Here is a 253798-nt window from a genome sequence, read left to right as displayed (position 1 = left end):
TCACAGATGAACTATTGGACTCTTCCTGGGTCATTAAGCCCGTATAACCATGGCAACAGCAGCCCAGTGCCATAACTCACAGGCAAATTTCTGCTGCTCTTTAAAACACTCGCAACGGCAACGCCATTTGAGCCAGACGTCTTCCTTTGAATGGGGATTTGAATCAACAGCCCACTAGTCAAATGTCCAAATTTACATGATGTCACCTGGTTTGATGGACAGACACTTAGGTGAAACAGGAGCACATATGGAACGGTTTTCAATGTTTTCACATATTAATGGACTCCTGTATTTCAAATTATAACAAGCCTACCAGAAAAAAAGACCACGGCAGGAAGGACAAGAAGGACTACAAGTTATTTTTCAGAGTGTTTAAACCTCGAGAACAGATGGAAGAAAAGATGTTCTATATGCAAAAATATGAAACGGCTGGAAAAACAAACAAAATCCAGAGCATTTAGACAAAACGTTTCCTTTCACTTCACCCTGAGCAGCCTTCAAAACGATAATGAAACACCAAAGTGCACACTGGGAGTTGTAGTTCTCTTCTCTCTCTGCTTGAACAGCAATGTTTAAAAGGTTTTAAATCAAACACATATGGTAAAAAAAAAAGCACATGAGCCCTCTCACCTTGCAGGTCATCATGTCGCTGACCCTCTGCTGCATGGACTGGCCAGCTTTGGGTCTGACCAGGATGTAGAGGGCTTTGACTTCGGGACACGACCTCAGCAGCTTCTCCATCAGCACCTTCCCCATGAAGCCCGTGGCTCCCGTGATCAGAACGTTCTTTCCGGCATAGAACTCCGGTATGGACGCCATTTTGCTCCCCGATGTCCCGCTGCCGACGTCCGCTGGTCTGTTGTGAACGTCTGTCGTCTGCTCTCCGAACCCGTCCAGGTCCCGGTCCTCAGACAGATCCTGCACAGAGAGGAGGAGGAGGAGGAAGAGGAGAGTGTGAGCGTGAGCACGGTTCAGTCAGTGAGAACATGTTGGGTTTAAATAATGAGGCGGTGCAAGAAGAAGCCAAATGTTAAGACAGGTTTGTAGAAGATGAAGAGCAGAGTTTTGCCTGAATTAACAGAAGTTCATCTTTTCTATTTGATTTAATAAAAGTGTAAAAAGCTCATCTCAGTTCTGACCTTCAAACTGACAGAAGAAACTAGTATGCAAATGAGATAAATATTCATAAAGAGGGCAATGTTCAGGGTAGTTTGACATCAGCCTTTGTGTGTGTGTGTGTGTGTGTGTGTGTGTGTGTGTGTGTCATGTCATGTCATGTTTGACACAGGTTCACCCTCGCATGCTGAGATTAACATCGCTGCAGATCCAAATCAAAATTAGCTGGAAGCCACAACATTTACACAACAGTTTAAACCCACTCACACACACACACACCTGCTCACACACACACACACCTGCTCAAACACACACACACACCTGCTCACACACACACTGATTCACCTGAGATAACACGACCCCGGCTTGCTCTCTGTGTTGTTCTTCAGTTGGGTTTTTGACTAGTTTCTACAAGTCAACTTGCCCTCATTCTACGGCGGCCTAATTGGATCAATTGCAGCTCTAATGGCGCTGGAGTAATGGACTGTGTGCGACTCAATACAATGAATCATGGAGCTGCTGTTTGCTGTTTTAGCAGTGGCAGAGAGCCAGAGTCCTGCAGAGTCCTGATCGTGACAAAGACACCAGAAAGAGGCTGATGTGGGTCGTGATACTCAGCCCGATCAGATGCTGCTCATCTGTACGGTTAGTGCACGCTGCTCGGCCTGATGGGTCAGATTTCGGGGCATCTGACTTTTTCACTTATGTAGAATATATCACCGTAGAGAAACTGGCCGACCTGTGCAAAAGTTTTGCTCTAGGCTGGGGGAGGAGTCCATGGGTGGAGATATCAGGGGAGGGGAGGGTATTTTTTTTTTTTTTTACCAGAATCCCACTGTGACATCACAAGGAGAGCAAATTTGAAACAGAGCATTTTTCTCTGTGTTGTTGTAAGACTTATGCAGACCACAAACAAAGGATTATCTTTCATAATATGTCCCCTTTAAAGTCTTTATATGTGATGTTTCACACTTAAATATAATATAAATCAAGTATATCCTCTGAAAATAACTCTGTGAGTCATGACTGTCTACAATGGGTGTAACACCCGAGTCCCACTGTCTGTGATGCTTTCAGAGTCCTATCTTCAGTTTGTTTACATCGCCCGGACGGCCGGCTGACTCCTCCCCTCGCGTATAAAAGTTGTTTAATTGAGGGACTAGAGAAAAGAAGAATAACATACTGTACTCACTGCTTAACTGTGTTTCTAGATCACGCTCATTTCAGGTAAATTTACATGCAGTGTGAAGATACGAGCGTAATAAAGATCGCTAGCATTAGCATGCTAACACAACAATGCAGCGCGAGTTGTTTTGGTTTCATGCTGGTGCTCAAGGGCGACATCTGCTGGATCAAAAAAATCACATAAGTTAAGAAAGTGCTCCAAACAAAGGCAAACATTCCCGTCTTAAAAACAGTGACCCATCGCTTATAAAAAAACATTATATACGTGGGTCCACCTCGTCCACCCTTATACAACAAAAGGCTAAATTTTAACTTTTAATGCACACACACACACACACACACACACACACTGGTTTGTGGCTATAAAAACGCACACACACACACAGTGATATCTGCAGTTGTTTAGAAGCGGCACAGCTATCCTGTTATCTGTGTAACCACACATGAAAAGCAGATGATTGTGGTTTTTATTGCAGTTTTTAAGTAGCATTGGGCTAAACATTTACCCTCTTTGACTTTTGTTCTCTTTGGACAGTAAAGTGATACAGCCATCTGAGCCGTCCTGAGACTTCAGCTGTGTTTACAGTGCGTTTCTGACCAAAGCGTCCTGTTGGATGTGTGGGCTGAAAGTTCACACCCACGCTAAACGCCCAATGCTGCCAAAGTCGCTGTTCATTTGTGTGTAACCATGATAACGCTGTATCAGGCCTCTTATAGACTGGATCATGGGTTTTGCTTTTTCCCTTTCTCTCCCACCAATCACAGTAGCAGGAAGCAGCTATAACTCGTAAAAAAAAAAAAAAAGGGCTGACGGGATGACTACTTGTAAAATTCTGCACTTGGCTCCACTACCTGAACGTTTAGCCAAGTCAGAAGCCAGATCAGCACTTTTTCAGTGATTCAGTTGAAGCTGTGATTTGTACACAAGATTTTCTTTTTCCCTTCCCCTGCTGCTTCTTTCATCCTCTCTCCTGGGCTGCCTGCTTCCCACGTCTGCCCAAAGTCAGAAACCCAAAATCCTCCTGAGCCAAACGTGGCCCAGATAACAAAACAATCTTGTGTTTACTCGCTTTGCGCCGTCTGTGCATGCAATATTGAAGTACGCTCAGAAAAAAAAAAGTAGACGTGTGTTTTTCCTGCACAGTAGCCAAGCTGGAAGTCTGCAGAGTTTTATATCAACACCAACCGTGACAGATCCCGGCTTTTCTGCAACTATAGCTCAGACATAAGGTAATACACACACACACACACACACACACACACACACACACACACACACACACAGCAGAGTAAAAAGGTTGGTCAAGGTCTTCAGTTGAGGCCCCCCCCCCCGACATTCCTGCTTAGGGCTCCACACAGATTCCCCGTGGACATGAGGACAAGGGCAGAGGGGCTGAAAGTCACTACGGATTAGCGCCCGACAATGGAAATGTTCCTGCAGCTTGCAGAGTGTTGGAATGGACGCCACATCTCAGATGCATGACTCTCAAAACACACACGTCTACGTACACACACTCCCGCATTCTTCTAAAAGGTTAGACGGGCCCCGCCTCCTTCGTCTCTCCCCGCTCTCCCTGTCATTCAGCTGATGATGTCCAGTCTCCTCCTGCTGCTGCTGCAGGGAACACGAGCTGAACTGGGAACAAGTCCAGTACCTTTGTCTCTGAGCAGAGTCACCAGAGTGTTTACTGGGTTTAGATGGTCGTCTATAATAAGAATCAGGAAGTGATGGATGAAGTTTTCAGGTCTTTACATTTAGAAAAGTTTAAAATTCAACTATTTTGCATTTAAAAATCACTTAGCAGACGCTTTTATCCAAAGCGACTGTACATCAGAGAGTAAGAACAACACAAGCAAGGATCTAGAAAAAAGGGAACAATGTCAGTCAGAGCAAACGATCAGCTTTGAGTCTGATTGGACACACAGGTGCTGACAGGAAGTGACCAGAGGCAAAGCACAACATTGAGGGCAGTTCTTGAGAGCTCTAATCAGTATAGAAACCATCTTATAAGTCGTCGTTATCAAACAAAAACCATCGTCATTACCATCATCATCATCAATAATATGGAGACCATCATCATTAAGTTAGTAGGTATTCATGAAAGAGCTGGGTCTTTAGCTTTTTCTTAAAGGTGCAGAGGGACTCTGCAGATCGAATGGAGTTTGGAAGTTCATTCCACCACCGGGGGGCGACAGAGGAGAAGAGTCTAGTCAGCGTCTTAGGACCCTGTTGTGAAGGTTGGATCAGACGCTTTAATGCCTTCATTTGACAGGACAGAGGACAGAGCAGGAAACCTGAGAGATACGGGAACAACATACGGGAAAAAGGATCTGCAGGCCGGACCTGAACCCGGGCCAGCCGCCTGGAGAACAGCAGCCTCCGCACATGGGAGCGCGACCCAACCACTAGGCCATCGACACCCCTCTCAAAACCGTTTTTTTTAAGGTCCACATGAACAATGTTTTTTATTTAGTTTTCTAATAAGTGCTGCACTGCTACAAAACTGAGTTGACTGTTGATTTTCAGTTTTGAAAAGGATAACACTGTTATTCAGAAATATGCAGCGGTGCATGTATCTATTTATAGATCTGATGATCATCGTTGTGCTTTCCGTTTCTGATTTCCGCTATTCTTTAATGTTTTTAACTTTGTAAGCGTGTGCTGACTCAGCCCGGCTCCTCAAAGAAAAAAAAAAATCTATCTTAAAGGACTTTCAATGAGAAAAAAATGTGAACAAAATAAGTAATGGAAGCAGTGAGTTAGACCCTGAAGACTTCAGACATCAGGAAGAGCAAACAACATTCAGGGACACATCAGAGTCACAGTACAGGATCCTGACTCTGAAGTCTGCTGTCCTCATCAATCATACGAAGAGTGAAAAAAGACAAGCCAACGTATATGTCAGCATTAACCTTGACAACATCTTCTCTGAGTCTGTGTTAAGACTCAAGGGCGAGCTCCAAAACCTTAAGGGAGCTGCGTCTCAGGTTAGGATGCTATCTTGACTAAGTACCACACGGAGTGCAAAGTCACCGGGGGTCATTTCTAAAATAAAGTTTGAAGGTGCTCAGCTGTGGAGATTCACTGCTGCACTAATGCTGCTGCACTCTGTGTTGACTTTTCCCTCTCACTGGAGCTTTTTCTGTGTTTTTCCCTCAAAGCGTTTTCTCCCCAGGAGGTCCACGCGTTTTTTCTCGGAGGCGGGTTGTTTTAAGCTGCAGCTCTGCAGCACTCCTTCTGCTGCCTCCAGCTTTTTTCCCCTCACACACAAACCCTTCTATTAGTGGGTCAGCTGAGTGCTGCTGGAGACGTAGGCAAGAGCCGAGCGCTACAGCTGCACTGCTGGCTAAAAAAACCATTATACGCGGACAAAAGCCAGACAGAGGCAGGAGAGGGAGGGAGTGTGGGAAAAATAGAACAAGCTAAAATGCAGCCAATAATTAAGGGAGCATTAGTCAACTTGAATGTCAGTGCAAGGCAACACACACACACAAAAAAAGCCAGTCGCCTTTCACTCAATAACACAGTGCCAACGCTGTAAAATCCCTGGAAAGCTTAGTTTGCTACCACTGCAGGCGGTCGGGTTTTAACATCACGGTGCCAACATGGACAGCTCTGAAAAGACGAAGTCCGACTGGTAAAGTCAAACCAGGACACTCGAGGGTTTCAGGGGCCGAATAAGTCGGAGCTCACCCAGGAAAACACAAAAAGGGTCCATAGCATGTTGGCAGAGCAGCAGCTTATGTGTCACACAGGATGCGTTCAGGTGTAGTTCTGAGTTGTAGGTCTTTACAGTTTTAGCTTGTCGAAGCCGTATATACAATGAGCGTAGGTTTTAACCTTCAAACAGAAGACTCAGTGAAGTCTTATTCAGCAAAGTAGATGATGATATAACATCCACAACTCTTTGACAAACGACAGTCTTCTCTCAGTCTGATCTGTTGGAGACATTTCCTGCTTCTTGTCTCTGTATTAATCTCAAGTCAAGAGGAAATGAGCACATCTGGGTTCAGTTTGACCCAAAGGGAGGGAAAGAGGGTGGAGCAGTGACTTAATCATGAAATTAGATTATTGAGATGTACAAGCTTCTGGAAGAAAACAACAACTTTTGACTCCATTATAGTGAGCACAGAAAGAACAGAAAGGAACAAACGGGTCCTGCATGTGGACGATATGTGAGCGTTTGCTGAGCTGGATCCTGTTTGAGAGCAGTTTTTTTTTTTTATTTAATACACGACAGGATGAAAGCAGGAGAGCATGTAAAGCATGGGATCCAGACAGTGGAGACACGTTACACAGACGCTGTGCTAAATGTGAATGAGACTTCACTGCACTTAACCTGTGAACTCACAAACACATTTAATGAACGATGTGCGCCTTGACCCTTTACAATAAATCTTATTTACTCCCGGAGTGACTAAGCCTGTTCGCCGAACATGCTACAGCAACTGGAGCTTAAAACACATTTTAGATGAATTTCTCACACTTTTGCCAGGTTTTTTTTATTGTTGTTAAAAACATGTTTAAAAATGACAATATTCAAACTCTTTCATATCTCGAACTAAACTTTCAAAATAAAAAATTGGAGGATAATTGTTCAAGGAAAGGAGTTTGGCCGTGGATCAACAAAGCACTTCAAAATAAAAGGTTTAGTGAACGTCTAAGCTAAATCCTCTTGAGTAAACAGAAACCAGTTACGTGGCTTGAAAAAGCATTACATCTAATCCAGCGTCCTCGGTGTAACTGTCACCGCTCCGCTGTATGAGGATGTGACACTGCACCTTACAGAGACACATCTAATTACACATCACTTTTACAAAAGGTCGCTTGATCCAAGATTGAATAACGGCACAAAAAACCAGCAGGTCTTCTTTTCCACTTTTTTCCACTGAGGCAGATAAAGACTTATTTAATTATAATTAATTAGCTGTGGACTTAAAGGATTTAAGCAGTGGCTCTTTAATGTAATCTCCGTTTCTTAAAAACCACGAGCCAGTTTGGGATCTCCACACGGAGGTCATTGCTCACTATCAGATATCTGGCCACCGGAGACTCAGCGTGTGTGTGTGTGTGTGTGTGTGTGTTCACATGTGTATCATTACATTGTACGTTATGTCTGATGGTTGGAGCGAGAGATTCTGTAATTACAGCAGCCGCCTGTGAGTGACACAGTCTCTCAGTGTTGTGGTGTCAGCTTACGGCCTGGCTCAGACCCAGACTGGCATCGTCCTCCCCCAGGCGGCTGTGGCCCGGGCCAAGAGGTCGTGAACCCGCTCTGTGGACATCATGGTTAGAATCCCAGGCGCCGCTTTCGAGTAACGGAACAACACTGCTGACCTCGTAATGGGATCAAGAAGCAGTCTAGAAGTTTCTATGTGAGATTTCAACTGTGTCAAGTATTCAGCATTTAAATAACAGAGAAGCTCTCTCTCTCTTGTTGCAATTTGACGTATTATTGTTTCTTTAATCACTTAATGTCAAACTAATTGTGTTGCCTTGTGTATAAATTGTTAAATAAAGTTTAACTATGTTTCTGAATGGCTTCCAGAAGGCTCCAATTAAAGAAGGAAGGTGTGTGCAGTTAAATTTTACTGTCAGATGCAAATCATTTCAATCATCTTCCCCCCCCAGAAAGTTCTTACTAAATAAATAAAAAAGGCTTGGTTGTCTGTTAAACTACAAATATCATCCACTTAATCAAATGATAAAACTTCAGAGGTTAAATGATTCAAGCTCTGAAGATCCATAACTGAGACAATGACGATGAATTCCAGAAGCATCAAGGCATTAAAGGGGATGTTATCATGAAAACAGCAGTCAAACAATATGACATATTAACAACAAGTTAAATCAGAAGAAGTGGTAAGACAAAGACTATTTTTTATAGAAATGGGATGTTTTTGGATAAAAGGACTGAATGCAACAAGATCAGAAAGCCAACGAACAACAGAACAGTCTTCGTCTGCTTGATGTAAAAGAAGACCTTGCACAAGATTCTGTAGAAGCGATGCTTCACCAGAAGTCAACCTCCACCAACATCGCCTCGCCTGTTAGCGGTGGTGCAAAAAGAGATGATTCATGCTTCAAGCTCCTCGCATTCTTTGTGTGCGTCTCGCTACAGAGGAAGCCATTCAGCTTTTATTGTGAAAGGGTCAGTGTATGAGGCAGTGTTAGACCAGAGCGGCAACCTGCAGTGTCTAAATGTGAAACCAAGTGCAAAATCCCTGCAGTTCCTAGAGTGTCCACTTGAGGCTTGCTCCAATAGACACAACGTCTGATTAAGACCCATTTTAAAATGTTCAGTTTGACAGCAAAAATAAACGTTGTTACAGCCTGGTTCAAAAACTAATTTGTTTTATTGGTACACACTTTATGAGGGTGATATTAAAATGTACCTGTTTTGATTATATTAAGGCTAAAGGTTAGCTGTTTGCCAGGAGGTTTTCAGCCCACCTCAGCTCCACCTCTTTACCTGTTGATTTCCATTTTTCACCTGTGAGATATTTGTTTTTAACTTTAACTAACGGGGTAAACTATCCACCCAACCCTCTGGCTACAGAGGCCTAAAGTGCTGAGGCAGTTTGCAGCCCATATCACGGAAACAGAAAAAGACCGGGGGGGGGGGGGGGAGGCCACAGCTGCCTTGTCACTTATCCTGTCGACTCATTTTCCTAAATGTGGACCGTAGCCTGGCTCAGGATATCACTGAGGCTCAGCGGACACTTCCTCAAAGCAGCCTTCAATGCTCCATGTGACAAGTTGTCTCTGGGGCTGCCTGATAATTTATCCTGGATGAATTAACCATTGTACAATTAATTAAGTTCATTTTAAATAGGTTTTTTTTTTTCTACAATTGGCATCTGCCCATCTACCCCTATGAGAATATGAGCCGTGTAACCAAAATAGCTACCAGAGGTAAGAGCTGGATCTAATGCTGCGGTTTGAAAATAGGGCTGGGTATTGGCAGGGACCTCACGATATGATGTCACTAAACATGGGTCACTGTTTGGTACCATTACATCATAACGTGACTGTTTTGACTTTTTTTAGAATTTCTGTTGAACCGACAAGGATATTAGTCAGCTGGGAACTTCCTGACTAAAGATCTTTCCTTTGACATACTTTTTAATCAAGATTGTCTTTACAGTATCAGGATGCCTTTGTTACCAAAGCCACAGCCACTCGGCCAGCATGAAAAGGGTAACTGAGGACACTCTGCACTTAATCCCTGTGTTCTTCATGTTGTACAACCGGCTCACATGCACTGAAACCAATATCTGTGACCGGGTCATTTAATCAGGCATCCGCTTTAAAGATACATTACAGCAAAGACACAACACCAAGAGTAGTGAACGTACTCCATCGCTGGTTTATAATTCATGACAGGGCAGCTCTGGTGTCAATTAGTTTGAGTGTCTTATCCATCCAACCATCCATCCATCCATCCATCCATCAAACCATCCATACATACATCCATCCATACATCCATCCATCAAACCATCCATACATACATCCATCCATCCAACCATCCATCAAACCATCCATCCATCAAACCATCCATCCATCCATCCATCCATCCATCAAACCATCCATCCATCCATCCATCCATCAAACCATCCATACATACATCCATCCATCCATCCATCAAACCATCCATACATACATCCATCCATCCATCCATCAAACCATCCATACATACATCCATCCATCCATCCATCAAACCATCCATACATACATCCATCCATCAAACCATCCATACATACATCCATCCATCCATCCATCAAACCATCCATCCATCCATCCATCCATCAAACCATCCATACATACATCCATCCATCCATCAAACCATCCATACATACATCCATCCATCCATCCATCAAACCATCCATACATACATCCATCCATCCATCCATCAAACCATCCATACATACATCCATCCATCCATCCATCAAACCATCCATACATACATCCATCCATCCATCCATCAAACCATCCATCCATCCATCCATCCATCCATCAAACCATCCATCCATCAAACCATCCATCCATCCATCCATCCATCCATGAAACCATCCATCCATCAAACCATCCATCCATCCATCCATCCATCCATCAAACCATCCATCCATCAAACCATCCATCCATCCATCCATCCATCCATCCATCAAACCATCCATACATACATCCATCCATCCATCCATCCATCCAACCATCAAACCATCCATCAAACCATCCATACATACATCCATCAAACCATCCATACATACATCCATCCATCCATCCATACATACATCCATCCATCCATCAAACCATCCATCCATCAAACCATCCATCCATCCAACCATCCAACCATCCATCCATCAAACCATCCATCCATCAAACCATCAAACCATCCATCCATCAAACCATCCATCAAACCATCAAACCATCCATCCAACCATCCATCCAACCATCCATCCATCAAACCATCCATCCATCCATCCATCCAACCATCCATCCATCCATCAAACCATCCATCAAACCATCAAACCATCCAACCATCCATCCATCCAACCATACATCCATCCATCAAACCATACATACATCCATCCATCAAACCATCCATCCATCCATCAAACCATCCATCCATCCATCAAACCATACATCCATCATCCATCAAACCATACATCCATCATCCATCAAACCATACATCCATCCATCCATCCATTCATCAAACCATCCATCATCCATCAAACCATCCATCAAACCATCCATCATCCATCAAACCATACATCCATCCATCAAACCATCCATCCATCAGCCATCCATCCATCCATCCATCAAACCATCCATCCATCCATCCATCCATCAAACCATCCATCCATCATGCAGCTTTGCACCAAGAAGGAAAACACAATAATGATGTTTGCCACACAAAAGTTACAGAAATCGATTGTTTCAAATGCTACCAACACATTTTGTTAAATCGAGGCAGCCTGATCCATCACTGTACATCACATCATATTTATGTTAGTGGAAATATGACACAAGGAAGTACAGCCTCCCAAAACCGCAACCATTAAGAGAACACTAAAGTGCCCGGCCCAAATTCTGTCAGTGTAAGACAAATAAATGTGGGTCGGTAGGACGGGGCTGGTGCTGATGCAGGAGCGTGTATCTGTGTGTGTGTTTTGCGGTTCAGGGAAAAGAGGATGCAATCAGCTTTAGCTGTCTGCTGGGTACAAGGCTCGGCGGAGAGATTAAAAGAAAAGGATGCTCTCTTCCTGGGATTGGAGAGAGGACGAGGTCTCGGAGGGGCCACTTAGGGCCAAATGTTCCTGCACCAGTCGCTGATGTAAAGTAATCTTTTTAAAGGATCAACAAGGCGCCTCCTCAATAGTCGAGATGCTGTGAAGCTTCACTTCGAAAAATTACTTACAGACTTTGGAATTAGCACTAAAAAAGAGGGAGGATAGGAGTCTCATGAAAGTGGATAAAATTCATTTAAAATACAGCAACTTGGTATTTTTAAATCACTTAATGTCAAAGTTAGAATATTCTATTTACAATGACGTAAGACAGAACAAAGGTTTGTCAGTCTGGTTACACTCCAACAAGCTCAAATGAAATGTGATGGCTTTTATTAGCACAGTAACTACTCAGGGAGAATAAAAAAGACATACAATCAATACCAGCCTTTATTCAATACCCAACAAACAGGAATATTTACTGTCTTTGATCCACCCTCATTCTTTGCTTTGACAAACTGTCTCGTGGTTACCTTTAAGGCCTCCCTGCCTGGGAGTAGCCGTCTTGATCTCCTCTGAACAATACTGTGATGTATTGTGTTGCACGTGTGGAGGATGCAATCACAATGAGCTCCGGCTCTCTCGCTCCTGTTCGACTAATCAGCAGGAACGTGACAGGATATACACCGAGGGATATTTATGTTGAGAGGAATCTATGCGTTAGCTTGGCTGACGGCCATGCTGTCCATGGAGGAGGCTAGGCGTGCATCCAAAATGCTTTAGACACAATCAGAGAGGTTAAACCGGCGACCACAGACGTCCCTTATGGGGTCTAAAGCAAACATCCAGATGAGCCCTAGAGGCTTCTTCTTCTTTTCTCTTCTTCAACAGGTTAAAGTCCTGAGTTTATTGTGAAACATGCTGTACCAGTTTGACAGAAAAAAAGTCAACATCTAACCTCCAGACGCAACTAACAGGAAGAGTAGGCTCAAGCAGTCCCGTCAGTCAGTCAGTTGTACCCTACAGTGCTAAAGCAAACTGAAAAAATCTCCCTTCCACCAGCTCTAAATGAGAACTTAACTAAAACAATGTAGTAACTGAAGCCCATTTAATTAGCATAGATGGAATTCATTTTACTCATAGTCACAATAACAAATATAAAGGCCTGAAAATCTCACCAAAATCTTGGCCTTAGATCAAAACTACCTCTTTTAATCTTGACCTCTTCCTATGATCAAAGGTGAGGACCATCATTCCTTCAGTCCCACATTTCAAACAGCAGTTAGAAGAAGTGTAGTAAATAAATCACAGGTGAGCAGGCCGGCTAATAGCTCAGTTAGGAGGATAATGTCAATACACATTGACGCCTGATCAATGGCGAGTAAACAACGACATCAATTCTTCTAAAAGGCGCGATCCATTAGCAACGATTAGCTCCAGTGAGCGGACGTCAAAAAAGCTTCTGAGGAACATTTGAACCTCCTGATGGTTACAGTGAAGAGAAAGCGTCAAACAGCTCGGCCGATTTATGGACTCTGTTTCAATCCATCGACTTTATTAAAAAAAAAAGAAAAAAAAAGAGGAACTGTTTGATTTTTTTTTCACAACCCCCCTCCCCACACACACACACACACACACACACACACACACACACACACACACACACACACACACACACACACACACACACACACACACACACACACACACACACACACACACACACACACACACACACACACACCTCTGCAACATTGTGTAAGAAAACGCCTTGGAGTGTATAATTTACACCACTCCCATCTTTGTGCAAATACACTTTTTTTTTTTTCTTCCTCCAACTTGTTTCTTCTTCTTCTTCTTCTTCTCTTGTTGAAGTTTGATCAGCCCAGGACGACCTTACTGCTCACCCCTGGGTCGTCACTTACACAATAGGTGAATCGCGTCTCATATACAGTAAACCCCCTTGTGAATAAAGGTGTGTTAGGACCTGTGAGAACACAATCACAGCCCTTTAAACTACATCTGATACAGGCCCAGTTGCATAAATTTCTTGGATGGATCTCTGCACCACCTGCAGCGTCATGTTTCCAAAGAGGCAGCCACGCCCTCGCTGACAGATTACTGTAACTGAGAAAGGGATTATGCGAGAACTGCTGGCTTGTTGTACTGTGAAACATTCACTTACAATTGTGAGGAAATCCCTGTCTAGACTTAGGAACTGTAAAAGTAGATAAGTGAAGTTCTATAGACTAATTTAAGATAATATTTGCTGCTCTGGTCGAGTAGTTAGTTTTTACTTTGATGAGAGTCGTTGTCATCTATGATCTACACATGTTATATAAGACACAGAGTGCTCTTAGCTTCAGGAAGGCCGGCTCTATCCAGTGGACATAAAGCGCCTGCGAATCCTCGCCATTAGCCTCCACTGACGTGCTGTAAAAGGAGCGGCCATGTCCATGTGCATGTCAATGTCAAACAGCCCACCTGGATATCACCCCGCCTGGTTCTTAACAGTCAGGAGGCGCATAGAAGGCGCAGATAAAAAGGGCTAGAACAAGGTACAACATCGGACTTAAGGACCATACCAGAGGTTTAGTGACCCGTTAACCTAACATACAGTATAACTTTTATTATTTTATATTTGATACATTTGGTATACTCTTTCAGGAAGCCGTTCATATAGTGTTGAGCTGTTTCATTGGTTCAGAAAATCAATAAGCTCTCTGATAGGGCCGAGTATGCAGCAACAAGACTGGATCACCAACAACCACGACCAAGCTTAGAGTGCAACGTTTTGTTACTGTGTGACTTATTACAAATACCATGAGAGGTAGTGTTGTAGTCAAGACCACACTAACCCAGACCCGAGACGAGACCAAGACATTTAGGGATCTAGACCGTAAAATATCACTGAAAATCATCATCTTGTGTCGAGGAGGAGAGACAGCCTCTCACCAGCCTGAGACCAAGACGAGACCGATTCCAAAATGCTTTTCGATTCCATGACGAGACCTTCAAAAAGTGGTCTCGAGGACCGTCTGGAGACTCAGTACTACAACACTATGATGAGGAATTTCTTCATTCAGGTTCAGGGTGAAACAAAGCAGGATAAAAGTTGTCAGCTAAAGTTTGTAAAAAAGGAAAATGATTGGACTTTGGGATTCTATTCATTTAGAGTGAAAAGCAGCCGCCAAAGGAAACATAAAACAGACTTCACATCTGACAGAGGGTCTATAAACATGTAGAGTGAAGACCATTTCTGTCTGAAACAGCAAGAAAAAGGGAGAACCTCCTCGTCCTCGAGGTGATCTACAGCCCCCCCTCCCTCCCTCTCCCTCCCTCTCGTGGCCCTGGCCTCTTTCTCCCGCTCATTTATCCTCAACATCAGCAGCTAAGTGCTGATTCAAACCGGATCCTCCCAGGAGAGACAGCCGTGCACTGGTACAGGGACAGAGATACGACACAGCCCGGCCTGAAAGACAAATCATGCACTTTGTGTGTTCGACTTTTAGCTCGTTTACCTGCACAATGGAATAACTGATCATTTCATGAGTCTGTCCTGTCATCTTGAATTTCAAGGTTTTTGTTTTTTATTCAAAAGAGCAATTTATCTCAATGCCAACTGACACCTGATTGACAGAACCTGCAAGCCCAGCTACATGTAACGCTAAGTGGGTTGAACTACATTAGCCTAAAACAACGCATGTGCAGTGTGTGAGTAATGGAGCGTTGTGAAGTAATGACCTCCACAACGAGTACTTGTTCTGCAATGAGCAATGAACTTCCAAACTCCAGAGAGTCCCTCTGCACCTTTAAGAAAAAGCTAAAGACCCAGCTCTTTCATGAATACCTACTAACTTAATGATGATGGTCTCCATATTATTGATGATGATGATGGTAATGACGATGGTTTTTGTTTGATAACGACGACTTATAAGATGGTTTCTATACTGATTAGAGCTCTCAAGAACTGCCCTCAATGTTGTGCTTTGCCTCTGGTCACTTCCTGTCAGCACCTGTGTGTCCAATCAGACTCAAAGCTGATCGTTTGCTCTTACTGACATTGTTCCCTTTTTTCTAGATCCTTGCTTGTGTTGTTCTTACTCTCTGATGTACGTCGCTTTGGATAAAAGAGTCTACTAAGTGAATTGTAGAACAGGTGCAAAGCTAATGCTAACCCATGCTAACAAGCAAAAATGTGCACGCTTACTCACTTAAAGATGATAACATTAAACCTGCTTTACTTCATTTAACCTTCTACTGTACAGTGTTGCTACAGGTTAGTTAGCATTTCTAGCGTCTCAATTAAAGTTTTGGTCCCTTTAATGTCACAGACGCTTTCAGGCCGGTGATGTTTTTCGAGAACATGTTTACGTGAAATGTAAAGAATGTCCGACAAAGATTCACTCCTTCGATTGAGACAGTCGACCAGCTGCATTCCTCTTTTGATTGATGAACGTTCAATGTGAGGAATTCCCCTGAAGGAGGATTTATGTCCAACAGAAGGGGGTCTATTGGAGTTTTCATTGCAGTTAAACTCGTTTTGGAAATATAGACTAAAGGTGGCGGTGCTCGGTTTAGGTTTCTTCCCCTCCTCCACACGCTCACAATGACTGACAACCCCGCCAAAATAAAGGAGATTTACATCCTTGTAGAGGCTGTTTATCCTGACAAGGAAGCATGAAGCCCCCCCCCTGCCCCCCCCCCCCCCAACCAACCCGACCTCTCAGCCTCCTCAAACCGCCTCAAACTGTAGACAAGGAGGAAACGGCTCCCACGCTGCTCTCCCATCATGCCTCTGCACTCACTCACTCACTCACTCGCAGAAGAACAGTACACTAGAAAGGTTGATTTTTTAAGAGAGCAGAAACACACTCAGACGCTGCATTTAAAGATTTATGAAGACCTGCAACAGGAGACGGGAGAAGGAAGGCAGCAGATGTGTTAAGATGAGGTTGACAGAAAAAAACAAATGGAGAGCAGAGAAAGAGAGAGAGGATGAGGAGGGAGAAGGAAAGAAAGATCTTCTGACAGGTCATCGTGAACCTGGAAGACCAAAATATGGACTTTCTGAATCACCTCACCTGGATTTTTTAAAAATAAAATCCAACAATCTGGACTTTGAACTCATCAAAAGAGACTTTTTAAAAGTAAAAACAACAAAACGTGAAATTCCAAAAGCCGCACAAACGGCCACGTAGAGGGTTAAACACTTCCCTGCGTCAATCATGCAGTTATAAATATAGAAACAAGCACACGCACACACATTCAGGACCAATGCGTGCACACACACCTAACGGCAATCTGAGAACTAAATATAGGTCATCTCGTGACGATAATTAGAGCTCCATGCATGATCCCCATTTAGAAATCAGCTCAAGACACTCCGCTCACTCGGGCCGCTCACGGCTCAGATAGCGCCGAGCTAAATTTGTGATCGCACATCACAACACCTCTTGAAGGGGAATCTGCTCCCTGTTTGCACCATATGATGCACCGGTGGGTTATTATCTTTTTTTTTTAAAAAGAGGAGAGATGCTGTGTTTGAATAATGTGTGAACATGCCACATAGCAGGGGTGTGATGCAACAGTTTGGCATCCTTACAAATAACCCAATTAGAGCGATAATACGTAGTAGTGTGAGGGGCCCCGTGTACAGAGGCCTAAAAGTCCTCCAAGAGGGCGGCCCGGGTTCGGGTCCGGCCTGTGGCTCCTTTCCCACTCTCTCTCTCTCTCTCTCCCTGGTTTCTGACTCTTATCCACTGTCCTCTCTCTAAAATAAAAGGGAAGAAACGTTTTAAGAAAGGAACGTAAAATAGGAAACTAAAAAGGAAGAAGACGGAAGTATTAGGTGGTTACACCCTTATCTGTAAATAAAGAAAGTGTGAAAGACGCTTGGCAACAACAGTCCATCAGCTATGATCACTATTCATGTGGAATGGGTGGAGCAGCTGGTTGGAGACGCAGGTGACCACAAAGCAGGCACGGTGAGTCGTGTGTGATGTAAGCCACTTAATGGGAGGAGTTCCCTTTCTCTTCTGTTTTTGAATGATAAACAAGAAATATTCCAAGCAATCGGCGTCATAAATCACATGCTCCTCATTTCATTTCTGGGCCCTGTTAGGAAATGTTCATGACGATTAGTCTGTCGTCTAGTCCCCTGAACAGGATCCAAGTGAAGTGAAGGATCAGGAGAGGCTTTCCTGTGCTCTCAGTCAGACCTCTGAGAAAGACCTCATCAGGGAGGAGGTGATTCAAACTGTTCGCCTCCACATGGCAAACCACAAGCACGCGCGCGCACACACACACACACACACACACACACACACACACACACACACACACACACACACACACACACACACGTGAAACGAGATCTGTTGAGGCTTTCCGTTTTACACTTTTGGCTCCTTTGTTTGAGGATTAAATGTAATTCAGAACTCTAATGACCAAAAAACAATGTCATAACAGGAACGTTTTAAAAATCTGTGCCCAACACTGTAGGCTACATTTGATCGTCAAGACAGAAACTTTGTTCAAGAGGAACTTCTGGTAAAAGTTTTCAAAGTAAATGTTAAAAAAAAAAAAATTGAAAGAACGTGAAAAGAAAGTTTCATCTCTAAGATAACACCAGTGATCATTTGATGTATGTTGCTCAAAATGATAATTATTTTATCAGATAGTCACTGGTTAACGAAACATAAGAAGATATCAAAAAAATGTCAATCTTAATTTCATCTGTACATGGGTGACCAAGAAATATTCCTAAAACTTAAAGGTAGTTAAACTACTGTAGGCTGCACGTTATTCAAAACAACACAAGACCAGCAATGTTTTGTACTTTTGCTTGTTTAAAATGCATGGATGTAAATTCGATCAAGTTGCCGGTCAGCTTTATAAATTAGACCTACTGCGATTATTAACTCTTCAGTTCAGATTTAACCACGTGGTTATGTACACGTAAAAGGAAAAAAAAAAACAGCCTTGTTGTGAAAATATAGACAATTCTTTAAAGTAACAGAAAGTATTTAGCCTCAACTTTTAACATCCATGGTGTGAAGCAACTTGTAAGCCACATGCAAATAAAATTCAACCATTGCTTTAAAAGTGGTGGTAGATTAATTCAGTTGGAGGGGACAATAAGGTCCCAGGACTAATTTAAAAGGTCTGCTTTCCCATTTCATAAAATGTTCTAAAACACTAACAGCAGTTTTCTATAAAATTCAAAGACTATAACCTACAACTCAAAGTTAAAGCCCACATTAAAATGCAATGGCTTCATAAAATACATGATTATACAGCGTTAGAAAACTATACAGATGTTTTGCAACTGGCATGTGTTTAAAAAACTTCCGGCATTATATTTTATTATTATTTCCCCTCGCTTTTCTTGTGAAAGTCACGGTTGCCACTTCCGGTTTCCTACTATCTAACAGCTGTTAACTTGCTCCACGCTGACTGCTGCGGCTCGAGCGGTCCTGCTGCCCCGCCGCCCTGCTGTCAGAGTCGGCTTCTGCCTACATACCAACACCCCCCCCCCCCCTCCCTCTCCCCTCCCCGGTTAAACGGGGGACCCACGAACTATTTGAAAGCCTTCACACTGAGAATTTTACCAAGTGGGTTATCTCGGAGGAGGCGTGTGGATGCTGCTCACTCCGTCGCCTCCACCGACCACACAGCCGACAAAACCGGTGAAAGATGCTCCGGCAGCGGCGTGCCAACACACACCCCTGTTTCTCAAATCCCATTATTGAAATAAGAGATGAAGGAAACCCCTGCTGTTTCAAAGTAACAGTGTAATAAGAGAATCCTCCTACCGTGGACATGGGTTGGTGGTGCGGGCGGGCGGCTCCTTCCTCTTGCGGGTATCAAAGAGGCTGTGTGCGGCTCAGCAGCTGCGGACTCTCTGCCTCCTCCCACCGGCCGCCCCTGGGCTCTCTGGCTGCTCGGATACTTCCACCGTCTGAAAAAAAAAAAAAGCCCCGCCGACTGCCTGTCAGTCTGAAGACTACTGCAGCTAGACAGACTGCCAAACAAATGCGAGATCCTGAGTGGTCAGGGCGCGTCACTCCGCCCGTGGGTCCTCCCCTAGTCCCGCCGGTACGCGCCGTTCTGCCGTATGCGGACGGAGCGTCACGCCAAATCTCTTTCAAAAATTCGGGAAGTTTTTGATGGTCGTTGAACGCGTTAATCAGGAATTTTTCTATGACTTATTATTATTATTATTATTTATGATTTATTATTATTTATTATAATTTCAGCTTGTTAACACCTCAACTCTCTAAATGCTAAAGTTTAAAGCTTTATCATTCAAAGGCTTGATGAATATTGATAAAATATATTTATATATATATTTTTTTTTTTTTTCTGTTACATAACACTTGACTTTTATTCTAAAGTTTAACTTGCACTGAAGGAAACGATGGCAGCCTGTAATTTAAGAGTCTCTTAATTATTCTATACCATACTTGACTTATCCCGTATTATTAAATGATTCATTGAATCTACTTTTTCATGACCTATTGTTCATTGTGCTGCTAAAGCATCGTGTTTGTTATATTGACACCCACGTAAAAAAAACAGGGCATGACACTTGTTGGCTGAAAACGCTGAAGCTTAATTAAAATGATGGAGCACCACCGGGCACCAAACAGCACTTGTAACATCCTCTTAAAACTGCAGTTGGTGCGTGTCATAATTTGGATTCTTGCAGCCTTTTCTTTCTCTGACTCACAGTCTATCAAAGTGTCTCCCTGTTCTCCTTTTTTTTGCAAAAATATAATCATCAAATTGCATCTTTATGCAGCTCCAAAAGCGCTTGAAACAAGACGACACAACATGTTTAGATGTCAGTGAGCATCCGAGTGCAAAAAAAAGGAGATGAGGAGTTAACTGCAGCTGTTTTTCCTCACAATTTTAACGCACTGCAACCAAAAACACTATTTCAGAATGCTTAAGAGAAATCTACAAACTTGGCTTTGAAATAAAAACTTGTATGTTGCTGAAAAAGGAAATCCTGTTTTTGTTTAAAATAACAAAAAAAAGCACAAAAACAGGACATCCCTTTGCTTCTTCTCAGGTTATACTTGTTGTGTAACATTATTTGTTGCACCTTAAATATTTGTTTACCTCAGGGGCATCCCTCCGCATTCTAGGTTGAAATTATTTGCTGACATGAAGAGATGTTTCACCTGGAGAGCCGCTGAATGCATTTCTTAAATAAAGCTGCTAGTGCTGTAAATGTGATTCAAGATTACTGAGCATGAAGCTGGGCACGCTCAGGCCTCTCTTTGCCAATGAGTTGATTACTTGTCCTGCAACATTGGACACGCTGTTCAAGACGAGTTTTGTGTCTTCTTGACAGATGAAGTCATTGTCCTCTGTTATCTCTGCACTTGCAGTACGTTCAGCATCGATGAAAAACTATGAAGAAAAGTCAGCGAGGGACAACACGAGAGATGTCGGCGGAGGAGGTAAAGCCATCCATCACACACTGCTGTGAAGATCTGAGTCATGCACACTGTCAATGACATTATTGAGTTTTGGAGACACATTAGGGCTGTGCATTACTGTCCACTCATAAAACTTTGTTCAGCATGACTTTACCCCACAAATTGAGCCCAGAAATGTAGAGAATATTACTCCTCATTCCCCCTGTTCTCATAATGCTGCACTCTAATGTCCTTGATGTTTCTTCAGAGAACGCAGAACAGCCTGTTGAGGCCTAAATTAAGCCCGCCTTTGTCCCTGGGGAGACTTCAGCACAGCTCTGGACTGATTCGCCCCTGTGGAGAAAACAGGCAGCAGGCAGCCCGGACCAGCGCCGCCTCTGCAGGAGAGCTGGTCGACCTGCTCCTGCAGCGCTCGCTCCACCTCTCATCCTGTGTTTCTTCTGTTGCCTCTTTCCCGTCTCTTCGATGCACAGAGCCCTGTTTACATGCTGCATACATGGACATGAGGCAATGACCCACTTACAACTAATAAATCAAGTTAAACGCTGCAGTTAAATTAAATCAAACTGGACTTCAGCTATTTTTTATGTGAGGTTCAATATAATGTGGAATATGTAAAATCTAGGAAGCAATCACCTATAGGGCTTTTTCCACAGCTACTTATGAGCAGATATTTAACCAGTCATAACTGAATTTAAATGGGTTAAAATATGTGACGTAATTTTATAACATATATAATCACAAAATCCCTTCAATTTTCAGTAAAAGGAAAAAATGTCTGACTAATAACTTTATGTAAGTCCAACAATTATGAAACCAAGTTTCTTCATAATGTACACCTGGTCTGCACTGACCTCTAGTGGACACATGGAGGGTGTGCACAGAAGGCATAAATAAATACTTCCTAACCTGCATGAAATTTAAACAAAACTCTGAGTGTTTTTGTCCTGAGCATTAAATTAATGTCCTCTTTGGCAGATACAGACTTTATTGTTTTACTTCTTTTTGCAGTCTAATCTAAATATATTCTGTATTTCCTTCTGTTACCAGACGCCCCCATGTGGCCAAACAATGACACTACAACTGTAGTGCAAGTGTAGTGCAAGAAATTAGAAAGAAGTGAATGGACCAAGAGTTTTTGAAGTTTGAAACACAAGATTTAAAAGTCAGGCATCACAAAGATATTGAGTGGCATCAGTCTTCTCATGTAACTCTCAGCAATTAGGCCAAATGTCTCTTTTCATTTATTGTCAAACGGTTTCTAAATGTATAAGATTTGCACGCCATTAGATGTGTCACAGTCTTTTATAAATATATTGATAAATCCTTAAAATGTCAAATTTCCAAATAAACCAGTACATTATTTCAGCTGCTTATAAACGCTGAAGATTAAAATGTAACCCATGAACATCTTCTGAACCGTACCCGTTAATGACAACAGACGCCAGTAATAAATCACACAGCAGCATGTCCTGAATAAATCTGTCATGTTTTCATCTTTTATTTTTGACAGCGTTTTCAGAATATCATACAGGTAAACAAGATTTCTGCAAAAGTTAATATATCCATAGTGTTGCATTTCATAAAAATAGTTGCTCCACTTAGAGTCTTTGTGACCATGAATAGTACACTGAGTCATATTTATAGAGATATTTGTTCAGGGTCTACACACTGCTAGGACATACACAGTGATACTGAGCCGTTTGGGTTCGAGTTTATGGTGCCGCACACACACACACACACACACACACACACACACACACACACACACACACACACACACACACACACACACACACACACACACACACACACACACACACACACAGGCACACACACACACACACACACACACAGGCACACACACGCACACACACAATGGACAATATAAAATAAGAACCTTTAGATGTGTTTTTTTTCTTCTTTTTTTTTTGCTTTCTGTAGAAAAGTACTTACAGTTTTGGCTCGATGGAGACAGCTCAGATGTGGCAAGCAGTGATTTGTGCAAAGGCTGAGCAAAAAATATGCACCTTTTTTTTTTCTGATCCAAATGTAAAGTTACTAAATAAAGATGAACATGAACGATGCAGTATGAAGGCAGCATTTGCTACCTCTGGTCAGAGAAATCTAAAATCCATGTTTTGGGGCTTTATTTTGCTTTGTTGTTCTCGGGGCTGAGCTGTCTTTTTCTCTGACATAATAATTTATATTCCACATGAAATTTGAGTTTTTTTTAGTTACCTTGAGTCTGGCACCCATTATTTCAAAGTCTAGGGGGGGGGGGGGTAAAAAGTGTATGATGAAACAAATGAAAATGTAAGGGGAGCTTTGGCATGGAGATGAGCGTGTTATTATCACACAGTGTCGACAGAATCACCTCCAACAAATCAAATCAGCAGCTGGAAGTGGCTGTGGCAGGTGCAGCCTCTCCTCCGCCCGCGTGTAGAAAATACGTCTCCATTTTCAAATCCTTCATTTAATCACTCAGTCAGGCTGCAGATTGTTAGAGGAGCAAAATGACAAGTGAGATTCACTTCATTCAACGAGTCAACAGCTGATCGCAACAGGAGGAAATCACTAGTGTCAGACCTCTTTATGAAATCAGTAACAGAAAGTACCGTGACCCAAACTGAACCTCTCGTACAAATAAAGACGCTTCTGTTAATAGACTTATTTTCATACGTAAGCTTGTGAAATAAATTATATATTTCACCTTTTTTCTCACTGGTATATGAAAAAATACAGTTTATCCTTTATATGTGTAAAGTGAAAGTTGTATAGCAGCCTGTTTCAAACCCTCTTCTAGTGTTCTGGACCTCTCTGTCAGTCTAAGGCACTCTGCCCCTCGTGCGAGCTCCTCCGCTGGACGCCACTGTCGCCGACCTCTTCGTCCGGTGAGCACAGAAATGAGAAAAAACTGTTTGACATGACATCCCCCGGCAAAACTCGGGGAGGATTCTAGCACAAATAGACCGTTCAGTCGAGACCCCGTGATGCAGTCACGGGGGGGGGGGGGGAGAAGTTGAAGTTGTATTGGTGAAAGTTCTGGTCCATGTCGTTCCTCTCAGCACGGATTAGAATATTGATCGTCTCTACTAAGGTTGAGTTCACTTTAAAGATGATCTTATTTACAAAATGATCCCACATATTCATATTCATTATAATATATCTATGTCTATAATCATCTGATGGATTATTTCAAGACAGATTCAGGCCCGCACAGTCTTAAGGCAAAGTTCTGTTGATGAGTAGATTTCATCTCCGATTTCACGCTTTCTTCCATTCGATCTCGTCAAAAAACAAAAAAACAAAAAAACAAAACAGGCAAATCATCCTTTAAACATTCCGCTTCATAGAACAGACTCCACCGTGAAGATATATTTGTAGAAAAAAAAAATCAGACAGTTGCATCCTGTCACTTGTTCATATTTGCATGTTTGCCACCCAGTTCTGCTTTGGGAGGACTCCAAAATAGTCTTCAAAGTTTTTGAACCCCCGAATGATTTTCCCCTCACGCTATACACACACACACACACACACACACACACACACACACACGCTACACACACGCTACACACACACACACACACACACACACACACACACACACACACTACTTGATCTTCCATATATTTTTTTAAAAAGAAGGTGGATGATTCATTTCCAGTTCTTAAGGTGGTGGGTGTAGAATCTCTCTGGTAATAATTTAGAGTACAGTTTCATAAATAAAACTCTAAAAACACGTGGTCCAGATCACCCTGCCTCCCCCTTGGTTTTGACTGTTTGGTGTTTTTGGAGAATGGGGGTCAAAATGGGGTCAAAAAGTGGTCAATGTAGGCTTAAAGGAGCACAGAAAGTTGGAGGGTGGTCTCACTTGTTTTCCTGCTGGAGCCGCGGTGTTATCTGCTCAGCGTGGACGTCCCCGTGCGCAGTGTGCTCGGCAGCTTGTCCGACCCGGGGATCTTCCAAGGCCCGGGAGAGACCGTGGCCTTCCTCCCAGCTACGTTGCCCCCGCTGCTGGTGCTCTTGTTGGGTCGGCTCTCTCCGAGGCTCCTGTCCGACTCCAAGTCCTCCCTCCCGTTACCGTTAGTGTGCGGGAGCTTTTGGACGCTGGGAGAGTGAGCGGATTCTTTGTCATCGCGAGGATTCCTCTCCTTGGACCTCCCTCTGGTGCTCCTGGAAGGTTTGGGCTCCCCGCTCTCAGCTCTGTCTTTGCCCCCTTCCCCCTCTGGAGCAGGCTGCACCCGTTGCCCCTTGTGGGTGGACCTGCCACCCTCTTTCTTGGCTCTGCCGCCGATCGGATCTGGACCCGGGAGCTCGGCCTTCTGGGGGCTCTTGGGACGCTCCTTCCTGCTGTCTCCCGCCGCCAGGTCTCGAGGGACTTCCAGAGGTTGGTCGGGGGCCTGGGCCAGATGAGATGAAGGCGATGGCATGGAAAGGCTGTCGATGGGAGGGGCTACTTCCGACAGGCTTGGGGAGGCTGAAGGGCGAGCATCCCATGGGGCGGCATTATCTGGAACGCACACGCACACAGTCAATAATCAAAGCCACATTTACACCTCCTGCTTAAGAAGCTTGCACGCATGCCACAGCACAACCAAACACAGCGTCAAGACAAAAAGAATCAACACGGCATCACTCCGTTTCTACGAGCTGAAGGCATCAGAGTAAATGTAAGAGCTGCATTACAACCTACTTCCCGACATGTCACAGGGCAACTCCACTTTCTGAAAACATCAATCTGCCTCCCATAGCTCTCTTTAAAGCTTCGGCCAATCTAAAACCTTTGGCGGAAAATCGAAAACAGGTTTAATGAAATGGATGATGTGCCCAATACGGTGGTGCTTTAGCGAGAATGAAAACCTCAAGGGCCGAGCGCTTCATCTCTCTCTCTCTCTCTCTCTCTCTCTTTCTCTTAAGCCTAAAGAAGTCTTGTATCTTGTGTAGCAGCTGCAGTGAATCTACAGCGAGCTCCTCCACGACGCTGCACTCTCACGGACTGTTAGCTTTACGTTTCTGCACCGATGACCGTCGCTCCCTCGGCCATCAGTCACTCTCAGCGGGGGCCGGGCAGGGGGGCAGATGCTAGGCCATAGCTACACCGGCGCCACGAGGCCCAATTACAAGCACACTGTCATGCGGAGTTGTGAGTGTGCAGGATCCAGCGCGTCCACTATGATGAAGAAGTGACGTTCAGTTTGTGTGAAGTGGACTGAAAGCTGTGATTATCACGTGCTGCTGTTAGATCTGATGATGTGGTCGGCTTACAATTCTGCCGAGTCACCCTTAGACAAACTATGGTATGTGTACATTTGTTCTTTTTCAGGGAACCATAAAATAATTAGCCTGGTATTTCACTCTCTTAATTTTGGTGGCTTTGGGGCAGCACAAAAAAAAAAACTAATTTCCCCAAAAATGATTGGGACGTTGAGTAAAATGTTGATAAAAAAAACTGTCGATTTGCAAAACATTGAAGATCTGTTTGCTTGAAAATAGCACAAAGACAACAAGTCTTGCAAGGTAACGAGGTCATTTGTCAAGATTTTGAGAAAAAGGCTGGATGTAAGGACGCACGTCTGCCTGGTGCACAACCCAAAATGACATCACATTTACTCCTGATGTTTTCAGCCCTCTTTTAGTCCATTGAGGTTAATCACCAGAAATTCGCTAAATGTTGTTCCTTCTTTCCTTTTTCATCTTTAAAGCTCACTTTACACAATCCATCCTGCACGAAACAGGGGACACACAAGGTGAGGGGATAGCTGGTGAACAGCTGGAGTGAAATAAAACTGATTTATGCATGTCTGCTTAGGGCTCTGCTACTGTCTCTTGCAAGCCTATGCAACTTCATGTCATAATGATAAGCATTGTAAACAGAGCACAGCTTCACTTAAACAGTGCTCTTTTAATTGATAGGTGTCAATGATGTCACTCAATAAGACTTTGGTAAATATGAAACCTGAAGAATGCAGATGTAGCACTTCATAAAGATCCAAAAACACACAGACAGGCACACAATAATAATCATGCACATGCCCATGACCACATCTTATCCCACAACGTTACCCGGCTTACATTCCTCATTTACAATTAATTTTGTATCAAGCTGTTCCTTAAAAGCACATCATCTAAAAAAAAATAAAAGAACGTGCTCCTATTGAACATTAGTATGCTAATGTTTGAAACAGCCACATTAATCAGCAAAGATGATTTGCATAACCTTCCAGTATGCAAATAAAGCGCCTGTAAACCACGAGTGATGAAATGCTGAATGGAGCCCACACAGGAGGAGAACATGTGGGCTCGAGGAGCTGCCTCTACTTTTAGCCGACGCGGGGAGAGAACACAAAAGATCTGTGGTGATGGAGGACTGCATCTCCTGGCTGACCACAGTTCCACTCCCTGTGTGCAGATTTACTCCTCAAGGCAAGAATTACAAAAGCTTTGACACAGAGAGAGTCATTCTCAGGCTGCAAAGGGGGTTGACACGAGAAAACTACAGAACCCTCTTTTTCCTGTTTCTGTGTTAAAGAGCTGGAGGGGGAGCATGAAGGCCAGATTCTAAAATATGTGTATTACTGAAGGCTTCAGTGCCACATGAGTCCCCAAAAACACACTTTTTTCCTCACAGAAGGACGCGGAAAAGTGAGCGTCATAAAGGTAGCATAAACAACGGGAGTCAGTGACGCATTGGACTTTTATTACCCGCGGTGTCAAAAGAATAAATGTCCCCTTCTGGACTCAATTTGAGCGCTGCTGTGACCTCATTGGTTAAAAAATCGGCAGAAATATTTCAAGTTGACTTCCTCTTGCTGACTAAGGGGCCTCACCAAGCAGAAACCTCAGAGGCTGAGTAGAAAAAAGCCAACATAGAAGTGCAAAAAACTGCAGTTCCTGGAGTGGCCACTTGAGGCTGGCTCCAATGGTGAGTCAGTCTCCATTTGGCCTCATGTTAAAAGTCCAACTTTCAAGCAAAGGAACTGAACATTTGAATTCTACAGCCCAGTTTTTTCATGTCATGAGAACTGGCTTTTTAAATGATATCAAAGGCTTTATATGCGATTTTTTTGATCCAGCAGATGTCGCCCTTGAGCACCAGCATGAAACCAAAACAACTCGCGCTGCATTGTTGTGTTAGCATGCTAATGCTAGCGATCTTTATTATGCTCGTATCTTCACACTGCATGTAAATTTACCTGAAATGAGCGTGATCTAGAAACACAGTTAAGCAGTGAGTACAGTATGTTATTCTTCTTTTCTCTAGTCCCTCAATTAAACAACTTTTATACACGAGGGGAGGAGTCAGCCGGCCGTCCGGGCGATGTAAACAAAGTGAAGATAGGACTCTGAAAACTCTGAAAACATCACAGACAGTGGGACTCGGGTGTTACACCCATTGTAGACAGTCATGACTCACAGAGTTATTTTCAGAGGATATACTTGATTTATATTATATTTAAGTGTGAAAAATCACATATAAAGTCTTTAAGGCCAAAACGTATGCATGATTAGGGGCTTTGTCAATTATAGTGACAAGTACTTTTAATGTCTACGGTGAACACTGAATTTTCATATTTTCAGGCCCTGTCGGTCGGTTTCAAACAGTTTTAAAGTTGCTAGAATTCTGTGACTTGTAGTTTTTAAGCGATAGTTTGTTGCTTATTCCATGAACTAAAAAGTAAGATATAAGCATGCATCAAAAACAAGTGGTTATATCAAAACAACACACAAAAAAACCACAGCACAAAAAGCCAGGGTTAGGTGAAGAGAAAAAAAACATTCGTATGGTCACAAACCGTGTCTTTAGAGTGGCCCGTTAGGAAGAAATAGGGGGAGCCATGCTTGTCACTTTTCATGCACATGGAGAGACTGGAAGATACCATTCCTATAGAAGGGGAAGTAACAACCTAGACCAATCAATTAGTGATAGGTCACTGAAATGGACAGAAGATAAACTAGTGTTAGTCAAGACAGAAGAAAGAATCATTAGTTTTTTCTTTTTTAACAACAGAGTGAAATATAGAATACCACGAGTACAGAGTATAAAAAGGCAGAAGATTGAACATGAATATAGATGAAGAGAATAATGTTAACAAGAGTTGAAGTGATATTAAGACAGCGAAGGAACAAAAAAAAAGAGTCTAAAAGTTAAAAGAGAGTTAAAGAATGATCCTGAAGGCAAAGAAAAGTTCATGTGGATTAAAAGTTTGGATCCCTACCGTACTCTGGGACCTGCCCCGTCCCCCTCTTTAGCAGAAGACGAACCCGCCTGCCTCCAGACTTGATCAGCTCGATGGCCCTGGCGTGGGTCATGTCTCGGGTGGTTTCTCCATTGATCTCAATGATTTGGTCCCCAACCTTGGGAGTCAGGAAGTACAGAGGAAGAAAATAAGTTGTAAACAACTTTTAGAGGACGAATGCATTCATGTTTTCCAAGCAGAGTGGGCCGTTCTTAGATCTAAAAAAAACAAAACAAAGATGCACTTTACTCAAAGTTTGTACTTTGAACCACATACTTGGTTCTACTTTTGTCCTTGGACAGTTTCTCTCGGCTCCTCGGTACCAAAGCAAAGTGAATCTAATGCTACATAGTGCAATAATACAAACACTCATCCAACATCTTTCCACTGTTACGAGAAGGCTGTTCACCGTTTCAGAAAGATAACACTCTTAAAAATACCTGGAGCTGATGAATAATAGTGTTCATGTTCAAGAATGTGTTTACAGACTCGTCCTCAGAAGTGGCACCTGGTGTTTGAGTGTAAAAAGTTATCAGAGGTTCATTCTTATTAACGGATACAGTTTATCAACGAACACCTAATAATGACTTTAAAGCTGCAGAGGTTTTCTTACAAATCACTTGTTCACTAAAGAAAGCGATTTCTTTAAAGCTCCTGTAAGGAACCTTTGGTTTGTGTTGATTTTGGCGCCCTCCTGTGGACAAAACAGTCATTCTTATCTCTTATCTACTGTTTTGCAAGTCATCGAGAGGCATCAATATTAATCTAAGTGTGATTCATAACCAGATAAACACTCTTCACATTCCCTTTATGCTGTAAATTGGATGTTCATTTTAGATTTTCATTTAGAAATCAGGATGAACAGATGAGTATCGATTCATATTTTTTTTTTTAGATCTTTCAAAATTGATTGTTGAAACAATGTCAAGTCTTAAAGGAAGAAAGTTTTCTTTCCACTTTAGAAAGCTTGGTAACTTCAGTGAACAACACAGTGTGACTTTGTAGCAGCGGAGCACAGCGAGCTCCGGATCACGACTGAAGCTGCGTTTATAGATTACAGAGAAGCCTTAACTCTCTTTGACACGTTCCTGTGGAGCGAGTTACATTCATCGCATGCCCTGCACCACTTCATACCACAGCACATAATGAAGATGAATTGATTCTATGCACTTAACATTTTTTTGTTGTGCATGTGCGACATTTTAGCATCCTAAGACGTGAACTGTCGAAATGATTGACAGAAAAACCGAACAGTAAATAAATGAGGTGCCATATTGTTACATAAACCCTCCGGTGAAGTTCACAAGAGGTGGAAATAAGATGAGCGAATTAATGAAGCTGTTTGCATACTGAAGATTGAGTCAATTATGATGTGGCAGGTTTGCAAATGAGTAGAATACAATATGATAGAGAATATTAACAAGCTTCTTTTATTATGGAGCACACAAAAGTGATTCATAACGGTCAATATGGACAGATGATTCTTACTCTATAATTCATCGGCTCTCCCAGGACCTTGTGTTAATAAGCATTACCATTGAACTGGTGTCACTTCTTATTAATTCAGATCTAATTTGGACATGTGGTTCGGATGGAATTAAAGTGGACCCTTACTCGTATGAGGACACTCTGATGAATACCAATAATCTGCCTGTTTTAAAATGACCATTACTGCAGCAGCAGCTCAGCTAACAGCTAACTCAAATATTAGCCGGTCTATCTCTCCGTGATATACACGAGGACGAGTCAAACGTCAGTCCTCCCTCCTTCAACACTCTCACTCTTTTGGCTCTTCAAGACGCGGCTCCGAGGTTGACTAATGGGGAGGATTCATGGGGAACGGGACAAAACATGCCGGCCCAATTACGCTAACAAATGGAAAAGTCCTCGGGTAATGGCCGGGGTAATTTGAAAGTCAGGAGCGGACTCGAGTCGCAGAGAAGGGGGGAGTCATTAGGTGTCATTACAGTGGTCTGGTGAGAGGTGGAAGGCAAGGCGGTCGGCTCATTAATCCTCACCTCAGAACGGCGGAGGAGGGCAATCTCCATTTTCATCTTTAATAAAGAGGGAGTCGGAGTTGAATGGACAGCAGGTGAGCGCTGAGAACAGGGAGCGTACGGAGTTGAAAAGGAGTTGCACCGACGTCTACGCACCAATCAGTCTTTTCAGGAAGGTTTAACGCTTAGAGAGGTGATTAAATGAGCTGAATTATATCTGTAATAACCAATCACTTTATGCAATTATCTTAACAGCTTCTGCACTGCCCCATAAACCTTAAAAAGATCCGGATTGGTTTAGGGTCAAAATAGATGTGAGTGTTGACGACGAGTGACTCGGCTGAAACTTCACATAGACTACGGGGAGTCAAACTGCATGACAGCGTTTGGTTTTCTTCACCTTATAAACGTGTCAAAGCAGCGCCAAAACCCAAAGTGACAGGCTTGTCAGAAGCTTTTAAAGCTGGATCTCACATTAACTTTAGTGTAATGCAGATTGATTCCTCTCTGCATGCGGCGGTATGGATTGAGGATCGTTGGAAGAGGGATCAAAGTGTTCCCTGCGCATTGTTCTCAGAAATCTATTCCACAGCACAGTGTGGAGCTGATTTCAGGATCCTTCCAGCTGTGTTACTGTCCGACCGTTCATCTATAACTAATCAGACTCAGTGGGGGACGTTAAGTACATTTACTCCAAAACGACTTTGAGATACTCGTATGTTATGTTTAACTAACTTGACAGCTTTAGTTTAAGTCTTAAATGAAAACATAGCATGACCTGATAAATATAAATCTGCCTTGAGGGAAAAAAATCTCTGGCTGTTCAGTTAAAAATAAATTAGCCTACAAGACACGCTCCTCATATCTGCTGGAGGCTTCCTGCTAGAGGCTACATTAGCTGCTTTTAGCATAACTAGAAACTGATTTATTAATCCTTATCAGGGTGGATGGTCCAATAAGAGAATCAATACTAATTTTTACCCCAATCAAATCATATAAATCTCCAGTTATGTTCCCCCTAAAATGTTTTCTCAGAGAGGTGGGGGTTGTATTTTCAGCAGCAGCTCCTGGTTTGGCATAGATGCACTAAAGAAATGCTATATGAATACAGATAAAGGTGTGTCTCTTTAATCCTCTCAGCTTTGAAGTGACTTTACATTGCTTTTGCTGCTTTGACTATCAAAGTGATACAAATCGATGAAGCAGAGCAGGACTAACTGAAAAAGAGGCGAGAAAAATCTGTCTGCTTCTTCAGCACCACGGACAGCTCCATGGATTTATCACTGCACAGCACAGATAGACTACTGATGGATTCAAAGTCATGGTCTGTAGACTCTAACCTGCAGAAACCTAAGTCAGATAAACGCCACAATTAACCATGGAGTGCCACAAGGTTCAGTGCTTGGACCGATTATCTTCACACATTATTGATAAATGTTGCTTAGTGCTCATGATGGATTAACGTTGGGCATTTGTAGATTATACAGCAATGAGTAAGGTCTTTTACCTGCTTTTTGTAAAGTGTCTTGAGATAACGTTTGTTATGAATTGGCGCTATACAAATAAAGATTGATTGATTGATAAAGGATCAATGAGTCAGGCAAGATTGGTTCAAGGGGATCCCAACAAGACTGATCCTAACATACCAGAATCTCTGACTGAGTAATGAAGGTGCCTCACTTTGGTCCTTCTGCGTCGAGTTTCACACTTGTTTGTGAAGACACAATATTCTGTGAGTGTCATGATAAATATCTGAAGTGTGAGTTTTAAATAATGTTTGAGGCAGAATAAAGAAAATAGTCCGGTATTCGCCAAAAACAAAGAATAGGGGAAGGTTTCATGAAAAATGAACACAACTTTATGTAGCACAAATTTGCACTTTTTTTTGCAGCTACAGTACAACAGTACACCTTGTCACTATGTTCAAAGAGCAGGGTTGATTATAAGTAACCTTCAACTTCTGAATACTTCTTCCACCACCAAAATCAGATTTTACAGCAATTTGACTTTAAGTGGAGCTCAAGCGAGCCGCCTGCTGTCGAAGCCCACTGGACTCCATCGACTACCCCAATGAGGAGGAATAGTAATACGGCCCCCGGGGGCATTTTGCACAAATTATCTTTGACAGGTTCATTACAGATAAGGAATGTAGAGCAGACTGAGGCCATCAGCTGCAGACGTAAAGATCGGAGAACGTGAAAGAAAGAGAGAAAAAAAGCTGGAGAGAGATGTGTTTGCTACAAGATTAATTTTGTACTGAAGCACAAAAAAGGAAGTTGTTTTACGGCTATATGAATCTGCTTTCTCAGTGAGAGTAATACATTAGCAATCATAGGTAGAGGGAGCCGTTGGCGTTGCTATGCAAACATTAACTGCGACTAAAGTTGGCCCACTTAAATGTTTTATCTGTCTTAATCTTTCTGAATATTATCTCTTTTTATTATCTCTTATTAAATGTCGAGGACAGATGAGTTCTCAGAACTTGGGAGGGGACAGATTTCTCCAAGTTTTTTTTTGACAGATAATTTCTCTGAAAAGTTGCTGTTGCAGCTGTGATAACATCGGACAATTACAGTGAGTGTCTACCATGTAATCCAGAGAGATAGAAAGCAGCTTAACCTTTAAGAGGTGAGAGTGGCTTTCTTAAAGGAAATGGCATCATCAAACTAACCCTCATCCTGCCGTTGCGGATGGCCGGTCCGTCCTCGGCCAGTCGAAGGACAAACAGGTCCATCTTGTACTCCCGCCCACCGCGGATGCTGAAACCGAAGCCTTTCACGCTTTTCTCCAGCTCCACGGTGAAGAAGTCAAAGTCCTGTGCAAGCTGAGAAAAGCAGAAAATACTCAAAAATACTTAAGTGGGACAAAGTGCAGATAATGTAAATGAAACAACATGGATCATAAAGACTCTTTAACACTCAGCATTCCTGAAGTGAACCATGGATGATGTGATCCTTCTCTCTGGGTTCGTCACTAAGAGCCACAACTTTCACATTAAACGTTGATTCTTAATGAAAAGTACCCTGGTTATCACAGCTTATCTCCTTCCTCTGAAATATCCAGACTGGTGTCGGCCTCAAAGCCTCCAGATAAGAGAGTGTGAGGGATTAAAAAACTGTTTTCTGCTGCGTGAGACATCCTTACTTGAACTGGTGGCATCCTGTAATCTGGGATGGTGAACTGCCTGGCGTCGGGCGCTAGCTGCCTGTAGTCGAGCAGCGGGGGGTGTCTGTAGTCCAGCGTGGGGGGCTGCCTGTAGTCCGCCACGGGAGGGTGCCTGTAATCCACGGGCGGCTGCCTGTAGTCTGTGAACGGCGGCTGTCTGATATCCGGTTTTACATCTTGCCTCGCTTTGACCTCGGACCTGTAACTAACAGACCAATCAGGATGAAGGAAGAACTTCCAAAATGATATTTAATCTCCACAATCTCATGGCGGTCATTTTCCTCCAAGTGATGCCTCAAGGATTGGAAGCTAAGGTTGTTAGCTCCTAGCTAAGATGACTTTAACAATACATCACCAAGGAAGTGAATTCTAAACTAACATTTATTTAGCTAGGAATTTGAGATTTCCTATTTCATTGTGTAACAATATTTAACAGTAAAGCTAGCTCTCAAATCCTTTATAACGCTAATATAGCATTATAAGTGGCTGAATGCTAATGTTAGCGGTTTTCTTACTGAGGCTAATGTTGAATCAAATATGTTTCGGTCTATGTTAACCTGAAAAAGTAGCTACGTTCCTCCCTATTTTCACTGTTGATTGACTTTTCATTTGCTCATCAATCAAGATAATAATGTTGATAAGAACATTGTTGGAAACTTTTGAACTAGTTGGGCTTCCTCCCCTAAGTGTGATGTCAGAGGAAAATGGACTCCATGAAATATTGGCTCTGCCCGTCATGATTACCTCCGAACATGCTGCACTTCATGTGTTGTGTTTCGGTGCACTTAGTGTGCTGTATAAAAGAATGCTTTCTGACAATCTGCTGGGTCACCCGGTGCCAACGGGGACCGTCTGTTTTGGTTTGCAGTGACAGCCATTAAACAAGACTTTAGTGAAGAAATCACACATCGCATGAAATGTTTATAACACAAAAACAAGTTCCCTCAGCGGCTGGGGACGCTGAGTACAAAGAGATTTGGATGCTGTGTAAAGCACAAGCAGAGACATTGTAGATTTTATTTGGACCCCCGAAGTTCTTGCTAAAATATTCAAGAGATCTCTCTATAAAGAAGCAATTTAAGTCAATAATTTAGCAGTCCATAAGAGTTAAGTGATGTTATACAACAAACTGCGGAGAGAAAGAGAGCATGGGAGAGGAATGAAGAGAAAGAGACGCGATAAAGATATTTAAAAAAGACAATGATAGTGAGACAAAGCAAGGAAAAGGAGGAGGAAACAGCAAAAAAAAAAAGATGGAAAAGTCAATCATACCTGCATATTTGGAGGATGAGTGTTTTACCCCAGAGACAGATAGAGGGCTACTCTATAAAAACGCTTCACTGCGTCAAAAAAAGCAGCTACAGATTTGACAGCATGAGCACAAAACAGCTTCCATCATAACTGTTTACATGCAGCTTTAAAAAGAAGCTGACGTGCTTTGTCACCTGAGGTCCTCATAATCGGCGTCTTACCTGCTCTCGTGGGGGTAGGTCTGCGGAGGCGGGGCAGGCAGCTGGGTCCCGGGGCTCTGGTGCGGGACAGGGTTCGGCTGGTTAACGGGAGGGTTTGGATCCGTCACCGCGGCGTTGGGCTGAGCGGCGGCGTTGCTCGGCTGGTTCTTGGGGCTGTGCTGCTGGGCGAGGGGGCTCTGCTTCTCCGAGCTGTGGGCTGAGGGGGGGTTGCTGATTTCTGGGATTCAAAGAGAATCACAACATGCACTTTGAAGCTTTACTCAGCCAAGAAGAAATCCCTTTTTAGGGCTCAGAGCGGCATTAACACTGCAGATTCAAAGGGGTTTCTTAGGCGCAGCTGCAACTTGTAAACACAACACTGAAGAACTATGACCTTATAAAGTTGATACAGCGAATTAAATATTTACACATCCAGCAGACATGAAGCAACATTTGCATTCGGCTCTATTTTTGGGTGTCTACAAACTCCTGAGGGAACTATCTGGCTCTTTAGCTGCTAAATGTTTGACTGTGTTTACCGACGAGTTGCAGCATGTTGTGTCGAGTGGGTACGGAGTTTTGTCTCCTGCTGGGGCGGAACATTTCACAATAAGAGCGTGAGGATTAAAGACAAAATAGTGACGCTGTGGGAGAAAGAATAAAATTAAACCTCATTTACAGCTTTTAAAAACTAAGAGGAGCCGAAAGAGTCAGGCTCATCGCTATGAGGGGATCCACTCCTTATTCAGTAGGAATATATTGATGCGATGCATTGGGGAAATTTGTCTTGTACTCCAATGCTGCACACATTTAGCTGCCTCCACAGTAGAATAATAAAAAAAAAAAAAACAATGGAAACAAACAGTGATCATGATAACCCATATGGCCTGTTATCCCCATCAGCTGTCAATCATTACTTTACTTTTTATACAATCTTTGCATTGAACTTGATTGACTTTAAATGATTGCAGATTGAACCACTGGCCTGCACAATGCTAAAAAAAAAAGGAGACAAACTGGAGCTGTACCGTTCTACTCAGAGTCCAAAACTTAAGAGGAGACCTTTACTTTAGCCTAACATGGTGATAAAGGGTGATACATGCAAAAGCATTCAACAGAAAAAAGGTGTCAAGAAGTGGGGGACACAAGCAGCCATTCAAACCAATTTAATCAAAAGAATATGGTGTTCTTTTTCCCCATCTTTTAAAGTGAAAAGAAATTCATCATCAGTTTTAGTATTCTAGTAAGTGTTGCTGGCTTTGGCAAGATTAAAATCCTTTTCATCAAAACTGACATCGCTTTGACTGCAGCATAAAAGAAACACTGAAAAGCATGCACATTTTTTTTTTTTAGTGCTGAAATCTTTGTGCACACTGTTTCATAGTCACCAGAATGAGAGACAGCAGCTCTGCTCAAGCTTTTGCATGCAAACGTGATTTGGAGATTCAGTGAAAAGAATGTGCGGAGCAAAGGAATACATCTCATGAATAAGAAGAGCAACAGTTAATGAAATAAAAAAAGAAAAATAATCAGATCTGTCACACACTCACTGTCATGAATCATGGTCTTCACACAGTGTTTTTCCTATCGTGTACGTGTTCTCTCACCTTCCTGCGGGATGATCCTCAGGGTGACGCTGAGGCCCGCGTCTTTGATCAGCTTAACGATGTCGGCGTGCGGCATGTTGACGATGCTCTGGCTGTTCACCGCCAGGATCCTGTCCCCCACCTTCAGCTTCCCGCAGCGGTCGGCCGGGCTGCCCTCAATGATGCGGCCGATTTTATGGGGCACGTCTGTTGGGGAGGAAATCAAAACGCAACACGGTGCAGGTGAAATAAAAGAAGACGTGCCCGGGAGCAGATTCAGTGGATTATTCCTATCCTGTTTCTTACTGACTGACTGAAAAATGTCTCTCTCTCATTTTGCTATTCACCCCAGGCTTACGTAAGGCATCCAAGTTTTTTTTTTCCATGTGTGTGGGCGATGCACTGATGCTCATGTTGGCATAGCAAATATGTGTGTGAGTGACGTGCTGTGGGAGGAGATGTGTAACTGAAGAGATGGAATGAGAGGTGCTTCACTTATTATTGAGCCATGACCTCCACATACTCTTTAAGTGCGGCTCATATCTTGACATTACATCGAGTTTGCCTTGTAGTTTCTTTTACGTGATAAAGAGCAGCAGCACTTGTCATAAGGAGCCGAGCGCGGCTGGTGATGAATAAGCATCTACTTGACTCCGCGGCACTAACACAATCAGTGGACTCACTGTTGGTGGCCGCGGCCTCGGGACGATTGAGCGAGCTGATGATGACGAAGCCGAAGCCTTCGCTCTCCTTGCGGTTGATGACGACGTCGCTGGGTTGTGTGTTGGGGGTGGACGTCCTGTCCGATGTGGCGTTGGGCGCCTGGGCGGTGACGGTGCTGTTGCCGTACGTGAAGTCACTGCGGGGGGAGCTGTGCTGCGTGGAGACGGAGCCGGAGCTGCGGCCGTTCTCCGGACAGGACTCACCTGTAGGGGGAGGTAGAGAGCTTAGTGACAAATACACTACAAACAATGGTTAAAGGCTTTATATGTGATTCATAGAAATCAAGTATATCCTCTGAAAATAACTCAGTCATGTTTTCAGAGTTTTCAGAGTCCTATCTTCACTTTGTTTACATCGCCCGGACGGCCGGCTGACTCCTCCCCTCGTGTATAAAAGTTGTTTAATTGAGGGACTAGAGAAAAGAAGAATAACATACTGTACTCACTGCTTAACTGTGTTTCTAGATCACGCTCATTTCAGGTAAATTTACATGCAGTGTGAAGATACAAGCATAATAAAGATCGCTGGCATTAGCATGCTAACACAACAATGCACCGCGAGTTGTTTTGGTTTCATGCTGGTGCTCAAGGGCGACATCTGCTGGATCAAAAAAATTGCATATAAAGCCTTTAAAAGACGTTTTTGGAGTACATTTTCATTCAACTTATCCTTTGTTTTTAGGATACATATTGTTAAATGCTCAATATATCCATCACCTCACAATCGTACTTTAGTACTTTTCTTAAGTAAATGTATGTGACAAATGGGAGGATCTCAATGGTGCACACACAAGCACATCAAATTCACCCAGTGAACTCCTAAATCTTCCTCTTTCCTTAAAAAAAAAAACATATCTTTATAGATGAAGGCACAATCCCTGTCCTATTGTTCCATCTACACAAGCTCAACAATGTTGTGCAAAGTGACTCTGGAGGAATCTTAAGGATACATTTGCAAAGAAAAAAAAAACCCAATTAATTCAACAATCAGTTTCAATTATTTCTCCTCCTAAGATTGCACGAGCTGGAGCTGAATTTGATGTGAAGCGAACTCGAGACAGCAACACAAAACAGAGACGCGAAAACAACTGTCACACAATGTGCTCGAACGCATCATTAAGATGCAGCAGCGTGTCAATCCAGACAGTGACAGCAGCTTCTCTATTTTTTATGAGTGTATGCGTTGTGTCGTAGTAGCGAGCGATCAAACCCTGGGTTGTTGTTTTGTGTAGGAGGTTTAAACTGTAGGTTTAGCGTTCTGTTGGGAAGTTACAGCGACATGTGTATCTGCAAAAAACGTGCATACTGTATGAACATGTAGTATTTCCTTACAGCTGCAAGTGCAGAGAAACATATTTCTTGAGAAGAAGATATAGTCAAAGAAAGTGAATGCATTGTGTGAAATGTGGGGTTTTGGTTGCAGGCATGAGTACAGTACGATCTCAAAGTCTGACACCTTGCAAAGTGCCAGTGGGAGTCAGACAATTAGGATGGAAGTGAGGGCCGCAGAGGAGGCCAGGCATGAGTCACACTGTGGCCTTTGGTGTGAAGGAATTGACAGAGAGGGCGTCATGGAGTGGGTAGAAGTGGCTTGGTGAAAAAGAGTATGTGTATGTGTGTCTAAGAAGGCTGTGATAATGAGAACACGGGAGGACGAAGTTGAAATCGAGGCAGTGGCACCGCAGTCGACAGGAAACAGGTGAGTAAAGCTGCAAAGGGCCCGAGAGGAAGAGCGGGAGTGAGCGGATGTTTTATAAGGAGAGGCTTCAGCACAATCACTCAGAGAAGATTAGGGCTTCAATTTTCTAACTGATTAAACGCAGTTTTCTGAATCATTAAAGTGTAAGAATGGTAGTATGTGAAGAAAAGAAGAGAGGCGGGAAGGAGACTGGAGGGAAAAAGAAAGAAGGAATTCAATGAAATAGAGGACAAAGATGTGAGTAGTGAGCCTGTGAAATCTTTATAAACTGTTATCCTAACGCTGCTCCGTGCAGGATTAAACACGTCCTGGTTAATTCCAGCAAATGGACTTTTTTTTTTTGAGGTGAGCGAGCGGACAATTTATCCAATTATAACTTCCTTAAAGGAAACAATTTATGATCTCCTCTGTATGTTACTCTAATTAGTTTCTACCTAATACGCAGAATTAAAAAAACATCAATACAGATTTTTAAAAAGTATTAAACAATTTACTTGAAAGCTTTTCAATGGACGACACCATGCATCTGTTGGGGACTATTTTCAGCTGTGGAGTGATACATAATGATACATACGTGCTTTAATGACGTATTATTACACTATAAGATAGAAAAAAAGAATGACAATAATTGGCCACAACACAAACATATTTTTCAGTCTGTAGGGACTGTAGGGTTGGGAACTGGAGGGTCACCTGTTCAAGTCCCGGGGCACCCACTACACTATCGGCGTCCTGTAAACATCTTTTTTTTTTAAAGAATATACACGTCATTGTAGGAGAATGTAAAAAAAAAAGAAAAAAAAGAAGTGCCACCAGCTTCCCTCACCTGCTGCCTGCATCCTCCTCCTGATGACCAGGTTGACCTGTCCGTTTCTTGCCGCTCCGTGCATCAGGTCGATAACGTATCTGTGAGGTTTCCCCACCACCGGGATCCCGTCCACAAACAGCAGCTCGTCACCGGGTCGCAAACGTCCATCCAGGTCTGCCGGACTCTTCTCGATGATCGCACCAATCAGGATCTGTTATTTGAATGTAAACAGTTACAAACAGGAAGTGGCGGTTTTAAAAGAAAGAGCTTGTGTTACATGCAGTGTGTGTTAAAGTGGTAGTGTAGTTTAATATTATGATTGTTTTTTTTTGAACAGACAGGGAAAGACACCAAAAGCAGCCAGAGCCAGCACTCTCTCAGGTCAGGGGGGGTTAGGTGTACACAATGTGTGTGTAGTGGGTTAGAGAGGAGAAGATGACAGGGTTCCACGCCCATCGCCATACGAGCCTTCTCACGCGTCTCCGGACTCACAGGCTGCCCGGCCTCGTCCCCGCCCAGCACCCGGAAACCAAAACCAGACTTCTGTCTGCGCAGGTTCACCTCGATGTCCTGGTACTCTGCCCCTGAACCTGAATGGACAAAAATCACAAAAAAAAAGGTTTGAATAAAGTTTCCACGTTAGGAAGAGTTTGCACCTTTCCTCACAGACGTGGATTTTACCTGAGGAGTCGACAGGAAATACAGTCCTTGGTTGGCCTGGTTCTGGAAAAAAATAAAGATACAGAAAGCAACCATAAAGACAACGACAAATACACAGAGGCACACATCGATAGACAAACACTTTCTCCCATAAAGACCAGAGCAAGGCAGAAAGGCGCTGCCTCAGCATTAATGCCACCACAGAATTTCAGCATCATCCATAAAAGTCAGGAAGTGCTTACAGCGTGTAATACACCCATCTCTTATTTACTGTGTGAGCTTGTGTGAGCGCTGATCTGCAATCAGGGGGCTTCACACAACGCCGTGATCTGCAAAAGTGGTGGAATGAACTCAAGCGCAGACAAGTGGCTGCGAATGAAAAATTGATTCCAATTGTAACGGTTTTAATCACACTGAGCGCTCTGCCGGGGCCCAGCGGGGGATGATGGGAAAAAAAAAAAAAAAAAAAAAAACACGTCTGCAGACAAAAGGAGTGATGCAGCTGTAACCATAAGGACCCCATGCGACGCTGCTGACAGAGATGGAGCTGGATTTAAAGATGAAGACAGGAGAGAAACCAAGTATCTTAAACAAAATGACATCATCTCTGCTTCTGCTGAAATGAAATATCACAGAGAGGTTATCTTCACAAATCATCACACCTCAAAGTTAATTTAAAATCTGTGGATCATATTTTTCTCAGCACTTTTTTTTTTAGAGAATGTTGACACTGACCTGGTCTTAAAAAATTAAAAATAATAAAGTTAAGACTTTCTAAGGATCCGTGGGAACTCTGAATATAAAGAAACATTTTTTGACAGACCTTTGTGAAACGATAGTGTTTTCCTTCCCGGCTCCATTAAGCAGGGTTGATGTTTTATTATCAGACTTGACTTGACAAAGCGCTCTCATTTGTCTCTCTCTGCATCATGGAGAAACGTTTAAACAGTTTCAATCACAGACATCTCTCCTCATCGTTCCTCTGTTAGAGTATCTAGCCGTGCAGATACTATGCAGAAATGTCTTTACCTTGAAAACCTGTCTCTGAAAAATCTCTCTTTTCTGAGTTAGTGTACCCTGTTTCCTCAGTTGAAGGACTTCCAGTGAAATAAAACCCCAACTTATCCTTATGTTCCAAAACACGTATTATCTTTAATGTAGCTTGGTTGACCTGACTCTTTAACTGTACCTGCTTACATAAACGCTGACTTGAATCCATGACTCACAGAAAATTCAACTGAACTAACATAAGTGGCTCACAGCGCTCCACCAGGAGGGCAATGGCCTTCTTCACCCGACCCGATGAGATGGGAAATGGAGCATTTCTAAAATCTGTCCGAGCCTATTCCCTGCCGAGTCTCCCCCTGACTTTTACTGAAGGAATGACATCAGAGCGTGTTACACTGATCAGTGTATCTGCTGCTGAATGAATGAAGGAGAGAGAGAGAGACAAAGAGGTTTGATGAGAAGCCTCTCTGACAGCCACGTCCTCCTGAATAACAGGTGCCTTACAGATGAGTGAACACCAGCGTTGTGTGTATAAACTTTTACTATTTCAAGCCGTGAGCAGCACAAGGAGATTAAAAGTTACCTCCTAGAGAGTCCCACTCTTTCTCACACACCAGACACACAAAAACAACAAGATTACACTCCTACGTTTATGATATTCCTGGATGTTATCCACTCTCGAGTTGTATGAGTGAAGCTCCACACTCGACACACTGTGACTACACTGTACACACACAGCAGCAAGGTTGTCTACATTTTCCATACTTCGATACTTTCCAAAATCATGTTTTAACGATGGATGGTGTAGAAGCTTTTGAAAAATCTTCAGATCTTCAGTCATATTTTTTTTAAATTCATGAATTTAAGAATGAAATCCAAGAAGCTTAAATAAAAGATGTGAAGTAAGACCTACATTTTTTATTTTCTCCTCACACACACCACCTCTGTATTTCTTATATTTTCCAAACAGCCCTTCACACACACACACACACACACACACATCCATAAAAAAAAAATCAATCAAACTCGTTTCTACTACTAAGCTTCCCGCAAGGCATTCCAGTTATGATGCATCCTGATGATATCATAACAAGACAAAATGACTTTTTTTCCCACATTTTTACAAGCAAGGTGATGGTAAAATTACTGCCACTAGAGTATTACGCTCCAGGAAGAAGAAAAAAAACAGCTGCAGTGTGTTTATTTATCTCAGTTTATGATGTGGGATGTGTAAAGATCACCCCAGTCAGTAAAACAACCGAGCTGTCGGCAGGTGCTTTGCTTGTGTTTTTTTTTTTTTTGCCTTGTGTGGGCATTTAATGAGCGGGGATCAAATGAGGTAATATCAGGGTTTGATGATGTGTTTGAGCGTGGAAAACCCGGCAACACATCTTTTTTTTTTGTTGCATGGATTGAAAGAGGTCAGCTCATTTTGAAGAGGTTGTTCAGGTAGTCAGCAGAAGTAAACGAGAAGAATCTGTGAGTGAATGTGAGAGATCATTTCCCTCGAGGGGGTCTATCGCTCAGCTCGGGGTACTTACGCCTACTCTCATAGACAGTCCTGGACTTCTCATAAAGATCATAAGGGTCTGGTTTAGCCAGGGCCAAGGCCTCGGAGGCTGAGTCTGGGACCGAGGCCCTGTGGAGATGGTGTGTTGGGAAGGGGGCGTTGTGGGGGATAACGGGGGCTGACAGGCTGGTCTGAGCGGGGCTGCTCTGGCCCTGCTGGCACTCCCACTGATCCAGAACCTGTGAAGCACATCGGCATGAGCGGTCAACATTTCACGTCCACCTTTCCCTTCTCATGACACTTGATTTAAGCTCACTAAGGATAAAAAGTGACACTGAAAACTGAAGCAGTTGTCTTTCACGAAGTCTGATCGTTCGCTAACCCCCCGCCATGCTAACAGTCGCCACTCCTGTCAAGTTTTTCATTCTCGTACTTACAACCCATGACTCAAAATCAATTTTTAATCAGCAGGTCTTCAACAGAAATCAGAGATAGACAAACAAAGCGTATTTGTTTGTATTTTAGGGTAGAAATTACAAACGTTTTGAAGGTAGCTTCTTTTTCAATGCTACAGTAAACTTCAGTTAGCTAGCTGGTTGAAACGTCTAGATGATTTATTTAGTGTCTCAATTTGTTTGAAGTCTGGAGACAAAAAAATGTCACCATCGTTACCAGATGACATAAATTATGGTACAGTGTTGCTCTGTTGTTACAGGAAACGTTAGCTAGCCAGCGCTAATATAACGGTAAGCTACATTATACTCTCTAGAAATGTAATTAAGGAGTTTCTCCAGTTAATAACTCGGAAAGGAACAAAGGGTGTTATGGTATGAGTACTCTTTTTAAATAGTAGCATTTATAAAAAAAATGTAAGTAAAAGATTTAAGCAAACAAATGTTATTGCTAACTAGTGCTAGTTTGGCTAACTAGCTTTACATTAGCAGGGGAGAAAACAGAGGAAAGGCATAACAATACTTGACACTGTGATATTCTCAACAGAAATATTTGATACCAAACCAATAACCTTACAGTGTATTTTAATATTTTAGTACCATAATGCCTTAAGGGTATTACTGCGGGAACTAGCCACTGATGTGTAGCCTACATTTTTATGCTAATCGCTAATATGCTAATTACTTCTGTGCCTTTTCAGTTTTTCAACAATCTCATCACTCTAGTGCACTTGTTATTTCTTTTGGAGGAGGTTTTCAGCATGTGGTGAAATCAAAAGCTTGACAGGTTTTATTAACTATGATTAACTAAATAAATATTGCAATATTTGTAGGAGGGGTGTAGCTAACGATCAGTTCAAGAAAGACAAACGGGGAAGGCGGATAGTTAGTGGGGTTAGTAGTTGAAACAATAAAAAGCAATTTCAGCCTCTATTTGCCACTCAGACCGCAGGGTGTATGAAGGATGTGTGAAGAGGAAACATAAAGGAATATGATAAACAGAAACATATGGTCATATTTAAGAGCGGGTTAAGTTTAGTGACACTTCAGTTTGGTGCTTTATTTTGTTTTTAGTTAAATGTTAATTTCCAAACTGTACAAGTGGTAAGTCCTCTGTCTATTGTTACTGATTTTCATAAGATTCATCCAGAAACCCATTTGGAAAGCTCTGCCGGATGTTTGTGGTGACACTGGCAGTTTTGACAACACCAGTCAGTCTGAGTGTCAGCCTTGATGTGTCAGATAAACCACGGCCGCTTGAATCACTGCGCGACACTGAGATAGATAGCCAAGATGACGCGTCGACATGTCAGAAAGTGTGAGCGACGGATCATGAGGGGAATGACAGGCTTTCTTTTTTTTTTGTTGAAAGTGAGATGGCGAGACTCGCTGCATATGGCGCGCTTTAATATTGAGAATTACAGGGCAGCCGGTTCAAGATGCACCGAGAATAAATATCAGCTTCACAGAGGCTGCGGGGCCGGAATCAAAAGTGTTCCTGCTCTTTGTGGATTCTTCGTGTCTGCTATTGATGTGAGGCACGTCTGCACACGGAGGCCGGCTGCTGAGACTGGGGGCCGAGATTAGACTGCTGCATCCTGATCTCTCTTTCTCTCTCTCTGTCTCTGTCTCGTCCTCTCTTTGTCTGCTGGGGAAAGTACACCGAGGCTGTAATCTACCTGGTCAGATGAATAGGGGACACTGCAGGCAGGGCGCCTTTTCTTGACAGCTTTATTGAGCACTCGCATCTTGACTTGCTCAAAAAAAATTAAGTCGCTGTTACCTGCAGTTTTGGGCCCAATTTGACAGACGAGTCTCGATACTTTTGCAAATTAAGCTCGGCTTCGGCTTGACAATTAGGCAATTCCCCTTTCTTTCCTTATAAGTCAAATTCCTCCATATTTAATTTTCACGAGCTTCACAAGTCTCCCCATAACAAATAAAACAAAATGAAACGGAGGCAGAACTCTTTGCTGGAGCAGAGCAGCGCAGAAAATGAACACTGGGGGGTAAAGAGAGAGAGAGAGAGAGAGAGAGAGAGTCAGAGGCTCCGCATGCCGTCTGCCACTTTGTGATGTTCAGAGATTTTTTCCCCCCTCCGAGCTCAGAATGACAATTACTCTGCGCATGATGGAGGCGATTGATTAGATCGAGAGGCAGCTTAAGCGATGAACACTGATGGGGACGAGTGTCTTAAAAAGGGGGGGAGGGAGGCGTCCTCCTGACGTTTGAGTGGAGACAACACAGGCGGAGGTCAGCGACCGGTCAGAGAGCAGCATTCAGAGGACGTCCAGGCATGAAATGGATTACACACATACTCGCTCAAAGAGAAACAAAGAGACGCGTGACAAATACACAAAAAGACTGAGTGGATATGATCTAAGAGGATATATCCGGATGAGTTTTTTGTGGCCGCGGGGGATAACAGATGATATTATAGTAGAATAATCGTTGTGGAAGAGGAAGCAGTGGCAGAGGGTTGTTTTAATGTGGTAAAAGAAAATAGAGATAAATGAGCAGGGTGATGATAGAGGGCAGCGTGGAAGTGCAACAAAACTTTACACATTATCTAGGAAAACATGTTGTAAAAATGAAGATAAAGGGAGGCCTGAAAATGGATCTTAGCCATGCCAAAGCACTTAGAGGAGAGACTCAGAACCTTAAAGCTGGAGCATAATTAGGAATGCCCTGAGTATGTTTAACCCTGATGGCACTGAGTCAGGCTTTGAATTAGCTCTGACTTGCAGGATCAAGAGTCTGGTGATGTTACGAGCAAGCCACTTGACCTTTTTTGTCATCTTGTGACAATAAAGACGGGCCGAATATCAAGGCGGTGTAAAAGCCACGGACAGATCGTGAATTATCAGCAGAGTTAGTACGACGAGGGGAATTAAAACGTTATTTCTAGTACAGAAAAAAACACAAGATTAGAGGCATTGTGATTAGCAGACAGAGTATGCACACTGCAGCCAGTCTACTCTATAGTCATGGTTTAATAGCAGAAATGGGGACAGTCCCATTTCGGAGGCTGGGTTTCATTTTACCTGCTTAGGGGTCTTCCAGGGTGAATAGTGACCTGCAAATGTTGAGAGAACAAAAAAAATCCTTTAGAGTGAATAAGATGGTAGAAACAAATGATGAGGTGTGAGGTTTCATTTAAGCTGCGACGAGCCTATTTCAGAGGATTTTAGGAGGATAATAAAAACTGAAGAAATGAAAAAACAAACAAACAATAGAACTACAGATAAGTAAAATGAAAATAAGCACGATACATGAAAACGGTGTTTGTGAACGACAGGGCGGACAAAGAAAAGTACAATCGACTCAAACAGGATAAAGACACAAAGCTGAAGATGGAGAATAAATATCCACGAGGAACCCGCTCACTGTGAAGGCGGGACAATAAAAGAGTAGTAATGAAAAAGACGCAGCAAAGATGCAGTTCAGTATGAGATATGTTAAAGAACTTAAGGACTTGGGAAAACATGATAAGCCATCAACAGTTTGGAGAAATGATACAAACTTGTTATTATAACGGCGCCAACAGAATCAGCTTTTCCAAAAAGGACGAGGATTTTTTGATAATTATTTTATGTACTTTTGGAGGTTTTTTAGGTGAGATCTGAACTTTCTACAATGACAAATATGGTCTCTAATAGTTTATAGCACAAAAATTTATCTCCAGGAAAGAAAACAACAATGATCGTCAATTAAAAACATCACATTTTAAAAGAAGACGCCACCAAATTGAACCTTGCACTCCTATAAAGTGCAGGATTAAAAATGGGCGGCTATGAAAGTGGGATTAAATAAAAGCGATGCAGCAAAACTTGTAACTAAATTACCCACAATGCTTCACAGCCACCAAAAACTCTAACAGAGGTCTGGGTGTGTAATGCTAGTAGCCGCTAATGTAGCCTCAAGTCTCTCGTCTCAAGCAGAGACAACTCCCATGATTCTCCGCTAGCCTCGTCGTCATCCTTTGTTATTTTAACAATGATTGAGAGCCCCCTGGTGGTGGAATCTACGTATTGTATCTTTAAAGCTTAAAATGCCTTGGACTGTGAATCATTGATTATATGATGAATTAATAAAATATCTTCTTTGAAAGAGATAGGCAGTTTTCAAAACCGCAGACTACACTAGTAGTGCGTACTGATTTGGCCAAAATGCAATATGCAGTATGCGAACAACTGCGAGATCCGCAGTATGCCAAAAATACCAGGATGTCATACTGATTCGGGAAAAATGTACAGTATGCATCGGACCAGTCTACCTCGTGTACTGTTTCCCACAATGCAAAGTTCCAGGTCAGAGATCAAAATGCCGGAGCGCAGCTGTTTGAACTCATCGGTGGCGGTGACCGAATATCTTGCCACATTATGGGCATGAACAAATATGACATGTTCATATATTTATAAGTCTCACCACCTCAGATTTTCCTGCTTTTTTAGACTGTACAGTGCATGTGCCACAGCTGGACAAGCAGCTGCAATTACAGGGTCCTTGGCTTGCTCTATTACTACACATTATTCACAGCTGAGTAAAAGTTAAACCTGAATGTCTGAAAAGTATACTACAACTTTAATAGAATGCCGATCATATTTCAACCCAGGGCATTGTGTATAAATGACAGAAGATATGAGGGATTGTAGACTTCAATTATGTTAATTGCCTCCAGATGGGCTGTTGTTTACTTCCGCATTCCTGGACCGGAAACCAGTTTAACCGTGCCAAGCATACTGCAAAATAACCGACGACTGGCAGTCATACTACATACTATTGTTGAACTCAGTATGCAGTATGCATCATATACTATGTATGTAGTACGCGGTTTCGAAAACAGCCATAGTGTCTGTTTTTAGTGTCCTTGTTGAGACCCCACCTCTCCCATGAGAAACTTTAAACCTCCCATCCATCTTCAGCCCAGATTTAATCAAACATCAGCTCCCATAAGCTTAGGCTTTTATGGTCTCTCTATTGCCAAAAGGGGGCTTTATTTGGATCTACGATCGATCTGTTTTGGGCCACAGCTGTGACAGAGAAAAGACAAAGGGATTTGAGAATGAAACGACTCACTTAAGTGGCTTCGGAAAGACTGTACCTCACAATAAAGTGTTTTCAAGTTTGTAATGAAGTGCAGATAAGGAAAAGGGCATATGTTTGCTTTTGACTTTACCATTCATCTTACTTTGACCTTTAGAAAGCTGAGCCGCTCATTTCTGCTGCTTTTGAAGAAAAACAATGAGATGAATGTAGAACAGAAGCAGCTGACATCAGTTTGTGCAAAAACAAACAGAGTAATGAAGCACATGTTCAGTCCTGTTTCCACAGTGAGATTCACAGGGAAATATGAGACATGTATATACTCAAATGCTCTCCTCTCTGCCTTTGAAATGCTGCCACATTCTCCCTTCTGAACGGCTATAAATGTATGCAAATGCAGGGATCGAGTTATGGGTTGACTAATCGAATTATGCACCAGCCTTCCCAGTCTTGGCCTGGCCAGACTCCAATCCAACTGCAAAAAAAACCCAACACATTTATCTCACTGAGCCCACAATGGAACGGTGACAATGTGGAAATTAACAAAGCAACACAAACAAGGGCTGAAAGTTTTTTTTTTTTTTTCCGTCAGACTGTCAGCTTCTCTCAGCCAAAGAAAGTAAATATAGAAACAAACACTCACTTTAGAAGAACTCATGGAAACGCCAAATATATTTTGAATATGATTGCAGTTAAGAACAGACAGGATTTCTGCTTCTTTATCTAAACCTAGATGTAAGTCACAAAGCAGTCGTCAGAGTTGTGACAGAACCTGAGCTGAGCGGGACGGACAGAAGCGAGGGGCACTACCAGGCATCGGTGACCGAGGTGATCCTCGGGGTGCCGTCACTGCTAACTCAGGCGCAGCAGACATTTAGTCGGATGTGGGTGTCAGAGTTCCCCATGGCTAAAAGTTGAGAAGGAGGTGAGAGACAACGAGAGAGAGGGAGAGAGAGTTGTGAGAACCAGGGAGTGAAAGGAGCTGTCCGAGGTGCTGAAAGCCCTCTGAGTGAATCCAAGTTGTCAGCTGGGATTCAGAAAAGTACAGGAACTCGCTGGTGTCAAATTTAAGCTAACTGGTGTCCTGTTCTTCTGTAAGTGGCATCCTTTAGTCATGCATCAAAGAATCTCAACTGTACTGCCCTTGTGGGAAGATAGAGAGCCAGGACAGTACAAACTAAAATCAAAAATAAAGCAGAACAAAAAACACATTACAATAGTCTACTAAAAGGTAATTATTGCTCATGTAAGCACTGCATATCCTCCTTGAGTCCTTATTGGTACATATTACTCACACAAAAAAAGTCTCCTTTGTAGAACTGTATCAAACACACATTCAGCTACATCATGAACCCCACATTACCTGAAGAAATGACCCTGACTAGCATGACAGCACCTAGTATGAACAAATGAAAATAATTGAATGTTTTGAGGATCTTATTGAGTTCATTTATTAGGAATAAGGTGATGTCTAAATTAACTTAAAAGGCAGATAAAACAGCGGTAATAAAGGAAGGTAATCTCACTTTTTCATGTTCTAAATTGAGAATGTAAAATGGTCCCTGAATCCATAGATTGTGTATCAATGCAGACCTGTTTCACCTCATCCTCATTAGGCACTGCTTCAGGTACTCATGAGTAAAAAGTGTCTGGTTTTTAAGTCCTGTCCCCAAAACTTCCAATTAAAGACATCTGAACTGGGAATTGTTTCCATACAGCTTTTCCTGAGTCAGAGTTCCTGTGGCAACAAATGGAGCCGGTTTGATCCGACTCTTTCATCTTGTACCGAAAAGTTACAAAACTCAGATTTTCAAGTTTGATTATCGCCTCAAATCATGAATTAACCACCTCAATGGGATTGTCCTGAACAAAAAAATAGGACGACACTGATTTACTAATTTAACAGAAAAGCGATTCAATTAAAAAACACTCTGCGTGGGTGACACGTTAAACAAAGCGCACACACACACACACACTCACACACACGGCTACATTTGTTCCCCCATTCAAAAACACAGATCTCTTTAATTTCACAATGAGAGGCTAATGCTAGCCCTTCAATTATTCAAATGAGACGGTGATGACTCTAGAATGAATAACAGCGTGCTGAATCTTTCAGCTCTTCATGAATATCTTTATCTCATGAGGGAGGCTGGCAGCTTCACACAACACACACAGCAGAAAACGGATTCTGTTCACTCCTTTTCAATCAGCCGCTTCATATTCTTTCAGTCCGGCTGCATAATGCTAAAGTCACGATTGAAAAAGGTATGCAGTTGAATATGCAGAATATCAAGCTCAATACAATGAAAGATTACTGACCATGCTCCGGCTATCACTGGGAAACAAATCTCAAAACATTACAACTCAAATATGAGTGTACGATACGATTAATGTGTGTTTCAGTTAGCGTAAAGGGTGTGTGGCTCCGATTCTGTGGTTCCAAATGACGTCACCAGTCCAATATGGTGGGTCGTGGGGTATTTTGGCTTCAAAATACCCCGTGGAGGCAGAGACATGCTGTCCATATTAACAGTCAGTGGTTCCAACTTCAAAAAAGTGAGAACTTGCTGCCTATCGTTTCTTTAAATTTTAACAAAACACAAGAAGCTTTTTGGTTTTTCGACCAGTTGGTTTGACAAAAGAAAATACCAATATTCTAAAACGTCATTTTATACTTTTTAGATATGTCAAAGTCTATTTATTTTGATAATAATCCACAGATGAATCGTTAATGAAAATGAGTTGCATTCCTGGAGCCTTTTGCCTCCGTTATCTAAATTGGCTGTGTTTAACCCTTTCTATCCCTGCTGTAATCTAATCCCAAATAATCCTGCCGTCCTGCACAAAGAAGCTTGGCTCTCTTCCCAGGAACGACCGGACGGGGATATTGATCCCTGGCGGGTTTGGAGCTGGTGGGGACAGAGCTGTAAGTGTGAACACGGCCGACAGTCTGCGATCTACTGGCAGAGAGCCGAACTCATCACTCCCCGGCTCTCTCTCTCTCTCGTCCTCCCTTTTTCTTCCTCTCTTTTGTTTCCAACTAGTCTATCTCACACACACACACACAAGCAATGAATCACTGTCTAGTTACACACTGATTCCCCGGGAGGCTCGAGGAGGCTCACTGAATCAAACCCTCCTTCTTTCTGTTTCGTTTCTCTACCTACCTTCTCTTGGTTCTTAAAACGGCCTCTGGTCATCAGTGTGCACACGACCAATCCAAGGTGAAAGGTCCGCACAGACAGCTGATTCATAATGCGCAAATTACCTAAAACAGTACTAAAAAATTGAGTTTACATAAGTGTGTGTGTGTGTGTGGAGAGGGGCTTATTTGCAGAAGACAGCTTTGGGATGTTTACGAGTAAGACCATGGAAGTGTGTGCCTGCCTGGCTGTCGTGTAGGTGTGCGCACAACCTGTGTGAATCAAACCATACGGTGCAGAGTTTGCACGAGTGTGTGGGCAAGGTGGCAATGCGGCAAGATAGAAGAAGCTAAATGGCCGAGCGAGAGTACATGTGAACGAGCTCTGCAGCTAATTACAGCCCTGGGTCTCTGCTGGTGTTGCAGCGAGGACACAGACGCCTGCTAATGGTCGAGATAGCCGCTAATGAGGCTGTCTGCCATGCACACAGACACACACACATGCACACATACATATGCTGCCACTGACACACACAAAGACACAATAATTACTGGTGATGAGAGACATTTGCCCATTTGTTAGGCAAAAATGGCTTGGAAGTCAATCTTAAATTTAAGGGATGGATAAATATCCTAAGTGTGTTTGAGTGTGGGCTCTTGAAGCTGATGGCGCTTCATTTGCTGGATGGTTTGCTCGTCATAAATGGCTCACTGTTCAGATAGTGAATCGGTGGTCTGCTCACTTCAATGTCTTGCTTTGATGACAAGATCTTTGGGGGCCAAGGCACATCCAACAGGGGACGTAAAAAGACAAAAATAAACCTGTGATTTCTTACCTGTCTTACAAAGCTTATAACATCAAGTCTAAAAGAGGTTGACAACTCTTGATTCAAAAGAAAAGTTCCTTCCAACCACAGCTTATCCATCAGCTATTATCAAAGGTCTGATACGCTACTTCATGATTATTTCTCACTACCGACAAGAAATCAAATGAACGCAAAGCAACGCTGAAGCATCAGATGAAGCAAACTTTATTATCATAGAGCTGAAACACCAAACTTACCAATCCATTAACTGACTGAGTTGTACAAAAAGTTTAGGTTTTCCTTTCCTGTCCTGTTGACACTCTATTTTTATTTAACACCCTGCAGTTTACTCCTGTCACATGATTCATATCACTTCTGAATTACTGAACTTTTCCATCTTTTTTCTTGGTCTTTCTGTATGTGGGTGTGACAGAGAGAGAGAGAGAGATAGAAATACTTGTAATTATTGATGAAGCCCATCTGTGCGCCTTCCAGTTATTTGTGATCTCTGATGTTGGAGATTAGTGTGTCATCAGCGTAGAGACAGAGCCATAAATAGCTAGAACTTTGTTGGTGAACTGTGGAAGTTCAGACTTTTGTGTGTGTTCTCTCACTGAGACCAGATACAGAGAGGTGCTAGCTCTGTCAAAAAGTTCATTCATGCAGAAATGTGCACACTGGCATACTTTTAATCTTCGTCAGCTCCCGGTGCTTGTTAAATCCTCTGCTTCAGACTGTGTTTTCATTGAAAGTGATGAGCTGTGTGCTCCCCCCCTGAACTGGCAAATATTCGGAGTGTGTGCCAGAGACGGAAGCGTGACAGTTGTTCGGTGTTTGATATCAGTTGGTTGCCTCTATCACTCTGCTGAACTGGCTGGTGCCACAAGCCCTTAACAAGAGAAACAGCCAGTTCAATTAGATTGTGTGGCCAGTGTCCAGTGGTCCAAGGCAGCGGGGCAAATCGTGTTGTTAAGTGGTGGAACATCATTTCAGCAGCATGGTGACAGTTTTATCACGTTGGGTAATAGCTCGGCTAAACGCTTGGAGCTGGTTTCTCTCAGGAAGTTGGGTGGGGAAGAGAGAAGCGGCTCGATCTAAAATCTCACAGCCGACGCTTGGAGTCTCAAGTATGAAGGGAGTTGGAAATTGTTTGGAGAAACAGAAATGTTCACAACAACCAAAGTCCCACATTCTGAACGGGCACTGTACTAGTTTAGCTAATTTTAAGAAAATCCACCAAAACAATTGCTGACAATGTAACTGCGCTATATTTAGGCATTTCCTGTCGACAAGCCACTTTGAATTAGCACGACCACATACCTCTTCCTCTTCCTCGACCTCTGACCCCGCAACTCTTGCAGTTTGTCTACATCTCTACATCATCATTAAAGATTTCAAAGAGATTTTATTTTGCCCTTTTTCTCCAAAGAGAGTCTGAAGTCATGTATCTTAATTAGCAAAAAGTATGATTGTGTATTTCCTGTTGTTTCCTCAATGAATGAACCCAACTCTACACATACGTTTTCAATACGCCGTCATGAAACCTTAAGCTCACACTGGGACGCACAGGCTATTATTTTCCCTCCCCACCTCTAGCACCCACAGCTTGTCATGTCAACGGAAAGCAGCTCTAACAGATGTGACACGGCGCCCCGGTGTATTGTTGTGAAGCGTAGCCGAGCCATATCCAATTTTGGAATAATCAGATGAAAAATGTAATGAAAATGAAGCTGTCATTTTCTCCGCAGGCTAACAGGTTGCTGTTTTAATGGGAGCGCTCAATTCGACCTTCGCAAGTGAAGAAAACAGGCAGATGGTTGGAGGGCCCCACCATTAGCTTAGCATGCTGATGGGGAACATTACTTGTGGTTTTGTGTTTGTGCATTGACAGACCGGAGGTTCTTGAGACCGTGGTACACATTTTGACCTCTCCCATGTGTTTTGGGTTTGCTGCTGATATTTTAAAGGTAGACGTTTTAAAAGATTAAGCGTCCTCTTTTTGGAGGTGATTGGAAAAGTTACTAATTTCAACTAGAATCTGATGCTGTACACTGTCCTGTTAGTTGGCATTTGAGACATGGGCAGCGTAATAAAGAAAGAAATGGCTGTAAATCTATTCAGAGGATGCTGCTGACCTTTGTTGGGAAGTCTCAGTGGTGTCTGGGGCAGCAGGCATTGGCATTATGATTTGTAAGTGACATTACACAACACAAAGAGGCAAAACACAGAACTACAAATTGGTCCCACACAAAAGCAAACGTATCATTGGTTCCCAATTGCAGCTGGCTTGGCTGGGAACTAAGAGTGAGTGCTAAAGTTCATGTGTCATCATTAACAGGATGCCAGGATAAATCAAGGACGGCCGAAAACTCAAAGATAGGGGAATTGTTAACAACATTTAGCAACAAGGTTTCACAGACAGATCCTATCTGTGGGGTTGATGAAGAGCCCCCATTGCTGTTCTAGATTTAATTAAAATCCAACGTTTTAATCTACAACATCGAAGCTTTGGCTGATTCATTGCTAGCATATGCTGCACTACGTCTTCCACCATTAAATAAGAAGAAGCCGGTCACAGCACCATCACACAAAACGGCTGTCATTCGAGCCACGGACTTCTATAAAGAAGACAGGACAGGCAATCTTTCTCAGTTCTTTTGAATTTCAATTTCGAGTAGGATTTCTGAACTTTTTAGCCTTTTTCACGAGCCAACACAGACATTTCCACATACTCAAACACACTCTCAGAGCAGAAAAGTTACCTGTTGTTCCGAAAATCACAACCCCTGTGCGTGACTCACGACCGAGTGCAGTGCATAATTATGATTGTCAGAGGGCCACACATTCAGAAAAACACAGGGTAGAGAGCACTTTAGAGCCATTTGCAGTCTACCAGTGTTTTTTTCTTTGTCGAAAAAAAGCTCTGCTACTTCTGACATGCTTTGATTTTGGGGGCTTTTAGTCCTACCTGGAAAAAAAGGGGGAATGTAAAATTTGCCAAACATATGAAACTGACTTGACAAAAACAAAAAAAAATCAAAAGTGAAAACATCACTGCAAAGAGCATTCACTTCAATCAGAGAGTAGTGTTGACCAGTAGGAGGCATGGCTCAGTGAGCAGAGTAGAGAGAGATGTACTTAGCTAAAGAGAAGAAAAAGCTCCTTTTTTCTGCCTGAGCAAAGGAAAGGGTTTCTAGGCAAGGCACCTGAAAGTAGCCATGAATCAGACAGCTTTTGTTGAGAAACCACAGGACTGCACTATAGGTTTCTGCAGCCTTTAGAACGCACCACAGATACCAGCACATACCGTACATACCAGCTAAAACAGGGGAAAGATGTGACAAAGCCTGTAGAGATGTTCCATAACCACTTTTTCCCTTTGTCATAGCTTTAGATTAGGTTGCCTGAATATGGGAATCGGTTGACGCCGCGTAACTATCCTGTTAGAAAACCCCAGGAACAACAAACGTTATAGGAATGCTAAACCGAACACAAGCAGACAACTTCAAACAAGCTGAACTTATGCTGGCAGCAGCTCAGCTTGCAGTCTTTTACACCTGCTGTGTTGACCAAAGCATTAGCAAACACAGTTTTAAAGGCTTAATATGCAAACTCTCCCTGGGGTTTGTTGTTCTCAGCCCTGTGTTCACACTGACAGGACAGCGCTTCTTGCTGTAAAGTGTACTGTTTTGAAGCAGAAAAGTTGAAATGATTTCCATCGAAACAAGTGGCTTATAAATCATGGTATTAGATCAGTGGATTGGAATATTTGCTGATACCTGATCCAGCATTAACCGCAGTATCAAAGCATCTGCACATCTCAAATAGATGTTTAGGGAAGCCGATGCAAGACTAGTGACAATCATACAAAAGCACACGTGTTGAGCCAACAATCTTTCAAACCGACTCCAACTTCAGCCATCGCTCTTGCTCACCTGTTCCACCTCTCTGGATCACAAGGCAGGTCTCGGCTCCCACCGCACACTCCTTAAGAAGCTCCACCACCTGTGTGTGAGTGAATCCCTGCACCAGTTGCTTGTTTATCTCCACAATCAGGTCGCCCTCGCACAGACCAGGGCAACCCTGAGGCTCCAGCACCTGTTTGACCCGCTGGCCCGTAGAACTGTCCGCGATGGTGAATCCAAAACCATCCACTCCCTTCACCATGGTCAGGGTAAGTAGTTCCCCTTGGGTCGCCCCCGACGATGCCATGGAGACGCTGTCGGGAGGCGTGGTCCCGGTGGTGGGAGGAAGCGAGCCGTCCAAGTGGGTGTCACCGGGATGAGGGGTGAGCAGCTGCTGCTGGGCGTTGACCTGTTCCTGGCTGGGGTCGCTGACGTAGCGCGCTGTGCGGGATAAATAGTCCAGGTAGTTGTCGTAGCCAGTCCTGCCGTTCACCATGATGGGCCGCTGCTCCATGATGCCCAGCGGGGAGATGATGGTGGTGGTGGTGTTGTTGTTGGCGTTTCCAGCTTCCTCCGGGTCGTAGGGCAACGGGTAGCCGCGGCACAAGACGAGGGTCACGCTCTGACCAATTGGAACGGACTGGAACAGTTTGACCACGTCGGCGTGGGTGGTGCCCAGGACACACACGTCATTGATGTAGACGATGACATCACCTGCAGGTAGGAGTAAAGACAGACAGAATGGTCACGTGTAAAGGCAGGAACTCTGGAGTGCAATCATTTTTTAAACAGAGAATCAACAGACCAAAAAAAAGCAGGAAAGAGGGAAGGATTCTGCCCATTACTACCATTATGATAAAGATAATAACCACCGTGTTACCAAAATGCCACCACACAGGAACGCTAATGATTTCCAATTATTGTTTATTTCATAAAGCTGACATTTAACACACCACTTCCCATCGTCATGAGTTAATAAGACCTTCTCCACAGAAAACTATCGGGGCATGTTTTAATTGTTGCTCGCAAATTGCAGACACATTTTGGTTCTCCTACAGGGCTCCTTTACTCTTGGGCACGGGTCTTGTTTATTCCGATTATAAAATGTGTCTAAATTAACAGGAAAGGAAATTGTATTGCGTCTCTAATTACAGCTTTGATGTTTCAATTGGTTGCCCAATAAGAGAGGAAAAAAAAAAGGCTGAACAGTGAAGGCAGTGTGTTGGCTGCAGAGATAACAGAAAGAAAATTGGAAGAATGACACTGGAGGACAGAGGTGGAGGGCATCATGGGTAATGGAGACAGCTGTGATAATGTACAGAACATGAGAGCTCTTCTTGAAGACATGCAAACAGATTAATGGTTGTTTCCCATATTTAAAAGCACACAGGGTTCAGACTGAGATCAGCTGCTGTAGTAGATATTATTTTATCTAAGAAGTAATTGCACGAGTACACATTTACTTTTCTTATGCGAGCAGAAAGAGAAACCCTGAATGAGAGTGTAAATGTGTGGACTCTGCAGCTGTGCTTGTACCAAATCAGCTGTACAGCACCATAAACCATTCCTAAGGATAAATATTAAAAGAGATAAGTCCCTTATCTGCCTTTCTAGTGTTAAATAGCGCTGATGACAAGTGGCTGAAATGTTGGCCATTTATGGGCCCTAGTGTTTTATTTCGCTTGCTGTGATATACTACATGCACTGTAGATAAAAAAAAGCTGACAATTAAATGCTCCCACACAGCCAGGCTTATCTTTGTCTCGACTGCATTACTAAATATAGTGTTTGTGCTCTACTCAGCAGGCACCAAAACCCTGGGCGAGTGGAAACACAAGGCACGATCCATCCGAAAGTCTGACAAACAACATTACCTGAGTTGATAATGAAAACAATTATCTTTTGTAATTGCAGGCATTGTTGTTGTGCTGGCTTGAGAGAGAGAGAGAGTGTGTTTGGCAGAGGGAGATCGTGAAAGACAAAGATCCTTAATCATTAAAAAGCAAAGCGCGTGCTTCACTGATCTGCCCTCACCTTGCTAACCAGCGGCTCCATCCTGTCCAATTCTCCCACAAAACGTGAGCAGGAAACTATAATGGCACTAATGACCAAGTCAATGACACGTTTTCTAAAACAACATGGCATTGATTTCCTGATTTGATTATTGAAGTAGAGCCGAGCTGCTGCCTCCTCTGGGCAACAAAAGCCGGCGTTTAACGGGAGTGAAGATATCACTGAAATGTTGTCTCATCGTGTCTGAGGAATTCTTTCCAGGTTCTTTTTAAAGCAGGTGTTTGAGAGCCAGCTCACACCTTGAGGCAGCGTGACGTGAGGGACTTTTTAATTAATCTGGGTAAACTCTGACGACGTTTGCCTCGAGGGGGCCGGTGTCAGAATCAATAGTTTAGCACACTGGCAGAAAATAAATGAAGGTGTTGGTGACCTCGCCCTGGCCCTCGACGTGTCCGCAGAACACATACTTTATGACCAAGGAGGAGCTTCAACTTCATGTCAAAACAATGATGTCACCTATAGCCACTCACTTTTCCGTGCACGCTCGTATGAGAAGAGGGAGCGGACAAATACTTAGACAAACCTTATCATCTTAGAGAAAGTTTTCTCAACCTTTTGGCTCGTGGGTCTTTAGAAATATCCAGAGTCCACTCATGATTCACATCAAAGGTAACACTTTCCTGTGAACTGTGCTCGCCTTCAAGGATTTATTTAACGGCTCATGTTTTTTTTAAATTGGTAACTTTACAGGACTGAAATGTTAAAACCATCCAGCATTTCAAAGGAAAAAAAAGCAAAAGCAGAACTCTTGTTTAGCTGAAATTAAAATGCAGCTGTTAGCTGTTTTAATGTCTAAAATCACACCTTACTCACTATATTGTCTTAACTATGAGTGAGCGTTAATAATAATAATAATAATAATAATTTATCCTTTATTAATCCCACGAGGGGAAATTCAGTTTTACACTCTGTTTAATGAACATGCTACACAAACACAGGCTGAAATACACACACACATGCACAAACAGGATCCTATGGACGTGCATTAATGGAGGGGTCTCAGAGTGAGGGGGGCTGCCCACAGCGAGCGCTCCAGAGCAGTTTTTTGGGGTTCGGTGCCTTGCTCAAGGGCACCTCAGCGGTGCCCAGGAGGTGGACTGGCACCTCTAAGGCTACCAGACCAATTTCCGGACTTCCGTGCCGGGACTTGAATCGGCGACCCTCCGATTCCCAACCCAAGTCTCTACAGACTGAGCTACTGCCGCCCCAAAGCTACTGCCCACTGTATAGTTATCATGCCATATATAGTGCACTCATTGTATCACACAGAAACATGCTGAGTTTTTAAAGAGTCATTTTTCAAGTCCTTGAGTACCACATATCAGATCCTAGTGGCGTCGTACTATTAACTCTCTAACTCAAAAAACAGCTCCCACACCAAGGAGGAAAAAACAGATTTTCTGTAATTGGGGTTAAAATGACCCTTCAAAAACACACAGAGGCAGGAACTTAAGGTTGCATTTAGTGCGGTGAAATGGACAACAAAATATACAAAAAATACGCTCATGGCCACTAAATAGCCCTCTCTATTCACTATTACGTCTCCTGTAGGTCCATTGTATATTCTAAATCACACTGACCTTAACGGTAAGCACCGCACTCCCTGAGACCAAGGCCCACGCTGCTGCCGCTTCATCTTTCTTTGTCCCCTCCCTGCATATGCTTCATGACATATTCATCCACTAGCTAATGATTGTGTTCAAGACTCTGTCGACACAACACAAGGTCTCTGCGGCCCTGCTGAGACGAGGCCTTGGTAACAGAGCGCTTTATAGTCTCAGCAGGGAGCGGAGACTGCAGCCTTTTGTGTGTGAGAATGTGTTCATGAGTTTGTCTCAGGCTGAAAAAGGGCTACCTTATCATTCAAAATGCATCAGGGTCACGTCAGACAGGCAGGGGTTATTAAGATAATGATGAGAATGTCTAAAAACTTTACAAACAACACTAAAAAAAACACCTTGAATGATAAGGAGTGTATGATGTAAGGGACTGTCTGCTACAGAAATCATGGCTCAGCAGGCCTGTCAGGCTTTGGATATTTTTTGACATGCTTTAGCAGCAGGCATGAGGCTGTATAGTGTGATGTCGTGGTTTAGATAAAGATGTGTTACTTAAGCCTTTCCCAAAGCAGAAAAACATTACAAAAAGTAACAAGTGAGTTTTTCTACTATTATGTAAGATGATATTGTTAGCATGCCTGGCTAACTAGCTTGATATTTCCACACAGAAAAGAAATATTAACTGAGTCATGAAGCTAACATTAGCTTAACTAGCTAGCTGGAACTGACAAAACCTGCTATCATTAGCCTTTCGACTTAGCTGCTTGATATGTTGGTGGTTATAAATGAAAGCCTACTTCGTTTTTCTACATCCGTCTGAAAAAATAACTCTTTTTGATATCGACTCATGACGACTTTTAAATATTAAAATCATATCAAGCTAACACCTTTAAATGACTTTTACTAGCATCATAAAGCTAAGCTAAACTTTAAAGGCACTTAAATATAATATAAATCAAGTATATCCTCTGAAAATAACTCTGTGAGTCATGACTGTCTACAATGGGTGTAACACCCGAGTCCCACTGTCTGTGATGTTTTCAGAGTTTTCAGAGTCCTATCTTCAGTTTGTTTACATCGCCCGGACGGCCGGCTGACTCCTCCCCTCACGTATAAAAGTTGTTTAATTGAGGGAATAGAGAAAAGAAGAATAACATACTGTACTCACTGCTTAACTGTGTTTCTAGATCACGCTCATTTCAGGTAAATTTACATGCAGTGTGAAGATACGAGCATGATAAAGATCGCTAGCATTAGCATGCTAACACAACAATGCAGCGCCAGTTGTTTTGGTTTCATGCTGGTGCTCAAGGGCGACATCTGCTGGATCAAAAAATCGCATATAAAGCCTTTAAGGAATCCACAAATAATATTACGTTTCGGGATAATATCAACTGTGTGGTTTTTGTGCAGTGTTACTGTATTTAATGCTAAATGAACTATGACAATGTGTGAGTAAAAATGTTAATGTCTATCAGATGAGAATATAAAGCACACTTATAGATGCAGCTCAGTGTAAATAGCCTTGTTGCTGAATGAGTGTTGAAGCAGCGAGACTCTCCAGTTTGTAACATACTGTTTAAACAAACCCACTTAATTTCAAATTAAATTTTGCCTCTGGCATCAAATCTAAGCCTCTCTACTTCAAGATAATTCTTGTTTTCATATCTTTGTTTTTCACAAAAATCACAGAATATCAGAGCTGCTAAAACCCACATTTGAAAAAGAAAAACTGTCCGGCCTGATCAAAACAGCATCAGCAATCAAATTTACAAAAAAAATCTTTGGAATAAGTGCTAGGACATGTTTCCCTGGTTGTTTAGTCAAGTGGAGGAGACAGCCAGGAAGGGTCACGAGGAGAGAACGGCACAAATTATCTATCTGGAATTGGGAATTTCACACCTCCGCAGGCCTGGATTTCATCTGTGAGCTACTGTGATCGAGCTCGCTCTGCTACTGCAGAAGTAGGACACAAAGTCTGGCAGGCGAGTTGGAGTGGGGGGGGGGGGGGGGTGAGATAGAGATGGAGACAAGCTCAAGGGGGGAGTGGGAGCGAGGAGAAAAAAGAGAGATAGAAACGGGATAGGAGAGATGTGAGAGGGATTTGTCAGTTATTTCTGGGGGAAGAATACATGAAAGATGGAGGGGAATACTAAGAGAATGGGAGAGGAGGGGGATGAGACACCCAAAAGGTTTTATATGCTGTATTGTCAGGACAAGCTTTATTAGTCATCAAGAGATCTATTTTAGACTGCTGCACCAAAACATTTAAGAAAAACTCAACACTACTATACGACTGAATGTTCTGAGATAAGTCTCTTAACAAAGCTGCAATGTAATAGAACGATTGAAAAGTGTTTTGTAGAAGAACACTCACTTTTCTTCAGAGCAAATCCGCCTGACTAGCTTACTTTATGTATGATAAATGACCACTATAAGCTCCACATTCGCTCCAACATATACAGATAGAAGCATCATTGCATGCTGAGACCATCCAGCTCTATTCCCTTGACCTTTAATACAGCTGGCCTGTCCCAGTGTGTGTAGAGTGTGTGTGTGTGTGTGTGTATCTGTGTGCATGTGAGCTGCAGTTCCACCCCCATGTGGCCACAGACAGGAGTTATGGGGCTCATAAAGTCTCCTTTATGATAAATGGAAGGAACAAATCCCTGCAGTTTGTGCACACACATATACACTCATATGAAGCTGCACAGGGCTAGTTTAGGAAGTTGCACCTGCACACACAATGTATGCATATGCCAAATGTGCATTTCTTTTTGAGCATGCACATGTAGCTGTTGGATGCTACAAGGATGCTACACACATGAACTTGGGAAATCTATGCTGCTATGAATTTGACTCTGCATGAACGGCACTGCGGTAAAAAAGTTGAAAATTGGAAAATGTGGACCTTGGAAATTAGCGCTTAACCCCATTTGTTTGAGTGTGTGGTTAAACATGGACTAGAAGAAATGTTTTTTATGTCATTTTGAGTGATTTATTCATCATCTGTACTTAAAAAAAAAAGTTTTTGTTTTGCTTTTTTAAGTAACCCTAAGATGAAATGTGTGATCCCGTACAAATGCATTCAAGCCACTCTTCTTTTTAAAAAAAAAAAAGCAATTAAAGTTTCTTTGTGCGCCTTTTTAGTTTTCATCAATTGAGCTACAAGTGAAGGTTTTTCATTGCCTCTGTGTTTCCTCTCGTGGCTCTGTGTTACTTTCATGCTGCTAGGTGCTGAAAGAAACTTTCTGGATAAATAAAAGTAGATAAATGTTTTTTTTTGGTTTGTTTGTGAGTCTGTGAATTTAAGTCGCAGGTTGCGTTTTTTTAGCCATGCCCGAGGCTTACCTGTGGCCATCTTCCCGTCAGCTGCAGCGGGCCCATCGGGGATAACGCTCTTGACCTGGAGGAACTCGTCGGGCTCGTCGCCTCCGATAATGGTGAAGCCAAACCCCATGTTGCTCTTTTGGAGTGATGTGGACAGGAAACTGCCTTTAAGCTGTGTGGGGTCCCGAGTGAACAGCGGCTTCTCTATAAAAGGAGATGAAACAACTCAAATGAAGCAAAAATCAAAGCTTATACTGTACAGGCTTTCAGCAAACATTTTAAAGGATCTTGAAGCTGGTGCAGGGGGTGATGCTCGCAGGGTGGGGTCATGGGTAAAGCTTATCCAGGAAAAGAAGTGTGTAGCCACAGGAACACTGGCAGGGTTTGATGTTAATTCGGTCAGAGGTGTGTTTGTGGTGCTCATAGATGCAGGTGTTCAATGGTATAGCTCTCGTGCAAGGTAAAACTCCAACATCCCTCCTGCTACACTTATATCCGCATCTCTCCTCCCATGCTGGGATCTGGTGGGCAGAACGGGTGCAGAGAGCACCGGTTGTGCAGGTCTTCAGTTCCATCCCAAGCAGATGACATGCTGTCAATCAAGGGAAAAGTCTCAAGAGACGATGTTCAGCAGGGTTAGGGAAGAACGGGGGAGATATCTGGAAGAGGGAATGCTGGGAGATGTCTGCAGGAGGGAGAGCTGCAGGAAGGGGGGGGGGGCTCCTTGCGCAGGGAATGAGAGGAATCGAAGCCAACAAGCTTAGTCACACTTTACAAAGTCTCCAATCTTTCCACCTAGCCGGGGAGATGAGACGTGGCTGGCGTGCTAGTTTACATTCATTGTTTGCCGTCGCTGGTCCAGACACACAGTTGGTGATTACACTCTCTGCCTGCTTATGCCAGCCAATAAGACATGTCATGGTACACGCTCGTCACATAAATCCCTCGGCTGCCTCGAGGGAGAAGCTTGCTTTGCGAGCTCGCATGCTTACAGTAAGTCAAATGAGCGCGGGGCAGCCATGAGAGCGGCAGTCGGCCTCCTTTGCGTCTCTCTTGGCCTACTTACTGACAAAGTGCCACAGGGAGACGGGGCTACAGACAGGCTGCTCTAGTACCACAGCGCAGGCGGAGGTGTGAAGGGGTTGCTGCTGCTGGTTGTGGTGGTGTTGGTGTTGGTGTTGGTGGGGGCACATGTTCATCCGCCGAGTCAGAACGCGCCGCAGCGGGGAGACGTTGGCGGAGCAGGATGTAGCGCAAGAGGCCGCCCGGCGACCCTGAGTGGGCGAGCGGGAGAGGTCGCCGAGGCTGTGGCAGCGCTCGGGCACCGGGCCCACCTGAACCAGGGGGGAACGGAGGGGCCGAGGGAGGGTGGAACAGGGCCTGGCATCCTCCACTGAAATCCATCAAAAGTTTGGACGGAGAGAAGGAGAAGAAGGAGGTAGAAGGGAGGAGAAGGAGGAGAGAGAGAGAGTCTCACTGGAGTGTACACAGAGTGTAACCACGGAGACAGGCTCCCAGCTCGTGGACTACTACGTTACTATGGCAACAAACCTCCACTTCACCAGTCCAGACAGTTTTTTTTTTTGTTTTTTTTCGAGTAGAGCATCCTACTGCTGCTGGAGAGGTGGCACTGGAATCAGGCAGCAACAAACCAGTCATTAAACAAAACAGTGAATCACATTTAAACCCACATCTTCACTATTTATACAACCGACACGTGTTTCTATCAGACTCTCTGCGACGCTGCTGCTCCTCCTGCTGTTTGACTGACGCTTTTATTTAGTAAACAGACAAACAGTAACATACACTTGCAATAGTCATTTTCAACAAGAAAAAATGCATCATCATGCCCCGCTGCAACCCCTCTATGCATGTTCCCATAGCAACCCAAGCAACATGTGAGCATGAATTCTCTTCTTAAGTAGGGAGAGTGAAGTTTTTCTTCACTATCTTCATCTACGAGTGTTTTTATGAAATCTTTGTGTGTAAAGACGATCAAAACCGTGTTCGAGCTCGCTACATGATGCTGCATGGGACTGTTTAAACATGGACGTACTCTCAGTGACGTCACCCATTGGATTCTGAAGCAGACTTGTGAAGCCTTTTGCCGGTCGCCGTATTGGAAATGCTGTCTCAAACAAACTTTTGGTCAACTCGGTAACAGGCAAAGAGGTGGAGCCTCCTGACTAACAGACACAACGCGCCAACCAGTCAGTCAGATCAGCCACGCCCCCTAATTATTAATCTCATATCCTTCATTAAATCAAAAACAGATGACTCATTCAAAAACATAAAAAATAAACTGTACAGCGTGCCGATACAGACATGAGTCTTTGCACCTAAACATGTTTATTCTGCTGTCATGATGGACATTTTTATTTGGGTGTTAACGGGACTTCCAGGTCTTTTTTTTTAAAGCCAGCCCCAAGTGGACACTTTGAGGAACTGCAGTTTTTTGGGCATCCACATTGGCTCCATTTTTCAACACAATTTTTTGGTTCATCGTTTATGATTTTATTGTTGTTATTATTGTTATGGTAATACTTTTTGAAACACATTGTGACCTCACTCTGTGACATGTGCTATACCAAATAAACTTTACTTATTTCCTACTAAGAATATGTCTTACTTTCTTTAAAAAAACTGCAAGAAATGTCGACATTTGAAGCTTATAAAAGACTTTCAAGAAAAAAAACTGAATAGCTTAAAAACACTAAATACATTTTTTTGACTGGTTTTCACTGTAATGACTTCATCTCTAAGGACATAAAGACAGATACTGAACATAACGATGCACTCTTGTTGTTATAATAAAAGAGTAGGCTTAGTCCAGATGTTAGCGTGTTAGGTGTTCTTACCTCTGTAGATGGTGGGAAGGGGCAGTGAGGACAGACCCTGGTTTTGCATCTGCTGCTGCTGCTGGAGTCTCCTTTTAGCCTCGAGGACGGGGTTCTCAAACTGGGTCCTTCTGTTTATATGACTGTTATAATAATAATGAAGAAAAGAAAAAACACACACACACACACAGGGAAAATTTCAGATTTCACTCTCCCCTGCTGCACTTAACTCAGCCACCCTCTCAGCAAAGATCAGATCTAAAAAAAAAAAAAAAAAATTCTGGCACTACAGCAGCTATTGCTGTGATGATTAATTAAACGCTCGGTCCCCCAGATTACGTAACAGAGCCGCAGAATCGCTTTGCTCTGTAAAAAAAAGAAAAAAGAAAAAGAACAAACGCCTGATTCTGGGCTTTTCTAACAGCATTCAGCTCTTCTTCTTCTTCTTCTTCTTCTGCTGAGCTGAATTGTGTGAATCAGTGACGGGGAGGGAACCTACGAATGAAACACTGATTTGCCTTTAAAGTCCCACGTCGCTCTTAATTTAGTTTGCAAGTGGGGGAGATCGTCATTGGCTACAAATGCTGTAATTTTCCAGAGTGAAATAATTAGTCGTCATTAGATACTTCCCTCACTCTTTAAGGCTGCATTGTGCTCTCACATAAACACACCCCCCCACCACCCCCCCCACCCGCTCTCCTTATCTTTTAATGAGCACCCAAGTATCACTGGTGCTAATTACAAAACAGCTTAACTTTATTTTACCACAGTTACATAATTTCAAGGTCTGGAAGCTTCTTTCTTTTGGGTGTAAAAGACGACAAAGCGAGACAATAACGCGTCTCGAGAGGGGAGTGCAGCCCATTAGCAGTCAAGTGTCATTTTAGAGGTTTTTCTTAAGCAAAGTCAAGCCGAATCACTCCCCGCTGTCCGTCTAAAAATAGATCCCACGCTGTCCCTACGTCCTGAGGCGCAGTGGGAAGGGACACGCAGTTCAATAGAGGGGACGGTGGAGTGCAGGAGCTGTGGGTACGGAAGGTAAAGAGACACAGATCTCTGCTCGTGAGCCAATCTACAGATGTGGATGCAGCGGGAGGGTTCCAGCAAAGAAACATAGGGACAAACAACAAACAAATAAACGTCTCCCCTCCCTGCAAACAAACACACACACAGACAAAAGGAGCCGCCGCGCACCTGGCTGCAGCACCAGATAAATACGATAAACAACACAGCAGCGCTGAGTATCAAAAGCAAGCAATTACATATTAAAGATGCGCTCTGACTTACTCGACATAGTAGCTGCCGTAAATGGGGTCATCGATTTTCTCCCAGCCATAAGGAAGCTCTGCAAAAAAATAAAAAATAAAAGAATAAAAGACTTGCAGCAAATTATAGATCTGGCATGGTAGAATAACGGCACAGCATCATTTTTACTGTAGGTAAGGATTTTAGTTTCTCAGGTATAATAAAGTACAGCTTTTGTTGCATGAAGCAGCACTAAAAGAAAACTCATTATTTGGTGTTATTTATTGGTTACAATGCCCCATTTAGCTGCAGAGTCAGAGAGGTGAGTGACTCCATTAAAAGCTGATTAAAAGTTGTTTTCATTTGAAATGCTTTGCACTTTTTTTTTTACCTTACCTACAGACATATAGACCGTATATTATAGGGCTTTCACACTTGCAGAAAACTCATGAAAACTCCTGATATTTGCATTCCCAGGAGACTCCAGGTTGCTGTCCACATTGTATTTGTGCACAAATAAAAACAAAGTGAATACTGTGTGAATTTTGCCACTTGAATCAACCAGCTTTTACTTTGGAAAAAAAAGGAAACAGGTTGCAACTGATCTACAACAAACAACACACCTGATGGCATTTATTTACATCAGGTATTTACATATCTTAACCACATCTCATTATAAAAAAAATGCATCCTCCTGTTGTAGAGTTGTAGTTTTGCAAGCTGGCAGTTTGATGCGGACGCAGTTGTGGGGTTACTTTATTGTTGGCCCACAAATTAACAGAGTTAACACGCTGCCACCTGTAGTGTAGTTATCACCTGTCGGCTCTAAGTAAAGAAGCGTTTAAAACAGCTCTCTCGTCTGTTTGATGAAGTCCTTTGTGTGTGTGTGTTTGTGTGTGTGTGTGTCTGTGTGGCATTAAAACTCATGTTTCATGTTTGTAAATCTGCAACCGGCACAGACTCAGAAATACTCGAGAGCCCCCGGCTGAGCAGCGATCACAGCTGAACAGACGTTCTGGTCAGCAGCTGGTCAATCAGTGCACGTCTAATTTTAGACCCACAGATACCGTCGGTTGCACCACAGATCTCTCTGATATCACTGAATCGTTAATTACTTTTCTGAGACAAGTTTTCCAATTCGACAGATTTGTGTATTCAAACCAAGTCTCAATTCTTTATTATTTATACACCCACTAAGATCATGTACTGCAACTTCTTACACATGAAACACAAATGAGGGGCCTATTTCTTTTTCACTGAACATGCATTTGAAACATCTTTGTGACAGGATTCTTGTACAGCATCGCTTCTGTTGGTAATTAGTAGGAAGTCGTTGGTGCAATAAAATGTGACGCAGAGGGACAGCTGATCTTTCTGTGCAGGCTCGGGAATGTTCAGAAATTGTTTTCTTCATTAAAGTTGGATGGGGACAAGGCACGAGATGAAAACACGACTGTGTGTTTTTCGCAGCAGCTTGTCACAGTGACTGATTTAAAAGGGGCTACTTACTCTTTAAAGCTGCACATCAAATACAGCTCTCTTCTAAAAAAGAAGAAAAAAGTTGCACCCAAATATTGATAGATCTCGGCGTCTGAATTTGAAGGAGTGAAATATTTATGCTCGGCATCTTCTGCATGCTGTAAATGTTTGGATGGAGGAACTTTGCATAGATTTAACAGCTCCAAACCCCCCCCGAGGGTGTTGGACCGTCCCGTCATCAGCTGGTTCATGTTTCTGCTGGTGTTTAACAGTTTGGCTGCAAATGTTACAACACTGAATGCATTTACAGACAAACAGAACCAAAACAGTCAATTACTGAATGGCGTGGGAAGCGTCTGACTGACACACGGAAGGACTGAATGTCAAAGCTCAGATTGAAGATTTAGTGTTTACACTGAAAAAAAAATGAAAAAAAATCAGCAAATGTGTTCAATGATACCAAACAAGGATTCCACTCGATTTGTTTTTCATCATGTCTTGAGGTAACACAGTTGAATATAATGAATCATGACTTTAAACCACTTCATCGGCAGGATAATAAGGAAAAGGCTTTCAGTGAATTACTCGTCTCTCGTCTGCTTACTTTACTTTTGACCTTTCAAATTACCACAAAGGAAAGAGAGGAGTTTTTTAAATTCTACAAAATGTTAACAAGCACCTGGTAAAAGTATTAGAAACAAAACAGAGACAAAAAGACTAACAGCCTATAAAGCGCTTATTAAGCCCTTTTATGGTCATGCACTCCTGATAGTGGGCGGGGCCATCTCTCTTCCCACATTGGCCCTCGTTGATAGGGTTTTCACACTAGCAGAAATCTCCTGAAAAACTTCCCGGAGGAGCTGTATATGTGAACGCAAACAGCCCAGTTTGTTCTTTCGGACTTCACCCGGAGTTTCTCCTGCCAGACCGCTTAATATTTTTTCCGCAGCAAGTCGGAGTGGGCTGATGTGAGAACGCCGCAGGATATTCTCCGGAGAATTCACCTCGAGCCAATAGGAGGGGGGAGTGACGTTTATATCCTGTGACCGCTGCACAGTGCATAGAGTGTCTGCACGCGACCACTACGATCTCTGTGCACGTTATGTCTAGATATGGATATATAGAGTGACACTTAAATAAGCTGAACGCAGCTTATAGAAGTCTAACCCTAACCTTAACCCGTGTGATCATAGAGCTGAGAACAACAAACCCAGAGGGGGTTTGACTTTATTCTCTTCTACAAAAGGTTATTAATATCGGCTATGTTGACGTTTTTAAATGATGCATATTATACCTAGACAGAAAAACCAACATGGAGACTTTGAAAAACTTTGACATGGCATTTCCAAAGTGTCCTCTAACTTTTTCAAAAACACAGTTTGAAAGCAGAGTCAGAGGTTTTTTTTTTTTGTCTGCCCCCCCTCCGCCTCTTCCTGCATGTGGACTGTACTGCTGCCTTTGTTCCACTGATCAAAGCTGATCTTCAAACCCCTGACACTCATCAGTCATGCCGGACGGCCCTTTCAAAGTTGCCCTCTCCTCTCTTTCTTCGGCAACATCTCTCACAGAACATCTTTTCTTCATTTCTAGAAGGTGTTGCTTAGTTTGTTTTCCAGGATATGGGCAACCAGTAAAGCAAATGACCAAATGAAGAGTAGTGCTTTAGCGTTACAGCGTGATCAGTATTGGTACACAGTGTGAGAGGCTCCTGCTGAAGCTGAATGCAGCACAGAGCTCGGGGACAGCGTGTTCAGCCGGCTTTGATTAGCGACAGTGTGAAGTCAATCTGGATGAGAGCGGAGATAACAGAAGAGAAAATGCTTCCTTATCAGAGAGAGGGAAGCGACCCGAGGGAGCGCTAAAGAAACCTCCGGATCCCGAGGACACGGCGGCTGCAAGCTTGTGAGAAACACACACAGACAGTTTCAGACCGTGACCGGGCTTTATTACACGGCTGTGCTGAGTGCTCAGCTCTGATTGGTCAATTAAAGCATTCTAATGATTGCTATTTCTTTATAATGAGATCGCTGCTAAAAAAGAAGAAGAAAAAAAAAAGGGTTCCTCACGGGGCAGTTCTGATCAAAGACAACAAAATGAAAGAAGGCACAAGAAGTTAACTCCAAGCAGAACACAATAAGGGAATCAACTAGTGTTGAAGTCAAGACCACCCTAACTGAGACCAAGACCCCCAAGACCAGAGTGCACTGAGACCAAGACATTTAGGAATCGAGACCGAGTCAAGACCAAGACAAGACCAAGACATTTAGGAATCGAGACTGAGTCAAGACCAAGACATTTAGGAATCGAGACCGAGTCAAGACCAAGACATTTAGGGATCGAGACCAAGTCAAGACCAAGACATTTAGGGATCGAGACCGAGTCAAGGCCAAGACATTTAGGAATCGAGACCGAGTCAAGACCAAGACAAGACCAAGACATTTAGGGATCGAGACCAAGTCAAGACCAAGACATTTAGGGATCGAGACCGAGTCAAGACCAAGACATTTAGGAATCGAGACCGAGTCAAGACCAAGACATTTAGGGATCGAGACCGAGTCAACACCAAGACATTTAGGGATCGAGACCGAGTCAAGACCAAGACATTTAGGGATCGAGACCGAGTCAAGACCAAGACATTTAGGAATCAAGACCAAGACAAGCCCAAGACATTTAGGAATCGAGACCGAGTCAAGACCAAGACATTTAGGGATCGAGACCGAGTCAACACCAAGACATTTAGGGATCGATACCGAGTCAAGACCAAGACATTTAGGAATCGAGACCGAGTCAAGACCAAGACAAGACCAAGACATTTAGGAATCGAGACCGAGTCAAGACCAAGACAAGACCAAGACATTTAGGGATTGAGACAGAGTCAAGACCAAGACATTTAGGAATCAAGACCGAGTCAAGACCAAGACATTTAGGAATCGAGACCGAGTCAAGACCAAGACATTTAGGGATCAAGACCGAGTCAAGACCAAGACATTTAGGAATCAAGACCGAGTCAAGACCAAGACAAGACCAAGACATTTAGGGATCAAGACCGAGTCAAGACCAAGACATTTAGGAATCAAGATCGAGTCAAGACCAAGACATTTAGGGATCGAGACCGAGTCAAGACCAAGACATTTAGGAATCAAGACCAAGACAAGACCAAGACATTTAGGGATCGAGACCGAGTCAAGACCAAGACATTTAGGGATCGAGACCGAGTCAAGACCAAGACATTTAGAGATCGAGACCGAGTCAAGACCAAGACATTTAGGAATCAAGACCAAGACCATAAATATCACTGAAAAACCATCATGTAGCGTGCAGGGGGCGTGTCACTAGAGTATTGGAACCACATCAAATTCAGTTTTTTTTTCATTTCTGCTTTCTGGAATGATCAGAATGAGTCCTTCAGAGTCTCTGATAAGAGCTGTGTTACAAACTACGGTCTGTAACAGAAACATATTTGACCCTCAGAATTCTTTAATTGATGAGAATGAGAACCGAGTATTCAACACAACCGTGATAACAAACTATTCATCGTACATTCCTTGAGCTCCAATCCTTTTTTCGTCTCCCCGCTCACACCAAAACAACGCTCGTGCATGTTCCATATGCTCCTCTGAACCCTGCCCCCCCCTACCCTCCAAACAAATGATTAAACTTTCAGTAAGATACACACACACACACACACATACACACACGGTTTTGAGTGATCTACTCGAGTGCATCCTGCAGGTTGACAGCCCATGGGAATCCCTCTTGCGAACACTGCAACATTCCTTCGCCCCATCTCCACTCATTAAATATGAAAGAGAGTGTTCCCTGTTCTCACCTTTACTGGGTGCCACACACATACACCCACATTATGTTACTTACTTCACACACACACACACACATATACACACACACACACACACACACTAACTCTCTTGGTGATTTTGCACAGTGGCACACACATAATAGAGAAGATCAAAGGGCTGTCGTGTAGCTCAGGAGCTTTCCAATAAAAAGCTTTTCTATTACAATGTCCACGAGAGGAGCTGAAGGAAGCCGGGAAATGTGTCTGCTTTAAAGAGAGAAGGGAAGGAGGGAAGATGGACTCCACAAAACGAAGCGGAAAACAACATGAAAAGATGATCCTGGAAGGTTAAGATAACATTGTATGAATTACATTAAAACGGTTAAATCTGGATACAAGCAATCAGATAATCAGATGGGTCGAAAAACAAGAATACAAGATATCTAAATCACATGTCTGGGAGTCAAAACAAAAGTGTGCTTCTGTTTCTTAAAACGGGCATTTAAAGGGGAAGTGCAGCACTTTTTACTTTCAGAGTTACACTAAAGACCGACTCTCTGTCTGTGTGCTCAGGTCTCGAGCTCATGCCAGGAGGTGACTAGCCTAGCTTAGCATAAAAGTCACCTTCTACGACAGCTACGCCGAGCTCTATTCGAAGTTAGAAAACGCGCCTTCTCGTGTGTTGATCACACAAAATACAGGCGGGGAAAGTGTTCAACCTGGACTCTACACAGCAAGGATGGCAAGAGCACGGTGGGTCAGGCTGACAGCGGGGGCAGAGGGACGCTCATTAGCCCCACAGCCGACGCTAGCTCCAGCTCATCCAAGGTGTCAAAATCCAGGATGGACTTGTTTTAAGCCTCCTTGTTGATGCATTATTGACGTTATCCCCTGTCCTCCAACTTTGCCATGTAAACAAAACTTTCAGTGCCTGAACTCCCTCACTCTCTCCGCTCACTGATAAGCTGCGTCCCAAAGAGCGCCCCTACAGGCCTGGAGCACTTCAGTTAAAAAGGGTAGGTTTGCAGCGTTTGTCTATTTGCAGCTGTTTTCTGAATATGTGTGTCTTTGACTTTCATCGACGCATCTGCAGTCGCCTCTCTGACTCTTCTCTACAGCCAAAGTCTCTAAGTGGTTCACATTTGATCACAGTTCTCTGATGGTTACTCCTACAGCTTCATGGGCCACGCTACAGCGGGAGCTGCAGTCTCACTTTAAGGTGATCTAACACTCACAATGAAACACTCTTTCTTTCACCGAGCACTGTGCTGATAAATGCTGAACTTAGGTGGACTGTCTCCTCGCTCTGCTCTTTTGTTTAGCCCCACTGAGAGCCGTCTATAACCTCTCCGTCAGCAGCCTGCAGTGGAGCGCTTACTCCCCGGGACAAGGATACAGAGAGTCAGAAAGTGTGTGTGTGTGTGTGTGTGTGTGTGTGTGTGTGTGTGTGTGAGTGTGTGTGCCGCATAAAGCCACACTGCTTATCAATACCATGCTGCATTCATCCAGGAAGGAAATGTCAAGCTGGTGTGAAATTTCCAGGTATAGTAGCTCTTCTGAAGGAGCCCTGAAGCGAGGGGGGAAAGTGTTTGCGACCTCTCGTCATGCTACACGCCGCGTCCTGCAGTCACAGGTGGAGGGCCGCTTACTGCCAGCAGGAGGCATCCTGACTTCTTTGCCACATTTTCTCTCCTCCTGTACAACTCAACCTTATCCATCTCTCTCTCTTTTCCTTCACCTTATTTCCCCTTCTTCTTCTTCTTCTTCTTCTAGGTTCCATCTCGACTCGTGCTATTTTTCAGACTTCTGTTTCAAATGTCCTCCCTTTTTTCTCTCCTTCATACTTTCTTTTATTCCAACCTTTGAGAAAGAAACCGTCTGAATCAAATACTTTTCAGCACCTCCAGCCCTTTTGTAGCCACCAAAAAAATGTAATATCTTCCCTGTTGGATACTGCACTTTTTCATTATCAATTTACCTTTGAATGCAGCACACATTCAAGAACTACCTCTGCTTAGAAAAACTCCCCCTGATTCATTATTCTAAATGTCTACCGGTCTATACAGGCATGAAATCCACTCTCCAAGGTGTGCGGTCCAAAAATACAAAATTGGCTGCAGGCTCGGATGAAATAAACAATATGAAGATTTCCAAACAAATAAAAAGGAGTTCAGAATTGTTGTCCCGTGGTTGTGGGAAGTGGATCAGACTCCTACAGAGCCTACTGTTTGTGAGCTCAGTCCAACCTTATTATCCAAACCTTAAACTGAAAGCTGAGCCAACAATAACAACAAACACAAGCAGGGAATGTGAAAAAGTTATAAAAAAACTGGCCTCAAACATTGGAACTTTCTTCATGAAATGTCTCTGAACGATCACATATATAATACTGAGTGCATAAAAACTCTTATTTTGAAAGTCTGTAATGTAATAATACTTTAAAAAGATGTACATTCTTTGCTGACATCAGCGGCAAACTTTTTAAATTTCAACACTTTGGAGGAAACGCAGATTTATTATTTCCTTTCTGATGAAGTCTCAGTAGACTATACCCCACATAAACTCAAACTTTCCAGACTTTATTACTTAATAGCGTCAACCACAGTTTATTATTGCAGTCCTATATTAGAGTCCGACTCATAATGGAGAGCTTAATAAGCTGCTGAGTTCGACAAAATCCAAACAAATAAATAGAAATATCACATCAGCATTGTTTAATATCTCCGGCTTGGTTCCGTTTGATCGTGTTTGTATGGAGCTGTTTGTGAACATAAAGCCTCACTACATGAGATTAAAGTATTAGATATACAGATGTGTGTTTGTGTAGCAGGGACACAGAAACCTTCTGCCCGCCTGCTCACCTGAACATTAACACAGCCGGACCACCTGTGAATTCCATTTCCAACATGTTCAAGGTGATAAATAGCGGTGTTTGCAGAAAAATGGAGCCATTTGTTTTAAGATGGTCCAGGGCTGCAGGTCCGCTGGGGTGATCTGCAGAGATTATTAAAGGTGGAAACCTAAGCTAACCTTCTGATCCATCAAATGGTATCGTGTAAGCTGTTTATTCTAAATGCTATTTTAGTCTTACTTTGAAAATACTCATTAGATTTAGTCAGTTTTTGACCCTTTATAGTTTTAAGTGGCGACAACTTAAAGCTTTTTAAGTTTAATTGATAAGTTTGAAGTCTAATCAAGATCCCTTGTTGACCATCATTTCCTGTCACATGTTTGTAAAGGAAATGAACACAGTGTGCGGGAAAAAAACCATCTTAGATCCTCCATCTTTTGATCCTTATTACAATCATTACTATCAGGAGCCACGACTAACCCATCAAATGACTGATTGCGACTTAGCGTCATCTTTTCTGGAGACCCAAAAGTGCCAAAAAAAAAAAAAAAAACCAGGCCTCATTTCTCCCGATGATTCATAAACTTGACTCCCTCTCCCGTCAACAGGAGGAAACATTCCCCCCACTTTGTGTAATGATTATCACAAACCTGTCTGTCACAATCAAAAAGCGCAATCAACAAAGTCGTAAAAAAAAAGAAAAACAATGCTGTTTGCTCCGTGGGACGCTAACGGGTCTGTCAGATGTTTAAAAAAAAAAAAAAAAATGTCAAAGCCGTGCTGAGCTTGTTGATGGATAAATATTGTGTAGCAGAAGAAAAAAGGGAGAATTGGCGTCTCGTTTTTTTTTTATCAGGGACAGAGGCTGGACAGGATGAACCTGTGTGTGGAGGAATGTGTGGTTCATGTTGTGTTCTAAAAAGAAGAGGTGCTGCTTGTTAACAGGCACCTGCTTGGGGCCCCAGACCAACAGGCAGCCCGGAGCAGAAGCCCCTGGCATGACAGAAATGAGACCCTCACCCTACTGGACTGTACTGACTGGATTTTTTTGTCAGAGGCCTCAAGACAGCTTGCACAGATAGCATTGACTGAGCCCTGGGAAGACCGCATTTTGGAGGCTTATGAAAGGAAGCTGGCAAAGTACCGGGGACTGCTGGAGGATTGACGGACACAGGGGTGGAAAGCGCACCGCCATCCGCTGGAAGGAGGCTGCAGAGGCTTTGCAGGCCGCCCTCTCCGCAGAGTCTACGTACACACCCTTCTGAGCATGAGAGGGCGGCTGAGGAGAACAGCCATCAGGCCTGCAGGGAAAGCTTACAGGTGGCTGTGGATGAAAAGGAGTGATCTGAGGCCTCATCTGGGAACAATCTTAACACCGCATGCCACAGGAAAGTTTGGCAAAATAATCTGCAGAGCCATCAAAAAATCTGGACTTTTTAAACTTGTATTTAAAGGGGAAATCTAGCCAAATGTCTTCTTTCAAAAGTGCAATCAACACCTGAGGAGAACAAGCTCAGCGATAATAATCTTTTTAGAGTGTCATTAAACTGCACATGCTTGGACAGCCTTTAAGATACACTGATGCACTTAGATTTACTGTCTGATTGTCACCTCACACACCAGCTGACAACAACCTCCAGTGCATTTTTTTTCCATTAGGGAAAAAGACTCTTGATTCCGAGTCTTTAGGAAGATAATTTAAACGGCAATACATCTTTTTCGGTGACAGGAAAAGTCAATGCTCCGACAACAAATCAGTTAATTGCGTCACTCTCTGGCAATAGGCAGCCTCCTCTGGTGTATCATGCTCCATTTCAATGAGCTCCTGTTTATTCCACCACTTTTTTTTTTTCTCTCTCTCTCTCTCTCTCCTGTTAAATGCACCTGCGCAGGTCTGAGAAATGCATGTCCTCACATTCCCTCTCCTGCAAAGTCCCCAAAGGCCCCGTCTCACTGCGAGCAGACAATAGCTAAGCTGCGGAGAAAAAAAAAAAAAAAGTCGAACTCAGAAGCTCGTAGCTTATCAGGACGTTCCAGGGACAGAACGAGACGTATTGAACTGTGACCTGGCACTTATTCTCTCCTCTTTCTCCTCCCAAGGTCGGCGTTATTTGGCACGCTCTATGTGGAAAATACGAAACAGCTTCACATGCGCAACACACACACACACACACACTTTTTCCTCTTCTTCTTTCCTCCTGCAGTGTTGCTACAGTCACACTTCAGCTCTTCCCCCCACAGTGTCACGACTGGAGCAGAGAAAAGAATGACTTCATCAGAGCCTTTTGTTTACATGTTAAAAAGGATATTTATGCAGAGTGGCTTCTTTTATAATAGCCTCCTGTTGATGAGATAAAATCATGTATTAAGGTTAATTACATTCTTCTAATTCTAACTCGATTAGAGTCACACAGGAGGAGCTATTTGGGCCGACATGCAAATCAAATAGTGGGCCTGTTTCTGCTTCATATCAAACAGTTTGGGAAAGTGGGGGGCGTACTCGTCCATCTTGTGATGAATACTGTTGTTGTTTGAGAGTTGAATCAAAGTATGGATCAGTAAATTAAATTAACTTTTTTTTAATAATTATTAATTTTGTTTTGCTGAAAATCAAATTGAAAAAAAAAAAAAAAGGTTTCAGCCTCTCTGACCTGTATTGTTGCAGAGGTTTGGACTGTTGGTCAGACATGTTTAATTCTCTTCAAACTCTTATTGTTTTTTTTGATAAAAATGTAATCTTCACCGGGCAGAAATTGTAAAAAACCAAAAAAAAAAAAAAAAAAAGGGATGTTGTTGCGGCGTCAAGTTAGTCACTTAGTCTAACACCTACCCTACACTAGTAGCTTCAGAAAGTTAGAATAAGTAGATGGAGGTCGTCTATCTTTATGGTGATGCACTTGTTTGCTTCAAAAACGCCTCACTGTACCTTTAAGTCAGTTTATCAGACACACACACACTTTGAGATTTGATACAACACACACACACACTTTGAGATTTGATACAACACACACACACACTCTGAGATTTGATACAACACACACACACACTTTGAGATTTGATACAACACACACACACACACACACACTGGCAGCTAATCCAGCATGCACACGTCACACACCTGCCGCACCGTCTTTTGAATGTGCAGGCCTCAGGCATGCTCTGCTGGGGATGTTTCTCAAAATACACCCATCACTCAAACCGCAGACAGCTTCTCCTGCCCCTGCCCCCCCCCCCCCCCCCCCCCCCCCCCCTCCACTTTGTCGCTGTACTGCAGCAGGAGTCTCAAGGTGAAGGAGGGCGCTGCGCCTCTCCCTCTATAATAACTCACCTGTAGGACTGCCCACACACCAAGGAGAGAGAGAGGAGGGAAACTTCCTGCATCCAGCGAAAAAATAAAAAAATCACTAAATCTATCTCTAAGGCCCCGGCTAAAAGGACAACGGAGGGAACAGGAGAGGTGACATTTACAAAGCAGGAGGAGCTTTGCTTTCCGATGTGAATGATGAAGTAACAGGAGAAGACAAATCTCACACACGGGGCGAGGCTTTTTTTAAAACGAGGGATGTAAGGGAAGGGATGAAAAATGAGTAGAAGAAGAAGAAGCCCTGCTATTTCCCTCAAGAGAGAGGACGCAGTGTGACCTCGATGCCGGCCGGGGAGAGACGATAATAACTTTGTGTCTCTCTGCCCGTGAAGTTCCTCACACGAGCAGAATGTAATTACACGTCGAGGTTTTGAGCTCTCTGTTTTCACATGAGTGCGGCCTGCTGGGACGCACAGAGGCGGGCACACAAAGAAGCCACTCTAAGGCGATTAAAAAAACCTACAAAAACCTGAGCAACATCAAAGTCTTAATCCTCCTCGGCTTCATATGTTCTACGTCAGGTGTTGTCTGATGAAAGAAGCTGAAAGACTGACTGAGAATGATTACAGTTCTGTCTTTTTTTTTTTTTTTTTAAATCACTTATCATCATCATGAGGAGTCTCGTCACCTACTTTTTCAGAGTTTAAAAAACAAACAGAAAACAGGCCGCACAAGTAAAGACGTAAACGAGACCACGGCAGGCCTGCTTGGTTGTTCTCTTTCTTTTCTCACAGCCAACAAATACTTGGCAGCAAAAAGGGGAAAGAAACAACAAAACAATCAACTTTAAACAGAGTAAGGGGGAAATAAAAAGCACACAAAGAGTTTCTATAAAAAGGCTTGTCCTACTTCTTTTCATCTAACCAAACTAAAAAGAGGAAAACGGGAAGGACAGGAGGGAGCAGACAAGGGGACAAAGATGGATACAGAGGCGGAGAGAGGAGGTGAGAAAAGATGGAGGCAGGAGGAGGAGGGGGGGGGGGGGGGGGGAGATGCAGAGTGAGTTATGTAACGACAGAGACGTCTGTGATGTCAGCCGCTCTCCCCGTCTTCACCGGAGACGCCGCTTCCCTTTGAAGAGGCAGGATCGAGCGCGCTAAACCGTACACACATTGCGCCGCATATTTTGACAGAATCTGGTTGTTTGTGTTGCAGCCGACTTTAAAGTTGAGAGGGAACAAGTTGTGTTTACCGCCAGTGAAACATTGACTCAAGTTATGCACTGAGATACAACTTTTCCATTTTTTTTTCTTTTGCGACTTTATACCTCAATTTGAGTTTAAGTCAGGAGGAAATGTTACAGTTTGTTTTTATTCCAGTACATTTGCTCTATTTATGCAGGAGGAAAACAATTCAACAATCTTAGCTCGATCCAAAGGCAACTGGACTTGGTTGAAGATCTTGAAGACGTTTCTCTCCTCCGAAAGGCTTCTTCAGTTCTCAACTATCTTGATTGGACGGAGCTAGAAACGTAAGCCCCCGGATCATCAGCATGTTAATTAGCATGCTAATGATCAAGGGACGACTCACATCAGAGTCGTTAACCTAGTTTTCGCCGTCGTCACCACCCCAGCTCCGTCCAACCAGATAGTTCAGGAACTGAAGACGCCTTTCGGAAGGAGAGGCGACACGTCTTCAAGATCTTCAACCTGTCCAGACGTCTCAGTCTGGATGACTTAGAACCTACACAGACGTTTTATGAAACAGTAATCTGGATTCATTAAACCTGGTGTACGGAACAGGTCAGATAAGATCCTCGACCCTCGAAAGCAGAAAACACATCTAACAAGTTCAATACTAGTAATGAACTCCAATGACATTCGCTTACACACAGAGAATTCTGCATAATGAATACTGTTAAGGGATGATTAGACTTAATTACAACCAAGGCCTTTATTTAATTGCCATCTCTAGCTGTAATAATAACCTCACACTCAGGTCAGTTGCGAAGAACTGCAAACACAGAGGACTTTAAAGACATCCAACAAGGAAAATAAATACATGAAGTGGGACTATTTTACTACATTTTACAAGTCCAGAGATTTGACAAACTTATTTGAATTTAGACAGAAAAAATGATGACTCAGTCTGGCGGTTTTTGAACATCCACTACAGTTTACAGCTCAGCTTCCTGTTTGTATTTTTGACTCATCCAACGTGCAGCAGACGTGTGAAAATGTTAAGAAAGCAACATAGGACAGGTAAAATGCATTACTGTTCATGTAGCTGCTAATATTCCAGATGTAACTTTTTTGTCGCTATTGCAGGACTAGATTTTTTTTGGGATGTATTTAGTGGTTTAAGTTGAGGCTCTTCCCCACATCTTGCTTTCAGTGTGCATCTGTGTTTCCGCCGATACTCCAAAGTCCCACTTAATACTCCTGCTCTCCTCCTCTCAGCCTGTTGTCCCGTCACAGCTCACAGACTCCACCCTGCAATCCTGTTAGCGCTTATCAGAGCATGGCTCGGGTCCAAAACACGAACACACACACGTCTACCTTTCCCACCGATCAATACCGAATTTACAGAGGCAGCTTTTCCCTCCCTAACTGAGCTCAGCTCTCAGGGGGGGCTGCTACCGACAGCCTGGGGACGTTTGGAGTGAACAGCACACACCTCTCACACGGCTGCTTACACACTTCAAACGGGACAGTCAAAACGAGGCACACTCTAAACAGGAGAGTAAATATAGACAACAAAAAAAACACACTGAGAGTCAAGCAGACGAAGATCATTCATGTAGCTAACACAACACTATGACATCAGAGCTTTCAAATACGAGTCAACATTCAAGCTAGCAGCTCTCCAGAGTTGTGCTTTGACTACAACAATGCTAATATCAACATGCTATGTTGCTGAAAAAACTTTGCAAACATGCTTATTTGGCAAATGCAATGTTCACCGGCCTTGTTTGACCATGTTAGCATGCTTACATTAGCTTATTAGCATTTCACATAAAGTACAAAAGACATTTTTATGATAAAAAATGACAGCCATGCTAGCAGCTCAACATGCTAATACCTATGCTGCTTTTGGCATGTGCATTCTTCATCATGTCATTTATCTTAGCTTAGCATAATGTTTGCTAATTAGCATTTACCGCAAACTACAACGGAGGCTAGTTGGAATCTCATTGCAGTTATTTCTGTGCTCGTCAAACTTATACAATTGTGACCTATTGTTGTTGTTGTTGTTGGAGAGGACCAATCAGTCATGAAGCCCTGATTAAAACTGTTTAATCTGTTTAGCGCAACAATCGTTAGTTGGTTTCAGACCAGCAGCCGCCGTTAAGCTTTACTTTCCTTTCTAAAAAAGGGACTAACTGGATTAGTCCCCCGACCAGATCAATAACAATCCTCACAAATATCAGCACATCTCCTCTTGTGGGGCGTCCTCGGCGGATAAATAGGATTGGAAGTGCCGGAGATAAAAGTGGAATCACATTCTGACTAATTCCTCACAGGCGTCTTTGTCTTTGTTTCGGTGTCATTTCATCATCTCGGAGATCTGTCTCCCTTTAAAGTCCAAAGACCGAGGGGGGGGGGGGGGGGGGGGGGGGGGGAAGCGGGTGATTCAGTGACTCCACACGAGGTCTTTTGAATAAAATGCATGATCAAGAAAAGTCATTCTTGTGGAGGGATTAAAAACAGGCGACGTGTCAACAGGAAGCAGTCCCTTTTTGTTTAATGCCACCACACACAGTGCAAATGTTTTCACACCAGGCGCCGATGTTCTCGCTCTATCTCGTCGCAGTCGAACACGATCTGCAAATACTTCTTGACATTTGTCTTATCCTTGCTCGAGGTTGCAAACGTATGCAGGAATACTGCTAATCCACGTTCCATCGAGGGAGCTGATTGCAAAAGAGTTTGGCATTCTTACACCTTTCACTATTGAAATTTAATTTACTCTCCCAATAGCTGATCTGTGTAAAAAAATAAAAAAATAAACCTTCAACCATAACGAGACTTAGAATATCAAGGCTGCTTATCTCAGCATGCCACTATGACCTTCATGTAAATGTTACCACGACACTGTTAAGCAGGTTTCATATTCAACGATATAAAACAGTTGGTTCTGAACGTAATGTGGTTGGACAAAAGGTTTTCCAGCAGTGCTGATATCAACGACAACAGCAGAGACACTTTGGACTTTCTGGAGGGAATGCTGGAGTACTCAGTGATCCAGCAGTGCTAATATCAACTACAACAGCACTTTCTCCTTGTTTATTGGCGCTAAATACAAAGTGCAGACGAGGCTAAAAGAACGTCTTTTAACCTGAAGATGCTGCCGGATTAGAAGTCAGAGAGTAACCAACATTTTCCACAGGGCACCTTGAATGTCTGTACCAAATCTCAAGTCCCCCCTTTTTGGCCTGCTCCTGCAATTATTGACGATTATCGCAGAGGGCCCAACTTCACCAACTCCCAAGGTGCATGAAGAGTGAAAGGCTTAGAGGAGGTCAAAAAGCTCCAGCAACACTTGTGGCACGAAGATCAACTTTATTAACAAATGAGACCGGCGCGTTTCGGCTCGTGGCGTTCATCAGGGTCAGATTATTGACGATCCAGCCGATCACTGTTGAGGAACATGCGTCCGGACTAAAGACTTGGTGATGTTGTCCAATATGTAAGAGCAAAAAGCAGTTCCATTGAGCGCTACTGGATCTGAGAAGCACTTCCACTTCATATAACTGAAGAATAAATCCAAAAGTGGCCGACAGATCGACTGATTATAAGAACAACAGTTTGCGGCAGGCCTACTCACCGCTGTGTCCTAATGCAGGTTTAGCAAAAAGTCAATGAAAGCACAATGTGACCCAGGAGTCGACTTGTTTGTCTGAACGTCTGCCTGCGTGTGTGTGCGTCTGAGTGTATTTTTAGAGAAACTCTATCCTCGTGGTTACGTGTTTACCAGGAACATTCACACACACACACACACACACACAAGCATCCCCGCCCCTCCCCGCCGTCAACACACACCAAACAAACTCACACAGTCACACATTCGAACAACCATTTCTCATTCGTTGTCTCCGTCCATCGCCCCAATCCGGTCCTCCTACTCGGCTCTCCTCTGCCCATTACTCGGGCGATAAATCTCACACATAAAGAAAAGACGAATGGGGATGAGGGCAGGGAAGGTGACGGCGAGAGAGATAGATGACACACTCGAAAAATAAATGTACGCTCGTCCATAAACGCACGCCGCATTGACATTCATCCCTTCTCCTTTCTTCTTTCGGTGTGTTTTTTCGCAGTGTGTGTGTGTGTGGGCGGGTGAAGGACACACCACGTCTCTCTCTCTCTCAGCTGAGAATAAAGAAGTCTTTGTAACCTCCAAGTCTCTCTGGACCTGGGCTTTAAACACATGTATCAAGAGGCTTCCTATCCACAGAAAGATACACACACACACACACACACACACACACACACACACACACACACACACACACCATAAAACTCCCAAAAAATAAGCTCTTAAATCAGAAATTGTTCCTTCAATGGACTGAAACTCAATTAGATCATCTTTAGATCTGCAGGCAATGTTTGAATCTTGGAAATTAAAGCTGCAGGGAAGTTGTGTTGTTAAAATGTGAGAAGGCGAACGGAGAACAAAATAATCAGAAATAAGAGAAACACAGAAGATAAAGACTCAGCACTCACCATCCTCTTTGCATTCCTCGGGCGGCTTTGCCTTCTTGGCGAGCCTCGGGTCCAGCCACGATGTCGTCTTGGTGTTGTGGCTGTAAAGAGACGAAAGGGAAAAGAGAGAGAGAGAGAGAGAGAGAGAGCGAGTGAGAGGGAGTGTGATAGATGGCGAGAGAGAGGAGACTTGGCAGAAAGCGAGAAGGAGGTTGGTGGATTCTTAATTCAGCCGGAGAATCATTTTCAGAGAGGAAAGATGAGACTCCCTCGTGTGCCAACCCTTCTGAAAAGGTGACGAGAAAGAAAAGAGGGGGGGGGGCTGGAAAAAGCTTTGGGTTAACAAAATGGCAATCAATACTTTTAATTGGCTTACTAAGCAGGCAGAGGGGGAGGAGGAGGAGGAGGAGGAGGAAGAAGGGGGTGAGCGAGGGGAACAGCTGTGGGTTTGGCAGATTCATCCACAGCCCCCGGGGCACAGAGCTGGATCCAGATCAGATATGATGGCGTGTCCGGGAAAACTCCGAGCGCCTCCTCAACTCGTCTGAAGCTCAGGAGCCACAATGGCCTCTCTTTCATGATGACAGTAAGGAGAGGGGGGAGGGGGGGGAGGATTGTATGCAAAGTGCCTACAGTAGAAAAGCGAGAAGATGAAGGAGGAAGAAGCAGGCTTCCTTGTGTCTTTTTCTTTCTTTTCAGTACTTTTAACTTGGGCTTATGTCCCAAAGGGAAATTTGATTTTTGCACTTGAGACTTAAAAAAACAGTACACCAATAATAAGATGAACGAAAACATAGAAAACATGAATCTGAACACACCAAGTGAGCACGTTTTGGTTAACTGTTTAAAAAGACGTCTACGGCCACTGGTTGGTGACGGTGACCAGGCTCGCTTGTCTTAGCATGGCTCCGTTAGCTGTCTGATAGTGAAGACGATGAATAATTAAAGCTTATGAGAATGTCTTAAATGTCGAAGGTATTCTGTCAACAAAGATTCCAAACTCCAGTGTGAGACATTCATGATTAAAGGAGACATTTTAGAAAAAAAACAACAACTTTGTTTTAGCACCGAGTACAAATATGTTCAGTAAATGTTGATATGGATTCTGTGGTGTTAACAGATCCTGCAGAAATATGTTGAATCTGGAGGCCAAGACAGGATTTTGGTAGCAGAAGTGTTTCTGGTGGTCAGAGTGGTTTTGCCCACTTGCGTTTTATCAGGCATTGCTTGTAAGCAGGAAAAACAGTCCGTGTGGAGAGTGATAAGAGCACGGTTGTATAATCCAGGATCCCCTCTGTGGTCTTCTCACAACCGTTCAGCTTTAATGGAGGCCTTTAAAGACATCTGCGTGCAAGTGCGGCTAACAATGCACTCTTAGACCTGTCTTCAACACCGACTCACCAATTCCATCCTCCAGTCGGACCAATGGCAACGCAGAGGCACAGGAAGTTCTAGCATTAAGTCCTTTATCACAACTGGCTACACCAGGAGCCCTGAAAAGTTCTCCATCGCTCCCAGAGGAATGCATATTGATCGCTAGATGATAGCTAATGAGTTCTGAGGATTTGTGGATATGCTCCTTACAGTAGATCAAGATATTTGAGTCCGGATCGAAACGGTAAATTCAGAGCCTAATGAAGTGTCTGCACATTTTTAAAGACAGAACTTGAGATTTTTGAAACATCTTTTTAAGACCCAAACAAATAAAAACTAATGCAATTTTTGTACAGCATAGCTTTGGGGCATTTGGGGAAGAATCAGCATTGCATCCGTGGTTTGGGTATGCTTAAATCACAGGGAAATCCATAAAAAACGATTGATGCTAACTAGGATTCAAACATGTCTCGTTTAAAGTGCTGTCTCAAATACAAACATCAAACTGAAGGCTTTTTCAAGACATTTTAAGGATCCACATGAATCATGATTTAAAGGTTAGTTAGTCAGTTTTGTTCTTTCCACCAACTCATCCTCCCTCTCTTTCTTCTTCCCCACCTTTGGACCTTTTTTTTTTTTTTACCTTCCAACACACTGTCCTCCTCTTTTACGCTCCTCCTTCCCATCTTCTACTGCCATCTATTACTATTTATAGCCGACACATCTTCTACTATCTCCTCTTTTATGTCCTCCCCTCCTGTTTTCTCAATCCAAGCTATTTTTAATCACTATCACTTTCTTTCCCTTTCCTCCTCCATCTCTTTGCTTCTCGTCCTCCCCTCAGCTGGTTCACTTCAAGGGCTGCAGGTAAACGGATTGATCTCACATGGAGGCCAATCAAAGGCAAGCGCTCTCTTGGCAGCGATCGCTTTGGCACGGCATCACATACACCGGACGATTTAAAAAAAAAAAAAAATTTGAAGCTGCATATCATATCAGCAGGCTAACTGCATTAGTTGTTTAATGTGCATGGTGGATGTGGGAGCGTGAGGTTTCTATGTTTAGTGGGAGGAGACAGACGCTGTGGAGGGAATTTAAACGTCTGCTTCTTCGGTCGAACAGACATGAAGAAGCAACATGTGCCTGGCTTGATGACAACCGCATCCCCGCCTACTTCTTTCATAGTCTGGTGCTGCTGCTGCTGCTGCTGCTGCAGAGCACCTAGAGGTTTATGACGCGTTCAGGCGCGCTGGGATTCAATCAATACTGTGGAGAAATTGAGCCTAATGACTGAAATGATATATTGGTGCAATAAAAACCTTTCGGTAATAGCAGAATAATTTCCTCTTATGGCTACATTGGTTGATGCTATACAAGAACTACAAGCATGCAAATACAATTCCCATACCCCCACTAAGAAAACACACAAGAAGTCCATTATTTCTGGTGTAAGAAAGACTCACCTCCACTGTTTTACTGCTGCTGTAAAACGCTAACAACTCCAGTGAATTAAACTTTAGAGCTTGTAAAACAGACTTCTGGGTAAGGAGGTACTTCTGGGGACCTCTGAAACCCATTAAATCACCAAGCATCAATTACGATCCCTGTGTGTGTGTATTTCTTTTTTTGGGGTGGGGGGGCTCTATTTACAGATTCTACACAATAATGCAGAATATGTACCTGGGGGTCTGGATTATCAGCATTGAAGTGTTCTTGTTTCCGTTTGTAGAATCTTGCAGTCTGAGCCGTGTTGACCAATAAGATATCAGCTGGCTTTTGTGTGTACTATTCTTACAATGATTCATTCATCGCTATTAAAGGTGACGTATTCTCTTCCTTTTCAACTAGTTTAAATAAGTCTCAGAGCTCTCAAGAACATGTCTGTGAACTTTCTGGGTTAAAAATCCTCTCTGATCCTGTATTTGATCATGTCTATAAACCCCTCTATTTCAGCCCTGCTCAGAACAGGCTGTTTCTGTGTCTGTAGCTTTAAATATGTAAATGAGCTGTGTCTGACCACGCCCCCTTTCTGGAAGGGCTTGGGTGGCTCGGGCTTTCTCGCTCTCTGCCCTATTGTTTACAGTGAGAAGGTAGACTCAGAGGTTCAGAACAAACACCTAGCTGTGGGAGTGTCACCCACCTGGGGGAGGGGCTACTGCCCTTTGTGATGTCATGAAGGGAAAATCTACCAAACGGCCTGTTTGCATAACATGTGACTGCAAGTAAGTACACATATGAAAGCAATGCTTCTTCCGAGCCCTCCGAGTGAATATTTTGGCTGTGCGTTTAGGTGGGCAAGAATAAATGTAAACAGTAAATAATTTCAGTTTCAAGAAGCCCAACCATCTGAATCTAAATTGCCAACCATCTGTTGAATTTGTTTCCCATCCAGGATTTATCAGCAGCACATAAAGTCTTTCATCATGCTCAGATGTAACCATGACACTTACTCTATGAAGTACACCTCTCCTTTCTCGGTGTACGCCATCTCCCAGTTGTCCGGCAGCGGCCCGAGCTCGTCGTTCTCGTCGGGTTTGGGTGCCGTGAATTTCGGGGACAGTCCGTCCTCTTTGAGCGCCTCTGTCGGGGCCTCCGCGGGGTGGCTCGGGGGGCCGATGTCTCCCGAAGCGTCTGTGCTCTTGTCCTCATGCTCACTCGACTCTGAGGTGACGACAGGGCAGGATGAGTCAGACATGACATTATCGCCAGAGGGAGGAGGGGAGAGATTGAAAGACAAGAGAAGGTGAAGCGAGGGAAAAGGGAGACGTAGGAGGCAGGGCGAGGAGATTGATTTAGAGTCAGGGTTAGGGTGGAGGCTGGGGAAAAAAAAAAAAGGAAAGAATGATTAGAAAGAGGTGAGGAGAGGCGATGACTCAGGGGGAAAGACAGGAGCGAGGTGATGGAAAGAGAGGGAATGATCGAGGTTAACAAGATAGAAAGACGAAGAAAGCGGAGGAGACAATAGAGATTGAGGGAGAAGCTGGCTGTGATGCCCTAGTTTGAGTTGTGGCAGCATCAGGAGGTGTCTGAGGGAGAGGAATGGTGTGTGTGGAGGAAAAAGAAAGAGTTGGCAAGTGTGTGTGCGTGCGCCTCCCAGAAGGAGGGCTGGTGGAGGGGGACAAATGAGTGCGGGGGATTCAGAGATAATCTACAGAAGGGAAAGAGCGAGGTGGCTATCTGCTTAGATCACAGAGCCTGCTGTGCTCCATCGATTCCCCCTTCAGCCCTCCTGGTCAGCCCACACTCTGTCCCTCTCCACAGAAAAGAAAAACTCCTCCTGAGTGCAGAAGCCCACTTTTTTTTTTTTTTTTTTAAACATCCAACAGAGTCTGAAGTTATCGAGAGACGCAGCACCAGCGATAGGAATCAGTTAGAAATGTCTTCAGTCGCTTCATTTTCTCTCCGCTCACAGCGTCATGTTCAGAGGTGTCTGCATCATTTCATGCAAATGAGGAAGAACAAGTGGAGACTGGGGTGTTTCAGAAAAGAAATAGAGTGGCCTGCTGCACCCGCTCCGAATAAATTTGGCAAGTTCACACTAAGCCCGATGTGTCGACTCGTTAGTTTGTAACTCAAGTTGTGTCATTGTTTGGATGCACTGCGGAGATGGCAAGGTTCATCTTAAATAACTAGTTAAGCTTATTACGTCCATACTAACCAAAATATCATCACAGAGATTACATTTTAACTTCCTGTGACCAATCAGAGAAAAAGCAGTGTTTGTTACAGTGGAGTCATGTTCAACCAGCGGCTATGAATACGTCTGAATCCATGGAGTCAGTCATTGTCTTCTTTTTAATCATCTCTGGACATCGACGAAAAAAGAAATCTATACAAAATCTGGCATGTCGGGGCGCTGGTGGCGCAGTGGTTAGTGCGCGCGCCCCATGTATGGAGGCTGTCGTCTCGAGCGGGCGGCCCGGGTTCGCTTCCCACCTGTGGCTTCTTTCCCGCATGTCATTCCCCTCTCTCTCTCTCTCTCCCTGATTTCCGACTCTATCCTCTGTCCTGTCTATCCATTAAAGGCACAAAAAGCCCAAAAATAAATCTTAAAAAAAATTTAAATAATAATTTGGCATGTCATCAGCTATGTTGAATACAACTTTAAATCATATTCCATCCCATGTTCTGACTTTTTAACTTTAAATATTTATTTATTTGAACACATTTTCATATTTAAACTTCTCTGTGATTGTTAATCGTTGTTCCAGTGATTTTGATATGTTAAATTTGAATGTCTCTTTTCCTCTTTGTCGTGATGCTTTTGATGTCTGATGGGCAAACCAAACTACACATGAATTGAAGTTAAGTGTTGTTTTAGAAAGCGGCATTTTCCTTCTAATCACAGTAATGACTTGAGAAATAAGCCAGTGGAAATAATCAGTGGTGGTCTTGATTTAAAATCTGGAATCCGCCTAGTCTGAGACCGAGACAAGGCTGAGTAAAAATGCTTGTGAATCCGAGACGAGGCGAGTCCTTTAAAAAGCCCTGAGACCGATCTTAAGACCAAGACCACTCTGGAGTACTACAACACTACTGTAAAGCTCTTTTCAGTACAATCTATAAAGACCTTTGTTACCCTGTACAGTATGTTAAATGAACTACATTTCAATAAACATATTAAATCTTTTAAATTCAAATTAAAGTCAAATGTTGTGATTTAATTTAGCATGAGGAATAACGGAGAATTCTTGATTTAATCCTGTAAAGCACTTTAAAAAGGAACTTTGTTACTGTTAAAACTGTATTACTGTCCTCAGAATAAATTACATATTAAATGTATACTCACATCATGTTTGTTGTTTTTAACTTCATGGATTCAAACTGTTCGGTTTGGTCCTTTCTTGGTTTCTTTTCCTCATCACGGTTAGAATAATGTGAATATGTAAAAAATGCCGCATTCATAACGTCTTTACTGTCACGATCAAAGCTCTCGACAGTTTAAACTAGCAGGATGTCAGAGAAATGTCTCGATCTAATCTTTAAAAAAAAAGACCTACCTTGTATGAGATCCTTCCGGTTAGTAAACCAAAATTTCATCTTTAGACCAAACGTCCTTCTGCTTTAAAAACCACCTGGGACACCTTTTATCTGACGAGGGGGGAAAAAAAGCGATAAGACTAACACTTTGTCTTGTCGCGCTTGCCTCTGACTGAAGCGAGAGACTTGGCTGTCCTCGGGCCATAAAAGCAGCTTAGAAAGTCACAGGACCAGAGCATGGTTCTGGATTTGGAATCACAAAAATCAAACTCATAATAGCCTCTTTTATGATGGTCGTATCATGTGACGCATTCAAAGGCTTTTTGTTTGTGTAAACCCCATGTGTTGGGCCGTGTGTGCCTATTTAGACGTCTGTACAACGCACACAATAAAAGGTGCATTCAGAGGCGTCTTATCTCCGTCAGAGTTCTGAATGTTTGGTTTTGCAGGTAAACATTTGTATAAAGAAGTATCTGTTTTTTCCATCTGTGTGAATAAGAAGGGCCTTGAGAGCTTTAGCCTTGTTTTGTGATGTGTTTACTGTCCCTTTCTCCCTTTTTTTCAGACTTCACAGAGATGATAACAATGGTCTGGACAGGTCGGATTCACCAGAGAGCGGAGACGCGTCTTGATAAAAAGTCCTTGTAGGTCTATAAAGAGCTGCAGGCTGCGGTTAAATTGAGAGGAATGATGGGGGTAAAGTATAAGTGAATGCCTACAGGCTATCAGGGCTGGAACAGTGTTCGATAATAATACCTAATGAATGATACAATCATCGAAAAAAAAAGCTACGGCACTAATGTTTTAATCAGAAAGCGTTTGGACTGCGGAGGTAATCACTGAATGTGAGAGTGAATAATAATTCACAGTTTACATTCCAGTTCATTAAACAGCACATAAAGATATTTGTGTAACCAATTAAACGTGATAATCTGCCATAAAATCATTTTCCTGGAAATCCTCATTAAAGCAATCTGTTTCTCTGTTGCTAGGCTACCACTCTAAAAGAGTCTGTTGCTCTGACTTCAATGACACTCTAACAGATCAGCCTGACACAAAACCTAGCTGTCATGATGAGGCTTCTGGCCCCGAGCGAGCGAGCGACCCCCCCCGACTCTGCATCTGTGTAGCCGCTGACCTGGGGTGACGGCGACGCCGTTTCCATTGACGATGGGTCTCTCCTCCTCCTCCTCCTCGGGGGGCTCGATGCTGGCCTTCTCCATGTTGCTGACTGACTTGTTACGCTTCCTCTTGCCCTCGGAGCTGGGTCTGGCGCCCGGCAGCAGCTGATCCGTTACATTTAGCAGCAGAGCGCTGGGCTCGGCCGGAGGCTTCGGGGTACCGTAGAAGTTTTCTGGAACAAAGGGGAGGAAGACATGTAAGACCTTTGGAACAAAGTTCATTTATAAAGTCAAATGCTGAAATGCAAAAGTGAAGTTAGTGTGGAGAGAAGCTGTTGTTTTCCTGTTTTCTGCTCTCACACGCAAATGACCTTAGAGGTTAATAATATGCCAATAATTGTGTGATGATTGCCTACTTTTTGCCTCTCCACACAGACGTGTTTCCCAGCAGACAACCGAAGCCCAAACGAAATGAGAGCACACAATGCTACAAACGGAAACCAGAACAGAAATATCTTGTTCCTCTCCAACAGTTTCTGCATTCATATCCAGATATCTTTTCAAAGACACTGCCTTTTTCTGTAAAATTCAACAACCCAATACTTTAGCTTATGACAATCCCCAAAGGGAACAAGTGCATTTCTGAATATCTGCATTGACATTCCATTTTAATAAAGGGGAACATAGCGATGAAGAAAAAAATCCATGCACTGAATGTAAAACCTGAATGTAAAAGACCCTAAAAGGGTAAAGACAAGAAGAGCAAAGTGACTAAAGAGTGAAGAACGTAAGGACAAGAGATGTGGGAATTTATAAAGTCGCAGGAAGCACGCGACGCCGCTGCAGCAGCTTTAGGGAGGATGAGGTGTTCAGAGACGCTGACATGCTGTTCCCTGTCAAAGCCAGCTGATCCATGAACACACAAGCTGTGGGCTCGAGATCACATCGTGTCTGACAACATCACAACAGGAGGCAGCAAAGCAACACATAGCTGACAACAAGGCCTCTTTGGCATGCATGCACAATGTCATGAGCTAATATCACCCATTGTCAGGAGCTGCATCTTCTCTGCACATCATCGGACCATGTAGGGATCTCTCTGGTATCAGACTGTGAGTTTTCTGCATGGCTTCAGACTGAACGATCTCTGTATCTTTAAGTTTTGGTCTCTGGTTAGGACCAACTATCTGTCTCGGGGAAATGCACTTTTCCAATTGGTCCTAAGTCAACACAGCCCCATTCCACCATGCAAATCATCTGACATCATATTATTTTTGGTTATGTCTGCTGACAGCAGCCCAATCCCTCCGACAGTCTTCTCCAGTCATTGTTAGACCTCATGACTTCAGTTTTCTTTTTCTTTTCTTAACTCTAAGAGTCACAGTGATTTTCTTTTCAGCAACCACTTTCTTTTAAAAGTAGAAAAGGTAAGAGAGGAATTGAGCTGTGTTGAGCTTTTTAAAATGTACTTTTTCATTGCTTTTAGAAGAAAAAACATTTCCGTTCACGTCTTTTGGATTGTGGTTGAAGCAGAATTACACTGACTTTACCTGCAAGGGCAGAAATGGGAATTTCTTGGGTTTTTTTTTTTGGGGGGGGGGGGGGGTTTACTGGTGAGCCAGTCTTGATATTTCAGTGTCTATGGTTACTTTGAATCAAATATAGCGCTTCACCTAAACTATTAAAGAATACCAATAAAATGACATTTTGGCATTTATAAGTCATATACTTGTATTTGGAAGCAAGACATTCATGATTTCTTGGTTACTTTATCTTCTGACAATTTGACATTCTGGAGGTTTTCCCACATCTACAGCAAAGTTTTTCTTCTCTAGATAATGAATGGAGATAATCTGAATTGAGCTGGCGTCTCATGTTGGTCCAAAGTCCGAGAGATGTTCTTTTCTTCTCCAAGATCAGACACGGCGTTCCTCCGAGGCTACATTTCAAATCCAAAGGCATGGATGAAAGTTGGAGAGATTGTCTTTACAGAATCAGTTCAGAGGACTTCAGCCACAGTTTAGGTCTGCAGTCGAGTTTGGTGTAAGATTAGCACACAGTAGCTATCTCTTCTGCTGCACCCAAGTCTCCCTGGCAGAAATAACAGACAGAAGATGACGATGTGTTTGGAAATCCAAGGAGATTATTCTAAAGCACTGGGGCTAGAGAATCAGAGACAAACTCCAACACGACTTCAGACAGTTCCGGGGAAAAAAAACAGGAAGAACAGCAAATGAGGTTTAAAAAAATATATCAGTCGGTGTCTCCCTTTGCAGGGGAAAAGACCTATTGAAACATTATGTTCTGAGAAAACATGAAGGCTGAAATGAAAAATGAAAGAGAGTAGCTGTAAAAAAGATTACTGGGACTGTCTGGATTAGAACCCCAAACTGGCGACATAAATCCCGGAGCCTTAACGAGCTGTAGAAATAAAAAGAAAGTGCTCTGAATGCTCAACGCGTGTGAACTTAAACAACCTGCAGCATCACACAAACTTGGACTTTGAAGTCTGAGTAAGAGGTGGAACTAGTGTCACATCTGACAGCCGCGCTGATCTCACCTACACACTGATGAAGCTGAGAAAAAGACATGAAAGTCTTTATTAGCACATTCCCCCAAACTAATGCTTGGAAAGATGAAACATTGGAAAAGGTAATGGGAGGTGGGTTTTGGAGCTTCAAGGGTTCCAGACAAAAGTTAGTTTTTTATTTCCCTGCCATAAAAATGACAAAATTAAGACGTATGCCAAGGGGTCGCCAACATTTAGGACAAATTCTGGTATAACTGGCTGTATTTTCTCCACCAATGGCGTCATTGTGAGCTAATGTGACATGCTAAAAATGTACCTGCCCATCCATCCATCAATCCATCCATCCATCCAGACCCATCCATCCATCCAGACCCATCCATCCATCCAGACCCATCCATCCACCCATCCATCCATCCATCCACCCATCCATCCATCCAGACCCATCCATCCATCCATCCATCCATCCATCCAGACCCATCCATCCATCCATCCATCAATCCATCCAGACCCATCCATCCACCCATCAATCCATCCATTCATCCAGACCCATCCATCCATCCATCAATCCATCCATCCAGACCCATCCAGACCCATCCATCCATCCACCCATCCATCCAGACCCATCCATCCATCCACCCATCCATCTATCCATCCACCCATCCATCCACCCATCAATCCATCCATCCACCCATCCATCTATCCATCCATCCACCCATCCATCCACCCATCCATCTATCCATCCATCCACCCATCCACCCATCCATCCATCCATCAATCCATCCATCCACCCATCCATCTATCCATCCATCCATCCACCCATCCACCCATCCATCCACCCACCCATCCATCCACCCATCCATCCATCAATCCATCCATCCATCCATCCATCCACCCATCAATCCATCCATCCACCCATCAATCCATCCAGACCCATCCATCCATCCATCCATCCAGACCCATCCATCCATCCATCCATCCATCCACCAATCTATCCATCCATCCATCCATATTAAATTGGAATACAGCAGGTCAAAATGTAGACGTTTTTTCAACTGGGACATTCCTACCTCCAACTCTGAATGGAGTGCAGTATTAGAGAAAAAATAATTACCACTACTGACACAAATATCTAACCAGATTTGGTATTTAGCTGCCAATCAAAGAGCTTGAAATTCTGCCGCATGTATTACTCACAAAGAGCTAAAGCTGCCTTCAGGATTTGAGCAGTGGAGGGAGTGAATGACACATGTGAAAGTCACAAGCCAGTCTCAAGTTACTGTGGCGAGAACAGGTCCTGTGGAGGTCAGCTGTGTCTTCAGTCTAAGTTCAGTCTCAAGTCAGGTGTTATCATTGTTAATCTCCACTCATTCAATTCTCAACCTCAGTCATGCAAAGTCCCCCAACTTTGGATTTTGGGTCAATATCAAAAGTATTCTGTGACTATGACTGACTACAATGGACTACATTTATTCCTAACTGATGAAATGATGATGCTTACTATAACAGCAGCAGAGGCTCTTGGGTAGTGTAGCTTTGCTGGCCCCCGAGCCGAATCAGGTCCATCAAAGATTTTGTAAAGCCTCACACATGCTAAGACTTTATTGTTGATTCGAAAGCCAGAAAATTATAATTTCTTTCCACAATTGTTAATTCCCCTCAGCCTTTTAAGCTCATCCACTTAATTTGGTAGCTGGGATATCAAATGTTTGAAAAAAGAAACCTTTAACAAGCATCCGACAGCACTCAAAGATTAGATGGATGTCGTCTTAGTGGTGTCCCCATTGGTTACTGAAGTGGAGTTTTGAATATTGGAAATTTCCATATTGGAAATGCAGTCTCAAACTAACTTTTTGATAAACAGGAAAAATGTGGAGTTGAGGTGGGTCTTTAGCCTCTTGGCAAACCGCCACAATGCGCCCACTTGCAGTGACATCAGTCACACCATCAATCATGAATAACTGTTATCCTTCATACAATCAAAACTAAAGAGTTCTAAAATTAAAAAAAGACCAGCTGTGAAGTGTGTGCCAATAGGACATGAACTATTCAGACTAAAACTGTTTTTTTGAACCAAGCTGTAAACATTTTATTTCTGACCGACTCGATGGACAATCGATGAACAGCAGGTTTTTTTTTTTACTTCTGCATTGGCTTCATTTTTCAAACCCTGATGTTTTAACTATGATTCAAGAGAGGAGAATTGTAATCTTTTTTTATTTAGCGGAGGTTTATAAGTCCAATACATCCAGTAGCTGCAGGCTGAAAATACAAACTGAAGTGAAAGTGCTATAGTGCAAAGAGAAGAGAAGAGAGAATCACAAGTTTTCTTTGCTTTGGAGTCGGAAGAGTTGAGAGTTATTGTTAAAGACTGGGCCAAAGTTTGAAAGAAAACCTCCCCAGTATACCCTCCAGGCAGTCTAAATTAAGAAACAACAGCAAAGTGAAGAAAACAACGTGATTTCTAAGACATAGAGCGGAAAAAAAAGTACACTTCTGTTGCCATAGTACAAACCTACAGTATAGTGCTGCTACATTTCCCCCCAGGCTCTTGTGTTTCTAAGAGAGATATTATTGAAAGACACTTTTTACATTTATAGTAAGAAAAGACTTTGTCAACTGTTTCTTTCTCCATCTTAGTGAATCAGTTTGTGTTTCACAACTATTTCACTATCAAAGACTAACAGCTAACAGTTTGTTTTTGTGTCCTTTTCAAGGACTCTTGCAGCTTCCTTTTTTGGTTACAACAACTTAAAAAGCTTCTTTCTGCTCAAATGGAAAGCTTTCCTTTTCAAATTTCACCCCCTCTGCCTTTCTTCCACATCTAATTGGCCATTAAATTATTAAACTATATAAAACGCTGAATGATGGGCGAGTGACCGCGCCGAAGACTCTCCCCGTGGAATGCAGCTCCCATCCCTTTAAGGATCTAACATTGCTTCTGGCAACCGACCGTTAAATTGGCCGTCTGCTTATTTTCCCTCTTCTGTGCAGCGGTGGCAGGTGAACAGAGACTGGAGTTAAGGTGAAAGAGAACAATCCGTGTGTTATCTTTATGAAGGCAGCAGGGGTTCTCCTGAGAGATGGAAGACGAGTGTTTTTTTTCAGAGCGGTTAAAAAAAAAGAAATCGGAAGCCTTGGGAAAGTCTGACCACAGAAGAGAGAGAGGATGGGAAGTGTCTGTTTGTTTTGATTAGGAAGCTGAAGAGCCCGGAGAGAGGACCCTGGAAGGGACCGCTCTCATGTGAGTGTGTGTGTGTTTGCGTGTGTGTGCGATTTGCTTCTCCTTGTCCAGAATTGTACAAAGTATCCCTTCCTGTGTCATTCTTGACTGATGACACTCTCTTCTCCACAAAAGCCAAAAGATGGATGGATTGAAGTGAGTTTGTGGGTGTTTGTGAAGTGAGTGGACGTGGAGTGATGAGCCCGTCTCAGCATTTATTCAAACCGCTGTCACTTGCACGGAGAAAAATGCCTTTGGTGCCACGTCGCTGCATAAATTCATGACATTTTTTTTTTTTTTTGGGAGGGGGAAGGCAATATCACAAAGGAGAGCAGCTGCAATCATAAGCGTGACTCGGCTAAATCCTTACCTTCATATGTTCCGCTCTCTAGCAGGGCTCCGCTTTTCTCCAATTCCATAAACCGGTCAACGGTCACGAAATTATAATCCACCCCCGGGACTTCTCCCTCCTTGGGCTGCCTGGTTGTGCCTGCGGGAGATAAGGGAGAAGAGTTTTAGAGCTTTTGAACGCCTCATCACCGCTGAATGCGAGTAAGTAAGACTCAGTCTTTGTCTGTGGTTTTTGAGAAAAGATCAGAACATACCAACGCTGAAACACGCTGACCCTGACCCGACGCGATTCAATAAGTGCCCTTCTTATTCCCTTTTTTTTGTCCCCCCTTTTTTTTTTTGCTTTGTGCACAGCTGAGGCTGTACATTTGAGCTTTCACGGACGAGGGAGGGGCAAGGTGCAATTTCAGGAGCTATAAGTGATGCAATTTGGACACCAGGAGGAGAAATTCTGTCGATTTGCATGTAGCCGACTGCCTGTCAAAGACACCCTGACAGGAGCAACGCAGCAGTGAGGGAAATATTTGACCTTAAAAGCAGCATTTTCCGTCAACAACGCGAGTCGGAGTATTTACAATGTTAAACTGAGCTACAAACTAAGTGCTTCCTCATCACCGTGTGCTAATTACTCCTGTTAAAGCTGATCCCGGCTGTGATAACAGGCGCAGGCACTCTCCCCCCGAGGTGCTGAATGTTTTTTTTTTTTTTTTTACATCTGAGCAAGGGTTGTTCACACTAAAAGAGGAGCCTGTAAAAAGCACACTTGTTAGCCCCTCACTGCCGCATATAAAAGTATCCATCTGTGGGTTTTTTTTTTTTTTTTTAAAGTTAGCAGGGGAGCCACTATGCTACTGATCAGCCCTGGTGGGTGGTGCAGGCTGATTTGACTTTAAAAAGCCTGACTGACACGGCTCCTGGCTTGAGTTATGAGCTGTGAGAGGTGCTGAGCTGTGCTGTGCAGTCATGGCAGAGGAATCAACATCTTTGTTTCTTTCCAGACACCGATCATAAAAATTGTAATAACTCAAAAAAAGAACTAGGACTGTCACGATAATGGAATTGTAATGAATACCTGTTTCGATACCATGGCAACTAAAATAGAAGTCCTAGGCACCCAGTATTGGGTTATTTCATACCAAACATAATGCTGCAAACTGTCTTGACATTACTACCGCTTTCAAAGTTCATTCATAACATTTTGTTTGTACAATGTCTTAAGAAAGCTGAATCATTTGTGTTGGCCTTGAATTGTGATTGAATACTCTGGATTTTCTAATAACTTCCGTCAAGAGACAAGGTTTCAACTTCCTTCAACGACGTAATGAAGAATTCAAATAAGGCCATTAAGCCGGTTCGCCAAGCCTTTCCTAAGTTGTCTTTTTTAATGTGCTGATTAATTGCTCCTCAAATTGGGAAAAAATAAAGGCACAGGAGGCTTTGCAATCAGCTCGACGGATGGAGTCTGAGCAAGTTGGAGTTCGATCTCTGTTCACAGAGGAGTTCGAGTCTGAGGAGTCTTTTTGTTCTGCTGTCAAACACGACTATGATGTGGAAGAAAGAGGCATCAGTACGCACTTCTTCAGACCTCCAAATTGAGTTTTTGTTGACGACCTCTAAAGCAAAAAAACAACAAACTGCAACCTGCTGACTGAGTCATTTGTAAGAGCTTTTAATACGAGCAAACGAGCAGCAGGGACCACTGTTGTTTGCTGAATATGTGTGTGTGTGTTTGTACTGCACCTCCAGTAGGAGAGTTTTATGATTGTTTGTCTGCCTTCATGGGGGCTTGTGTACCCGTCAGATTAGCTTTCCTTACAGGCAGAGCGACAGACTGAGCAGCACACACACACACACACACACACACACACACACACACACATTTCAAAGAGGACCTTTGATGTTGCAAATCTATATTTAGCAGCATCTTCTGGAGGGGACTTCTCTCGGGTGACAATTTCTAAATGGAGGCAACCACAATGCAGCTCGATTTCCACTCCTTTGTATGTGGGTCAGGGTCCTGCGGTGCAAATCAGCGGCTCTAAAAATACAGCAACCTCCGCGAAGTGCTCGTGGATAATTTTAAGAAAAGAATGTAATCATTGTTTACAATGGCTTGATTAAAGAAAATTGGGAAACTCATTTCGGTTAAATGATGCGTTCATCATTCTGTCCGCCTGCAGGAGCGCAGAACCCCTTCAGGTGTGTTTCTGCATTTAGGTCTTTTCAGGAGTGTGGGAAGCTAACTTTAAACAAGTACCGTTTGTTTCTGTTTTTGCAGAGACATCCGTCCCATCTGTCCCTGTTTGATTTGGGGACAGAGTGAGACATACATGTAGAAGAAGAGACTGATAAACTGGTGCAAATGTTGTGCAAAGAAGTTAAAGGCTTTATATGCTAGGTTTATTTTAAATAAGGACATCCTTTCTTTAAGACAATCATTTAACCATCAAACAATAATCCCAAATTACAACCTCATTAGAAAGCCATTAGCCTCATCAGCACAGAGTATTCATTATATTAAAGTCTTTATATGTGATTTTTCACACTTAAATATAATATAAATCAAGTATATCTGAAAATAACTCTGTGAGTCATGACTGTCTACAATGGGTGTAACACCCGAGTCCCACTGTCTGTGATGTTTTCAGAGTTTTCAGAGTCCTATCTTCACTTTGTTTACATCTACCTAAAAATTGTCTCCAAAGCCAACAAAAAGTTTAAGAAACAAAGTCAAAAGAAGATTTTTTTTGCCACTTCCTGCAACTGCACAGAAAATATCCTTGGCAGCTGTTGCTCCTCTCGTGATAGAAGTCAACGAACAAGACAGAAAAAGGGTATAAAAAAAAACCAGGAAATCATAATCGAGATGGGGATATCAGTAAAAATGGACGCTAACGGATTACTAAACGCTGGAACATCATCCCTCTTACGTAGTCAGCACAAGATTTACTAGTCCACTAAACTAGTTTTTTTGTTTCTTTTATCAACGTAGGTCCACATTAGATGTTGTGTCTAAGCTGTTACGCATCTTCTAGCCACTAGAGGGGGCTGTAAGCTCTGGTTATTGGGCCTGTTAACCCGTCTCTATTGCACAAACATAAAATGGCACTTTGTAAGAGTAAGGGGAGGTAAACTGGAATACAACCGCCCAACTGGAGCAATTAATGACCACATTTATCACAGGAACGTGGTTGTTATCCTGCAAGGTGGACCGAAGTCTGGTGGTGCTAGCACTGCTAACGCTAGCCACAATTAGCAATCCCTTTTGACACAAGTCATTTAAAATAGCTGTCAGTTTCCTTGTGATGAACTGTAGTAATATGGTTTAAGCAATAAATGTGTGTCTTCTTACAAATAGATTTAACAACTAGTCTGAATTTGAGTTTAATCGACAGGGAAATGATTCACCATGCAGGAACATCCCCAGACTTTGGTTGTAGCAGTAAGATGTTATCATAGTAACAGGTGTGTATTTTAAAGACAGCTAATAGCTAAGAGAGGGGCTTAAGTTGTAACGTGGCCTGATGCTCAAGTGCCCTACAGCCACCCCGCTGTTCTCCAGTACACCCTTGAGCCAGATTCAACTCCACAACCACAGGTCACCAGTCACATTCTCACTAGTGCAGCTGAGCACCATTACCTGCTGCCCTGGTCACAGCTCACACCTGGAGTGGTTTCATTCTGGGACTAGTGCTCCTACAGAATACATTAACACCCCTACGTTAATAAAAACACTGTAATAAATGTTTGGCTTCTATTTTCGGGGTTCACATTTGAGCATTAAATAGTAAAAACACTAACCTGAGCTTAAATTGAACCTGAGATAACTGGAGGTAAAATAAAAAAATAAAAAAAAGGCTCAGTGGGGACCCAGACAATCTGTGGAAAAGCGGAAAGATTGGCCTCTATTTGAAACAAAGGATTTAGATCCAGAGAATAACCTGAGGCGTCACAGAGAGATTGTAATGTGTATTCATGACAGGAAGTTAAAGCGTGTGTAAAGACCCCAAGGAAATGATTATACCATGGCCATTCATTAATCATTTGCATAGAACTAATTAGCAATACAATTGAAACACAAGAAAAAAAAACATCTGAATTTACACAAAGTTTAGTGCAGAATGTTTTTTTTTTTTGGGTTCAGAATGAGAGCAGTGATGCCCGGTTACGAAATGAAGGCAGAGAGGCAGAAAATAAAGAACATAATGGCTTTCTAATTATGACAGTTATGATGTTGGTGCACTCTCCCAGGCTGAACAGTGAGAGTGTCTGAGGGACAAATGGAACAGAATGTCAGGTTGTTTTGTTCTGAGGTTGGGTTAAAACACGGCGCCACTTTTCTTTTCTCAGAAATGAAAAGTAATCTTCTATTTCAGGGGGCTGCATCCTTCGGCGGGCGCGTTTGGAGACGGATTACGTCACAGCGGAGGGTCAAAGGGCAGGCTGGCACAATTTTCAAAGGTTTCTTTAAATTCGGCTGGCAAATATTTACAATGACTGATATGTTTTAATTTTAAAAGAAAGCCAGATAATATTATGTGACAGAGAACATATCTTACACTTATGCAGGACAAGATGAGCAAAGAGATGAGACGCACCTCTTTGTCCACAGGGGGCGCCAAAATCAACACAAACTGACAGCTCCTCATGGAAGCTTTAAAGCATACAGCCTTAGAGAGCATGAATGTAGAAATGTATTTATTTATTTATTTATCATAATTAACTCCACCTCCAGTATGTAGACATTTTAGCCAGAAGTCTTAATGTTTTCATTTTTTAAGCATTAAGTGTAGTAGTGCAGTGCCAGATGATCGTTTCCTTTTAATGTACAGTCAACTTGTGGCAGTAAAGGAATACTTAATTTCATTAAACAAGTACAGCAGCCCACATATTTTACTGTTATTGCTGTAGCTTTAGGTGTACATTAATGTTAAGTAGCTTGTTGGCATCGCTGAATAAACTCTCTCCTTGTAGTTTAAATCCACACATAAAGACAGCTTAATGCACGCCCATATGAGCCACTTATTAAATGTTTTTCTTTATTCAATTTAGTGTATTCATTGGATTTTATGCTGGTTTCTTTGAAGAAGATAACAGCCACATTGATCTGCTGAGTCATCATCGCTGAGGCTCTCCTTGTCCTTGTTTTCAGTTCCATCCGTCCTGTTTTCTGGTGTCTTTCATCTTCTCTAACCCAATTTGAAGCACACAAAGTAATAGCAATTTCATCCAGCCATGCAGTAACAGTCCCCTTCTGCACAATTTCAGTTGTGTCAAAGCTTTAGATTTCTTTCCGAGACCAAAATGGATGGATTCATGTTTTCCCCGTCAGGAAGAATTGTGTTTCAGCAGCTATCAATCCGTCCTTCTTATGGTGTGCCTAGATCCAAGGGGAAGTGAACTGTCGCTGTCATGCGAGTTTGACTGCGAGACTTTAGAGTAGACGAAGTTAAACAGGATCTGTGAATATTCTCCTGAACCAGATACGCAGGTAAACCAGAGGTAAGGCTTTTGGTTTATTACTTCACCCTGAGGCTGCCATGTCTCTTCTAATTTCTCACTTTCTCCAGAGTCTGTGTGTGGACGACATTTTCTACAATCGTCCAATCTAAAGTTCACCGGTGCCCAAATTGGATGACCTGATAGCCGGGTCAGGCTTTGCTCAGATAGACTCGGTGGCAGGATTTCTCAGATGGCAACCATCGACAGGTGTTTGTTTGAGCTCTGCGGTATCTCTACATCTATCTCTTGGAGAGCAGAAGACAAGCAAGTCACACATCTACTGCAATCTGGCCACGCACAACAGAATGCAGGCTAAATGAATGGCTGGTTTTGCTTCGATTTTAATGCAATAAACGAGTTGAAAAGCAAATATCTTTTGAAATTCTTCGTCTTATTTTTTGAAAAAGCGTCAATAACATTTCCTTCCTTTCAACTTGCAAGTACACACAAATAACGCACATTTGCTTATCCATATGATTCACATGTCCCTGCATATATCTGCTTCTTTGCATATCTTTGATTATTTTTGGGTTAGAATTATTAATGCCTTTGCTTTTGGTCTAAAAACATGTGCTGCCGATAAAGGAGCAAAGCTATTAAGTTCAAAAACATGACACCTGCTGGTGTTGTGTGTCATGCAGAGGTTATGGACTGTATCAGTGAGCTTTGAGCCTCCAGCAAATGTCAAAGTCTCTTTTTTCTACTGTCACAACACTCCAGCGTTGTGGACGTTCGCCTCAGGCCGGACATCGAAGACACGTCGTGCCCTTTAACACCCTAAACCCTCTGTTATGACTGGCCAACACAGTGTCAGCACGGCCCATTGTTACCCCCCTAATCTAGCCATTAGCCAATTAGGAAGTGACGGGCAGCTGTAATGCCCCTGCATTAGAGGGATGGATTAGTTTTCCATTCAGCGCCTGGCTGCAGCCTGCGGGCAGAATGGTCTGACGGAGGACAGTGTACTCCTGAAAAAGCTGCTTTCACTGCACTTTGCCTTTCGTTCAATGGCAAATGTGAAGATGTGCTTATTCACTGTTTCCACCGACGATGATGACACTTAACATGGCTTTGCTGTCTAATCATATCCACAGGAATGTTTTCCTTCTTCAGCGAATATCCCTCATTTTTTCACTTCTTCCTCACTTAAAGAGATTTCAGGTTCATTCTGGTTTAGTGAGAGTGACTCCGTGTTGCTCCCCCTGCTTATTGACAGCCAGTAATGTGGGATAGATTAGAGAAAGTCAGGCAGTGAACCGCGCTACCCCCCCCCCCCCCCCCCCGCCTGATGGCCCTCTGCCGCCCTCCCCTGAATTCCATTAATAGCTCTGCCCTCCAGGAGGTGCTGGGTGCACTGCCTGTAACACAGCCAGGGATATTGATGACTGCATCCTCCCAACCAAGGAGAGACGAGAGGAGGGAAGGATGGGTGGAGAGGGCTGATAAAGAAATATAGAGGTGGTCTTATAGGAACGAATACGAGGGAATTATCATGAAGGCATGTACACCTTTAAAGCTCGACAGTAGAAATAATCTCAAAGTGCTTACATTGGTATTTTGGCTAATTGTGATGTCATTTCTTGAAGTAGGAAGGGATATCTTTTCACTCAGAAGTTATTTGATGCTGAATTTTTATGAGCAGAGTCCAAAGTCAAGGAAAGAAAGGAAATTCCTACTTTTGAACTGAAACAATCATAAGCTCGTTATCGCTCATTATAGAGTGAGATCGTGCTCTTTCTGTCTCTCTACTTCACATACACACTCACACACACACACACACACACACACACCTGCTCCTCCTCCTGAATTGATAAAAAAATTGACAAATCAGACACACAAAGGGAGAAGTTATTTCTCGTCTTTTTTATGCCTTTGTTTTAGAGATATGACGGTGGATGGAGTCGGAAATCGGGGAGAGAGAGAGAGAGAGTGGGGAATGACATGCGGGAAAGGAACCACAGGTCAGATTCAAACCCGGGCCGCCCGCTTGGAGGACTACAGCCTTGGCACATGGGATGAGCGCACTAACTACTACGCTACCAACCCGCCACAGTCGGGGAAATTATCATCTATTTTGAATCCCAATTTTGAAACACTAACATTTTAGTCATCCATTTGTCATCATATTTTCTGATTAACGTAAAAACAGTGTTTAGACGCCCCCTCTCTGAGTATCTTCAAATGTTTCCTCGCCTTAAAATCTCCACAACTCCATGGTATTGTAAGGCTGTAGCTTTTACTGTTTGAATCAAAATCCAGTTATAAAATCAGGGATCAAATCAATTTCTCAAAGCTGGGAAGCCTTTGTCTCCTGCTCAAAAAGAATGATGGCTTAGGCTATTATAGTTTTTCTTTTAGACGGATTAAAAGATAATTTAGTAAACAATGGTCACCTGCAGCTCAAGGTCAGCGTTCATTGGTTTAAAGGTATTAATCTCCTGGCGCTGGTTATATCCGAGTCAACTGTACTACAATCATTTTTGAAGGAGGATTATCCTCATTTTCAATCTGCACTTCTCCGACCTTATCGTTCAAAGTAATATAAAAAACAAGAGACATTAAATGACTACGCTGCTTCTATGTATGCAACATGACTTGAAACATTTCACAAGTCACCTTCACCCACAGATAGTTGTATAAAAATGTGCTGAGTCATCGATCACGGCAAGTTTTCACCACAAATTGAGCGAGTGACTTAAGGTTAAAGCCATTAGAAGATAATAGGAGTTTAATTATTTTGTTTTCTCAGTGAGGGTTACAGGGAGAAGCAAATATGATTACTCAGAAGACAGAGAGTTAATCAGGTGTGAGCTGTTTTGATAAATGATTACTCCAGGAAATGTATTTTGAAGCAAACTTGAACATTCATCCTGACTGGAGCTTGTACGTCTTGAGAAGAATATAACATGAATCAAGCACCAGAGGAGGTTTGTGACCCTGTATAAACCAGCTCTCTCAGAACGCTCCGTTTTGGTGTGTGTGTCTCTTTAAATGCAATGACCCCCCCCCCCCCCCCCCCTGAGTTTTCCCGGTAGACATCACTCCTTCGCTTTTGAGAATAAAAATGGCGGACCTGCTCAAGAGTTTTGCTCTAGTCTGGGGGTGGAGTCCATGGGTGGAGATACCAGGGGAGGGGAGGGGATTCTTTTTCTACCAGAATCCCACTGTGACATCACAAGGAGAGCACATTTGAAACGGAGCATTTTTCTCTGTGTTGTAAGACTTATGCAGACCACAAACAGAAGGACTGGAGGGGTCTATTTCACATTTTGTGGGTCTGTAGACACTCAGGTTACCCAAATAAATGTTCAAAAACACTGTCAAAGTGGATTTTTCAAAATATGTCCCCTTTAAATGAGAAACTACAAAAGAATATCTAAAAATGGGAACATGAGCCAAATGAGAAAAATCGATACATTTGGCTTTACTCCATGGGCAACAAATGCAGATAATAAGACAGGAGCATGAAAAACTGCCATAAACTACACTCTCATTTTGTACTGTTGATGCAGTTTGAATACAAAGTCCCCACCTCAGTGCGGCTCTTCCTGACAGTGACGGATCAGCTTGTCACTGCAGACTGCTCTCTGTATTGATTAAGTGCTGTATCATGCACATTTGGGAACATCTTGCAGTGAATCCCAAAAAATGTTGGCAGCAACAAGTCAGCCTGACATTCAGCGTTGCAACTCCGACAATGTGTAGGCCAATCCCACACATATGCTACAGCGTGCAGCCGGGGATAAATATACAGAGTTTAAAAACAACCTACCCCTACACAGGGATGTCATCATGATCTCTGTTATCATCGAGAAATGAAACCTCTATCCTCGCTCCTTTCTTTCTCGTGGGAAGATGTGTGAATGGCTCCTTTCATTACATTTCAACCACCCCTACTTCTTCTCGCCGGTAAAAAGAGATCGCCTTTGGTCCTGCTCTGCATCACCGCATCCGTGGGCATCAAAGAACGCCACGTTGAAAATAAAATAAAATAAGCAAGGACAAGAAGAAAAATAATTCAGAAAAAAAGTGGAGAAGAGTCTTGACAGGCAGCGGGTTAAAAACTTCAATCACAGAAAAAAAAAAAAAAAAGATCAGAGAAAAACACATGCAGGCATTTTCCCGAGCAGCTACTCCAATTTTTCACTGAATCCAAAGAGGACGGGATGAATCGTCGCACATGTTCACATGCACACCCGCAGAGCTGACAATGGGATGAAGGAGAGTGAAGAGAAAGTGAGGGCAGAGATATAGAGAGCTTAAAGGGAAAGCTGATGTCATCTGTTTGAATATGTGGCCCTGGGGTGGCTGTTTTTCTAAGGTGTGTGTGTGTGTGTGTGTGTGTGTGTGTGTGTGTGTGGAGTGAACAGGGATATGACCGTGCTGCTTTGTCAGCCTAATCCCCCCCCCCCCCCCACACACACACACACACACACACACACTCACCCAGCCAGGGCCACGCTGGCTCCAGCACATTATCGCCCAATGACACAATCTGTTTGTCGGCCCGTATCGCTTTTATATGTTAATATCGCACCGTCATGATCACTGAGCTTGAAGGCAGCGCGGGGGGGGGGGAAACACACAAACCCAACATGTTTCCGTGTCAACAGCTGCCACGTCACGAGAGCAAATTGAAGCGTTTTCCCCGGCGACCTCCACGGATCAAGCGGGGGGGGATTTGAACCGGCAGCCTTCGCGGGGTCAGAGAGGCTGGAATAATCATCACACTCGGGCGTGGCGGTAATCATCTCATACCGCGACCTCTTGGCCCTTTAATACCACGGGCTAAGCTATCTCATGCTGCAGTCACCTCTGGCCCGCTCGCGCTATTGGACCGTTGGCGGCTCGGTGGGGGAGAAATGTGTTTAAAGGCGCTCTGAAGGACTCCAATGTTAAAAAAAAAAAAAAAAAGAGAAACAGCAGAAATACTCCATTAACTCCTGTGTTGTTTAACGGGCCTCAGTTCTTTCTCCTGTTTTTTTTTTGTTTTTTTTTTAATCCTTTGAACTCCTTCCTGCTTGAGCTCAGTGTTCACACGCCTTTGTTAGCAAAGCTTATTGTCTTGTTACCTTTTTTTTTTATATTGTTTCATCTCTGTCGGCCTTTTCTTGTTGGAAGTGAGGACGCCCATTTGAACTAAAATCACACGTTGGGTTTTTTTCATCTGTGACCACACAAGAAAGTGATATCGCAGGTCTTAGAGTAGACATGTAAGCAGCCGAAGAGAAGATTTAGAAGGGGCTCAGGAAAATACGATTTTCAGCATTTTTTCAGCATTTGGGCATGCACCAAATTTCATTACTAGCCGTCTGATCCCACCTTTGTTTTGCTTGATTAAGAGGGTGTAAGGTGTGTAGTAAAGCCTTGGATCTACTGTTTTCGACTCCTTTTTCCACCATATGCAGGCCAACATCAAATTCAGCGACATTTTCATGCAGATTGATAAAATGACAGTTAGTCCTCCAGAGTCTGCGATCAAATCTGAGTCCCTATCAGACTGCTGAATCCTGTTGTTGCCCAATCAGAATCAAGTACTCGGAAAGTGTCCTGGCACCTCTCCAGCTACCAGGCCAACTTCCATATTTTGGTCCGTACCAGGACTTGAACCGGTTCCCAACTTAAGTCTCAAGGGACTGAGCTACTGCCCCCCTCCCCTTCCCTAAATGGCATGTGACTAGCAAACCGCTTGTGGAATAATTCTGGAGGATGGAAAATATTAGGACTGCTCATTCTTGTTAAATGTCTCCTGTGATCAGAACAAAACAATGTTGTTGTTGATTAGTTGATGGAGGTCAAAGGTCCTTGCAGAAAAAGAAGATCACCTTCTTGTGCAGATTTTAAGAGTACTTTTAAAACAATGCATGCTTTCAGTGAGACTGAACAACGTCTTCAAGAAAGAGAGGTCGCAGTTTTGATGAAAATTGCATCAATTTCACTGTAAGAGAAGTAAACGGTTTTTCCAATCAAGGTCACATAAATCACATCCGCATAGACGTGAGCGAAAAGTCAAAAAGCCCCGTATTCCCCTCCTTTAAAGCCCCCGCTCTGTTTACAAGAAGCCGCTCCTGCATGACAATCAAAGAGACAGTGAGGAGAACGACCTCAGCCGGCTTTTCTTTCCTTACGAGAAGCTCTGTTTGACGCACTGCGACTTCAAGAAACGCTCTAATGATGGCACTTGTGATTAATTAATGAATAAAAACTTGTGTGGCTTTACAGGGGGAAAAAAAAAAGAGTTCCAAACTTGAGAGAAGAAGCGCTGATTTTGATGTCAGTGTTGCATTCAAGGAGGCAGGGTTTTTTTTCCACCTCCAAAGTTGTCCCGAGGATTTATAAAGAAGCTCATATACAGCTGAGAGAAACTGACTTCACGGACTCTATCTTCATCCCTGTTTCTTTCTCGAGGCAAAGCCATGAAAAAATAAAAAGGGTTCCTGGAAGGTTCGAGAGTAACATGGTATGTTCAGGGTGTGTGTCCAAATGTTTCCATAATTAATAACGCAGGCTGTGAGGGCCATGTAGAGGCTGCAGGTGGTTTTAAGTTCAACGAGTGCCGAGATGGTTTGTGAGGAGTGAACTCAGGGTTATCATCTTTCTTTCTTTACACTTTATGTTATTAAGAATCAGGACAGTCTGTTTTTCTTTGGAGGGAGAAAAAGTCCTCAGCCATCGATTCCCTCGTGATGAAGGACTGAAATTAAAACACAAAAGACTTGATACAACTAATCACACTGCCACATGAAATGTTAGAAAACTCATTATCAGTGATGGATTTCAATGACTCCGTTATTTAAGCGTGGCCTGACACCAAGGCTAAACAATTATCTAAGTCGATAAAACTCTCAGCTGCTGCCGTCCCCGAGGATCATTTTTTTTAAAACTGGATTGCTTTTTTTGTCTTTTGGACCTAAAGGGACATTCCTAAAAAAAAAAAAAATGATGATTCTTATGTTTGTAGTTTTTTTTTTTGCCAACGTCCAAATGGATATTAGTAAAATGGATCACAACATAATCTGGCCATCATCGTTACAAGATGTGATGGGCCCCAAGACACAGGCGGATGTGAAAGGATTGGACATGTGTGTGTGCAACTTATCAACTAAGTGTTCCTAGTCCTTTAAAGTAATCATTAATATTTTTATCAGTTCAGGTCCCAGACGCCTGTCAAATGCTCGGTCTAAACTGTTACAGATCCATCCACCACTAGCCCTGGCCATACTGTTATCCTCATTGCGTTCTGAGTTCAACTTCAAGGCGAGATATTTCCGCCTCTGTAGCGTCCTGCCTTCAATGCAAATGTCACAGAGACGTAATGTTTGGAACAGGCCGTCCAACCGCTGTGTCGTCATCGGAGGTATCAGTGGGAATGGCAAAGACGGGCAGGGGAGAACAGCCATGTTTGAGTGTGTAATTGAGTGTGTATGTAACGCTCCTGCTCTGTGTTTACACGCCGTGCCTCTCTTGTTTCTGCAACTCAATGTAAATCCAAACAATAGGAAGCCATGTTACGCAGCGTAGGCCCAAAACTGTCCTTAATACGTTCAGAAATACTGTCAGACACAAGAAACACATCAAAGTCCAAACACAAATGAAATGAAACAGCTGTAAGGTTTCCTCTCATTCACACCCCCTGCATGGCTCTCTTTCCTCACCATCTTCACTCCCCTCTCGTACACTCGTCACTCCCTTCCATGCCCTCTTTGATACAAGCCTCCATTAATTCAGGATCCAATTACTGGGATCGCTCCGAGGCCCCTCCCACACGCCATCCATCTCCCACCGCTCGGCCAATGGACGACCCTCTCGGCGCGACAGATCAAATTCCAACTCCACAAATAATCCCTCGCCAGAACGCTGCTGCCAAAGCCGCGCAAACTTTAATTGGATCCTTTTAATAGTGTTCACTATGGCCACTTTCAGGCATGTAATTAGGTTTCCCTTCCTATAGAGTTTAATGGTTTGGGGGGTGGGTGAGCAAGACGAGAGAGAAATGGGAGAGAGAGAGGGAGAGGGTAAAAAAAAAAAAAAAAGGCCAGACTTTGAGTTTTACAGTAGGCTTAATCCAATTTCACCCAGAGAGAAATCATCTCATGCCGTATATACTTCTTCAATGGACTTTTTATGGGCCACCATAAAAACCATAGACTAGAGTTGAATATCCAGCCTCATTGATTTTTTTTTGGGGGCTCTGAACGAAGTGGCTCTTCTTTTGCTCTCAAGTTTCTCTCGTTTTAACTCTCACCTTTTTCTAACTGACGCCCCACGGCTAACGCCACGCTCCACACGAGAGTGAAAAAAAACCCCCACCGACCCCCGAAACAGAATGCAAACGACGGGATTTCTGCAATGATTAATTTTCACCACTTGCGAGGCGATTAGGGAGAGTCAATCAAATGAATAATAAATGTAACAGCGCTCTATCAAAAAGGCGGTGGCACGGTCACAGGGGTGGTTGGATGAATGGATGAGAGAAAGGAGAGAGAAGTGACGACACAATCGGAAAACAGCAGATGGATGGGGTCACTCACCTGTCCAGGTGGGTGATGGTATTCGAGCATCGACTTTCTTGACAGTTCATACCTCAGCAGCCAAAAAACAAAGGGATTTGTTTACACCTGAAAGTCGATGTGTCCGCCATGAAGACTGATTATCTTGCCCTTAAAGATGGCCGGCGGCAAAAACAAACAAACAAACAAACGAGACTGTCCATCAACACCCACACGGCCAAATGTTTGGATATCACATTTTCCTTTGGATTTCTGATGTAACCTTTAGCTCATTCAAAGACGTTTCTAAATATTATATAAGGCTCAATAAAAAATATGCAGTTGTCAGAACAAAAAGGCGCCTTTGTTCATGATATTTTGCTTATGGAACACGCATTTTAGAGTTATCAACTTAATAAACAAACAACAAAAAACCCCAAACTATTTGTTGCAGCAGTCAGTTAAACATTAAGCCTTGCCAATGAAAGGCGTCTGATCCAACCTTCACAACAGGGTCCTAAGACGCTGACTAGACTCTTCTCCTCTGTCGCCCCCCGGTGGTGGAACGAGCAGAGTCCCTCTGTACCTTTAAGAAAAAGCTAAAGACCCAGCTCTTTCATGAATACCTACTAACTTAATGATGATGGTCTCCATATTATTGATGATGATGATGGTAATGACGATGGTTTTTGTTTGATAACGACGACTTATAAGATGGTTTCTATACTGATTAGAGCTCTCAAGAACTGCCCTCAATGTTGTGCTTTGCCTCTGGTCACTTCCTGTCAGCACCTGTGTGTCCAATCAGACTCAAAGCTGATCGTTTGCTCTTACTGACATTGTTCCCTTTTTTTTCTAGATCCTTGCTTGTGTTGTTCTTACTCTCTGATGTACGTCACTTTGGATAAAAGCGTCTGCTAAGTGAATTGTCGATTGTAAACAACATACTCTTTTTCAGAAGTGGACCCAAAGGGTAAATGCCTTGAAACTGCATTCTTACTAATGGCCAAACAGAGTACTCTTTAGGAAAAGGGATGGGCAACGTTGGTCACAGCAAGGGCCACATTTATTTCATTCTCACTGCCAGGGGCCCAAATTGTAGTATACAAAAACAATTCAAATCAATAATGTCTCAAATTTATCTCAACATATGCCAGTTATCTAATATTATTATGGACATATTTCTGGTTTTCATGAATTCATGGCAGATTTTCTCATGTTTTCTTCATGTTTCCAATTAATTGATAAGTAAAAATCGACCTGAGGGCCACATTAAGGGTTGATGGGGGCCGCCAGTCCCTGCTTATGGGCGTGGCTACCTGTGATTGACAAGTCACAGAAACCTGCCAACCAGGAAAGATCCGATACGATACACATTTATTGTCCCCTTGGGGAAATCTGTCTTGGACTCACAGTGCTGCCAAACATTCAACTGCTTCCAGGAGTATTATATATCCACTCGACTCTGATGCTCAAATGGTAATACGGCGGCTGCAAAACATTCCAAATATGAGGTTTCGAAATGGCGGTCCAAAAACAAACGGTTGATGTCACGTTGACTACGCCCGTTTCGATGCTCAGAGAACTAACTTTCAGAAACACTTCAAAGCAGCAGTGAGGAAAAAGGGAGTCCCATCAGGATCTGCTCTGAGTCTCTCTGGGAGTTCTGATCACCTGCGCATCGCCGCTACCTCAGGGATACCAAATGGCACCGATTACAAGAGAGGAAGAAAGAGGATGAGAGAGAATGGCCACGGGAAATAGGACTTTCTTTGTACATGAGACTTTTTCCTCTGATATAAAGCTTCTCATTCAGTCGTTCACCACAACATTGTGAGGTTGTAATGTATACTATAAAGCATCCGGCAGCATTAAATCAGCACCAGGACCATCTGGCTGCAGCTTAATTAAATACACTTAATCACATTCAAACATATGCAACACATTGATACGCCGCCGCACTGGTGCAGGGCGGGCTAGACGGAAACCAAAAGTCTATTTTGATTAAGGCTAAAGGACAAATTTCTGAGTGGCACAAAACATCATCACAGACACAATGGCGAAAAGCATTACGAATCGACGGCGCTCAAAGTGATTCATTCATCACCCGTGTTATGTTAACCTTTCTCCCGTTCCCACCTGCCCGGAAAGCTCGCACATTAATCTGCCTCCTTATGTTAGAGCTAATGACGGCTGAATGAAGAGCATGAGCTGCACACGTGTCGAGGTGGTGAATCACACACACTCGCGGATGGCAGGCGAGTGAAATGAACGTGTACGTGCAGCACAGAGAGGTTAAGCATATGATTGTGTGTTTAGAATAAGAGATTTAAAAGAGTAGAAATACAAATACAAATGACTTATCTGCAGCAACAGGCTACCGGCTGAAAAACAATGAGCGCTGCATTCTGGATGAATTCAAGTTGTTTCCTTTGAAGGGAAAGTAAATCTATGAGCAGCGTTTGGATACAGTTTAAACTTGGCACATTTACACCACTGACCAGTTGCACAATGTCTGAATATTTCTGACCTTTGAGGGAACGAAGGGATGGAAAGACCAAAGTGGAGAAAGCAAGCAACATGATATCAGCTGTTTCCTATCAGCCTGGTATTTTAAACCCTTCTCCGTTGGTGAATAAAACTGTTCCTTCAGAGATTTTAGTGACTTAGGGTCAGCTCCTTGTTCTCAGTCTTTGACACTTTCTGTAGATTTGATTTGAATATTAATACTTTGATGTAACTAGGGTAGTCACAATACCAGAATCTTAAACTCAAACATGATATTAGTAAAAAATTGAACAATATTGATAACTGTCTGGCAACAAAAATAGAAGCCCTTGGCCTCTTATATTTGGTAGTGTCCAGTGGATATTCTAGAGTCTGTTGGGGCCCTATAGGCAAAAATCAATTGGGGGGCCCTCCAACCAATGTCAGCAGGGCAAAGAGAGTGAGTTCTGTCCCCTAATGGTCTGGGGCCCCAAGCTGTTGCCTGCCTTGCCTGTTGACAAGCAGCGCCTCTGTTAGTTTCATGTTGTAAATGACCCAAAATTGCAGGAAAACTCCTGCAGAAAATCCTATTGTTGATACTTTCGACCAGTGGCTCGGAGCCCCCCTCTACTTGTATCTAAGAAAACTTGAGCCCCAAGGACCCATAAGAATGAAAGTTATACATCACTGACCAAAAATAAACATTCATTTTCATTATTTGTATCCACAAAAGCCCAACAGAAGAGGCCTACACACACTTGGATTACCAGAAGACGTCGGTATAAAATGTCCAGTAAGAGGGTTATCATAGTTTTAGTTCATATTAGCAAATCTAATTTTGACAACCTCAGAGTTGACAAAGCCTGAGATCTTTGATGCTCTAGACCCCAGGCTGGGAGCCAATGGTTTTTTAGACCGAATCAAACATCTAGATTCTCATGATTAGAGTCAAGATGTGTCCCTAATAGGGCTTTAAAGACAATTATTAAGGGTACTGCATGGTGGGGAAGAAATAGTTTGCAGAGTTATTTTCAGTAGAAGAAGTTATGATTAGGAACTTTTGGGGTGGGGAAAAAAAAACCATTGGAAATCATTACTCTCATCAGAGGAAAGAGAAAATCAAATCAGTGTGAAATTAATCACTGCAACCCTTACAGTACTTAGAGCGCATTTAACTTTGAAGGAGGTAAAAGAAATAGATGAGGATGGACTCGGAGAGGCTGCTGCGTGGTTACAGAAAATGTTCCATAGCTCAACTGTTATTTGAGTTATTTTAGGTTTATTTTAAATAAGGACATCCTTTCTTTAAGACAATCATTTAACCATTAAACAATAATCCCAAATTACAACCTCATTAGAAAGCCATTAGCCTCATCAGCACAGAGTATTCATTATATTAATGGTGGTGAAAAACATGAAGCTTTAGGACGGTTACCTTTTATGCAGCTCGCAAACTAACAAATATCTTGTTTAAAAGTAAAAATAAAACCAACCCTTATTGTATATTCATGAGAGTGAATGTCTCCGAGCTCATATGTGTGTATGTATGGATATTTATGTATGTATGTAGGTCCGTGTGTGTGTGTGTGTGTGTCTGCAGGCAGATAACCCCGCAGCATGCAGCTTAGTGTTCACCTCTATCTATTCAGCCCCTGCGTGGAGCCGATGGAAGCCCCTTATCACCGAACCCTCAGTGCCCCGCATCCTTTTACTCAAACTGTGTGCTGAAGAGGGAAGCAGAAAGGAAGAAAATATGCAGGAAAGGAAGAAAAAAAAAAGCCCCCTGAGAGAAACTGATATTTTATCACAGGAGACGTGGCTTCCATTCTTCAGCGTTATCTGCCCCGACCTTAATGTCCTCATTGGGTTAAAAAATGAAAGACTATTACAGAGGAACTTTAAAAAAATAAAATAAAACGAAGGGAGGGGAGAAAAAAGATTCATCTTGTTTTTATGATACAGACTGAGGTTATTACTACTTGGAAGCCGAGCAGGAAAACAAACTTGAAAGAGTTGCTAAATAAGAAAAAGTTCGAGGAGAGGAAATCAATTGCTGCCTTGAAAAATATGATTTGATTTTTTTTTGGTTTTTTTTATGCAAGAGTGGGGTGTGAATACAATCAGTGCACAGGGTCATTCTTCATAACCTCTTCATCCTTCGAATCAGTATGGAGCTAAGCATCATGGGATATGCTCTTCCCAATCCCCAAGAGAACAACCGGCTCATTTCAACCTCAGAGCTGATAGGACTGCAAGAAAGCGGAGGGAGAATAAATGAAGCAACTGATCAATGAATTGGAACAAAGCAGTTATTAGACCAGATGGTTCCTCTTCAGCAGGTTAACTACCGCTAGCTTTCTTTATATTGAGCACTAAATTAGGAGAGTGGTACCAGTATTCTTATCTGATTTTTGGGGATAAATTGGAACATTTAGGGTAAAAACATTTGCTCAAAAGTCAGATCAGGCTGCTGTGAACTTCTACAGGTTTCAGATTATTTTCTTACAGGCTTTTTTTTTGTCTACCTCACAGTCAGTTTAAAACATATAACATCTCCTTGTGAGGACCTTTCATCCCTTCCGGAGATTCCTGATCGCTCTCCCTCGCTGACAAATGTCTAACGATGGATGGAGGGAGGTGATGGAGAGGTGGGGGCAGGGCATGACTATAAAAACATCCTGCACACCTGGACGGATTATTCCAGAAAAGATTAAACCAGATTGGAAGAATTTGACGGCACATTGTGATGGGTGGTTGTCTGTTTTGAGTGACAGATGGGAACGTCCCTAAAATACCTGCAGTGAAGGTGGAAATAAAGCTCAAAAAGTCCTCCCCTGACACCAAGCCGGCTGAGAGGCACAGAGAAACTAGTTTAAACTTCAGCTTGGAGGTAAAGCTGAAATATAAGATATGGTTTAAGACAAGCAAATCAAAATGTATGCATTAGTATTCCTCTGAGATTTGGGTCATTAGGAAGTTTACTTTTAGAAATATTCACTTACGAGTGCATCGTCTCTGAAGTCTCCACGCTAATGAGTGTTGGAACTCCATATCTCCTCATAAAAAGATTCTTAAAATCCGATTGGTGTTTGAAACTAATGCTCTTTATTGAGGTAAATAACCAAAATCAAACATGTTCTTTACAACCTGAACACAAACGTCACTCAAAGGCACAAGCCACGATTCAAGTGTGGACAAGAAAGAAAAAAACACAAACATAGGGAAAAGGATTCCAACACATTACATCTACCTGGAAGATAATAAACAACTAAATCTCCCCTTTTAAAATGCATCCAAATAGACTGCGCTTTAAACACCCACACGATACCAGTAACAATCAAACGATATCGACACCTATACCAAGACAGCAAAATATAAAGTTTCTGTGACTTTTTGTTGTTATAAATTACCAAAAAAAGCAGACAAACTCCTAAAAAAAAAACACGTTTTTGTCTCCCTTTGTGTCTCTGTCTGTAACTTTGTGTTTTTGCTGCTGCCTGTCTTGCCCAGGTCTCCCTTGGAAAATAATCTCAATGGGACCTACCTGGTCAAATAAAGGTTATACTTCCTCTTTGACTCGCGGCAGCTTTTAAAAACATGACTTAAGATTCATACATTGCATAATGAGGTGGTGTGATGGACGTGACGGTGCGCCAGGAGGTTAAATACCCTTGTTAGCTCCGCTTTGCCCGTTTCTATGGTGACCAAAAGTTAGGTGGAGACAACGCCATCGTCTGGCTACAAAAGCCCTCTTCAGAAACCAACGGGTGATGTGATGCCACTGAAAATACAACCACGTTTTAACCAGTGTTGCCAGGTCCGCTTGTTATAAGCGACTTTGGGCTTGATTTTCTGGAAAGCCGCTTGCAAATATCGTCAGTCGCGGGTTGCAGGTTTTTGGACTTGTTTTCTAAAGTGCAGTTGCTTGTTTGGACTTGCTTTGCTCCCTGTATGAACCCTTACTGATTCACTCCCAACTCTCCACAATGAAGCCAAACACGATCGCGATAGTTTGTCCTTTTCCAGGATCCGTCCGCACACATAAGAATAAGAAGAATAAGGGGATGAAATATGGAAAAAAATATAATAAAGAGTGGGAGAAAGAGAGAAAGAGACTGGATCCGACCTTAATATAGCATGCTGATGATGCTGGCACCCAAAAGCACAAAAAAAACTTCACAAGATCCATGAGGCTTACGGACTCACACGATTTCACTGTTTCAAATCAAAATGAGACAAGACAAACACACACACACATATATATATATATATATGTATATATATATGGCTATCAAGTGGCCCCTCTTTTACACTATTTGTTAAGTTAGGCAACCTGTTGGGCTTCATTGTATTTATTTGAGGAGCCAGGTCGCTTGTTTTGGGCTTCTTTCCATAGAGCTGGTTGCTTGTTTCTCTCGCGAGATCTGGCAACACCGGTTTTAACCAGTCTAAGGTTAAACACGATTTTTAATGAGGATATAATAATGAAATTTCACAAATTAGAGTCGGAGGTTTGACTGAAGCATGCTTCAAAATGTATAGCATTTAAATGTTATTAAACAGAGTGCACATTCATTTGTTTATATAAATTATGAAAATAGGACAGAACAAAGAAAATAAGGGAATTAATAATCTAAAAAGGGGGGGAAACAATATGCATGATGAGCACTCAAATTAATGAAAACAAGCACAGGAGGTCTATTTGCTGCTCTCGCTGTTAGCATCTCACGCCCTTGATGTTCTAAATCTTGGCCTTGATGTTTTATTATTTTCCTTTTTCGTCCCCGTGGCGACTACTAGTCTCTGTGCTGCACCGAGCTCATTCCGACACACAAAAGAAAGAAAGTCAGACAAAAGGCCAGAAGAAGAGAGGAGACTAATTAGGGCAAATTGTGGGATCTACATGGGGAGATGAAAGAGAGCAGGAAACAAGCCGCGGAGAGGCTGGACTGGAGCTTTTAATTTAATCGGATTCAATACAAATAAATTGCTGCTGTACCTTACACAAGTTACACACAAGATAAAGTTATGTAACCGTGCCCTTTGGTTTCTGCACAGATTCACAGTTTAACAGGAAAGAAGAAATGTGCATCAACAGCAGGACCAGTAAAGATAACTGAAATAAATCATATATTCAGCATTTGGGAAATGTATAGTATGAACTATAAGGTGATAGCTTAACTGCTAGTATTTACACTAAGACACACACACACACACACACACACAGGTTTACAACCAATGAATGAATTAGTTTATGTAACTACAACAACCACCAAGGTGACATTTTCAAATATCTTCTTTAAACAGACCCTGTTCTCAGAGTGGAAGTAGGTACAGGCAGTGGAGAAGAACTTCATGGTCAACTTGTTGGGAGAGATTCACTAACTCAGCCAAGAAGAGAGACAAACAACCTTGGAGAGAGAAAAAAAAGGAGCGACACAAAGAGAAGGAGGAGAACTGGTTTTCATTCCTCATAGAGAAGAATGTGAGAGCAGGGGAGGCAAGTGAACGAGACGTGTAGCGACAGAAAGAGAGAGAGAGGGCGAGACGTATGTGTCCCTAACCTATCTCACAAAATTTCATTACAGTCTAATCCGTCCTGCAACCATGATGAAGCGCTTTTCTGCGGCGCACGCAGCATCCCCCAAAAAGACAGAAGCATTGGCGTGCTGTTACACTACACTGCTCTTCATTTGCACTGTACCACACTGTCTGCTCCTGGGAGAGCATCTGTCACCACTATTTTAACATGCTGTGTCAGTGTGGGCCTGCTCGTGTCATGATCATTTAAAGAGCGTGTGTGTTCGCGCGTGTGTGTGTGTGTGTGTGTGTGTGTGTGTGTGTGAGAGAGCATATGTTGAAAATGTGTGTGCATTTCTATGTGAGCATGATACAAGTAGTGCTTCTGACATGCTGCGAGGCTTTATGAGTCCGGCTGCTGCTGCTAAAGACTCTGCCAGTGTGGATTTGTGAGGCTCCCGCTTTGGAAAAAACATGCTTAAATTTGTCAGTGTGTGACTTTTGCAAGTTCTTTTATGTAACCGTTAAAGAAACAGCGGCAAAGAAACAACAGAATGCGATTTGGACGTCTGTGTAACAGTTGATACACGGTACAACATACACTCTACACGTTTGAGCTAATTTGCTTTAAATATAACAAATAGCTGTGAATGGATTATAAGAAAGAAGTGACAACACTACATGAACCAAGAGCCAATAAGTTAGTCTTTGAAATCGGTTTGTCCAAGCTAAAAATATAACGACAACAACATTTTATCTTATCTTAGACAAAGAAAAGTAGAAATATTCATGATTCAGAAGATGCCCAGCTATCTGTTTTTGTAATTTTCCTCAAAATGTGACTCTATTGGTTGATTAGTTACTCAAAACTGTTGCAGTGTTTACACTGTTGTGTTAATTCCCAAGATAGCATCCTCTCAGCATCCTTCATCCAGCACATATTGGACATTAAGACGTTTGGATACACAGTGTCCTCCAAAGGACTCAATGAATCCTATACAGATTGAACAGTATGAAAGGTAGAGGAGAAGAGGATTGAATCTTTGTTCTGTCCTTCCAACAGCATCACCCTGCTGCGCTGTGTTAAATAAGAAATGAGAATCAAAGACAAGTGTGGGCATGGTTGACAAGGACATTGTTCATTATCTGTTTCTCTTTGATGATGGCTTTCAAAGAACAGACCAGAAGAAGAATATCATGGCAAGGCACTCTGGGAGCCATTTTTGGAGTTCTTAGAAGCCTTCCCCCTTTCCCATTTATTCTGAGAGCAGAGATCCAGTCAGTATGGAGTGCAGGTAAAGAGTTGTGGTGATGAGAGAGAAGCGACTGTGGACTGGGGGACCTCAGGGCAGAGTACCCAGACCACTAATGTACTGTCAAGTAGAGGGGTAATCTCTATTCGTTCTACACAAAAATATTGAATCTGCACTCAGGGTAATTTAATTATGGGAAGTTTTCTGGTTTCTGTTTGTGGTATGTTGGGAATCTGAGCAGTATTGGGCAAATCACATACCGGCAGGATTCAGTGTATTCATTCAGAAAAAAAAAAGTCTGCATGGGGGGAAATCCACTGTAATGACCTTGCAGATACCATCCACGGTAATCTCACAACAATGTTTTTCTCCCTTCCAACAGATATTCACATGCAATACGATAACTGCATGCAATAGGACAGGTGCATGCGCAGGTTTCTTTTTCAGGTTAGCTAGCGGTTTAGCCATGAATGACATCCAGCCGAGACTTCCAAACTGCTAAAAGATCACCATGACTCTCAGAGACTGTAACGTAATCTGATGAGAGCGGATTGGTTCTGCGATTGGAAGAGAGGTGAAGCGATTTGTCTATTTGCGATGTGTCACAAACAACTCCACACTCTAGATGTCTTGAGTCATCTTTAAAGCAATTATGTGGGCCCCATCTCCGTTCAGTCCACATGGATCAAACTGCCCTGACAGGGAGATCCGCGACATTAGACGCTAAAAGAGATTAATCGGCCCATGAGGTGAATGGACCCGCATTAGCCAATTAGCCTTCTTTGCTTGACTACAGGGGACGACAGCATCTGTGTTTTCTTTTTTCGAAGGCGAGGTGTTTAACCTTATCACAGCCCTCTAGGTCGCATTACAGGTCGGTCATTATCTCAGTGGGGATAAAGGCTGAGGTCTGACAGATGGGTCGCCATTATGTGAGTGAAAGGAGTTCTCACACAGTTACAGGTGTATTGTTAACTCCAACCTGCCACTGCTCTGAATACAATTATCTAAGGCCAAGGATGGTCAAGCAGGATGTGGAGTAAAATGTATTCAGACTGGGGATATACCAGCTCATGGTTAGAACCCTGAACTGGCGACTCCTCAGTTTGACTCAACACTACAACCTGTGAGGAGGACAAACTGATTTTTTAAATTATGAGACGAAAAATAGGTCCAATTTTCTTTTGTATTGTAAACAAAACCCTGATAGTTTCCTGAGAACTAATGAATAAAATATCAAGGCAGTAGGTGTTGGACTTCCTTTTTTTTTTTTTTTTTTTACCCAGTCCTCATCTTCTCAGCAAGTCCCATTCTTCACGTCATTGCTTCTAAAAAGTCTAATCACCAAGGCAAATTATTATGTAAAGTATGTCACACTGAATAAAGAGAAGAGCGTCGACTGGCTTCTTTTACTGTGGAAATCCAAAAAGGGGTAAGGTGTAGGTGTGCACACACACACAAAAAAAAAAAGCTACGACAATGTGGTGTCTCAAGCTGATTTGAATATATTGAAAATGCAGTCATCATACTGTCTGTGTGTAATTCATTCTGCCTCCCCTGCTGGAGTTGTCTGAATTAATTTGACTGTCAGAGTTTCAAGGTCAGGAAATGATCAGCTTGTTGTCGAGCTGCATGCAAAGCCCTAAAAAAAGAAAAAGAAGAGATTACTACGTGCAGGTTCATTTTTTGATCATAAACTGGAGTGATCTAATTTATTCCACCGTGCTCCAATAGGGAGGGATGAGACGCACGTTCTTTGTAGTTTGTAGAATGTCATATCGAGGTTAGTTTAGACAGAGAAGACAGAAAAAAACACTTTGAAGATTTATTTCTGGCGTGAAAAAGTGCTGAGACCAGACTACAGAGGTGATATTCTCCTAAGTTGGACGGCTTCAGAGACGCAGCACGTTATTGTAATTCCTGCTTAGTAACGCTGTAATCACACCGCTATCTGGACTGCTGAGGCTTAGAAGGAGCGGAAGATTATGTCCTAGATTTCACAAAGCATGAATTATGCTGCGAGGACGACATCAACAAAAGCACAAACGCTGCTCAGCCTCGATTATTTATTTTTTTTACCCAGGCTGCCGCTTCCTCTCCTTCTTAACCAAACGCTTTTTTCTTCTTTCCCTTTCATTTTTTCGTTTTTTGGCGTGAATGAGCTCAGGGAAAAAACCTCAAAGCACAAACGTTTTCGCCTCCTCCCGACTCTCAACCAAATGAGTAACTTGAGTCGGTTAAAGCGGCGTCAACATTGAAAAGCAATGTTGACTGATTGCCATTTCGCCCTGCACACCCAAAAGACGAGTCCACTGTCAGCTAAAAGGGAGGGGAAACGTCGCAGGAGTCGGGGGACGATTCCTTCAGGGGGGATGCAAATGAAGACAGAAAAGTCCCCTTTAACTATGCATGCATGCACACACACACACACACACACACACACACACACACACACATTAAACAGCATCTCTCTGTCAACAAGAGAGGGTAGAGTAATAGACCATATAGAAGAGAGAGCGCTGGAGAACAAGCGAGGCTTTGATGTGGAGTGACGGGACGGAGCAAAAGAAAGACTGCACTTAAATAAGACGGGAAAAGAAGAGGAAGCAGGAGATGAAGAAATAAATATCGGAGCGAGGGAACGAGGGAAAAGAGAAAAAGACTTGGAGATGAGAAACAACAGAGATCAGGGCATGATCAGGGGAAACATTTCACACCATGACTAAAAGCTTTCAGCCTTTTTCACATTAGAAAAGCGAGTAAGCAGACGCGTGTTGGAAGATTTCTGATTCCAGAGAATAAGAAAGAAAACCAGGTTGGATTTGTAAACATATAAAAAAAAAATATATGAATCAAAGATAGGGCTGTGTCTGAAAAGGCAGCGATTTGCATCACAAGTTGAGAAGACCCCGCGTTGACTCGTTTGTTTGTATTTTAATCTTGGCACTTTTTTTCTTCTTCGTCTGGCTGCGTTGTTGTAGACACGGCAACACGGCGGGCTGATTACTTTCCTGACTGAGTTTAAAAATACACCTTTAGTGTTCATGGTATACACAGTAATTACTGGGAGATGAATCATCAGAGGTCTCCTACTCTTCAAGGATTCCGCCAACGTTAGCTCAGCCATCCTGAATAATCCAAAAAAAACGATAAACACATTTTTTTTATGGGAAAGCCTAATCTGATTTAAAAATGAATAAGTTCTGAGTTGCTGAAGCCCGAGTTCACGATGGAGGAGAGGGAGGAAGAGACGGACAATGTCAACAAGAGTCTTTAGAGAAAAAAAAAAAATGTTTGTGAACGCCTGCTGAGAAAGTATTAGCTTTGCAGTTAAATCATTCATAGCAGCAGTAGCAAACACAGCACTGACTCATACATAAGCCATGTCTTAAATACCCTCATATACATATTTCATGGCTTACATCCATGCTTAAATCTTGATCTCAATCATTCTCCCACTTGCAGCTCATGAGTCACCCGCAGGAAAAAACTACACAGTCACGTTGAATTAATGAGAGGACCCGGTGGAAGCGACAGAGCGGCAGGGGTTAAAAGGGGGGAGGCTTAGGGTTTCCTGCTGGGGCTTGTCGACACAGTGTTCAAACTGGCCGCCGAGAGCGCCAGATCCTCATCTGCTTTGACAGCGCTCGTAAAGAAGCCATTACACAAACATTTCCTTTGGGGCTGACCACACAGCGAGAGCCGGGGATCAATCTGAGCTTTCCCGCAATCCCTGCAGGAGATATGTCTGCGAGAAGACAGGAGGAGAAGAAGGAGCGGATAATAGAGGACAAATATCAGGGGGAAGAAACTTGTTAAATTGAGACTCAAGTGAAGAGCGATTTATTTCCCTTTGACATTCAGAAAGCCAAGTCACTGTATAAGAAGAGTTTCTTCAGGACTTCTAGTAATAACAGTGAGTCATGCGTATTGAACATTTCTTTGGAAACAGCTTCCAGAAGAGAAGGACAAGGTTTCTGAAGACATTAGAAAGATAGTAAAGCATCTTTTTAAAGATAGAAACAGGTTTATCATGTAACTGTTGAAGGTAAGATCTGTAGTATTTCACTTGATTACACACAATCATAATCATTTAATGCATTTTCTTTTTGTCTTATTCCTCCATGTGACGCTGTGAGTCCTCAATAACAACCAACAAGCCAAAGTACTCTGATGGCTAAAATTAAATACAAAAAGTTACAAGTAGTGCTTTTTGTCTCTCTTATTTTTTTGCTCGTTTTCTTTCAAAATAAGAGATGATCATATTACAGTTTTCAAACTACAATCCCCATCATGCTCTGGGGTTTATGAACACCATAGGTAAGTAAAATTAGCTTTAAGCAAGTCTTGTTTCCAGGGTACCTAAACATGCAAAGACATCTATGACAACTTTCAAATGCTGCCATTCTCAGGCAGCTTCTGCAGGTATGAGAGCATCTGTCTCTTTAATTTCTTAAGAGGATTAATGGATATTCATGACGGACATGAGATGTAATATTATCCTCATGAAGCGAGTTAGACTGGATCTAAAAATACACTCAGACACTCAGGGTTTAAAGTGCCATTCAGAGCTGTGTGTCAAAGCCTCTGCAGATGGCACAGCAGCGTGCACCTCTACCTTTCATTTCACTCTACATGTAAACCTGCTACCTGTAGGCATTCATTTGAAAACATTTAGAGCATGACATGTAAGGAAGTAGAGATAAATACCAAAGACAAGTGATGTCTTTAGGTTTGCATGTTTTGTCCAATCAGCAGTGAAAAACCAAAGAGGTTGGTTTACACCAAAGTATCAACTCTACAAATTCTGGAACAAGCTTGATAATTATTTTAATCAGAATCGAAAGTGAATTCTTTGTTGATTTGAGGTCTATATGCTTGTTTGACTGTATGCTGTCCTCTAACACTAATACCACACAAACAGAGTGAAATATTCTCATTAATGGGTTAAAACAGACCAAGGCTTAGTTAAATGTCCTTCACCTCCTTGTTTGAAAATCCATCAGGTGGTGTAGTGAATCATGAAACCTTGTGGTGAATGTGATGTTACAGAATGCGTCATTGGTAAGATTTCTATATTTTAAGGCCGACTTGAAAAAAATATGTTTGACGTCTTTCAGGCTTCCAGAAATAAATCCAGTTCAGGTTTTTTATAAAGGTTTGGCACTACTCAATACATGCTAAACACAATAAGTTAAATGTTAAGTTCCTGTTGGAGACAAAAAAAAAGGTCAGACAATAGTTTACTGCTGACTCATGTTGTTCCAATCTTCTGCAGTATGACGGGATCCTGACGGATGGTGCGTTTTTCTAAATGCCAGTACATCTTGTAATTATTTTCTCTGATGCTTTGACAAACTCAATCCTGAAACTTCATGCCATTAAACCTTGAAGTTTCATTCTACTTAGTCTCCTTTTTCCTTTTCAAAGACATCCTACACTATGTCCAATAACCAAAGGAAAGTGTTTCGCACTGTACAGTTTATGGAGTGTGAAACACTGTTAAAATTTAACACTCTTTTTATGGTTTCCTGCAGTTGAATTAATGTGCTTTTTAACTTTTGACCAAGTTTGCATCCACATACAGCTCTACTGAGAACTTGCCGCCAATTTAAAACAACAGTTCCAAGGCTGTGATTCAATATGCAATAATCTTTTAAAGCAGACATTATTTGTCCTGCCAAGAAATTCCCACTACGTCCATGTAAGAAGCTGTGCAGCTGTGGGTTTAAGAGCTTGGGAAACACATTTCACATTCAATCATACACTCAGCTTACTGTGAGGTATACACTGAATCAATTCTGTTTAATGTCAATGAAACATTAGTCAGAGCTATACGTTTCTATTTCTTTCACAAACGGGCTTTAAAATGGAAAAGTAGATGACTGAAATGGGTTCTGTAAAGTTGTGATTGCCTGCTGCAGCGAACAAGATGGTTTGAAAATATCAAGCTGAACAGATTCGTACCTGCTCACGTCTCCCTCGCTACCAAAGAGAAGTAGGAAGACACTTGAAGCTTTCTTCCTTTCAGTGTATATTCTGTAGCTAGAAAGAGAACACAAATTGATGTATCACAAAAGCTTATTCCAATTTCCTGCTGTGCTTTCACTTTATAGTTACAATGAGAGAAGAATTCAAATACTTGCAGCAAAAATTCAAGGCCTCAGTGAATGGGTACCCGGAGAAAAATGGCCGAATCACCTTTTCATTTATAGTTTCATAACATTAAATAAACCACCATCGTCACCACTAAGAAGTAACATTCAGAGGAACGGAATTCTTCAACTTCTGTATTCTGTACTTTTTGTTTTGTCAGCCAAAAAAAAACCCCTGACCAGTGCAAAACGTTGTGAACATAAACACAGATAACATGGGGTACAATACAGCGCTGCCTCATCATTGTGTAATCTACAAAAAGACGACAATATTGGATTTTAAAAAAACATCACGAGGTGCGCTGGCTTCGTCCAAAATAAGCACAAAGCCTGGGAAAAGTTTTTTAAAAAGCATCAAAACACACTCTTCAATAGATTATGGTATTTTTTTGAGGCTTGCCTTGCTTATATTTCACTTTCACTGCTGCAAAATTGAAAAGTTTGCGATCAGGTTGCAAGACATTTCTTCCCACATCAGCTCTAAATGAACATTTGTTCTTAATGAAACTTACACAGGTAAGATGTCTAAATAGTATGCATCCTTTGAACCATATTTAATTTGTCTAGGTTGTAGAATTTATAATCTTAACACAACTCTCTTCAACAGAAAGATGATGTATCTGACTGACAACCACCATCTAGTACAGCAGCTCTATCAGGGTGATCGTCGATGGGTAATTCCCCAATGCATGATGATCATCCATCAACTTTTAGTCCAAGTGCAAATTCACAGTGAAAAGCACAGGAGAGAGACTGGCAGTTCCTACAGTCCTGATCCTAAGGGGAGTGCAGGAAGTAAATTGGAGGATCACAGGGCTAGAAAGCGAAAAATAACAATTTAATAAGCTCATACTGAAGGAACAAAAAAAAGAGGCAGGGAGCAGCTTGTGAGAGGGCTGCACAGTTGAATGGAGCCTGACAGGTCTAAATGAATGTTAGCCTTGGCCAGGTCTCAGAGCTGAAGGTCTACATCTCATCACCTGAATAATTCACCTGCTAGGCGTCTCATTCACCACCACCCCCCCCCCCCCCGGCCTCAGCGTGATACAGCCTGACTCCGTTGCTGCCACCAACACGAGAGAGACAAAAGAGACTGACCAAACAAGAAGGACATCCAGCGTTTGAATCCACCAATCCTGAAACATGAGATCCTTACTAACACTATTCATCAAGGCTCACTAATCGAGCTCTTTTCTGTCTTGGTGTTGATGCCATTAATAAATATTACTACATGAATTATACAAGTACCAAAATGGCTAATGAGCCTGGAGATCAGTGATACATTGCTCAAAGGGTTCAGGTCAATACTGAGCTGTTATTACAAATCCAATATCAGCCTGTGACTGGCCGCCATCCTCAGTATGATGATGCAGTAAGTAATCCCAATGGATCTGATCAATAAGTGGATTTAAGATGTAGTGGATTCAATGGGAAATCGTCAATGATTGATGAATTTGAACTACTGGAACTGTGATTCAAATGTAGAAATGGTTGTTAGAAATCGATGGTTGTTCTAAAGTTCAGCCACTGTCAACACCATGCTTGAAATGTCAAAAATAACGTGTCAATGACATATCATCCTGCAACCAACACTATTATTTAATCTATCATTTAGTGCCTAAAATGTAAAGAAAACTGTTATAAATGCCAATCCACAACCGAGGATTAGGTCTTCAGTTTGCTAATTTGTCTGACCAAGAGTCAGGGGGTGGGCACATTGCCAGGAGGCCTAAAGCCTGCCTCAACTCTCAACCCGTTACCAGATTGACCAAAGTTAGATATGGTCAGCTCTTCAAATATGGCAACCGCCACTGTTGGGTTTTTAAAAGCGCCTCTTCAAAAACCTATGTGTGACGACACTGAGATGAAAGCTGTGTCTCAATTTAGGGGTAGCCACCTTTAAAGGACCCAGCCTTTGCATTGCTATTGTCCATGTTATGTACAGTCAATGGCACATTCCCAATCTTGGTTTTGTTAATTAGTGTTTTGATTGGCCTAACCTGAATGAGGACAGCAAGAAATCTGTCTGAATGTTGAGAGCATATAAACATGAGCCCAATAATTTGTTTAGTTGAAAGAGTAAATTAAGGTACCAACATATTAAAAATAGTTATTTTATCTCGATGGATCGATTGGATCATTGTTTAAGTGTGATTCGTTAAGGTGACCAGTACTACAACTTCTGCTATAAAGCAGAGCACCCACAGAGAGTTCTCAAGAAGTGTGTGTCCAAACACATGGTTTGATAATCAGCTTCATATAGACTGAATTCAAGATCTTTATGTATTTGATGGTAGCAGCCAGCCAAACAAACAAATCGGTCACATTAAGATTCAAACCTGTATTTCTGCTGTAAGCAAACACCTGCAGAGAAAAGAAGAACATTGTTGTTTAAAATACTCAGTGGATGAAGATGTTGCTCTCTATTTAGAGTCATCAGTTTATCCTGAAAAACAAAAAAAAGTGTTCCTTTTGATGAAGTCTCCAAAGACTGTTTTCCTCTCCATTAGCGCCTCACTTTTTCTTTTCCTTCAGATAGCGAGGTTAAAGTGGATGAAAGCCAAGAGTGCTTGTTAGACTAATATCACAATTACTCTTCTGTACACATTTCCTCTCCACGCGAGCAGACGTTAAAAAAAAAAAAGAAAGAAGAAGAAGCCGAACGAGCAGAAGCGGTTAGCTCGTGTGTCGCTTCACTCGTCGCCCACAGCGTTGATCAAACGAGCTGTGTTTTCATATCTGCTGCGCGGCGGTCTGATGAACATGGCTGCCGTGTTCGTCATCGAGCCTTCAGATAAAACGGGCCTCAGAAATCTCTTCATGACAGACAAAGGCCAAAACACTTCTGATTAAAGGACAAGGAAAAAAATTAATCTCCACAAGCCCTCATTTATCTTAAGTGTGTTCAAACACATCAAAAGAGGGATTTAAGGTCATGTTTTCACATTTATTCCTGTCAAAAAGCTCTAAATATAATTATAAGTGGAGCCTTCTACATCATAGATTTTTAGCATTTTTTGATCCTGGCTAATATCATATGACTCAAAGAGGAATTCAGAGGGACAAACACGACGTCAAAAATCTAAGATAAAAAAAAAAAAAAAGGATTTCTTGAAGGCAGAGGTGGAGATGAAAACCACTCTCGCCACACTGACATGTTATTTAGCCTCCAAAGAACTCCTCTTTCCGCTCTGCTCAAGGATAAAAATCTGGCAACAAATTACAGTGTACGACAAGTGCAAGAAAAATGGTTTGACATTAGGCTTTGAAAGGAGCGTAATGGAGTGCAGGCAAAACAATACACAACGAGAGGAGGCTACAGAAAACCAAAGAAGAAGAAGAAGAAGAAGAAGAAGAAGTCATACCGGGATGACTGCACTGTTGGCAAAGGTGTTAGAATAAGAATCTTGAATCTGCTGATCAGACATTTTAATCAATCATCCTTTTACTTTAATATAGAAGGGAGCCAAATGACATTAAGATATTGTAATTTTGCTGCTTTATCAACTTGATCAATTCTGCGACATGATTGGCCTTCCTTCAAGTGCACGGCTGCACTTTTACATTTGGCGTTTATTCAAATAGAGATGACCTCAAAAGTCTCCTCGTGGATTAAAACGATGAAAAACGCAGGAAGTGACTCCGATTGCACACAAACTGAGTAATCACACACCGAGTCAAATATTCTGAGTGCGAGTTAAAGTCGCGTTCGAATGCCTTCTATACGAGTCAATACATCATCAGGAAGAACATGGTGGGAAATTATGCAGAAAGAACCATTTTCTACAGCGCAAACATGAATTATGCAAATTGTTATATTAATTAAGAGGACACAAAATCATCAAATCCTCACAGTTAAGACCCAAACAGAGGATTTTGCTCTTTTTTTTTTTGTTGTTGCCTGAAATGCATTATGTTCAACACTCAACGAGACAATTAATTGACTCCACATGGACGAGTTTCGACAGACGGACAGAGAGCAAACACAAAAAGAGAGCCTGATTCACTAACAATGGAGTTTGGCTGCTAATAGCTCCAAAATTGGACGTCCATATTCATATTCAGATATGCCGTATATCCACTTAATTTCCAGCAGTAGGAGAAGAGAATGATAGGAAATATCAACCATGTCCTCACCTCTGACTTTGGTCAGCCTGTCACTGCCACAATGTAGGACAAGGGAGATATTATATTTAATGCTATGCTCTGTTCTTCATCGCTCTTCTTGCCGTCGCCATTTTTGTTTCCTGTAAAGCTGTGACTATTCCCAAAGCCTGGGTGACCTTTTTAAAACCATTAACCATTGCTCTTCCTGTCAGTGTAGTAAAAAAAATGTGATTTTAAGTTTCGAACTCCTTCTCAAAAAAAGTGTAATTATCTGTGCAGAGGCTGACATATTTGGTGCAACCTAGTCCCACTTCTTCACTTCTATCCTCGTCCAGCAAACCTCTCTATCTCTACAAGTACCTCTCATTGTCACTTTTTTTTTAATCTCTCTTCATGATGTGACTACCTCCACATGATCCACTCTCACAGAAACTTTCCCGGGCCTCTGCTGTCACGGGCAAAAGCGGAGAAAAAAAAAAAAAGTGTGAGTCAGAGAGCGTTAGGGAGAAGCCGATTCAGTTGTCAAGAGACATAACCGAGACCAATGGCGAGGCTGCGTTCGGCTGAGACGAGGCACTGCACGCATTTTTCACAGAAGCACAAACTACTTGACATTTGGATGGACCTTTCCTCCTCTCTGCTTCCCCCCCCCCCCACCCCCCACCCTTCATGTGGGCAGAAAAGGAAAAGAGCAGAGGAGCATGTCAGTTTTTGCAGAGTCAGAGCAGAATGGTGAAAGTTTTCTCCGTTTATCTCCACCAATCACGGAAAGATCTCGCAAACATGTTTTTTTCATCTTTTGCCGCAAGAGCTCAATCTCCTGTCACTCCCTCCTCTCATATCAGCTATCAGGCATCTGACTGACTATCTCTAAATGGAGTGAGATAGGGCAAGCAGCCAGGCATAAGAACCTTCTTCTCTATTCTTTGGGATATGTCACATTTTAACTCCCTTTCTAGTTCAACCCCAAAGTGCAAAAAGCACCCAAATAAATTTACCTTAAGTGACTGGTGTGCTCCGGTACTTTCTTTGGATTCTGCCTGAGAGTGTCCATTGAATTCTCTGAACATCTAAGGTCCTTCTATGTGAGTACATCCATTTGTAACAGAGTCTTGAATGTCTTGGAACAGAGACATTCCATGTTTTTTGGAAAATGATATGCCCTATTTTGGATTTGATGCTGATATTTGATGCTGATATTTGATGCTGACATGTTTCCAAAAAGTTGGGACAGTGGCAACAGAAGACTGGAATTACTGTGAAATGCTTGAAAAACAAACTAATGGAACACAGTTAATAAAGATGTTAGCAGAGTCCCTCTGCACCTTTAAGAAAAAGCTAAAGACCCAGCTCTTTCATGAATACCTACTAACTTAATGATGATGGTCTCCATATTATTGATGATGATGATGGTAATGACGATGGTTTTTGTTTGATAACGACGACTTATAAGATGGTTTCTATACTGATTAGAGCTCTCAAGAACTGCCCTCAATGTTGTGCTTTGCCTCTGGTCACTTCCTGTCAGCACCTGTGTGTCCAATCAGACTCAAAGCTGATCGTTTGCTCTTACTGACATTGTTCCCTTTTTTCTAGATCCTTGCTTGTGTTGTACTTACTCTCTGATGTACGTCGCTTTGGATAAAAGCGTCTGCTAAGTGAATTGTAGAATTGTAGAATTAAAAGATAACTGGTAGGGATGCATTGAACAGACATCGCCCCGTCGGCAAATAACATGGCACGAGCCAATGTAGCTGATATTTATCTGATGAGTCATTTCAATTTGATGCCGGCCTCTAGTGCAGAAACTACTGAACAACTGCTGATTCAGAGAAAAGGTTTTGTATTAGGCCGAAGATGTTAGAGAAAACTCTCATCTGTTTTTGTGGTCAAACACGAGACGTATCTGCAGTTGGATAAATTATCGGTACCGGGGCCCCAGTAGAGTAGTAGTTAGTGCACCCCATGCACATGAGGTTAAGAGGAGGCGCTGAACCTCTTTCACTCCAAAGATCTCCAAAGTCTGTTGGAGTAAGTCCAATTAAAAGTTAACTAAAAACCGAGATACGAGTCTTTGACCTTCTAAGATGACATTATGATGATGTTTTTTTTTTCCAGCTCATCTGAACTAAGATACTTTATTCTTTAATGGCCTGAATATTTCCAACAACTATTTTTTGAAAAAATATGTCTTTTAGGTATTAAACAATTTGTGACGTTCTTCGAGTCCTTCAGCGACTCAAAAAGAAATTTCTGGTTCCCAAAAACGAATAATGACCTCATACTGAGCGCCTTTGACATTAAATATTTACTTCTGTGGTATCGAAACCGGTATTGATATCTTTGGAATTTTACTGGTATCATATTGAAGTTTCTAAATTCTGGTATTGTGACAACCCTAAGCCCTGTTTCCCTTCTGTAGCTCAGACCTCATTGTGAATTCATACTGCTCGATGAGGTAGGATTTATAAAGATAAGAAGATAAACTTTATTGATCCCCCATGGGGAAAATGTTTTTGTCACAACAGCTCAAGAAACAGGAATATAATTATCAAACATGTGTACATCAGTTAAATAAAGGGAGAAAAAATACAATAATAGAATAATACTAGGTATGTACACTTCCACTTGTGGAAAGAGTTATTATAATTAAAAATGGAGATGCTGTTAGAGAGTCTGATTAAACGGTCTGTTATGTCATGTATGGAAGTTTTATTCTATACTGCAGCTTGGTTTGTCTGACTGCTGGCTGATTTTGCTTCTTCTGATTGGTGAATCTGTCATTTTAGTCAGTGTGCTTTGTGGCCAAGCTTTTAATCATGTGTGCAAAAAACAGATTTCACTTTAAAAATCAACCATTTGCTGCCAAAAAAAAAAAAGGCTCTGATGAGAGAGATCCTGGTTGTTGTTGTTGTTGTTGTTGTTGGAAACTCTCTCGCTGATGGGACGGCTGCAAAGAGTGTGTGAATTTGTGTGTGTCGAGTTTCCAGATCCATATGTGTGAGTGGGATTAAAAAAAAAAAAACAGAGGTATGCAAGAAAGTTGAATGAAGCTGGAGGAGCAACAAGGGAGCACCTGGATGGCAAACGAAGAGTGAGCGAGGAAGGCCGGTTCGTTGGCTGCACGGGGGGAGAGTAAAAAGGCGGATGTCCATTGAAGAGGTGGATGAAGGAAACGGAAGGAGCTTTTAGGAGCTAAAGGAAGAGGAAGAGTGCCAGAGAAATATAAAGTACACAACAGTCTAAGTGCTGGTTTCAGGGGAGGCGCAGTTAGAGGATCATCCTTTAAGGTTTGTGTTCTTAAGGCTTCTTTCATTGCTGCCCAAAGGGGACCAACACTTGAACTTAGCATCAAATACAGTTTCAAGCTAACAACTCTAAAAATAGAAGGTGGAGGCAACCCTAAAATAAGCACAGTCGCTTTGTCACATGCATCATGAAAATACAGCGGGAGTTCATATGCTTTTTTTTTTTTTGGAGTAAAACAACACAACAGTCCTGAAACAGAATAGGACAGAAGATGTTCCATTATTTATCGAGGCAGCCAGTGGGAATGAGGAACCGGCGCGCGAAACGATTCTTCTAACGTCTAGACTGTTTCATACTATATACGGCTCGGGCTCAGTGATCGGCAACAGATAAAGGGGGGAGATTAACTCTTGCAGACAGCTCAGATCAACGGAAGACAAATCTAGGTGAAGATCTTCTCTAGAGGATGCAAAATCAAGGCTCATTCGATTGGAGTCTACGGAGCTGATGGTCTTTGGATGTGGAGTTTTGAAACTCATTTTCAGCAAGCAAAGGAATAATTACTGTACATGAGGGATGAAAAGATCTGTAAGGGTTTTTTACAACATCTAACACCAAGATGTAAACCAGAGAACTTTCTTACATAACATGTACTTTAAAGAAAGGCCTTGGTTTGTCCATAAAGAAGATATTTAGCCTTAAAATAAGTCTATTAGTGTCGACATTTGAAAAGTCTTTCAGCCAATTGCAGCCATCTGTTTTTGAATGCAGCTTTCTAACCCAAATCTTATCCGCTCGTTGACTCCATCCTGTTTTCCGAAAATTAGACTATTAGATGAAGACTTTAAAGGAGGAGTTCATACTTGGAGCTGAAAATAAACTCTAAAGAATTGACCCTCTGAAAAGTTGACTTCAAGTTTCTACATCTAACATGTTTCAAACATCCAAGTAAACCATCAACAGTTACATGAAGGCAGTCCTCACATACATCGGTGGTACATTCCCCAACAAGTCAAAAACCCTCTCGTTTGTTTTTTGACTGGACTACTCAAAGAAAGCAGGATGATATTGTAAAAAAAAAACTAACTACACATGTACAGGACTAAATAGGAAGAACGATAAACTCAACACAAACCAAAACGTTCCTCACAGGAGCTTTAAAAAGTTCTAATGGCAAAAAGGTTTCAGAGGCTGAAAGTCACTGAGAGACATTTGATTTTTTAGAGTTGTGTGTCTGACCACCTGATGAAGTAAAGCCTAAAAACACACTCTACGTTAAGCTCTGATTCTCGTCGGCAGCTCCTGAGGGAAGTATGTAGCTCTTTAGTAGCTAAACGCTTCATTATGTTCAACAGCTTGTCTCTTATTTTGTCTGTCTGCTGTTCGGTGCTGGTTAGGTATAGAGCAAAGTGAGATAATCAGCGATTTCTCACAGACAACAGCTGCCTGGCCTTAAGGTAAGCTTAAACCGGAACATTCAAGTTGAAAAGTTCAAGCTGATGAGCTGAAAGATGCTAAAATCATCAACGATTTCCGTGCCAAGATTTCCAGCAAGATGTTGGGACAGTGGGAACCGAAAAACTGAAAAGGTTGTGAAATGCTTAAAAGTGTTGCTGGCATCAAATTCTAGATTTGAGATTTACTTGTAATTTAGTGCAGAGGTCATATTCTTCCTCAGCTTTTCAAGCGCTTCAACAAGTGTGTCAGTCGTCAATGGCGATGCCGGTTCGTCGTCCACCATGGCAGCAACTTTAGCACCCTGTTTTTACGCTTTATCAACCGCTTTTCCGTCTAAAGACCCAGCTCTTTCATGAATACCTACTAACTTAATGATGATGGTCTCCATATTATTGATGATGATGATGATGGTTGTGACGATGGTTTTTGTTTGATAACGACGACTTATAAGATGGTTTCTATACTGATTAGAGCTCTCAAGAACTGCCCTCAATGTTGTGCTTTGCCTCTGGTCACTTCCTGTCAGCACCTGTGTGTCCAATCAGACTCAAAGCTGATCGTTTGCTCTTACTGACATTGTTCCTTTTTTTCTAGATCCTCTCTTGTGTTGTTCTTACTCTCTGATGTACAGTCACTTTGGATAAAAGCGTCTGCTGAGTGAATTGTAGAATTTTCCGGCTTTACCTCTCAAAATTTGTATTAAGGCAAAGTAACTGTTTCAGGTGAAACACTATCATAATAAATGACAAGTCAGCAAGTCATGGAAACTGATTGGCTTACCTATGAAGCAGATTTGTCGCTCAAGTTGAAATGTTTGATTATTATATATCGGTTGCTGCACATTTTCTTGCAGATTTCCATTTATAGAGATCAATAAATCGTCGTTAGAATAGGTATGGGTACGGGCTGGTATGTCATTAGCAGATAACTTTCCACCTGTTTTTTACCGTCCACATGTTGACTGCTGATACGTGATTGGTCAACAGAGCTCAGACTACAAATTTACTACAAACGGAAACCAGAACACTTCACATGCTGAAAATCAAAACGCCTATAGATTGTTATGCATCAGCAGGACAAAGATCAAAATGTGACTTCAAACTAATGAAAAATCAAAACAACTATAATGAGCGACATTAAACTATCAAATTAAATGTGATGAATGAATCTACCCATACCGCAGCAGAGTAGCCTAAAATGAATAAATAATGCCATGTTTGGGGTAAAAATGTCATCTTCTCTTCTCTATTCCTTCAGATTATTATGACTGTGTGATTTTTCCTTCGCTGGTTTTGCCATTTCTTTCTTCCCCTCTCTGACAGCTACTTTGCATTATGTAGCATTATCTCTTTCTCATGAATACACAAGTCATTTTCCGTTGGGGAATTTTCTCGCCAAAATAAAAGGATTTGTCAGGGAATCTAATTCACAGAAAAAAAAAAAAAAAAAAAGAGCAGACACATGAACGTGCATAAATAAATATGAAAATATACTGATACACACTCGTTGGAGCAAACAAGCTGCACAACTTTGCTTCGTCTGATTGTAAACAGAAATGCTTCCGTACATCTCGAGCAACAGCTTATTGGCTCGGAGCCTCTGCAGGGGATCGAGACGCGTTCAGGTGGTTTTGGTTTACGCACGACTGCTGACCTTGAAGGAACTGACCTGAGCCTCAGACAAATGAGTCACTGCACTGAGTTTCTACTGGGAGCTGCTATTAAATAGATCTGTTTACCAGGTGCATTTTTTTTGGGGGGGGGGAGGGGAGGGGAGGGGGGGGCGGTAGTCTGTGCAGGATAGGAACACATGTTCTTGTTGCACTTTACTCAAAACGTCCCTGCAGGCTGAGAGGCTGCGTTCATTTGAATCTGACAGTGAAAGATGAGGAGGTGGAAGAAGGGAGGAAGTAAACGAGGAGGATAAGAAAAGACGGATTTCAAAGAACTCCGACATCAGTAATCAGGGAGGAGGTATTTATAGCCGTCGCGGTGGTGTCCCCTTTACGTAGCCGCTCCAACCTTGAGAGTCATTGAGCAAAGTCTGCTCGCCTCTTTGCAGAATATCTAATGATTAGAGGAAGAAAAAAAAACAACGGTGACGCTCGATCTGCCTCTGCTGTCATTACCTGCTCCAGGAGCCTTCTGCCGCTGCTTTACCCCTCTCCTCGAGTGGCTCTTTAACCACTCGAGGAGAGACATGTGCAGCAGGAAGTCAACCCTCACTGCCCTGTTAGCGCACGCAGCCCCATAAGCCAGGGTGGGGGCGCTGTTAGCTTAGCGGTACAGCGGCTGTAGTCCTCCAAGTGGGCGGCCCCGGGTTCAAATCCGACCTTTGGCTCCTTTCCGGCATGTCATTCCCTCTTCCCTATTTCCAACTCTATCCACCTTCCTATCTCTAAATAAAGGCACACATTTAAAAAAAAAACAACAACAGGGTGACAACGTTTAATCATGAAGTCGACTCGTTGCACACACCCCTACTCAATTCACATCAAAACAGCTCCAATGAGAATGTAATAATTGTGTTGGAGGACATTTAGTTAAACTACAACAGGGCTACTGAAAGTGGGAAATTGACAGAACACCAAAACAGTCCTCCTGATGTGACCTCCTGATTAATTACGAACCATCCAGACCGCTCAGGTCGTCTGGTCTGCTCTCTGTCCCCAGAGTCAGAACCGAACATGAAGAAGCAGCGTTCAGTTTCTATGCTCCTTATATCTGGAACAAACTCCCAGAAAACTGCAGGTCAGCTGAAACTCTCAGCTCTTTTAAATGGAGGTTGAAGACTCACCTGTTTACAGCTGCTGTTCATTAAACAGCTTTAATAAGATTTTAAATTTTAACTCTGCACTGGAACTTTTAACTCTTTTTATATTTTTACTAATTTTTATTTGAACATATGTTCAGTTTGAATAATTCCAATGATTTTTTTTGATTTTTTCAAATGTTCTATTTTAATGTTTCTTTTCTTTCCTCTGTCGTGATGCTTTCGATGTCTTGTGTGAAGCACTTTGAATTGCCTTGTTGTTGAAATGTGCTATAGAAATAAACTTGCCTTGCCTTGCTACACAACTTTGGAGCTCCATTATTATCATTGATTATTGATGAAATAAAATTGTCTTGTGATTGACCTAACCAGTGGTTTGCCTGTCTCCAGTTCTTAATTACACCTTAAACATTGCACTTGGCGTTGTTTCAACAATTTTCATCATGTAGGTCGGACAAAAATGATGGATTCTTTTCATTATTGTCTGACATTTCAGAGGCTCAACGGCTTATTGGTTAAGGAAACAGTCATTAGTTTCAGCCTGACTTGTCTTGTGACCTCGATATATAACAGGACATCCTTTAGGCTCCTCTAAAGTCAACTAATGAACACTCTGAGTTATATTTCTGAAAAAGATATTAAACCCAATAACTGACAGGATAGACTGAATTTGTATTCATGCTGTGCCACAGTATTGATCTTTTTTTTTTTAAGACAGGGTGTTACATTACATCCAGTGGTGGAAGTTCAGTGGTGGATACATTTGCAATTTCATTTTCCAGATGAAAGCTGCAGGAGTGTGTTTTCTGTCAGGTCATGATGAACATTTCTTTTCTTCAGTTTTTGCCATTTTACACTCTACACTGAACAGAATAATGGGGAGTATATTACTGCACAGGGGTACAACAAGCTAACAATAACAGAACTCTAAAAGCAGTGGCAAGGAAACTGACATTAGCAGTAAGCTAAAGGTAGCAGCTAACTGCTAAATAAAGCTAACAGCAAAAGCAAACTAATGTTAGTTTAGCCCGTTTGCTGGTTTAGCTACACATCACCCACACTTGGCAGTTACTTTGCTTTGTACTTCTGCTATTTTAACATATTGCCTGCGAAGTTTACAAAGAGTACACAAAGAGCTGAAGGAATTGGCTCCAGGAGAACTAACAACAATCAATATATCAGCCTGCGGTTGCAGAGAGGGCAGGCTACAGAAAGAACTTCTGACTTCCTATTTTTGCTCTCCCGTGTTTAAAATTTCCAATATACTGTATTACCATGGTTGTTTGTTGCTCACATACATGCGGTGTACACACGGTTTCATTTACTTATAAATATTGGAGTAGGAAGTGTAAGCAGACGAGATCTGGATGCTGGTTGACAGACCGTTGGCAAAGCTTCTGCGGTTTGGCAGGAGAAGAGGCTACATATCTCTGGGTATGATGCTCTCACTGGCACAAACACACGAGAGAAAAAACGAGGCACAGACTTGACCAACATGTCTGCACCGGCCACAGAGACTGACGCAGACAGGTAGGACGGCGCGAGAGGTCTCTCTGTGTGAAGGAGGCGACGCACTGTGGCGAGCTCATTTCTCTCAAGCAGACCCCGGGGGAGAGGGGGAGTGGATGGAGAGGAGATTTGAGGACAGGGCCCGCTCTCTCCAAAGTGGAGTTCTCCGACAGAGAAACGAGGACAGCAAACGTGAGCTGGGCATCTAATGTCGGCCAAAGCAAGAAGTTCCTTTAAGGTTTTTGAACCCGAAATGCTGCAAGGGGCAACAAAGTCAAACGCTTGTTTGAAGAGCAGCTGGAGGGGGTTTATGGATTATTTCAGCGAGGTAACCTGGTCATAAGTGGAAACTTCCACGCCTGGAAAAAGGTTGGGTCAATTTTTTAAAAAAGTGTTTCAAACTCTGAGTATCCAGTGAAGGCAAACATTGAAATATTAGGAGTGAAGGTTGAAATATTGATGCCATATTGACTTTGCTTCAAATATATTCAACAAATGTGATTCAGATGAACAGAAGAACAAAAAATAAAACGTTAAGGTTTCAGCATTTCTGACCTATTGATGGTACGAAGGAGTCCGAACCTTCTCAGAGTAGGTGTTACAAATAGACGAGCTATAGATAGGCTACAAAATAAACGCGTTAAAATAACCTGAGGCTCTGTAGTACAAAGGGATCACACACATGAAAAGACACTGGCTCAGTCTTGGATTCTTCAGCAGACATGATACAAGCAGACATCTGTGCCAGCAATCATGTCAAATAGCGTAGCTCTCCGTTTCATCTGCATTGTATTACATAATGACTGGTTACGTAATCTCTGCTTCTGTGGGGCTAGCCTGGTTTTTTATTTTTTTTATTTTATTTTTTAATTGGAGCCTGAATTAAGAGCCGTTACGAGGATAAGCAGGCTCGACTCTGCAAAGGAAAGCAGCGATTGTTAATCGAATAAGAAGGGGATTTATTGCACGGATTAAGGTGATACGGGAAAAAAAAGGAACCCCTGTTGTTGGCTGAGTCTCCGTCCAAATGCACGCTGCAATAAAGTGATCAGGTTGACCCTTCAATCCCAGAATTTAATATACATCCATCCAAAACATCTCCTAGCCCTGTCGGTACTGTTTCTAAGCCTCGTCGTCTGTGTCCAGATGAGCTGCTTTTGACAAGACATGGTAGAAAAGCTTCTCTGAGTAACACTATTTTGATGTTATTAATGAATCCGTTTCACTTGCTTTTTTCTACAAATTGCAAAAGCTAGAACACCTCCAAAAATTGAATGGTTTTCCATGTGGTGGTCAAAGAAAATAGCTCTCTCCTTATACTTCCCGACCCTTGCTTCTCTAGTTTTGTGTTCTGCGAGTGGCCCTTTTCATGGACAGGTAGCATGAGGTGGTGCGGGGAGCCAAATCAGGTCACACAGGTAGTCCAGCTCCTCCGGGATTGGCCCTGCTGTGTGTCCCGGCACAGTCTCAAGAGCTTGGAGGAGCTACCGTGAGACCGGCTGTTATACAAGGAGAAGCTGGATGGGGCCGTAGAAGGGCAACAACCCAGCAGTATCACTTATCACGGCCGATACAGCCGGGGCAGCAGCTGGCCCCCCCCCCAACAGACATTGGTTCATTACAATCAACGAAGCGGTCAATCTATTCTTTTCTATTTCTAAAGAGCTTCTTCATTTGCTTATTCCAGCTATCTGCATTCACCTTTAGTGTGTGTTTCAATATATGCAGTGCCCGAGTGTACTACAAACCTTCATGTATCTGAAATGTGTGTGTGTGTGTGTGTGTGTGTGTGTGTGTGTGTGGGAGAGAGAAACACACTGAGAGAGACAAACAAAAGTGTGTGTGTGTCGGTGGTGGGGGGGCTAATCAAAGAACAGCAGTGAAGTTGAATCAAATCACAGGAGTTGTGAAGAGCAGCATATATATTCATCATTAGCTTCTAAACACACATATACACACACTCTCAGCGTGATGCATGCACACACACACACACACACACACACACACGCCCGCCCGCGCTCTGTCATCGGTGAAAGAACCTCTGAGGAATAATCCTCACGGACCCTCGTCTTCAGTCAGTCAGCAGTCTGCATCACTATGGCAATGGCCTCAATTCCAGTGTGTGTGTGTATGCATGTGTAATGTGTGTCATATAGTCTTGTCTGTGTGGAGGCTAACAGTGTCTACAGTGTCAGAAAGCATGTTTGTGGATAGTTTCAAATTGTCTTTAAGTCGTTAACAACAATATACTTGATCAGTTTTTGTGCTGTAGTTTAAAGGTCTCACGTTCTTGGTGACATGAGTCTTGGTTGGTGTCAAAGATGCAACAAATTGGGGCGCCGGTGGCCCGGTGGATGGTGTGCGCTAGCCCGATGGGTGGAGGATTTGATCCTCCAGGCGGGTGACCTTGGTTTGAATCCAACATGTGGCTACTTTCCCGGGCGTCACTTCCCACTCTCTCTCTCTCTCTCTCTCCCCGATTTCTTGCTCTGTCCACTGTCCTCGCTAAAAAGGCAAAAACAGCCCAAAAACAACATCACCTAACACCACCCCCCTCTGTTCTTCAACAAATGCACTGGTCTGTGATGGGCAGCCATGACAGCGCCGGGTTTTTTAACGACAGTGCAGTTGACCTCAGAGACCTTCAGTGGGCGCCAAAGCGATCTAAACCAAATTACAAAATAATGTTGCCAAGCCATCAATTCTGTTCCTGCAGTTGGCAAATTCTATTGTTTGTGTGCAGCAGTTAAGTGCACACTCCCTGCTGTACTGTATGTATAAAATGCGACTGCTGCTTTGAGCCTACAAATCCAACACAAATACCAAACAGCATAACTATAACACTTTACCGCTTAGTTATGCGTTCATGTTAACAGCATTAATATAGATTTTTTTGAACCGTAATGCAATCTAAAATTATGCACATTTTCAGCGTGTCTTGGAGAGATATTTACAATTCCAATGTGTTTTCCTCAGCAGTGAAAATGCCACTCGCTGTCAAATTAATTTAGCTGGGAAATGTTTACTAAGTGCTCTGAAAGGTTGCGTGGAGCTTGATCTAAAAGCTGTGTGACACAGAGCAGACTGGGGACGGTTTCACACTGCACTCAGCTTTTATCAAGCTGAACACAGATGGGACATGTGCTGGGTAAAACAAAGTCTATGTGTGTGTACATATATATAACTAACTACAGGTTTTTGCACTCTGCATTGGCTTCATTTTTCAAAACCACTTGCCGCTTGGTTAAGATATGACGTCAGCCCCATGTCACCGTAAGAGGAAAAGAGTCTTCCCAAGAAAAACATGACGGTCTTTGGTTTACCCATCCAACCAAAAACTTCCACCAATGGGGGCGTTTGGTGAAATGGTTTATTGTGATGTATTTTCTCTACAGTTTCAAAAAGTCCATTTGGCTACCACCACTCTTGCAATTGGGATGATTCCAACAAAACAAGAGAAGGATTAAAAAAATGCTGGGCTGCTTGTCGCCAGGTTGGTCTTTTTCCAAGGATATTTAAAAGTGATTTTAAACACGCCTATTGGATATAAGCTTGACCACCATAAAATGGACGTTCCACACACTTATTCTCTATTAAACTTAAAGCCAATACACCGGGGGAGTACCAAAGAAAAACACTTTTTGAATCAGATGCAGATACCTGGGCTTTGGATATTGACCAATACTAAATATCTGGCCCAATATTTTCCCCTTTGTCTTCAAACCTAATCCACATACATGCATCAGTATTGGAGACCTAACATCCAAGACCATTTAGGTTAAGACAAGTGCAGTAATTGATTTTTAATGGTTGCTATACAACAACATTATCTTTGTTGTCAGTTTGAATCAATCTATCGGAAGACGAGGATTCCTTGGGTTTTCATTACAGAAGAAATCATGTGTTCTTACAATGTGCTGGGTACACGACATGTGGAACAAGTTTCGACTGTGTTGATATAGGTGCGCATGCGCCGAAGGAAACTAAATAATAAGTGTGTTATCTCCAAATCCAACTCATTTTCAAGTGTGCCAAACTTTGCAACAAGAAGAATGAAAATGAATGAGAGAATAAAAGGACCCTCGTCAGCCGTCTCGTCTACAGGATCGAACATGATAGTGCTTTTTCCCCCCAATGCGCTCGTTGCAAATCATCCTTTTCGCTGATGTCTCTGAACAACAAGTGGCTCCCGACGCTGCTAAAAGGTAGCCAAATAAGATGTCCTGTTCCATCTGGGAGCTTATCGATTGATGCTTCTTGGGAAAACATTTAGGTTTTTGCAGCAGGTGGTCCAGAGGGCTAATGGTGCACTTTAATAAGCTTTAGGGTGATTCTGATTGCGGAAAAAGAAATGAGTTTATCCCTCCGCAGACCACTGCTGACATCACGTCTGTCTCCATGGCGATGTGGAAGAAAACGAGGCTGCTGGTGTCTGGAAGCAGGCTAGAGAGAGACGGTGATGGAGAGAGGCAGACAGAGAAAGAGAGTGTCGGAAATCCTCTCGGAGAGGCGTGAAGGAACATAGTGTCAGGAAGCTACCGCCTCTGAATACTAATATTAAGAGGCTCTAGATGGACAAACACACACAGGCGCACATCAGCGGCGTGCTCGCTGCCACTGGTGTCTCTCTCACTTTTGTCAACAGTCAAGTGAAAAAAAAAAACAAAAAAAAAAAACAGCCTTTGAGCACAAATGTCACAGGAGCAGGCGGTGACATTAACGCTGATTGGGCTAAAGCATCGGACTGCTCCAGCCGCGGAGGGGCCAGCGAGGCACCAGAGGAGAGAGAAGGATGGAGGGGGATACAGATGAGTGTGATAACCTCTGCTCGGCTCTGACACTCATCGCTGGAAAATAAAGAAAGAGATATGGAGACAAAAGATATACTTGGTCTTTTTGTTACATTTTGTTTAAACCTTACTGATGATCATGTTTTGATCGCCCTCAGCTATTTGTGTGGATCTTGGCGCCTCCTGTGTACAGGGGCTGGTCCAGACTTTTTAGACTAAGGTGGCCCACCTGGGGAACTGGCTTATGTTGGGGTGGCCTGAAGTTGGTGGGCACAAACAAAACACACCCTTTCTGTCAGCACTAATGATTTGTACTTACAAGTAACACACTTCACACGTAAAGAAAACTACCAGCAGCTTGTTGAAAACAGACAGAGCCGTTGTTTACTTAAGTCCCAGCTCTGATTAGGCAAATAGCCAATCACAGATTTGGGTTTTTTCAGTTTTGAAAAGGGGTCCCGTGCCCGGCCTGTGGAAAAAGCAGCCGTCTCATCTCTCTGCTGATTTTCTCCACATGTGTGGGTTATGATGTTTACCAGCAGAAAAACTCATGCTGATTTCTTTTCACAGTCAAATGTATCAGTCACAGTGTGAAGTGTAGGATAAAAACGTCTGTTTCTCCAGCGTGCTGTTTATCGCCTCATCTGTCACCTTCCCCCCCAGGCAGCATGCTTTATGCCGATAGTCTTGTTAACTTTTAAAAGAAACATAAGTATAAATCTCAGTCTGCTTCATAACCAGCGTTAAAGATAAATGCTTCTTATTTTTTCAGATTTAAAGGAATCATTTTTAAAGTGGGCACAGAATTGAAGCAGCTTTTGAGAGGTTGTTCTTTCTTTAAAACCAGCGGATTCATCCTTCCAGAAAAGTTCAAGCTCTTCTCAAGGGCCTTTCTTTGAAGACCAGTTCAATAATTCAGGTGAAGCAGAGACCCTGTCCTCGCTAACGTGCCCACGTAATGGTGATGTTGTTTTTTTTTTGTATGTGGGTAAGAGTTCAGAGGAAGTCCGTCTCTTCTTTTTTCGGCGTACAACAGGTTTCAGGTGTACAACATAACTGACTTAGCGTAACCTCTGCATATGCTACAGAGTAAAGAATAGACAGCCTTTTGAATTAAATTAGAATAAATCTTCCAATTACACTAAGATACAAAAGATGTGGAGTCACTCCAACAGGTAGGTGGAAGTCAAGTAATACAAAATGTACAGCCGAAGCCAAATAACATTTTTAATACGGCTCAAAACATAAAAACAACGGCTGTAGTCGAAAAATCAATTTTGGCTAGTTTCTATCTGAGAGAAAGGGTTAGGGTTAGTCATAGATCAGGACTGTGACCACTGGTGGTGTCCAATCAGATTTCTAGGCCCTGACCACCACCACCTGGCTCCGCCCCTTCAGTCATCGTTTTCTAAAAAAAAAATCTCCATTTGATCTTTCTGTGACTTCATCAAAGATTTGGAAAAAGTATTGGACTTTGAAAATTTGACAGCAGCTCCAGACGAAACAACAATCTTTGCAGATGCTTTGTGTACGACGGTTTTAGGCAATGACAACACTGAAGAATAATCTCTACAGACGGGTTCAACCTAGATTAGTTCACCTGTCAGATCTACACACAACAATCAGGCATACATGCAGAAAGCAATCCAAGTTGACGAAGCCCGTAGCCATAGAACGAAAAAACACAACGGGCCACATGTCTAGATTAATACAGCACAATGAAACAGATAAGGTCAACAAACTGGATAATTAAGACTTTTAAAAACTGCAATGAAGGGGGGCGCTGGTAGCCTAGCGGTTAGTGCGCGCACCACATGTACGGTGGGCGTCAAGGGTTCAAAATCTGGCCTGTGGGTCCCCTTATTTCATGTCAGTACCCACTCTCTCCAAGTGAATTCCAAATCTATCCACTGTCCATATCTGAGACATGACCGCTGCTCAGATTGTGTCACAGGTTTAAGGTCTGGGCTCATACTGATCTTCTGGCTGGATTTGGCCGTGCATCCTGGCAGCTGTTAGCGGACCGGCTTTGACGCAGTGAGATCCAAAGAGAGAATCCCGTACGGTCCGATTTGTTCAGTGAAGTCAGCCGTCTCAACGAAGGCGTTGGCGGGAAAAGCAGAAGACGGGAAGAGACATGCAGAAAAGGTTGTCGGACTCGGAGTGAATTAGATCAACAAGGAGGTGAAGAAGGAAGGAGACGAGGAAAGAGGGCAGGACTTAGGAGTAAAGGAAGGATCATAATTAGCTCGGAGACAGATCAGGCTGAGAGGAAACACCGGCCTGCTCGGTGGTGTCATGTATCATTTGGCTGCAGCATACTTCCTCCCGCTCCTCGCGCTCCTGCTTATGTTCGCTCCAAATATCAGCAGGCCGCTAACCGCCTCTGAAGTACAGGAGCAATGGGTTTCCATTTCTGGGAGGGACCGTTGAATTGGGCGGGTGGAGGGCTGTATTGAACCGGTTCACCGCAGCGCGCCCTTTGGTTGCTCCATCAAAGAGTCCTCCGCAGGCTGCTGCGTCTCAAAACATCCAGGTATTGATTCTTTCACTTTGTTGGCCTTTCTTCTTTTAAAAAAAAAAAAAAAACAGCCCCTCCTTCTCGGCATAGTTGTTTCTCTTTGGGCGGATTTGATTTCTATGTATGCATTTTTACGTGTGGGTGCATACAACTTGCTAAATAGTTAAGCCTGTGCATGCAGTTTTCTATCAGTTTTTTTGTTTCTTCACAGGCACAATGCTAGTCCACCTAATCCAGTCCCAGTGCTCTAATTGGCTAACTGCAGCCATTTTCTCTGCTCCGGGGAGCGTGGAGATTAGAGGGAGTGTGTGCCCGCCGCCTAAATGAGTCACGCTGTGGTTACAATGTCTCTCGGGGGGGAAGAGATTGCACACGCCCACACACACAAAATCAGACCAGAGGAGTTTCTGTTTCCAGTCTGCTGCGCCAGAATCGACATAAAAACCAAAACATGTACAGGTGCAGATCCTGAGGTTTCTGATGTCACACTCGGAAAAAGCTCCAATCATCCTTTGCACATGTGTATGTGTGTGAGAGAGAGGCCAGAGTTACACACACACACACACACACTCACCTGAGATTACCTGACTCCTGCGGCGAGGCGCCCTGCCCTCGTGTAAGCATCAATAATGAATGTAGCCTGCAGCTAAACACCTTGTTAGGCTGTTCACAATCCTCACGGTTCAGACGCGTTCTGCACTCACTACTGCTGTGTTGTTCTGCTGTGGGCAAATAATGCACTATTAAAGATGTGGATTCAGCCGTGCACTCCTGATGCAGCTTCAACTAGAGAATAAAAAAAACGGATATTTTTAGCTTCAATTTGATCTATTACTGCTGAGACAACACGACTGAGGAGGAGGAGCCGGAAAATTAAAATCTTTGATTTGAGGAATCAACATATTTTCTGAAGAAATGTGCAATAGATGTGCATTTCTTTCAACCCAGTTTCCATTAATAACTATGAGTGAGACATGAGACATTTTCGGCTAGCCTCAGATAACTATCTTTACTGAGTATAAAAGTCAGAGTTCAAAAGTGTATCTGGGAAGGATATGTTTAATAAAAACATATCCAATCATCTGTCAACTTTGTGAAATTTACAGATTGCTAAATTTGAGAGAAACAGCAGCATTGTTATTGGATCATCCGCTCCCAGAATCAGCGCGGGGGAATTCAGGTAGCTGCAGGCTTCTTGCAAGTTGGGAGACTTTTATCAATAATACTGTGTGTGTGTGTGTGTGTGTGTGTGTGTGTGTGTGTGTGTGTGTGTGTGTGTGTGTGTGTGTGTGTGTAGCTAACAACATACACTATACAATAGAAGCTTTGACACATAAAAAAAAAGCTCAGACGGTTATATAAAGTTGACGTCCCCATTCCTTTTTTGTTTCGTTTCATGTCTCATAAATATTAAAGAAGGCAGTGTAAGCAGAGGGGCTTCTGGATGCTGGTTGACAGACAAATGACTCCTGGCTGAGCTTCTGTGGTCTGGCAGGAGAAGAGGCTTCACATCTCTGGGTATGATGCTCTCACCGGCACAAACACACAACAATGTTCGAGGCGCACACTTGACCCCCTTCATGTCAGCGAAGGCCGCAGAAACCGACGCAGACGGGTAGGACTCTTCGCGTGGAGGACGGATCAACACTGTGGAGAGCTCATTTCTCTCAAGCAGGCCCCCGGAGAGAGGGAGTGGATAGAGGAGAGAAAAACATGAGGACGGGGCAACTCTCCCTGCTGCCCCTTGTTTCTCTGTCAGAGAGCTTTGAATGGGAACGTGACCTGAACCTCGAATGCACACCAGACAATTCTGCTTTTGAGGTTTTTGAGACGTCTGAGGAGAAGCAAAGTCAAACAGCTTCCTTTGTCAACAGCCAGAAGGTGTTTACTGCTGATTTAGGCTTTTATTTGGAAAGAAAACAAGCGCCCGACTGATTGATCGGCCAGCTGATAATATCGGCCGATATCAGCATATCCAGTAACTATCGGCATCGGCTAATTTTCATCACAGATATGCGCCGATATTACCAGATTTATTCACCAGTCAAATAGCATTTTTATTTGCGCATCATATTACATGAGCAGTTCTCTTTCTGGCGTACACTAGCGGAGTGTGCTATATGAATTATAACACGCATCATCCCCCACCTGAGGGTCAAGCAGTGATGTACGTTTCATGCGCAGTTACTTTCCAGTTGAGTGACCGTCTTGTCTACGTTATGCTGTACATCTTTTCCACAGGTGTTGGATAACTGCATTTGAGGGATCGACACAAAAAATGTGTAAATCTAAATCTAGATCAAAGAAAGTAATCGGCTGATCGGTCTCAGATTTTTTCTCTCCCCAGTATCAGCATTGGCCCCGAAAATTGAGCCCTTTTGTACCGCTCTTTTAACCGCTATTTCTCATCATAGACTCTATTGTCAATGAAGAAAAGAGAATGAGTAAGATGGAATTTTTTTGCAGCAGTTTAAGCAGCAAAAGATCCATTTTCACGTGTGGGAATCTACCAGGAGAGGTGCTAACCATAATCCCATTAATCAGCATAATTGGCCCATAATTGGCTCTCATCAAGTCCCCACAGATGCCATCACTCAAACCTCAACATTATTACCAGGCATCTCAAACACCGGCTCCCCGTCTCTCCACAGGCTGCTGTCAGAGAGAAGACATGGCCGGTCTGTCTGTCTGTTTGTTTGTCAGGGGAGGGTTGTGAATGTGCCGCAAACGCCAACCTGCAAATGCAACAGATTGCAGACTGAAGTAAGGCTTTCATCCAGAAAACAGGCCAGGAGTAAACACACACACACACACACAAAAAAAACATTGAGACACAAACATCTGCCCACAGATCCCAAAAATAAGACTGCGACTGACAGAATTCGGCAACTTTCTTAGGACATGAGTGAGTTTTAAAGTTCACCCGTGCATCTAGATTTGTGTGGGTAGGTGGGCTTGTTTGTCAAAAAGAGCGTAATGAGAGCAGACATGTTCAACCAAACTCTGGTGACAGGTGTGTGTGTTGCCTCAGGGAATTGGCCTTTTTGTTTCTGAGCGCAAACAAGGACGATACAGCAAGCATGTGGGCCACTTAAAACACAGCGGGGGCTTCTATCCGAGTCCAATCATCATTTTGATTTCATGATTAGAAATGACTCATGAGTGAGTTTAACTGTTTTTTTTAAGGTCGCTATGGCTTTAAAAAGTTACACATCTTGTCTGAGAGAGCAGGAAAAACTAGAACTACTGCATAGTTTTTAACTATCACTGTTGTAACACACATCTCTGGTATTAAATTAGAGGTGCAGCTCATCTCTTGGCATACTTTATTCTTCATAAGCATCCACTGGAGGACCTGATCACTACAATTAAGGTGGAAGATGTAGAGCCTGTTTCTCCTAAAAGCATTTTACAGAACAGCCCACGACCCATTTGAACAACCCAACCCGGCTGGTGACTCGAGTCTTTTCAATCAAACCAAGAAGGTTTATATACTCCACAGTACACCACCATTTTCTTTAAATGCATGATTATAACTATTAGTGGGGAATCTGTTAAAAAAGTGGTTAAAAAGGTTACATGCTGCTATGTCTCCCAGCACATTTTGGTGGCTGTCTTGCCATTCGATACAGGTGTATTGGCTGCATTGGTGTGTAGGACGAGGCATCGTCTTCTCTCTCTGCTACATGTCATATAACCTGCAGGTCGTGATGTTGTCTTCCATTATCAATGGACGTTTAGAAGCAGCTAAAAATAACCAGCCTCAGTGCTTGAATGTTTCCACACTTCTGTTTGTGAATAAAGGAGTGAAAAGGTTTGATGGGATTTTGTTTTTTTCTCTCGCCTGAAATCAAATCCAAACAGATCCTGTTGTAACCCAACACTTTCTAATTCATTCCTTTCTGGTTCTAGATATCCATTCACTCTCCAGCACTACGAAAAAAATAAAAACTGTGAATGTCCGTCTATGATGCCTTTCTATTTGTATATCTGTGTTGAGTGCACCACATGTTTGTCTGGGGAGGTGTGCTGCTCATGTCAAACAAACGAAAAACATGCGCTTGCTCTTTGTCCATCAGTATAACAATCTAACCTCGAGCGAGCGAAGCGTCTTCCGGTGCACTGGAGCGAATTGCAAAACAAAGCAAACACAATCGAGGAGAGGAGATAGTAAGGGAGGGAGGTAAGAGAGAGCTGAAGCAAATAAACTGAATTGTGTTTTTATTTTTCTCTGGTAAACTGATAGGTAGGAGGTGGGAAGAGCCTGGAGTTTTTCTGTGCATTCTATCAAAAACAAGCAGAGGGGGAAATCATGACTTTGCAGAATCCCTCTCGCTGGCATGCATTTTTGTGGAAAACAGTGATAACATGAAAATTCAACAACTGCCTGTTGTCCCTTTTTAATGTGGTACAGTGGAGAGCTTCTGGGGCATGGCGGGATTACAGAAAAAGACAGCGAAGCTTGGGGGGAAAAAAAACAAGATAAACACAAAACACCATGAGGAGATAATGTGCCAAACACGGTGAGAAAAGCTGATCTGGTCTTGCTGTTCATTTGGTATCAGTGTTGAATTCTCCTCTGGCATGACGTGTTGTAAACCGCGGAATAAATGTGAGGTGTTTCAGGTCCTTAACATGATGTTAGAGTGGATGTTAGCACCGTGGCAACAAGCATCTGGATTTCTCATAGCTACTGCTAGTACGCCTGGGAAGGCAGGGTTGCCAGGTTGTAATAAAAGTACCAGAAAAAAATGATCAGAGTGTTTTATCTACCTTCTTATCTTGTGAAAGTATTTTACTGGCGATGAAAAAGACTGAAATTAATGTTGATGCCTCTTTATGACTGACAAAAGCAAACCACTCCATTAGTATAAAGGCTGAACATTTCTTCATCCTTCATTCTAACGCTGAAACGACTGTCTCAGGGTAGGTGTCAGACAGAGTCATTAACAGCACTCGGCCGTTTTTTAAACGCGTTTCGCTGCAAAGATTCAGAGCGATGAAAACATTTGACTGTTAGAGGACGGCAGGAAAACATTTTTGACATGAATCAGTGAATGTGAAAAAATAAGACGTACCGCTTAGTCCACTTAACCAACACCAACTAAAAGTTTCAAACAGGAGCTTTAATTAGTTATTAAGAAACAAACAGCACGTCCATCTCTACAGGAGATACTACCGGCCCCGGTAAATGTTCAGCTGTATTTTTTCTTCTTATATTGCACCTTAAAATAGTAATGAAGCAGATCCTTCAAATCCTACACTTCTGATAAAGCAACTCAATAAGATCAGAGGTTACTCAAGTGAGTGTCACTTTAGACAGACTTGTCAAAACTTTGGAAATCATCTCCACAGGGGGCGTTTCCCGCCTAAACTCCCACCAGATCACAGTCCAAACTGTGTGTTTCTATTCTCAACTCTGCCTTAAAAACAGCTTAACATTCAAGCTTCAGTGCATATTTATTGTTAACAATGGACTTCTGAAATTGCTTCAAGGTTGGTCAACTTTCTGTGCTCAAAATATGACTAATACCTTTGGGAAAACAAGTGTCGTTTAATCTTGTTCTAAGATAAAACTGAATCCCCGAGAGGTTGTCGCATGACCAAGACATTTGCTGCATTGCACCATAAGATTCAGAATAAAAAAACATCTGCATTATATTAGATCTGTTACAATCATAAATGTGCACCCATGGGAACTGTGAACCATCTTTAAAATATGTATCTGTATCAGTCAAGAGCTGAGCCTAAACATCAAATGGGTTCAAGCAGGTTTTACTCGATCCAATTCAAAGCATAGCATTGCCATTTTAGATAAGTGCATACATACCCTTTCTGTTGTAAACTCATTATCTTTCAAATTGAATACTTGTAGTGTGTGGAGGTTATTTATGCTCCCTGCAAATCATCCTGTCTGTAATGATAATGACATTCAGAAAGCTTTGCCTCGTTCAGCAGGTCACAGTTTGAGATAGCACAGCAACCTCTGCACATTCAATTCCCCATCGCACTGATGTGGCAAAGATGGAATATTTCATTAGAGGCTTGGATACACAGAATCAGAGCTCTGATGCGTCTGTGTGAGCACGCAGCCCGAGCAGACTAAGCAGTTGTCCTGCTATTACCTAAAGCCTCGGAGAGTAGGAGCTACACACATTGGATACTTAATACGGGGACCTCCTAGACTAAATCGTTGCTTTAATATTACAAGGACAATGATGGTCAAAGTCAGCCCTAGCTGCAAGACGTATTTTACACGTCTGTAGCCAAATTCTCAAGACAACCCTAAAGGCATCGTTTGTGGTCAGCCCAGGTGAACGCACACCTTTCTGTTGTCTGCCGTTTCCAGTTTTGTTTGACTGAAGATAATGGAAAAACCCGAGGGAGGAAGAAAAGAACAAATATTGTCTTTAAAAATAAAGGAAATCAAGACTTAATAAGGAATGATTCTTAATCTTGGCTTCAAAAAATGATGTGTGAACACAAAAAGGAGCGCTCCATTTGCTTTAGAGAAACCTGTCCTCTTTTTTTCTCTGGATTTTGCTTTTCCCTGTTTTTTGCCCCCCTCAGTCTCTTCCGGTTTTTTTCTTGGCTTTAGCATCCAAGAGGAGCCAATTACTCATCCAGCCCCAGTAATTAGCATGAGGGATGGTGAAGCTTAATGCTGCTAAGACAAGAGAATTGTCACAGTGAAACTGTCTCTAATGAGACGGACCCTGGGGATTTGCTTCTCCCGTCTCTGGCCGCGCTGACTGCTCCAGTCTCTGCCATGAATGGCGCTAATCGCTACAACTGAAACTGTGTCAGTTTCAAGGCCGTTGGACGACAGATGGTTAGAAAGTAAGGGAAGGGAATTTTCCATTGGAAAGAGCGGCTAGCAAATACGACTAAAATATTTAAAATACTCGCTGGCCGTTTAAGTTTTTTTGCCACTTCTGGGCAGAAATACAAGCTGCAAATGAACATCGTCATGTTATCGACCTGTGAAGCTAACACCAAACAATGTAATAAGCTGTTTCTTCAAATGTGTTCCAATTTTACACATGAAGCATCATGGAGCACCATCTTCATACATTTAGAGCTATTAGAAAACTAAGGCCAATTTTCACATTTTTAAAACTTTGTTTTGGTCTCCACCATCTCCTGAGGCAACTACTTTTGGTAATGTTGCTTACTTTTTATGTCTGCCCCTTTACTCTTGGGAGGGTACCATACAGGTACCAATGCTTTTTCAAGCATTTTCTCTTTAAAGAGCCCATATTCTGCCCTTTTTGGGGTTCGTATATTTAATCTATGTTCCTACTTTTGTACGTTCACAATAGATAAAGTCTGAAAAAAGTGTCTGTTTTCATGTACTGCTCCTCCTTGCTCCCTCTCCGCTCTGAGTCCGTCAGCTGCACTCTGTTGAGCCCACACTGTTAGACCCCACGCGGGCCAAGTCTGCTCTGATTGGTCTGTCGATCCGCCCTGTCGTTATTGGTCAGTCGCTCAGCACGCATCTCAGAAATTTCAACATGAGCTGCAGGGCTTGCCACAACGAGCCAACGGACTTAGATCAGTGATCTCACACTGACAATGACGCCGCACTGACAAATTTTTATCGAGGGGGGCTAGAACTGAGCGTTACATGCAGCTAATGCTACAGCTAACAGGAGGAGGTAGGAGAAGCCGTGTTTACACAGACTTTGAATTTTTGCACATAGATGTGCCTAAACATGCACAGGACACTTGGAAAACACACTAAAGAGCATATAAAACCAGAAAAAGAAGAATATGGGACCTTTAAAGCAACACAGAACCCAAAATTCAAATTTCAAGGTTGGTATTTAAAAAAAGTTCAATTTAATAAGCAAAAATACTCAACAGCAGAGATAGGAAAATGCACCGTAACTTGTTACTTATACTTGAGAAGAATGATGAAAAAGATTGATTTCTCCAGATGTAAAACATTGACATTTCATGATTTACAGAGATGACATGAATTCTTGGTCAAAAAATTACAAGAAAACCAAATTACGTCCAGTGGAGCTGTTGCTGATGTTAGCATTTATGATTGTTTTGCTACGACTAAATGCTAATCTTTTGTAATAACACTGTTTGAAACTCTTACTCTGACAAACCTTTGTGGTTAAGGAGCTAAATAATGGAAGACAACAGACTGAGCTGTTTACCTTGCAGATTTAATTCTATAGATTTATGATGTGTTAGTCGAGTTTTCCCTCCCTGTTCTGACCTTGACAGAAGAAAGAAAATAAGATTAAGATGTAAAATAAGATGATTAAGATGCTAGTTATAATCAGAGTAATGTCTTCCTCTGGTCATAATTTATTATATTACAACTGAATACAGAATAACAGATTTCCTGGCTGAGTGTTTGTGTGCGGGCAGCAGCACTAAGGAGGGATGTATTGGGTTCGGGGTTGGCCAAAGAAAACGCCCTTTAAGCCACAAAGGCTCTGGCCATGAATATTAAGGCCGGAGGTCTGCGGGTCCCCAAGCTGCTCTGTGGACCAAATCAAACACACCTCCCTGTCCTCGGTCTGAAACAGCCTGAGCCACCAGTCAGGCAGGGATGGAAGGAGGCTGACAGGATACTTAAAATGTCACACGGTTACTTCAATTTGTATGATATGAGCTTTTAAACCAAGAGGACTTAACATTTGTCATCTTACTCAGAACCAAGAAAAGCAAAACATTAAGTGTGTCTGCCTCAGCACTCGGGGTTTAATTGACTGTAGGACATGTAAGCAATTGGCCAATTCAAGCATATACTGCTATACTTAGCATAGTATAGCAACCCATGCACCCATGCTTGACCATGCAGCTTTAGCTTCAGTATTTGAGCACAGAATCAGAACATAGGACGGCTTATCTTATGCGGCTAACGTAAACCAACTATGCTACTTAAGTTTCAGCCTCTTAAATATGCCAATGACAGGAATTTATTCTCTCTTGGCCGCTTTCATTTTTGGCTGTTACCCGATCACTGCGATAAGGCATATATTGCACTCCCACTTAAAGCAGCATAAGAAAGACCTATATGCCTCACTGCACATCTGTTTTTCTTGAATCATCGATCTTAATGTATCAGGCCTTTCAAGTTGCTTCTGATAACCACACTAAATTATGTGGGGACAAAAAAAATGGGAGGATAAAAGTCTTTGGTGAAGGACGGGCTGAGTTTGAAATGATGGCCCAACGTTTTCTGTTCAATTTACTTTTCTGGAGATAAGGGCAGCACATCCTCGGCTGGCTGCTGAACTATGGTTTTGGGTAGTGCTGCTCTCTGCGCCGTACAACAAAAAATGGATACCGAGCGTTTAGAGGGGAGATAAGGCGAGAGAGTACAGTTTGGGAAAACACCGGGGACTTTTTGGCCGAGGAGGCGGGTTAAAAACACAACACTGTGAGGGCGTTTAATGAAAGGGATTTCTCAACTATAGCTGGTTCCATGATTTTTTTTTTTTCTTTCTGCTTTTTGGTGGAAAGGATGGCGGCAATAACTGCAGTCGACCCGCAGGAGAGAAGGGCGGTTCAAGTGTCCACTGATTATCTTTCGATATAACTTTTAGTGTGAGTTTAGGTTGGACTTTTACAGTAAAAAAAAAAAAAAGCTGTGCTCAACGCTTACAGACTATTTTCCACCTCTGATTGACCGAGCTGATTTTTTTTTTTTGCCTCTCTGCTGCTCTGAGCTCAGTGGAGACAGCACTGTGTGAATAAGACACACTCAGACTTCTCTTTGTGGACACAATTAGGTGAGTCAAAGTCCATTTTCTCGCTCGCTTACCCACCAGTTTTGATTTCAAACTTAAAGGAGCTGTCATTTTCTATCACCGCCGCCCTGTAGATTTATTCCTGGAAGAGTCGACAGGCTGTCACATGTCATGGAAGCAAGGACGTGCAGTGGAGGTCCATTAAGACACCGCTGCTGAGCTGTCAGTGCTTTTAGATCTTATTTAAAACAAAGACGGGTTACTCAGTCCGTCGCTTGGTATCCTGAAAGTGAGGAAAGAGCCTCCAGATTGGTCCAAGCGTCCCAATGTTTTATCCATATATATGTATGTATATATTTGTCGTTTAAAATATTGGGATACTTGAATTTTCATTTTAACACCAGAGACAGTACTGTTTTCTGTAATGACCCACCCAACCAATGAGCAAGCAGTTTGCAACAGTTGCAGAAACTTCAGCAGAATCAGATTCATTGATGGACAGACATGTTTCACACCTGGAGGAAGGTTTTTTTCTTGTTGAATCACAACAATAAGGAAAACGATTTTGAGTTTCCAAACAGATTCTTCACAAGTCACCATCTGCCTCAACCGGAGGAAGGTTCTTTTCTTTTAGCGTCATATCAAAGGCGATGCAGGTAGTTCTCGTGCCAACTTCATCAAGGGGACCACAGGAGCCCCGACTGATGACTTTGTCCGTCTCACAACATTACAGGGAAAGACAGGGGTGGATGGCAGGTGGAATTTGGAGTGGTGTCTGTGTGTGATAAAAGCCAATTAGGGAGCAAATTTCACAGGCAGTACATCTTTAGGCTGCATGTGCCGACGAGCAGTGAGAATTGTGTCATGCTCGCCAACCTGCACATCCACATCTGTGTCCCACCTTGTCAGTCAATCCCTGACACATCCCGTCACCTTAACCCCCCCCCCCCCCTCCCTCCCAGACCACACACACATACACACTGAAACATCCACAAACAAGCTGTGTTGCAGGCGTCCTCCTTTTGATTCTAGACTTCTCTAATCCTGCCGTCTCCATTTGCAGAAAGTGGGAAGACGACGACGGGGGGGGGGGGGGGGGGGGGGGGGGGGATGGAAAAAAGAAAACGGGATGAGAGTTTAAGTCGCCGAGCCCTTTGACGCAGATGGGGGGAGTGGAAACTGTTGCCATGGAAACCCCACCCTGCCTCCAATGAGTCAATGAGGGGAGAAAATAAAGAGAACAGAGAGTAAATGGAGAGATGAGAGGAGGTGAGCTCTGGAGTAACTGTATCTGGATGATTTGCTCCACCCTTTTTTGTTTTATCAGAAGGAGAAATATGAAGAGACAAATTATTAGAAGAGAAACACAAGCAGCATGTGATCATCAAAAACAACATACAACTATCAACTTTACTTAATCACCTCAAAGCACCTCAATCTAAGAAGCCTCAACCTGCTCTTAATTTATCACTACGCTGAGGCCTCATGTCAGAGCTCCACAGAGACCCCCCACCCCCCACCCCCCCACCCCCCCCACCCCCTGCTTCTTTGAAGCTCACACTTGTACTATTTATTGGGTTTTTTAACAGGGATGCTAAATAATGAATGAAGGGGCACCGGGGAGCTGTTAGTCTTTTTTATTGCCTTGATTATTACTGTCATCCATCAGACTTAAGGCGATTCAACAGAAACACAGACATGTGGCAAACTAAGGGAAGAAAGAAGGGACAGTTCAAGGTATATCATGCAGGATTCAAGATTACATTCGCTCTTGGAAATTAAATTTGAGACTTTTTGGGCGAACATCACATCGTGCAGAATAGAAAAGAATGCACTCAGTCAGATATTTAGTTTCTAACATACAAATAAAAAAAAGGAGAGTTTGCAGTGAAAGCTGGAGAAAAGATAAGGACGGTGCAGCGGAGCAGAACGATAGGAAGCGCGAGAAAGACTGAGATTCGTATTTCCTGCTTTGCCGCAAGACTCCAACATGATCAAACCAACAACTGTGCGCAGACAGATGGACGTGCAGCCTCGCTCTCATTAGTAAACACCATCAGTATTGTGCACACTTGCCCCGGCCATTAACGCAAACTCAACGCCCCCCCGCGGGCATCAAACTACCCATTAACTCCCATACTCAGCCACCACTTCCTGCTATTAAAGCATATGTTGTTTGTGCATGCGTGTCAAGGCTAAAGCACACAAATACACACATGCATGGATGTAGATGAGTTACAGTCACGCAGAGCAACAAAGCAGGAAAACAGACACGCACCCCCACACTTTAAAGACAGATGTGGGAACATCCAATGACACCGCTCATAAACTTTAAGGCTCCATTAGCTGATGTTCACTGGGAGCTTCTGTTTAAGGCTCTCTTTTCTGTTATCAAAACCACTTTGCTGCTTTTAACATGGCAGCCAAGCTGTTTACACGCGGAGCCAAAAGCATCATGGTGTGGGGTGAATGTGTTGCTATAATGCTTGGGCAATACACTGATACACCATACAGGAAAATGTATTTTGGCAACCCTTAAAGATATTGCCGTATGGTTCATGTTCAGAGCTGCATTCGACCATTTAGGGCAATGATGCACAGAGTTTGTCTGTTTACATTTCATTGCCATCGATGTGGTTGAATTAACTTTCAGCTTTTCATTCACGTCCTGATTGAAAACTTCACTGCACGATTCAATTCATACCACTTATATCAAGTAGCCCCAATCATTTCTTTTAGGTCATTTTTCATACCCTATTAGTCATAGTCAAGCTTTGTCTGAAATGACTTTCATCGACTCATTCATCTTCAGTTCATAAAAAAAAAAAAAAATCTCAATAGTTTAGTACATGCATTCTCAACCAGGGACTCAGTATTTCAAATGTAGAAATAAATACAATAAAAGCTTCAAGACAAATGTCATTGTACACTGACTTGGGAGAATAATGTGACTTGGGTTGAGCATTTGTGTAGGGTCCCTAAGGGGATGTCTGACACTGCTTTTTGGCAGAAATCAATAAAGACCCTGTTAGGTAGGGGTTGTTTCTGTAGTGAATGTTCAATGATGACGTCGTGAAACAGACTGTGGATCATCTTAGGATTTATTCAGTCAATGGTTGTGTGCATTCCACTGACGGCTGAGGCTGCCTATACATGCTGCTAGGCTGTAAAGTGACCATCAGAAGTAACTTTGCAACAGATGAAGCAGCAGGAGCAACTTGGGGTTAAGTGTCTTGCCCAAGGACAGATCAGAGATGTAGCTGTAGAAGCAGGGGATTGAACCCCCGACCTTCCAGTTAGGAGACAACCGACTCTACCTACCGAGCCACAGCCGCCCCGTGTCTTTGAACTGCTGGAAGAAAACCTTCACCGGCCAAGGACAGCTTGAAATCTTAACTCAGAAAAAGGCAGCAGCCAAATGGCAGTATGAACTCGGAACCTTTTTGTTTTGTTGGACCACCTTGATATAAACACATACATTTCACATCTACAATAAAAGCAAACGCTGAGCACTAAGCAGCAAAAAGGGGATCTGTTTCTGACAGGCGTCTGACTACAGCTGTGTGCATTGTCGCGTCGCTTTGAGAGGGTTCAGAGAAAACGTAAGCGAGACACTCATTTCACCTTTTTACCTGCGGTTCACCCCTTAATCATGAGCTCCGTCATTCACACACTGAGACAGACACAGCACACCACTCTTGGCTAAGTGCTTTACTGTGTCGAGGGAGAACTCAGAACAATGTGAAGACGCGTGTGTGTGAAGGAAGAACAGCCAATATGAAAGACAAAGAGGAGGGCAACCAAGTGCAACCAAGAAAAATACCACCAAAAAAAAAGTAAATTACAAGGAATACAAGAAATATTCAAACTTGACGACCTTAAGGTTTTATAACATGGGAACACCTTTGATGTGCTGGTTTATATCTATTATATAACTTGCTGAAAAGTGAAGTTAATTTACTCTAAAAATTGTCACAAAATGAATGCATGCTAAACCCTCAGATATTAGATCATTAAAATATTTGTCTTAAGGCTATGAAGGCTCCAAATGAAAGCACACACAAGTCTGCTTTAAACTGTGTGAAAGTCAAATTATAAAAATCGATATACCTAATTGCCGTCATTTTCCATTTCAATTTTACCTAAATAATTCAACCGTGCTCAATCTGTATAGACCACTTAGGCACAAAGGCTCGCCTACACCCCTCATTCCTCTCCGCTCTCTATCTCCCCCATCAAATCTGTGTGGATTACCAGACGATAGGCCTGATTTCACATGGGCTCAGGCTATTAACGCTCTGACCTTGGATTTCAACCAGGCAATTTGTCTAAGAGCTGGCACGGCCTTAGCTGCCCCGTCCGAGATCCAAGATCCTCGATTGGTATGTGTGGCAGTGAGTCTGCTACTGTCTGCCAGTCAGCCTCCATCCCTCCACTGAAATATGTCTCTCCTCTACCACTCAGAGGTTGTGTTTAAATTGCTGTGATGAACCATTCCAGATCTATAACTTATAATTCTACTGGCTGTATCGACCCTGAAGGCTCACGTTTTTGATTCATCACTTATTGAAGACTTCTTCAGACATCCGTTTATGAGTGTTTTTCTTCTTTTGCGCCCAGATTTGTCCATATGTGGCTCTTTTAACACCCGGTATTAACATATGATCTTTATCTGAATACACCACATGGATAATGACATCTGATTTTTTTTTAGTGAGATAACCTTTGAAGAGGTTGGGTCTGCAATCACACCTGGATGAGATCAAGTCTTAATCAAAGTTCAGAGCTCAGAGTCTGGTAATCTCCACATGTGGTCGCTCTCTTATCAAAGACGAGGGCTTACCCCTCCCTCCACTGAGCCTCTTCCACCTCCACGCACCAAACCTTTAACGAAAACTTTTAGGTTTTCTAGGAGCAGATTTTCAGACCAAAACAAATCCCTCAGCTCCCCCCTCCCCTCCTACCTCCAGTATTGTTCATATCTGTGTCAGCCTCAAAAATCCAATATTTTGGATTTGATCTAATTATATCCTATAGTGTATTGTTTTAGAGGACTTGTTGAAACAATACACCGAAGACATTAAGGTCTAATTTGATTTAAACTGCCCGGAGACCACTGAGGCCAATCGTTTTCTCTCATGTGTAACATGTTGATGCGCAGAGTCCACATGTTCTGTGTTCTTCCATACCTTACATTAACATGCACTTTTCCTTACAAGATAAGATATCTAGATATAGATTTTAACTCATCCTAGATGTACATCAAGAACAAAATTGGGTACAAAATCAGATTAAAATCCTAAAACTTCTAAATTTGTTTGTTAAATGGTATTAAAACAGGCATCGATATCATTTGATTTCTACTAGTATCATATTGAAGAAGTTCAGGTAGCGTTATTCCAAAAATGTTGTGTCATTAATGTAATTTCTCATGGAAGAGATCCTGATGATGATACCATTTTTACTGACTATATCTACGCAGCTTGGATGTTGTATTCAGTGAGCCCAACTCCTGTCCATGAATAGTATATTGGCTTTGGTGAAATGGGTTTCAAGGCTTCAACATCTACAGCTCTATTTGGTTTATTTTTTCAGTCAGTGTCCCTCACCATCAGCTTGGTTTCACTCCATCTAATCAGGTGTGGTATAAGCTGCCATTCTATCTATCCATCAAACTACCAGTTTGTCCCTGAGGTAAATGTCAAGTTACCATTTTTGTTTGTTTCATTTGACCTTTTATTTAAAGAGGCCAGGTCAAAGTGGATGCACAAGTATGTTAGATAATCCAACATGGACTCCATAAAGTGAAGGAAGAAGAGCAAACATAGATAAAATGTGGTTGAAAAGGGAACAAAATGCATGTTTTCTATTTCTAAAATTGTTCATATGTTTACCCAGCATGCATTGATCCATTCATGAGTTCAGATACAAACAGCCCAGCTCAGTCATGCCTCTGCCTCCGAGCAGCACTGAGGCCCATTGTTGCTGCTACATTAATGCACAAATTAACCTCCCTTTACTCTCTCTTTCTGTGCAATGGTTTATCTGCAGTCCATTTACCCACATGGTTATCATAGCCCGTGTCCTCCCATCATGTCTCCCCCCCCCTTTCCCTCCATTTCCCTTTTGTATTCCTCTTCTTCTATTTGTTGGCCCATTTGTTCTCGCTCTTTACTTGTTCACCTCTCCCTGTATCTCCGATGCCTCACCGGCTAGCCGCCTCTGTGAGTGGTTATCAGAGAAAATTACGTCCCCGTTGCAAACAAATAGCTGCTGTTGTATTCTGTGCAGGGAGGGAGGCTGAGAAGGAGGGGCGAGGGGAGGGGGGGCCTCCAGTAAAAATCTGCCTGCTCCTGGCCATGAAGAAAGCACCTCCATTAAGGATTCAGGGGAGAGTTGGCCACCAGACAGCTGGGCCTAATGACACAGCGAGGCTAATGCAGAGCTAGCACTCAAACACTATGCACAGATAAGAGCTAGTGAACACAGAGACACCTTTAAAATCACAGCTCACTGACTGACGGCGATGTTCAGCAGACGCATGGCAAATTGGAATCAGGAGAACATGGATTTTACATCAGAAAATCAAAGCCACACAAACACACACACATACAGCCTTAAGACCCAGATAAGTGTGTTGACTTTGAGAACCAAGTATCCACACTTACAACCTTCTGAATCTTATCTTTGATTGTAAACATCACATTTAGACGCTCGGCTGTGACTCTCTTGTGATGCAATAAAATGTGGCTAATTACAGAGGCCTGCAGTCACCACTTCAATTTAAAGAATCGAACCGACACTTCGGCAGCTATTTGATGAGCACGACAAACAGATAGGAGTTTAGTGGTGAAGCCAACGGCAGCAAGGGAAGGAGGGTATCTCATCACATACATATTTCTCAGCAGGTAACTGCACTTACAAATGCAATTTGAATCCAACAGGTCACTGAGAATGAAGAAGAAGGGTCAGGTACACCTCTATGGGAGGTCATTGACCCCCCCCCCGTGACCCCACTTTCTGTGCTTATGTTGGTATCCTGCTGCTGTGAGGTCATAGACTGTATATTAAGACGGACATGAAAAAAACAGCACAGGAGTGAATCCAAAATATTTAGAGCTCCCCCTGTTGACTGGCAGCAGTACAGGTCATAAACCTTGCCTTCTCCATGGTAACAGATGGGTCAAACTTTGACCTGCGGGATATTTTATGTTTTATTGGTAAGTTTAATGTGTCCTTTAATTATCTGTCAATTTGGCTGTTCCATCATGCAGCTCCCTTCCTCTTATGTCTTGGTTCCAAATAACATTAGCGCCGCAATATGTCAACATCTGTTACAGGGGTCTTTTGGCTTCCCTTTTATACAACGGAAGGAGACATAGACACGCTGTCCATATTTATATACAGCCAGTAGTCACAACATATAGCAACTTTTTTTCCCTGCAGCAGAAGAAGGCAACCAGTGCTCATCTGCAGGAGAACTACTTGATCTCAGGTTTGCTGTGCTTCAATGAGTTTGTGGTAAATTGATACAAATGATTTTGTAGAATACGTCATAGCTCACTGAGCTTTCAGACATATCAGACAGTACTTAGCAGCAGATTCAGTCTGCACAGGGCAATTGTTCAAACTTTCCATCTTCATGAGCACTTCAGGATTTCTCATCCAGATGAGTAAAAGACTTGGCCTCAAGTCACGGTTGATTTGTCAACTTTAGAGAAATGATGCTTTTACAAAAATGAACCATGTCAGCCAAAAATAAAAATTTAATGTTTTAAAGATAGATTTTGAAACAGAGAACATCGGAAGGACAAATGAAAGACTTAGACAGGAACCAACGTAAAGGGTTTTTTGAAAGGGCGGTCCACAAGTCATACTGTTGATGTTGAAAGCAATTTATTGAGTTGCATTATGGGAAATGTAGTGTCTAGTGTTAGTGGAGCATGGACCATACAAGGGGCTAAGTTAATGGTAATATTGAATCATCTATTGATTTACTCTTGACTATTCTTTCTTTGAATCAGTCTCTTCCAAGTCTTAGAATACTATGAAAGTCATCTATTTAGTTCCACTACTTTGTTAAAATCACCACAAACACATCTCCACACAGTCAACCTGAGGTCTTTTGGGACCCCGGAGAGTCCGTGGCCTACTCAAATGTCAGTACTCGAAGCAGAGGTGACAAGGGTGTACTTAAAGGGAAGAGAACAGTCGAGGAAACTCACAGGGGACGGTGCGGAGGTAGAGGTTGTCCCGGATGATCTGCTGCAGCTCGTGGTCCACCGAGCCCTTCTGGAAGCGCAGGTTGAGGTAGTGGCGCAGGTCCTTGTCTATCACGCCCCCTGGAGGAAAACGAGGGACAGGAGTGAGCAATCAGAATCAGACCTCCTCCATCACATCAATCACTCTGACAGGAAAGGCTGTGTGAAGACGTAAAGAAATTGCTCGAGGGGGGGGAAAAAAAAAAAGCGAAACAAGTCAGGCCTTGTGTTGAAATGGGGGCAGGCTGGATGTGTGAATTACAGAGAAACAAAAAAAAAATAGCCTGACTCACTGTGTTTGTTTTCGCAATTACCAAACTTCCAAGAACACACTGCAGCGACAAATGACCCAGAAATCACTGAAGAACACAGCAAAAATATTTGAATTCGCTAAATCGGCACGAACAAACACACAGCCCGACGCTAATGAACACACTCTGCCCTCTGTAGGACTCAGCAACCTGTCAAGTGCGGCCACGGATTGGTGGAGGTGTTAATTGGAGCGGCGGCCGAACACGTGTGGAGAAATGTCTACATATAAATCACCCGTTGACTCTCCCTGGGGGCTAGCTGGGGGCTAGCTCCCCCCCCCCCCCCAACCCTTACATCACATCTCTCCAGTAGTCCCAGTTCTGTGGTTTGACTCCCACTTTAGAACCAGTAAATCTCGCTTGCTCAGCAGGACAGAGGTTTTAAAAAAAAAAAAAAAAAACTGATGGAGGACGCGACAGAGAAATGGAGGTAGGGGATGGAAAGGCAAGGGCAAATCCCATGGGGTAGAAGAAATGGGAGGAGCGGGCTAAAACAAGCATCAACTCCAGTTCTCCAGCACCCCCCCCCCTCCCCTCCCCTCCCCTCCCAACAAATACTCCATCTATCTACTCTGCCACACATTTCAAATGGAGGATGCAGGATAGGACGGATGAGAGGATGAAGAAGAAGAAGAGGAGGTGAAGGAGAAGGGGAGGGGGGGGGGGTAGCAGTCGTCTGACGTTACTTAAGGGATTCCTCATGCTGCCGCTTCTTCAACCAACGCACTCGTCATAACCGTCTCTGCATGGGAGTGGAGCAGCAGAGAGAGGCTGAGGAGACATCACTCGCCTAACCTTCAACATCCTCTTTTTAAAGCAGCAACTTGGCACCGTGCCAGATTGCATTAAGCAACCCCCACCTTCCCCCTCCTCTTCTTCCTCCTCTACCCCCCCCCCCCCCTTCTGTGTGATCCCGAGGCAGTGACATCCAGGCATGATACGCCGAATACCACACATGTCAGCATGCAACACACATGTGCGGAAAAGATGCATGCAAGACACAAGGTTGTTAGGAACACGATGAGCAGAACATTAATTCAGAAATAACCCAGTTTGGAAGTTTTATGCCGTATCCAGGGATCTATTATTTAAAGGATTGTGTTTTTCCTGTCACACACACACACACACACACACACACACTAACGCATACACTTATCCATCAGAGCTGAACTAATTCACGGAGCGCCGCGTTGTAATCGTGCAAACCTGAATCACAGATACCGGCTCCGTCTGCGTCCCCTGTCAGAGACGTGGAGCGGCCGATTTACATTTGCATGAGAAAAGGATGAATGTGCATACTGAAAAGGTGAGCAGATTTAAGACTCTCTCACACACACACACACAGATTAACACACTCAATGGCACCTCTTGTGCAGGCAGCGGTCGTGCAGCCGGTATAGTGTCAGAGTCCTCTTTTTTTTTTTCCCCCACAGGTTTTTTTTTTTGTGATGCAAATGAAAAAATAAATCTCCGCAGGAGGAAATCTTGAGCTGGATCTTTTCCGCGGGGAGAATTCCACACTCCGGTCCCGATCCGTACTGTCCCTCAGGTCCCCAACTCTGTCAGCCAGTCCGGGTTCTGAATCACCTCTCCTTTACACTCCACGGAGGAGAGATGAAACAGGAGAGCGCAGGAGAAATGAGTGACTGAGAGACAGGGAGGCAAGGAAGGAGGGAGTGTGTGTGTTTGTGTGTGAGAGAGAGAGAGAGAGAGCGAGAGAGAGAGAGCGGGAAAAGAGGAAAGGGGAAGAAGGGGAGAAGTGTGTGTGTGTGTGTGTGCAAGAGAAAGAGAGAGAGAGAGCGGCAGAGCCAGCGTTGGAGCGCGGCTCAGGCAGCAGGGACCAAAAGCACTGAGAATCCCTTTTTTCCTATTGGATCCCTCCAGATTCTCAGGTGTAACTACGCCCCCCATCTGCAGCAAAGTGCACTGCATCTGTTTTATATGACTCTCTGAGATTAAAAGCCATCCCCGCCGTCACATTACAAGACCCCTCCCCTCATCGGCTTATAGCTTCCACATGGCCTGGATCTGACCTTCCACCACCGTCAACAACCACATGGTGATACTCATCATCTACGTGCCAAACACTGCTGTCTATCTCCAGCAGAACAGATATCCTGACTAATTAGGTTTTTTTTTTTCTCTCAGTCCCAATTTGTTGCATACTCCAGTGGTGCAATCTCTCTTCTAATCTTCTTCTTCTCTTCCCGCCCCTAGGTTTTTTAGTGACATCTACATATTAAACATTTGTGAGCTTGGCTTTCAAGGCAAGGACACACAAATGGATCTGAACAATGTCAAATTTTACAGGTGTTATATCAGGTTACAGAGCTATAAAACAAAGACTCTCTATAAATAAATCCAGTTCTATGCAGCAGTTTGGCACTGATTTAAGTCCAATGCGAAAACTCTAATCAACACAAGCGTATTAGTCTCATGTCTAGGCAAAAATATATTTTACATGTAAGTCCATATACACATTGTATTTCAGAATTTAAATAGAAAAAGAAGACCTACATTGCAATCTGCCAAAAGGTCAAGCAGAATTTATTGGTTGAGTGTCGAGTAAGTTTGTATATCCCATTTTAAAGGTCACATATTATCCTCCTTTTCAACAAGTTTAAGTAAGTCTTAGAGCTTCCCATAACATATCTCTTAAGTTTGTGAAGTTAAAAATCCACTCTGATCCTGTGTTTTATCATGCCTATAAACCCCTCTATTTCAGCCCTGCTCAGAACAGGCTGTTTCTGTGTCTGTAGCTTTAAATATGCAAATGAGCTGTGTCTGACCACGCCCCCTCTCTGGAAGGGGATGTGGCTCTGGCTTTTGTCATTCCATGCCCTATTTTTTGTGAGAGGGAAGAAGAGAAACACATAGTTGTGGGAGTGTTGCCCACAAGGGAAGAGGGGTTACTTCCCTTTGTGATGTCATAAAGGGAATGGTAAATGGACATGAGCTTGTATAGCGCTTTTCTAATCTTCTGACTACTCAAAGGGCTTTTTACACCGCATGTCACACCTACCCTTCACTTTTAGGGGACTGTTGTTATGTCCATCTTTGGCGTGGCTATGCTATCAAGCTTCTCGATCCAACGCTTTCCAAGTTTTAGTTGTTTAAAAAAAAAAGTCACAACTTTTCAAAACTGCCAGATTTTTAGATACAAACACATAAGGCTTTCCTGTTAAAGTCACTGTGATCTCAAAATATTCATAATTCAGATTTCACTGGCATGTTTGATTGACAAGCATCGCCAATCTTCTCTCTCTTTTCCCTGTCATGGATCTGTCCATCTCGCGCTTCATGTCATTTTCCTGTCTGAATAAATCTCTCAAACCTGAATCCTCACAGCCTCTCGGTTTAGGGTGTTCTCCCAAATCGATCAGATTAAATCCAATTTTTTCCAAAATGTTGATTTTCTGTTGATGGCTTCACAATTCAATAACTATTCTTGTGTCATTGTGACCTCGTATGACTATTAAATGAATAAGTAAAAAGCCAGAACAGGGTTCCTTTCACTGGCAATGAGTAGCAGTTAGAGCACACGCTGCATGGTGACTGCAGCTCTCTTCACTATGGCCCAATATTTGGCCATGCGTCCAAAAATAGATTCTGCGTGTGTGTGTGTGTGTGTGTGTGTGTGTGTGTGCTCATACAGCAGTGCAAGAGAGTCCAATTCTTGCAGCAGCTCCACTAGTCTGGACTCAGTGAGGCGCATAAGGGTGAAGGAGGTCATTTGAACAGATGTGATGCTCTTCTCTCGTTTCTCTCTTGAGGTTGTTCCTCATCAGTCGTGTGAGAGCAGCACTATCATGACGTGGCTGAAATGTGATGATGCCGAGGGGGAAATGTGTGTGACGGAGAAAGTGTGGAGGGGAGGGGAGGGGAGGGGATAGAAAAAAAGGATAATGTAAAAAGCTGTTGGGATGAGGGTACCACATGAAAAGTCCACTTGCTGATGCATGAGCCAATCATCAGGGCATGAAAGTAATCCCACAGGTAAGGACGACTCATGCATTTATCCTCATTATTCAGTTATTATTTCCACTTTGACCTTGAGGAATGGAAAAAATAAATGATGCTGTGCATGAGAGACATGATAGAATGAGATGAAGCGACTCATCCCTGCAGTTTGGGGAGTTTTCCTATGATGTTCATAGAGGAACACGCAGCCATTATAAGTGTTTCCTAAACAGATGGGTGAATGGAAATCTGTGTTGCTCTGCACATGAAGAGAATCCACCATTTAGCTCAGCAGGTGTCATGTAAATTCCCCTAGGAGGCCAAAAGAAGAGAAAGAACAGCCTGTGGAGAAGCAGAAAACAAGAGAGCAGCTGGTTCCTCGGGGGGATATATAGATGCTATAACAGCTAACTGCCTCGTACCCTGGAACAAACCAGTGAAGCTAACAGAGAAGAGCTGAGTATCACCGCAACATCAGTCAGGTGAAGCTGAGCTGGAGCAGCTCACACCTTTAAAGATATAGTGGTTCTAAACATCAGGGCCATTACTGTTTCTACTCTGTTGACTTTTGTTGCATACCTAAAAAACTTGCTTTCCTTTTATCCTTCTTCATGTATTTTGCACATTTTCAATTTCTGTGGAAAAAAAAAAAACCTGATTGGAATTGCTGCAGGACAATTGTTGTGCCTGGTTGAGGTTAAAGTTGTTTTTACACAGGAGAAAAAAATGTGGCAAAAAAATGCAATTAAAACAGATTTCATGAAGAAACCACAAGGTCAACAAAATGTGATTTCCGGTGTTTTCACACCTGAATCGAGTCGTGTTAGGATCTCATTTTCCACTTTGGCTTGAATATTTCCACTTTCCTATGAAACGGTGTTAAGACATGTAGCTGGAGTGTAAGCCCCACCAACAGCTTATTTCTAAATATTCACCATTCCTACCAAGACTGAATGATTTGTTAATTTCCAGTTTGTAGAATAAATAATAAAGACATATCGTATTCCCTTATTATGCAAAAAAAACGTATCACTTGTCTCTCATCAGACAACGGTTTAATAAATAATTCTGCTCTTCTCAATGTGCTTAAAAACTCAATCATGAATCAAACAGAAATGGAGCCAGAAAAAAATACATTTGAATCCTGCTGAGTGAAAATCTGATAACAAATTTGCAAAAGTCAACTAAGCTGGTAGAGATTAAAAACTGTGTACTTTTTTCTGAGCTCTCTCTACTCTAGTGAAGCCCTGCAACAGTTACTGAATTTAGAAAGGACACTGAATGCATAATGTTATAACATGGAGCAGTTGGCTTCAGCAATTGAGCAGATCTCACTGGAAGTTACCAACAAAAAAGCTACATTTGTGGACATTTCATTCAGGCACACAGAGCTCAGGAGAAGTTAAGATTTGAAAACTGACTCAAAAACAAGCCCACAAGGTCATTGTGATGGACATAACTGCTGCGAACACAAATATAAAACACTCAAAAGGAATACAAGGACTTCAGCAGTATCATGGCAGTGCTGTCTTCAAAATAAAAAAAAAGTTTGAAAACTTTCCTCTCTTTCAGGAAATATCCAGCATGGAGGCCGTGTGTGCTGACAGTCAGTCAGAGCTTGAAGCACTGTCATCAGAGCTGAACTGACAATATTTATCACTCCCTGCTCTGAGGGCACCCATCGGCGCTCACATATGTAGCGGTATCTGTGTGTGTTAGTGTGTGTGTGCATTAAAGTGAGAGGAAGCGCCAGCAGACAGCTGTTTGGATAATCAGACTAATTATAAGATCAGGATGGGTTTAAAACCTTGCCAGTTTCAGCAGACTCACACTGTGCCCTGTTGATTCGTCTTCAATGGACATGTATGATGCCAACACTGTGGTGGGTGGATCTGGGATTCATGAACACCAACTGGCTTCAGATGGATTTACATGAACAAACACACAGGTACAAGGACTTCACATTTTTTGTTTGTTTGGAGAAACCCTCTGTTCTCACACTACCATGTGGTTAATGTGACAAAAGTATGCAACGACCAGCTTTTCAAAAACCTTCCACCTTTTCTCGGAAATTGCTTTAATTTCCTCAAATAACAACATACGCGGCCACCTGGCCCTCAAAATCCCACAGGTGATTACTTAGTGTACCTTCTTTCCGGTACTTTATGCTGACCATCACCAGCTCACCCACCGCCATGAAGATTCACTCAGCCCACCAGCCGCCTGCTTGTGTGAGCATGTCTCCTGGCAGGGGACGCCTGGTCCATTTTATCCTGGGAATGGGACGCTGATAGTGCTGCTGGAGCAGGTAATGGAATATGTCCCTCCCATGGCCATGCTAAGCAGTGGATTGATGGGGAACAGCATGGGAGAGCAGACTGGTACCACACAATTCTGAGCCTGCACTGCACTAAGACACATATGGCTGCATTTATACCTATCAAAATGTGATGTGTGTCCAGATTTCCTTTTTTGGAAAAACACCAATCCAATTCCTCTTTTTGAGCTTGTCTCTGGTATTTGCATGAGTTCTTATTTCCTGTTTAGTGACTGCAGGCTGATCGGATTTCAATTTGGCACAAGTTTTCAGATTTAATGTAGGTCTTTCTCATGCACTCATCTTTTTTTCTTTTGGGTGTTTTTGCTGGTGAACCAAAAAGTTGGCTGAACTTCTGGTGAACCTGGTTTTGCATAAAAGCATGTGATTACACGACATGCTCTACCACCACTCAGCAAACTCATTTACATGCATGTAAGCTATTTGGTGGGCACCAGCTGGATTTGCATGCAAGTGCATGACCGGAAGAACACTAACCAACTTCTGTGGCAAGTATGAGTGCATGCTCACAGCTGGAGACTGCACACAGTCGTATGAAAGGAAATATGGTCTTATTATGTGAATGATTGTACCTTTGATTTATTTAAAAAATGTAAATTTGTTTGTACAGTTTGTACAGTACATGGCTTTTTCCGCAAGATCCTGACTGATATGGTTGACAGATTGTATCAGATAATATTACATTATCAGACTGATATTGGATTATGTCACAGATAAACCAGTAATTGCACCAGTGTTGTCTGTTGTGACCAATGCTTAGATCATTTCTATGTGTTCATTTACGTAATAATGTGCATATATTCTACCCTAATTTGACATATGTCCCCTTAGATCTGGAATGGTAAATAGACGTGGACCTATATATGCGCTTTTACAGTACACTACATGTCACATTCACGCCACATTTGCACGCTGATGGCAGAGGCTCCTTCATTTAGTGTCCAACTGCTGTAAAGCAGAAGCAATCTGGGGGTCATTGTCTTCCCCCGGGACACTTTTAATGGTGGTCGATGGGTATCTGTCTGCAGCCAACATAGCAGATTATCCTAGGTTGGCAGACACTGGTTGGAACTACAATTGGTTTACAATATATATCCATGTTACATATTCTATTGAGATTATTTGTGATTAGAGTGTCCAACTGAGTACCCTTGTATTGGTTAATTGGAGCAAAATCAGTGCAATTTAAGGCCTCTAAATGCCTGTGTGGGTATGGCTCTAGTTTTTGAAGGCAGGATTTAGTGGTAATACTAATAGGCGGATTTAATTTCACCATGGATGTGTGTAAAAATGCCCATATGATAACTGTAGTATACAATATGTCAGTATAGTTTGCTGTGCTTTAACGTCTCTCCACACACAGCAGTGTATTTGTCAATACACACCATAATGTGTGCCAAAGGTCGGTTGGAGATTTTTACTGAAGCTGTGCACTGATGTTAAATGATGTCTTGACCCGCCATTGGCTCCCCAGGCTGCGCCGTCATAAATCAACTCAACTCTTAAACAGGTTACACCATGGTCTTCTCTTCGACTGAGCCACACTTAATCTTTAAACACTCTGAATCTTGCCCAAGCAGGGAGTTCAATTTGGCCGCCCATGCTGTCTTGACTGGCAGTTTTACCTAAAAGCCACTGGCTGCTGCAAAGTACTTCAGCTCTCGGTTATGTCTCCAGGTATATCACCCTCGAGTAAAGCTTGCCTGACACCTTGAAGAGAAGCTTTGCTTCAACACAGAAACAAAGGGCGCAAACGGTGAATCAAAGGTTAGACTTAACATGACTCATGCCAGGTTTAATGCTCTAAACATCCCTTTGCTTCTTTTACAGTATTTTAAATCAAAGATGACCCTACTTTGCTGGAGAGACTCTCCTTGCCCTTTTCGCTGCCCATACTTGCCCCCATCTCAGCTTTGTAAGACACAAAAATCCAGTAATATTCATGCCGTGAACAGGCAGTGCGCACTGACTCTAGGGAGGAGGTGGGTGGTGGAAGTCAGCTCTCTCCAATGTTGAATTTGGACTGCAGTAGCCTTTTCCAATGCTATGTAACAGAGTAACATATTGCTCCTTAAAGGCTTATGCATAAATACGGGAGGGGCTAATCTGGCTGACAGGCAAGTGCCTTCAAACTGTTTGCCAGGCTAAAGGTTTACCTAAGCAAGTGGCAGGCAAAGGCCTTTATACAGCATTTCCAATATGGCGCCTCCCATCGTTCGGCTTCAAAGCTCTGCTTCAGAATCCAATGAGTGACAACACTGAGACTATGTCCATGATTTATACAGCATGAACGAAACTAGGATACCATCTCCATGACATCAGACAGTTTGATTAAGCATTCTTTGTGCATGAGAAGCAAATTCATAAGAGCTTTCCTTTTTTTAAACTGGAAGAAAATGTACTTAAATTCACCAGTTGTCAGATCCAAGCGTTCCTTCTTCCAACCATCCAGTTCATGAAAAATACCAAACTGGTGTGTCACTAAGGAGAAGAGAGGAGAAGAAGAGTGTATTGAGAGTTAAAGAGGAATGAGTAAGTGGATAAATATATAGTGATTTCCAAAGAGAGATTCAGACTGCTCTGGGTATGCCCTTTCAGAGAAGAATCTAAAGCAGGGAGAAATCCAACAGAGCATCCAAGCTTTCTCCCATAGGACGTCTTTGAAGTCCAAGAGAGTGTGAAATAGCCTCACCTTGGTCGACTGGTGGAGTCAAGCGTCTACACTCAACATGCTAATGTCAATGTGCCAGCAGCTCACTCAGGAGGAAAACTCCCCCTCGCTTAACATGACGAGGATCCATCTCCTGCCTTCTCCTGTCAAACTGTCGCCTCAGAAGCATGTCATCTCCCCGCAACACTGCCACGCTTTCACAGTTTAAAGGAATTCATCCCCTGAAAGAGAGACTGAGGCGTCCTGGCGTGTGCAGTGGACAGAGTAGATAAAAAAGGCCAAGCACACAAACTCAGTGCTTAACTATTTGGTTTCCTTGACAACAATATTACTTCTTTGATAGTTAATACACACAAAGAGACCCTGAGAAAGCAAATCCAACAACTCCTGGAGGTCATTATGATTGCTGAGAAGAGAGTAAAGGGAGAGAATAAAACTGAGACCAACAAGGGACTAAGAGATAAAAGTAGTCAAAGAGAGGATGACAAGGAAGGGAGGGCTGGTGATAATGTTTTGCTACTTCGCTTGGCTTTTTGTTTTAAAGGTCCCATATTCTGCTTTTTCTGGTTTTATATGCTCTTTAGTGTGTTTTCCAAGTGTCCTGTGCATGTTTAGGCACATCTGTGTGCAAAAATTCAAAGTCTGTGTAAACACGGCTTCTCCTACGTCCTCCTGTTAGCTGTAGCGTTAGCTGCATGTAACGCTCGGTTCTAGCCCCCCTCGATTAAAATTTGTCAGTCCGGCGTCATCGTCAGTGTGAGATCACTGATCTAAGTCCGTTGGCTCGTTGTGGCAAGCCCTGCAGCTCATGTTGAAATTTCCGAGAAGTGTGCTGAGCAACTGACCAATAACGACAGAGCGGATCGGCGGACCAATCAGAGCAGACTTGGCCCACGTGGGGTCTAACAGTGTGGGCTCAACAGAGTGCAGCTGACAGACTCAGAGCGGAGAGGGAGCAAGGAGGAGCAGTACATGAAAACAGACACTTTTTTCAGACTTAAGCTATTGTGAACGTACAAAAGTAGGTACATAGATTAAATATACGAACCCCAAAAAGGGCAGAATATGGCAATATTGCATCCAGCAATCAGACCAACAGAGCACTGCTGAACAATGCAAAGATCCATACTGCAGATGTGAGTTCAGATTCAAAGCATCTGAAGGTCAACTGAGGTTAGGAAATTAATTTATTCATGATAGTATGTCAAAATCAAAGGAAGTGCTGTTCACAGAAGAGGAGCAGCATGAAACAAACGTGAAAACAAAATCCCACAATGACCAGAAACTCCTAAACCTATTGTTCTAACGTAGAGCCTTCAGCCTTTTGAGGGAGCATTTGAAGACTGATTACATCACAGTGGTGCGTCGAAGGCTGTCCCATTTTTTTAAAGACTCCTTCAAATGCGGCCTTGTTTTCCTGCCAACAGCAGCTGTTGAGGTTGCTAGGCAACAGGGGTGATGCAAAAGGGTAAGGGCAAGGACAGACCGGTGATGCAAACCAGGAAAACCTCCGTGGACTAGACCAGGGGGGTCAAACTCATATTGGTTTCAGTGAAGTTGATCTGTTGTGAAGTGTCAGCTTAAACTAAGTCAAGGAAAATCCAACAAAGGTTAAGAAAACCAGGGCTTATGTAAATAAATGTGTCGCCAGCTAATAGTCGAGCCGTAATGGCAGCGGCCTAGTTTATTTTCTACTCATTGTCAGTGTCACAGCAAAGTTCTCATTACAACCTGCTGGGTCTAATTTTAATTGAAGTAACCCAATCAGAAACCCAGGAGTGCTCTGGTCTGCTGAGCTCTGCAGCGCTGGTAATGGCACCTGATGGAAAGAAGATTAAAAAATGTTGCTACTGGATCACACTTTGCATGTCCCACTCTCCCAGCTATGTTTGTTCGCTCTGGCAGAGTTGAGTTATTGGAGATGATATGGCGGCTGTGCAAAGACGTCCGTGTAGCTTTTTTTTCCAGAGAGCAAACATAACTGAGTGGATATTCTTTGTAAACGTTTCTTTAGCAAAGTGTAATGGGGGGTGCAGAAGTGGGGCATGTATAAAGTGAGCTGTTGAATATTTCTTTGAAATTTTGTTTTAATGAACTGTGACACCATGGCGCTCAAACTGGAAAAAGTCAATGAAATATTTGCTCAGTTTAATTTTAAAGAGGGGAAAAGTGTAAAAGGGTTGTGCAGAGAGATGCAAAAGGGGGGGGGGGGGGTGTTGGCTGCCTGATTTCACAAATACACACACACATAGACACACACTGGATCCACAAGAGGTGAAAGTAATGCATCAAGTCTTTTTCTCTTCACACACACTCAGGTTTCAAGTGATTTAGCTCCTGCATACTCACACTCCCACATTCACACACGTTTACGTTGCAGATTTATAGAGAGCCAGCCCAGTGTGACCAACACAGTTACCGTTGCTCCAACAACTGCCTTCCCCGTCACAACCTGGGCTGTCAGAATAGCCGCCACACACAGCCAATCACTGCAAGCTTCAAAGGCCTTTTCGCCCAATTGCATTTGGCAGCCTGACTCCCGATCACAGCTTACAGAACAGAGCGGAGAACTGCTTCACGGTGAACTTTCCCCCAGCAGAATGCCTTTTATGGATAAACCAATACATTGCAAGAAAATGGATCTGCCCCAGAGAGTTGACACACAAACACACAAACATAAGCAATACAAGCCATCAGCAACCCTCACAAGCCTTACACACTCTGGGTGGGAACATTTTGGAGTGCAGCGGAGAAAAGAGCTACAGTGTGAGTAGATCATCCGAGGTAATCAAACTCCAAGAGGGACCCTTGTCAGGTCAGATCTCAACAGGATTTCAACACGAATCCGTCTAAAGCTCTCCACTGCTGTACAGGGACCTCTACACGAGCAGGGCTTTTTTTTTTTTTTTTTTTTTGTGGGTAGAGGAAGTTTTGGGAGGGAAATGTGTTCAGAAGCCTGAACGTCTACAGTGCATTATTAAGCACCCAGAATCTGGGACATAGTCCTGACTAAAAGGTCATGTGAATAGTTTGAAGATGCATAATGCAAATCAGCTGCTCTGCATTTGCATAGCAATGGAGCCTTTTTTCAATTTTAATCATAACTTTATTCGCAAATTGTTGAAGGCATTTTGACATAATGATGCAGCATTACATGTTTGTAACCACTAATATCACAGAAAAATAACCACATGCATGTGACTATGTGGTCAAATCTCTGGTAATTATAGCTCCGTTACAGTTTAATTTATAAACACAATTTATTTCCGAAAAGTCTTTTCACAATAAAAGCCCCTATATATTATTATTGAAACGCTTTTATAATGAAATAGTTTTTTACGCTTCTCCCAAGTGGCCAAAAATAACTTAATACTGCTTCCACTTGGGTCTCAGATTGGAATTTGGTATTGGAGTATTTCTCCAGAACACGAAAACTTAAATCCATGTTTCATATATTTCAAGTATATTGTTGATATGCATGAACGCTGTTTTATAGGTTAATAAAGAAAACCACTTTCAGGCTTTGAATCGAACAAGCTTTAGTTGTTGTTTCAGTGACAAGTCTTTGATATTTATTGGCACAAAGTAGGATTGCAACTAAAAATTTCAAAGCCCAAAGTTTCAAATTCCTTTTTTTTAACCAATTATCATTTGACAACTTAAATATATTTTGTCTGCAATCATAGAAGTTCAACAAATTCTCACCTTAGCCAAGTGGGAAAATGTTGATTTCTTGAATTTCTGTTTCAAAGACTTAAATATTGATTAACCCGTCAATGTCTTGTTAATTTTCTCCTGAACATCTCAGTAGTGCTCTCCTGAAATAGATCAAACTCAGAACGTAGCATGCTTTCACTCTGATCTCAAATCAGGTCAAACAGTTAAGGGTGATACAATGAATCCATTTCAACCTGTACACTCATGTAAACTGTGTGATTACTTTGGATCCAATAGTTCCTTTTAAGACTCTAATCAGCCTCACACATTTGTCACAAGATAGATTTGTCCTGTGTGAGTAAAGCTTCTACTGGCTAATCCAGGTCAGCTCTCGCAGCTCAGCCACCAGAGTGAGACCAGTCAACCATTTCAAATTCTCCCATGTCGCCCCCCCCCTGGAAACATCCCCATTGCAGGCTGCCTGTGGCTGTCTGCACCCAATTCAAAGCGCTGGTGTTGGCACCAATAAAAGGCTGCTGAAAACGCTGCAGTCGATAACTCAAAGCCACTGTGCTCTCAGTCCAACAAGGACGGCCATCTCTTTGCTCTGAAGATCTTCTCTCTCAGGCTGGGGAAGTTTTCCTTCAACTTTCGACATCAGACAATCACATCCCCCTTTTGGCTTTTCTTAGAGCTTCTTTCTTACTTGATTACTCTTGACCCAGCAGATGGTCTATCGCTCTATCATCTCAGTAAACCGTGGCATTTCGTTGCTGCCTCCCACCTGACATTTATGTTGTTTTCATTAATGCCATTTGGCATTTTCATCACCTGCTATTTATTGTTGAGGCACTCAATTTGAGCAGAGGGATGCAGATGTGCGTGTTGATTTCTCGATGCGTCATCTACACGGTTGGAAATAAAAGAGGAATTAAATGGCCAGTCGTATTCTCCCAGACTATTCAAGTTGTGTTCACAGAATGGTTGGGCATGTTGGCATGTTGATCTTTGCCATATGATACACTATGTATTCCTTTTTTCATTACAGATGTGTCCATGTGTCGCCGACACGCCGACACAAACACTTGAAGGAATCTTGGTGTTCATGGGTTACTTCGGGAAGGTATCCTTAAATGACTTTCCCTGATTTCCGACTCTATCCACTATCCTATCTCTACAATAAAAGCACAAAATCCCAAAAATAAATCTTAAAAAAAATAAAAAATAATAATTTACTTGACCTTCACGGGGAGCGGGCCGCCCCCCTAATATAATGGTACGGGAAATACTGGTGTCCATCTGCATTTTTTTGAGTGCAAATTCATGATAAGCAGCTAAATGAAAACATACAATGTGTTAAACAGACAAACGGACACTCTAAGAACCTTTTTCACACAACTTTTCTAAGGAATTAATAGATCGGACAAGCTCATAGCTCCGGATCTATAAGACATCCAGACACCATAATGTATTGACATGAGGCAAGCAAACACTAACCACTTGATCTGCCGAGGATTCTGAGTGGAAACGATTACCTGCAAAGCCCTCAGATGGAGCAAGAGTGACTAAAGAAAATCAACATTTATACAAGTCAGGGTTGCACGGTCTGTTTTTTTCTGTAATGACTCTGCAAAGCATTGCATTGATTTTCCTGAGTCTGAGAAGAGGTTAATTACAATCCTGGCAGCGGTCAGTGCCCTGCATTTGTCCGTAGGTAACCACCTCTATGGGTGTAAGCATGTGTAAAGACAAACTTAAGAGGAGTTTTCATCCCATAAACTTTCAGGCCAATTGCAGACCACTGAAGGGTTGGCGCTGGAAATTGACCTCACTTTGAAGGGCTACAACAGAGAAGCTGATGAAAAGTGAAACACTGTGTTTTTTCCCCACCAGTGAGCTAATACCGCCCATTTACTATCTAGGGTTCCCTAGAGTGCTGGATTTTTTATTTCCTCGTGAAAAGGACATTCAAGAGCGGAGTAAAATAGTCAAAATCTGCCACATTGACGTGCAAAGAAAGCTAATAGCAGCCTGTTGTATTACAGCCCATATAGCTTATTGGGAATTTCAGGGTGGCACATCAGATTTCAAGGGAGGGAAAAGTACCTGAGCACACCCAGCTCATCACACTTTGCACTACGCATACAGAGGAGGCTATTTAAGGAGATCTATTATACACTCTTTCACCATTCATTTTGTCAGTCTGGGACACCTATTGAGCAGTGTTGCAAGATGTGTAGCTAAAAAGACTCCTTGTTTATCTGATACTGCCGGCAGTAAAATCCCTCATTTCAGCCTCTGCCTAAAACGTTTCAGCTGCTGTCTCTTTAAGCCATCGAGCCATTATAACCCAGGTTTACTATGCATTACCTTTGTCTCCAAATGCTGGGAATGAGTCGATATGGAGATGTGACCCAAGTTTACCCAACGTTTCATGACGGGGATCATTTGTCTGTTTTTTGTTGGCAAAAAGAGACTCTATTTATCAGTTGGGGGTTAACACCCAGATAGAGGCAGCTGCAGGGGTTGGCGGGGAGACGTCCCCAACACGCCACAGCCCCCCCCCCCCCCCCCCCCCGCCCTCCGGGAGATGTACTGGCTTAGGGGGCGAAACATCAGTGAACGGCGGCTTCCAGCTGACGACCCTGCAGCTGACCAAAAGGCACCGTAGGAGGCGCGACAGGCTGGAAAAGGCCAAGCGGAAATAACATCCAAACCCCTAAACCCTAAAGATACAAAATGAATCAATCAAAATGTCTGTTACGAGGCATGGGCTGGACCCAGATGTTGGGCGGGACCCAGATGTTTGTCAAAAAAGGGAGAGTACATTTTAAAAAAAATCTAAGCCACAGGTTCCACTGCACACATTTACACCCATGTTCCATCTGAGCCGTTACATTTGCTCCGTCTGACGGCGAGCGCCATACATTGCTGGAAGTGCTTTTGAAACAGAGCGCAGCCCACTGCAGCTGGATTCACCAGACCGTGAAATGATCACTAGAGAAGAAAAAGAGCATGCAGGAATAAAGGGAACGACTTACAAACAACAGGTTACTTTGACTGTTTGAGGGTGATTTGCTGTTAATTTGGTGCCTGGAAGTAATGTTGATATAATGATGGGTCATACGATCAGGAGGTTGTGACCGGACCTACACATGATGTTCCCTTGACTGACTTCCTGTTGGGGTCGTCTGATCTGTTCAGTTTGATGTGTAACTGACAGGGTCTCTGATTAAAATAGACGGGCATATTTTAGGACGAGCAGAGTCTATTTTCTGACTGACAATTGGAAGCAAAAGCTAATTTGGTCGTCGTCAGGTCCAAAGGGCGCAACGCAGACGTAATCTAGCCGTTGCAGGGAGCCTGAAGAGTGATGTTGTGTTTTATGTGAACCGAGAATCTTTGGGATTCAGCCTGCTGTTCTGACAAAACTATCAGTTTGAAGGCGGGAAGAACTCTTGAAAGTTGAAATGAACAGATTGATGGCCGATGTAAATTATTTGTTGCAGCTCTTGCAGATGCAACCAAAAAATAAATAAAAAAACTTTTATTTTCCGTTCAAAGTTCAGATATTTTTTTGTTCTTTTCAAGGCACCATTCAGGGGCATTAGACTTGTCACATCTAATCACTGTTGCATGCTGGTTCACGTAGTCAGAGTAGCTGAAGGCTGCAGAGAACTCAAAGTTCCACAGACAGCCCCTGCGACTGTTTTTTTTTTTTTTTTTTTTTTTTACCGACTTCTCCCTAGCGGTCTCCAAGCAGGGACTTTCAATCCATGCAGCCTTGCAGAGACGCCCCATGCTGGCTGTGGCTGCAGCCCCAGCTCGAGTCGCCCGCAGGCCAAGTGGAAACACACAGCATGACATGCGATTGAGTCTCCAGCTCACAGCCCTCCACAGACGTGGCTTCTTGCTCCACAGTTCATCAGCATCAATGTCAAGCCCCCCCTCCCCCCCTCGATGATATTACTTCCAGTGTGTGGGCCAGTGAGCTGCCAGGAATTGACCTCTGACTTCTCTGAACGAGTCCCCTTCCTCAGAGAATGGGCCGCTGCGTCTGTTCCACTCGGAAATGAAATGAAGCCCAAGCTGCCTGATAATAAAATGAGCTGCATCATTGAGAACAAACACCCTTAGCCTTGAAATCTTGCGACCTATAACTCTGCTCCTTTCCCCCCCCCCCGTCTCCCCTCCGTGTCATAACAAGAGTGGTGTCGACAGAGAACTCCAGAGAGGGAGAGGTTCATCAGCAAATGGCTCCCTAAAAACCCAATCTCATTTATATGCAGATGAAATAAATATTGATGTGCTGCCACGCTCTCGTCCCGTTTTGCCTAATTGATGCGAGCGTTGTTGTATCGCTGGTGCAAGGTATGAATATTGGCAAGAGGCTTGCTCGATGAAATGACTTGCAGCAGACAAAACAAAGCCGTTGAACGCGCTTAAAAGGGGAGCAGACAGCAAAACACAGGCCCCCAGAATCAAAGCAAACAAATGGAGTGAAGTGACAGACAGATGCGCCGCACTGTTGTCTTTTTAGCTCTGTCGCTGTAGTCTGAGCTGTGCAGGAGAATCAGCATGGCAAGCTGGAAGCTGCGAGTCGAATTATTCCCACAGTTCTCCTCCTGCTGTAAAAAAAAAAGAGGCATGGCGATGTGAAGCAGTGAAAGCAAAGCAAAAAAGTAACATGTTAAAAATCAGTGTTTCTCCAAAGCTCTTTTTTAAACGGTACATAGGGCATCAGGAGGGGCTTCTAAGGTTGACATAGGGCATCAGGAGGGGCTTCTAAGGTTGACATAGGGCATCACGAGAGGCTTCTAAGATGCACTGATCAACCAGCTGGTGACCTGAATCAGACAATTTTCAGTTTGGCCGTGATCGGTGACCACCTGACCCTCTCAAATATAACCTGCTCTAGTTTCACACACACACACACAAGCTAACAGTGTGGCAGTATCACTACAGTTCTGAGGTCTTTACACCGGCTCCCAGTCTGTCAGAGGTTTTTGTTTGAAGGGCTTTTTAAACGCCCTCCTTTCATTTGGTTTGCTGCCCCTTTGTCGTGATGCTTTTTGATGTCTTGTGTGAATCGCCTTGTTGCTGAAATGTGCTCTATAAATTAGCTTGCCTTGCCTGATTCCAAATCTCTCATGGGGCAAATTGATGATGAATGAATAAGAAAGTCCAGAATTGACATTTTTTTAAAATTAATTTCTTCATTTGATTGAGTCTTTCTCAAATTGTGTTTCCCCATCTACAGTAATTATCCAGTGGACCGTGTCAGCTGTGCTTTAATGTGGCTTGTTGTCAGGTGCGTGATTAAACCGCTACCAATCTGCAGGTGACTCTCATCAGCTCGAGGACCTGAAGGAATGTCGTCAAGCACACAACAATTAAGGAAAAAGCGGTAATTAGTTTGACTCGAGCTGGCTGCAGTTGAAGTACAAATGCGGTAAATACATGTCAAGCACAGGATGATGAATGGGGGAGAACAAACGCTCTCATTTTGACTCCTATTAAGAGGTTTAACATAACTCGAGCGCTGTAGAGACAAGCTGTGGAAAACGAGAGCGAAACGGGGAGAGAGGGAGTCTCGGTTGTATTGGGATCAATCCTCTGAGCTGTCACAATATTGCTGCTTCAGCGCCACACACTCTGCAGCAGTACAAATGTATTTAAGCAGCACCACAATTTTCTTTTTTTAAAAAAACATCCGACGTGAAAATGCTCAAAAGCTGCTATTTGTGAACAATGTCATAATAAGGATCAGCTGTGCAGGCTGAGATTCATTCTGTTGAAGTAAGCTGTAACTGACTACAGAGCTGTTTATCTCCTAACTTAAGCTGAACGAGACATTTGTGACAATCCATCAGGGGCCGCTTGTACGCTTAACAATTGACTGTCAGCAAATTCATCAGCAAATTAATTCAATGATTCATCATTTACGAGGGAGCCTGTCGAGTTGTTTTGTACAAATAGTCGTACTGATATTCAGTTTGACCAAACTCAATAAGGCCAAACCAACTGATTCACAAAATACAGAATCCAAAAAGTAAATCATACGACTTTTTAAAATATTCTATATTGATATCAGTTGCATGTATAAAAAAAACTGTACATTAATCATGTATCTTCTAGTTTAAGCTTTTTATTTGCAGTGTATAACTCAACTTGCAGATATTCTTGCAATTATGTAAAGATTTTTTTTTTTTTCCTGGCGGCCTTGAAGAACCCTCAAAAAAGGTGTTACACTCGGATCAGCAGTCTATCAGATACATCAAATGCTCGGTGCCAACATCAGGTCTGAGATGTTGACATCAGGGTGACAATGCTCATCTACCAGAAATGGTGCTGTTATGTTAGGAATCTAAAGTTGTCCCGTGTTTGCTCCAGCAGCGAGCTGTGCAGAGGGAGAGAGCCTGAAGCTCTAGTCCCATTTTCAGCTTCAGTGGGCAGAGAAGAGTGGAGAGCCAGGCCAACTCAGGGTAGACAGGATCAACACGAGCCCCTGTTTAACCCTACACACACTCCAGTCCACTCGTGTATCACACAAAGTGGAGCCTCCAAACCTTTGCTCTAATACAAGGTGAGACCCATAATGGTAATAAGGTAGCAAGACATAAACATGCAGCGCCCATAACTGACGAGGAATAAATGGTGTTTATGGAAAGAGTTATGAGCTACGTTTATAAAATGAACATCGGGTTGACCGTAGTCAAGGCGATTGGCAAAAGAGACCCGAGGAAGAGAACATGTTTACGAGTTACGAGCTAATGTATCCGAGTATAATTTACATGACGTTTTTATCACAGCAGCACAAACACAGCAGGTACGGCGCCTATCAGTAGCAGTTCCAGTTTCCTCATGTAGCAGTCTTTGACGAAACATGTCTCCATGGAAACGATTGACATGTCACGTCTGTCATGGCGGCCACCGAGCCAAGGCGCGTTAATTAACTGAGATATTTTAGGGTATAAAAAAAAAAAAAACGACTTATTGTATCTTTAAAAACATGATTAAAACGTAATTTAACACGGGGAATACAGATGAAGATCAAACGCGAGTCCTTCTACCGACTTTTGAGCCGTGTAAAAATGCATTAAACGTGTCATCTCCTCATCGTAATACATCATTAAGTGGGCGTCTGTTGTAAACCGTCGACACACGGACTCACGGGCGGTCTCATGACGGGTATTTGTCTCAAGATTGATTGTCAAGTGCAGTGTCATCTCATTTCACCTCATTAGAAGGAACCAATCACATTAAATTAGTGTCACTGTCATTAACACATGCTTGCAGTGCCACTGCAGTGGGAGTATGAGCCCCCCCCCCCACACCCCCAGCCTGGGTTGTTAAAGTGCCAACTACTGAAAGTTAACAGGGGAAAAAAAAAATCACTGCTCGCCATTTAAAGAGCTGAAAACAAAATGATATTAGCTCAGGGGGTCTTATGTTAAGGTCATAAGAGAATTTAAAAATACAACTTCATGAAACAATAAAAAAAATTAAACATAGTTGGAGTGGAAAGAAAATTGAAACACACCTGACTATTGGGAGCAGGTTGGGTTCAGTGTGTTGCCCAGGGCCACTTTGGATTGGAACGAAATGAGCCTCAGTCACAGATACCTTCTTAAGATTTTTCTTGAGAAAGTGCAACTGACAAAAGTTGACTTAAAAAGCCGTTTTCTAACATTTAACCTTTGGTGAAGATTTAAGCCTAAATGGGGGCGTTGTTTGAATTCAGCAATGTTAAGGTTTCAAGGCGCTGGCGGTTTAAGGGCCCTTAAAATGTAAGGGTTCAAAGCCTAGGGGGTTCAAGCCTCTCGATATATAAGGGTTCAAGGCCCCTTAAAATTAGAGGGTAAGAGGCTGTAGGGGTTCAAAGCGGCGGTAAAACAAAGTGTAGAGTTTGAGGCTCAATAAGAGGTTATTTGGAAATAACAGAGGGGGTTTGAGGCCCTAAAAAAAGGGGGGTTTCTAACATTTGCGCGTCTGAAAGCAACCTTAGCAGAAGACTTCGACCTTAACAGGTCAAAGGTCGTGAAAGCAATAGTTGTTGGGCTTGTATTGTTGATCATTTTGTATTTTGATGATGTTCTCAATGTTGCCTTCTCATTCCTTTTGCTCAGTTTTTGCTTGCGTTCCCTTTACCTTTCTTGAATCCGTCTGCCCTTTGATACAAATGTACAGTTTTGAACATCAGTGTGAAGAGTGAGTTTCAGTCTCTGTTCTCTGCCTTTCAAAAGCTTTTCTTTTTTAGTTCGCCGTTATACCTTAATTGCAGCGCTCCTTCACCCTCTCCAACAGAGAAAAAGGTCAGGCTATAATGAAGGCTCTTTGTAAATGTACATTTCAAATGCACTTCTTCACTGCACATCCTCTTCTTATATATGATTCTGCCTGATTTTTTCGCCATTCCAACCCCACTGTTTCGAGTTCTTCAAAAGGCCGTGGAGTACTCTTCTTATGTAACACCCTATTGATCCTTTGGAGGAGAGATTTGTCTTTTGTATTTCGCCCCGGCCTGGCTTCACAGCTCAAGTTAAAGAAAAAGAAAGAACAGCACCCGAGAGTCGGTATTGGAGCTTAAGTAGGCTATCTTATTCAAGGACACATCAGCGGGGTGCAGATGTGCGCTGGGTTATTAGTGGGGGTGTTATCATTTTTTATGCACCCCTGTCTCATAAAAAGCAAACCGTAAAAAAAGGCCAGAGGACTCATTTATTTGTTGTAAAACATCAAACTCCGCTCCACAGTTGGACCCACTTTCTTTCTTTCACTGGGATTGATTACGCCCGTCACTGTTGTTTCCTTTTATAGTGACCAATCAGATGTGAAGTCAGGTTGTTAGCACACAAGATTAAACATTTATGTGAGGCAGAGAGTCTGTTTAAAACACTCCCCGGCTCTGATCGGTACGCCGGTCACTGAAATCCTTCTGCCTCGTGTTTCACGTCCCATTTCTTTTGCCGCTTTTAGACGAATGCTATTTTTGCATGCAGGTGTAAAAGCCAGCTGTGTATGTATGAGAGACGGAGTATGTGGGTGCATGCTTTGTGTGTGTGTGTGTGTGTGTGTTCAAAGTCTACATCATGTCTGTGTTGCTGGTGCAGAAGAGACAGAAGAGGGGAGGGGGTGCGGTACATCTGACTGCAGCTCGAGGCTGCCATCTATGGGGACTGACAGGCTCAGATGATGGAGATGCAGCATGGAGATAAAACACTTTTCTGTTAAAGAAGAGGAGGCACGTGATTTGTGGCCGCAGGGCTAAATGAGTCAAGGAAACATCAACAAACTGTGAATACTGTGAATCCCATGTGTTCATTAATGAAATGAATGTATTGAAATCTCAGAGTCCAACCCATGATTCTTTTTGTTTTAAAGACAAATTAAAGTGTTGTGGAGAAAAAAAAGTGATAAAAACTGCAGCTTTAAGCAGGTATAGGATTTAAAAAAATGTGGAAGTATTTCAGACAGAAAACATTCAGGAGAGAGCATCTTCAAAACTTTCAAATCCAAACCTTACACAACATGAATCAAAGGAACTTCCTTGGCTGGAAATATTAAAAAAAAAAAAAAAAAAAAAAAAACCCTGCAGGCAACAAAGAGGTAGTCAATTTGACTTTTAAAGCCGGGTTCACCGAGACCCTCGTGATCTGAAATACATTTTTCAGTACTGAATAAGTGGAGCTCACAGAAACGGATAAACAGCTCTTCCTTCAAAGGGAACATGAAAGTCTAGATTTACAGAGTCGCAGGTCTTACAGCAGAAGGCTGCTAAGAAGAAAACACAGCCCGACTATTATGGGGTTTGTTTTAGAACGATTTCAAGACGGATTTCAGAAGAGAAAACTCATTAATTATCGAATCTGCGGCTGATACATTAAATATTTGAGCTAGTGTTTAAGAAGCGACTTTACACTGATATTACTTTTCAAATATAGCCAGTATGATGATCATAAGAATACAGATGTTGCCTTAACGCATTTTGGTCTGAAATTGATATACTAATTTTTCTAATTGCATTTATCGGCGCCTTTGAAGGGCTCGTTCTTTCTTCAAAAAACTCCCAGACAGCTCGGGTGACGAGGAGAAGGAGGCACAGGCCGGATTCTAACCCGCGTTGCCCGCCTGGAGGACCCCAGCCTCCAAACATGGGAGCGCAAGCACCAACCACTAAGCCACCGGCTATCCAAACGGGAAGTAAACCAAAGTTAGCGTAAGACAGTACACATTACAAAATAAAAGCATGAGAAAAACTGTTTCGAAAAGCAAAGAAATTAAGAGTTTTTGGGGCATTCAGGTTGTTCTGATGATTTTGTGTGTTTGGATTGGGTCTTTCAGGTGAGGTTTACGTACAAGCCATTTAAAGGTTTCCACCAAAACCACACACCTTTTAATTTCATCTTCCCGTTTTGTATTTTTGAAATTTTGTCTGAGAAAAATTGAACTTAACTAAAGGTACACTTACTCTTAATAGAACTAGATTTAACTAAAATATGTGATTGCAACATAAACTCCAATATCGATACATCTGCAGTAGGCCAATATCGGCCCGATTATATCAGCCAACAGATATCGGTTGAACTCTTGAAGTGAAAAAATCCCCAAAATCTGAGCTAAAGGACAAAGTAAAGGTTGTTTGTTGTTGAAAGTATGAGACGGTGCTTTTCAGCGGTGGCTTTATTTCAGATCCATCAATCCGTGCCAGTGTGTTGTTGACAAGTCTTTTTTTTATTCTGCCACCCTGTGTCCATTTCTCATTACATGCGGATTACTTCGGAGTCCTTTATAATAAGGCCAGCGCTGAAGACAGTAATCACAGTCTGTCAAATGCAGCTGGGGGAACAATAGCTCATACTCTTCTATAAACACAGCAATTTCCCTGAAACTATCCGCTCTCCATGTTGCACCATGGAGCGATTTTGACTACGTCTTACCTGCACTGGAAATAAGCAGCGACAGCAGGATTGTATAACCTGACAGAAGGCTGTACATGTCCATTAGGATGACCTGAGCTAAGCTGGAGGATAGAGGTTGAGCAAAGTATTGAGGAAGTTGAGAGAGTGCTGCAGCAGCCTGCACTCACACAGGGAAGACTTATACCTTTTATCAGAGAGCTACTCTTAGATATCCTTAATTATTCAGGGGCTCTGAAAGGGGGGTCTTTATGGAGTAAAACAGAGCGGACGTGATAATGCAGAGCTCTCTTCTCTATCGCCGGTAAGACTTTGATGTCTTATTCTCATCCAGTTAAAAAAAGGAGAAATTGGTTCGTACTGACGTCTGTGTGCAAAAAAAAAAAAAAAAGGAATGTCTAATGATTGAATAATCACGTCTGATAAAAATAAGACTCCATCTTTTCTCAGGCCTCCTATATTGACTTCCTTATCTTTCCTCCGACAATTATTTTCGGCGCATGATCAAGATCCAGCCATGGAAACAGAAGCATCTCCCCACTTGTAGCTCGGGGCAACACATCTCAGACGTCCTCCATTCAAAGTCAATGTGCTGCACGGTGAATCCAATATAAAGCCCCGACACACAGCCATAAAGACTGAGCTATTTTTCAGGCACGATCCGCTTGCCGAGATCCCTCACAGAGGCTTCATTTCCTTTTGTGCGGACCTTTGTCGGGTTCAATTACCTGAAGCACGTGTTTCCCTGCCGCCCCGTGCAACATCTGTATCCTAATTGCTCATAAACAGTCGGGCGCTCGGCGCTCACATGCTCCGTTTTCGATGCAATTAGTCCACAAATGAGCATCTGATATTCGTAGGCTCGCATTGCTGGGATTATTCATGTCCCCGTGGCTGCAGGGGGAAAGCTGCAAGACGCTTGCTCAGCACTCACCTCTTCAACCAGAAATCCACCAAACTCCCTGGAGTGAATCTCACTGCCCTGAACTCACTCAGTTCTTTGTTACACATCAGCTAACGACATGTCGGTGGTTACAACACATGGAGACACTCACCTGCTAAATTTACAGCAGGGAATTCACGCCATCATTAGAAGCTAAGCACATAGTTTGAGGACCGCATACACGTGCATTAATCACACTGACACACATTAGATTTCTTTATAAATACCAGAGAGAGAAACTGAAGATATGTTCATCGTTTTCTTTTTTAAAGATTTATTTTTGGTCTTTTTGTGCCTTCAATGGAGAGATAGGACAGTGGAGAGAGAGAGTGGGGAACGACATGAGGGGAAAGGAGCCACAGGTCGGACTCGAATCCGGGCCGCCAGCCCGAAGGACCACAGCCTCCACGCACCACCAGCGCCCCCGATATGTTCATCTTAAAAGTATTTCAATAATTTTCTCTTTGTGCTTTCATGGAGCAAAATAAAACAAATGGATATGATGTGCTTTGTTTTGATAATTCTCCTGAAAAAAGCTAAATTCAGCAAATGCAGGGCTTCACAGTGCGACATGTATGTTGCAGAAAATTGTTCTGTGCCACAAATGATTTGACCTCATAGAGCCAGCAAGACGAGAGGCGTACTTAAAACACAGAACATTGTTTTAAAGAAGTATCATCGAGAAGCAGAAATAGTTGTTTTTGTGTTTCGCCTCAAAGAAACTTTGAAAACTAAATCCATAAATAATAATAATCTGTTAAAAAGGAAGCAAGTCCTGTCGGATGACTTTTTTAGGTCAATCCTGAATCTTTAAGCTCAAAGTATAATGATGCAAACACCTCGCTATATTAGCATGCATTCATATGTTAATTCATGAAAACATCTCGGAGGGTGTTTGAGGATTTCTGCCTCTGTTGTTTATCACCACTAAAGGTAAGGAAACGTGTTTAATCAAAGCAAACGATACTTGACGCTCCTTCTGACAGCGTTTCATACCCCGAATGCTTTAAAGCGAGCTCCTTCAGAAGTGAAGCAACAGTTCTTCTCTTGAACACATATCAGACTCATTTCCTCAAAGATGGATGCTGGAGGCAATGAAAGCTCTCACCTCGTAAAAAAAAAAAAAGAAAAAGTGAAATCATAATTAAACATTCACCTGACTGTTTGAACACATCGGTATGCTTGCTTCAGTGTTCAGAGCAAGGCGAGGTTTCATGATCTCAGCATTGGATTGCACTAATAGAGGCATGACAACGTCTATTTTTCATTTTGATTCGCTGAAGACACAAGTCAGATGATATCGAGCGAGAACGATTATCTATTTGGATAAAAAGGAGTTTGAGCAAAACCACACAGGAGGAAGGAAAGAACCACTGAATCACATTGTGCTCCTTCCTTTCTGATTAATCAAACGTGCGTGTGACAGAGAGTGTGTGACAAAGAAAATCAGGAGCCGGCAGCTCTTTAACATTTCTTCTCGTCTTTCATTGATAATGAAACAGTTCGGATAAAAGCGGGGCCTTGATCCCTCTGGTTATTTCATGCAAATAAAAGTGATGCAATCAGTTTCCATTTCAGGAATCGAGGGTGATGACAACTACAAAACCAGAGAGGGTGTGCAGAGTTTTTATTAGTGAGTGTTTATGACATCAGGCAGCAGCTGATTACATTCACCTTTATGAGTTTGAGCGAGGGAGGACGGGGGAGAGGAAGCAGCTGTTTCACTCCAAGTTCGGCTGATAATATTTCTGATGTTAGAAAACACACGCTTGATTGACTTTTCTGAAATGCCCTTCAGTGTGACCACTTCAAAGTTGATTTCCTCTTTCCAGATTGAGGGAAACTTAATGCATTCTCACATTTTTAATACCCCCTTTTATCATCATTCTGCTCGTCACAGAAGAGCTTGTTTACCGGTGATCAGCATCTTCTGGCAGCAGAGAACAACATTCGGATGAACGATGAAAGATAGAGAACTTAATTAAGAGGGGGAAATCAAATAATGCCTCCCTAAAGACTAAAACAAATATCCACGTATATGAAACCCGTATTGACAGCACGGCAATAAAACTATTTCAAAGAGTATTTAAAATGACACTTTTGATCAACTCAAATCTCTAATGAAAGGTTAAGTAACATTTAGGAGACTAAAAGTAACTACATACCCTCAGACTAAGTATTACATGAAGCTATGCTCACACATTTGTAAGGACAGTGTGTATGTGATTTTATAAGTGTTTGCCACAGATTGCAACCCCAAGGTCTTGAGACATGGTGAAAAATTGCTCTAAATCTGTGGTAGCCTCATGACCCACCACCAACTCCTCACTGACAAATAGCGACCCACATTTCTGATATTTTTCAACCAAAGAATGTTGCGGTTTGCAGCTTCACCAGAAAACTGAACAAAAACAAAGAGCATGACGGACTGTTTGACACCTGTTTTTTTTTTTTCCCAGGCACATGCACGCGATCCACAGAAAACAGCTCCACGACCCACCTTTGGGTCCTGACCCACCAGTTGAGAACCACTGCTCTAAATGGTTGCCAATCGCAACCAGTCTATCGAGAGAAGATTGGTTTTTTTTTTTTGTGTGTGTGTTTCTGAAGAACAACCCATGTTGACCTTGTTCTGAGCACGTTGCACATCTCCACACAGAACAACACAACAGAAGAAAAAAGAAGAAGAACATCCTCCTACATAATGGAAGCAGATGCAAAACCCATCAGCCGACAAGTTGTACATTTCCTCTCCGCGCCGAGGAACAACTGTTACGCTGAATGCATAGCACAGTATTGAAGCTGCAAACTATTCTTAGTGAGGGAGTGGGCGTCTTGCCCTGTTTCTGCAGGGCTTTCATAGTGCGATGAGCAGAGCGAGAGTGTCTTCCATGTTGAATGCACACACGCACTGAGACACACGCGTGTACAAACAAAGCACAGCGAATTGCATCAATTCACACACCCGATATTCTTTCCACATGTACACTTTCTGTTCCTCCTGCAGGAGTACAGTCATGGCCCTGGATTTGCTGTAATTGCTGGTGCTTCTGCTACACGAGCAGAGCTTCTGACAACATCCTTTTACACCAACTTGCTTATTAAACTGTGACAACAAGCAGGACTCCTCCTCCCTTTCTCCCAGTTCAGCGTCCACACGTGCAGGAAGGGGAGGAGGTAGGACTTGACATAGAAGGGATATCAAAAAAGGGAATTAAAGCGGAGAGATTCCAGATAAGCAGGAGCGTAAGAAGCGCTAACGCAGATAGCATAGAAGAAAAGAAACATTTGAGAATGGATTATAAAAATAAAAAAAAGTGTGCGAGCAAGGCAGAGAAAAGCAGCGAAGCACCTGCAGGCTTAGACTCAACTTATTTCCACCTCACTGTCAAGCACATTACAGAGCCAACTTTTGAAATGTCACCAAAAAATAAAATATGAATTACTTCCATTTCTAACACGAAAGGTTAGAGGGGGGTAAATGTCTTTCCCACCCGAGCAGGCAAACAGAGAAGGGGGGGAAAAGGAGAAATGGAAGGAGTAGTATTGGATTGATTAGTATAGGAAAGTTTTTTATTGTGCTTTTATGTAAAGAAATGTTCATGCTATTACATGCTGCATGATTTGAAAGTGCTCTTGGCTACTATTGGCTAACACCCACATTCTAACCTTATGCATTAGTGGCTCAGTGTGACCTTTCTGGGATGTTAGGGAGGACGACTTTTCAGACCGCCTGAGGACCCCGCTTAACAATTCTTCCCTCAGATTTTGTGTTGCCATTAAATAAGTTTCCATTCACCTAATAATTTGTCTAAGAAATTACAGGTGGGGAAGAACATTTCTGCTTCAAGATTTGACATTTTCTTACACTTTTCAGAAGTAACAGACTGGGTGGAATCACCGACAGCAGGGATTGGAAAAGGAGATCGCAGGAAATCATATTAGACAGCCCGAGCGTTCGCATCCCTCGCAGCCATCACTTCCATCTAATTTGTTTGTAATTAGATGACCAGGATTCATCCTACTGGGTGATTAATTGCTCACAGAGATGATGAGACCCTTCCTATGTTGTAGCCATGGCGATGAGAGTGGCGCAAAAAAACACTAATGTGAAGGAGGAGAAAAACAAACAAGTTAACCAGGGCTGTATCTCGTGTTTGACGAATGTTCAACAATCAGCTGAAAAATGTAATTCTAACAAGATACTAGCTTTTGACGTGTTTCACTCGGGGTCTAGTTAGGGGGTTATTTGAGGGGGTTTGGAACTTGTATGAAATTTAAAGTGAATACAGATTTAGAAAACATTACAATAACATAAACTCCTGCAGCCTAAAAGCCCCTTGTTGTTTCCCAAGCTTGAACAATCCATTAGCAGAAATGCAAATGGAAACATCTGGAGCATGTCAGAATCCATCAGAGACACACACACACACACACACACACACAGAGCAACAAACACACACACTACATGTATGGGAGCAACAGTTGGACATTTTTCTGAGCGTCATCTCATCTCAAACTCTGCAGGAAACTACTTGTGAAGTCAAGATGCCACGAGAGCCTCACATCACTTCTAACCCCCCCCCCCCGACGGGCTCCGACTGAAGATGTGGTGGTACTTGGACAAACATGCTGACACACAAAGCCTGCAGATTATAGGCGTAAGAAAAGATGGCTGACCACGCTGTATGAAAGATGCACATTTAAATTCAAACGCCTCGGGGGGGGGGGGGGGGGGGGGGGGGGTCTCGAGGGAGCTGTTATGGTTTGAGCGCAAAAACAAATATATAAGTGTGTGTGTGGTTAGCAAAGAAACATTACCACTGAAAGCAGATTTACTGAGCAGATATGTGTGTGTGTGTGTGTGTGTGTGCGTATGTGAGACACCAGATGACAGAGGTTTTGGGGGGGTTGATGTTAAATTGAGTTTTGGGTAGTGTGCCAGATTGTTTGTGGAGACAGATTTGTGCATGTTTTCTTGTGTTTTATGTATGTTTTTTTTATATACAAAATAAAGAGGTTTAAGCAGGATGAAAAAGACATTTCAGTTGGATTGAAATCTGCGTGAAGATTTCTGACTGAATAATTTAAAAAATGATTGATTTTTTTCCGAAGCTGTGATGAGGGAGGGAAAAAAAGTGGATTCACGCATGGAGCAGAGCGAATTCTTTCAGAGCAGGTGGAGGAATGATTTCAGAGCGATTTCAGCGTCTGCTTTTCTGCAAATAGACAAAAGATTTCCTTCTCACAGGAAACAACAGAAAGCTTGTAATCCTCGTGGTGTTCAAGGTCTGATGGTCTTTTACCTTAAAATAGACTGGAGGTCGTCTGTTACAAACTGACGGCCAGTAAAGTCAAGAGGAGGTCAAGCTGAGGTTCCAGAGGCAGCCGTGTGATCCTCCAAAGACAATGTGGGAGGGGCCGTGTGAGCATAATCTGCATGGCTTTAATACAAGTGTGTGTGTGTGCATATGTCGAACACCCATCTGTTTCTGCAGCACGTTCACCGGCGAGTTTAAACAGTTCGCCATGTTCCGACATGGGCCAGAAGCCGCTGAGAAACAGAGCCAGCTGCCTGTCGAGTCAGAAAATCTTTAACAGATGCAACAGCCAGAGAGTTTTAGCGCATTAAATTAAAAACGTGCACTGTAAAAACAAAAAAAAAAACACAACCACTGCAAATATTGAGCTCTGCAGGGAAACAGGAAAATGCCAAAATAAACAACAATCAGGAAATATTTCATGAAAGGAAAAATATTCTGCAGAGATCAGATGAAGATTATGCAACTTGCAAAGACGGCTGCAAGACAAAGTAAAATATCTGCCGTCAAATAACCCCAAACTATGTTGAAACTAGTGCTGCCAGATTGAAAACGAGAATTACTCCCTCTCTCATCTTAACTTTGGCATCCAATATTTTTGTATTTATGGAGAAACAAGTGAGAAGACGCTGGAAATCAGAAAGAAAGATGGCAAAATGTGCTGAAAATAAGTGATCTTGGCTTAATGTTCTTGCAGCATGAATTGCAGCAGCTGCCGTGATGCAAATCCTGTCTCAGCCTAACTTTCAGTCAACCTAACGACAGGCTATAGGCACGGTTTCCGCTGACTCTGATCGTGTTATAAACTTTCATTAAGATGAATAGGGACAAAAAAAGCATGACAAAGTGATTTACTCTGAACAATAAAAATGACTAAAAGAAGTTCCCGTCATTCAAGAATCAGACGACAATTTGCCTTGATCTAACCACATTTCACTTTATGCACTCCCAAAGGAGCGATGATGTGTCATGAGCTCTGGGAAACATTTTGCTGACCTTTGAAAAGAGCCGCTACTTTGTCTTTGGAAAGGGACAAACAAAAAGAGTGGGGATGTGTTGCTTTGCTGACGGACGCAACAAGATAGAAATATAAAAGAAAAAAAGAAACTTAAATACAAATGTACAAATTCTTGGAAATTCATTCCAATCCAAGGTCAGTGATTCACATTTCTTAGAAAGGAGGCAGTGCTGAAGAGTCTTTCAAAAGAGGGAGACGTAATGGATGGCTAGAAGGAGATTCATATACACCTGTGGCCTTGGGTGCTGGACTGGCTACTTCCTCATTTCAATCAGGTGACAGATGTGTGTTTTTCTAACCCTGTGTGTGTGTGTTAAGAAAACAGCCCTTTGGAGTGTGACCTTCATTCAACCCAGGAGAACAGAAGCCACAGCAAAGGTTATAAAATGCTGAATTTACTGGAAGATATCACCCTACGGCAAGGTGACATTATTCAGAAAACATATATTCTCCTCTATGAGCTCCTTGCAAACCTCTATTTTCACTTTCTTGAAAGGCGGTAGCGGCCTGCCTCACAGTGTGTCAGAGGAAATTTGGAATGCACTACTTTCTCTAAATCAGATCTGCTGAGAACAGCACCTCCACTTGATTGAATCCCGACCCAAATTTCAGCCTCTAAAAGGACGCCAACGGTGCCACGGATGGAAGGCGGCCAGGGGCTCCAAAGCGTGGCCGTGCTGGCGGCCTCCCAGGTGTGAGTGTGAAACCAGGGTTTGATGAAAATGTGCAGCAGGCTCATTTGATTTTTTTTACCTTGGATGAATCAATCTAAAAAAACAAAAGAAGGTCCAGAGTGTACAGCCATGATAGCAGCTCTGAGAGGTTGAAGGCCCAGCAGTGCTTTGCTAACAATACAGTATTTAGTTGGTGTGATGAAGGAGCAAATAGCCAGTTATCTCTGCAGTGGGATGCACCAGCGCTGGAGAAAAGCCTGACTCAACTCGTTTTTTATTCCGCTCTAAGGGGTTAAAACATCCCGGGTTGTTTGTGTTTCTCTTCACCAATCCCAGTCGACGTGATTGGAATTAAACCCAACATGCAATGGCTGAGGATCTTTGCCTAGCGCCCTAAGGATCAGGGGAATTTTATAGTTTTGCAGATATTTATTTGTTACGACCAGTATGGAATGAGAAGCCCACTTTGAGCTGATTGAGGGCACATGAATGGTGGTACCAAAGTTCACACCATTCCAGTCAGAAGACACACAAAAAGCTAACATTTTGACCTAATATTGGTCCTTAATGAAAACTCAATCAAAAGATGCTGCAATGCAAAAAAAAAAGCCGTCATACCAAGAACTTAATATTTCAACCTAATAGTGGTACCAGAAAAAAAAGTCAGAGGGTGATTTAAGCCTGAAAGAACCATCCTCTGGGGAGCATAAATGTCTGTAAAGGCCGTCTAATACTGTAGTTGTTGGGTACTTTTGATTGGGCCAAAGCTGCAAAATGACTAAATGACAGATTTCCCTGCCGGTAGCTATGCCACTAGTCCGGCTAATAAACATCTTTGTGGGTTTAAGACTACAGTAGACCTGCCTCATTAGCCTTAATCACAATAAGTGGCTGCAACACAGAAGAGCATGTCTTCCTCCCTAATTGAGACCCCAAAGATTTGCTCTCTTTGCATACCTGTCAGAACGGTAATGGAAGAAGGTGGAAGGGTAATTTAAGGAGGAAAAACCTGCACAAAATCAGCAGAAATTGAAACCTAAACATGCACGTTTTGAAAGCATAAGAAAAGGCTCTTTAATTTTGATAAATCAACATTTGGAGAGCAGTTACAGCAGAAAGTCTACGACGGTCACCAGAGCAGCAGACACTTTCTGACAGCGTGATAATTACCTCTCGTCGCAGTGCTGTCAGGTGAACAGCCGCCGAAGGAGCCCTGCAGTGAATCACTTTATCACTGCACCCAGATTACAACATATACACTTTTAATTGTCTCTGCCTGTCCTTGAGTATCTTTTTCATTTCCCAGCAGCAGCCCCCAGCTAAAACAGAGTCTCACAGGCGACTAGAAAACCTGACAGGTATGTATTTATCTGTCCAGAAATGAAGAAATGAAATCCTGGTGTCTGGTGTGGACACAGTCGGAACACCAAGGACAAAGGCGACATGACAATTGGAAACTTCTGGAAAGAAAAATAGACGGTCTGCTTGTCTGGTATGTCAAGAGAAAACAGAACTTTCAAAAGACAAATCTCTTTTTTCTGACACAGGGAAATCTGTTTTGGAACACCATTTTTTATTAAAATCCATACTTTGTCCCAGATTGCCCTTCATCCCACAGTGAAGTATATTCATTTTGAAGGGAACCATGTCATTTTATAGGGGAGAAAATGATCCAAAAGGAAGTGCAGGATACTTTATAAGTGATTATACATGATTTAATGTGACGGAAACCTTCTGCAAAAAAAGCCTGGAAGCATCTTCAGTAATCACCGACAGAACACAACCGAGGCTGAAAACTTGTCGAGGAAATTGCTTTGAATCCTTCAAATATTTTCAGATAGTCAGAAGATCTAACAGTGAGAACTGGAAGTTGCTCTGTTAGTATTTCACAGCTGAAACAAAGCTGAAGAGTAAGCGCTGCCCCATTTCGCATTCAAACTGTTTGCCTTACTCTGTAGGTACGTCTCTTTATTTACCACCCCGCAGTAAGACCCAGTCCTTTGTCTCTTTTCTCTCCCCGGCTTCCACTGGGGGAGTGCTGTTCCTGCTGCAAAGAGATTTTAATTGCTTTAAGCCAATAAGAAAAATGCAAGACAGGGAATGAATGGCTTATGTGCTGCTTCCCAGGAAGAAGAAGAAAAAAGAACCAGCCAAACAAAACCCTCCTGCTCTCACAGATTTCCTCGCCGCTAAATCCCAGAGACCGTCTCATTGTTTCTCTCCTGGGTGAGGACGGGGCGATAGCGAGGTCACAGCGAGAAGTGAGATAACTTGAGTGAGTGCGTTTTTATTTTTGACACAGTCGCTCCCACGAAGGCAATTGCACGAGCCGAATCAACGCAATCGTTCTTGATGTTTCAGAGCTTTGAGACTCAGCGGACAAACACAACAACGCAATCATTTTGGGGGAAATACGAGTCAACAAACAAGTGGTGACAATAAATAAGGTGACTGTTTTGTTCCCAGCTGCTGAGGATTTATTAATGAGTTTACAGCCGGCGGTCGTCTCTTGCGGGACTACAGAGTCAGAATATATCGTTCTTGGGTCCCAGGGCTTCTTTTGGTGCCCCAGTGAGGCCGCTTGGGCCAGGACAGAGATAATCAGTCACAGGTGAGCAGCAAGCTCAACCCCATGTGGCCACCTGATCAGCTGTCGGCATCCAAACTGAGACAAATGCCAACCTATGACTTGCTTGGCTGAACATGATGGTGACAAACTGAATTAAATGTGGTGCTTTTTCCTCTGACAAGGCCGACAACTTAGAAAATATACACTTCGAGAGGCTCTACTAACCACAGCTACGGCGTATGAAGTGTAAAGCAGCTACAAAGAGCAAAGAAAGAAGAGGATGATTCTCACTTCTACTCAAAAAGCTTAAAAGCAACTGAAGGGCAGAGACACAAAGCGACTTTAAGTAGTCAAACAGAAAAGTTAAGGTGAATGTGAAAGTTTGAATCCACATGAAACATTACCACTTTTGGTGACTCTACCGGCAATCGGAGCTGAGGGGGTCATTCTGGATTTTGTGCAAACAGAATGCCTTATTCAACTGGGCATATAATGTAACACAAGCTTCAGTCAGGCTAGGGCTGGGTGAAATGGACCAAAACTCATATCTCGATATTGTTTAGCTGAATGGCGATACTCAATATCGATATGTCTTTTATTAACAGTGAAAACACATGGGGAAAAAAAAACGACTTGTTTGTGAATTCAAAAAGTAATATTATAAAATAAAAATGTTCCTTAAATAGAATAAAAGAGAGAGAGAGGAGGAGCAGGGTGAAGAGGGACAGACAGTCAGTCATCATCAGTGAGATGAGAAAAAGGTGACCTGGCACCTCTGTAACGTTATTTTAATGCAACATAAACTATATCGATATTAACGATATTGTCTTACCCGATATTTTGTTTGAAAATATATCGATATATCTTAAAAACTCAATATATTTCCCAGCCCTAACTCAGGGCTTCTTCTTCCTATAGCATGCGACTCATTGTTGTGGGCCATATAATGCTTATTGTATTGTTTTGTATGGTATCATAGCATATAGTATAGTATAGTATGGTGAGTTGTATTAAGTTATTAAATTCACAAAAAGGTCACTCATAAGTCACCTGGCTGTTATTTAAACATCAGGCCTCACAGGTGCAGCTTGTACTCTGTGATGTTCTGGGTCAAATTATAAATATAAGAGACACGACAAAGTGTAAAAATAAAAAGAAACTTTCTTTCAATCTGCAATCTGTCTCTCCTCATTAATTCTCAACAGTCTGTTTAAAAATGAGTCATCATTAAAATCCCGGCTCACAGACCTGATTTAACAGATTCATTATAGGAAGACTTAAGAGGCAGGGAAAAAAAAACCCCTTGAAAATATGAAAACTGGGTTGTGCTTATTTCAGAGAACAGAGACTCTTTTTGAAAGATGTTAGGGGGGAATTGCCGTTTAACCTCCAGTTTTCTTTCCTGCAGGCGCTGCTGTTGTCATTTACTTTTTTCCACAGTTCTGTGCTTTGAAAAAAAAAAAAAAGCAGACGGGAAACAGTATACAGCCTGGATGGTTTGCTACAAAGCTTGGATGAGGTTGCACATCTGTCATAAAAGCTTACTCTGCCATTGTTTTCGCTACCGCTGCATTCCTTACATTCCAGCGACTGTGACTCCCTTTGACTCCCCAGAGGACGGAGGGAGGAGGGGACAGGACACTCCTCTGGACGCAGACTCTGAAGTTAATTGCAGGTCACAAAAAGGTGTATTTTGGCATCATTTGATGTGAAAATGTGACAGAAGATGCTCATCAAGGATTTAGATTTAAACAGCAAAAGTGGTTTCAAACTAGGGCTGTCCAAAAAAATCGATACCCCAAAGTATCGCGGTATTTGATTTCATCATACTAAATCGATATTCCCGCTTAATTAAGTGGATTAAAAATGTCCATTTATTTCCCTTAAATTCCCGTAATCACAAGGACCCTCGCTCCTGATGTCACAGTTGGCCTTGTTGGCTGGATTCTTGATCCTAAATCAGCCGCAAGTAAGAGCGAGCCACTGTGGTAGGGTGTTATTAAGATTAAGTGAAGTAAGGGAGTGCTGCTAGTAAGGAGACAGCATCAAAACAAAGACATTATTAGGGCCGGAGGACCGATGTCTCCTGGTGTAATTTTGGTTTAAATCTATCGAACATTTGTTATTACATTGACAAAAAGTATATCAGGATAATTCATTATATTGCGATAATTATCGTTATCGCTTAATCGTCCAGGCCTGGTATGATATCATATCTCATCTTATCACATCACAAACTGCAAAACTTTTTCCTGGTATTGAAAGTTAATGTTAAGAAGATATGACAAATATGAGGACAACAGCTTACAGTAGAAAATATTCCTGAACGTACGCTCTCTAAAAACAGTCTTAAAACAAACAACAGACCTGAATTGACATTTTTAGCATCACCTTGTTTGCATAGTATTAATCTTCACAAATAGTGTGTGAGATAGTCGTTTTAACAGGATGTAAAGAACGCCAAAGAATTAGCATTTAAACAGCACGATTGGGTATGTATGTATTCAAGCTCCTACCATGAATAACTGGAAGCTGTAGAGCTTGGCAGCAAACTTCAGCGGGCTATAAACACTTTAGTACGGGTTTTGAATAAAGAGTTTTATGTGCATAAAGTGGCCATTTCTCCGCCCTGTGGGTGTAGTAGCAGGAGGCCCCTGATAACTTACAAGACGACACTAAATTCTGGTCCTTTCTAACAGCGTTAAGACTCGGATCTCAACATGCCTCGGGGGCCGAGCCGCTGTGATAATTTGCCCTACCGCAGCAAAAAAAACTGGCTTTCTGTGACAAGTAGAAATTCCTTCAGGCTGCACAGTTTGCTGCACGGGAATGTGTCGGACTGAGCTGTTTAAGGAGCTGTGTATATCTGTTTGACCTCATTAGTACCGCGGGCCAGGGCTGCAGACTCCATGTGCCAAGTCGGTACTCTCTCCCTGCTACTTTATACACATGGCTGGAAGGAAGCCTGTTTCCTAGACTGAATTGGGGGGGGGGGGGGGGGGGGGGGGTAGGATGCGAATGAGCGGGACAGAGAGAGAAGAGTGTTTGTGTTTATTTGCACGAGGATTAACTTACACTGTTGGCATGTTGATAAGGGCAGCGCAGTTGTAAGATGAGAGGATTTGGATGATGGAGCAGAGAAAGTAAGCACCGAACGCCACACTCTCTCCACACAGCGTCCTGAATACATGCTGTCGGATTGTTCAGGTGAAGCATGCGGGTATAGAAAGAAAAACACTGTGCACAAGTGACGCTGGGCAATATGTCTCCTCTTCTATTTACTCAAACATTTCTCATGCTCAAGGAACAGAACATACCCCCTCGTATTCACCAGTCTCAAATACCACTGTACCAAATGACTAGCAGTGCAGGACTGTAACGTGCAATGACAAGAGGGCAGGACTCATCCTCCAGCGCTTGTAAAAAAAAAAGGAGTTCAGCGGAGAGAAGAGGGGAAAAAAAAAAAAGAGTTCTGTATTGGGAGCGTTTAGAAATGTCTCAATGCATTTCTGCTCATACGGTCACTGCATGACTTAACTGAAGGGGGCATATTCAGTGTTTGCCAGTCAGGTAGATACAGGTGGATGTAACAGAGAAGGCGGAATTGGTCCTGACAATCCAGAGGGAGGGAAAGTTGTGGTTGGCAAACAACACAGCAAAAAAGTTATTGCTTGTAAAAGGACCTGGAACCACATCAAAGACCTCCAATACAATATTGTGTCCAAAGCTGCATGGGGAGTTCTTTAATAGTTAAGTGATGCCGAGCGGAGGGCAAAATTATTCTCAATGCAATCACCATCAGCTGGTGTCGGCATGTGTTGGCTGAGTGGTTTTATACATATATAGTTTCCATTCTTCTTCTGAGGCCCCAGCTGCAGACTCAGGGCCACTTCACAGTAAACAAGGGTCCTATTAAACCCTAGGACCCAATTAAGTTCCTGGCATTCAGCCACAACCTTCCTCTAAATCAGAATTAAGAACAGAACAAGCAGATTAGCAAGATCTGGATTGTGGTCAGTCCAAAGCTTGATGCATATCCAATCCTTTTTTTTTTTTAATCTTCTGTCCTGTGGACCCTCAAGAAACTCTGCAGAAGATCAAACATACAAATCACGGAAGCATAGAAGCAGCGATTAGTTGTAGGCTGAATTTGAACTTGAGAATATTTCTTAACCTATTCCTGTCCGCTTCTTTCCGACCTCTTTTGACCAAATGGAAAATTGCAACGGTAATTTGGTGACAGGAGTTCACAGGCAGACGAGCAAGTGGTACAATGTGACCAAATCATAGTTAGTATTCTCCCATTTACAGCTTTGCCGGCTTAGCTCTTATTTAGCCGAGCGTCTTTTCAGGGTTGGTAAAGCTGTGGCTGGCACTGTACTCCCATCTGGGACCAACTGGCGCCAAGGCTTATCCTGCAGCATTCAGTCACAGATACAGAAAAAAAACACATGCTACCTTTCTCTACATGAGGTCTGGGTGTTGCACAGAACGGATGACAACACCCACAATGCAAGCTGGCACAGGAAGCGTCGTGAGAGAAGGTAGGAAAGGCCGCAGCAGAGAGAGAGTAGAAAGTAGAAACGAGAGTGTGGGGAGAGAAAGGAAGCTTAGCAAAGCAGCGCTCATTTGCCACGCCTAATCAGAATAACAATGGATGCTTTCAAGTTAGAATAATAGAGAGCCCATCACTCATCATAATGGCGAGAGGAACAGCCAGGCCCGGCTGAACTCGTACAGTCCACAGAAGGGACCAGGAGAGGCTCATGGAGTAGTCAGTGTTTGGATTTCAGAAGCGGCTGATAGAGGCGTGGATAGTTTAAAGAGCTTAAAGAAGTTGCACAGGAGCTGCATCAAAGTCAGGCACAGCTGCACCAGTGAGCGATCCAGAAGTCTTACCAAGTCATACAACACAATCGAGATTTTCCAAAAACCACCGCTTAAGACTGTGGCACTACAAAAAGACTGTATCATTATGGATGTAGTCGCAGTGACCTCACCAATTGGTCACTGAAGAGACGTTTTGAAGCCCAACGATGGCTGTCATCTTTTTGAAAATGCCGTCTCAACCTAACTTTGTGCCAAGTGCCAAAATGTAAAGAGAGTCAAGTAAAGGTTTTATACCAGCCTGAAAATGCAAAGATAGCCTAAACCTTAAAACGGAGAAAGCACGGAGAAAATTGAGCAGGCTTGTACACAGGGCTGCAAACAAATGCAAGATTAAAAACAGTCCCAGTTCTCTCTATTCATTTCTTCTGTGTTTAGGCTTGTGCTGAGATTATAAGCGCTTGTTGGTCTATCCCTCTTAACAGTTTCTTCTCCTTGAAATAAGCTGTCCTTCTCTTTCAGTCGCTTCAGGGTGACTGGTCGACTTACTGCATTACATGCAACGACTCGACTCATTCTACAATACCTGTCACACGCATCAGACTGCAACAGAAAAACTAGTCAGTAGAGCTGGACCAATATGGTATATTTGAGACCAATACTACAGTAGCCCATTAAGGGAATGTTTGAGCTGAAGATACAGGAACTGAAAATAAACGGGGCGGTAGAGTTTGGCCAAAAGTCTGTAGTTTTGTAACCATGTTTGGATAATTACCTAACACTAAAAACATGTTAATATCTTATTGAAAATGTCACTGTTATTTTCTTCAAATGGTAAAATGTAGTCGTCGGAGCCTTGATGTTCTTCAACTTTGTTATGGGAAGAAAATGGAGACTGCTTATGAAGTATGTGAAGAGCCATATTCATCTCAAAGGAAATTATGTTTGACCCAATTGACACAAGAATCTAAAAAGAAACTAAGCCTATAGAGGAAGTGAACAAAAGGCTCATTAAATAAAAAGGGGAGATAATAAAACAAAACAAAAAAGCTTCTTATTCCGGTCATGAACTGTACCACTTCTGTGGACAGCTTACAAAGTCGTTTTTGAACTGTGTGTATGAAAGCGTGTGTCAGGTAGGATTAATTCGAGACGAGCACCGGGAGAGCTGTAAACAGTGACCTTTTCTCTGTCGCTCCACAGAAAAGACTAAAAGGCACCATTCCCATATTTATGCCCGAGGAGTAAGCTTTAGCTCAGACAGTGAGGGCGAACAGAAGGGGGATGATTGCGCCTTCAGTTTTCTTTTCATTCCGCTCGTTTCATTAAAGTCTGTTTCTTTTTTTTCCCCAGCAGAAAATAAAAGGACGAGTGGAACGAGAGAACGGGGCGAGGGAGTTAGAAAAAGGGATATTAATGAAGGTAGAATGCAAACAGGAGAGCAGGAGAAGGGAGTGAGGATATAAAGGGAAGTTAATTGTTTGAGGAAGAAAGTTGTGCCGCTTCTTAGATGATGTTGCGTCGGGACAGGAGAAGGGAGCGAGAGGCCAAACACTCCCTTTGACCTCCGTCTAATTACTGCATACCTTGTGGTGAATAATAGCAATTCTGCAGAGACTGACTGAAGAGACAAGGACGGTGTGATGCCAGACGGCTGCCTAGTCCCCTTCGTACCTCCCTGTGGTTCAAAAAGCGGCGCAGCATGGCTCTGCTGCCCGGGGGCGGTGAGAACTTGTGGGGGGGGGGGAAGTGAGACGTGTGTTCTACATTCTCCCCTTTCTTCATCACCAGCTGCGAATTCACTCTTTCCCCGGCTTAAAACGCAGAGATGGGAGTTTTTTTAGAATTCAATAGAAATCTGGAGCGAGCACTGATCTCGCAGTAGCCCAGAGCGGGATGAGTTTTCAATCAACAGCCGAGTCTCTAAGTTCTGCCTTCTACTACAAACAACGAGAGCTGAATGTCTGACTCAACCGCGCTGGGAGGATGGAGTCAGAGAGGGCACATTTTGGATGACATATTTTCAGCGTCCGTGAAGCTCCTGAAGCATAAAATCAATGTTTAAAGAAACCAGGCACACAGGGGAGAAAATAACAGCCAACAGCCATGGGTTATTTAGAACAGAGCAAGTCCACAGCGCAGAAGATTCTTCTACATTTCACTCCGTTGGCAGGCGAAGCAAGGCAGCTACCTAACACAAAAGATCAAAAAATAAATAAATTAATGCAATCTGATTTCAAATAAAACATTGTTAGCTTCACCACAAGGCATAGCACTACGAGTACTTCAACATTCATATTCTATATGCTTGTAATTTGTCAATAGAAAAAGGTAATCCAGCTGCCTCTTGGTTAAATTCAATGTTGCAACCAAATTAGTTTTGAATAACTACAGCTAACGTTAGAGTCTTTTATCATACACATACAGGTTGTTTTTTTTCCTCTTTGCATCAAGTGGTGCATGCTTGATAAAAAAGTTAACCACAGTTTCCCTGCTCATCATATTCATCAATTTGGACTTTTGAGCAAAAGTCCAGTATTCAAAAAGACACACCATACTAACGTTATGAACATGCATTTAATAGACTATGTACAAGAAGAAGATACTTTTTGGTTAATAAAACAATAACTTGTATTCTTTCTGAAGGCCAGCAGGGGGCGACTCAACTGGTAGCAAAAATATGCGAGAATCAGAGCCAATATGAAGACCCTTCTAATCGTCTCAATTGCTGGTTTCAATGGATTATGATATTACATTTGTAAGTTACGATCTCGTTTTGTTTAAATGGACGATAACGATGAGTCTGTTTCGGGTCATGGCTTTCTGTGATGGACAAGTTGCAACTACAGCGACCTCCAGATCAGGATCGAGACGTATGCCTGATTTATATTTCTTCTATGCAGAAGCCTACGTATACAGCCCGATGTACAACCTCCTCAAAAATGTAACTAGGCGCGGAAATGATGTTGATACCAAGTCCATGGATTGGTCCACTGGGTAGCGACGTATTTCCTGCAAATTTGCTCATCTTGCAGCCTGTTGTTCAGGGATGCCGTCAGTACACTCAAGAGGAGTTAGTCACTTTTTTTTTTCAGTCCTCCCTCTGTGTTCACCATGCTTGTTTCTTTGGATTTTAAACAAGGTGGTGATGCCAAAACAAACAATCCAATCATAGCTTTCTGATCCTCGGTGTTGTCATCCTTGACGCATTGTTGACCCGCTACACTCTTTGCGGTTGTAAATGTGTCATTTCCGTCGTAACGCAAACGTCAAGGGCGCAGAGCAAATGGATATAGATTTAGATTTAGAATAAAAGGGTCCGACTGCTGTTAAAGTGTGCTACGTTTGAAAGATTAGCAGCACAACTGCCTGCCAAAAAATACAAAAGCTTCTCACTGAGACTCTGCCAAGTTTCAAAGCATTCTTTCCTCTGCAAGGAAAACAAACACTTGGACCAACATATTCTGAACTGTAGTTGACTGCCTGTGATTGAAATCCAAGTTTTTAACTGTTCTGTACTATTATTATTGATTTATTTGTAACTCATGCTGACTGTGGTAAAGTCAAAGACAATTATCTCAATCACAGACAAAAGAAAGTCTGACTTAACCCAACATAACCTTTAGGTCAGGATAACTCACACTAGATCACAACCTCAAAATAAATTGGGTCATGCATAACTGTAATGCAGATTAAAAACAAAAAAAGATCATTTTGATGACAACAAAACCCAAGACTGTTGAAATCCTCTAATATGTCCTTAACAAAAAGCAGCAGTTTTAGTTAGGATTGGTATTGGGCGGTTGTGGCTCAGTTTGTAGAGTCTGTCATCTCTAAACCGGAAGGTCAAGGCTTTGATCCACAGCTCAAGCATCCACATGTCCGATGTGTGCTTGGGCAAGACACTCAAACCTCAAGGCCAAATTCCACAAGATGCATGTTCGGTCAGTCTCAGCTCCAGCAGCTGAGAGGGCTCTGGAGCCCTCCGTAGCAGAAGAGCAAGGCTTTCAATTTTTGCCGGATGCCCGGAGCACGGCGCAACAATTTACCACAGAAAAGATCAAGCGGAACGGGAAGTCAGTCACAAAAACAACATTAAAGCATCTGGATTATTTTCAGAATAAAACACTCTGTTTTCACAGTTCAAAACGATGACCTTATGTGTGTTTGTTTTTGTGTTTTATTCCACATACATCGTATTATGTCGCGCCGTCAGGGGTGAATCTGTAAAATTACCGCCGGAATTCCTTTGTCTCTGCACTCCAGACGTCCAGCTTATGTACTCAGGTTTTCCATTCTAACACTTCTTCAATCAATCAGTCAAACGTTCAATATCACACACCTTCATTATTTTATCTGAAAGTTCTCGTCCCTACAGTAACATGTACGGTACCTGCCAATTTCACATGTTGTAACAAATATGTCAGTTCAACCGTGAACGTGTCTGTTTCCCCGAGCGTCACAATTAACGTTTTATCAAGCTGAAGCAAAACCTGTGTTGTTCTGAGCTTATCATGATGCACATTGAGTTTTAATTGGGGAATGACAAGCCAACGTAAATGTGCTTAAAGGCAATCATAAAAATAACCTTGAAGCTTTATCTAAAATCATCTTACTAACGGGGAACAAGACGAGGGTGACAGTTTAATCTTGTTTAATCGTGAAGGATAAAAGTTGAACTTTCTTTATTTTCAAGCTCAAGACTGTGACTCGTTTGTCAAACTGGTTGGATTATTGCTGCATCATTTGTCCTTTTGAGAAAAAGCTTTTAATTTGAAGATCAAATTCAGTTAGTGTGAAATCTTACGGTACTTAAAACATGAAAACCCATACATGAAGAGCGGGTTAAAAAACACTTTTTTTTTTGGATGATCCCTTGTGAAAGGAGGTAAATGCTGGTGCCCACAGCTGTGTCCTTCATCTGATGGGCCGAGAAAAACACAGCAAACAGCCGTGTTATGGTTGTCTATTGGATTAAAACCAGAGTGGTGTGAAAATCCAAATGCCAACCCTTCTACTCTCGCCGTCTGTCAACTCCTTTTCCCTTCCCTCCCTGTGCTTTCTCTGCATCCTTTGAGCATCAGGTGTGTTTGTCTCGCTCCCTCATGGCAGGGCTGTCTTTCAGAAGGTCCCTCTTCCTCTGGATGGCAGTTAGAAAAGGCATGAATAATGTCTGCGAGCACAGGGACGGACAGGCCCGAGTCGGTCTCTTCATCTCCCGAACCCATTTAAAAAGGTCCCCGTCTTTGTCCCCGGTGGAGAACAGTGATGAAACGAGTGCGAATGGGAAGACAGAGGAAAAACAAGAGTGAGAGACAGTGATGCACATGTGGAGAAAATAAAACTCCCGGGAGTGACGATGTGAGCGAGCTTAAAAGGAGCTGGAGGTGACCTCGCCGCAGGCAAAACTAACAGGGTGGAGAGGGGGGGGGGGGGGGGGGTTGCTAAAGGGAAGCTAAAGGCTAGTGCAAGACTTGACAGGAATCCAAAAACAAGTCATATGAATCCTCTGTGTGAGACAGCACTGAGAGACAAATGTGATCAGTTTATAGGCTGCTACAACATAAAGACAGTGGCAGCTTTTATTGAATAAACATGCTAATAATGTGTCTGTAGGATCTATACTGCCCGGCGGTAAATCAATGTCTTGTTTACACTCTTACTGCACAATCTTTATCTTGTCACAAAGTGCTGCTCTGTTAGCTCTGGAATACAATTGTTGCTTCTAATGATCAATAACACTGCATTTTCTGTCCCTCCCCTCTCGCTCTATACCTGTCTGCAACAGACAAAGTAACGTGTCGTCTTCATCAGAGGCTAAAGGGACTTGGGTACTACCAAACGTTGAATAAACGCATCGTTTTTTTTGGGTTGTTTTTGAGACCAAGACCAATTTCCAGTACTACAACACTAGTGGGAATTCACATTAGTCTGTGATTTCATAATAACAAATATTGCTGCTCTTAAACAAGAGTTGTTGTTCCTTGTCAGGGTAACAAAGCACAACATGAAGTCTTATCTTTCTAGTACCTCTCACAAGGGAAGTTGTGTAAGTAGTCAGGGTTTTTGTCATTTGTCAATTGTAGAAAAGATTAGCTAAAAAAAAAAAAAATCAATCTTGGGGCAACCCTGATCCACTAAGAAGCACACATATTGAGTTGGACACCAAATGCAAAAATACACTCATCCATGTAGAATAAAAAGCGATAAGATAGTCTGAGCCCTGCCAAGAGATTGGGAAAGAAGAACAGACCAGCCAACCGCAGCTCTCAGAAACACTTTAATCGCTCGGTATTGATTGTTCCCCCGGTTTTTCGATGAATCAGCAACAACTTGTGTGGGCTGAGGAGTTTGCTTAATATTCCCTTCTCTCTCCGTGAGCAGGTCAGCCAATTTCACCCTCCCCAATGCATTCGCTCCAAAATATCCCATTTAGATCTCATTTATATTCATACCACTGGCAGCTGAGGTTGTGGGAATATTAACCGTTCCCGACATGAAATATGAAATCATACAATATCTCCCTTTTTTTTTCGTAAAATCTTATGGTATCCAAGGGGGGGTTGCACCTATCAAATCATGCAAGCTGCACTTCAGTGAACCACAGACACTCTGTGACTCATTACATCTTCACAAACATGATGTTTACTTTGGCTGCAGCGTTTACCTACAGGGCTGCTCGGTCTGTCTATTAGTTCTCGATAAAGAAGAGGCCGGACTCGTGCTCAAGGCCGGACTGCACACACCGAAAAACTTCTAGATGACAACACTGATTTGTCGAACAGACGGGAAGATTCATCTTATCTTTTGGACAAGGGCGGTGTCATCCAGACAACAAAAAGACATCACAGGTAGACATTCTTGACGAATGAGCATCCCTGTAGGAAAGATGACACATCCCTGGTGTCACTCAATGTAAAGCTGTTTATACATACAGGACCCTGTAAATACATCATCTACTATCTGCTGCAAGAGATACAATACAAACACACTGACAGCTTAAGTGCCAGTGACAAATAGCATAAACTGGAAGGTAAATAAATGAGTAACATTGGCTTTGTATTCCATTTATGCAAAATTACAGTCCGACTATGCAAAGAGAGATTCAGTGGTCGAAATGCCAAATAATCCTTCAATCGTCAAGCCATGCAAGGTCTTTCTCTCGCCAACATCCACACAGGTAAACTCACAAACTGGTGAATGTTATTGTTTTTCAAACAGTGTGTGGCTGTACTTGATGTTGGGGTATTCAACATTCTTGTAAACCCCCACACACACACACTTTCATTTAGCTCACCAAGAAAGCCTGATTAAATAGTTCAAAGTTATTTTGAGTGAAATATGTTGGGCCATCTGGAGTGATTTTTTACATAACAAGATGTAACACCTGTTTAGAATCACAAGATCTGGCTGCTGCTGAAACAATTAGTTCATGCACAGATTAGTCGAACAACAACAAGAACAGAAACTTTTGGTTGAGTTTGAAGAGAGGCTTATAGAAATGGATATTTATAAAAAAAGTTTAAATCTCTAACATAAACCTGTGTAGATACATAAAGGACACAAACATAAAGAGCTTATTTGTAGGACAGAGAGAAACAGACTCCAGTACAGATACTGAATGTACACACTGGAACTGGTTCATCTATAATTCATGATAATGAAAAGGTAAAGGGCTCATTGTTATTCCCAGTCTCTTTAAGCTCCAGACAGCATTCAGTTGTAGACGTTGGATAATGGAGAAGGTCATAAAGATTTCTTCAACCCGTCGTGGAAGCTCTTTATTTCCAACAGAGGCGTCTTCACTCAGCCTCTCATACATTCAGTGTGATTGTAAAGATAACTAATGATAATTCAATGCCGAAGAGACGCACAAACAAACCAACATAGTCTGAAACGTATCCACCTGCATAACACCACACACAACACCAGCCCAGTCTCCTATAAATGATGCTCATATACAACTACTTTGCAACACTAGGTCTGTTTGAGAGAAACGTTACGCACAAGATTTTACATTTCCGAACAATACAATGCAAAAGCAATGTTTTGAATAAAGTTTCTCGCAAGTTGCACAAATGTTGATATTGCACAAGCCAGTTCAATGTTTAGAGGACCAGCAGCTTAAATGAGTTCCCTCCAGAGGTGTGGGCTCAGCCTTAGAGAAAGGGGGAGGAGCTTGGACATTTGTAGGGAGCCAATAAAAGGAGCCAGTTGATGTGGTTCAGGCATCTGATTAGGATGCCCACTGGACACTTCCATTTGGAGGTTTTCCCCCGAGCTCGCTGCAGTGATTATATATCCCACATGGCCTGGGATCACCTCAGAATCCCTCAGGAGGAGCTGGAAAACGTTGCCGGAGAGAGGGTAGTCCGGGTTGACTAACTTGGCTGTAGCCACCGCGACCCGACCTCCGATAAGCGGAAGAAAAATGGATGGTTTAACCAAAGCGCTTCTGTTGCCTGAACCCAACAGACCAGAATGTGGACGTGAATCCAAGACCTTGGTGCGAGAAGTCCTGCACTTCAGCAAATCCAGTGGGCCACATGAATGCAGTGTGTCATTCACTCCTGTAAATGTTTGCCTGTGAACGTAACCCAGGTAGCAATTACTCTGTCACCATAACATCATTAGGAAAAGCAGTTAAGGAATATACAAAACATAGGAGACAAGGTTGACGACGCACACCCAAAAAAAGTTTGCAGCTTTCCTATTTCGCAGTTGTCTGCATACTTACACTTGTCACAACAGATGGCTGATGTTGACAAGGAGCGAAGGGTAGGCCTATGTGTATGTGTGTGTGCCTTATCATTACCTGTCCCTAGAGGTGAGCCTGGCAGTCAGACAGTGTAACAGAAGCGGTGTCAACAGGATCTCTCCACCAAACCTCTGTCAGGCATGATTGGACAGCATGTGGTAAGTGCTGCTGCGGCCCTTGGGACACACTCACGCGCACACACACACACACGCACTAGCAGCTCTTGAACGTGCATGTGCGAGTCTGTTTTTCTGCGTCACACTCTCTGTGTCACACTTGCTGGTGCAACTTAACACTCTCAGCGGGACCCTGACAAGAAGACAGATGGGTCTGACTGTACGGAGAATCATTAGCGCCGCTCCCACGCAACAGTGTGTGTGCGTCTGACTCAACACAACTTTCTCAGGGATAGCCCCCGTCCCATCGTTCAAACCCCCGACAGACCGGTGACCAGTCCAGACTCATCATCACTCACATCACTCATTCCATTACTTCAGGCACGCGCCATTGACTGAGGAGTGTCATGACTTACTGGTTTCCCCTTGAGCTGTACTGGAATGCTAGAGCAGTCCTGTTTTTTATGAACCGCTCCTGTGTTGTAGGGAAAAACAACTTTATCTTTGTGCCCAAAAAGGCTGACCTTAACTTTCTATAGTTTGAGCTTACTCACGCTGATGACTTCATCCTACATATTTGCTCTAATGCAGGTATGGGCAGTATAAATATGGGATATCATCTGTTTTAGTTGCAAATGAATAAGACAGAAACACAGATTGAGAATGTAAATATGTTTAGATTAATACAAAATTCAGTCAAATCAGAGCGACAACAGAGAGCACAATCTCCTTTCACAAACATAGTGAGAGTTATTTTTCCATGACTGTGTTGGTATAGTCGCTGCACAGGAGTCCTACTGAAATGGCAACGGCGCTTGTGTACACAAGTGGGACAGGTGCTGGATACAAAGATCACAGTAATATGAGCAAAACCAGAGAGGTGGAATCACAGCTCCGTTATTAGATTTAGGTATAGATTTAGGCTTTAGTGGCCATGTTTCGACCCAATCCTCCGGCAAACAACTGAGGCGGACCAATTTTGAGTAAATGTCAACAATAAAGCCTGTCTAAATGTTATATATGTGCTGGGGACTTCTATATTGTTTTTGCAGAGAGATCCGTGCCACTTAGCAAAAAAAACTCTGTCAACTTTAGAGCAGAAAGTTTTTTGTAAGAGAGCAGAAGTCTAGCAATTACTGGAGGCTCAGGTGAGGCTCCTACTAAAACATGTAACTTTCATATAGCTGGTTATATATGTCCTGAGATTTTTGTCACCCTGCACCCAAAATGTGCACAAGAGATCTGACATTTGTCTGCTTTGATAAAGAAAGGTGACAAAGTAAAGATGCAACAGTAAGAGTATTACTGTTGTGTGACATAGACCAGGGGTTCTCAAACTGTTTTGGCTTGTGTACCCCCTTTCAGAATTTCTTTCAGCCAAGTGCCCCCTTGTCCGGCAAAGAACATTTTTCAGGAAATAATTTAGGAAAAGAACATGAATAAATCGATGTTTATGTGGTCTTCATACATTCATATATAATGAAAGCTACAGTATATCATAAATGAATATCCTCAAGTTGGAAACAGTGCCCTATTTGATGTTGCATAGAGAACATATGTTGTTAATTCATTTGTCTTTAATCAGTGTATGGATTTTTCTAGAAATCATTATATTGGTTTGTTGTGGTGCAACTTTTTTTTTTTTTTGACATTTGTCATGTAGCCTTTGCAGTACTCCCACGTACCCCTAGGGGTACACATACCCCCATTTGAGAAACACTGACATCGACGATACATGGGCGGGCCACCCAAGTATATTTCTCGACCTTTTTCCAATCACTGCACGAGCGCGAGTGATAGAGAGAGAGAGAGAGAGAGAGAGAGAGAGAGACGCACGCCCAAGAGAGTGAGAGATAAAGAGAAAATAAGAGTTAGAAGTGTGCTGACATACATCCCTCAAGTAAATGCAAAGAATACGGTGTAACATCTCGTCTGATTTTAAAACTGCATCTGCTTTGTTTTGATATTTTCTGCAGCTGCAGCGGCCGTTGTGATGCTACTCATACATGTACGCGTCATCGTCGAACAGTCTGTGTGCGGATTCCCAAACTCAATTCAGCTGATGAAGTTCACGTTTTATGTCTGAGAGCTCCAGAGTGCTACAGCACAGGAACTCAGTCTGGACATCTAAAATATTTATGCAAGTTTAAGGACGTTTTTCTTTTTTTTTCAACTTTTAGAATCTAACATTTCTCAGTAGATAGATTTCAAATGAAGGATCGATTCACTTGAAAGAACTTGTAATAACATGAATTAATTAACGATGTTTAAAATGTCAAGGCATTCTCTCTGATATTTAGGATTGTGGACAAACACAGCAGCAGCACAATCCCTCGAGCCTCGCATTAAAACAACCTTTTAAACCTAGAAAGCCGCTGCCATGCTTGCTGCTATTCCGGCCTTGCTGAAGCTCCCTGCGCTCGTGCTGCTGTAATGACTTTCCCCAACACCGGCTAACGCTAAGTGGGCACCCGGCGAGCGGGCTGATTGCCTTGGGCTGACCTGGAAACGTCTGCACCCCCAACAGCACTCAGACCCGGCGCGCGGTTCACGGCGGCGCTGAAGTACAACGACGCTAAGAGCTTCTCACTGTAGCGGCACTGAAAGATGCAGTGACAGCCTCCATAGCTGGCTGCATTAATCCCTCACTGGACATGAACTTGGCCATTTCAGCGTGTGTGTGGGGGGGAGAGATGGAGGAAAAGGAACAGGGGAAACATTGTAGAGTTAATTCATCTTGATGCTTTGGCAGCATTATTTATGAATTACAGAGACAGCGACAGCATGTAAATTTACCTTCAATGCAGATTATCTAAAAGGTATGACTGGATGAAGACAGATTGAATTTGTAACATTTTATCATTCTGCAGACAGCTGTACTGCAACTCATATCAGTCACATACTTCCCTGCATGCTTTGTGGGCACCTGGAGGATTTTTAAAAAAAAATATCCGCTATGCAGCAGATAAGGGTGGAATCATCGCCGGCTGCCAGCAGATTATCGCTCTTCGCTCAGAGTAAACAAGTTGGCGGCACAACAGCGCAGGGGTCCCTATAACACCTTCATTACAATCAACCTGTTGATCTCAACACCGGGGTGTTAAACTGTGTAAATAAACAGCGAGAGTAGACTATATTTTGAAAGTAGCCAACTGGAAATAAGGTTAAAGCCATTCCTCCCAAACACACGGATATACTCTGCCTCCGTTACAGAACAGAAAGAGTCCATCAGGAAGTTTCCGGGGGAAAGGAGCAGCACATTGAAAGCTTGATCAAACAACCTTTTTTTCCCCATACTTGTGCAACTAGCTTGCTAGCGTTATCGTGTGGATGACTCCAGTCGTGTGCAATGTGTTCAAGGCAGAGTGGTGCTAACGGGTAGGCAGGTAGGCAAGTGAAGTATGCAGGCAGGCACAACCACAACAACATATTTATTACATGACTTTTTATACTCCTCAGCTAGTTAGCGACAACTCAAACTGTGGATTTTAACAGCACTACAAACCAAGAGACTGAATCTGTCTTCCTATTCGCACAGCGGATCTCGTCAACACGCACTATCAAAATGCTTCATTCTTTTCACTGAGATTCTGCACAAAACCCTCGCGGCAGTACATTTAATTTAAACCATCTTGATTCATTTTTCATCGTTCCTTGGATCACATGCAGCCCAAACTGTTGGGGGGGGGCGATTCGAACAGATCATGGATCAACTGCACCGGCAGGTAGACCATCAAAGAGACCACCAAATGAAATCATCAGATGGAAATATAACACGCCCAAAATAGCCTTCGACCTCTCACACGTAAAAAATAAGACTTTTAAAGGCACTTTATGACCGTAAATGGCAAGAATCTAAATTAAGACGTCTTAAGGATCCACAAGGACCAAGTGGCAAACCTGAAAAAAGCCCAAAATGGCTACAATAAAGATCCAATGGATATTACAGTGTATCCCTACAAAAACAGCCATAATGCACTCAAATGTAATGTTTAAAGTGAGTATAGTAGAACTCTGGGAGAGTCTAAAACACCTGCTTTGACAGCCATTGTCTTTGCAGCCGTCTGTCGGGGCAGCAGCAGCATCAGGGCTTGCGACTCTAAAAAGCTTAACAAGCTGATTAGGAGGGCTGGCTCTGTGCTGGGGACTCGCTGTGGAGCCCCTGGAGGTGGTGATGGGGAGAAGGATGATACAGAAACTGTTGAACATTATGGACAATAACATGCATCCCTTACACAATCTCGTGTGTGAACAAAAGAGTGTTTTTAGTGGGAGGCTACGGAAGCTAAGCTGCAAAAAGGACAGATTTAAAAATACTTTTTTACCTACTGCAATTGCACTTTATAACGACTCCCCTTTAAGTAAGGACAGAAGACATTTAAACTTTTGTATGGGTGGGATATGTATGTGTTGTGTTGTGTTGTGTGTTTGTATGTATGCTGGCTGCTGGAACACCTAAATTTCCCTGCTGGGATGAATAAAGTATATCTTATCTTATCTTATTTTCTTGCATCATATCTAAATGGGCCACATTAACCACTGGAGGTAGTCTCAAACCTATCCTTACATTACCTGGAGTTTCTTGCTCTAACGAGAATTCACTGTGTCACTAGGAATTTAATTTTGCCCTATGTTCTCTTATAAGCCCATCAGTATTTAGTGGAGACATTAATTATGTCCTAAAGGGCTGCCGTATCATTGGTGGCAATCTAATCTAACCAGATCTAATCTAATCCTCACCTCAGAGACTAATAAAACACCTGATGTTGTGTGCGTGCAAGTGTGGGAGAAAGCCAGAAGACTTCTATCATTTTTAAATGCTGCCAGGTGAAAATCTGGTTCACGGTCCCTTTAATAGGAACAAAAGCATGAATGGTGAGCTAGATTTTTAAATCATGGACAAGATGTTTTTTTATCAAGGTTGGCAACCTGGACAAAAGTTCTGCAAAAAGAAAGAGAAAGCACTTTAATATTCTGTGGGGCGGCAGACCAGTGCCAAAGAGAACTTGATGTATTATTCAAAAAGGCCATGATCAAACTTTGGAGGTCGACCGTGCATGTAAACCAGTCAGTGAGTTTAATCAAACCTTCACCTCAACTCAAATACAGTTTTGCCGTTCATGTATTTAAAAAGAGTACGACCCTGTAATTATCACTGGATGTTGTTTTATGCCTTTTATACATTTGTGCTTGTGATTGGAAACATTTTCCAAGCACACCCAGCACTTGGTGGGGATATGACATATTTCCGCTTACAGTCATACACTCCAGCTGTCCTCACAATACAACATATTTATCTACATCTAAAAAACCCCATGGGGAAGCCATTTGTCAAACTGATCACCACACAAAGGAGAAAAGCTCGGCTGATAACACAAGGTCAGATATAGTAGAGTAGCTACTAAGGATGTCAAAGATACTTTTATACCCTTTCAACACGACATGTTTTAAAACGGTACAATCTCCATTTTTGTAATGATCGACAGTATCTAAATGTACCGAAGCTTTAAGAGACAGAAGATCTTTAGAGATGTTTAACCCAAAGCTGCTGCAAGCAAGAGAAAGCAGCGGTGGTCCATTCAGATTCACAGGTCAGCAAATTACAAACAAGACAAAGCAGAGGATGTGAAAACTGGCTAAATTGCACAAATACTGCACATTGGCAAAATGTCAGTACCAAATCTATAGCCCTGGGTGTACTTGCTTTTAACTGCATGAAAGCAGGACATCAGCCTTGTGTAGCCTGCGTCGGTTTGGAGTGTTGGTTGTGCACGCTACATGTCCATGAGGTGCAATATGCATATAACCACTAGGAGCAGTGTGGGGTTGTATGGTGATGAGATCGGACACTAAAGAGACACCAGAGGGCTGCTACAAAAATGGCAGAAACGTTTGAAGAAAAGTGAATAGATTAAGTCTGCAACTATGTCATGTTTGTTTACATTACACCAATGCATATCCGGCATGGCGCAGCTGGTTGTCTAAGCGTATGTGCATGGTTCAAAAGCAAGAATATTTGAGCCTTATGGTGCCACCATAAGCTGACTAGCACTCAACCAAAAATCTGTCATTATAGTGAATGGCTCTGTTGCTTTTTTTTTTTTTGCTCATTTCCGCGCTGCCTTTTTAATGCCATGTCCTCCTGTCCTGCACCTAAGATCCCCCTCGGCCTCCGTCTGACAGGGATAGTCTCCGGCTGTGAGGTGCAGGTGTGAACAGGTAAGTCGGGCAGATTTCAGCAGGCAGCCTGTCTGTGAGATTCTGTAGGCATGAACATGTGAACACAGCTTCACGACCCTCCCTCAGGGAAAAAACTATTAAAACAGACTATCAGATGAGTGAATGTGCTGCAGCTCAGAAGTGAAAAAATATCTCTTTGGCAGCAGAGCAGTGCAAAGAAAGAGTGTTTTCCCTCCGTAATATTTATTTAATGCACATATCAGCCATTTAAAAAATAACTCGACGGTGTAAACAAGCGGCTGAGCAAACATGAGCAGAGCGATGGGAGAATATCAATCACTTGAGCAATCACTTGAGGATATAAATATTTCATGGCAGGAAAAAAAAAAAGTAACACATTAGTTTGATATAGGCTTGGCTGCCTTTTTGGAATAAATCCCTGGTGTGATAGCGAACGCACACACATCACACACCGTCACACAGGCTGAGACTTTGATCCAAAGCCTCTTACGGGCTGATTTTTCACCCCAAAATGAGAGGCCACAGATCCTCCTATCTGAGCTCACAATGCAAAGACACCCAGCGTCATTAGCCACAAGGATCAGAGACACAGACGGTCAGAGAAGTGTGTGTAACTCTTGTCTACTCCACAGAGATGACAAGAGGTCATTTAGAGTTGGTGCAAGCAAAGCTCATTTATAAGTGTGTCTAAAACACGAGGGTCAAGGTTGTCCAAACAACAACAATTGGAGGGAAAAATGTTGGCTCCTTTTGCATTTAGTGAAGCTACAAAAAAAAAAAATCCAATACTTAATATTTCTAAGGGCGACGGTTGCTCCGTCTGTGGCGTTCAATGACTGTGACCTTATCAAACTTTATGGTAATTTTCATTTCTCTTGACACCTCTGTAATGTTGAAATAGGAACCCCGGGGGGTTTGCTTAAACACAATCCTTTCCCGATCCAATTTAGTCCACTTAACGCAGCACAAGTTGGGTAATAAATATTCCATACTTTGCAAAAAGAAAAGAAAAATTATTCAAAGGTTAGATGAGGACTATAAAGCAATTTTCTCCCCTTGAAGACAGTACACACACTAAACCAGACATCATCACAGATATTCAAATACATCCAGGGCTGCAAATAAATCAGAGTAAATCAGCAATTTAAACAAATTGAAAGGCCAAACTTCCATATTTTTGCATTGTAGTTCTAAAAAAAATGACTTTTTATTAACGTAATGGTCAGTTAACTTTATGGAAAATCACTATGTATGCCAAACTGTTTCTGCTCTAAATACATCAAATAGAAAACATGTAAAATGTCATTACAATGATTACATATAGACGATATTTGCTTTCTATGTTGAGCTTCTTCTGTGCATGCTAAACAGTCTTGGCTGAAGTCCACTTCAAAGTCTGACAATGTAATGTAATCTTATATAATCTTATCCAATATCAAATTTAATCCAGTGTTTATGTCAGTGGTATAAAACCTGGGATGTGTGATATCCTCTTATCCTGATCTAATACTAATGCAGAGAATACTACATACACATAATATAATAGATCCGTTGTTATTAGTTGTGTAGCCTACACGACTGAAGCCACACTTGTGTGTACTTCACATTACATTACATGCGATATTGGATTGCGTTATGTCTGATTACCCCAAATGTAACACACCCCCTAAAAAAAAAAGATGGATCAAACACAGCAACAGGACCCTGCAAACACAACCGAAACACCTTTTTTTTTACAACAACGCCTGAAGAAATGTTGCAAATTTAAGGGCAACAGACGCCGCGAAACAACAACAAAACACAAGAAAAAGTTAATTTTCTTAACGTGGTTTGCTCGTAGCACCGAGTAGAGGGGGTAAGGTATCAGTTTTCGAAGACAATAGCACTGCTGTCAAAACAAAAGAGCGTGTCAAAAAGCCAACTAGCGGTTTTCGAGAAGGGGGGGAAGAAAAAAAAACTGCGAAATGCGGTAAAGTTGGTGTAAAAAGCTGAAAGACCTCACCTTGTTTGACACACTTGAGTCGGACGGGGTCTTTGCTGTGTTTGACCACAGCATGGACGTCCCTGGTGGTGAGTCCAGCCACAGGGGTGTCATTGACTTCCAGCAGGAGTTCATCCTGGAAGAGTTTGCCGCTGTGGCAGAGCGCTCTGCCCGGGAGAAGCTCGCCGATAACCGGGAACTGTCCATTCTCTGCGCCGCCCTTCAACTCCAGCCCCAGCTCCCCCTCCTCATTCCTGCAAAGGACACTCTCATGGACTTTGTTAGTCCAGTGGTTCTTCCTCTTCTTCAGGCTTTTGGACATGGCTCCAACAAGGGGTGGGGGGGGAATTACATGAGTGCGGCCGTGGAAGAAGTTTTACCGCTCTTCAAAGTCCCCCAGTGTCACCGAAACACTGTAGCGTGCCCACTTTCAATAGCAAACGTTACTTGTATCCATATGAGCGCACAGCAGCTGGATCATCAGTCTGCCTTGGCGTTAACTGAGAGCTGCTCAACTTGTGGTGCCTTCAGGTGCTGTCTCAAAAGTCGGCGCTGGTAGTTTCACACGGACGAAAACGACGAAAACGAAATGTGCTGACATTGGAAAATTATTTTGGTAGACGAAGTATGGGAGCATTTGATAACTAACAATCATGATAAATTATATATATTAAAGACAAATAACGTCATGAAATCAGGATGTAACCGCACCTGGTGGCACATATTTTTTTTCTTATTGTCCTTGCAAGTCCACATAAATATCATCAAATACATTTGAGTGTCATAAAAACAACTTATTTGATAAATTAATTACTTAAAATGACAATTTCTCAGTAATACATCAAGACAAATCAACTACACTCACCTGCAGACATTTCATCATCGTGGGAGATTCATTTTGTTAGTTGTTTTTTTTAATGTGTCCATTAGCCTGAAATATATAGATCCATAAATGCACCTAATGAGATCAAAAACAGCCTTATAAGTCAATTAATCTATACAAATGTAAGTAATGATTCAATCCATCACATGTGCTTCAATGGACATTGTTTTTATAAACTATTTTTCTTTCATACAGCACTTAAAAAAAAAAGTGTCTGAAGTGTCAAATTTATTTCAATGCATCGCAAAGATGTGTTTACAACTTCCAAACTTCTGAGTTCACACGTTTACGAGAGGGTACCTGAAGGCAGCATCTTGCTCCAACCAACCCAAGTGACCCGGATGTGAAGGCTGAAGAAGGAGGAGGAGAAGGAGGAGGAGAAGGAGGAGAGAGGCAAGGCTTTTCCCAAATCCAGCTTTCCATGGAAAAAAAAAAAAAGGAAAAGAGGAAAGAGAGAATGAGAGGCAGAGAAGCGGTATTTCCACTGGCCTGGCAGCAGAACAGCAATAATTTATTTCTTCATACCACAAGTATGTCTTTTCTTCTTGACAGCCTCTTACAGACACTTCAAATGCTCAAGTTTTTAAAAGAATTTAGAACTATTTACCAGCAACCATTAATTCGACCATAAGAATTAGCTTAGCTTGTATTAGCTGAAACCTTTGAAAAACATCCCTTAAGGCTTTTTTTCCCGGCCGAATCGTCTTTCCTTTCCCCTTGAAAGTTGAACTTCATCAATAACACAACATTTCTAATTGGACAAGGACCTACCGAGGCCACCTCTTTGTTGCCAGAGATGTCTCAAAAACATGTTTTCATTACATTTTCAAACATCTACCCTCAGGGGAACTGTGAAGCAAAAGATTTCCTTGAAACCCTCAGGTCTTTGGTGAGTGAAGCTTTTGTGTTTTGTGAAACACTTTCAAGGACATGCGAGTATTAGTCAGCTGTATTTTTAAAAAAATCATTAATGATATTCAGATTTCCAACCCATTTTGTTCCCTTACACACACTGTCAGTTTGCTGATATTTTGCTAGAAGAATCAGGCCCTTAAAGGAAAAAAAAATCCCCATGTGTTTATCTCAAAGTGGTGTAGAGGGACATAAAAGTAAACAGAGAATTGACTGAGTCTAATCCGTCTTCAAACAAATGTGTGTTCTGGGTATTTTCTTTCACCAGGGTCGACGTCTGAAAAAAGGTCCAATCTGCTTTGTGAAGCCTCCTCTACCATGTCATCCCACTCGGTTACAGAGCTCATTTCCAGTAATGATAGTTTTTCATCATCACGGTGTAGATATACAGCGATAATAGCAATGCAACTTTGCAGACTTATCTGTCTTAGGGAGTTAATCCTTTTTTGAGCCTGAAAGTCATGTTTTCTCACAACAAATGAAAGTTCCCAGTAATAGGTTGAGATAAGTGCACTTGTTTCCCACACAAAGAGATGTCTTTTGTAATTCATTTTGCCTTTGTTCAAAAGATTTTGTTCAAACTTGAGAAAGCAGTGCAGTCGCAAGGATTTCAAAACATCACCACAAACCTGTAAGGATTTATCGGATAATAAAGGGCCCACATGCTGTTGTTGGAAACCAATTGGTCCTCTATAAAGCTGGATATCAACTCTCAATACATGGTCCATTCAGACTGAGGATACAGCAGTGGCTCCCCACCTTGAGTGTGGTTAATAAAAACTTCTTGCGTCACACAAATCTTAAGATTTTAAGCATCGTTGAAGTTGTGACAGTAGTTTGGCACTCAACAACTCAAGGTCAGTTTCCTACAATCGAAAGCTTTCATCCACATCTCCAGTCTTTCATCTACCTGGCAAACTGCTAGAATAAAACTGGTTATATAAACAAGTGAAAGATGAAACAGCTTAAAAGAATTGGGCAGCCGGCGAGTTGGGGAAATGTTGAAAATGTTCAATTTAAGCTTTTGAGATTTGTTCTGTCCTTTGTCAAATAACAGATTGCCTCTTCTCTTCTGGACCAGTTACCGTATTGGTAAGTGAAATTCATCTGAAAAAGTGGGATTGTCTTATTTTCGAGGTTTATTTCACAATGTCAGGCCAATTCACAATCGTCAATGGTGCCACTTATCTGTAGAGCGAGTTTATCCCTCATGACTGAGACATGCTGTCACTCACAGCTACACTGTGGTTTCAAAGATAACATTGTTTTTCTATATTTGGATAATGTAGGGTTAGCTGCATCCCTTACTATTCTCCGGGTCTTATTATATTTCTACTGTATGTAGCATTTTATTTCTCACCCAATAACAACTTTAACTCTCGCAGAACTTGATGAAGTCTGTATTTCAAAATATCACATTTCTTTAGGGATATTCAGTAGACTGTGCTATCTCCCCAGCTCATTAAAACACCCAAATTCAGACAAAAATACATAAAAGATGCCTCAGTGTCCTTATTTCTACTTGGTGCCCTTCTGTTGCAGATATACATAAATGCTTGAGTGTATTGTGAGAGTTTTAGATACCTCAAAACAAGAAAAGAATAAGCAGTTATCAAAGAGTCAGAGTTGTAATATTAAAAGAAGATACGTCTCTGTGTTGAAATCAAATTTCTCCTCAATAACAGTTTTTGCCGTCCTTCAGTGCGGACAACAACAAAGCGTCAGACAATGCTTTGTTTCTCCTCCGTGGGATTTGGAAAATGCGCCCCGGCATTCCAGAGGTGGGAGCACTGTCGACTCGGGAGTGAAAATTAAAAAGTGAAAAAAAAAAAAGGAGAAAAAAGGGAGGGAGTATTTTAACAAGGGCAGGAACTCTGGAGGCAGTGTTTGAAGAGGGAGAGGAATGCTCTGCGCGTGGCAGAAGAAGTGCCGGGGAGGAGAGGAGAACAGCAGCAGCAGTGGAGCAGGGAATGAAAGGACTGGAAAAAACAGAGTGGGATTAAAGTGGGTGAGATATGCCGGGTGGGCTCAGGCCTGGTACAAAGAGATAAAAAAAAAGCACGGGTTGATGAGAATAAAGCTATGAAACATGCAGGGGTATGTCCAGCGGGTGGGACTGGGGGTTGGCATGCCCCCCCCCCCCCTCCCACTGAAATTTCAAAATAGCTACTCCAGGTGCCTTTCCATACTTCCAAACTTAACAGTTAGAGATGGGGCTTATAGGGCTGTGTTGCAACAACTGACTTTATACTATTATGGACGGAGGATCTCTGTCTCTCTTCATTTTCATTGTACAAAAGTGAAGCTAAACTTCCTCCTCGACTGGTGACTGCAGATGCTACCAGCATGCTACGTTATATAGATCAGAAAACCTGCCTCCTCCATGTTTAAAGCTTAAAATGGGTCGAACAAAAAAATCGAAGTAATCTAACCATTAAGTAACCCCTAAGTAACCATTAAGTAACCACTAAGTTACCACTAAGTAACCATTAAGTAACCACCATGTAACCATTAAGTAACCACTAAGTTACCATTAAGTAACTACTAAGTAACCACTAAATAACTACTAAGTAACCATTAAATAACTACTAAGTAACCATTAAATAACTACTAAGTAACCATTAAGTAACCACTAAATAACTTCTAAGCAACCATTAAGTAACCACTAAATAACTTCTAAGCAACCATTAAGTAACCACTAAATAACTACTAAGTAACCACTAAATAACTACTAAGTAACCATTAAATAACTACTAAGTAACCATTAAATAACTACTAAGTAACCATTAAGTAACCACTAAATAACTTCTAAGCAACCATTAAGTAACCACTAAATAACTTCTAAGCAACCATTAAGTAACCACTAAATAACTACTAAGTAACCATTAAGTAACCACTAAATAACTTCTAAGCAACCATTAAGTAACCACTAAATAACTACTAAGTAACCATTAAGTAACCACTAAATAACTTCTAAGCAACCATTAAGTAACCACTAAATAACTACTAAGTAACCATTAAGTAACCACTAAATAACTTCTAAGCAACCATTAAGTAACCACTAAATAACTACTAAGTAACCATTAAGTAACCACTAAATAACTTCTAAGCAACCATTAAGTAACCACTAAATAACTTCTAAGCAACCATTAAGTAACCACTAAATAACTACTAAGTAACCATTAAGTAACCACTAAATAACTACTAAGTAACCATTAAGTAACCACTAAATAACTTCTAAGCAACCATTAAGTAACCACTAAATAACTACTAAGTAACCATTAAGTAACCACTAAATAACTTCTAAGCAACCATTAAGTAAAGACTAATTAACCATTAAGTAACCACTAATTAACCACTACATAACTACTAAGTAACCACTAAGTAACCACTAAATAACTACTAAGCAACCATTAAGTAACCATTACCGTATTGGTCCGAATATAAGACGACCCTGATTATAAGACGACCCCCGTTTTTCAACACTCACATTTAGAAAAAATGATTTGCAGACCAGATCTTGTTTTTATAAAGAACTTTTTTTAAAGAACTTCATTTTATTTGAAAATAACAATATTAAAAACACATTGAATTAAACACCTGTTGTATTAATAATTATAATAATAATTAACATACCGTATTTATCGGTATAGACCTACGGCACTTTTCAAAACAAAGTGTTTCACAAGGGCGAACTATGTACAGTATGATTCAAAATTAAAATCGATTAACAATCAAGCAATATTATCAACATGTTTTTAACATTTTTAAATAATAGAGGAAATACAGGCAACACTTTTAACTAAACTACCGCTAAACTAAAACTCGCCAAACTTCTCCTCCGATGTTTCCTCTCTATTCCTCACACACACACTCTGCCCCGCTGTGTTCGCTCTCATCGCTCCCCAATATTAAAAACACATTGAATTAAACGCCTGTTGTTGTAATAATGATAACAATAATAAACATAGGCCTATTTATCGTTATATGCTACGGCACTTTTCAAAACGAAGTTTTTCACAAGGTCAAAATATGTACAGTATGATTCAAAATTAAAATCAAGCAATATTATCAACATTTTTAAATAACAGAGAAAATACAGGCCACATCTTTAACTAAACTAAAGCTCGCCAAACTTCTCCTCCGATGTGTCCTATTCTTCACACACGTCCTCCGCCCCGCTGTGTTCGCTCTTACTGTCATCGCTCCCCTGCTCCTCTCAGAGCGCGTCATGTGTATTGACATTTAAAGGGACAGGCGAACAATTAGAGCTGCGCTCTGAATGCTAGACCCCGAATATAAGACGACCCGACTTTTTCGGACCTATTTCGATGGGGAAAAAGGCCGTCTTATATTCGGACCAATACGGTAATTAACCATTAAGTAACCACTAATTAACCACTAAGTAACCAAAACGTTCTGCCACAACATTCTGAAAACGTTTGGCGATAACGTTCTGAAAACGTTTTAGGATAACATTCTGAAAACGTTTTAGGATAACAGTCTGAAAACGTTTTAGGATAACATTCTGAAAACGTTTTAGGATAACATTCTGAAAACGTTTGGGGATAATAGTCTGAAAACGTTTTAGGATAACATTCTGAAAACGTTTTAGGATAACATTCTGAAAACGTTTGGGGATAACAGTCTGAAAACGTTTTGGGGATAATAGTCTGAAAACGTTTTAGGATAACATTCTGAAAACGTTTTAGGATAACATTCTGAAAACGTTTGGGGATAACAGTCTGAAAACGTTTTGGGATAACAGTCTGAAAACGTTTTGGGATAACATTCTGAAAACGTTTTAGGATAACATTCTGAAAACGTTTTAGGATAACATTCTGAAAACGTTTTAGGATAACATTCTGAAAACGTTTTAGGATAATAGTCTGAAAACGTTTTAGGATAACATTCTGAAAACGTTTTAGGATAACATTCTGAAAACGTTTTAGGATAACATTCTGAAAACGTTTTAGGATAACATTCTGAAAACGTTTTAGGATAACATTCTGAAAACGTTTTAGGATAACATTCTGAAAACGTTTTAGGATAACATTCTGAAAACGTTTTAGGATAACATTCTGAAAACGTTTTAGGATAACATTCTGAAAACGTTTTAGGATAACATTCTGAAAACGTTTTAGGATAACATTCTGAAAACGTTTTAGGATAATAGTCTGAAAACGTTTTAGGATAACATTCTGAAAACGTTTTAGGATAACATTCTGAAAACGTTTTAGGATAACAGTCTGAAAACGTTTTAGGATAACAGTCTGAAAACGTTTTAGGATAACAGTCTGAAAACGTTTTAGGATAACATTCTGAAAACGTTTTGGGATAACATTCTGAAAACGTTTTGGGATAACATTCTGAAAAGATGAGGTGCAACTAACACATCACAAGAATCTGTTGAGCCATGGACTGCGCCAACCTGAGGAATCTTGGCCACTTTATCGGTTAATTGAATGTATGTTTTGGCTAGCTGAAGGGGGAAGATGTTCAGAACTAGGCTCCACCAGCCAGTCTCTACTGTGCAGACTCCCAATGATGTTCATCTTCATATAGCCTACAGTCAGTGATGTTTGCCAAAAAAAACCTTCATGATGCCCCTGCATAAGTCAGTGCACCATTTTGGACACCCCAGTCCTAAAAGTCTTGTAACACCACTGGAAACATTTCCACGGTCAGTGAACAATATTTCTTCCCATTTGTGGTGATATAACCATCATTTCTTTTCTTGGACTCACAGAAACTTCAGTTCCTCATTCTGCAGGAAATTACTCCGTCCGGCCATCAGTCACATCAACAGAACCAGATGGGAGTTCATCGGCTCAGTCAGTGATGCTGCCCCTGGGATTCTCTACACTACTCTGCTACATCATGTAATGGTTATGACAGGCCTCATCGCAGGATAATTAAAGCTGGTCAGGAATAAAGCGGAATTGCCCGATGATGGCTTCCGTTGCCAATGAAAGAGGAAGTTATTATCCACTTTGTGTGAGCGAACACTGCCAGTGCAGCTCCGGCTGACTCATTGTTGTTGATTTGGCTGCTTGTTTTACAATGTCGCACTAGATACGAGGTTGAAGGATTGAATAGACGCTGCTCCTGGCGTGGTCAGCTCGTCTTATTCAGGTCATTCCATACGAGGCGTCTGACCTGTTTATTTCGCTGCCATCTGCTCAACCCTGAAGTCCAGGAAACGTCCATTCAGACTCTATGTACATCCTTTATTTTGACCCCAGAGGACGAAGGGTTGCCAAGAGATGTGCAGCCCAAGCTGACCTGCTGCCAACTGCATCTTTTGGCTTTGCTGAAACTGGTGGAGAAAGGCTGAGGATGATGAGCGGTGTGGAGTATTGTGGAGGTATAACAGAGAATGTGGCAGAATACATCTATTCATTTTCAATCCATTCATTCTCAGGCTGCTTATCATGGTCAGGGTAAGGTTCTTTAGTTCCAATTATACAAATCTTATCACTACAACCTACAGTAACATTTCTGCCTCTGAATCTTGTATTGCTCTCTGCACCACATTTGGACCTAATTCATTGATTGCAATGTCCCGTAGACTTGTTAATAATCATGCTCTGCCATGACTAGTCCTGCAGTGTGAAGATCCCTGTTTATTAAAATAAAGAGAAAAGCCAGTTCTCCTGTGCAGCCCCCCTGCTGCTTTCTGTCCACTGATGGATTAGTCTGTATGCACCTAATAACACCACCATTAAATCAAAGCATTTCAAGGCTTCTGTCTCTCAAGTTTAATTTGATTGCCCTCTGTTTTTCCTTCAGCTGTGACCACTGTCATGATTGTGTCCTCTCTGCTCCTTTGATTCACGTCCTCTATCTCTGATTTAGGCAGGATCCCTTGCCTTTCCACCAACGTACAACAACCATCACCTCAGCCTCCATCCCGTCCCCTCTATCAACTCGTTCCCACAGAGAGAGCTTTAAACTGCCTCAAAGTGCCAGCAGCTCGCTCTCTTTCAACACCCGGGCCTCTACTTCCCCGCCCTCTCTCTTGGGGAAAGTTACTTTCACACTATCGCACTCACTCATCTTTTCTCCGCCGGTCGGTCTCCACAGGGTCCGTCATCCATCAGAGGCAGAGCGCTGACACTATTGCCACGCAATCAACGGCGTGACAGCTTGATAGACTTTCACCAACCACCGCTCATATCCCGTCACAACGCAGATCAGGCAAACCGGCAGAGACAGGGCGTCAAGGCGGCAGACAGTCGCTTTCAATCTGTTACATGTCTAATATTTGCTCAAACAGAATAGGTTAGCTTCTTATACAATGCACTTTTATCTTCTCATAAAATGGTAAATTTGTTAAATATTAACCGATTTCTTTCGTCTGCATGTTGGGTTTGTGGTCGGTTGGTGGTTGGTGGATGGATGGGGGAATAAACAAGGTGACAGGTTTGGGTTTATTTGATATTCTTCACAAGCCTGTATATGCCATATCTCAGGTTTTATGGCTCTGTGTTTGTTTTTGATTTTTATTGTGAATTCCCTTCATATTGACAAAGACACTGTTGCTTGTTCAGCTCATCTCAATAAGATAAATACACAGATACAGGTGTTTAAATCTGCCTGTTAGTTGGAACAACAAGAGCCAGTTTCAGACCATGGATGCATTTGTAAAAGCCAGGACATTAAATTAAAAAAAATCACACTTTCATTCTAAAAAAAAAAAAACCCTCCTGATATGTATGCACCATATAGCTTCTGGTAGGATTTATCAGAGCTTAACTTAAACTTTTTCCAACCCCTGCATTCATACAAAAGGGTCCTTATCACAAGTGGGCACATTTAAGCTGTCAGACACATGACGACCATTAAAAACCCTGAGGCGCACAATTACATCCTCATTTGTTAAGTGACTATGTCTCTGCATTTTGGCTCTTTAGTGCTAAAAACAGAATATACTGTGGTATACAGAGAGCCCTAATCAGACAGACTTCTGTAAACACTGGGGATGAAAAAACGTGTCAATATAATATTGAACACAAGGAAATATCAACGTTTTTTCCTGTTCCTGTAAAAAATTGCCTAAAACTCCAAAGAATGAAATACAAAAAAACATTCCATTAGCTCGGGCTGTCAGCACCAAACTAAAAACCGAGGTACGTTTTGAACAGTGGACCTACTTTATTATGTCATCCCTAGTATAAAGAGCATCTGAAATAAATAAAAAATCAGGTGCAAATGTCTATTATTTCTCATGTAATTCATGAGAAACCGAATCAGAAACTGAAATGTATTCAGCATGCTTTGAGCTAACTGGCTGCAGGTGCTTTTTATTCATTCGTCATACTTCTCTCATGTGTTTCAGTATTATGTATGGATATGTGCACATGTGGCATGTCTCATCTTATTGGTTTAGCTTCATGGTAACATTTTCATAAAGTCACACAATTACATATTTATATATAATACAGAATGTGTCAGTCTTTCCTTTTTCATCACTTCCCCTTCAACTCACCTGTTCCCACATCTAATTAGTCCTGCAGTTACCTGACCTCACTCCTTCACCTGACTCCACCTTTCACATCACCTTCACTCAATATATATCTGACCTTTTCCTTTGTGTGTTTGCCAGTTCATGCTAGTTGCCATGTCCTTTGTCACTTTGTGTTTTGCCCTTGTAGTTTTATTTTTGTCACCTTGGCATCCCTCTGTAGCTGCCTATTTCCTGTTAGCCTGCCAGTACTGGCCTGTGCAGCGACAACAAACAAAATGTCCATCTGCATTTGGGTCCTTCCTCCACACTGCTTACACTCACTACCGCAACTAAAGTGTGTATTATGTTCTGAAAAATAAAAGGGGGATAATATGTGTGAAATGAAAATCACATTAAAGTGTGAAAAATAAAGTTAAAAACAGGCTGAATTGGAAAGTCCACCCTGGTGTAGCTCTTCACTGTCTAATCTGCTCTCAGAAGATATTTAGTCACTCCTCTCACACTCGTTTAATGAAAAAAACCTTTTTCATGATTTATTTGATCAAAAGCCCCGAAGGCATTTAAAAAAAAGTTCTCTGCGGAATAACGATGAGCGGCAACGATTTGAGTAATCATTTATATGTCAATGCTATGCTTATCATTCGTAGGAAGATAAACAATTCAGCCAGTAATTTTCTCAGTCACCTTGGAAAGCATTATGGAGGCTATACGACGATTAGTTTTACCTGTTTTATCTTTTATGGCACGGACTACCAGCACTTTCCTTTTCATTGTCTCTCTGCTGACTTATTTTGACCTGAAGTAATGGACAGCGTACGAGGGTTTTTTAGATAAAAAGAACGTCTTATAGAATGGAAATACATGATGAATGAACAATTATCTTACAGTCAAACCAATAGAGTTGTGAAGTGGGAGGAGCAGTTTTCAGCTTCTTGGTCCAGAAAGTATCAATAGCAATTAATTTAGCATAATTTTATCTCTTAAGAATAGAATAACTACAATGTGAGTCAATTATACAAGCCTGGTTAGAATTTGAAACAACTAAACTACACTTCCCAGGATGCATTTCAGGAAAAATCATCCCATCAACCAGTTAACATTTTTACAATTAGAGCCCTATTTTAATTGAATGACTTTCATATTATTTGGCAACTTAAGGAATGCCTTATTTAAGAAATCAGAATTCACTGCCTCTCTGTTCTGCACCTCTCACTTTGAGACAACTAAACTACACTTCCCAGGATGCATTTCAGCAAAATCATCCTATCACCTAGTTTTCATTTCTCCAAAATACATTTAAAAATAACTTCAGTTAATGCTGGATACAGTTTTTTTGTGTTCCGCAATCAAGCACAAAAGTAAAATACAAAGGCATAACTTCAAATCCCTTAAAGAAAATTTAAATGAATATAAATGTTTTGTATTTTATATAATATTTTATTTAAGATATAAAGTGCCAGGCCTTTGTCTAAGATTTTAACCTTGAGTTCTTTAGCAAAATGTGCATCTCTTCTACAGACAAATGTCATTGTGTAGTCCTCATCTAGACCTTGCATGATCCCAAATTTAGCTCAGTTAATCAACAGTTTTTTTAAATCCCACAGGGTCACAGTTTTAGACTTCAAATACGACAGCACAGGCTGAGACAGAGGGGGCATCCAAAGGTTGAACAGCGACAGAGAGGTCAGGTAACGCCTGTGGCTCGTTGCACCGAGGACACCGGCTGCCACCTCTGTGAAAGTAAGAGGATTAAGAGAGCAAAGTTGATATTTAGAAAGAAGCGGCAGAAGAGGTTTCTGTGTCCTTCTAATTGATATTCACAAGTTGAAACCGAACAAGCGAACGTCCCTTTTGGCTCAGTTTGTCCAGAGTGAGGGAGTTTGTGTTTGGAGACGGATCTCTTCCCCCTCCAGCGTACACACTCTCTCCGAGCCTCGCTCTGCTGCTGCTGCTGCTGCTGCTGCTGAATGATTTGGGCGACCCCGGGTGATCTTTTTCCCAGAGGCCTTTTCGGTATTCTGTTCACAAAGCGTCCTCTAAAGACCCTCATTGATCAGCGGCTCCTTAAGCTCCTCTCTTCTCGTTTAGTGAGGAGTAACTGTTACATCACTGTCACAGGAAATGGATAAATGGTCATCTGATTTATGAGGGACCGGCTGGGTCACAGTCACAGTGTGTTCCTTGTCTTAATGTTTTATTTGGAGGGCCGATTGATTTAAAAAAAATAAAATAAAAAAAACATTTGGAAAATATTTTCAAAGATGTCAGAGCTGATCTGAAGCATCAGACATGAGTTGTCTAGCCAAGGCAGGAATATGATTTCCATGTTTAATAAGGAACCATAACTCTAAAATAGACAGTTTTAAGACTAAGTATTGGTGCATGTATAATGGGACAGGGACAGTATTACAATTAAATGTCCTAATTGAGCTATAACTGTGCATGTAAATGTACTGATCGCTTGTCAGACTGTTAAAAGTGTCAATATGGGGGGTGCTGGTGGCGCAGTGGTTGGTGCGGCCCCCCCCCCCCAATGTGTGGAGGCTGTGGTCCTCCAGGCGGGCAGCCCGGGTTCGAGTCCAGCGCATGTCATTCCCTACTCTCTCTCTCCCTGATTTTCCAACTCTATCCACTGTTCTGCCTCTCCATTAAAGGCACAAAAAAGCCCAAAAATAAATCTTTAAAAAGTGTCAACATGACAAGAAATGACTCCAAAAACAAACAAAAAAAATGAGTATTGCTTCTAAACCAAAGAAATGATCTCACACATTATCAATATTTTAATGTTGTTAAAGAAACGAGGCCAACCTTTACAGTGGGCTCAGTCAGTCAAAAATCAAACGTGCTCCTGACATTAAGAGTGTCTTTGTTCTATTCATGAATCCCAGTTAGGTCTGACAGTGTGACAGTGAACCAGCGTGTACAATTTATGTTAAACTGTCTGAAATCCTTTTTGCTTGGATCTTTTTTTTCCCACACAACTGCAACGTTATTTCACGTAGTAGAAAATACTCTGATACTCTAACAAGATGCGCTGCTTTACAATCCGAAACACCTCTGCTGTTTCATGAACTCACCTGACGGTCTGTCAATACAAAAGAGAATTTCCACCTCCGAGGCCCTCGCATTCCCTTCTGACTAACTAGCATGACCTACAAAACTCCAAACCACATCCTCTTCAAACCTGCTACATTAATCAAACGCCTTATTTTTATTCATCACTCTGCTCCTCTTCTCCCTCAGGTCTTTCAGACAAGGTGGCACCTCAACTCACTGCACTGCACTGTACCCCTGCATCTATCTCCTCACGATATGCAGATTCAGCCCACAGCTTAATTATTCACCCAAAATATATCCATTAACAGCAGCCGACACTACAAGTCACTCACCCCCCGAGTGAGTCAATAAATATTCTCTTTGCTAAGATTAGATGATTTTTTTTGCATTGACCTAGATATTAAATCAAGTTATTGTTCCAGCTCTGTCATGCTAAATTTTCCCTGACAGTGAAGGGAAAGAGAATGAGAATTACGAGAGACGTTGGAAAGGGAGAGATGGAAGCTGATTTAGAAGAGTGTTTCAGTTCAACAGTGACCCCTGCTGTAGGAGGCAGACTCCTTTTCTCTTCCCTTCAGGGGCTGACAGCTTAGAGGGCTCTTCAGTTCAGCAGGAGAGAGGTTTTTTTTTTTTTTGTCTCGTAAAAAATGGCCACTTGTACTGCACTTGCTGAAGTTTTGTTTCAAGCAAATCTGCATTTTTCTCCTGTGTGTGACTGTTCATGTGCAGGGCTCGCCATCTTATCTATGGAGTCTTAATTGTGACCAGAAAAATGTAAAGAGTGTTAAATCATACACAATTCATATGGACCAGACCTCATATAAGAGGAAGAAACTGGATGGATGGATACAACAACCCAGAAAAATCTGTACAGAATTAAAGGCTTTGTATGTGATTTTTTAAACTTAAATGTATAAATCAAGTATATCCTCTGAAAATAACTCTGTGAGTCATGACTGTCTACAATGGGTGTAACACCCGAGTCCCACTGTCTGTGATGCTTTCAGAGTCCTATCTTCAGTTTGTTTACATCGCCTAGGCGGCCGGCTGACTCCTCCCCTCGTGTATAAAAGTTGTTTAATTGAGGGACTAGAGAAAAGAAGAATAACATACTGCACTCACTGCTTAACTGTGTTTCTAGATCACGCTCATTTCAGGTAAATTTACATGCAGTGTGAAGATACGAGCATAATAAAGATCGCTAGCATTAGCGTGCTAACACAACAATGCAGCGCGAGTTGTTTTGGTTTCACGCTGGTGCTCAAGGGCGACATCTGCTGGATCAAAAAATCACATATAAAGCCTTTAAGGTACAGAGGCTGTACACAACCATGATACATTAAGACTGGAAATCGATTGATTTTTTTGATTCATGTTGAAGCCAAAAGGTTGTAACTGCTAGCTGCCAACTAGCATCAAAAACAGTGTCCTAAACGCTTTTTGAGATGCTCCCAAGCAGACTTATGTTGCTGTGGTACAAGCTGCTGCTACTTGTAGATTCAAGGAGTTGCACTGCTCAGCTACCCCAAATATAAATCAGGCTTTTTGCACTTCTTGCAAATAATCTTACCTCATCAACACAACTTACATAAAAGACGTCTGAGGAGTCGGGGTGAGAGAGGGGTTATTTTTCCCTGAGTTCAAGTCTGTATATCATCTAAATCCTTCTGAGGCTGGATTCTAAATAGTTTCTTGAAACTTTATTGAGGTGCCACAAAACAGACCCCGATGGTCCTGCTTTTCTCTGTCAGGGTGGTCACCTCCAGAGAATGTGAGAAATGCAGTGTGCCCCAAAAACCCGCTCATCCAGCACACATAATCCATCCTTATCCCCACCTTGACCATTAGTCTGAGTGACAGGTGTAGACTTTGGACAAGGTTTGTAGACTGCTGGTTTGGGCAGATGGAGTTTGGAGGTGGGGGGGGGGGGAGGTTATAGCAAGCTATCCTTGCAATGCCATAGAGGCATGTTCCCCTGGAGTCTCCCCTAAGTCCATACAGCTGCAGCCTTGTCAGCACTCCCAGCATGCTTTACGCCCCTGTGCAGGGAAGAATAATCACCGGTCGTGCAGCCGGGGTGAAGATTTAGCAGCCGTCTTACCTTCAGCCCAAACCGTCACTCACTCCGAATTGAACGGCTGCCTGGAGGCTGCCAGGGAGCGTGTACATCATCCACCTATCACGTCCTCCTCCTGCCGCTAACCACCTCTACGTCTACTGAATCAACGCGTCGGACGGAAAAAATATTCATGAAAGGCAATTAAAATAACTAAGAGACCCATCAACGGTAAACACGGGCTTTGACAACATTACCATCTCAATGAATATTTATCACAAAGGAGGTGGAGATCAAAGCGGTTTCTTCTCTGCAGACCTCTCAGAGAACTGTGTGTAATAAAGTAAATGGAAAATACATCGTGGCGTTTGCTCACTGATGAATTTGTCCGATGATGAGGATGTTGGATTTGAACAGACACTGTGGGATTGAGGTTTTAGATATGCCTGCAGGTGGAGGAAGAGTTGAAGTGTTCGAGGGAGATTTGACAAAACTCCTGCAGGCTCAAATATATTTAGGAATAAAGCCCTAAAGCACATGAAGATTTTCCAAAGGCCTGGTGAGACAGATAAAACAGAGTGAAGTGTGTTAAAAGTACTGGTACTCCAGGTAATGTCGAGTAGACAGACTGATATTAGAATAAGGACCCCCACCCCCCAAAAAACCCACAACAACGAGCCAAAACAAACTACAAAAATACTGAAATGCATTGAACATAGGGGCTATATCCCTCCCCTTATCTTTTTATGTTTGTTTTTGTCTGTTTGTTTTCTATTTTCTTTATTATTTATTTTTTATTCTTTATTTATTTTATTTTTTCTCTCTCTTATTTCGTTGTTTTGATGTGTATGCATGTCTGTGTATTCATTTCTGAAGATGTTGCTGCTTCTTTTCTTGGGGGTAGTTTATTTATTTTTTGATTCATTCAACATCTTATGTTTGAAAACATGTTTGTTGAAATGAAATGACCACAAGAATGAAGCAACTCTTTGAAAAAAATAAATAGAATAAAGTATAAAATAAAAATAAAATGTTATAGTTGTACAGTTGGTTGTTTCTCTTTATAAATGTGAACATTTCTGTAATAAAAAGAATATAAAACAGTTTTTTGAAGCATTAAACCACATGAAAATTGTAAAATACAATAAAAACAGTACATATAAATTGCACACACATGTACTGTAACACCAGTTCATTCATCCTATACACCAATATAGGTCATTTCAAATCACTTTTTTCTCTTAGTTCATTCATTTTTGGGAATATATTAGCCATAAATCTGAATTATTATTCATGTTGTCACTATTGTTTCTATTACTTACCTCAAAATAGCTCAAGACAGAGGCTGAGCAGTAACTCTAATGACAGCCTCCTGCCTCCCACTCTTAGTTGTGTCCAGCCACTAGTTGATTTCTTTTGCCTGAGAGGCCAAACACAGGGCAAAAAAAAAAGTTCACAGAAGTTTCTGCTCTTAAAGCGAACTGTTGTGACTGCAGGGCAATAAATGAATGCAACTGAGATGAGGAGTATATGATCATTTTATTATCAACTCACATCACCTTGCCTTATCTGGATGGTGTCAGCTTGTAATAAGACGCCTGAAGGCAGTAAGTAATTAAAACTAAAGCTCTCAAAGTAGGGAGGATGAAAATAGGATTTAGAAATGATGCTTCTTCTTTGGCTCAATTATGAGACACCAACAGAGGCTTCTTTATTTTTGTCGCTTTGGTATCGAGACAGGTATGGAGTCCGATTGATTTTTTAAAATAGTGTCTACAGTAGGGGTGTAACGGTTCAAAGAGGTCACGGTTTGGTACGGGCTTAGTTAAATCGGAAAAATCAAAAAAAAAAAGTCCCAGATGCATATTTCTCTAATTTATTTTGAACTGGCAGTTTGACAGTTGTTTACCTCAAAAAAGAACAGGACACAAAGACTGGTTTACTGTGACAGTACGATACATTTACAAATACAGTTACACCCCTACTAGTATCAAATCAAAGTTTTGAATTCTGGTATTGTGACAACACTGGAAAGAACAACTAAAAACCAGGAACAGTAGAGTCACAAACTTATGGATTTTGAAAATAGTGTGAACTCCACAAATGCAACAAGAGATGCTATCAAGTTGAATTTTGGAAAATCTATGACCGAGTAGAGTTGACCCATACTGAAGACTGGAACTGCATCACATCCGAACTGTAGATTAACCTGACATTTAATTTACGAGATGTTCCCCAACACATTTTAAGCAGAATGTGATATAATCCTTAATGCTGCAGGAATTATGTTTTACAGACGGTGTTAATGCTGAGGGGGGAAAAAAACTAAATCTCCTTTATAAATGTGTATGTGACTCTCATCTTTAGTTGTTTCCACTGTGGGGATAACCTGTCAAAGGGTTATGGTTCCACTACTTTCAAACAAGTACAGTAATCTTATATGAGTTTGGAAACGGGCACTGAGGGAACACAGAGTGAGACAGATGTCAGACTTTTACAAAGTCCATTAAAAGTATCATTAAATTTGCATATGACCCGTGACGCAAGGTTGTTACAGCTGAGCAGATAATTTCAACATTGGATACCTCAATGTTTTCATTCAAGGCTAAACTCGGCCATCAGCATTCAGACAGGATGAGTTATTGCCTCGTCTTGCCCGATGCCTTGAGTGTCAGCCGAATTAAGATTCTGCACAGAGCTGCGGGTGTATAACAAGTTTCCTGCAAGGTAGAGAGAGGAAGTAAACTTAAAAAATGTGGGCACCGGGGATCTGTTAGAGGTAAACAAACCGGGCCTTGCGGCAGGATTTTGGATGATATGCTGTGACACCTGTGGGCGGGAAACAGCACCAGGGATCAGGAGGGTGAGGATTTGGAGGTGAGACACTGGGCGAGGAGGATGGCGGAAAGTGGGGGGAAGTGAGGACAGAGGCAATGAGGTTCAAACCAAGGACCCTCAGTACTTCACTGCCACTTCCTCAAATGGGTTTCTGTGCTGACTGTCTGGATCCTCTCTTATCCAGTTGAGCCGATGTGAGAGTGAGCGAAGGAGCAGATAGCCTTCCGTGCTCTCCATCTGGGCCCCCGACACACACCTTATGTTTACCAATGAGCTGGGCTGAGGAAATTGCGTCATTCAGGGCGACAGGTAAGGGTGATGTACACAGCAATCCTGTCGGTTTGAGTTTTTTTCAGGTTCACCTCCACAAATGAGGAGAAAATACAGAACGGGATCAAGAATATTCCTAAAAGTTCTTACCACTTGTGACAGATCCCTTTGTACCTGCCTTGTCTTGTTCTGTATATCACTGATGCTCCAATTTATCTCATATCATACTTACAATGGAAAAGAATAGCAAGTTCCTAAATGTAGCAGCACCTCTTTTTAGGGAATATGTTTAGTGTCTTTATTGTCAAGCATAAGATCAGACGGTGGATAACCACTTTCATGACATTGGAGTAGACTTCAGGTTAGCTTGAGTTTAATGTCCATCAGCCATTTGCTTCCTCTTATCTGGGGCTTTTGATGGAGGTGGAAGGCAATGCAAGAGGCTACCTTAGCTATACAAGCTTTTTTTTGTCTGTGGGCACATCATGATGAGCGACTTCTTCCATTACAATAAATAGAGGTCATTCGATGAAGTGTAAAGCCGCCATGTTATCACCTAAACAAAACAGAGATTCAAAGGCTTTAATCTGTCTTTTTCTGTTAAACAAAACAAGAAACAAAAAAATTGCCTTGGGAATGAATTCACCTGAGTTGGCCTCAAAGCCAGTGGCTTCCTCACATCCTCAGCTCGGCAGGGTGCCGCGGCTTTAATTACGCTCTGATCCAGCTCATACGTCCGTACAAATTCCAGGAGCTCTCGAAAAAACACCTTAGGCGGTCTTTGTGCCTTATCTCATAGTGAGGACCAACCATTTAGTGACACAGAACCGAATTGTTCGGTGGAATAAAAGAAAAAGAATTATGGGCTAAATGGCGGCGATCCAGTGAACAACACCGGCTCTTATCAGACCGACGCAGGGCACTGGAGGTTTTTTTTTTTACCTCAGAAATAGAGCCGGCAAGGGAACAAACACAGACGTTGGGTGGTCTGAAATGTCAAAAAATCTTTTCAGAGGAAAAAGAGCAAATAAATTGAAATTCATGCTATTGATCCAGCTTTGTTTTCGCTGAAATATGTAGGACATTCCCCTTTTTTTGTGTTCATATCTGTTTCTGAGAGATACAACAAACACTCTCTCGCTTTCCCTGTCTCTCTCTCTCTCTCTCTCTCTCCGCCTTCTGATTTGCAATGAGTCAGGTTCGGTAAAGAACACCAATCGACACAGCCGGCTCAGTTATGAAGGAAATGTCCCCTTCTAACACCCCGCTGACTGATTGCTTTGTGCATCAGCAGGGTTATTCATGTTTGGGAAATAGACAGGAACTAAAAAAGCAGGGGCACAAATGATATTAAACTAAGTACATTAAACTAAGTATGAAGATTTAATTATTCTGAGTTGGCCATTATAAGTAGAAAGGCTACGATGCAGCAAGGTTCGTTTGAACAAATTGTACAGTATATAATCAAATGCCAAGACAAGAGAAACCTGTATATTAATCCTCTGCAATTGTGTCCTTATATAATTGGGAGACCAGAGTCAATTGTGTAGCTACATGGAGTACAGAGAAGTAATTAAGTGTTGAGTAAGTAGAGGGTGTGTGTTCTCCCCCACAGTATTCGATTCAGGAAACAGATGAGAGGGATTTTGAATGGATTACGAGCATTAGTACCCCTTCATCCCTCTTTATTATTAGTTGGCTGGATATATCATTATGAAAATGTCTTTGTGCAGAATGGGGTCTACAACAAATAAAAGCGAGATGAATGACAATTAGTGTTCGACAAAGCAAGGAAGACGGCGACTGACAAACCTGAGAGTGTTCTAACACATCTCTAGAACAAGCACAACATGTACAAGCATGGATATCCCTCGTGCCACATTTGCTGTCATTCTGTCAATTAATGGAGGAGAACGTTACATTTTGAAGTGACCTACTTGCAGAGAGAGAACGCTGTCAGGTTATAGAATAATGCATGAAAGATATTTGTGTGAAGATAGAAGATGGAACAGAGTGCAGTGAGATGAGATTTTCTCTTATTTCTCAGGGTGTGTACGGTGTATTGGCTTACGTACTGTATTTATATTCAATGTGTACTTATACTTTGTACCAGCTGCTATCCACAACCCCTCACCTATTCTTGTTATCTTTTCTCTGCTCAGCCTCTGCCTCTTTCTTTCCCCAGAGGGCAAACTCTAGCTTCTAAAATCTGATATATTGATCTAATTCTGCTTTTTATAGTCCTGGCCCTGTCATTGACAGATGAAACTCTGGTATGATATTACAACCAACAATACATCTTTCTCTCAAAAGCACACAGAAATCAAAACAAATCACCACAGCCAAAAGTTCTCATTTTTAAGTTTTGGGGTATTTAATTCGCATTAACACTGTTGTGGCAGAGAAGCTTGCTGAGCAAACATTATGAATAATTGAATTGGGTCTGGACAAACAGCTCTTGATTAAAAACAGACTGTGACAACATTAAAAGGCTGAAAAATACCCAAATAGAAAAGCAGTGGTGGTAGAAAACGCAGTCCACAGACAGGAAATTAGTGGGGTCCGAGGATGGCGCCCTGAGGGACTACAGGCACACTCAAGCTGGTAATTTAAAATTCAATACAAAAATAAATTAAGGAATTGTGGCTGTTACTAATAGAGGATGTTTGTTGAGTCTTTGAGTCTTTTGGGGCTGAGTCAAACTCTTTATTGCATGGGCATTGCTTTTTATTTTCAATTCAGACAGTAGAGAAGGAATACCAATGAGAAATTTATAACGAGGACTGCAGCCAAAACAAGCTCTCAAAGCCTCCTTTCTCAACGGGCTCTGATGTCCCTGTTTAGCACGGAAATAACAAGTTGAAATTAAGTATTGAGGGTGAGAGATAGGAGTTTGCAGAACAGGAATGCCTCTTTGCATTTCTCACTCTGTATCCAGGTAACGGTTAGGTAAAGATCAAAAAGGCTATAATGATGTACTCTGAAGTGGCACCTGAGTCTAAAAATGCTTAATGTGTCACAGTAAACAGGTATTACTTACTTTGTAGAGTGAGGCAGACTATATCGGTCATGGGAGTTTTGTGCTTCAAATATAGCTTCAAATATAGAGTGTTATAAAAAGCCAAACCCAAGCAGAGCCCCACTCTATTTCCTAACAGAATCATAATGTCCTTATTTGCATGACTAGTGCAAATGTGATGCGAAAGGGATAATGGTCGTGAGAATATTCATAAAATGTCATCAGAATCACGCATGATGTTTGATGACAATAATATAAATATGAAATTTTGCATGCTTTCCACTAAAATGTGCACTTTTTAGGGAAAGGTCAATTGCATGGCTTTGTCACTTTCACCTCAACAGTACTAACTTTTGAGTATGCTTTTAAAATACAAAAAAATGGACATCAGCTAATGCTAGTTATGTTTTCTGATTGATATTTTTGTTTGATTTTATGTATCTATTCTCTGTAAAACAGCACTTTCTTGTTAAATTTGTATTTGCACCATGTTCTTAGCTGTGACATGCTGTTTTTATAGTCCAAAGACTTGTAGAAGTTCAGCACTGGGTTTATTTTGGCTCCTTGAAGACAGACACAGAAGCAATGTTGCTTGTCTCTAAATATTTGATTGCATATATTTCTTTTGATAAGCCAGGGACGAGTTTCCTTGCAGAGCCCTGGGACTGTATCAGTCTAAACATGCCCCGAACTTAATCTAAAAGAACCAATGGGAAACATCTCAGTGCACATGTAAAGGGGAATTAAAAAGGGTGTCTGTCAAGGGGTGATGACAAAGTGGGCTCATCAGTGAACTGCAGTGCGCCATGTCTCCCTCCAGAGGGCAGGGTCCTGACACCACAAAAGCGATTTCACTCCACTAAACTTGTCTCTTTCTGCAGGCAAAATTGTTTTCCGTCATGCACATAATTCATCTCGCCTCTCGCCAAAGCAGGGAAATGCACTTTCATGCTCTCTAGTCAAGCATCGTTTGTTAGTTTCCTGAGTGTGTTGCTTTGGTTGCAGAGAGGTTGAAGTGCACAGTAAGAAACAGAGGGTGTGTGTTAGCAGCAATTCATTACCAAGGGCTCTGTCCCTTCGCCTGCTTCTTGATACAGAATTGTACCACTTCATTTTCCGTCAAGGCTCAATTCATCCGCCCTGCTGTGCTTGTTTTCTGCCGTCTCTTTACATTTTTATTTACTACTCCTCTCTCCCTGTGGCAGTGAGCGATGTAAGATAAGACTTGAACAGCAGGGGGGTTTCAAGATTGTCACAAGTGGTGAGATAACTGAGGTTTAAAAAAAAAGAAGAGATTATTGCATTTTCCTGCAGTAAATAAAGACGACACTTAAAAAAAAAAGGGGGGTGGGGGGGTGGGTTTCAAACATCAAATTGATTATGGATTTGAATTTCCGTTGGCTTTACTACGGAATTCCAGTAAAGTAACGGCCTGTATCCACGTGTGACTACTTCTATTTTTATCACTTTGTTTACCTGTTGGCCATGATCTCTTAAGGTCCTCCTGTGTAGAGCCACAGTTGACCCACTCTTGCAAAAAACCTGAGACACAACAGCAAAACAGCTGGTCATTGGGGGATACCTGTAAACTCTGTCACCAGCTGTTGAAAGGTCAAACTGAGCGTTGCTTGTAACAGGTTCTGTCACAAGACACCCAGCTCACAGCCAGTAAACAAAGTGTGCGCCTGAACCGCTGGCTTCCACTTCAGCCCTCTTCAGGGGGCTAACATGACTGCCAACATCTTCCTTGAGTGCCATCTAAAGCGAAAGGGACCGCAGATGCGGTAACAGGGCCATGCATAAAAGATGAGTCATGAAATAATGTGAAAGTGCATATGAATGAGCACGTAAGTGCACGTCTGTGAGGCTGTGTTAGATGCAAAGGACAGGAAGGAGACACAATCCGCCCACACTTCTTTCATATACTCCTTTTGCCATTCTTTTCCTCTCTCTTTTGCAGTGTATCTCCTTTAGATGAAAGAAAACAAACGGAAAAATAACCAGCAACTTACTATTTCAATCTTGCCATACTTTAAAGGCGGAGGGGTTGTCCAAGGGCTACATGAAAGGCAGTACAGGAGTTTTTTTGTTTGATGTGGCAAAGAAAAGGGTGAAAGCACAGAAGGTTTTGTTTTTAGGAGGGAACTTGATATCAAAGTTCAAACAAGGTACAGTGGAGAAATATAGCTAACTCGAAAAGAAGAGCAAAAAGTCTACACACAGTAAAAACTGTCCTTTGTGTGTGTGTGGATGACAGATCTCTCCACCCTCGACTGTCAGAGCTTCTGCTCTCTGCCTGAGCCGATAACACCAACATTGATAATTAATAATCCACTGATGCACTGTTGTCAGGTTCCAGCTCTGGGCTCGACTCCGCAGCAAGCACAGCGCGCAAAGCGTCCTATCTGAATGGCTGGAGCCTCTGCACATGAGGCGTGCAAGCTAACCATTAAGCCATGGTGCCCCTATGGCATGGTCAGTCTGTTGAACATGAAATATTTGCAAAATGAAGACAGTAGCACATGCAAAAATAAAGATTAAAGAAAGCATTTCATACTGATTTCCTAAAAGAACCCTTTAAAACAGGGACTGCTTAATGCACTAAATACTCTAAATGTTCTCTCATTGGAAAAGAAATGGTGCCAGTCCAAGCAAATCGCAATAAGAAAGCTGCAATTAGAACGTTTCAAACGAACACAATATGAGAGTGTTTTAAAGTTTAGACACTAATGGTCTTCGGTGGAAGATCAAAGATAAGAGCTTTTACAACTCTGACAGAAGTTGTCAGAAAAAGTTATTTGGCCCAGTCTAGTGTCTTCAAGTGAGTTTCCATCTCTGCTGCTTCTACATTCTAATTATTGTGACAAAACTAGACCATTACAGAGAGGACTGGAAGCCTCTATGGGCAGCTATATTCAATCTCAAGCTCTGTATGCCAAAGGGATGAGAATCAGGGGAAAGCTATAGCATCAAACTTTGTTACTAAACATTATAGGAAAGGATAAGATTGAACACACAATATGATACGTTAGCAGGGCTGTGCATCTTCAATGGTCTCACAATTTGATTCGATTATCCTGTCGAACAAATCCATTGGATATTAAAATACATCCTGGTGCATCCTCTATTTTCTGTGTTATTAAACATGAAGGTCAGAGCAGAACAAGCACAGGACCGGGGTTCAATTTATGTTGTTTCCTTTCATAAATCGCTCTGTTATCCTTTGTTACTTATGTTTACCCGACACTGTGGTCAGTAGGTTTAAAAAATTCACCCGACACTGCTCTGGACGGGTGGCAGATGCTAATTTCCAATTCCAAGCCTGGTCAGGGTTTATATTGCTATATAAGAAGTCTGGTACTGTAATATTGAACACTGCCCAAAGGTTCAAAACCAGCATCAGAGGAGAGCTAATATGTTCCAATATTGGTAAAATCTCCCCTCTGACAGTCCACAGCACTGGAAGAGCTAATAAAACTTGGGATAAATGGCACCAATTAAGACCCCTTAGCTACTGAATTCTTAATGAAATTGAGATACGAGAACATCTTATAAAGCAGTGAGAGTTAGAGAAGTTTAAAGACTAGATAAATCATGAATAAATGTTGAGGGACATAGCTTCAATTACAGATATAAAGCTGCACCAATCAATCATTTACTTTTATTAAAAATGAAGGCAATACCAGCACCATGTATCAGAGTGTCTTCTGGGTGTTTACATTAAGATTTATAAGCTATCATGTTCATTATTAAAACGTTCTAAAGGTCTTAAGAAAGTTGTACTAAATACTTCTTAGTTAATTAATATACTTAATAGTTCTGCTGCCCCCATGAGGACAAAACAATCTGTTCTTGCAGCTCTGAATACAAACATGAAGTTGTAAACTACATTAAAGAGATATGAGCATTTACAATCAGACCAGAGTGAATGCATCATGTTCATAATACATTCCTACACATGTATATGTGACACTCTGAGACTATGTTCTAAGTCCCTGCCTGCTTCTCCAGCAGAAGATGACATTTCGTCTGAGTTTAAGACATGATGCCGTAATCCACAGAGATTACCGAGAGTCATATGAGGAATCAGTATCAGAGCCGCGACTCTGTCTGCCTTTGGAGCAGTCTGGACGGATAAATGATCCTCATCCCAGGTGCACAGAGAGGTGAAAACTTAGCAGAGTGACACGGCTTTATTCATTTCCTTCCATCTTCCAACCTGCTCACCTCTACTTAAAAAAAAAAAAAAAAAACTCTTTGTCCCCGCGAGAAACCCATTACTGATCTTTATTGTGATCGGCCGTCAGTCTCTCTGCAGGTGACCGGAGTTCACACTGAGCTCATTCTTACACTTTAAGATTACAGGAGACTTCTTTTGATAAACTGCAAGTCGGAAGCAGAGAGAGGCAAAGGTGTATTTTATTTTAACTTGAACTGAAATGGTGCTGATGTAGGCACATGTGTTATGATTTGTTTTTCTTTTCCTAGTTTCAAGTTGATTCTATTTTAAGCTCTACAGACTAGAACTCTTTAAGACATAATTGAGTCAACAACTCTGTGTTTGCATACTTCAATTTGTTGGGTCATTACGCTCTTGGCTTCAGAATTACAGTTCCTTTCATGGTGGGGTTTCTGGGGGATGTAAACAGGAATTATTAAGACACAGACATAAGTGCAAAAATGACAAAATTAGTATTATTCCACTCTCTTCAATGTAAGCAAACCCGATTGGTAAAACATTTGCTTCCACAGAAAAACATGCCATCTTTTCTTCGTCTGGAGTTAAACTTTTGACAACTACACTTGACCAATCGCAAAGAAGCATTTGCGTGGTTGGGCCCACTTGGAAACTTCATCATGTGTTATTGTTCCCTCATGCTGCCACAATGTCTGTTAGCTGTGAGCTACAACCCTTCGTCTATCACTGGATAACTTCCGTACTATTGATTCTCAGGTAAATTCAGGACCTGTTGGGGTCTTCCTTTATTGCCACGCAGAATTAAGGGTGTTTATTTACATTTTGGATATCAGAGATGATGAATTCTAAGGATTTTAAAATCCCATCCGATCTAAAATTGGCCTAACATATCTGTTGAGTCAGATTTTACTAAGTTATGACTCAAAGAAGAAGGAACTCAGCGACAATTGGCCACTAGAGACTTTTAAGGCTTTGTATCTGTCTGACTGCTGACAGACGAAAACAAGGAAAAGTCTAGTACACATCTTTAATCATGTTGTTTTCAGAGAATTGGCATGAATCTGTCACCTCAGGCACAGTCTTCACCTTGTGTCCCTCCCTCTGTGGCCCTACTCCCACCTTTTACGTTCCCACACTCCTCTCTCAACGTTTGAAACACTCAAAGTTCAGTGGGCCTCAGATCGCGCCCTGTGGAACTATTCAGAGGTTACAATCATTCATTCCTAATCAGTTTTAGGATTGAAACATTAGTAGGCACAGGTGGAGTAGAAACACACAGCGGTGTCTAAATTGCTTCCAGGGGGCAATCCGCATTGTTTACATAAGTTCCTCCAGCTTATCACAAAGTCATTATGTCCCGAGGCGGGTTGCAAGATGAAGCACTACCCAAACAACAAAGTGTGTGATGAGTGCAAGGAGCAGTCAACTGGCCTCAGTGTGCAGAGTTGTGAGTTTGACACCGCAATGACTGCTGCTGTGTGTGTGTGTGTGTTCACGCAGTGTGTGCTTCAGAGGGAGAGAGAGGGTGAGCTTGTAAAAGCCAGTTCTTCTGATGAGGAGAATGCGTGTTCTTGTCACGCTCCGCTGAAGCATGAAAAGCTCTGTCGACAAGCAGGATGGGAGGGAGCCAAATCAACAAACTGTTGGGCAGACGGACAATAGATTTAAAGCCTTTTTTTTGGACGATGTGACCTCGGAGGATAGGAGAAAACTTGGCAGTGGAAGTCAGACATCAAGTTGTATCTTTATTGAAAATAGTTCTGTTTCTGCATCAGGAGCACTTGTGTTTAATGATCCCTGATCCCTAAAACATTGGGACACAAACAGCACAAAGACAACATAGCCAAATGTTAAAACTGAGATATGTCACAGTTTCTGGAAATGTATACGCCCTTTTTCAAATGTGATATCAGCATCACATTTAAAAAAACAGAGAGGCTTCTTGGAGTAAAGATGTGGAGAGAATCAGCACTCTGGGAAAGACTGCGCAGGCAAAATCATCAAATTTATTCATTTACATTTGGAACAACTGGCCCAACTTTCCCAAAACCAGAATAAAATTGACAACCTTTACTTGGCTGAGCAAAGATGTTGGGCTTCCTTTAAAGTAGGATGTTATATATCAAGGTGTTAATCAGGGAAGTATCAACTTATTCTTGTTTGATTGACAGATCGATTGTCCCATGATTCAAATCTGACATCCCGCCCCTTACCTTGGCGTCTGGAATTCAGTCTCACTCTCTTTGAAGCACAAAATCAGACAGAGACAGAATCGATAGAATGAATGGCTCAGAGAGCAATACGAGGTTTTTTAAGGTGACACGGTTATGTGCTCTGTGATACTGCAGAAAAGTATCACTGGCAGCTCAAGTGGGGTGAAGCATCCATGCTGCCATCTGCTGGAAGAAAACATCAGTTTGGTGACAGAAAGAAGCTTGATAAGATTTTCTTATCTGTTGCACAGAGATTCACACACACACACACACACACACACACACACACACACACACACACACACACACACGGGAAAGGGATAAATAGGTATTTCAGCTGATAAAAAAAAAGATACACAAACTTAATTACGGCCAAGGACATGTGGCTATGGCCTTGAAGTGAGGATGTGCTGCAGGTGTAAATCCACCCGATCAATCTTGAAAAACCCTCATGCCATCATATCTTGACTGTTCTGCTGTCTCAACAAAGTTAAAAAGCACACACACACACACACACGCACACATTTCACCGTGCACACTGAATGTGTCATTCACACAGCCGATGGCCTGAAGCTGCAGCTGAGTGACTGTCATATGGATCCCGCAGAGCCTCCTCACCTCTGCCGGCGAATTCATGCCTTCATTGGTTTTCTCTTATTGATCTCTGCGCTCACACGGCATCGGCGGTGATCGAACCCATCAGCCGGCTGATTGACGATATATTTCACAGCCATATCGCAAAACCCTGGGAGCTGCCTACAGCTTAATCCACTTGTGCTCCCCTAATTACTGGAGTGTGTCAGAAAAATGAAATGTGGCATAATTCAATCCCCACTCTCTCAGATGTGCCCAGCATGCTGAAACAAACTATTAAAGCAGGCCGCGCGCCAACCGACACGAGCTCAGGCGCCACCCGTCCCCGTGCAATCGCCTGTGGGCAGCCCCCCCCCCCCCGTGACGTGACTTCCAATGAGTTTCCCCCCGTCTGACGAGAGCCAAGGACGATGGCTCAGGATGGGAGGCCTTGTGTGCAAAGGCAGACGTGATCCCCGCTGCGGGCAAACAATGGGGCGTTGTTCTGAAGACACGATCGCACCCGCAGGGGGGGAGGGAGGGAGGGAGGGAGGGGGGGGGGGGGTTTGGAGAAAAAAGGTACCCCATGGCACAAATCAATTGCTTGTGCTCAGCTTCACTGACATCCATTCCTGCAGTCACACACATTTAGGGAAATGGACAGGAGGAAGTGAGGGATAAACTCTGTTTTATATGTTATTTATTCAATAAGTCACCGTCCTGTGTCTCACATAAATCCACTCACCCTCATGTAGGACGGAGTTGTAACAGCGTGTTTATGTGTACCTTTTTCCTTCACTGTCTTATTGTCACATCACACAAAATCTACCTGGTAATTCGGCTGTTTGCCTTCATCGAACAGGAAAGTGTGTAGCGTAGGATTGAGAGCGTGGAAGGAATGACATGCGGGGAAAGGAGCCACAGGTCGACACTTGACTATAGCCTCCATACATGGGGCGCAACATAGCCGCTAAGCTATCCGCGCCCCAATATATTGATTGAATATTCACTTAGCATTTGATTAGAGATTGTGGCTGTTAGCTGAAAGCAACAGAAAACTAAGCTAACATATTTTTCTTAGATTACAAAGTCGTCCTCTCGTTTGACGTCCCTGTTTGTCATTTAATTTGTCTCGTTTATTATCCAAGTCCATCCCATTGTATTTCATGTTCTCATATAGCTTTCCTGATCTATAATGCGGTGTAAATTCAACCCTGTTAATTTATCGATTTCACTGCATTTGTATAGAAAAACTGTATAAAGAGTCATTGCTGCTACCTTAAAGTTACGCTAAGCTAAGTTATTGCTTGATTTGTGAATTTCTTTCCCTTGTGTACGCGCTGGAGCAGCCGTAGAATTAATATGACATAGCAATAAGTGTAAGTGCATATAGAGATCCTGGTGTTCCAGCGTCGTTGGTCTCAAGCTAACACAACACAAAAGGTCAAGCGGTCACAGAGACTCACTGCCGCATGCTGAGATTTCAGCCGCAGATACCGGACCCTCACTGTGATGTTAGTTTCAGAAGGTTTTCCTGATCTTATTCCGCCTGGCTGGGGGGCAAATCTGTTCATTTCAGACACAGGGAATCCTCCATTAAACTTCATCCAAACCCTGCACACACACAGTGAGGGGGGTTCCTGGCAAACAAGAAGTGAATAGTGGAACATCAAAAACAATGTCGTTTTTTTTTCAAGGGGACATCTGTTCATTTTCTCTGCCGCGCTTCTCTGAAAAACCTTGAAAGAACACGATTACCCGGGGCCTGTTTCTTTTTTTTTTTTTTTTCTTCGATGAAGTGACGCTGCGCTCAAGCAGGTGGGTTGGGCTGGAGAACACACACACACACACACAAATAGAGAGACACACACGGAGACGCATCATCTGATGGATGCCAGCCACGCGTGTCCTTGGTTGATGTGCTGTTTCCACGGCAACACGGGGGTCTTTATCGTCATCGCGCAGAGAAGCCGGGTTAAGCCAGTGCAGGAGTTTCTTTAAATAGCCATCAGCCGTTCACAACAGCACACTATTAGGCAAACCGCCAGGAACTCAGAAACCGCCTGCTGTGTCGTCACCGCAACAATAATAGTCCTTATTTTTAGAATGCTTTTCGAAACAGAAAAAAAAAAGGCCTGAAGCTTGAATGAATCACAGAAGGTGGATGAGTGGTTCAGAAAGTTGAAAATGTGAAAGGACACAAGGACTTCTCGAAGAAAAGTTCAAGATAAAGAAAACATAACAGGGGGACTGAAATATCGTTTCAAATGTTAGGACCAATTCAGCCTCTACATTACACAGCTACATCCTTGAAACACCA

General features: G+C 42.4%; 2 protein-coding genes across 12 annotated transcripts in view; both read right to left on the bottom strand.

Annotated features, from left to right (window-relative positions):
* The window catches only part of si:dkey-97m3.1 (fatty acyl-CoA reductase 1), a 47703-nt gene extending 28176 nt beyond the window's left edge, over positions 1 to 19527 (bottom strand). The window contains exons 1-2 of one of the 2 annotated variants that reach the window (XM_061030371.1): positions 19347 to 19527; positions 631 to 918 (exon numbers count right to left, since the gene is read on the bottom strand). In XM_061030371.1, coding sequence (XP_060886354.1) covers positions 631 to 918; positions 19347 to 19355 — 297 coding nt within the window. In that variant the 5' untranslated portion in view covers positions 19356 to 19527. The remainder of the gene's footprint in view (positions 1 to 630; positions 919 to 19346) is intronic. The other variant, XM_061030372.1, reaches the window with a different exon arrangement.
* A 2931-nt stretch (positions 19528 to 22458) lies between these two features.
* Positions 22459 to 223490, bottom strand: magi2a (membrane associated guanylate kinase, WW and PDZ domain containing 2a). Of its 10 annotated transcripts, none has more exons than XM_061029319.1 (23): positions 223011 to 223490; positions 166690 to 166806; positions 98956 to 99075; positions 92853 to 93068; positions 89185 to 89395; positions 85382 to 85461; positions 68268 to 68325; positions 67002 to 67123; positions 64165 to 64347; positions 57212 to 57895; positions 47324 to 47355; positions 43859 to 44066; positions 41331 to 41372; positions 41118 to 41239; positions 40668 to 40860; positions 38104 to 38346; positions 37442 to 37627; positions 35856 to 36072; positions 34363 to 34588; positions 33890 to 34042; positions 29201 to 29339; positions 28778 to 28866; positions 25297 to 25494 (listed from the first exon to the last, which is right to left on the bottom strand). In XM_061029319.1, exons 1-23 carry the CDS (start codon positions 223309 to 223311, stop codon positions 25438 to 25440), a joined length of 3999 nt encoding a protein of 1332 aa, XP_060885302.1. In that variant the 5' UTR covers positions 223312 to 223490; the 3' UTR covers positions 25297 to 25437. The 10 variants fall into 10 exon arrangements, 9 of the variants coding, with proteins under 9 accessions (XP_060885298.1, XP_060885299.1, XP_060885300.1 ...); XM_061029324.1 differs by having other exon boundaries at positions 41142 to 41239; XM_061029321.1 differs by having other exon boundaries at positions 25356 to 25494; positions 28778 to 28888.
* Between the last annotated feature and the right edge of the window lie 30308 nt (positions 223491 to 253798).

This window comes from Labrus mixtus, chromosome 22 (assembly GCF_963584025.1).
Source record: "Labrus mixtus chromosome 22, fLabMix1.1, whole genome shotgun sequence".
Lineage (NCBI taxonomy): Eukaryota > Metazoa > Chordata > Actinopteri > Labriformes > Labridae > Labrus > Labrus mixtus.
The sequence above is the reverse complement of the archived record's forward strand: the minus strand, read 5'-3'. Positions and strand labels throughout refer to the sequence as shown.

Excerpts from the sequence above, each read along its gene's own strand:
- magi2a (XM_061029315.1), bottom strand. The coding sequence starts at position 223,311 with ATGTCCAAAAGCCTGAAGAAGAGGAAGAACCACTGGACTAACAAAGTC. Across the intron at positions 68,326-85,381 it reads CGAGGAATGCAAAGAGGATG|AGCTTCCTTATGGCTGGGAG; the intron begins GTGAGTGCTGAG and ends ATTTTTTTGCAG. Across the intron at positions 64,348-67,001 it reads CCTTCCCACCATCTACAGAG|AGAAGCCGCTGTTCACTCGG; the intron begins GTAAGAACACCT and ends CTCCTTTTATAG.